Source organism: Tamandua tetradactyla, chromosome 13, assembly GCF_023851605.1.
Source record: "Tamandua tetradactyla isolate mTamTet1 chromosome 13, mTamTet1.pri, whole genome shotgun sequence".
NCBI lineage: Eukaryota > Metazoa > Chordata > Mammalia > Pilosa > Myrmecophagidae > Tamandua > Tamandua tetradactyla.
The window spans coordinates 1,375,617-1,637,740 of record NC_135339.1 but is presented as its reverse complement, the minus strand read 5'-3'; the positions used below and the strand labels follow the sequence as shown (position 1 = coordinate 1,637,740).

The window sequence follows — 262,124 nt, the reverse complement described above, 5'->3', positions numbered from 1 at the left end:
AACAGGGTTCAGTGTGTTATACAGTCCTATGTTATATCTTTTAATTTCTGTTCTAGTAATATATACAATCCTCAAGTTTCCCCTTTTAACCACATTCGCCTATTTCTGAGCTCTCAGTTCAATTCCTTTGGTCACTATATCTATCTTTACACAACTACCATGTTGTTTATTATTATTATTATTACATGGCCAGGCTTGGGAATCAAACCCGGGTCTACGGCATAGCAGGCAAGAACTCTGCCACTGAGCTACCACTGCTCACCAAATACCATGCTATTTTGGTCACAGTATCTTTGCAAAATGCTTTAAAGTCAGGAAATTTGAGTCTTGCAACTTTGCTCTTCGTTTTCAAATTATTTTTGGCTCTTCAGGGCTCATTACTCTTCCAATAAATTTGACAACTGTCTTTTCCATTTCTGCAAAGACTTTGCAGAACAGTCATTTAAAGGAAAGTTTCTCCTTACCCAAGTCTGGATTTGCTTTTATTTAGCATTAGAAGAGCTAACTTTCTTTCCTTTTTGTTTTTTTTCTCACTTCTGAGAATTTTGAGTTGGAATTTTGAATCTGTAAATTAATTTGGGTAGAACTGACTTCTTAATGATACTTAGTCTTCCAATCCATGGACAGGGTATGTCCTTCCATTTACTTAGGTCTTTTTTAAAAATTTCTTTTAGCTATGTTTTACAGTTTTCCGTGTACAAGTCCTTCACATTTGTGGTTAAACATTTTATCTTTTAGTTGTTACTGTAGATGGAATTTTACCTTGACTCCCTCCTCAGACATTACCAGTGTACAGGAACACTACTGATGTTTAAGTGTTGCTCCTCTATCTCGCCAATACATGCTGAATTCATATATTAGCTCTAGCAGCTTTGTTGTCAGTTTTTTGGGGGCTTTCTATGTACAGGATGATGTCATCTGTAAATAGTGAAAATGAACTTCTTTTCCAATTGGGATGTCTTTTATTTCTTTTCCTTGCCTAACTGCACTGGCTAGAACTTCTAGGAAAATGTTGAATAGCAGTGGTGACAGTGGGCATCCTTTCTCGTTCAAGGTCATAGAGAGATCCTTCACCACTGAGTATGATGTGATCTGTGGCTTTTTCATCTACACTTTTGATCATGTTGAGGAAGTTTCTTTCTATTCCTATTTTTCAAAAGGTTTTTATCAAGAAAGGATACTATATTTTGTCAAATGCCTTTTCTGCAACAGTTGAGATGATTATGTGGTTTCCCCTTTGTGTTTGTTGATGTGGTATGTTACACTGATTGATTTTCTTGTGTTGAGCCACCCTTATACATCTGGAATAAAACCCAGTTGGTCATGATGTAGCTGTTGGGCTTGATTTGCTACTATTTTGTTGAGGGTTTTTGCATCAATATTCATACAAGAAATTGGTCTGTAATTTTCTTTTCTTGTGACTTTGCTATTACAGTGAAGTTGACCTCATAGAATGAGGTAGGTAATGTTTATTCTTCAGGTTTTTTTTCCAAGAGTTTGAGCATGATTGGTAATAATTCTTCTTGAAATGATTGGTAGCATTCCCATGAACCATCTCATTCTGGGCTTTCCTTTATTGGAAGGTTTATGATGACTGATTCAATCTCTTTACTTGCAATTGCTCTATTGTCTTCTATTTCTTCTTGAGTTAATGTAGTTTGCACATGTATTCCGAGGAATTTTTGCATTTCATCTGGGCTGTTTTGGTGGAAAGACTGCATTCTGGAGCTCTCTACTCTGCCATCCTCCTTGTAAGTCCAGACAGGGTCCTGGAGTGTTTATATTGATTAGAATATTTTGTATAGTTTTAATCTTGCCATCATCCACATACTATACAGCATCATTCAAATGTCTGATACTCACATAATATATTGACAATTTTAATATTGAACAAAGAATAGCTCTATTTCTTAACAATAACAAACAAAACTACCCAGTATCTATCTTAAACATTTAAATTAAGGCCATTATTTCACAATTTAGAAATCTAATAATCCAACTTTATGATGACCTTTTCATTGTTGAAAAAGTTCCTTTTGTCTCGTGCCATTCTTGCACATGATACACTTTGTAGGTGGGACCTTGCTTCTGTCATTTAACCGTGCCCTAATTAGTCTGAACAATTCTGGACCCAGCTACCAATCACAGATTTTTAACCTTAGCCTGATTGTACTTGTGGAAAAACAACCCTTGAAACTTTCTAACAATGTCATATCCATCGATATCAGGATGCACAGACATTTTAGGGCTAATTGAGCTGATGGGCTCACCCTCTTTTTCTTTCTCACAAGTCATCAGGACTGCCCTGGGCAACAAGCATACCCATGCTGCAATAGTCACTTAAAGGAAAGTTTCTCCTTACCCAAGTCTAGATTTGCTTTTATTTAGCATTAGAAGAGGTAACTTCCTTTCCTTTTGCTTTTTTTTACACTTCTGAGAAAAACATTTTTCTTCTATGTTTTACTTTTTTAAGGCCCTCGGCACAGGTAGGCTTAAAACTTCATTTATTGAGGTGAATTTCACATAACCTAATTGAACCATTTTAAAACAAACTATTGACAATTATTATTTCCACAATGTTGCACAAACGCCCACTTTATTCTAGTCCCAAAACATTTTCAATGCTTCAAAGTAAAACCTCTTAAGCATTTTCACTGTTTACAGTACAACACTATGTTCTAGCTTGCTGGTTTTATTGGTAATCACTTCTTCTCTGGGCTGTCTTAACAATAACAACAACAAAAAACTAACTCTTTTCTCTCCTTTCACACTTATTTGAAAATTTTAGTTATGTATTTATTGGCATATATTAGTAGAATCAAAGATTTATTTTTGAGGAAAAATTCCACAAGCTAATTTCCTCTTACTCCATCACCACCCTTTATTTGATTAAAACATTAATTAACCTAACTGAAGTAAAGATTCTTCTTGGGAGTACATCACGATACTCTTTTGTTAAAATAGAAAGTTTATTTACTTGGTATACCAAACAGGATGCAAGCACTGTAATGACAAATATACAGAAAAATGCATATCCACATAAAATACTAATTTAGTTTAAATGAAGGGAAATCTCTCTGCTATCGTAATGTACGCCCAAGAAGAATCCTTACTTCAGTTAAGTTAATTATACATTTTAATCAAATAAAGAGTGGTAATGGAGTAAGAGGAAATTAGCTTGTGGAAATTTTCCTCAAAAATAAATCTTTGGGGCGGGCCACGGTGGTTCAGCAGGCAAGAATGCTTGCCTGCGATGCCAGAGGACCTGGGTTCGATTCCCAGTGCCTGCCCATGTTAAAAAAAAATCTTTGACTCTATTAATATATGCCAATAAATACATAACTAAAATTTTCAAGTAAGTGTGAAAGGAGAGAAAGGAGTTAGTTTTTGTTGTTGTTGTTGTTATTGTTAGAACATCCCAAAGAAAAAGTGATTACCAATAAAACCAGCAAGCTAGAACATAGTGTTGCACTGAATTGCAGACTCAAATTGTGCTAAATGCTTATCACTGTATGAAAAATTTTGGTTCACCATGTGGTTTAATGCCAAGATAAATTCCAGTTTGTTAGAAAAACATATGAATTACTGTTGCTTTTTAGTTTGTTACACACACACACACACACACACACACACACACACACACACACACAAGTTAAGCTACCACATACAAATACAAGTTTTCTGAAAAGCAATTTACAGGAAATTATGAGGTACGCCCAGTAACATAAGACCCTCCACTGCAAGGTGCTGGGTCAAAACTGAAAGAAGGTATATTTTATTTTAGGAAAGCTATGGGGTGACAGAACAATTATGCATAACATACAGGATTCCCATATACCACCCTATTATTAACAGTTTGCATTGGTGTGGTACTTTTGTTACTATCAATGAAAGCACATTTTTATCATTGTATTGTTAGCTATAGTTCATGGTTTAACTTAGGGTTCATGCCTTGTGTAGTGCAGTCCCATGGATATTTAAAAATTGTTTACTCTTTTACCATACTTACCACTGAACATTTCCCCTTCTAACCACATTGATATATATTTCAATGCTCTTAGTTTCAATTGTAGTGTTATGCTATCATCACAACCATCCATTATCAGAACATTTTGCATCATCTCAAACAGGAACTCTGTGTTTTAAGTCTTAACTCCAATTCCCTATCCTCACCCTGTCTCCTGGTAACCTATATTCTAGGTTCTGACTTTATGAGTTTGCTTATCCTAATTATTTCATATCTGTGAGATATTACAACACTTATCCATTTGTGTCTGTATTATTTCACTTGACATAGTATCCTCAAGGGTCATTCATGTTGTCATATGTATCATAATTTCATTCCTCTTTATGGCTGAATAATATTCCATTGTGTGTGTATCACATTCTTTTCTTTTCTTTTTTTTTTACTTTTTTTGATTGTATAATATAACATATATACAAAGCAAAGAAAGAAAAAAGCAATAGTTTTCAAAGCACTCTTCAACAAGTAGTTACAGGACAGATTACAGAATTTATCATGGCTACCATACCATCATTTCAAATTTTTCCTTCTAGCTGCTCAGAATACAGGAGGCTAGAAGGAATTTTTTTTTATCATCATCAACTTTTTTTGTGTCTGAAAAATCATATATAGAAAAAAGCAATAAATTTCAAAGCACAATTTCCTGATATAACTTATGTAGGTAGCTTAATTGAACACCATAAGTACATGGAACCTTGAATAGGACATGAGATTTTGTTGGTTTGTCCACAGTCATGCCCCGATAAATCCCAGAGTGATTTGAACAGTGAATAGAAAAGTATTTGCAAAGTCCCCTTCAGGGAATGATGAGAACGGGGGAAAATTCAACTTCCCCAAGTTGAATTCTTGATATTCTTACAAGCAGTGTGGACAATCAAAACTATAGGCTGAGCCCCCAATCTTGGGGTTTGTTCATATGAAACTTAACCCCACAAAGGATAAGTCAAGCCTACTTAAAATTAGGCCTAACAGTCACCCCCAAGAGAACCTTTTTTGTTGCTCAGATGTGGCCTCTCTCTCTAGTCAACACAACTAGCAAACTCACCACCCTCCCCCTGTCTACATGGGACATGACTCCCAGGGGTGTGGAACTTCCTGGCAACGTGGGACAGAAATCCTGGAATGAGCTGAGACTCAGCATCAAGGGATTGAGAAAACCCCTAGAATGAGATGAGACTCAACATCAAGGGATTGAGAAAACCTTCTCGACCAAAAGGGGGAAGAGTGACATGAGGCAAATTAAGTGTCAATGACTGAGTGATTCCAAACAGAGAAGAGAGGTTATCCTGGAGGTTATTCTTACACATTAAATAGATATCACCTTGTTAGTCAAGATGTAGTGGAGAGGCTGGAGGGAACTGCCTGAAAATGTGGAGCTGTGTTCCAGTAGCCATGTTTCTTGAAGATGATTGTATAATGATATAGCTTTCACAATGTGACTGTGTGATTGTAAAAACCTTATGTCTGATGCTCCTTTTATCCACCTTATCAACAGATGAGTAAAACATATGGAATAAAGATGAATAACCGGGGAAACAAATATTAAAATAAATGTAGAGTGAAATGCTCGTGGTTGGTGAGGGAGAAGGGTGGGGGGTAATGATATGCATGAATTTTTTTCTGTTTTCTTTTTATTTCTTTTTCTGAATAGAAGCAAATGTTCCAAGAAATGATCATGATGATGAATATGCAACTATGTGATGATATTGTGAATTATTGATTATATTTGTGGAACGGAGTGATCAAAAGTTAAGAATGTTTGCGTTTGGTGTTTTTTGGTATTTTAAAAAAATTAAAAAATTAATTAAAAATAAAGGAAAAAAAACAATCAGTTGGAGAACAAATGTCAAAGTTTGGTATCTGTTACAATACCATAATTTTAGAAGTAAAAACTTCTACCTGCTGTAAGTTACTGGAGACAAAAAGAAATATCAATTTAATGATTCAGCAATCATACTTGTTTGTTAAACCCTACCTTCTCTGTATAACTCCACCATCACCTTTGATCTACTCTTTAGGGGTATTTGGGCTACAACCATTGTAACTTTTTCATGTTGGAAGACATCACATTTTGTTTATCCATTCATGGGTGGTTTCCAACTTTTGGAAATTGTTAATAATGTTGCTATGAACATCAGTGTAAAAACATCTGTTTGAGTCCTGGCTTTCAGTTCTTTTAAGTAGATATCTAGAAGTGGGATTGCCAGATCGTATGGTAATTCTCTTCCTGAAGAATGGCCAAACTGTATGACACAGCAGCTGCAACATTTTTCACTGCCACCAGCAATAAATGACTGCTCTCATTTCTCTGTATCCTCTCCAATACTTGCAATTTTCCATTATTTTAACAGTAGCCCTTCTGGCGGTTATGAAATAATATCTCATTGTAGTTTTGATTTGCATTCTCTTATGATGAAGCTGAGCATCTTTTTATGTGCCTTTTGGCCATTTGTTTATCTTCTCTGGTGAGATTTCTAGTCAAGTCATTTGCCCATTTTAAAAATTGGGGTGCTTGTCTTTTGTTGTTAAGTAGTAGGATTTCTTTATATATTCCGGATATTAAAATTTTATTGGATATGTGGTTCCCAAATATTTTCTCCCATTGTCTCATTGTTTTACTTTCATGATAAAGTCCATTAAAGCACAAAAGTTTTAAATTTATATGAGTCCCATTTATTATTTTTTTTTTTGTTACTTTGTACTTTTAGTGTAAAGTCTAAGAATCATTGCCTAACACAGGTCCTGAAGATGCTTTCATACATTTTCTTCCAGGGGTTTAATTGTTCTAGTTCCTATGTTTACGTCTTTTATCCATTTTTAATTGATTTTTATAGGATGTCTTTTGCACATGGAGATACAGTTTTCCCAACACCATTTGTTGAGAGACTATTGTTTCCTAATTGAGTGGTCTTTGCCCCCTGTCAAAAATCAGTTGGCCATAAATGTGAGGATTGATTTTTGAGCTCTCAATTTGATTCCATTGTTCTATATGCACCTCTCTTGTGTCATTACCATGTTGTTTTGGTTACTGCGGCTTTGTAATAAGTTTTAAGATTGAAAAATGTGAGTCCTCCAACTTCATTCTTATTTTTCAAGATGTTTTTGGCTATTTGGTGCCCCTTACCCTTCCATATAAATTTAGTGATTGGCTTTTCCATTTCTACAAAGAAGGCTGTTGAGATTTTGAATGGGATCACATTTCATCTATAAATTGCTTTGGATAGAATTGAAGTCATAAAATATTTAGTTTTTCAATCCATGAACATTGAATGTCCCTCCATTCATTTAAGTCTTCTTTGATTTCTTTTAGCAATATCTTGTCTTCTTTTTTGTACAAGTCTTCTACATCCTTGGTTAGATTTATTCCTACATGTTTTGTTATTTTAGCTGTTATTACAATTGGAATTTTTTCTTGATTTATTTTTCTGATTGTTCATTGCCTGTGTATATATACACTACTGATTTTGGGGTGTGGAAGGTATATTTTAAGGTGTCATCTTATTCCATCATAGCAGCCTTGTTCCTACCACAGTCACAGTAACAATAACTGTGTGCACTGAAGATGATAACCACATTCTGATCATGACATCAGTTGTATCCCTCCTTGCAAGGAAAAACCAGTATGTGATAGTTTGAAGCTGAATGGACCCCAGAAGATTATGTTCTTAAAGCTAATCCATTCTTGTGGTTATAAACCTACTGTGAGGGTGACCTTTTGACTAGGTTATTACAGTTGAGGCATGCCCCAGGTGGATCTTAATCCTCCTACTAGAGTCCTTTATAAAAGGATGAAATTCAGAGAAAGACATAGAACACAGAGAAAAAGAGACAGATGCTGAGGAAAAAAAGTCACAGATGGAGCACAGAAGCTGAAAGCAAGGAAACCTGGGAGAGAAAGGAGAGACCAGCAGATACTTCCACTGGCCTTGCCACGTGACAGAGGACAAGGATTGCTGACAGCCTGTCTTCAGGAAGAAAGCATTGCCTTGATAATGCCTTAATTTGGACCTTTTCACAACCTCAGAACTAGGAGCTTATAAGTTAATATATTCCCATTGTAAAAACCAACCTATTTTATGATCTCTCATATCAGCAGCTTTAGCAAACTAAAACACAATGTGAGGCCATTGGCATGGCTAAGTGCTTCAGAAATATCTTGTCCAAATCTGTAGCCTCTACCCTCTGTAAAAACACCCCACCCACCGCACATATGGATCTGACAAGAACAGAGCACACACTGGGCCCTCACGTGTGTAAACAATTTAGGGTTCTTACATGACCCAATGTATTTATGGATGTAGAGAAACCACCACAGAGGCAGAATATCTATCTGTCTACTAAAACTGTCAGTGGAAGATATCAAACAGATGCGTAAAACATTTTCAAACAATAGTATTTCATATTTTCAGTCATTCATCCTAAAATGAACTTGGATAATTTGTTGGCTTTTCATGATTTCCTATCAATATTGTAATGAGTTCTGGATAACACACTTTTCGTGCCACAAGGAGAGTCAGTCTCCACCGAATAATTTCTGCCTAGGTAGCTGCCCAGGAGTAAACGTGTGTCGGGTAATTTTCCATAAATTCTAAAGCGCTCCATAAGATCATGGAACCGAACATGAACCTCACCACAAAAAACCTCTTGTCCATCTGATTCTTCTGTTAAAATTTCCTTAGCTTTTAAGCACAGTCTTCGCAGTTCTCTTTAAGGGGTCTGCATTCCTTCAGCTGCTGGGCCCACCGCCCAGCTCCTCGCATCGCTCCCCTCTCCCGCACGGCCTTCATTGTTTACTTTTCTTTATGTTTTTCCAGCATGGGCAGGTTCCTGGAATCCGACTGGGTCTGGGGCATAGCAGGCAAGAATTCTGTCACTGAGCCACCATCGCACCTCCCTTTATTGTTTACTTTTAAACGGTATTATTTGTCTCTTACTTCATTGCTATCATCTCCTAGCATTTGATAACTTTCATTCAATTTCCTAGTAATCATAAGAACTTTCTCACACTCCTAACTGAAATTGATTCACGTCTTTGCTTCGTTTAGTGACTTGGTGTTCAAAAGGCACACTGGTTGCAGAGAGAAACCATTTGCTTGTGGTTTTTCTTTTTTTTCCAGAAACACCCAGGGCTGCAAACCGGAAACGAAACATCCTCGGGCCGCAGGAGCCAACACGCTGGCGGAAGCGGAGCCTCTCCCACGTGCCCCGAGCCGCGGGCGCGCAGGATTATGGGAAATGGAGTCCACGCTCGCGGGATCCTGGCAGGTCGCGGGAACTGGGCATCGGCGCCTCCTGCGCAGGCGCAAGCCTGCCGTCCCAGCCGAGGCTTTTCCTCAGGAAGGATTCCCGCGTCTCCGTGGGAGGCGATCTCGGAGCCTCCAGGTCTGCGCGGCCCTCGGGGACCGCGTCCAGCTCAGCGTGGGGCGGCGGCCGAGCCCCGGAGGTTTGGGCGCGCACATCGAGGGGGCCCACGTGCAGCTTGCGGGGAGGGTGCGGGGTAAACGGAGCGAGCAGACGGGGCGGCCGCGGCCGGGAACCCCCGCGCGGGCAGGTGAGGGGCCGGGGTGGAGCGTGGGAGCGCGCGGGCGCTGCCCGGGCTGCTGCGGAGGGGCGCGAGCTTGGAGCTGGGCGGAGCCGGCCGAGGGCCCCGCGCCGTTGCGCGCAACCTGGCGGTGACTCTCAGTTCCTTCCTCTGCGCACTGAGCGTTTTGATAACACCCGCCCCGTGGAGTTGTTCAGGGGATTAAATGACATAGCACAGTGCCTAGATGTAGATACTAGCTGCTGTCTTTAATAGAAACACTTATTCTCCTTAGTTACTTTATGCTCAGTATAACTGTCCCCACTGTAACAAATAAGAAAATCGAGTGGGAAATTATATACCCGAAATCACAAAACTAGTAGATAGACTAAGAGACAAACGCAAGGCATGTCTTTCTCCAAACGTCTTCCTTATCTATTATTCTGATTGTAAAAGCCAACATTGCATGTCTCTTAGCAGAAGTAATTTGAAGTTGTGTGGCCTGAATCTTACTGTGTAGCAGTTGTGTGTGGGACGTCTAGATGTCGCTTCAGAGGCTTTGGGACAGAAAGCATTTTGGCGTCAGATCTGTATTCTCAGCAGTGTTGGTTTGCGTTCATTGAAGGCCCATCCTGAGTTTTTATGGAATGGCAAATGCTAAGAGAGTTAAACTGCTGCCCTGGATGAAGGTTCCAAGTGAAATGTATTTGTCCCTTAGGCTCATTTCTCATCTACCTTGGAGCAAAGCATCTCCTGTGAAGTAAGGAAGAGTCTCCAGGAAGAGGTTTTCCATGGAGGAGAACCGTTCTACTACCTGAGTTTCTGAGCAGAGACGGAAGGTTCCAGAAAGGAGCAGATCCCCAGAAGGAACGAGATTTGGATGATTTCCCCGCATCCAGAAGCCCCACGGGCGACCTAGTGGTAGAAGGTCTGGGCCAGTTTTCATAGGAGAGAGGGAACTGGACTGAGAGGAATGAAGGAGGGCCAGGCTACATAGGAAATATAACTTCAGTGGAGGGTATGGGGGAAAGGGCTTTACAGCCAGATGTGAGTGAATTGTCTCCACCAATTCTGATATAACCCCTACTCCTTTTATTCACTCATTCTTTCCAGGTCTGAGCTCTTCGTATACCATGACTGTCACCACACCTGGCATCTAAAGATATGCCGATGTTTTTAATCTGGCCTGCAATGAGTGTTTTCTGTTTGTCTTGTTTGAAAGTTTGGGAAACTTGGTCCTGAGAGTGTAAGTGGCTTTCTTTAGCTTTGTTTTAGTGGCAGAGCCAAGAATAGATGTTAATTTCCTGATACCCAGGCCAATGTTATCCACATCTTCACAGTTAAAATATGTTTCTTAAAAGGCAGCCTTATAAGAAACTACATGTAATTTAAACAATAAAGTGCTTCTGTCCCTTTTTTCATAGCTTTGGGTGAACTCTCTAGCTCAAGGACAGTAAAACTTTTGATGTTTAGTTTTCAATGAAGACTTACTGTTCCTTCATTCAGTATATTATAATTTGTTTAACCAATTTCCTCATCACTTTTAATTTCTTTAAGAATACAAAAGGGTGCATACATTGTTAAAAAAAAATCAGCAGGAGACAAACAATTGCATTTACCCATGCATTCAAGCTCTGCATGATCATATCAGTCATAAATGGGCATGTGAGTACATCTGTGTGACCCTTCTCCACAGTGAAGGCGATATTCTCTCTCAGATATTTTACCCAGATAGTGTTTACAGCTCTTTAGGTGGAAAATCCAGGAATTGCATCTTTTTGGTGACTTCATTCTTCTGTTTCTATCCCAGCAATACCGTCTGAGAGTTCTACATTTTTCTAAGAGCAGCAGAAAATGAAGAAATCCTATGTGAGTTGTGGAATTCATTTTACACTTTATTTTTTTATTTTTATTTATTTATTTTTTGGGGGTGCATGGTCTGGGATCTACACTTTATTTTACAGTGGATTTTATGATATTAATGACTCCTGTACTTAAAATGGAAAAAAAGCAGATACAGTGAACCACAGGGAAACATCGTAGCACAGTGGTTCTCAAACTTCACCTTGAAGTTTGTTTAACACAGAAAATAAAATACTTGAGATTTTATTGATTGCTTTGAAGATCAGCAGACAGACATTGTGAACAATTTGTGCACAGTTCTTAATGTATGTTATGAAAATCTAAAATGCCTTCTAGTTGTAGTTCTTCTCTAAAGTTATTCCAGTGACTTTCCAACTAAAAGTTTGGAGGTAAATTTTCCTAAAGAAGATGTCAAGTACTAATATTTTCAAATGTTGATAAGCTGCTGTATTGTAAATCTCATTAATTCTCAGTGTAATGTTACACACTCTACATACTCAAATTTCCAATCTTTCATAGTTTTTCATAATAACTTTGCAAAGTTATTAGGAAAACTGGACTATCCTGACCAAAAATATTGCAGAGTACACACCATTCTGACAGGAAGAGCCAAGATCAGTGAACAGTTTTCTTTAAGAAATAATTATCCTAAAAAATATGGGACTAGAAGTAATTGACAATGTTTAAGACATAGTATTGTGGCATAGATTGTGGCTCCAAATTGCCATTCAGTATGCATTGTATTATAAGATATAAAACTGCCCCCCTCCCCACCTCTGGAATATTGGCATCTAAGTCAAAACTGAATTATTGACATAATTCAATAACCCAGTATTTTCTGACTAACAAAAAATAGACAACCAGCAAATGATTTACCCTCTTTAAAAAGGCATTTGCACTTTTAAAAAATCAGATGAGGTGGGATTCCAATCTTCTTAAAAGTATTTTTTTCTAGACCTACTAAAAAACTGGAGTTTACAAAATAGTTAATAAAAACATTCCTCTGGATTGTACAAGAAGGAAATCAGGGACCACTGATAATACTCGGTATTAATCAGACTTGGCTTTCTCTCCTGCTTCATTAGGGGCTGGACTCTCTTCATTTTTAGGTTCTCCATTTTCTGCAGGGAAATCTTATTTAGTTTTTTGTTTAGTTACTTGGGCCTATTTTCCCTTTGCTCCCCTTTTCCCTTTTGTTTGTACTTTTTTGTTTGGAGATTTATCCTTTCCTGCTGCCTTTTGCGGGAGCAGGTTTAGTTTAGAGCTGCACCCACTTCGACTTCTTCCTGCCCTTTTGGCTGAACTGACCTTCCTTTTGGTTATCTTGGCTGTGGCGAGGGTGAATGCCAGGTTCAGCGGGGCACCTAGAACCTTCGCAAAGCTGGGCTGCTGGCCGCTGCCACTCCTGCTCTCGCCCAAGCTGCTGGGACCCTCCTGAGTCCTTTTGACATGAGCCCAGTAGTCTTGACAGCTTCTTTGTTTTCTGATGTGACAAGATATTCCAGACTCATATTGTACCTTTGCTCTCCAGCCCTGCAATCAGTCATTTTTCTCAGGAGCTTTGTTTTCTTTTTGTGGGAAAAGAAAACACAGTCTGGATTCTAGAGGTGCTCTGTGATAATTGGTATTGCCAGTATTTCTGTAGCAGAAATAACAGAGAATACCTATCTCCCGTAATGATATAAAATCAGATGCCTGTGTCTTAAATTCAGAGATCCCACTCTGGGCTGTATGCCATCAGCTTGAGACAATTAGTTTCCTTTGTTTCATTCTGCTGTTTATTTTTAGGGTTTTGCTTTTCATTTTAATAACTGATCCTTATAACCATGAAAAATATTTAAATGTCCCCAAGGATGAATCTCTAAAGCAGGTTATATTCAGATATCAGTCTGGCTTCTATTCCTGTCTCTTCCATCCTGTTCCTTCCCTCACTGTATAGGTGAATGTTCATTTTGTTTTATGATTTATCATTTTACTGTAATTTTTAGTAGAAGCAGATCCACATATAGATATTTGTATTTCCCTTTTTAATAGAAGCAGATCCATGTGTAGATATTTGTATTTCCCTTTTTATAAGAAAGCTAATATTATACTTGATTTTCTTAAACTTGCTTTTTTACTTAATAATATATTTGGGAGTTTACTCTGTGGCAGTATATAGAGATATTCTTTAGATATTCTTTTCTTTAGCTGCTTATTAGTACTCCATTGTGTGAATGTACCATAGTACAGTTAACCAGTTTTTTATTAATCAACATTAGGGTTTGCTGTCAGTACTTTGCAGATATAAATAGTGAAATAGCTTCGTACCTATTTCTCATTTTGGCCAGTGTGCTCTTGTGGTAGATTCCCAAAAGTGGGATTTCAGGGTCAGGTGGCAAATTCATATGTAATTTAGTTGAATATTGCCAATATCCCAAAAGTGGGATTTCAGGGTCAGGTGGTAAATTTATATGTAATTTAGTTGAATATTGCCAATATCCCAAAAGTGGGATTTCAGGGTCAGGTGGTAAATTTATATGTAATTTAGCCAAATATTGCCATATTTCACTGGCACTGGACTCCAGAGCTGTTAAATCAGAAATTCTTGAGTGGCACCTAGGCAGTATACAGCCATGTTTAGAGCACTTTTGTAGTGGTTGTTCATTTTGCATTTCCACCAGCAAAATATGAGGATGCTTTTATGCCTACAGCAAACCAAACCAAGTATGTGTGCTGTCATTCTTTTCAGTTTCTGCCAGTCTGGCAGGGATGAAATGAGTCAGTGTAGTTTTTATTTACACGCTTTTTATATCAAAAGATGAGCCTGATTTCATGAGTTTAAGTGTCATTTGTGTTTTTCCCGTGGCTTATCTGCTCAAGTTCTTGCTCATATTTCTATAGGAATTGAACCTGGGTCTCCCCCATGGCAGGTGAGAATTCTATCACTGAACTACTCTTGGACCCCCCCTAGTATTAGGGCTATTAACTGTGTGTCTTGTAAGTTGTAAATACTTATTCCTAGTATATTGGAATTCCTGATAATTCTAGATTATTCAGATTTGTTAATATTTCCCCTTTTTGCATACAGATTTTTAGTCATGGTTAGTAAAATTTTATTCTTCCTTAGTTATGGGAGAATTCACTCACATCTTTTTCTAGTATTTGAATGGTGTCTTTTTTATATTTAACCCTGATCCATTTGGGATTTTCCTTATGGATAGATAAAAATATATCCTATTTTTAATGTTTTCACCTATCCAGTTATGCTGCCATTTCTTAGTGAAAAATTCGTTTCCCCTCCTTTATGATATTGCCTTATCATTTACTAAATTCCAGATGTATTTGAGCCTTTTTCTGGAATTTCCTTCACTATCACTTTCCACTTATGTGCCTGTGCACATTATTTTAATTTTAGAAGCTTTATAATATGCTTATATATCTGATAGAGTTAATTTCCTCATTGTTCCTTTTTTCCTGTTTTTCTTGGCTCTTCTTGCTCGTTTATTCTTCTGGTTAAAATATACAAACAATTTAAGAATTAAAGCTTGATGGTATTTTTATTGAGATTTCATTAGATTGCTAGATTAATTTACTCTGAACAGACATCTTTTTGATACTGAGTTTTCCTGTTGAAGAACATGGGCTAAACCTACCCTTTCAATTTGTTCAATATAATTTTTTAAAGGAGTAATTTGGTAGTTTTCTTTATGTAGATTTTGTTCACTTCTTACTATAACTTCATGCCTAAGTATTTTTACTTCAGATTAAAAAAAAAACATTGTGGGCGGGCCGCGGTGGCTCAGCGGGCAAGAGTGCTTGCCTGCCATGCCGGAGGACCCCGGTTCGATTCCCGGCCCCAGCCCATGTAAAAAACAAACAAACAAACAAAATATAATAAAAATAAGAAAATGTTTAAAGATGTTTCCCTTTCTTCCTCCCTTCCTTCCTTCTATCCTTCCTTCCTTCTCTGTCTTTAAAAAACTTCCTTCCTTCCATCCTTCCTTCCTTCTCTGTCTTTAAAAAAAAAAAAAAAAAAAAAACAAAAAAAAAAACATTGTGGGAACATATATATAACATAGTATTCCCATTTCAGTCACTCTCAGTTCAGTGTTATTAAGTATATTCACAACATCATGCTTCCATCACTGCCATCCATTACCAAAATTCTTATCATCCAGAATAGCAGCCTTCTGTTTTGAAAGTTATAAAGAATACAGTGAATAACCATAAGTCCTTTGCCTAGTTTCAAAAATTATATGCCATTTTTTCCACAGATTTTCTCCCTCCTTCTCTCTCCCTCCCTCCCCACTTCCACCATAGCTATCTCCCTCTCTATCTTGATAATATCCCCATTTAAAAATTTTCCTTTATAACGTTGTTGGGTCCAAGACCAATCAAAGATCATGCCTTTGTATTTTTTTCATATTATAGACATTTGTTAGAAGTCCTGGTCATGTGTCTTGTTGAATGTAGGTTCTAGACCTTAACCACATTTTAGAATCACCTGGAGATCTTTTAAATATTTCTGTACTCAGTCTGCACTCAATGCCAGTTAAATCAGAAATTCTTGGGTAACACCCAGGCAACATGCAACCATATTTAAAGCACTGTTTAGGAGGTACCCCCAAATCTGTATTTGACTGATTTGTTTGTGCTCATGATAAGATTCTGGTTATACATATTTATTATGACAATTTCTCATGTACTTTTTATATGTTTCTACCATTATTTCCATTATAAAAATAGACTTGTTTTTCCACTTTTATAAACTTTATTGTCTATGTGAACATCCTCTGTCCCAGTAGCCTTTCACCCAACTGTTGACTCTTTAGGTGGAGCACCTTTTGTCATATTTATTGGCCATGTGGATGTCTTCTGTGAAGTGTCTGTTTGAGCCCTTTGCCCATTTTTCTATTAGATTATCTTGTTCTTATTTATTTTAGAAGCATTTAATAAGTTGTGGCTATAATCCTTATGACTATAATCCCTTTATCAGTTTCATGTGCTGCAGTATTTTTTACTCTCTGACTTACTTTTTCTTATTCTAATGGTGTCTTTTGATTAAAAGAAGTTCTTAATTTTAATGTAGTTCAAGTTATTTCAGTCTTCCTTTATGTAGTTAGTGTTTTTTGTGTCTTGTTTAAAATATCTTTGCTTGTGCAAAGGTTGTGAAGATGGTTTTCTATATTATTGTCTAGAAGTTCTATTGTTTTACTGATTATAGTAAATGCCTTTCCTGCATGACCTTCGAATTTTTCATAGTTAATTTTTCTTCATCTGTTAGCCACTTAAATATTCATGCTCCCTCAGATTCTACTGTTGTTATTTTTTAATCCTTCATCTCTTTGAGCTATTAAATTCTCTCGGGGGCTGTACTAACGCAAAGTTGCTGATGACACCCAGGTCTCTTCATGTTAGACTTCTCTCGCGTTCCGAATTCATCTATCTCCTTCCTCCCTTTCTGTGTGATTGATTACTTACTATATTCTCTCATGTTTACCCTTTAGGATAAGGTTCCTATCAACATCCTCATTACTGCTACCTTAAAAGATATTATTTCTAACACTCCTTTAAGCTATTGACCACTCTTATTTACTACTCTTATTCTAAAATAAATAGTTAATGCTAGATCCTAGTTTGTCCAGAGGTCCTCTGCTTACCACGGTGGTGATCACCAAAATGAGGCTTAGGCATCCTTAGTAGTAGTGCACTAGACAACCCAATTGATTATCTTGATCAGTATTTTCTAAGACATTCCATGTGCAACATGTCTAAGACCTAGCTTGCATTTTACCCTCTGTTTAACCCATTCTTTTCCCTGGTTTTAGTACACACCATGAGCATGTATCAGCTATTTGTACAGATAACCTAGAAATGATACCGCTGTTGCTGTTCTGCTTATGTCTGTTTATTGGCTCACCATTAACCACTCATTCATCTCCAAGTCTGTGTGTGTGTGTGTGGCGGGGGGATGCGTATAAACGAGGGAAATGTATGAGGCATTTATATGGGAAGGCGATGTTCATTTATGCACCTATTTTAATCTTAAAAAATAGGGATGAAATATGGCTTGACAATATACATTTACAAGTAAATAAAAAGATTTCCCAGATGGGAGCATGAACAAATACCACTATTCTATGAGTAAGTCCAAAATTCCTCAGTAATTTGTTTCCTGAATATCTTTGTAACCCCTTATCTTATTATGGTCCCAAATCGTACTCTTCTATGAAAAGTTATTCCTTTAATTTTAAAGTTTACATGTATTCATGTTTATGCTGTTGCCTCAGGTTCATGAACAACATGCTAGTCATATTTAAGAACTCAAAGCTTTACCTTCTCAGTGAAGTGCACCCTCATAGCAGAAATGAACTGAATTTCCTCCTCCTTTGTGACCTCTGTTCATACTGTACTTTTTTTAACTGTAGTATCTTACGTCTTGTAGTAATTATGTGTTTATATGCGTATATATTATTTGATATACAAGGAGCATTATATGCTCCTTGAAAACTAAAACACTGTTTTATTTGTCTTTAAATTCTTCCAGCCTAGAAAAGTTCTAGGCCTGTAGTTGAACATTGTGGGAAATCTCTGTTATGATTCTCCAATCAATAACAGCAGAATAAGTAGACATCCCATAACACGTTTTCTGATTAGTTTTGAACAGTGAACATTATAACATTTCTCATATAGCTTTTCTGTATCTTCCAGTTCTGATCACTTAATTTTTAATACAAATGTGTTCTTGTAGAGATCCATATCATTTGAGGATGTGACTGTGAGATTCACCCAGGAGGAGTGGCAGCACCTGGCCCCTGCTCAGAGGATTCTGTACAGGGACGTGATGCTGGAGAACTACAGCCACCTTGCTTCAGTGGGTAGGGATCATTTCCCATGTAAACTCCCTGATTGCATGTCCTTTCTTGGTTGCCAAAACCTGTGGAAGCTTTGTTGGGTTTAATGCTATATTAAGTTGAGACTCAGGGGTATTAAGCAGAAAGACTGTTGGAACACCAGAAAGTAAGGTTGAAATTGGTTCTTGAAGCTTCGTTTTCTCCCTCCTTCAGAAGCCCTGAAGCACATATATTCTGGCTCAATTCCCATGGCATTTTCTATTCCCAGGGTATTGCATCCCTAAACCAGAAGTGATCTTCAAGTTGGAGCGAAGAGAAGAGCCATGGATATTAGAGAAAGAATTTCCATACCAGAGCTATGCAGGTGAGCTAGTGAATATCTAATAGATAGACACCAGGGTAATGTATTGTGAATTCCTTTTATTGTCAACTGTTTGCTCATGTGTTCCTTTTTTCATTCAATAAATATCAAATACTACTGTGTATCAGTCAGGTTTTAGATGCTCGACATACAGCAATGAACTAGATCCCTACCCTCATAGAACTTGCATTATGATAGGGAAAGAAGGATAAGAAGCAAATGACTAACAGCAATATACACATACACAAATATAATATGCCAAGTGCTCACAGAAAATAGCCAGGGAATCAAAACAGGTTAAGAGTAATATAGTGCTATACTTCAGAAAAGCCTTTTTTGTTGTTAATTAAGAAATATAACATATATACAAAAAAGCAATGCATTTCCAAGTACATTTTAACAAGCAGTTATAGAACAGATTTTAAAGTTTGGTATGGGTTATAGTTCCATGATTTTTGTTTTTTCTTCTAGCTGCTCCAAGGCACTGGACACCAACAGAAATATCAATATAATGATTCAACAGTCATACTCATTTGTTAAATCCTATCTTCTCTGTTATACTCTTTCTCTTTAAATAATATATATACATAAAGGCAATAAATTTCAAAGTACAGCTCAGCAATCAGTTGTAGAACAGATTTCAGAGTTTGGTATGGATTACAGTTCCACAATTTTAGGTTTTTATTTCTGGCTGCTCTAGGGTACTAGAGGCTAAAAAATGTATCAGTATAATAATTGAGCACTTATACTCATTTGCTAAACCCGACCTTCTTTGTATAACTCTACCATCACCTTTGACCTTTCTCCCACTCTTTAGGGGATATTTGGGCTATGTCCATTCTAACTTTTTCATGTTGGAAGGGGCTGTCAGTAATATGGGATAGGGAAATGGAATTAATTGATGTTTTGGAAGGGCTGGCCCCTCTGCATTTCAGGACTTATCCAGTCCAGGGACCCATCTGAAGGTTGTAGGTTTTGGAGAGTCACCCTAGTGCATGGAACCTTTGTAGAATCTTATATAATGCCCTAGATGTTCTTTAGGATTGGCAGGAATGGTTTTGGTTGGGGTTTGGCAATTTATGATAGGTAGCAATATCTAACTGAAGCATGCACAAGAGTGACCTCCAGAGTAGCCTCTCAACTCTTTTTGAATTCTCTCAACCACTGATACCTTATTTGTTAAACTTTCCCCCCTTTTTGTCAAGATGGCATTGTTGATCCCATAGTACCAGTGAGAAAGACCTTTTTGATCATATCAATTTTAATGAAAAAAGGGTAGGAATCATGTGGAATATTGTTGGCAGACAACATTAGCAGCCACTAGTTAGTTAAAAGTCACTAACATTTCACTGTTCTGTAGTGGAGAACAAAAAAGGAATTGTGCTTGCTTTTTTTGAGGACACACACAGATATTGTGGATTGGGGGAATGAGTGAGAGAAGAATGGTAAAAGTTAGTGTCAGAGAGGTAGTGGAACCCAAATTATATATAATCATATGGGCAATAATAAGGACTTTGGTTTTATTCTGAGATGAGAAGCCATTGGTGTGATTTGAGCAATAAGCAACATTTGCTGATTAGTATTTAAAATTGATCTCTCTGGCTGCTGTGCAAAGAATATACTATTGACAGTGGGGCAGTGAAAGCAGAAATAATCAGGAGGGTGTGGAAGTGGTAGAGATGATTAGAAGCAGTTGGATTCTGGATATATTTGAAGATGAGCCTGTAAGAATTGCTGTTGAATCAGGTAAGTGAGAATGTGGGAGAAAGAGAGGAGTCAAAAATGACTTGAATGTCACCCAGAGCAGTTGGATAAATGTGTACCAATAACTGAGAAAGGGAATATAGGGCAGAAACAGTTTTAAGGAGTTATTATGGACATACTAAGTTACAGGTAATTATTAATCATCCAAGTTTAAATATTCAAGAGTAAACAGTTAGTATAAGTAGGTAGTGTAGTTCAGGTGTGTGGTTGTTTAGAGCTCAGTACCCTAGACAAACATGTTCTTAAATTTAATCCATTCCTGTGGGGGTGAATGCATTGTAAGTAGGACCTTTCGATGAGGTTACTTCAGTTAAGATGTGGCCCAGCTCAGTCAGGATGGGTCTCAAACTTAAACTGTTTATAAAAAGTCTTTTATAAACAGAATGCAATTCAGACAGATGGAGAAAAAGCCACAGAGGGAGCAGCTGCATTCTGGCAGCTAGTGAACTAGAACAAGAAGAGAGTTAATTTCTTTGAAGAACCATGTGTAAAACTGGCATTTTTTCCTGTCTCTGCCTGTAGATCATCCAGAAGCAATAAGGAAAATAAGAAACACAAATGCTATTTTATGATAGTAGAGGATATCTGAAATCCCAAACAAATACATGTGGGAAAGCTGTCAAAATCACTGAAAAAGTCAAGCAGAAGTACATGTACCAACAGATGGATAAAGAACAAAAGCATTTCTGATGTTCTAAGGAACTGACAAAGTACTTTTTAGACATGAAGTACATACTCAAAGGTGTAAAACCAAGTCTGTCTTTGAAATGATTACATTGCAGAGCCCGGGATGATAGCCAGAGCTTCTTTAGATGCAGTTTGATTCTGCAAAGCAGAGGTAGTAAGACTAAAAGTGAAATAGACATGCAAGTCATATTTTTTTAGAGACACCCTGTTTTTGTGAAAGTGCAAGAAGAGAGACTGTCCATTTGGGAAAAAAATCTTCAGAGATGCCTGTATGTGGGAAAACAAACTTAAGGGCTATTTTAGCTGGTATTCCTAGAACACAGAATTTGAGATAAAAACAACTTGGTAACAGTTGAACAGGATGAGCAGAGCAGACCTGTTACAGAATTGAGGAAAGAGGGAATAAGACAGGTTAGGAGGAAGGCAAAATGCAAAGGGATGATTACCTAGTTAGTTATAGCTTTGTAACAGGCGCATGTAATTGCTCAGTCTGTTGGGGTTTTTTCTAAGAGAAGACATACAGCCTGTTGGAAAGGTGGAAGGGAAAATATTGTAGCTGACTGCTTTTTATTCTTCTCTCTCATTAGACAAAGATTCTTCTCTTTCATTACACAGAGAGTTTTAACCTCTCACATATCTGGATTACATCATCCAGCCTTTTTAGGAATTTTACTGGGGAAGCCAGAGCTTCCACAGGTCCAGTCCAGCCACTTTGGGATGGTGTTCTGTCAGTTAAGTTAGCACTCCACTTCTTCCTCAATCTACAGATGTAGTGGTGCCAGCCCCAGTGACCTGACTCCTTGCCTGTCGTCAGCCTACCATTAGGCTACTCTGACTAGAAACGAAGGCAGATCTGGGTTGATGTATAAACTGAGTCTAGTATATGTGCAAAATTCTTCTTCATAATGAATTTTCCAAAACCAGATAAAGACATCGAAAGAAAAGAAAATGTAGAACAACATCCTTTATGAATATAGATGCAAAAATCCTCAACAGAATACCAACAAACCAGATCCAACATACTAAAAGTGTTATACACTCATCAAGTGGGATTTATCTCAGGAATGTTAGGAAAGTTCTGCATAAGAAAATTAATCATTGTAATGCACCACATTAGTAGAACAAAGCGAAAACACATGGTCATTTCAATTGATGCAGAAAAGGCACCTGACAAAATCCAATATCCTTTCATTATTAAAACACTAAGAAAAATAAGAACAGAAGGAAGCTTCTTCAACATGGTTGAAATGTTTGTTGAAAAACGCACATCATACTTAATGCTAAAAGAATGAAAACTTTGCCCATGTTGGTTAGGCTTTGGTAAAATAAAATGCTCTTGAGGATATGCCTTTGTTGAAGAGAACAGAGTGCTCTGGACCATTTCAAAATTGCTATCTTTCCCCACCCCCTGCCAGAAGCATGTGGGGATTTTTCTCCTATTTTCACAGTGAGTTCTTTGTGGGGCTCTTGAAGTTAAAACTCACAAAACTGGGCTGGGCCTCCAGAAGTTTTTCTCTCTCAATTCAGCTTCCAGCAGTTAGTCAATTACCCTTCAAATATTCCTACCCAATGCTGACTACAGCAGTGGTATCTTTTTTTTTTTTTTTTTTTTTTTTTTTTAAGAGAGGGAGGAAGGGAAGGAAAGACAGAGAAGGAAGGAAGGATGAAAGGAAGGAAGGGAGGAAGAAAGGGAAACATCTTTACACGTTTTCTTATTTTTTATTTGTTTGTTTGTTTTTTTTTTACATGGGCTGGGGCCGGGAATCGAACCGGGGTCCTCCGGCATGGCAGGCAAGCACTCTTGCCCGCTGAGCCACCGCGGCCCGCCCAGCAGTGGTATCTTAATAAGCTGTGACACTCTTTATCTGTTGTCTCCCCAGATTCTGGGGTGATGATTTGCCCTGGGACCACCCTGGGACCTCAGTTCTCTGATGGGTTTAAGCAGAGTTCTTTTTTTTGTTGTTGTTTCTTTTTTTTAATGCAATTTTATGAGGTATATTCACATACCATATAATCATCCACAGTATACAATCAGTGACTCACAGTGTAATATATATTGGTTGTGTTTTCACCGCAATCAATTTTTGAACATTTTCATTACTCCAAAAAAAAAAAAAACACCTAGAATATCCCATACCTTTTATTCACCCCCATTATTTATTTATTTATTTTTTGTCTTTGTTTTCTTATTCATCTGCCCATACGCTGGATAAAAGGAGTGTCTATCACAAAGTTTTCACAATCACACTGTCACACCATAAAAGCTATTAGTTATACAGTCATCATCAAGAATCAAGGCTACTGGATTACAGTTGAACAGTTTCAGGTATTTCCTTCTAGCTATTCTAATACACTAGAAACTAAACAGGACTATATATGATGTATAAGAATAACCTCCAGAATGACTTCCCAGCTCTATTTAAGTCTCTTAGCCACTGAAACTTTATTTTGTTTCATTTCCTTCCCTACTTTCAGTCATGAAGACTTTCTCAATTCCATGATGCCAGGACCAGGCTCATCCCTGGGAGTCATGTCCCATGTAGGAGGGAGGATAGTGAGTTTATTTGCAGAATTGACATAGGGAAGCCACATCTGAGCCACAAAAGAGGTTCTCTGGGGGTGACTCGTAGGCATAATTATACATAGGCTTAGCTTCTCTTTTGTAGGAATGAGTTTCATAAGAGCATGCCCCAGGATTGAGGCTTATTAAATTGGGAGTCCCTAATATTGAGAGACTATCAGGAATATTCCAGGTGGGAAGTTTAATATTTCCACATTTTTCTCTAGTCCCTTAAAAGGGACTTTGGAAATACTTTTTTATTTTGTGCCCCAAATACTCTGGGATGTATCAAGGTATTATGTTAAGCTGTACAAAATAACAAGAGCTCATTCCCTAGTCTAGGTTTCATGTAATTATGTTGTTTAAATAAACTGACCATACAGGTTAAATTAGGTAGTGTGCTACAGAAAATATAAATTTTGTACCAAATAAACGTCTCTTCCTTTGTCTCACACAGAAGTTGAAGTTTTAAAATACAGCCAGTATCATCCTTTACCCTGTGTTTTGATTTACCTTAGTCCTAACCCAGTCCATTTCATTCATATCTCTAATTGAAGTTTGACCTTTTTTTCAGCTTCTTTAACAGCTGCTGTATGGAGTAATACTGACTTTAAGAACTAAGTAGAGTTCTTGATTTTCATTTTTATTCTTGTGAGGATAGGAGTAATAACTTCAAACTCCTTTACATGTCAGGCAGAAACCAAAAGTTCGCTTCTAAATATTTTCATTTTATTACTTCTCACTTTCTGATATCATCCCAAACATTAACCATATTGTCTTATTCTTTAATTTTTTCTGGTAATTCCTAAGTGAAATTAAATCCCCCCGCCACCAGACATCTAATTTATCATGGTACTAGCCTGATTTATATTTTCCTCAGTGCATGATATATGAAATTCAGGTTCTCTCATTTAATGACCATCTCCATTGCCCAAAACAGGGGCCAAACTTCATGTAATCAATTTTTCCTAAATATAATCCATATAGATATTTTTCTGCCTTACATCTCCACCATTTGATTTCTGTGGACTTGATTTTTGTGAATTAGTATTTAAAAAGGATTTGGAAGATTGCCTGGATCATGTTTATGATTTGTTATTTTTCCCGTTGTTATTATTATAACATTTCAAAATACATTTTAAATTTAAACTCAAGTTTCCATCACTTTCATGAATTGTTCCATGCATGCTTTGATTTAGATTATGTACCTCATATTCTGATTGCTGATAGTTTGTAGATGTTGATTGAGGATACTTTTGTTCTCTAGATTATGGTTCCTTAAAAAAGAGCTTACCACCTTGTGTCTGATGCTCCTTTTATTGACAGATGAGTAAAACATATGGATTAAAATAAATAAATAATGGAACAAATATTAAAATTAATTTAGTAGATTGAAATACTGGTGATTGGTGAGGGGGAGAGGTAGGGGGTATGGTATGTACAAATTTTTTTCTTTTTATTTCTTTTTCTGGATTGGCGAAAATGTTCTGAGAGGTGATCATGGTGATGAATATACAACTATGTGATGAAATTGTGAGTTATTGTTTATATACCAAGAATGGAATGATAATATGGTAAGAATGTTTGTGTTTGTATGTTGTTATGTTTAAAAAAAGAAAGAGCTTACCTTATTTTGCTGTTTATTGAATAATGCATATAGGATCATTACTTTGTTAACTGTGAGTGTTATGAGTGAAAGAGCCTTTATAGTTATTGATTTTTGTGTTACCAGGAGTTCCTTCTAAATGCACATGTTGGTTATAAAGCTCTAAATTCTGGTTCAAAAGTTATAGGTTTGTATAAAACCTGAGGATTTACATTTTGAAGAAAGCATACCATTGTTGCTTCCTGTTCGAACGGAACTCGAAGGATATTAAGGAATGATGAGAAAGAAAGAAAGGAAGAAGGAGAGAAGGAAAGACACAAACGGGCTCAGGGGGTCTGAAGCTTGAGTTTACTTCAGACAGACTTTAGACAATTTTATTCTTAACCAGATCCTGGTTATATACCATAGGATGACAATAGGCATGCATGCATTTCCTGAGGAAACAAAGTTCTTATCTTTCGGTGTTCTTCCTTCCTACTTAAAATAACCATTTGGGGTAAACAAGCATTCTCTTCCTCCTAGACTGTCTTACATAAATCAGATAACATAAAGCAGCTTACTGCCGCCACCACCCTGATGCCATCTACTCCCAAGTAGTTCCGCAGGTCTTATGTTAATCCTATCTCCTACATACCATTTATTAAGGACTATTAATTTCATATCCATTCTCAGGTGTTCAAAAGAAATCAGACATATAGTTCTGTGAGAATCATAGGTTATAGCTGGAATAGAAGAAAAAAGATGACTGAAGTATTTTAAATTTCAGCAGTTAATGGCATGTTTATGTGACAAGAGTGTTGTCTGAAGTTGTGATAGAATGAAATGTGCAGAATATAATTAAGTTTTACTGTAAACAAACTTTATAGAATTGTGTGTGAAGACTTATTTGGAGGAATGTATGTGCCAGTACCATTTCCCTGAAGAATATGTAACTTCTGAGCAAAACCAAAGTGGGAATGTAAGCCACCTGAGTAAAAGGCTTAGATGAATTTAAACAGTTTATGGCAGGTTAATATCCTGGTATATTTAAAACAGAAGACATTTATTATGGACTTGTGGAGTGATAGCTTGAACACCTAATGTAAATGTCATTGACATCAAGTTTTTTTTTTCCCCCGAATATTAACTTCAGTATATTTTGCCTAATGGTTCTTGGAGACAGTGGGGCTTTGGTCATGATTTTGAACATAGGATCATCATTGTTACTTTGAATTTATTGAGCAGAAATTTAACTTGAAGAGAGTTCTCAAGGCAAATGAACATGTGTCAATAAATGTTTTCTATCAGGTTGAAAAATATAATCCCCCAAGGCTTCAGTATAAATAAAAACCATAATATGGATCGTGGATGTGAAAGCAAAGTTATATATTAATAATGGTCAGAGCAAGTTTGTAATGAGAAAACTTAGAATCTGATGGTAGGATTGGTTTACTTTTTGAAAAAAAAAACTGTGAAAAATGAAATACATGTACTATAGCTAGAAACAACAAATAGATCTGATCTTGTTGCAAAGATTCCTTTTTTTTCACATTTTCTGGTAGACACCAGTATTTCTTGTAAGTTATAGGAGTAAAGGGACAATTAGAAATTGTGCTGCAGGATATTTCTTTAATATGAGGAAACTGTTGAATTTAATTTGGTATTCATGGTACACTCAAATTAAAAAGAAAAAAAATGAGGAGGACAAAACCAGAAACACCTAAACCCTAGTGAGGATTTTTCTGTAGTAATATAGGTATAAAAAGGATAAATATTGTATGACCTCCCTAATATGAAATAAAGTACACAAACTCCTAGAGTCAGAATGTGGAATATAAGTTACCAGGGGGTGAAGTGGGGATATGGAATGGGGAATTAATGTACTTGAATTTACAGAGTTTTTATTTGGGTTGATCACAAAGTTTTGGTAATGGATGGTGGTGATGGTAGCACAACATCGTGAATGTAATTAATAGCACTGAATGTAGTTAAAAGGGAAAATTTTAGGTTGTATATATGTTACTAGAATAAAAAATTTTTTTATATTTTTTTTGCATGGGCAAACACCAAGAATTGAACCTGGGTCTCCTGCATGGCAGGAGAGAACTCTGCCTGCTGAGCCACTGTGGCCTACCCTTGAATAAAAATTTTAAAAGCGCATTAGACTGTACAACACAAGCAGTGAACAATGGACTATAGTTAATAGTACTATTATAAAAATGTTCTTTCATGAGTTGTAACAAATGACCACATTGATGCAAGGTGTTAATAATAGGGTAGTATATGGAAATTCTGTACTTTATGCATGATTTTTCTGAATCCTACAACTTCTCTAATTAAAAAAAATAATGCACATTGGTAACAGAGACCATCAGGAGTTAGAAACAGGGTAAGATAATGGGTAATTGGAGCTGAAGGGATACAGACTGTGCAACAGGACTAGATACAAAAACTCAAAAATGGACAGTACAATACTACCTAATTGTAATAATTATGTTAAAACACTGAATGAAGCTGTATCTGAGCTATAGTTTTTTTTTGTTTGTATGTTTGTTTTTAATATATATTTTTTGTATTTATTTTTATTTTTCTCTATATTATCATTTTATTTCTTTTTCTGTTGTCTTGCTATTTCTTTTTCTAAATTGATGCAAATGTACTAAGAAATGATGATCATACATCTATGTGATGATATTAAGAATTACTGATTGCATATGTAGAATGGAATGATTTCTAAATGTTGTATTAGTTAATTTTTCTTTACTTAATAAAATAATAATAATGATAATAATAATAATAATAATGCAGGGTGGGCAACAGTGGCTCAGTGGCAGAGTTCTTGCCTGTCATGCTGGAGACCTGGGTTTGATTCCTGGACCTGCCCGTGTAAAAAAATAAATAAAAAAAAAATAATAATAATGCAGGTATGAGAAGAAAAGAATGTAAAGTCTGTTCTGCTTCCTTCAAATCAAATCATTCTTCTGGTATTTCTCCAGAGCACTCTTATTTATGAATTGTTCTTGACCTTCTATTTACTGTTCATTGATCTTGTGGTAATCACCTCATACTCTGCATTTCCCATATCTAGGTCAGCCATTTTTTTCAAACCTTGTTGTTCTATTCCCTGCACTTTCTATTTATTTTTAAACTCTTTATTGAATTTCAGGGTGCATGTTTGTAAATTTCCCATATCAATATGTTCATTCTAAGTTTCTACTCTCTTTTACAGTGCTATCAGGTTTTGTGTTTCTGTTGTCAAGCCAAGGGGATGGGGGTCAAGAACATTTTGGGCTACTTTTATTCCTGGAACTTAAGTCACCTATATAAAAAGTCATTGGTATGTAAGTATAATTTTATCATCATAAATTTATTAAGATTCATAGCTTATGATTATTTTTTCTCTTTTCTAGAAAACTGCAAAGTTGATAAGCAACTAGAAAAGAGTCAGCAAGCCCAGGGCAGACATTTCTGGCAACCTGTGTTTATCAGCAACAAAACACTGATTATAGAGAGAGGTAATGTATTAGATAAAATGTTCAATTTTGGTACAGTTCCAGTTTCTTCCATGAAATTCCCCTGTAAATGTGACTCATGTGGTATGAGTTTGGAATACATTTCTGAATTAATAATTTGTAAGGCAAACTATTTAGGAAAGAAGGCTGATGACCTCAGTGCATATGGAAAAATGTTCCTCAGTAGTAATCATGAAAAAACTCATATGAAAGAGAAACCTCATGAATTCATTCAAAGTGGGAAATACCTCAGTCATAATGAAGACTTCAGTCCGTATCAGAACATCCAAATTTTAGAGCAACCTGGGTGTAAGAGATGTGAAAAAGATTTCCATGAGGCGGCAGTTTTCATTATATATAAGCAAACTCACACAGGAGATATTCCTTGTGAATATTATCAATATGATAAAACATTCTATAATCAGTCAACTCTCATGGTCCATAAGATGATGCAAAAAAGAGAAAATTTTTATGATTTTAATGAATATTGGAGAACTTGCTTTGAGGAGTCAAACTTCTTGAAACATAGAGTTCATTTGGAGGTCAAATGTTATGAATGTGTTAAAAGCACTGATAATTTTGTCAGGAAATCAACCTTTCATGACACAGAGAAAACATCTGAATGTAACAAGTGGGGGGGAGCTTTCTGTGAGACATCAGTTCTTAATGTAACTCAGAGTTCACACACAAAAGAGAAGGTCTGTAAATGTAATGAATGTGGCAAAGCATTCTGTGAAAAGTCAAAACTCATCAAACATCAGAAAATAAATATGGGAGAGAAATCCTATGAATGCAATGAATGTGGGAAATGCTTCTCTAGAAAATCACTCCTCACATTACATCAGAGAACCCACACAGGAGAGAAACCTTATAAATGTAATGAATGTGGGAAATCCTTCTCTAGGAATTCACACCTAATAATACATCAGAGAACTCATACAGGTGAGAAACCCTATGAATGTAAAGAATGTAGAAAAACATTCTATCATAAGTCATATCTCACAGTACATCAGAGAATTCACACAGGGGAGAAACCCTATGAATGCAGTCAGTGTCAAAAAACCTTCATCAGCAACTCAGTTCTCACAACACATCAGAAAACACACACAGGCAAGAGACCATATGAATGTAATGACTGTGGAAAAGCCTTCTCTAGGAATTCATACCTTACAATACATCAGAGAACTCACACAGGAGAGAAACCCTATGGATGTAAGGAATGTGGAAAAGCCTTTTGCCACAAATCAGATGTCACTAAACATCAGAAAACTCACATAGGAGGAAAACCTTATGAATGTATTCAATGTGGGAAAACCTTTACTCGCAACTCAGGCCTCAAAGTACATCAGAGAATACACACAAAGGAGAAACCCTATAAATGTAATGAGTGTGGAAAATCCTTCTCTGAGAAATCAGTCCTTACAGTACATCAGAGAATACACACAGGAGAGAAGCCTTATGAATGTAATGAATGTAGAAAAACCTTTTACAATAAATCAGACCTCACTAAACATCAGAGAACACACACAGGGGAGAAACCCTATGAATGTAAGGATTGTGGAAAAGCCTTCTCTAGGAATTCATATCTTACAATTCACCATAGAACTCACACAGGTGAGAACCCCTATGTATGTAAAAAATGTGGGCAAACCTTCTACCACAAATCAGACTATACAGCACATAAGAGAACCCACAAAGGAGAGAAATCTTATGACTGTAATCAATGTGGGAAAACCTTCACTTCTAACTCAGTTCTCAAATCACATCTGAGAATACATACAGGCGAGAAACCCTATAAATGTAATGTGTGTGGGAAATCCTTCTCTGAGAAATCAGTCCTCACAGTACATCAGAGAATACACACAGGGGAGAAACCTTATAAATGTAGTGAATGTGGTAAGTCCTTCTATCATAAGTCAGATCTCACTAAACATCAGAGGACACACACAGGGGAGAAACCCTATGTATGTAACCTGTGTGGAAAAACCTTCAGTTGCAACTCAGGCCTCAAAGTACATCAGAGAAGGCACATAAATGAGAAACCTACCAATGTGATAAGTGTGAGAAATCCTGTTAGAAATCTATTCTCATAGTGCATCTGAGTATACACATATGGCAAAAACGTTACAAATGAAAAAGAGAAATCCTTCTCTTAAACAGTTCACACCTCAAAATACTATGGAGAATTTACAGAGGACATGACTCATATGAATGTAGAAAGTGTGGAAAACCTTTTACTTGTAAGTCATCTTCCAAAGTAAGAAAGAAAATATACATGGAGGAAAATACTATGTATGTAATGAATATTTGAAAATCTGTTTTAAATAAGACAACTGAGAATTACTGAATATATCTGGAAGAAACCATACTAATGCATATTGGAAATGTAGGAGTCTAAAAAGTTTGAGCTTATTAAACGAAGAACTTATGTAGGAAAGAAGGCTGTGACTCAAACAGAGGAAAATAATTCTTTCAGAAGTTGTCTATTACTAAACACCAGAAAAATCACACATGAGAAAAACTGTCAACATCCTATATTTTCTGAGACCTTCATATACAAGTTGTATTCACTGTATGTCAGAGAAATCATAGGGAAGATCCCCAAATTGTAGCACATGTAGTTGAGTTATTTTGCTTTACGAGAGAACTGATATTGAAATAAAGTCTTACAGATGATTTTAATATGATGGATTTAACAAAAATACATACTGTATTATATCTGTGGATTGTGTTAAAGGAAATCTGTCAATTTAGGAAATATGGATAGAAATTTTCCTCCTAATATGCTGTAAATCATGTTTTGCTGTGATGCCCAGTTTTTAATAGAAAACTGGAAAGACACTTATAAAATATTAACTATTAAATATGTAGCTTTGAAAAAGCACAAATAAATTGAATAATCTTCTCAGTCTGTAATTCCACTTTTGGAGAAAGGCATGTCAGCCCATGGCCCTGCCTATTATAAGCTATCGTGCATCTGTCAGTTTGCCTAATAGCATCGTTCATCCTGGGATTTATCCCTAAGGGAGCTCAGAATGGAACAGCCCCTCATCAGAACCAACACTGGAACAAGCCAGAGGCAATGGGATATACCTTGGCCTTGTGCTTCCCCTGACTGCTTCAAGGTAGAGGAACTGAAAAAAAAAAAATTCGGTGTTGAATTTTTGAAGCTAGAGGATTGCTGGAATTCTCTAGGACATGTGACTTTGGTGCCCTAATTCAAATGGATGGGACTCAGCGAGGCTTACCTTCTTGAATCCAAAGCTCTTGACTCAATTGCAGTGCACACTTTTCAGTGGAAAGAAAACTTGGTGTGGCTCAAGGGAAATATTTCGTGCATGTGTGAACTGACAAGGAATAACATAACCATCAGTGAACCTCTTGCAGCTTACATGTAAAATACTACAAAAATAGTTGAAGCATCTGCATGACCTCCCCCAACCATTCCAGTTCAGATCATTCTTACCACACTTCAACCCCTCTTTTAAATGGTTTATTGACCCCACATATGTCTTGTTACTTTAACTCTCTTACTCTCTACATGTATCCATAAATAATATATTGTTCTTGCAAATATATGTCAGGGGAATGTATCTATTCTTACAACTTGCTTTCGTCTTCTAATGCATAATTTTGACATTTATCCATGTTGATATATCTAGCTCAAGTTGATCATTTTAATAAAGTATATTGTACAGCTTTATGTAACTATCACGATACTATTCATTTTCCTGTTTATGAAAATTGTCAACATTTTTAGTTTCACTATTAAAACAATAACTTATGAAAAGAGTTAATAATCAACTTGGAAGTTGTTCTAGTTTGTTAGCTGCTGGAATGCAATATACCAGAGATGGAACAGCTTTTAAAGGGGGAACTTTATTATAAAGTTGCAGGTTTATAATTCTAAGGCCATGAAATTGTCCAAATTAAAGCAAGTCCACATTAAGGTACCAACAAGATGTTACCTTCACTCAAGAGAGGCTGTAGAAGTTCAGGGTTTCTCTCTCAACTGGAAAGACATGTGATGAACATGGCGGCATCTGCTAGCTGTCTCTCCGGGCTTCCTGTTTCGTGAAGCTCTCCCTGGGGGTGTTTTCCTCCTTCATCACCAAAGGTCTCTGGCTGCATGGGCTCTGTCATGGCTTTAAAAGGTATTCTTTCCCAAATGTTTCATCTTTTAAAGGATTCCAATCCAGGCCCACTTGGAATGGGGGGAGTTACATCTCCTTCTGATCAAAATTTAATATCCACAGTTGGGTGAGTCACATCTCCATGGGAACAATCAAAAAGCTCCCAGCCAGCAATATTGAATGAGGATTAAAGGACATGGCTTTTCTGGAGTCTACCATAGATTCAAACCAGCACAGAGATATAACTTAAATATGGTAAAATATACCAATTTAAGTAGCCAGGTTGATGAGTTTTGGCAGATGTATACACTCATGTGTTTACCATGACAGTTAAGATATAGAATGTATCCATCATTCAGAAAGTGGGTTTTGACAGATGTATATACTCACGTATTTATGACAGTTAAGATATAGAATCCATCATCCAGAAAGTTTCTTCATTCCCTTTCTCATTCACTTCCTCCTTCTTCCTAACCTTTGGCAACCATTGATCTTCTTTCTTCAATACTTTAGATTTATCTTTTATACCATTTCACATAAAGGGAGTTATGAAGGATGTATTATTTTATCTGGCTTTTTGTGTTGCGTTCTTCACGCATGATTTTGAGATTCATCCATATTGTAACATATCAGTAGTACCTTCATTTTTATTGTTGCGAAGTGTTCCATTTTATGTATCTGTTACTGTTTATCCATTCATCCATTGTATCCAGTTTTTGACTGTTCTGAATGTAACTGCCATGAACATTCATGTATATTTTTGCATGGATATGTGTTTTTATTTGGGTAAGCACTTAGGTGTAAAATTGCTGGGTTGCAGGGTAAGTATATATAAAACCAAACTTTTCTGACATGGTTTCATTTTGCATTTCTCGCAACAATGTATGCAATATATAGGTATTTTCTACTTAATCATCAGCAAATAGGGAGTTTTATTTTTTCTTTTCCATGTGATACTTTTATTTCTTTATCTTGACTTGGTTGTGCTGACTAGAACTTCCATGGCTGAATAGAATAAGAGTGATGAGAGCAACATCTTTGCCCTGTTACTGATCTTTTACCTTTAAGTTTGATGTTTGCTGTAGGGTTTTGTTTTTGTTTTTGGTAGATACTCTTTATCAAATTGGTCTGAGAGTATAATTCTTCTTATATGTTCCTAGATTTGTTAGCTTTGATGAGGATTTTTTATGCCTACATTCATAAGAAATAATGGTCTGTAGTTTTTCTTCTTGTGCTATATGTAGTTGAATAATGTTTTAAAATCCATTTTGCCTAGCTCTGGTTTTAATTGAAGAGTTTAAGCCATTTATATTTAATGTTTAATATAAACATTATATTTTTATATATAATGGACTTCTGACATTTTACTGTTTGTTTTCTGTCATATGTCTTAATTTTGTCCCTCACTTTCTCCATTTTGCTTTCTTTTGTGTTAAATAGATATTTTTCTAGTGTACCATTTTAATTTCCTTGTCATTTCTCTTTACTGTATATTTTTTGAGTTATTTTCTTAGAGGTTGCCCTAGGATGTACAATTAGCATCTTAACTTACAACATTGTAGTTCTGATTAATACCAACTTAATTTCAAAATTATATAAAAACTTTGCTACTATATAGTTCAGCACCCCCTCACCTTTATGCTGTTACTTTCACAAATTACATCTTTGTATATTGTGTGCCCATTCTTCTAATTTGCTAAAGCAGCTGGAATGACATATATACTAGAAACGGAATAGCTTTTAAAAAGGATAAGTCATTAAGTTTCAAGTTTACAGTTCTCAGGCTGTGAAAATGTCCAAATTAAGACACCAACAAGAGGTTACCTTCACTCAAGAAAGGCTGTTGAAGTTCAGGGTTTCTCTCTTAGCCGGGAGGGCACATGGCAACGTCTGCTAGCTTTCTTTCCTGCTTTCTTGTTTCATGCAGCTCCCCCAGGGGTGTTTTTCTTCTTCATCTCCAAAGGTCTCTGGCTGTGTGGGCTCTTTTGCTTCTGGTTGCTCTCAAGCTTTTTCCAAAATGGTTCCCTTTTAAAGCGCTCCAGTAAACAACCCCACCTCGACTGAGTAGACACACATCTCCATGGAAACCATCTAATCAAAAATTACCACCCACAATTGGGAGTATCACATCTCCATGGAAACAATAAAAAAGGTCCCACCCAGCAATATTGAATGAGAATTAAAGGACATGGCTTTTCTGGGGTACATAATAGTTTCAAACAGGCATACCTGTCAAACTAGATTTAGAATTACTGCTTTATGCGGTTGTCTCTTACAACAGATAGAGAAAAATTAGTTATAAACCCGTACTCAAAATTTACAAATAACCATGTTTAATACTTATGTGCTTAGGTTTCCTGGATTTCTTTATTTCTTTTCGTGGAGCTAATTACTGTCCAGAGTCCTTATATTTCTGCCTGAAGTACTCCCTTTAGCATTTCTTGTGTGATAGTTCTCTTAGCAATGAGTTCCCTCAGCTTTTGTTTATCAAGGACTATCTCCATTTTTGTTTTTGGCTTGATAATGATGTGTCAGTGTAGATCTCTGAATTTATCCTACTTGGAGTTTGTTGTATAGATTCATGTCTTTCATCAAATTGAGGACATTTCTGCCATTCTTTTAAATATTCTTTCTTCCCCATTAGCTGTTCCCTCACCTTTAGGGGCTCGTATTATGTGTATGTTGGTAGACCTGGTGAAATCCCACAGGTCTTTGAGACTTCATTTTCTTCATGCTTTCTTTTTTTTTTTTTTTTTAATCTCAAACTGGATAATCTCAATTGGTCTGTCTTCAGGTTTACTTATTTTTCTTCTGTCTACTTAAATCTGCTGTTGAACTCTTACGGTGAACTTTTAATTGTAGTTATTGTACTTCTGAATTTCAAAATTTCTATTATGAACCCTTTTACAATTACGAATGTCCTTATTGATATTTTTATTTGGTGAGACAGCCTTATAATATTTTAATTCTTTAGATATGGTTTCCTTTAACTTAGTGGACATATTGCAAATAAGTAATTTAAAGTTTTTGTGTTGAATGTCTAATATTGGGCTTCCTCGGGCAGTTTCTGTTAAATGCTTTTTTTTCTCTGTATATAGAACATGCATACTTGTATGCCTTATATTTGTTGTTGTTGAAACATTTTGAGTATTACAACATTTTGAGTAGTGTGATATATCTTGAAATCATATTTTCTCCTCTCAGATTTGTGGTTGTTGCTGCTTATCATAGTTGTTTGTAACTTTTCTGTACTTATTCTGTAAAGTCTGTGTTCTTTCCTGTATGTGACCCCTGAAGGTTAGTGGTCAGCTAATGATTGCATCGAGATTTCCTTAAATGCCTGGAGCCAAAAAATCATCCAGTCTTTGTTGAGGGACTCTGTCTGTTGGGGCACACCTTCAACCCTCAGCAGACAATTTATATCTCTGCTTTACTTTTAGCTTTGTGCTTCTGCAGAGTCTCAAGGTTAATAAGAGGTAGTACTTATTATAAGTTTCGGGCAATCCTTTGTAGATTCTTTCTGATTTTGTACATAGATGATCCTGGCATCTATGAACAAAGATAATTTTATTTCTTACTTCCCAGTCTGTGAACCTTTTATTTCCTTTCATTTTACAATTAAACTATCTAATACTTTCAGTATCATGTTAAATGAGTGATGAGAGAAGACTTCCTTTCCTTGTTCCCAATCTTAGGAGGAACAAGTCCAGTTTCTCATCATTATCTGTTTTGATACTAGGGTAATACTGGTCTTAAAGAATGAGTTAGGAAGTGTTCTTTCTGCTTCTGTTTTCAGGAAGAGGTTGTGTAGAATATACAGGGAGTATCCTGCCCTTTGCATTTGGCATGGGCAGATTTCCTTAATAGGATGCCTGATGCTCAAGACAATCTGTTAAATCACCAGCTAGTTACAAAATCAAACAGACTTCTCAGGTGATGAATCCCAGAGGTAGCATTTTAGCATATTATAATGTACAGTGTGCAACAAAAGAGTACAAGACAAAGAAAGAGGAAATGATGGTCCACCCAAAGGAAGTGGATAAAAATCCAGAAAGCAACTAAAAATAACAGACTGGATATACTAGACAAAGACTATGAAAAAATGATGTTCACTATGCTCAAGGAGCTGAAGGAAAATACAGAGAAAGAATTAAAAGATATCAGGAAAAGAATAAATGAACAATATGAGAATCTAAGTAAATAAATAGAAAATTTTTAAAAGGAGCCAAACAGAAATATTGGAGTTGAAGACCATAGTAACTGAAATGAAAAATTCCCAGGAAGATTTCAGTAGCATACTGGAGCTTGCAGAAGAAAGAATCAGCAAACTCGAAGACAAGAAAATTGAAATGCATAAAGTGGAGAATCTGAAAGAAAAAGAATTATAAAAAGCAAAAATAACCTGAGAGACCACTGAGACACCCTCAGGAGTACCATTATGGTAATTCCAGAAGGAGAAGAAAAAGAGAAAGGGGCAGAAGAAATAGTTAAAGCAGTAGTAACAGAGAACTTCCCAAACTTATTAAACAGAATATGAATATCCAGAAAGCCCAAGAACACCAGACAGGATAAGCATGAAGAAAGCTACACATCATCACCTATTGATCACACAGTCCGATGCAGAGGAAAAGAAGAGAATTCTGAAAACTGCAAGAGAAAATCAACATGTTATGTACAAGGGAATCCCAATTAGATCAAGTGCCAATTTCTCATTAGAAACTATGGAGGCAAGAAGACAATGGGTTGAAATGCTTCAAGTACTGAAACAAAACAACTGTCAACTAAGAATTTTATAACCAATAGACTTACTTTTAAAAGTTCCCAGGTAAAGAAAAGCTAACGGAGTACATTATCACTAGATCTGCCCTACAAACAAAGCTAAGGAGAGTTCTTCAGACGGAAAGAAAAGGCACTAGACATTAGTTCAAAGTGGCATAAAGAAATTAAGACCTCTGGTAAAGGTAACCATTGGGTAATTATAAATGCCAATACTATTTTATTGTATTGCTATGTACTTCAACTTCTTATTTCATACAGGTGCTAGAATGCAAATGTATAAAGTATGATAACAATGTTTTGAAAATACAGTATATAAATTCATATTTTGAAACAAGTACAAGGAAAGATGGGGTGGACTCGAAAAGAAATAGAAGATGTCAAGAAACCAATTACTAGTAAAGAGATTGAATCAGTAATCAAAAACCTGTGCTGATTCAAAACTGTTATACACCCCAGAAAAGCCATGCTCTTTTATACTAATCCGATCATGTGGGGCAGCCATATCCTTTTAATCTTGATCTAATATTGTAGGGTGGGATCTTTTGATTGGATTGTTTCCATAGAGATGTGACATACCCAGTTTTGGGTATGACCTTTTGATTAGATGGAGGTGTGACCCTGCCCATTCAAGGTAGGTCTTAATGAGTTTACTGGAGTCCTTTAAAAGGGGAAACTTTTTTGATAAAGCTTGGACATAGAAATTTGGAGATGCAAAAGATGCCAGAAGCCACAGGAGATGCCAGAAGCTGAGATAGTCATATAAAACTAGTACATAGATGTTTGAAGAAAGGAAAACCATGGCCCTAGAGATGTGAAGTTGAGAGATGAAACCCAGAGTTTTTGCCTTGGAGAAGCTAAGTAAAGGCCCATAGATGCTTGGAGAGGAAGCCACTGGAATCAGCTAACTGGGAGCAAGGACCTCAACTGCCAGCCGCATGCCTTTCCTAGTGACAGACTGCTGGTTTGAAAATATTATGTAGCCCAGAAAAGCCATGTTTTAATCCTGATTGAATCTTGTGGGGGCAGCCATTTCTTTTAATCCTGATTCAGCACTGTAGGTTGGAATCTTTTGATTAGATTATCTCCATGGAGCTATGATGCACCCACTTGTGGGTATAACCTTTGATTAGATGGAGAAGTGCCTCCACTCATTCCAGCTGGGTCTTGATTAGTTTATTGGAATCCTTTAAAAGAGGAAACATAGGCGGGCCGCGGTGGCTCAGCGGGCAAAGTGCTTGCCTGCTATGCCGGAGGACCTCGGTTCGATTCCCGGCCCCAGCCCATGTAACAAAAACGGAGAAACAGAATACAATAAAAAACAAGAAAATGTTTAAAAATGTTTTCCTTTCTTCCTTCCTTCCTTCCTTCTCTCTGTCTTTCCTTTAAAAAAAAAAAAAAAAAAAAAAAAAAAAAAAAAAAAAAGAGGAAACATATTGGAGACAGGCTACAGAAACAACAGAAGCCTCAGAGCCAACAGAGAGACCAGATGTAGACGCTTGGAGAACAGTTGCCTCAGAGAACAGAGACATGTATGTTTGGAGATGCTTGGAGCCTAGTAGACATCACTATGAGATGCTAAGTAAGCCAGAACCTGGAGAGAACCAAGGAAAGTGAAGAGATGAAAGCCAGCCCTGGAGAAGCAAAGTGAGGAAACCCCACAGCAGCAGAGGCTGAAGGCAGTGGAGTCCAGGAGGAAGGGACCAGCAGATGTCAGCCATGTGACTACCCAGCTGACAGAGGTGTTCCTGACCCATTGACCTTCCATTATTTAAGGTGTCTTTTCCTTGATACCTTACTTTTGGACATTTTTACAGGCTTAGAACTGTAAAGTAACTTATTAATTTCCCCTTTATAAAAGCCGTTCCATTTCTGGTATACTGCATGCCAGCACCTTTCAAACTAGAATACAGACATCCTTTCTTTGGAGTTAAGATACCTTTTTTCTGGATGCCTTAGTTGAGACATTTCTATAGCCGTAAAAACTGTCGATTTGTAACTTAATAAATACCCTTATAAAAGCCATTTCATTTCTGGTATGTATGGTACTCTGGCAGCACTGGCAAACTGAAATACTCCCTCATCCATTCTACAAGGCCAACAACACCCTCATACCAAGGCCAGATACTACAAGAAAAGATTATTACAGATCAATATCTTTTAGGACTATAGAGTCAAAGTCCACAATAAAATGCTAGCAAACTGAATCCAACAGCCCATTATGTGCTGTGGTATAATTTAATACACCACCTTAACAAAATGAAGGACAAAAACCACATGATCATCTCAACTGATGCAGAAAAAAGGCATTTGAAAAAATCCAGCACCTCTTTCTTGATAAAATAACTTTAAAAACTGGGTGGGAATTTAAGGAACCTTCCTCCATATGATAAACGGCATGTAGGAAAAACCCACAGTTAACATCACACTTAATGGTGAAAGACTGAGAGCTTTCCCTCTAAGATCAGGAACAAGAAAAGGATGCTTATTGTTACCACTGTTTATTCAACATCATACTGGAAGTTCTAGCCAGAGCAATTAAGTGAAGTGATGGAGTACATTCCAACAATATTCTTTGCAGAAATGGGAAAGCCAGTCATCAAATATATATGGAAGAGTACCAGGCCCCAAACAGCTAAAGCCGTCTTGAAAAACAAGAACTAAACTGGGAATTCACACTTCCCAATCTTAAAACTTATTACAAAACCACTATAATCAAGACGGTGTGGCACTGGCGTAAGGACAGCTATATAGACCAACTGACTAGAATTGAGAACTTAGAAACAAACCCACACGTTTATGGTCAAATGGTTTTTGAAAAGGGGACAAAAACCATTTATTGGGGAAAAATTGTCTTTTCAACAAATGGTGCTAGGAAAATTGGATCTCCATTTGCAAAAGAATGAAGGAGGACACCTACCTCACACCTACACAAAAATTAATCAGTATGTATCAAAGACCTAAATATAAGAATAAGAATTATCAAACTACTAGAAGAAAATGTAGGGAAGCATCTCTTCAGGACTTTGTTTTAAGCAATACTTTCTTAGACTTTATACCCAAAGCACAAGCACAAAAGAAAAAATAGATAAATGGGATGTCATCAAAATTAAAAACTTTTGTTCCTCAAAGGACTTTACAGTGAAAGTAAAATGACAACATACCCAATTGTATAAAGTATTTGGAAACTACATATTTGATATAGGACTAATTTTCAGAATATACAAAGAAATCCTTCAACTTCAAAACCAGAAACAACCCAATTCAAAAAAATGGGCAAAAGACTTGAACGGATATCTCTCCAAAGAAGATATCAGAATCATCAGAAAGCACATGAAAAGATGCTCAACATTCATAGCCCTCAGGGAAATGCAAGCCCAAACCAGAATGAGATACCATTTTATACTTACTAGCCTGTCTAGTATTAAAAGTGACAGAAAATTACAGTGTTGGAGAGGATGTTGAGAACTCAGAACATTCATTCATTGCTAGTGTCAGTGTAAAATGGTGGAGCCAGTATGGAAGACAGTTCCTTAGAAAGTTAAGTATAAAATTATCACATGACCAACCAGTCCTACCTCTTGGTATGTACCCAAAAGAATTGAAAGCAGAGACTCAAACAGCCATTGATGTTCACAGCGGCATTATTCAGAATTGCTAAAAGATGGAAGCAAACACAGTATTCATCAATCAATGAATGGATAAACAAAATGTGGTATATACATGCAAAGGAATATTATTCATCCATAAAAAGGAATGAATTCCTGATACATGTGACAACATGGATGAACCTGAAGACATCAAGTAGAGTTGAATAAATCAGATACAAAAGGGCAAATATTCTATGATCTCACTGATTTGAAACAATTTGAATAAGCAAACTTATAGAGTCAGAATCTAGAAACAGGTTACCAGGGACACGGGTATGGGGGATGGAAAGGTTAGGCTTAAAATGTGCAGGGTTCCTGTATTGAATGTTTTGGTAATGGATGGTGGTGATGGTAGCACAACAATTGTGAATGTAATTAACAGCACCGAAATATGTGTCTGAATGTAATTAAAAGGGGAAGTGTTCGATTTATATACAGTAACAAAAATTTTAAAAATCCATGGAATTACACTACACAGTGAACCCTAAGTTAAACCAGGACTATAGTCAGTAGTACAATTATAAAAATGTGCTTTCATGAATTGTAACAAATGTTTCGCACCACTGCCTGGTGTTAATAATAGGGCAGTGTATGATAATTGTGTATTTTATCTGATTGTTCTGTACACTCACAACTTCTCTAAGAAAGAAAGGAAGTTCTGATACATGCAACAACATGGATGAACCCTGCAGATATCGATTTTCTCTAAAATAAGCAAGACCACAGAATGACAGATAGTATATGATCTCACTGACATGAAATAATGACAGTAAGTAAATTCATAGACTGAGAATGTAGAATATAGTTTTCTATGGGACTAGTTAGGGATAGGGACTATGGGGTTAAGGCTTTAAGTATATTGAGTTCCTATTTGGAGTGGTGGGATTGTTTGGTAATGGATGGTGGTGATGGTAGCACGACACTGTGAGTGCAGTTAGTGGCAATGAAGTATATAGCTGTTGTGATTAGAAGGGGAAATGTTGGGTTGTACATAATGTACTAATAAAAAAACATTAAAAATTCATGGAATTGCACAGAATGTAAGTTAAGCCATGGGCTCTAGTACAATTAGAAAAATGTACTTTCAAAAATTTTAACAAATGTACCACACCAATTCAATGTGTTAATAATATGATGGCATATGGAAATCTGGTATTTTATTCATGATTTTTCTGTAAACCCACAACTTGTCAAATAAAAAAAATACTTGTAGTAATGTTTGGTGGTGGTGGCATAACATGAATGCAGTTAATAGCCTTGAATTGTACACGTGAAAAATGGTTAAAATGGGAAATTTTGTACTGTATATTAACATGCTACCAGAATAAAATTTGTGGCACCCCCACCAAAAATTACTTGAGTAGACATTTCTTCAAAAAAGATATACAGATGGCCAATAAACATGACATGTTGCTCAACTTCATTAGTTTTTAGTGAAATCAAAATGCAACTATGTTGATATACCACTTCACACTCACTAGGATGAGTATTATGAGAGAAATGGAAAGTATCATTTAGCAAGGATGTGGAAAAGTTGGAACTCTCATGAATTGCTTTGGGAATGTAAAATAGTGCAGCCGATGTGGTTCCTCAGAGTTAAATGTAGAATTACCATGTGATCTGGAAATTCCATCCCTAGATATATACCCTCAAAGAATTTTTTTTAAAGGGTTTTTATTCTGTTACCAAATATAAAATCTAACAATTCCCCATTTAATCACATTCAGATATATAAATCAGGGCTATTAATTGTGTTCGTGATGTGGTGCTACCATCACCACCATCCATTACCAAAACCTTTCCATCATTCCAAATAGAAACCTGTACCTTTTAAGCCATTCCCTATCCCCATCACATCCCCTGGTAACGCATACTCTAGATTTTTACTCTATGAGTTTGCTTATTTTAATTGTTTGAAATCAGGGAGATCATCCAATATTTGACCTATTGTGTCTGGCTTATTTCATTCAGTATGATCTCTAAGGTTCATCCATGTTGTTGCATGCATTAGGAGTGCATTCCTTTTTATGGCTGAATAATATTCCATTATAGGTATATACCACATTTTATTTATCCATTCATCAGTTGATGGACATTTGAGTTGCTTTCATCTTTGGGCATTTGTGAATAATGCCACTGTGAACCTCAGTGTGCAAATATCTATTCAAGTCCCTGCTTTCAATTCCTTTGGGTACACACCTAGTAGTGGGATTGCCAGGTCATATGGTAGTGCTGTACTTAGCTTTCTGAAGAACCACCACACTGTCTTCTTCAGTGGTTATACCCTTTTTACATTGCCACCAACAATGACTGTGTGTTCATATTTCTCTTCATCCTCTCCAATGCTTGTCATTTTCCATTTTTTTTAAAAAAATCTGGTTGTGGTTTTGATTTGCTTTTCCCTTATGGCAAATAATGATGAGGGTCTTTTCATGTGCTTTCTTGGCATTTGTATACCTTCTTTGGAGAGATGTCTGTTCAAGTCTTTTGCCCATTTTTAAATTGGGTTTTTGATCTTTTGTTGTTAATTTGAAGGATTTCTTTATATATTCCAGATAGTAATCCTTTATCTGACATGTGGTTTCCAATTATTTTCTCCCATTGCATAGGTTGTCATTTTGTTTCATGATAAAGTCCTTTGTAGAACAAAAATTTTAGTTTTGATGAGGTTCCATTTATTTACATCTTCTTTTGTTACTTGTGGTGCTTTGGGTGTAAAGTCTAAGAAACCATGCCTTACTCAAGGTCCTGAAATCCCCATGATTTCTTCTAGGAGTTTCACCTCATATAGTAAGGTCTTTGATACATTTTGAGTTGGTTTTTTTTTTTTTTTTTTACATGGGCAGGCACCAGGAATAGAACACAGGTCTCTGGCATGGCAGATAAGAACTCTGCCACTGAGACACCATTGCCCACCCTTGAGTTGATATTTGTATATGGTGTACAGCAGGGGTCCTTTTATGGAAATAGGGATCCAGTCTTTCCAGCATCCTTTGGTGAAGAGACTATTCCCAATTCAGAGGTCTTTGCCCTCTTCAGTGGTCAAAAATCAGTTAACCATAATATGAAAGTTGACTTCTAAACTTTCAATTCAATTCCATTGCTCTATAGGCCTGTCTTTGTGTCAGTACCATGCTAGTTTGGTATCTGTGGCTTTGTAATAAGATTTAAGATTGGGAAATGTGAGTCCTCAAACTTCACTTTTTTTTTTCATGGCTATAGCTGTTTGATACCCTCAAAGAATTTTTAGCAGGGCCTTAGATACCTATGTAAACCAATGTTAATAGCAGCAGTATTCACAGGAGCCAAAAGGTGGAAGCAGCCCAAGTATCTATCAAGAGATGGATAAACAGTGTGGAATGTAGATAAATAGAATATTATTTAGTCCTAAAAGGGATGCATGAGACAACATGGATGAATCTTAAAAACATTATGGTGAGTAAATAAGCCTGTTTCAAACACACACACACGCACACACGCACACACACACACACACACAAATATTGTATGATTCTGTTTATATGAAGTATCTAAGAATAGGTGAATTAATAGAGATAATATTTACCAGAGGCTGGGGAGAGGAGGAATGGGGGTTATTTTTCAAAGGGTTGGGATGAATAAAATATTCTGGAAGTAGTAGCGATCATTTTACAACATCCTGAATATACTTTGCCACTATACCATAAACTCAAAAATGGTTAAAATGTTAAATTTTATGTTACATGTATTTTATTACATTAAAAAAGATTTTTAAAAAAGTTAATGACTTAAACAATGAAGACTTAGTTCTATTTTGGGTAGACTGGTTCTTTTGCTCCACTTGGCATTAACTGAGGTCTCTCTTTCAGCTAACTGCATTTGATGGGATGGGTCGGGAAAGTTTAAGAAAGCTTTATTCACGCATGGACCATGGACTTTACCATGGGTGACTTGCATTTCTTCATAGCACAGTGGTCTCAGACTAGAATTTTTCCATGATGGTTATCTTCAGGAGGTAAAGTGGTAGCTGCCACACTTCTGAAAGGCGAGGCCTGAATTTATGCCATATTCTGCTAGCCCCAGTAAGTCTCAAGTCCAACCCAGATTCAGAAGGACGGGGAAAAGAACCCATGTCTTGATGAGTAGAGTGACATGAGGAAGGAATTTGTAGTTTACATCTTTAGCCATCACATTAACCAGAAGAGGGCTATACTTATAAATCACAGTCAGTCAAAGAAGTGATCCAGGGATTTGGGAAATGGGGAGTTCATGGATTGGGAGACTTTAGAAAGCAGAAGTGTTGAGGAACTGACTTTTCAGTCATAAAAGACTGGTGTCTGGAGAGAGAAGTGTTGACTGGTTTTAGGGAATGTGAAGCTATCAGATTGGCTGACCTTCAAAGATATGTACTGATAAATATCTGATCAATGGTTATCAATATCTCTGATCAACCATTTATGATGGTTACTAAATTCATGGCTTGAGATTATGGCCAAGAAATAACATTTAGGCTTTCTTAAATTTGGAGAATATGAACACTTCATTTTCATCAGATAATTATTTCTTTTTAAATATTTTCATTAGTTTAGGTTTTACTCTTTTTCTTTAGTGATTTTTTAATTGAGATATATGCGTTCATCGTTACAATTGACTTTTTGAAAACAAAAATAAGAATAAAAAGTAAAAATACCCCAAACATTCCATAACCCCAACAGGTTATTTTTTCTTTTTATTTTCTTTTTTTTATCTGTCCATACACTGGATAAAGGGATAAATATATATATATATTTAAAAAGAAAGAATCAAAGCCTTTGGAATTCAGTTCAGTAGCTTCAGCTATTTCCCTCTAGCTACTCCAATACACCAAAAAATGAAAAGGGATATCTATATACTGCATAAGAATAACCTCCTGAATGAACTCTCGACTATTGAACTCTCTCAGCCACTGAAACTTTATTTTGTTTCATTGATCTTCCCCACTTTTGATGAAGGCTTTCTCATTTCCACAATGCCAGAGCCAGACTCATCCCCAGAAGTCATGTCCCACGCAATGTGACGTGAGATTCACACCCCTGGAAGTAATGTTCCATGTAGGTGGGAGGGCAGTGAATTCACCTGTGGAAGTGGCTTCGAGAGAGAGGCCACATCTGAGCAACAAAAGAAGTTCTCTGGTAATGACTCTTAGGTATATTCATAAGTAGGCTTAGCTTCTCCTTTGCAGGAGTAAATTTTATAACGGCAGTTCCTAAGATTGAGGGCCTGTCCCATCAAATTGGCAGTCCCCAATGCTTGTGACAATATCAGGTCTTCCCCGGGGGGGGGAAGGTTTAATACTTCTTCCTTTTTAATTTAGGTTTTATTCTTAATAGATTTTCCACAGTTACTGGACTGTCTTCAGTAAGTAGTAGTTAAATTTTTGATTGAGCAGTCTGGGGGAGCTAGAAAATGCCTTTGCTTTCACACAAGATTTAATTAAAGAGCAACCCTAAAGGCATATCTATATATGGAAGAAACTTAAATCTCTAGCAAGATGGCATGTTCACATCCAGACCAAGTAGAGTGAGACATTATTTTATCCTGGAGATCTGATAAGTTATAGCATATAAATACATAAGTACAAAGTATACCCTATTTTTAAGAAATGAACCATCACTAAATATCATTAGGTTTCCATAAGTGTTAAACATCAGACAAATCAAAATAAAGCATACTTTCAGGAGGTCGAACATCCTCAAAGTCACGTGTGGAAGGGAAGCGAAGTGGCAGTATTCAGTTGGAGCAGCATTAGACGATTATATGATGTGCAGGTGATAAAACTATTTTACAGATTATTGGTAATATGGTTAGTAGAGTAGTGTATTGTTACGTTTTTGGTACTAGGTTATGTTCAGTATGACAAAGACAGTATTTCATCATGAAACAAAATTATGATATAGGGAAAACTGTCCATTGATTTGATTGAAAATAAAAGAATGAGATGAGGGATCAATTAACAGTTAAATTTAATTGCAATTTCATACATATACTGCTACATTCCACCAGGAATTTTCTTGTTTTGATGTTACAATTCAGCAAGTAAAAAAAAAAAAGTTTATTTGACAAAAAATAATTTTATTTCTAGTGCCTAGGCTCTTAACATGTAAATATACTGCACAAAAAACACTGAGCCAAAAATTGCTTTATGCATTTTTTCTATTACACATAACATTTATAAAAGTATACCTCTAAATTGGCTGCAAAGTTTTCAGCACTAAGTAACAGAAAACCTTAGTTAGCTTAAATAATTAATTAGCTAACATCACAAAAAGTCCCTAAATATTGTAGCTTAAGGGTTGGGAAATTCTGACATTCATCTTCATCTATATTCCTTCCATTCTTCTGTTGTTTTACTATAAGGTTAGTAAAACCCAGTGAAGGGCCCTATCCAAACAAGGTGGTAGTAGCATGCGCTTATCTTATCATCAATAAGGCAACTTTTCCTCTTAAGTTCCTCAGAATACATCCCAAAGATTTCATTGGCCAGATCCAGGTCACAGTCTACCACAAACAAATCACTGATCAGAAAAGGATTGTCACGATTATTTAGACCAGTTGTTGGCAAAATTATTTTGTAAAGAGCCAGAGAGTAAATATCTTGGCTTTGTGGGCCGTATGGTCTCTCACGACTACTCAGGTCAGTTGTTGTAGCAGGAAGGCAGCTGTAGGCAATACAGAAACTAATTGTTTTTGTGTTATTGTTCTAATAAAACGTATTTATGGACACTGAAATTTGAATTTCATATAATTTTCACCTCATCAAATGTAATTCTTCTTTTTTTTTTCTAATTATTTTAAACTAAAATACATTCTTCATTTGCAGGCTACAAAAATGGGCAGTAGTCCAGATCTGGTCCATGGTTGTTAGTTTGCCAACCTCTGATTTAGCTAATCAGGATTTGACCCTGAATCACTTGAGGGAGAAATGGACAACCAAACCAAATCAAGGTACTACCAGCAATAAATTGGGCGGTGAATGTTGTGTAGCCAATTATTAGTTTGCAGCATAATTTGGGAAATAATAGAAATTATAATGATAATATTTAACCCATAGCTTTTGTGTCCCACTGTTTTAATAAGTGCTTTAAAAATAGTAATTCACTTTCGCCTCAAAACAGTTCTACGTTTTTTTTGCTATCATTACTCTTTTATAGAAAAGGATGCTGAGGCATAGAGAAGTTAAGTGGCATGCTGGAATTTGATCCAGGCAGAAGGAGTCCAGGGTCCACACTTCTGACAATATGCCATGTTGCCTCTACTAGGAAGCAAAAGGTAGTAAAGCTATACAGTACTGTTTGTGCTACTGTGTAGAGAGCAATAAATACTACTGTTTTAGCTGTGCTATAAGTAAATGTGTCCCTAAGGCAAAATTTTGCCCACAGGTGAAAATTTTACAAACACATATTTTGTTTCTTTTAACATGGTTAGTTAGTAACAATGTCCATGTGTATTTACAAGTGCCCAAAATAGAAAACGATGCATTATAATTTCAAAAGAATATTGCACTTAAAATGCATATTATTTTAACAACAGGAGTAACTGCTGATGTTTATATGAAGCATCTTCATATATATATAATGATAGTTATTAAAATACAGTTACATAATTTCTATATACTATGGAATATATACAATTTGTTTTATAGCACACACATACATACATAGGTCCCATATTAAACCTGTGTTTAAAACTGCTGCTCGATACTGTGATTTGTGCTTTTTAAAAAGCTTCATATATTTAGACATTGTGAGGTTTTTTACAAAAAACAACAACTTGGAATCAGATCTGCAACATGACTTCTAGCATAACTGTTTCCCTCAGTGTAAATTATCCTAGAAATTTTGTTAGAAAACTTTCACATATTTAAAATATCTATAAAGGTTTCATCCCAGTATCGATGGTCTGAAAGTCAGTGAAATATCATTCCTTGATAAATGTTTCTATTTTTGTTCCAATGTCTGCATTTACCTCCGTGTTCTCTAAATATGAATCTGACGTGTATTAAGATCTCTGAGTACACAGGCTACTGACAGGAGTAACTCACCCATGTGAGTTGCTGCATGTTTAATAATGGCTGGCTTCCAGGACATTCATTTTACTCACAGGATTTCTCTATGTGATTTCTATGTTGTGTAATAAGGCTTGACTACTGAAAAAAGAGTTTCCTAATACCTACCTTTACATTTGTAGTGTTTCTGCCATCCATGTTGTCTGATAATCAGTAAAGGCTGACATATGGTAACATTTCTCCTTTAGAAATTCACAGAATTTCTTCTTGCATGTTTACTAAAATAATGTGAGGAACGATTATGGCTGAAAATTCCCCCACATTGACTCTATTTATAAGATTGCTCTCTTGTGTAAATTATTTGATTATTTTGAAGGATGAATTCAGACAGAATTTCCCAATTCGTTCTATTTATAAGCTTTTTTCCACTGTATGTGTCTTTTGATGTGTAGTGAGTTTTGACTTCTGGATAAAGGTTTTCCCACACTCTTGACACTCGTAAGGTTTCTCCCCTGTGTGTTTTCTCTTATGTATGACAAAGTGTGACTTCTGAGAGAAGGATTTCCCACATTCATTGCATTCATAAGGTTTCTCTCCTGTGTGAGTCCTCTGATGTAATCTGAGGACTGAATTCACAGAGAAAGATTTACCACATTCATGACATTCATAGGGCTTCTCTCCTGTATGTTTTCTCTGATGTTTGGTGAGATCTGATTTATAGTAGAAGTTTTTTCCACATTTATTACATTCAAAGGGTTTCTCCCCTGTGTGAGTTCGCTGATGTACTGTGAGCGCTGACTTCTGGTAGAAAGATTTCCTACATTCCTTACATTCATAGGGCTTCTCCCCTGTGTGAGTCCTCTGGTGGGTTTTGAGGTGTGAATTCCTAGAGAAGAATTTTCCACATTCCTTACACTTATAGGGTTTCTCCCCTGTGTGTGTCCTCTGATGTACTGTAAGGTGTGACTTCTGGGAAAAGAATTTCCCACATTCTTTGCATTCATAAGGTTTCTCTCCTGTGTGTGTTTTTTGATGTACCATAAGGTATGCCTTCACATAGAAAAACTTCCCACATTCATTACATTCAAATGGTTTCTCCCCTGTGTGTGTTTTCTGATGTTCTATGAGGTGTGGCTTCTGGTAGAAGGCTTTCTCACACTGATTACATTCATAGGGTTTCTCTCCTATATGAGTTCTCAGATGTCTACTGAGAGATGACAGGTGGTAGAAGATTTTCTTACATTCTTTACATTCATAGGTTTTCTCTCTGGTATGAATTTTCTGATGTATTGTGAGGTCTTCATTTCTAGAGAAAGATTTCCCACATTCACTACACTTGTAGTGTTTGTCCTTTAAATGTGTATGCCGATGTACAATTAGGGCAGACTTCTGGCAGAAGGATTTCCCACATTCATCACACTCATAGGTGTTCTCTTTGGTTTGAGTTTTCTGTTGTTTTGTGGGTTTTCCATTCCTAAAAAAAAAATTTCCCAACTTCATTACATTTATAAGGCTTTCTTTTCCAATCTGCTGTGTACCATTATCTGTATAACTCTGAGAACCAATTTCTAGAGATGTTCCCTTATTTATTAGATTTTTCTCCATTGTGTATGCTGTCCGAAGGACACTGTGGTTTAATATTTGGTAAAATGGATACTCACTTACATTATATTCATGGAATCTTTCAAGTACCTAAACACTACTTTGTGTAATACAGCCTTCCTTATTATGAAATTCAGAAGAGTCAAAAGACTGCTTCAAAGTTTGAATATCCTGATCCTGAGTAAGATCTCTATAATGAAGAAGGGCTTTCCTACTTGAATTACATTCTTTGGGATTCCTCTGTTATGAATAATCTCACCTTTAGCATTAACTAATGTTCTCCCAATTCCAGTATCCCCACCAGAATTCTTTCTTGCAAAGCTTTACTCTTAAAAATGAATTTTTGAACTTGCCTTGAATTTTCAGCTTGGTTTTCCTGGTACCTTGCTCCTAGATCATCAATATTCCATAGATCTTCTACAAAGGAATACAAAATTTGATAATGTATAAATCCAATACATCATTATGGTTATAAGGTCCATTTTTGGGCTTCAGACAAAACATCCCAAAATGAAGGCATTCATAAGTAAAGTTTTCCCATTGGTTTGGGAAGTACATTAAAAACACTAAAAAAACTACTGAAGCAGACAATGGAAGAAATGTGCTTATAAACTCAAGTACCTCTGATACTTTATAAATCTGACCTTCAAAACTTGGAAGGGAAAATTAAGATAAAATACAAAGTATAGGAATCAGAAATCAAAGGATATTCAGTGTTGATGACTAGGAAGGTGGAACTAATAGTCAATGCTGTGAGCCCATTAGGGACAATGATAAGGGTAGGGTGATAAGAAAACTTATGAGAAAAGTGTATAGGAGAAATACCAGGGAAAGATAAAACTGGATATAGGAGCTAAAGTGTAGGTCTTTATCCCCTTAAACCTAGATTACTGTGTTAACATTCCTAAGAGTTAGTAGACTATAAACTTCTACTTTATTTACTCTTTATCCATACATAACAATATAGACATCAGCACTAAAGTGACGTTCTCTGAAGATGACTTTTCTCACATTTAGGAAAATAGTTCTATAGCTTAGACTTTTACTCTATCTAGCTGGCTTAATTTTCACTGGTTCAGGGGGACCCAGGAACAACTAAGTCCAAAAGGAAATAATAAAAAAACAAAACAGAGGCTAAGCTACTCACATAAAAAAGCTTGAAATCACAGTGGTATTGCCCAAGTTTTTGAATCCTGAACCTATTCTGACCACCTTCAAAGCAGTGTGAGCTCTGACTCAACACTAACCTCTAATTCTGCTTTGTTATCTTGGCTCCCGTATCTCTGCTGCCAATTTACTACATGATCTTTAAAAAACAGATTCTTGAACATGGTTCTAGAACCTTTGCTGACCTTCATATTTATTCACCTTTAAATCACTGAAAGGAAGGGAAAGAGCCTTGGAGTTGGAATTTCATGGCAATTGTGGATAACACGAAAGCAAAGTTATTTGATAGATTTGTGCAAAATTAATTTGGAACCACATGAAAGAAGAGCCCATGTATAAAAACATTTAAGGGAGTGGATGAAATGAAATATTCTGGGGCCCACAGGAGAAATAAGTTATAGTAGGCAAGAGAGGGCCAAGATTAGTCCTTCACAGAAAATTAATTTAAATTTATATTGTGAGAAACACTGAGTATCAATTTGCCATAACAGCTTATTGGCAATATTTGCTAAGTATTGGTAAAGTTTGCTGCAATAGACAATTATTTAAATTAAGAATTAGTTTTGATTCAAAGAAGGAAGGGAATGGGATCAGTGGATCTATCCTGTAGGGTGGTAATATATAGGACTGGAATACAAATAAGACAGAGATGCTGGGAATATCAATTTTAGGAGCTCTTGGCATAAAAACAAATAAATGCTTTGGATCTTAGGAATGGATGAACTCTTGGCAGGAGTTACTAGAAAGGAAATAGAGCAGAATGTAGAGAATGTCTGTCTCTTATGAATAATAATAATTTGTTACATGCTTTCCAACAAATACTTAGTAGGCAGCTAATATATACCAGGCATTGTCCAATCCTGGGAACACCTCAGTGCACAAAATAGAAAATACATGAAAACCATTTAAGGAAGCAGGAGGAGACCATCTTAGTGTTCTTACTTCAAATAAGGTACAGATTTTAGGAAGGCTAATAAACACTTCGTATGAAGGGCAAACATCACCTAGAAAGATGTACCAACTCTGAAATGGATGAGAGGTATGATGAGTTTTAATCAGATTTTAGAGTTTAAAAAGAAAATGGGAAGTTAAAACTGATGCTGAAAATAAGTCTGAAGCATTGTTACATCATTAATAGATAAGAGAAATGGGATTTGAAAAACTTTTTTATACTGGATTTATAAAAACTTTAAGATTATACATGTGTATTCCAAGAGAGGGATTGAGTAACGGAATTCTAGAGGAAAAAAAAACAAACAAAAATAATAGTTTAAGACAAGTTTAAGCAAGGATTGGATTTTATGTAAAAAAGAAATAGATTTTTTTTTTTAAGTAGAGCAAACGAAAGAATTTAGTTGGAGAGAATGAATACTGAAAGTGTGATTTGGGTTTCCCACATACATATATTAAGTGTCCTCAGCTATTTCCAGAATATAAGGCATTTTAAAAAGAGAATTTTGAAAAATATTTCAAAAGCCAGAAGACACCAACCACCTCCCTAATAACATGGGATCTAATTTCCTCTAACTCACCAGGGGAGTTCCGATGTGGGAATTCTACTTCTAATATCCATGGCTCTCTTCCTTGCTTCAACTTGAAGACTGCATTTGGCTTACTCGCACGATAACCTATTAGTGGAAAAGAGAAAATGTTTTAGTTTGAAATTTAGAAACTCTGGAGGTTAAGGAAGTATAATTTAAGAAGCAGAAATGAAGGGCCCACTTAGGCTTAACATATTTAGACTCTTTGAATATGAAGATATATAATTTTTCTGATTCCCAAAATGGATTCATCAACTTTGATCCCTGAAAAACAGAACTAATAATACAACCCTCGAGGGGCAAAATGTGTTCTAGCAACTGGGGAAGGAAATGAAAACTGCTGGGAGTTACAGACAGGGCAGTATTTCTCACCCACTGAGATTAGGTGACTGTAGTTTTCCAGCATCACATCCCTGTATAGGGTCCTTTGGGCATGGTCCAGTAACTGCCACTCCTCCTTGGTGAATTCAACAATGACATCCTTGAATGTCACTGGTCCCTGAAACAACACATTTCAGTTCAATCATAAGTTATCAGAATAATGTTCCATTGAAAAGACCCATTCAAACTAATTCTTAATGTGTTAGTGGTAGATTTACTCTGAAAAATTAAGGTAGGATGCTATTCTGTACTCTGCTTTATATATATATAAAATATTTATTCAATAAATATTTACTCAGCTCCTACTCTATGACTGGAACAGTGCTGGAGATTCAAAGATGAATGAAAGCAATGACTGTTGTTATCAAGGAGCTTACATTCCGACTGGGAGGCAAAGGTGTTAATTAGCTTTTTAAAAAAGCCTGGAATAGCAGGTGCTGTAACAGAAATATGTACAAGATAATTTATGTCACAAATGGGAATAAAGTTTCTTGCATTTTCTAATTTTTAAAAATATTTTTATTGTAAACAACAAACATACAAACATTCTTGACATGCAGACATTCTATACATGGTGTACAATCAGTGCCTCATAATATCATCACATAGTTGTGTATTGATCACCATGATCATTCTTTTTTTAACATTTGCCACCTCTCCAGCAAAATAAACAAAAAAGAAAAAACTCATACATGCCATACCCATTACCCTCCCTCATAGATAAATAGTAGTGAGTATTTCAGTCTACTCAATTTATTTTAATCTTTGTTCCCCTATTATTTATTTTTTATCCATATTTTTTACTCATTTGTCCATACCATAGATAAAAGGAGCATCAGACACAAGGTCTTTACAGTCACATAGTTACACTGCAAAAGCTTTATCATTACACAGTCATCTTCAAGAAACAAGGATTCTGGAACACAGCTCTATAGTTTCAGGTACTTCCCTCTAGCCACTCTAATACAAACTAAAAAGGGGATATCTGTATAATGCATAAGAATTCCAGGGATAACCTCTTGACTCTGTTTGAAATCTCTCAGCCACTGACACTTTGTCTCATTTCTCTCTTCCCCCTTTCGGTCGAGAAGGTTTTTTCAATCTCTTGATGCTGAGTCCCAGCTCATCTCAAGATTTCTGTCCCACGTTGCCAGTGAGGTTTACACCCCTGGGAGTCATGTCCCACACACAGGGGGAGGGTAGTGAGTTTGTTTGCTGTGCTGGCTTAGAGAGAGAGAGGCCACATCTGAGCAACAAAAGAGGTTCTCTGGGGTGACTCTTAGGCATGATTTGAAGCAGACTTAGCCTGTCCTTTGCAGGGATAAGTTTCATAGAAACAGACCCCAAGATCGAGGGCTCAGCCTATTGATTTGGTTGTCCCCACTGCTTGTGAGAAATCAGAAATTCTCCAAATGGGGAAGTTGAATTTTTCCCCCTTTCCTCCCATTCCCCCAAGGGAACTTTGCAAATACTTCTTTATTCACTGTTCACATACTTTGGGATTTATCAGGGTATCACACTAACCTTGACAAACCAACAAAATCTCCTGCCCTATTCAAGGGTCCATTTACTTATGGTGTTCAATTAAACTGACCATATAAGTTAAATTAGGAAATTTGTGTAGTGAAAATACACATTTTGCACCAAATAAACATTTCATTTTCATTTAAAATTAGATTTTAAGTGGACAGTGTGACCAATGTAAAGTTTAGAAATAAATAAAACAGAATAGGCAAAGATATGAAAAAATGGCAACTTCAGGTAACTGCAAATAATACAGAATGATATGCATATAGGGCATAAGACCCAGATGAGGTAGAAGATTAAAAGGGTGAAGTCAAGTGACAGTACATGGAGAAGTTCTGAATTTGCCTTTTGGACTAGTAAAATATTTTGCATACACAATTAGCAGATCTCTGTTTATTAATATATTATATTTATTCATTGTAGGATGTTCAAGGGCTTGATCCCTCCACTGAAGCAAACATTGAGCTGGAAAGAGATACTGGAAACAACTATTTTGCAGCTTTGGAAACTGACAAGTCACATATAACAAAGAAGGGAGTGCTTGGTTAAGAGAGAGCTGCTGATTTTCCATCAGTAAGCAGTGCATGGGAACCAGCAGCCATCCTCCATTCCTGAGCCCACTGCAGCCTGGGGTGCATGGCTCACAACCTGGGAGCAGTTGGCTGGTGCCAGGATGGGCAATGGGGATCTTGCCTTACCAAAATTTGGGGTGTGTGTTTTGATTGGTTTGGCAGTACCCTAAGGGAGTTTTGGCCTGTAACTGCAATAGCATATCCCTGTGGCAACTACGGAATAATTTAAAGAAACAGTACCCTTTTTTTCTCTTTTTAGAGCCAATTAAGGAAATCTTTTTCAAGTCCCTGGCTGACTGCAGAGATGATAAAAGAAATTTCAGTCACCACACACAACAAGGAATATACACTTTGCAAAAATAGTTTAGAAAAGTCACAAATGGATGGTGCCAGCTCTCAACAAGCAAAACCAAGCAATCCCTGAGGGGTAGGAGAATCATATTTGTAAATTACCACTTTATAATTCTAAGAATGTGCAGTTTTCCACAAAAAAATTAGAAAACATACAAAGAAAACAGGAACATATGGGCCATTCACAGGAAGAAAAGAATTTGACAAAAACTCTTCCTGAGGAAGCTCGGGCATTGGAATTACTAGGTCAGGACATTAAATCACCTCTCTTACATATGTCCCATGAGCTAAAAGAACTAAAGGAAAGCAGGAAAACAAAGTGTAAATATACTGAGTATTAATAAAGAGATAGAAATTATACAAAGAACCAAGGAGAAATTCTTGAGATGATGAGTACAATAACTGCAAAGAAAACCTCCCTATAAAGTGGTTAAACAGCAGACTGGGGTTGGCAGAAGAAAGTCAGTAAACTTGAAGATAAGACAATTGAAATCATTCCGTCTATGGAGCAGAAAAAAGTAGTGAAGAAAAAGGACCTGTGGGATACCAAAAAGTGTGCCAATAAATGCATCATAGGAGTCTCAGAAAAGGAGAGAAAATGGGGCAGAAAAAAATATTTGAAGAAATAATGGCTCAGAACTTCCCAAATTTGATGAGAGATTAATATATACATCCAAGATGCTTCACAAACTCCAACTGGGATACAGTTGAAAGTGAGGCACATTATAGCTAAACTATCAAAACCTAAAGACAAAAATTTGGAAAGCATCAAAGAAGAGACACATTATGTACAAGGGATTCTCAATAATACTAACAGCTGATTTTTTCTGAGAAACCATGGGACCAGAAGGCAGTGTTATAAATAAATATTTATAATCTGAGATAAATAAATGATAGACCAAGGTGTATAAGTTTGTAGATTATCAAAATTAAATTGGCAATATTCAAACTACAGTGTTATAAGTTTAAGATATTAATTGTTATCACCAACTTAACCACTAAGAAAAAAAACTAAAATATATACAGGAAACAAAATAATTGAAAATTATATAAAGTTAACTAAAGAAAAGTCAGGAAAGGAAGAACTGAAGAATAAAAAACATACGACATATGAAAAAACAAACAGCTAAATGGTAGAAGTAAATCCTTCCTTATCAGTAATTACTTTAAATGTATAAAGGATTAAACTTTTATTAAAAGGCAGAGATTAAGACAGGACATGAACATACATTTGCACACCGATCTTCATAGCATTATTCACAATTGCCAAGAGATGGAAACAACCCAAGTGTCCAGCAACTGATAAATGGATAAACAAAATGTGGTATGTACATATGATGAAATATTATTCAGCAGTAGGAAGGAATGAAGTCCTGAAGCACATGACAATATGTATGAGCCTTGCGGTCATTATGCTAAGTGAAATAAGACATAAAAGGACAAATATTGTTATTATTTCACCGATATGAACTAATTATATAAACTCACAGACAAAATATAGAACATAGGTTAGCAGGATACTGAATGGGGAGTGGTTGCATAATATTTACAGATTGTTTAAGTAGGTTAAACTTAAACATTTGGAAATTGATAGAGGTGATGATAGCACATTACTGTGAGAATAATAATGCTGATTGGTTTGTGAATGTTGTGGAAAGGGGAAGTTTAGAGTCACATATGTCACCAGAAGGAAAGCTGGAGGTTAAAGCATGTGAATGTATAACACACTACTAACTCTTGTGGTGGACAATGACTGATGAACTGTACAAATATAAAAAAGTTCTTTCATGAACTAGAAGAAATGTACAACACTGTTGCAGAGTTAATAACTGAGGGGTATTTGGGGCAAAATGTACCTATTGCAAAACTGTGGTCTATAGTTAACAGTAATATTTTAGTCTTTCAGCAACACTAACAAATGTGCCACATCAATGCGATGAGTCAGTAATAGGGAGGGATAAGGGGTATAGGAAGATTTGGGTTTTATTTTTTTTTCTTTATTTCTTTTCTGGAATAGTGAAAATCTTCTAAAACTGATTATGGGAATGTATGTACAACTGTATGATGATACTGTGAACCAGGGATTGTCTACTTCAAGTGGTTTGTATGGTGTGTGAATATATCTCAATAAAACTGCATTTTAAAAAAGGCAGAGATTGCCATGGAACTACACTACACAATGAACCCTAAGTTAAGCTACAGACTATAGTTAATAGTACAATTACAAAAATGTGTTATCATCAACTGTAACAGATGTTTCACACTGATGCAAGGCTGTAATAATGGGGTGGTTTTAGTTTCCTAGGCTGCTTGAAGCAGATACCATGAAATTGGTTGGCATCAACAATGGGAATTTATTAACTTAGAATTTGAGGCTGAGAAAATTTTTCAAATCAAGGCACCATGAAGATGATGCGCTCTTCCCAAAGATTAGCTGTCAGAAATCCCAGACTCTTCTGTGGCTCCTTTCGGGCATCTGCTGGTCTCTCCCTTCTTTTCCAGGTTTTGTTTCTTTCATGTCTTGTTCCCATGGCTTGTGAGCCTTCTGTCTCTGTCTCTCTCCCATTCCATTTATAAAGGATGCCAAGAGGATTAAGATCCATCTGAGTCCTTGTGCACACCTTAACTGAAGTAGCTTCTTCAAAAGGCCCTACTTGCAAGAGGGCAATGGATATAATCCACAGGAATGGATTAAATTTAAGAACATAGCTTTCTAGGGATACATACAGCCTCAAACTACTGTATTATATATTTTTACTCCTATATTTTATACAGAATTATTCTATAAAAGCACAATTTCTCTAGCAAGGAAAAACTTTAAAAAGGCAGACACAGGCAAATGGGATTTAAAAAAATATAGAATCCATCTATATTCTGTGACAGACTCACCTTAGATACAAAGACACAAACAGATAGTGAAAGGATGGAAATATATTCCGTGCAAATATTAAACACAAACAGCCGAGGTGGCCATGTTATTGTCAAGCAAAACAGACTTAAGGTTCAAGAGTTTACAGTAGACAAGGAAGTACACTGAATATTGAAGAAAAGTTCAATCCAGCAAGAAGATGTAATAATTATACATATACATGCATGTATATAAAGCAAAAATGGCAGAACAAGAAGGGAGAAACTAGACAATTCTACAATAATGTTTGAGCACTCTGACACCTTGCTTTCGATAATGGGTAGAAGATCAAGACAAAAGGTCAGTAAGGAAATAGAGGACTAGAACAATACTATAAGGCAACTAGAACTGACATATTTAGAATACTCAAGGCCACAACAGCAGATTATACATTCTTGCCTAGTACACATGAAACATTATCCAGGATAGATCATATGTTAAACTACAAAATAAGCCTTAATAATTACGAAAAAAATGAAACACATAAAGTATCTCCTGTGATCTCAATAGAATAAAGCAGGAAGCCATACCAGATTGAAAAGTGGAAATTCACAATATATATATACCTTAATACACTCTTTTAAAATATTTTTTATTGATATATATTCACATACCATGTAATTATCCAAAGTGTACAATCAGTGGTTCACAATATCATATGGCTGTGCACTTATCATCACAATTGACTTGTTCTTATTTTTTTTGTGAAAAATAGCATATATACAAAAAAGCAATAAATTTCAAAACATCATAACAATTAGTTGTAGAACAGATTTCAGAGTTTGACATGGGTTACAATTCCACAATTTTAAGTTTTTACTTCTAGCTGCTCTAAGATACTGGAGACTAAAAGAAATGATCAACATACTGATTCAGCAGTCATACTCATTTGTCAAACCTTATCTTCTCTGTGTAATTCCACCATCACCTTTGATCTTTTTCCCACTTTTTAGGGCTATTTGGGCTATGTTCATTCTGACTTTTTCATGTTGGAAGGGGCTGCTGATAATATGGGATAGGGGAATGGAACTAGATGATGTTCTGCAGAGGCTGGCCCCTCTGCATTTCAGGACTTATCTGGTCTAGGTACCCATCTGGAGGTTGTAGTTTTCTGGAAAGTTACCCTAGTGCATGGAGATTTTGTAGACTCATATAATGCCCTAAATGTTCTTTAGGATCGGCAGGAATGGCTTTGGTTAGGGTCTGATAAGCTATGAGAGGTAGCAATGTCTAACTGAAGAATGCATAACAGTGACCTCTAGAGTAGCCTCTCGACTCTTTTTGAAGTCTCAATTGCTGATACCTTATTTGTTACACTTCTTTACCCCCTTTTGGTCAGGATAGCATTGTTGATCCCATGGTGCCAGGGCCAGACTCATCCCTGGGAGCCATCTCCTCATGCCATTAAGGAGACTTTCACTCCTGGATGTCATGTCTCACAAAGGGGGGAGGGCAGTGACCTCACTTACAGAGTTGGACTTAGAGAGAGGCCACATCTGAGCAACTAAAGAGGCCCTCCAGAAGTAACTCTTAGGCATACCCATAGGTAGGCTAAGCTTTTCCACTGTATACATAAGCTTCACAAGAGCAAGCCTCAAGATCAAGACCTTGCTTATTGATTTGGGTGACCCTAATGTTTGACACAGTATCAGGGCTTTCCTCAGTGGTAAAGTTTAATATTTCCGTTTTTTTCCTCCCATTCCTCAATGGACTTTGCCAATACCTTTTGATTATTTGTTTAATATACTCTGGGATGTTTCCAGGCATTACATTAAGCTATATAGGATTAAAGGCCTTCATTTTTATTCTGGGCTCCCTGTGTTTAGATTGCCTAAATGATCTATCCAAACAGGTTGAATTATATTATGTGAACAGAAAATTTAGGTTCTGGACAAAATAAACCTTTCTTCCTTTGGTCTCAAAGAGTAGATGAAGTTCTAAAATACAGACAATGTCTTCCTTACCCCTGTACTGTGAACTACCTTAATCCCAACCTGACCAGCTTCATTCTTATCTCTAATAAAACAGCCTCTCAAAATCCAGAAATAACAGTTACCACTCCAGACTAAATGTGACTGCTCTTAAGAACTTAGAATCTAGGTCTCTGTTTTTTTATTAGTATTTTCTAAATGATAATATACAATTTTTGCTCTTTTGTTTCTGGCTTATTTTGTCTCACCACATGTCCCACAGGTTCATTCATAATGTTGCATGCCTCACAACTTTGTTCCTTTTTTTTGGCAACACAATATTGAATCATATGTATACACTATCATTTGCCAATCTACTTCTCAGTCAGTGTATCCTTCAGCCACCTCCAAACAATATACTCTTTTTTTTAAAAACTTTTTTTATTAATTAAAAAAAAATAGCAAACAAAACATTAAGAGATCATTCCATTCTACATATACAATCAGTAATTCTTAATATCATCACATAGTTGCATATTCATCATTTCTTAGAACATTTGCATCGATTTAGAAAAAGAAATAAAAAGAAAACAGAAAAAGAAATAAAACAATAACAGAGAAAAAAAAGATTATACATACCATACCCCTTACCCCTCACTTTCATTTACCACTAGCATTTCAAACTAAATTTATTTTAACATTTGTTCCCCCTATTATTTATTTTTATTCCATATGTTCTACTCTTCTGTTGATATAGTAGCTAAAAGGAGCATCAGACACAAGGTTTTCACATTCACAGAGTCTCACTTGTGAAAGCTATATCATTGTTCAATCATCATCAAGAAACATGGCTACTGGAACACAGCTCTACATTTTCAGGCAGTTCCCTCCAGCCTCTCCACTTCATCTTGAACAATGAGGTGATATCTACTTAATGCGTAAGAATAACCTCCAGGATAACCTCTCAACTCTGGAATCTCTCAGCCATTGACACTTAGTCTCATTTCACTCTTCCCCCTTTGGTCGACAAGGTTCTCTCAATCCCTTGATGTTAATTCTCAGCTCATTCTAGGGTTTTTCTGTCCCTTGATGCTGAGTCTCAGCTCCTTCCAGGATCTCTGTCCCATGTTGCCAGGAAGGTCCACATCCCTGGGAGTCATGTCCCATGCAGAGAGGGGGAGGGGGAGGGTGGTGAGACTGCTCGCCATGTTGGCTGGAGAGAGAGGCCACATCTGAGCAACAAAAGAGGCTCTCTTGGGGGTGACTCTTAGGCCTAAATTTTAAGTAGATTTGACCTATCCTTTGTGGGGTTAAGTGTCATATGAACAAACCCCAAGACTGGAGGCTCAGCCTATAGCTTTGGTTGTCCACACTGCTTGTGAGAATATAAAGAATTCAACTTGGGAAAGTTGAATTTCTCCCCACTCTCACCATTCCCTGAAGGGGGCTTGCAAATACTTTTCCAGTCACTGATCAAATCACTCTGGGATTCATCGGGGCATCACTCTGGACAAACCAACAAAATCTCATGTCCTACCTGAGATCCCAAGTACTTAGGACGTTCAATCAAACTATCTACATGAGTTATATTAGGAAATGCTCTAGTCAAAATATAAATTTCGTAACAAACATTTTTTGCTTTAGTCTCACACATCAGGTGACATTTTAAAGTATTATCATCTATTTTCAGCACCCTGCAATAATGACATTCCTTTGTTCTTCCTCATGCAAAAACATTTTTAAAATTTGTACATTGTACATTTCACTATTATTATACACTCGAGGCATTCCTAGATTATACCATCTCAATCTTTACCATCTATCTTTCTTTCTGATTTCATTTATGTCCCCAGCCCTCCTCCCTCTATCATTCTCACATGCAGCTTCATTCAGTGTTTTAACATAATTACATTACAGTTAGGTAGTATTGTGCTGTCCATCAAACAATATACTCTTAAACAACTACTGGGTCAAAGAAGAAATCACAAGGGAAATTAGAAAATCCCTTGAGACAAATTAAAAAAAAAAAAACACAACACACCAAGACTTACGAGATGCAATGAATTTAGTGTTTAGAGGGAACACTATAAAAATTCATAGTTTTGAAGACCTGCATTAATATAGCAGAAAGATCTCAAATTAATAACCTACACACCTGAAGGAACTAGAAAAAGTATAAACAAAATGCTAAGTGAGCAAAGGAAGAAATTAAAACATATTAGAGATAAATAAAAGAATACAAAAATAATAGAATGAAGAGTACAAAGAGTTGGTTATTTGAAAAGATCAACAAAATTCAAAAGCTTTTAGCTAGATTAAGAACAAAAAAAGATGACACAAATAAATAATGAAATTAAGGACATACCACTAACCTTAAAGAAATAAAAGGATCATAAGGGAATACTGTAAAAAATGGTTAACTAACATATTAGATAATCTAGATAAATTCCTAGAACTTGCAAATAACCAAAACTAAATCATGAAGATTTAAAAAATCTAAGTAGACCTATAAAAATAGATTGCATCAATAACCAAAAACTTCAACAGGACCAGACAGCTTCACTGATGCATTCTACCCTTTCAAAATAGAATTAACATGAATCCTCCTCAAAGTCTTCTAAAAAATAGCAGAGAAGGGAACATTTCCTAAGAATCTCTGAGGCCAGCATTATCCTAATACCAAAGACCCACAAACATATTCCAAGAAAAGAAAACTACATTCATCTCTGATGAATATAGGTACAAAATAGTAGAAAACTGATTCAAGCAGCATATTAAAAGGATTATACACCATCACTAAGTGGGATTTATCCCAGGAATGCAAGGGTGTTCAACATATGAAAAACAATTGTGATAAATCACATTAATAGAACAAATAAAAAAGATTGCATGATCACCTCAATTGACACATAAAAAGTACATGACAAAATTCAACAACCTTGGTTAAAACATTGAGAAAAATAGAAGGAAATTTCTTCAACATGATAAAGGGCATTTGTGAAAATACCACAGCTAATATTATACTCAGTGGTAAAAGACTGAAAGTTTCCCCCTAATATGAGGAACAAGACAAGGATGCCTACTTTGACCACTGCCATTCAACACTGTACTGGAAGTTGTAGCCATAGCATTTAGGCAAAAAAAGAGAAATAAATAAAAAATGTATATACCAGAAATGGAACAGCTTTTAGAAAGGGAATTTATTAAGCTGCGAGTTTACAGTTCTAAGGCCATGACAATGTCCAAGGCACCAACAACAGGTGTTACTTTTACTCAAGAAAGGCTGATACCATCCAGAACACCTCTGTCAGCTGGGAAGGCATGTGGTTGGTGTCTGCTGGGGTCTCTGGCTTCTCAGCTGGAAAGGCACATGATGTTATCTGCCAGCTTTCTCTGTTTATTTCATAAGACTTCCCTGGGGGGTTTCGTTCTCCATCTCCAAAGATCTGTGACTGTGTGGGCTCTGTCTGCACTAACACTTTTTCCAAAATGGTTCCTCCTTAAAGGACTCCAGTAAGGAACCCCACCTTGAATGGGTGGAGATTAATCTTCATGGAAACCAACAAATCAAAAGTTGTCACCCACACTGGTTCACATCTCCATGGAAACAATAAAAAAGATCCTTCCCAGCAATACTGAAAGATGATTAAAGAACATGGCTTTTCTGTGGTACACAATTGTTTCAAACCAGCACAAAAAAGCATCCAAATTGGAAAGGAAGGAAAATTGTGTCTATTTGCAGCTGACATGATCCTATATATAGAAAATCCCAAAGAATCCACAGAAACTACTACAGCTAATAAATGAATTCAGTAAGTTGTGTATAAAATCAATATAAAAAGTAACTGTGTTTCTATACACCAGAAATAAACAATTCAAAGAAAGAATTAAGATAGCAATCCATCTACAATAGCACCAGAAAGAATAAAGTACTTAGAGATAAATTTATCCTAGGAGATACATTTCACTGTACTAACATAGTACACTGAAAACTACAAAATCTCTCTCAGAGAAATAAAATAGGAAAGGCATCTAATGTTCATGGATCAGAAAAGTTAATATTGGCAATAGTCCCCAACTGATCAATAGAATCAGTGCAATCTCTATAAAAAAATCCTAGCTGCCATTTTGCAACAACTGACAGGCTGACCCTAAAATTCATATGGAAATCCAAGGGACCCAGAATAGTCAATATAATATAGACAAAGAACAACAGAGTTGGAGAACTCACACTTTCCAGTGTCCAAACTTACTACAAGGCTGCAGTAATAAAAAAGAAAGTGGTACTGGCATAACAGAAATCTAGAGCAATGGAATAAAATTAATCAGAAAGAAAAATATACTATCTATGGCCAATTGATTTTTGTCAAAGGTGTCAAGAGTATTCAACGGAGAAAGAATATACTATTCAATGCTATAAGCACTGGGACAACTTGATAATAACATGTGTAAGAATGAAGGTGGATTTCTAACTCACACCATGTACAAAAATTAACTTGAACAGTGTAATGACTTAAATATAAGAGCTCAAACTACAGAATTCTTCAAAGAAAATATATGGGTAAGTCTGATAGATGTTTGATTTGGCAACAGATTCTTAGATATGTCAACAGAAGGATAAGCAACAAAAGAAAAGTAGATATATTAAACTTTATCAAAAAAAACTTTTTGAGCATCAAAGGACACTATTGACAGAGGGAAAAAAAAAAACAAAATGGAAGAAATTATTTGCAAATCATTTATCTGATAAAGGGTAGCATTCACGCTTACAAATTACCTACTTAAAAAATGGATGAAGGAACTGAATAGAAATTTCCCCAAAGAGGACAAATACAAATGGCCTGAGCACATGAAAAGATGTCAAGATTATTAGCCATTATGGAAATGTAAATAAAAACACCACTTTAAATCCACTAGGATGGCTGCAATTTTTTTAAAAAAAGGAAAATAAAAGATGATGGGAAAGGTGAAGAAACTAGAACTCTCATGCATTGCTGGTGGGAATGTAAAATTTGCAGCCACTGTGGAAACAGTCCAAATGTCCATCAAAAAATGAGTGGATAAACAAAATGTGGCATATCGATATGATGGAGTATTATTCAGCCATAAAAAGAATTAAGTACTAATACATGCTACAACAAAAATAAACCTTGAAAACATGCAAGAAACCTGACATAAAATATAATTTGCCCATACCCCAAACAACCCTAAAGAGAGGGATGGAAAGATAAAAGGTGATGGTGGAGTTATACAGAGAAGATAGGATTTAACAAATGAATATGAATGCTGAATTATTAAATTGATATCTGTTTTAGTCTCCAGTATTTTAGAGCAGCTAGAAATAAAAACCTAAAATTGTGGAATATGTAACCCATGTCGAACTCTGAAATATGTTCAACTATTTGTGGTGCTATGCTATAGCTTTTTTGAATATATGTCATTTTTCACAAAAAAAGATGGAAAAAAAAGTTGATTGTGATGATAAAAAAATATTTAAGCCTTCTAGCCTCCTATAGTCTGGGGCAGCTAGAAGGAAAACTCTGAGAGGATCATATGGTAGCCCATGACAAACTCTGGGATCTGTTTCAACTACTTGTTGAAGTGCTTTGAAAACTATTGCTTTTTAATTCCTTTGCTTTGTATATATGTTATACTGTACAATAAAAAAAGTTAAAAAAAAAAGGTTAGAGTTTTTATCACTTCAATATGTGTAATATCCAGACTAAGCAAATTCATAGAGACTGAAAGCTGACTGGCAGTTGCTAAAGGCTAGGGGCAGAGAAGAGGAATGAGTGTTTAATGGGAATGAGGTTTTATTTTGGGGTGAAGAAAATGTTTTGTAGCTTTATGTAGATGGTGTTTCAACAAAACTGTCAATGTATAAATGCCATGAAGTTGTACATTTGAAAATGGTTAATATTATGTCATGAATTTCAGCTCAGTAGAAACATTTTAAACCTTCTAACAAAGAAAATGTTAGGCACAGATGGTTTCACTAGTAAATTCTATGAAACACTGAAAGCAGAAACAATACCTAACATATGTTATGGTATTAAAATAAAAGGGAATCATTCCCAACCCACAAAATTATGAGGCCTGCATTTACCTGACACCAGGACCCAACAAAAAAACATTACCAGAAAAGATAACTACAGTGATGTACTGTTGTCATTTCATACCAACTTGTGAGCACAGACTTAAATTTTTAGGAACAAGAAGCTGATTGGCATCATTTTGTAGACTTGACATTGGCTATAGAAACTGGTAAACGCACAGACTGCGTGTCTCTTCCAGTCTTCATGATCTGATCATTAAACAACTATCAGCATTCTGACTACAGAATAATGCCCTTCAGAGCACAGGTGTAAAAGTCCCCAACAAAATATTAGCCAATCTAACTAAGCAGTATATAAAAAGGATAACACATCATAATCAGTTGGGGTTCATCCTGACAATGCAAAGCAGATTCAACATTCAAAAATTAATCACTGTAGGGCAGCGCACTGGTAGCTCAGTGGCAGAATTCTCGCCTGCTGTGCCAGAGACCTGGGTTTGATTCCCAGAGCCTGCCCATGCCAAAAAAAAAATACTAAAAAAAAAATTAATCACTGTAAATGGCTATGTTAACAGACTAAAAAGGAAAAACACATCATCTCAAAAGATTTGGCAAAAATTGATTTACAGACCCTGCCCTGATCAAGAAGAGGGCAGAGAGAGATGCTTCAGGGTTTTCTCCTCCCGTAGAAGATTTGAACAATCAGTAAAAACTTACAGAGATATCTTTCTCAAAGCCCAGAAAACATTTAAAAGATTTCAGTAACTGGGTGAGTGCTGAATGAAGAGAATGGCAACATAAAAGTGGTCAGATCTCAGGGCACCCTGACTAGCCCTTCCCCCAATCCTTCCCCCCGTCATGCCTAGTCCAGGTTCTATGGTAGCGGTGTAACCCTCCTGCACAAGCTTGGAGCAAGTACTCGATGCCAATCTTCTGATGGCAGCCTGAGGGGTTGGATCAGGGCACCCACCACAGGCTCACCATCTCAGAACTTGTCCCGCATGTGGAAGGTAATTCTCATAATTCTTCTACAGAAAGCTGTAGGAGAATAGTCAATTTGTGTCTGCTGGGGCAAAGGACTGCTGGCTTCAGGACACACAGTGCAATGCCTGGGACCATAAGCACATTGTTTCCTAGGTTAGAGGGAACATTCATATCTTTGTAAATGGGGGGGCTTCCTTGGGCCACAAGCACATGCCCAAGACAAGAATAATGAACAGACAGGATCAGGGAAGCCCCTAAGCTTTGGCCTTGAGTTATTCTCTAAATTCACTGTATGGATAAGCCCAAAGGAAAGCACGAAAACAGATTAATCTGCAAAGTCAAGGAAAGCTCTGTGATAACACATGCTGATACAAGTTAAGGATTAGATGGCTCAGAATCTAAATTCCAGCAATGAGACATTAAAATCTCAAAATGCCCAGGTTTCAACAAACAATCACAAAACATACAAAGAAATAGGAAATAATGGCCTAGGCAAAGGCAAAGATTAAAGCATTAGAAACCACCAGGAGGAGGACTGGACCTGGGACATACCAGACAAGATTTCAAGAAAATATGCTCTAAATTTTCTATATTTCAAGAAAATATGTTCTAAATATGCTCAAAGAGCTGAAAGAAAATATCGACAATGAACAAAGGAAATCAGGAAAACAACAGATTAACATAAAGAGAATATCCATAGAGAGATGAAAATTATGACAAGGAACCAAAAAAACTGAAGGACACAATAACAGAAATTCAAAATTCCCTAGAGGTGTTCCAGAACAGATGGAGCTGGCAGAATAAACAATCAATGAACTTGAAGATAAGGTAATTTAAATCATCCAGTCTGAGAAAAGAAAGAATAAAGAATGAAGAAAATTGAACAGAGCCTGAGGAACCTGTGGGATCCCATAAAGCAAACCAATACAAACATTGTGGAAGTCCCAGAAGAAGAGAAGAGAGAGGGGAAGAAAGACTATTCAACTGAAAATTTCCCACATTTAATGAACATATGAATATACACATCCAAGATGCTCCATGAATTCCAAGCTCCATAAACCCAAAAAGATCTACACTGTGACATATTATAATAAAATGGTCAAATGCAAAAGCAAAAGAATTCTGAAAGCTGCAAAAGAGAAGCAATATGTCACATACAAGGGAGCCTAGGTAAGATTAACTGCCAGCTTCTCACTGAAAACCATGAAGCAAGAGGGCAATGGGGTGATATATTTAAAGTTTTGAAAGCAAAAAATTGCCAATCAAGAATTCTACATCTGGAAAAACTGTCTAAAAAATGAGGGAGGTGTGAGCAACAGTGGCTCAGTGTCAGAATTCTCACCTGCCATGCTGGAGACCTGGGTTCTATTCCTGGAGCCTGCCCATGCAATAATGATAATAATAATAATAATAATAATAATAATAATAATAATAATTTTTTTCAAAAAAAGGGAGATGTTAAAATATTCCACATAAACAAAAGCAAAGGAATTCACCACCACTAGATGGCCCTATGAGAGATTCTACAGAAAGGAATGCACACTAGGCAACAGATTGAGGCTGCATGAAGAAATAAAATCTCCGGTAATTGTAACAACATGGATAAGTATAAAAGCCAGTACTATAGTATTTTTGGTTTGTAACTATTTTTAACTTTCTACAGGATCTAAAAGGCAAATGGATAAAATGTAATGGTTCAGGGATAACTTCAGACCTGGCACTGTAGGATCAACAATTCCATCCTGACCAAAAGGAAGAAAAGAAATGTAACTAATAAAGTATCAGTGGCAGACAGAGTTCAAATAGACTCGAGAGGCTACTCTGGTGGTTGCTCTGACACAAGCTTCAGGTAGACCTTGCTACCCATCGTAACCTGCCAACCCCCAACCAGGACCATTCCAGCCAATCCTAAAGAACACCTACGGCAATATACAAGATTCCACAAGGGTTCCATGCACCAGAGTACTTTCCCAAAACCTATAACCTCCAGATGGTTTCCTGGTCCACATAAGTCATGAAACCTAGTCCAGCCTCTCCAGAACATCAGATAGTTCCATCTCCCTACCCCATATTAGTGACAGACCCTAACAATATGAAAAATTTAGAATGGCCATAGTCCAAACACCCCTAAAAAGAGGGATGGAAAGATCAAAGGTGATAGTGAAGTTACACAGAGAAGACAGGATTTAATAAATGAATATGAATACTGCATCATTAAATTGATCTCTTTTATTCTCTGGTATTTTAGAGCAGCTAGAAGTAAATTATGGAATTGTAACCCATGTCAAATTCTGAAATATGTTCTACAATTAACTGTGGTGCTGTGCTTTTAAATTTATAGCTTTTTTGTATATATATTATTTTTCATAAAAAAAGAAGAAAAAAGGTTGATTGTGATGCTAAAAAATATTTAAGCCCTCTGCTCCTATATTCTGGAGCAGCTAGAATGAAAAATATGAGAGGATCATATGGTAACCCATGAGAAACTCTGGGATCTGTCCTGTAACTACTGGTTGAAGAGTGCTTTGAAAACTATTGCTTTTTTTATTTCTTTGCTTTGTATATATGCTATACTATACAATAAAAAAAGTTAAAAATCAGAAAAATAAAATAAAATAAATATGATGATAAATCAGTGATTTCGGACTTGTATAGACAGGATCTGTGACAAGAATTACAGAAAGATTGGAGGACACAGAGGTAAAGGAACAGTTTGTGTATACTATTTAAGTTAAATTGGGATCAAAGCACACACGACTGTTATAGATTTAGGATGTTAAATGTAAGATCCATGTTAACTATAAAAAATGTACAGGACCCGAAAATCTACAGCAAAACTACTAGAGGTAATGAATGAGGACAGCAAAGTGGCAGGTTACAAGATCAACACTCAAAACTCTGTAGTGTTTCTATATACTAGTAATGAACACTCTGAGGGGGAAATCAGGAAAAAAATTCCATTTACAATTGCAACCAAAAGAATAAAATATTTAGGAATAAATTTAACTAAGGATACAAAAGACCTATACAAAGAAAACTATGAGAAATTGCTAAAAGAAATCACAGAAGACCTAAATAAATGGCAGGGCATACCGTGATCATGGATTGGAGGACTAAATATAGTTAAAATGTCAATTCTACCTAAATTGACTTATAGATTCAATGCAATACCAATTAAAATCTCAAAAACATACTCTTTAGAAAGTATAAAAAACAATAATCAAGTTTACCTGGAAAGGCAGGGTACCCCAAATGGCTAAAAATATCCTAAGAAAGAAAAATGAAGTCAGAGGACTCACACAACCTGACTTTAAGGCCTATTATGAAGCTACAGTAGTCAAAACAGCATGGCACTGGCATAAAGATAGACATACTGACCAATGGAATCAAATAGAAGAGTATTCAGACATAGACCCTCCATCTCTGGACAACTGATCTTTGATAAGGCAGTCAAGCCAACTCACCTGGGACAGAACAGTCTCTTCAATAAATGGTGCCTAAAGAACTGGATATCACATGCAAATGAATGAAAGAGGATCTATATCTCACACCCTATATAAAAATTAACTCAAAATGGGGCGGGCCGCGGTGGCTCAGCGGGCAAGAGTGCTTGCCTGCTATGCCGGAGGACCTCGGTTCGATTCCCGGCCCCAGCCCATGTAAAAAACAAACAAACAAACAAAATATAATAAAACAAGAAAATGTTTAAAGATGTTTCCCTTTCTTCCTCCCTTCCTTCCTTCTATCCTTCCTTCCTTCTCTGTCTTTAAAAAAAAAAAAAAAAAAAAAAAATTAACTCAAAATGGATGAAAGACCTAAACATTAGATCTAAGACCATAAAACTTTTAGAAGAAAATATAGGGTTTTCTTGTGTATACTATTATACACAAGACCTTACACCCACAGCATGAGCATTAAATAAATAAATAAGGAAATGGGAACACTCAAAAGTAAACACTTTCGTGCATCAAAGAACTCCATTAAGAAAGTAAAAAGATAGCCTATACAATGGGAGACAATATTTGGAAATGATCTATCAGATAAAGGTCTAGTATCCAGAATATATATAGATTGTTCAACTCAACAACAAAATGACAGACAACGCAATTACAAAATGGGCAAAAGACACTTCTCAGAAGAGGAAATGCAAATGGCCAAAAGGCACTTGAAAAAGATGCTCAACTTTCCTGGCTATTAGGGAAATGCAAATCAAAACCACAATGAGATATCATCTCACACCCACCAGAATGGCCATTATCAATAAAACAGAAAACGACAAGTGCTGGAGAGGATGTGGAGAAAGAGGCACACTAATCCACTGTTGGTAGGAATGTCAAATGGTACAACTGCTGTGGAAGGCAGTGTGGCAGTTCCTCAGGAAGTTAAGTATAGAATTGCCAAATGACCTGGCAATACCATTGCTAGGTACCTACTCAGAAGACATGAGGTAAGGACAAAAAGGGACATTTGCACACCAGTGTTTATAGCAGCATTATTTACAATTGCCAAGAGATGGAAACAGCCCAAATGTCCATCAACAGACAAGTGGCTAAACAAGCTGTTGAATATACATACAATGAAATATTATGCAGCTGTAAGACAGAATAAAGTTACGAAGTATGTAACAACATGGATGGACCTTGAAGACATTATGCTGAGTGAGAGTAGCCAGAAACAAAAGGACAAATACTGTATGGTCTCACTGATATGAACTAACATTAATGAATGAAGTTGGAGAATTTCACTTAAGAACAGAGACTATCAGGAGATAGAAATAGGGTAGATACTGGGTAATTGGAGCTGAAGGGACACATATTGTGCAACAGGACTGATTGCAAAAATTCAGAAATGGATAACACAATACTACCTCACTGTAATTCAATAATGTTAGTACATTGAATGAAGCTGAATGTGAGAATGATAGAGGGAGGAGGGCTGGGGGCACAAATGAAATCAGAAGGAGAGATAGACAATAAAGACTGAGACGGTATAATCTAGGAATGCCTAAAGTGTACAATGATAGTGACTAAAAATTAAAAAAAGGTTTTGCATGAGGAAGAACAAAGGAATGTCAATATTGCAGGGTGTTGAAAACAGATAGTAATTCATATTTTAAAACTTTAACTTATGTGTGAAACTAAAGCAAAAAAGGTTTATTTGGTACAAAATTTATATTTTGACTAGTGCATCTCCTAATATAACTGAACACCATAAGTATATGGAACCTTGAATAGGGCAGGAGGTTTTGTAGGTTTGTCCAGAGTGAAGCCCCAATAAATCCCAGAGTGATTTGAACAGTGAATAAAAAAGTATTTGCAAAGTCCCCTTGGGGGAATGGTGAGAAAAAGGGAAAATTAAACTTTCCCATTTGGAGAAGGCCTGAGATTCTTGCAAGCAGTGGGGACAACAAAATCAATAGGAGCCCTCAATTTTGAGGTTTGTTCATATGAAACTTATCCCCACAAAGGATAGGCTAAGCCTACTTAAAATTAAGTGTGCGAGTCATCCTCAGAGAACTTCTCTTGTTGCTCATATGGGCTTCCAGCCAACATAGCAAGCAAACTTACTGCCCCAACCCCTCTACGTGGTACATGACTTCCAGGGGTGTAAACCTCCCTGGCAACATGGGATAGAAATCCTAGAATGAGCTGGTACTCAGCATCAACGGACTGAGAAAACCTTTTCAACTGAAAGGGGGAAGAGAGAAATGAGACAAAATAAAGTGTCAGTGGCTGAGAGATTTTAAGTAGAGTTAAGAGGTTATCCTGGAGGTTATTCTTACACATTATATAGATAGCCCCTTTTTAGTTTAAGGTGTATTAGAGAGGCTAGAGGGATGTGCCTGAAACTGTAGAGCTGTGCTCCAGCAGCCAAGTTTTTTAAAGATGATTGTATAATGATATAGCTTTCACAAAGTGACTTTGTGATTGTGAAAACCTTGTTCTGATGCTCCTTTTATCTACGGTATGGACAGATGAGTTTAAAATATGGATTAAAAATAAATAAATAATGGGGAACAAATGTTAAAATAAATTGGGTAGAGGGAAATACTAGTGGTCAATGAGAGGGAAAGGTAAGGGGTATGGTATGCATGAGTTTTTTCTTCATTTCTTTTTCCAGAATGATGTAAATGTTCTGAGAAATTATCACAGTGATGAATATACAACTATGTGATGACACTGTGAGCCACTGATTGCATACAAAGTATGGAATGTTCATACATTAAAAATGTTCATGTTCTGTGTTGATTGGTTTTATTAATAAAAATTTTTAAAAAAAGAAAAAAAAATGTATGGGGGTGGTGTAAGGGTAGTTCAGTGGTAGAATTCTCGCCTGCCATGCAGGCTACCCTGGTTCAATTCCCAGCCCATTTACTTTCCAAACAAACAAAAAAAAACAAACAAAAATTCCACAAATGGTGCTGTAAGAACAGGATACTTACACGGAAACAGAATGAAATGTTACCCTGCCATATAGTACACAAAAATACATATATAGGAGAATACAAAGGTCAGAAATTAAAATACAGGTTTCCAGGGGCAGTATGAATGGGGAGTTAATGCATAATGGGCATAAGGTTTCTGTTTGGGAGATGGGGAAGTTTTAATAAGGGAAGGTGGTGAGGGTACCACAACATTGTGAATATGATTAATCCCACTGAATATGTTTGGGAGTGGTTAAGATGGAAAGTTTATACTCCACAGTGGTCCCACAATTTAATAAAAGAAATAGGAAGTAAAGAGATAGTGACAGTTAAATGCAATATGTGATCCCAGATGGGGTCTAACTAGAGAGGAGAAAAGGCTAAAAAGGACATATAAAAAAAATGGAATATGAACTGAGCTTTATGTCACTTAAATTTCTTTCTTTTATTTTATTAATGTTAAATTTCTTGAACTTGTTAATTGTATTTCAAGTAGTTACATAACTGAATACCCTTGCTCTTAGGAAATGCACATGCTGAGGAAATGGATTGATAAACAGGCAGGCAGACTAACAGAGATGGAGAGATAGATGGATTTATAAACAGAATGATACACAAATGTGGCAAAATGTTAAAATTAGACGACTTGGTATCTGGGGGGATGGGGTTGGTCAAAGTTCTCTGTATGAAGTTTTTATTATTTTGTAAATGTTCTGTAAATTTGAAAGTATTTCAAATAAAACTTTTTTTAAATTCAATATTCACTCACAAAAACTTGCAACAAAATCAGTAAAAGAAAGGAACTTCTTTAACCTAATAAAAGGCATTTAGAAAAAAATCTACAGCTAATATGATATTTAATGCTGAGTGGCTGAATTTTTACCCCTAAGGTAAGGGGAAAAGTAAAGATGTACACTTTCAGCACTTCTATTCAACATCATATGAAAACTCCTAGCCAGTGAAATAAGTAAGGGAAAAAAGTATACAGATTGGAATGGAGAAAGTAAAATTCTACCCAGTGAACTAAATAAAAGAAAAAAAAAGCATACAGATTAGAAAGGAAAAAAGTAAAAACTGTATGCTTATAGATTGTGTTTAATGATAAGGAAAATCCTAACGAATCTTCCAACAACTCCTGGAACTAATAATAAGTGAGTTCACCAAAGGCAAAGAATATGAGGTTAGTGTTTTAAAAAAGTGAATTGTATTTCTATATACTAATAAAGAACGAGCAGAAATAAATATTTTAAAAAACAGTATAATTTACAAGAACAGTAAAAGAAATCAAATACTTAAGTATTAATAAAAGTAAATACATTCATGGTCAGTATGTAAAACTACAAAACAATTTAAAGAGGAATTAAAGAAGACCTAAATAAATGGAGGGATATATTGTGTTCATGGTTCAGAAGATTCTGAATTCATGACAAAAGTTTTCACTCTGTTAAAGACACTGCTGAGTGAAAAGAGAAGCCACAAATAGAAAATATTTGCAAATCACAAATATGACAATGCAAGTATATTCAGAACATATAAAGAACTCTCAAAACTCAACAGTATGGACAAAAGATTTGAACAGGTACTTAAAAAAGAAACCAAATGGATAATAAATAAGCACACACAAAAGTTGTTCAATATCATGCTTTTTTAAAAGTACTTAGCTGGGGGTGCAAGGGTAGCTCAGTGGTAGAATTCTCGCCTGCCATGCAGGAGACCTGGGTTCGATTCCCAGCCCATGCACTTCCCCCTCAAAAACAAAACGAACAAGCAAACATAAAAAGAAAAACTAAACCAAACAAAAATTCAACAAATGGTGCTGCAATAATGGGATACTCACATGGAAAAAACATGAAATGTGACCCCCGCTATACAGCATACAAAAATAACAAAGTTAAAAATTAAAAATAAATAAAACAAGAGAAAGTACTTAGTCAAAACAGATGAATTTGCTTCAAAGATCTGACAAATTAATAGGTGAATTTTCAACAGCATATCAAAATTCCAACAGCCCAAATTTGCAGAAATGGAAAAGCCAATTACCAAGTTTGGTTGGAATAGCCAAAATAACTTACTACAAAGCTACAGTGGTCAAAACACCATGGAATTGGCACAAGGATAGGCATATTGACTAGTGGTATCAAATTGAGAGTTCAGAAGTAGATCCTTACATGTATGTCTAACTGATTTTTTGTTTTTTAATTTTTTCATTTTTTTTAAAACATAACAACATACAAACATGAACATTCCATGATCATTCCATTCTTGGTGCATAATCAATAACTCACAATATCACTACATAGCTGTATAGTCATCACCATGATCATTTCTTAGAACATTTGCATCAATTCAGAAAAAGAAAAGAGCTCATACATACTATACCCCTTACCCCTCCCTCTCATTGACTGCTAGTATTTCCATCTACCCAATATATTTTAGCCTTTGTTTCCCTTATTTTTTCCTGTATCTCTTATCACTCCCTTTCATTGATCACTAGCATTTCACTCTACTAAATTTATTTTAACAATTCCAACTGGTTTTTTAAAAGGCTGCCAAGTCCATTCAATTGGGAAAGACTAGTCTCTTCTACAAATGGTGCTGGGAAAATTGGATATCTAAATGCAAAAGAATGAAAGAGGATTCCTTTCTCACACCATATACAAAAAAATAACTCAAAATAAATCAGAGACCTAAATATAAGAATCAGGACTATAAAACGTCTTGAAGAAAACGTAGGGAAGCATTTTCAGGATCTTGTGTTAGGCAATGGTTTCTTAGACTCTATACATCCAAAGCACAATCAAAAAAAGAAAAAGCAGATAAATCAAAATTAAAAACTTTTGCACATCAAGAGATTTAGTCACAAAAGTGAAAAGGCAACCTACTCAATGGGAGAAAATATTTGGAAACCATATATCTGATAAGGATTTAATATCTAGAATATTTAAAGAAATCCTATAACTCAAAAATAAAAAGACAAACAACCCATTTTTGAAATGGGTAAAAGGGGCAGTGTGACAGTGGCTCAGTGGCAGAATTCTCACCTGCCATGCCAGAGACCCGGCTTTGTTTCTCGGTGTCTGCCCATGCAATAATAATAATAATAATAAAATAAACAAATAAAAATGGTAAAAGAATGAATAGGCATTTCTCCCAAGAGAATATACAAATGGCGATAAAAGCACATGAAAAGATGTTCAACATCACTAGCAATTATGGAAATGCAAATCAAAAGCACAATGAAGTATCGTTTCACACCAACTAGAATGGCTACTATTAAAACAACAACAGAAAACTACAAGCATTGGAGAGGATGTGGAGAAATAGGAACACTAACTCATTTCTGATGGGAATGTAAAATGGTGCAGCCTCTGTCAGAATACCGTTTGCAGTCTTCAGGATGCTAAACTGAGAATTACTCTATGACCTGGCAATTCCACTACCAGGTATACCCAGAAGAACTGAAAACAGGGACTCAAACAGATATTTGCACACTAATGTTCACAGTGGCATTATTCACAACTGCCAAAAGATGGAAGCAGCCAAGTGTCCATCAACTGATGAACTGATAAACAAAATGGGTATATACATACATGATGGAACATTATTCAGTCATCAAAAGGAATGAAGTCCTGATGCATGTGACAGCATGAATGAACTGAGGACACTATGCTGAGTGAAGTAAGCTAGACACAAAATGACAAATATTGTATGGTCTTGCTGATACAAACTAATTATAAGCAAACTCACAGAGTTAGAATCTAGATTATATGTTACCAGGTAACCTATATCTAACCTATAATCTATATCTAGATTATAACCTATAATCTATCTGGAGTATATATATATCCCTAGAATCTATATCTATTTCCAATCTACAATCTAGATCTAGATTACCATAGATTGTGGTTAGAGAATAAGGAGTTGATGCTTAATTTGTAAAGAATTTCTACTTAGGTTGATCATAAGGATTTGGAAATGGACAGTGATTGTAACCAAGAAGTTAGGATTTCAGGGGTGATTGTGGTTACTGAATCATTATATGGATATGGCTTTTTGCTTTCTGGTGTATTGGAATAGACAGAAATACCTGAAATCATTGCCCAGCTGACTTGATCCCTGATAATGACTGTATAGCCTTTTTGTGCCCTTGTGATTGTAAAACCCTTGTGACTAACCTTGTACCAACTTAACCAGATTTCTGACTTCAGAGTCCTGTGATTTCTAAAGGCAGCCCCTAAGGTTTACTAATGAAAGGTCTTGGGTCAAATCAGAACTAACCTATCCCAAGTCCATAGTTATCTTGATAACCAAAGCTGAATCTAACCAAAACGGTACTGACATGTACAGTATCTTAGATTTCAAATTACAGATCACCTATATGTCATTATAATACTAAAAATCATGCCAACCATCATATCAAGGCCACCATTTTCTTATATATGTTCTGTGACTAAGCATGTAACCAGTCAATACCTAGATCACCTCTACTTATGTCAGCTGGTGCCACTGTGCTCATTACCCCAAAACTTGCCCATTTTTTTATATTATAAATCAGAAGTACTCAACAATAAACTTTTTGTCTCTTTGAACCCCCGTGTCTCAGGAATTAGTCATTTGATTGCATGGGGCAAAAGAATCCACTGCCTTTGTCCAGTAACAGTGATGATGTCAGCACCTTATTATGAGTGTGGTTAACAGCACTGAATTTTATAGGTAAATGTGGTTAAAAGGGGAAACTTTATGTTGTACATTACTAGAATAAAAATTAAAAGATGAAAGATAAGACTGTATAACACAGTGAACCATACTGTAGACCACGGACTATAGTTCATAGTACAAGTTCAAGCATGTTCATTCATGATTTATAACAAATGTACAATTAATACAAAAGTATTAATAATAGGGTGAGATATGGGAAAAACGCACCTAATATAAACTATGGACAATAGTTAATAGTACTATTTTAATAATCGGTCAATTGTAACACAGGTAGAAGTATAATTACAAAAAAGTGCTATCATCAGTTGTCAGAAATGTTCCACACCAATGTAACCTTTTGGTGGCGGAGTGATATGCTGGAATCTTGTATTTACACATGATTGTTCTGTAAACTCACAACTTCTCTAATAAAAAAAAGTAAAATAAATAACCTTAAGGAAAGAATGGTGTCACCGTCTTGCTTTATGCCCAACAGCACCAATCTGTTCATTATTGCTTTTGCACCATTAACACAAATGTCAACAGTTAGCATCTTCATATTACAAAAATTATTTTGATCTCACAGAATTCTGGAAAGGTTCCTGGGGACTAGAGACCACACTTTGAGAATTACCGGCTATTCTAACAATATTTTCCCTGAAAGTGATTTTTAACTATTTTCACTTTTATAGGTGCTTTTTCATAAAACTTATTAAAACACACACACACACATTTTCTTATATATGTTCTGTGACTAAGCATGTAAACTTATTAAAACACACACACACACACTGTCATACAAAGTGAGGGCTAAACAACTCACCTGGAATTTATTCATTTTCTGCTGCTCTTGGGAAAAGGTAGAAAGTATGAAGCCAGAGAAGGGGAAGCTGAAATACAGGAGTCATAGGACCTTATCTTGCAGCTCCAGAAACCACCTGTGAGAAATTTCCATACAACAATTTTGTAAACAATAAATGTCTCGAAAAATATATCTTTGATTTGTTAGATGCAATTAAGAAGGGCCATGATGAATGTTCATCTGTCCATGGGTGACTGACATAATCTTGATAAACCTGGGACATTTCTACTGAGTAAATCGAAACGTTTACTATCTACTGGTTGCTTTAAAAATTATGTCTGTTTATAAGTGAATAACACAAAGGAATTTAAAACATAAACATCCAATAAGGGATTAGTTAAGCAAGGTGTATAATATACCAATGATGGAACTCTATGCTCGTATTACAAATAATGTTGAAGTGAAATATTTATTGATATGGAATGATTTTAAAGTTACATGCCATAATATTTTTTACTGTTAATATACTAAATTCCATAAGGTTAGAAAGTCTTTTGAATGCTCTCAACAATGAGATGTTCCTTCTCCCTAAACTGCAGTTTCTCAAAATCACTTTTCCAGGAAGCTTGTTTTAACTGCAGTATGATAAACAATATTGGATCTGGAGACTTCAGTTCTACTCCAGGCTCCACAACTCAGGAACCTAGTGACTGTCTTAGTTTCAATTTTATTATTTTTAAAATGAGGAGGAATTAGACAACTCTGAGTAAGTTTTCACATACCATCCCGATACCATCCTGATATTATGTCTTTGCCACAAATCTGTCCTGGAATTCATTGTCCCCTCAAACCCTGACTTTGGCCTAGTGTAAAATTTAATTAGGCCTCAATGCACTCTCACATAACCATCTAGTCTGCTGACAGTGGCGCAAACCTAATTTCTACTAAAATAACAACTGGGCACCATAATCCCAAATTGGCTACTTCTTATATGTAACAAAAACAACTAGACACCATAAACCTGAAATCCACATATGAGCAACCAGCCTGGTGCTTTTACACAAATACTTATAGGAAACCCAGAGAGCAGCAGCCAGTAAGAAGCATTACATCACTTTCATAATAGGGCACATGGATGAGTCCCATTTTCCCTCTCACACCTTGGCCTGAATTGGATCCCAGGTTCTCTAGTAAAACTTAACACTGAATGCTCAATTTGTGGTTTCAATTTACTTTGTTCTCTTTAACTGTCCTTTGAGACCAGGTTGGAGAATGAAGGAGGAAGGACATTAATTTACCTTTTGACCCCTGGGTTCTGAAGAGGTAAGATTGGGTCCACTACACTCCATAATTCTGTCCTGGTGGTGCTCAGGGATAAAGACCGTGTGTTTTAGTGTGGGAAAAGGGATGCACTACAGAATACAACAAATGAAAACCTAACTCCCTATGCATTTATCTGCTTACTCGGTAATTCTGGGCAAATCACTTTCTCTTTCTGAACTTTTAGTTGCTTTATTAAAATGGAGATAGTGATACCGACCCAAAGGATGGTTGTGTTGGTTAAACGGACCCATAATGAAGAGAACATGATGCTTTGCAACAAAAGCAGCTCCCCTTTGAGGATTCATCACACTTTGTACACTACCCTATTTAATACACAGCATTACGAAGGTTACGTGTTGGTGGTACTTGGGTTAAAAAAGGCCTCAGTTAAAAGATGAGTACCTGAGGCTTGCAGACATTCAGCTGACCACTTACTGGCAGAGGCCAGCTTTGGCCCAAGTCCCTCTGGCGCTAAGCCTGACGTCTAAGCCGCAGCACCCAGACCCGGCCGCCCCGACGTGGCGAGTGGACGGTCCCCGCCCCGGGCGGCCTCCCCGCTTGGCTGCAGCCGCCTCAGGCCCTCCCCCGTGCGCCCAGCGCGCAGGGCGCGAGACCCCCAGAGAAGGAAGGGTCCCGACCCTGCCCGGCCTCCTCCCAGGCCGCGGCCAGCCCCGCCGCGACGCTCTCCTGACTCAGGCCCGTAGCCCTCCGCAGGCCGCGCCCGGACCCCTTTTTCGACCTTCCCCTGACCCCGCCCCAGCCCCGCCCCAGGCCTCGCCCTGACCCTTCCCCGACCACTCCTCGGCCCCTCGAGGCGGTGGCGGCTCCCGAGGCCCCTGACTCCGCCCAGTCGCCGAGAACCCGCTGTCCCCGCCTTGGCCCGGCGCCCGCAGAACGGTCTCGGACACACCTGCCGGCGCTCGGCCTCGCCTCACGACCCGCGCCGAGTACCGCCCCGCCCTCTGCGCCACCGCGGAACCCCGCGGCCCCGCGGCCCTCCTCCGCCTGCCGCGGAAACCGCGCTAGTGACTGCGGGAGTGCGCGCCGGCTGCCCATGCGCAGAACGCACCGTGGGGGCCGCGCGCCATTTTGGTGACGTCGTAGGCGTCGGCGGGGGGCGTCGGCGGGGGCGCGTCGGCGGGGGGTGTCGGGGGGGGCGGGGCGGGGAGCGTCGGCGGGGGCGCGTCGGCGGGGGGCGTCGGGGGGGGCGGGGCGGGGAGCGTCGGCGGGGGGCGTCGGCGGGGGGCGTCGGCAGGGGGCGTCGGCGGGGGGCGTCGGCGGGGGGCGTCGGCGGGGTCGTCGGCGGGGGGCGTCGGCGGGGGGCGGGGCGGGGGGCGTCGGCGGGGGCGGGGCGTGGCCTGCAGAGGCCCGGATGCGGGAGGCCTGGGCCGTTTGAGAGCCGCGCCGAGGACCGGGACGCACGGACGCCCCCCACCCGGCGCCTTGAAGACGGAGCCTCCCCGAGGAGATGCCGTGAATGTTGGTGGGTAATTGAAATAACCACCTGGAAATTGTCCGGTGTTCACGCAAACAGTAATGCCCTCTGACCGGTGACTTGATGTTAGGAATGCTGGCCTTCAGAATTGTGCGAACCATACGTGGGCTGTGCAGGGAAATAGACAATATGTGTGAAGTGGAGCAGAAGACAAAGGCCATGCACACCACTTCCTAAAAGACAGCGAAGAGGCTTGATAGTAGAGGCGCACCTTTCTAGAAACTTTACACGAGTTTTATCCTAATGGCAGAAAGTTTTGTAACTATCATATCACTACGGAGTATGTACTGAGTCTCTCTCCTGGTCAGTAACTTTAGGATAGCAAATTACTCGTGCCAGCCAGAGAAATTACTTTTCATACAAAATCGTTACAGGTATTAAAATTTTCAGAATAAAATTAATTTTAAAACGTACAGGATCCATACTGGGATATCAAAATAGAGTTTTGCCCACACTCTTGCACTTCACGGCATTCAGCACAGTGGTCCTAGCAAATAATTTGGGAAGAAAGTGGTCCTAGGAAATGATAAAATAAATTTGCAAGGGGTGCTATTAATGTGGCCCTTTCATTGTCAGGGATTTTGGGTATTTGTTCAGAGCATTTGAATCTGATGCATTTCTTTAGCTCCTAGATCCTCCTACACTATCTTTTTTGCCTCTTCAGAACTGGTTCAAGTTTACTGAAGACCTGGTCTCCAAGAGATGTGACAATTTGGAGCCTTGGTTAAGATGAAAGATGAAAGTGAATTTTTTAAACCGTAGAAATAAAACTGCTATTTTGAAGTAAGGAGAAAGACCACCTAGGGACCATCAACCCGATCTTAGACCTTTCATCAGAGATTCAGAAAAAAAATCCCAGAAAGTGATCCTGGAGTTGTTATAGTTGAATCTATTTTTCCTCCTTTTTAAAAATTTTGTATTGAAGAATAAAAATAAATGACAAAAGTGCATGTCGTGATTGTACAGATAAGTGAATTACAAAAACAGTTAACACAGCCATGTACTCAACAAGAGTTCAAACACTACCAGCACCTGAGGCCCCCATTCTCTATTTCTACCCTTCCCCAAAGTAGCCTATTCTTATAACACCAAAGAGTAGTTTTGCACTTATCAATGAATTTGTTTTATCCATTTCTCTTGAAAAAATTTTTGTTACAGGAAAGTTGAGAAAATAGGACAAAGAATTCTCATATATCTTCCCCCAGAATTTATAATCTTAATATTTTACCACTTTTGTTTCATCAATTTCTGTTGGTATAATATATATTTCTATTTGAGAATAAGTCATACATGTTATTCCTTATACTCCTAAATACTTAAGTGCATATTTCTTATGAGTAAGGATAAATCTCTTGCAAAACCACAGTAAAATTCTCAAAAGTAGAAAATTTAACATGGATAAAATACTTTTATATAATCTTCATGTTCGAATTTTACCAGCAGTGTCAACTAAGACATTTATAACTTTTTTTTTTCTGATCGTAGATCCAATCCAGGGACTTCCATTTCTGACCAAGCTGAAGGGACTGAATTTACAATCCTACCTGAAACAACCAGGGAAATAAGGAAAAACACATGGAACATTGTTTCGAGACATGATTTTAGGCAGTGAAGCAGAGTGATTCCTGAGGTAAATAAATAAGGTAGCTGTTTTAGTTGACACCAGATGAAGGGAGTGGATTCTCTGTCTGATGCTCTCAAATGACTGATTTCTGAGACACTGGGGTTTCACAGAGAAATAGTTTGTTGCTAGGCATGAAGCAAGAGATCAGATAGCTTAGCAGCCTAAAAAAACTGTCTCTTCAAACTGCAGTAATTCTGATGGTTTATAGCATCAAAAGATGCACAGATGTTAGGATAGTGAGCACAATGGCTCCAGATGTATTTAGAAGTGACCTAATTAAGTATGTACAGATCGATTACATGCTTAGTCACAGGATGTATGTAAGAAACTAGTGGCCTTAATATGATGATGGATGTGATTTTTAGTATTATAATGAGGTATAGGTTAAAGTCTAAGCTACTGTGCACGTCTGGCAGGCTCATTTGGGTTAAATCCAGCTTTGGTTATCAAGATTGGTTTGAAATTGTGATGGATTAGTCCTGGGCTGAGACCAGTGGATACCTTGAGTTGAGAAGATGCACCTGGGTGTCCTGGGAGACCAAGGCAGCTAGAGTTCACAAGACAAACTACCAAAGCAGACAAAGATGCACAGAAAGAAAGCTGAAGATGTTCAGAGGAAGTAATTCAGCAGATTACTGATTAAATGTGATGAAATGTGAGGAAACTGCCTGAAAACAGGGAAGAACTATCTGAAAAGATTTAAGGGAATAGAGCCCAGTAATCACACAAGCTGGAAATAATCTTTTTTTACTTGTGGACCAGAGTAAAAAAACAAGCAAACAAACAAAAACTTGTGACTCATGGATCTTGGGTAGAGTACTCAGAAGGTTCTTGCCTCCGTAGTGGGGGAATAATTAGCCCTAAAATAAACATTACAAATCTTAAAAGCAAGACCCAACAGTCAAAAATTGTTGCCAAGTAAATTAACTGCATTACAGGAAAAAAACCTTCAAGAACACAAAACTGTTTGTGTCCAACAGGGCAAAATTCACAATGTCTGGTATTCATTCATAGGTTATCACTTTGCAAAGAAGCTAGAAAATATGACAGGAAAAAAAATCAACAAAACTAACACGGATGTCAGAATTAAGCAGATAAGGATGCAAAATAAATATGTTATCATAACCATATTCTGTATGTCCAAACAGATAAGTAGAGACCTGGAAGATAATAAAAGACTCAGACATGTAGTGATGAAAACTATTATGAAAAATTCACTGAATAGGATTATTAGCAGTTTAGAAATTGTAGGAGAAAAGATTGGTGAACGTGAAAACATAGCAATACAAACTATCCAAAATGAAATACTTATAAAAATATGAGAAAGAAACACTAATGAGCTGTGGGACAACTTCAAACTGCCTAATATGCATGTAATTAAAGGCCTTGAGGAGAGGGGACATTAGAAGGCAAATATTTTCTAAATTTGATGAAAACCGTAAGTTCACAAAACCAAGAAGTGCATACAATCCCCAACACAAGAAACATTTTTTAAAACACTACACCAAAGCATCATAAATTGCTGAAAACCAGTGATTAAAGAGAAAATCTTAAGAACAGCCAGAGGAAAGAGACAGTTTATCTTGAGAGGAACAAAGATAAGAATGGTGGCATATTTTTCATCAGTAACAATACAAGAGAGAAGACAGTAGCAACATATTTAAATACAGAGACAATAAAACGATCAACATAAAATACAATGCACAGCCAAAATATCTTTCAAAACTAAAGAGGAAACAAGACCTTTTGCAGACATACAGATGTGGAAATAGTTCATCACCAGCACATGCACACTAGAAGAAATGTTAACAGTAGTCTTTCAGGCAGGAAAATGACACCAGATGGATAGATAGATATACACAAAGAAATGAACACCAGAAATGGTAAAAGCATGGATAAATAAAAAGATTTTTCTTTTAATTTAAATCTCTTTAAAAAGATGATTGCTTAAACAAAAATAATGTATGTGGAGTTTACAACACACACATATGTAAGGTTATATATACATAATGTAAAATGTATGACAACATTAGCATAAAATCCTTAAGGTAAGAAAGAAAGCATTACACGTGAAATGACATAATACTATTTAAAGGTTAAAGGGAGACTTGTGCTAAGTTAAACATTATATTATGAATGTGAGAGCACCAAAATATACAAGAGTTATAGCTGATAAGCAAGCAAAGGAGATAAAATAGAATTATAAAAACTACTCAAGCCAAGTGAAGAAAGAAAAAGGAAAAAGGGAACAATATATTGGGACAAATATAACAAAATTAATAAGATAATAGATGTAATTTTTTTCTTTCACCTTGTTTTTTATTTACGAAAACAAGCAATGAACATAGAACCACTATCCTAGTTTAACCATAGGCATATTTAAATAAAGTATCTACATAATCATTATAAAGCCTGTGTTTGCACAGTAAGGTTCATAAACCAATTTAAAATCAAGGCAAAAAAGAAAAAAAATCTACAAATTCAGATAACAAAGTTCTTAAGATCTAAGTATTAAACACTAACTTAGATACCAATATGAACAGCTGCCAAAACTGAATGCTCTCAAAATATCAAGTAAAACATTTTTACAGATATCTTCATTGCCATAGTAATGACCTATGTTACTAAATATTTTCCTGAAATCAGAAAAATATGAAGATAAAATATTTTTACAATAAACATGGAAATATTAACCACCTAGCATGGATATCTTAGTTAGCCACAGGCATATTTCTAAAAGTAATCATTGTAAAGCTGTTTGTACAATATGTTTCATAAAACCGATTAAAAATTTAAGCAAGGAAGGGAAAAAATCTATAGATACAGATATCAAGACTTTCTTAAATTCTATATATTAAACACTATCTTATATACCATTTAATTAACTATCAAAACTGTGTGTGTTCTCAAAATATCAAGTAAAAAGTTATTACAAGTATCAACTTTGCTATAGTAGTGAGCTATGTTACTAAATATTTTTAAATTTTTGATTTCAGGAATTTATTTTATCTGATATTACTATAACTGCCTATGATTTTTAAACCCATTTTTTGGTTGTAAATTACGACATACATATGTGTATATATATGTATACAAAGAAAAGAAAGAAAAAAAGCAATAATTTTCAAAGCACACTTCAACAAGCAGCTACAGGACTGTTCCCAGAGTTTGTCATGGGCTAGCATGCCCTCATTTCAGATTTTTCCTTCTAGCTGCTCCAAAACACTGGCGGCTTTATCAGAATCACAATAATGGAATCACATAGTACCTGTCCTTTTGTGTCTGATTTATTTCACTCAGCATTATGCCCTCAAGAGTCATCTACATTTTTATATGTTTAGGAAGTTCATTTTGTCTAAATGCTGCACAATATTCCATCATATGTACAAACCACATTTTGTTTATACACTTATCTGTTGTTGGGCACCTGGATTGTTACCTCTTGGCAATTTTGAATAGTGCTTCTATGACATCAGAGTGCAAATATCTGCTCATGTCACTGCCCACAACTCTTCTGAATATACTGATTATTGATATTGCTGGGTCATAGGGCAGCTCAATATTTAGTTTTCTGAGGAATCATCAAGCTGACTTCTACAGCGGCTGAACCATTTCATATTCCCCACCAACAGCGAATAAATGTCCCAATTTCCTCACATCCTCTCCAACATTTATAGTTTTCTGTTTAATAGCAGCCATTCTTACAGCTGTGAGGTGATATCTCATTGCCATCTTAATTTGCATTTCCCTTATAGCCAATGAAGATGAGCAGCTCTTCATGTGCATTTTTTGGGGGTGGGGGGGTGGTGGTGGTGGTGCATGGTCTGGGAACTGAACCTGAGTCTCCTGCATGAAAGGTGAGCATTCTACCACTGAACCACCTGTGCACCCATTTCAGGTGCTTTTTAACCATCTATCTATGCTCCTCAGAAAAGTACTTTTCATTTCCTCTCCCCATTTTATGGTTGTTGTTTTGTTGGTGAACTGTATAATATCTTTAGGTACACAGGATATCAAGCCTTTATCTGATACGTGATTTCCAAATATTTTCTCCCATTTAGTTGGCTGCCTCTTCACCTTTTTAACAAAGTCCTTTGAGATGCAAAAGCTCTTGATCTTAATGAGTTCCCATATGTCTATTTTTTTCTTTCATAGCTTGTGCTTTAGGTGTAAAGTTTAAGAAGCTACCTCCTATTACTAGATCTTGAAGATGTTTCCCTACATTTTTTTTCTAGAGGCTTTTGGTACTGAATCTTACATTTTGGTCTTTGATCCATTTTGAATTATTTTTTGTATAGAGTATAATGTAAGGGTCCTTTTTTCATTCTTTTGACTATTGAAATCCAGTTCTCCCATGCCTGTTTATTGAAAAGACAATTCTGTCCCAAGTCAGTGGATTTGGCAGCCTTATCAAAGATCAAATGTCCATAAATTTTGGGTTAATCTCTGCACACTCAATCGTATTCCACTGGTCAGTCCTTCTGTCTTTGTACCAGTACTATGCTGTTTTGAAAACTGTGGCTTTACAGTCAGCATTAAAGTCAGGAAATGGCAGACCTCTTAGTTCTCTCTTCTTTTTTGGGATAGCTTTAGCTGTTCAAGGTCTCTTTCCCTTCTATATAAATTTGATAACCAGTTTTTTGAAGTCTTCAAAGTAGGTTGTTGAGATTTTTATTGATATTGCATTGAATCAGTAGTTCAATTTGGGTAAAATTAACATCTTGTCAATATTCAACCTTCCTATCCATGAGCATGGAATAGCTTTATGTCTATTTAGGTCATTTTAAAATTTTCTAGCAATTTTTTGTAATTTTCTGTGTGTAAGTCCTTGAAATCCCTGGTTAGTCTTAGTTCTAGATACCTATTTTTTTTTTTTTTCAATTTCTCACCGTTAAGTGTGTTGCTGGCTCTGGGTTTTTCATATATGCCCTATGTGATATTGAGAAAGTTTCCTTCAATACCTAACTTTTGAAGTGTGTTTTTTTTTTCAGGAAAGGATGCTGGATTTTATGGAATGCTTTTTCAGCATCAATTGATATGATCATGTGATTTTTTTTTCCCTTTCAATTTGTTAATGTGCTGTATTACATTGATTGCTTTTCTTATGTTGAACCACCCTTGCATTCTCGGTATGAGTTCCACTTGATCATGATATGTAGTTCTGTTAATGTGGTATTGGATATGATTTGCTAGTATTTTATTAAGAATTTTTTAATCTATGTTCATTAGGGAATTGGTCTGTAGTTTTCTTGTATCATCTTTATCTGATCTTGGTATTAGAGTGATGTTAGCTTCATAAAATGAATTAGGTATATTACCATTTTCTTCATTTTTTTTTTGCGGGGGGAAGATTTTGAGCAGGATTGGTGTCAGTTCTTTTTGAAATTTTGATAAAATTCTCCTGTGAAGCCATCTGGTCCTGGGCTTTTTTTGTGGGAAAATTTTTGATGACTGATTGGATCTCTTTACTTGTAATTGGTTTGTTGTGATCATTTTTTTCTCAAGTCAGTAAAGGTAATTCATATGTTTCTGGGAGTTTCTCCATTTACATCTATGTTGTCTAGTTTGTTGGCATAAAGTTGTTCATAATATTCTCTTATGATTTTTAAAATTTTTTCATGATCTGTGGTAGCAGTCCCCCTCTCATTTCTGATTTTGTTTATGTGTTCTCTCTCTTTTCTTCTTTATTAGTCTAGCTAGGGGACCATCAATTTTATTAATTATCTCAAAAAAACCATCTTTTAGTTTTGTTGATTCTATTTTATTGTTCTCCAGTTTGTTTCTGCTTTCATCTTTTTATTTCTCTTCTTTTATTTGCTTTGGGGTTAGTTTGCCATTCTTTCTTTAAATTCTCCAGGTGAGCAGTTAAATCCTCAAGTTTTGTCCATTCTTGTTTTTTAATAGGGGCATTTAGTGAATAAATTTCCCTCTCAGCACTGCCTTCGAAGCATTCCATAAGTTTTTTTTTTTTATTAACGGAAAGAAAGAAAAAAAAATAAAAATAAAAAAAAGAAATTAACACAACATTTAGAAATCATACCGTTCTACATATGCACTCAGTAATTCTTAACATCATCACATAGATGCATGATCATCGTTTCTTAGTACACTTGCATCGGTTTAGAGGAACTAGCAACACAACAGAAAAAGATATAAAATGTTAATATAGAGAAAAGAAATAAAAGTAGTAATGATAGTAAAAAACAACAACAAAAAAACCCTATAGCTCAGATGCAGCTTCATTCAGTGTTTTAACATGATTACTTTACAATTAGGTGTTATTGTGCTGTCCATTTTTGAGTTTTTGTATCTAGTCCTGTTGCACAGTCTGTATCCCTTCCGCTCCAATTACCCATTGTCTTACCCTGTTTCTAACTCCTGCTGGACTCTGTTACCAATGACATATTTCAAGTTTATTCTCGAATGTCTGTTCACATCAGTGGGACCATACAGTATTTGTCCTTTAGTTTTTGGCTGGACTCACTCAGCATAATATTCTCTAGGTCCATCCATGTTATTACATGCCTCATAAGTTTATCTTGTCTTAAAGCTGCATAATATTCCATCGTCCGTATATACCACAGTTTATTTAGCCATTCTTCTGTTGATGGACATTTTGACTGTTTCCATCTCTTTGCAATTGTAAATAACGCTGCTATAAACATTGGTGTGCAAATGTCCGTTTGTGTCTTTGCCCTTAAGTCCTTTGAGTAGATACCTAGCAATGGTATTGCTGGGTCGTATGGCAATTCTATATTCAGCTTTTTGAGGAACCGCCAAACTGCCTTCCACAGTGGTTGCACCATTTGACATTCCCACCAACAGTGGATAAGTGTGCCTCTTTCTCCGCATCCTCTCCAGCATTTATCATTTTCTGTTTTGTTGATAATGGCCATTCTGGTGGGTGTGAGATGATATCTCATTGTGGTTTTGATTTGCATTTCTCTAATGGCCAGGGACATTGAGCATTTCTTCATGTACCTCTTGGCCATCCATATTTCCTCTTCTGGTAGGTGTCTGTTCAAGTCTTTTTCCCATTTTGTAATTGGGTTGGCTGTCTTTTTGTTGTTGAGTTGAACAATCTCTTTATATATTCTGGATACTAGACCTTTATCTGATATGTCATTTCCAAATATTATCTCCCATTGTGTAGGCTGTCTTTCTACTTTCTTGATGAAGTTCTTTGATGCACAAAAGTGTTTAATTTTGAGGAGCTCCCATTTATTTATTTCTTTCTTCAGTGCTCTTGCTTTAGGTTTAAGGTCCATAAAACCACCTCCAGTTGTAAGATTCATAAGATATCTCCCTACATTTTCCTCTAACTGTTTTATGGTCTTAGACCTAATGTTTAGATCTTTGATCCATTTTGAGTTAACTTTTGTGTAGGGTGTGAGAGATGGGTCTTCTTTCATTCTTTTGCATATGGATATCCAGTTCTCTAGGCACCATTTATTGAAGAGACTGTTCTGTCCCAGGTGAGTTGGCTTGACTGCCTTATCAAAGATCAAATGTCCATAGATGAGAGGGTCTATATCTGAGCACTCTATTCGATTCCATTGGTCGATATATCTATCTTTATGCCAATACCATGCTGTTTTGACCACTGTGGCTTCATAATATGCCTTAAAGTCCGGCAGCGCGAGACCTCCAGCTTCGTTTTTTTTCCTCAAGATGTTTTTAGCAATTCGGGGCACCCTGCCCTTCCAGATAAATTTGCTTATTGGTTTTTCTATTTCTGAAAAATAAGTTGTTGGGATTTTGATTGGTATTGCATTAAATCTGTAGATCAGTTTAGGTAGGATTGACATCTTAATTATATTTAGTCTTCCAATCCATGAACACGGTATGCCCTTCCATCTATTTAGGTCTTCTGTGATTTCTTTTAGCAGTTTTTTGTATTTTTCTTTATATAGGTTTTTTGTCTCTTTAGTTAAATTTATTCCTAGGTATTTTATTCTTTTAGTTGCGATTGTAAATGGGATTCGTTTCTTGATTTCCCCCTCAGCTTGTTCATTACTAGTGTATAGAAAAGCTACAGATTTTTGAATGTTGATCTTGTAGCCTGCTACTTTGCTGTACTCATTTATTAGCTCTAGTAGTTTTGTTGTGGATTTTTCCGGGTTTTCGACGTATAGTATCATATCGTCTGCAAACAGTGATAGTTTTACTTCTTCCTTTCTAATTTTGATGCCTTGTATTTCTTTTTCTTGTCTAATTGCTCTGGCTAGAACTTCTAACACAATGTTGAATAATAGTGGTGATAGTGGACATCCTTGTCTTGTTCCTGATCTTAGGGGGAAAGTTTTCAATTTTTCCCCATTGAGGATGATATTAGCTGTGGGTTTTTCATATATTCCCTCTATCATTTTAAGGAAGTTCCCTTGTATTCCTATCTTTTGAAGTGTTTTCAACAGGAAAGGATGTTGAATCTTGTCAAATGCCTTCTCTGCATCAATTGAGATGATCATGTGATTTTTCTGCTTTGATTTGTTGATGTGGTGTATTACATTAATTGATTTTCTTATGTTGAACCATCCTTGCATACCTGGGATGAATCCTACTTGGTCATGATGTGTAATTCTTTTAATGTGTTGTTGGATACGATTTGCTAGAATTTTATTGAGGATTTTTGCATCTATATTCATTAGAGAGATTGGTCTGTAGTTTTCTTTTTTTGTAATATCTTTGCCTGGTTTGGGTATGAGGGTGATGTTGGCTTCATAGAATGAATTAGGTAGTTTTCCCTCCACTTCGATTATTTTGAAGAGTCTGAGGAGAGTTGGTACTAATTCCTTCTGGAATGTTTGATAGAATTCACATGTGAAGCCGTCTGGTCCTGGACTTTTCTTTTTAGGGAGCTTTTGAATGACTAATTCAATTTCTTTACTTGTGATTGGTTTGTTGAGGTCATCTATGTCTTCTTGAGTCAAAGTTGGTTGTTCATGTCTTTCCAGGAACCCATCCATTTCATCTAAATTGTTGTATTTATTAGCGTAAAGTTGTTCATAGTATCCTGTTATTACCTCCTTTATTTCTGTGAGGTCAGTGGTTATGTCTCCTCTTCCATTTCTGATCTTATTTATTTGCATCATCTCTCTTCTTCTTTTTGTCAATCTTGCTAAGGGCCCATCAATCTTATTGATTTTCTCATGGAACCAACTTCTGGTCTTATTGATTTTCTCTGTTGTTTTCATGTTTTCAAGTTCATTTATTTCTGCTCTGATCTTTTTTATTTCTTTCCTTTTGCTTGCTTTGGGATTAGTTTGCTGTTCTTTCTCCAGTTCTTCCAAGTGGACAGTTAATTCATGCATTTTTGCCTTTTCTTCTTTTCTGATAAAGGTATTTAGGGCAATAAATTTCCCTCTTAGCACTGCCTTTGCTGCGTCCCATAAGTTTTGATATGTTGTGTTTTCATTTTCATTCGCCTCGAGGTATTTACTAATTTCTCTTGCAATTTCTTCTTTGACCCACTTGTTGTTTAAGAGTGTGTTGTTGAGCCTCCATGTATTTGTGAATTTTCTGGCACTCCACCTATTATTGATTTCCAACTTCATTCCTTTATGATCCAAGAAAGTGTTGTGTATGATTTCAATCTTTTTAAATTTGTTAAGACTTGCTTTGTGACCCAGCATATGGTCTATCTTTGAGAATGATCCATGAGCACTTGAAAAGAAGGTGTATCCTGCTGTTGTGGGATGTAATGTCCTATAGATGTCTGTTAAGTCTAGCTCATTTATAGTAATATTCAGATTCTCTATTTCTTTATTGATCCTCTGTCTAGATGTTCTGTCCATTGATGAGAGTGGTGAATTGAAGTCTCCAACTATTATGGTAGATGTGTCTATTTCCCTTTTCAGTGTTTGCAGTGTATTCCTCACGTATTTTGGGGCATTCTGGTTCGGTGCATAAATATTTATGATTGTTATGTCTTCTTGTTGAATTGTTCCTTTTATTAGTATATAGTGTCCTTCTTTGTCTCTTTTAAATGTTTTACATTTGAAGTCTAATTTGTTGGATATTAGTACAGCCACTCCTGCTCTTTTCTGGTTGTTATTTGCATGAAATATCTTTTGCCAACCTCTCACTTTCAACCTATATTTATCTTTGGGTCTAAGATATGTTTCCTGTAGACAGCATATAAAAGGATCCTGTTTTTTAATCCATTCTGCCAGTCTATGTCTTTTGATTGGGGAATTCAGTCCATTAACATTTAGAGTTATTACTGTTTGGATAATATTTTCCTCTACCATTTTGTCTTTTGTATTATATATATCATGTCTGACTTTCCTTCTTTCTACACTCTTCTCCATATCTCTCTCTTCTGTCTTTTTGTATCTGACTCTAGTGCTCCCTTTAGTATTTCTTGCAAAGCTGGTCTCTTGGTCACAAATTCTCTCAGTGACTTTTTGTCTGAGAATGTTTTAATTTCTCCCTCATTTTTGAAGGACAATTTTGCTGGATATAGGAGTCTTGGTTGGCAGTTTTTCTCTTTTAGTAACTTAAATATATCATCCCTCTGTCTTCTAGCTTCCATGGTTTCTGCTGAGAAATCTACACATAGTCTTATTGGGTTTCCCTTGTATATGATGGATTGCTTCTCTCTCGCTGCTTTCAAGATCCTCTCTTTCTCTTTGACCTCTGACATTCTAACTAATAAGTGTCTTGGGGAACGCCTATTTGGGTCTAATCTCTTTGGGGTGCGCTGCACTTCTTGGATCTGTAATTTTAGGTCTTTCATAAGAGTTGGGAAATTTTCAGTGATAATTTCTTCCATTAGTTTTTCTCCTCCTTTTCCCTTCTCTTCTCCTTCTGGGACACCCACAACACGTATATTTGTGCGGTTCATATTGTCCTTGAGTTCCCTGATACCCTGTTCGAATTTTTCCATTCTTTTCCGGATAGTTTCTGTTTCTGTTTGGAATTCAGATGTTGTATCCTCCGAATCACTAATTCTATCTTCTTTCTCTTTAAATCTATCATTGTAGGTATCCATTGTTTTTCCATCTTTTCTACTTTATCCTTCACTTCCATAAGCTCTGTGATTTGTTTTTTCAGTTTTTCTATTTCTTCTTTATGTTCAGCCCATGTCTTCTTCATGTCCTCCCTCAATTTATCGATTTCGTTTTTGAAGTGGTTTTCCATTTCTGTTCGTATATTCAGCATTAGTTGTTTCAGCGCCTGTATCTCATTTGAACTATTGGTTTGTTCCTTTGACTGGGCCATATTTTCAATTTTCTGAGCGTGATCCGTTATCTTCTGCTGGCGTCTGGGCATTTAGTCAGATTTCCCTGCGTGTCGGACCCCACAGGTTGTAAGATTTTTCTGTGAAATCTCTGGGTTCTGTTTTTCTTATCCTGCCCAGTAGGTGGCGCTCGTGGCACACGTTTGTCTATGGGATCCACCAGTAAAAGTTGCTGTGGGCCCTTTAACTCTGGAAAATTCTCGCCGTAGGGGAGGTTTGGCAGCCGAGCATCTTGGAAGAGTGCCAGCTGGCCCGGGGGTCCGAACGCGGGGAGGGTCGCCGTCCGCCGCAGCACGTGAGAGCGCCCGACCAAATTTCCTAGTCAGCCCGGGGCGCCACGCGTGGCGGAAGGGCGCCAGGTGTCACATCCCGGGAGAGTGCACTGTTCCCAGGCGGACCGGGGAGTCGCGTGTTTGGAAGGGACCCCCTGGTCACCGTTCTCCGCAGTCTGGGGATTTCCGACCCAACTCTTTCAGTTGGTCTGGGGGGCCTCGCGTGGTGGGGACGCCAGCTGCCACGGCCTGATGGGACCGCCTGCCCAATTATGCCAGCTGGCCTGGGAAGGAGGAAGGGAGGGACTCCGGCCGCTTGCCGTCCTGCCCAGGAAAGCCCGCGTCCCTCGGTGTTCTCACCGGAGCTGGTTCTCCCAGACAGTCAGCCGTTCCAGGATGGGGTACGCTGTCCCTTTGATCTCCGTCATGGCTCCGGGAGCTGCTCTGTATTGTCTCCAATCCCCCAGTAGCTGTTCTGGAGGAGGAAAGGTGAGGGCGGCAAGGCTGTTGAGGCTGGTGGCGGAGGAGCCGGTGAAGGCGGGGGAAGAGGGCACCGTGGTGGTTGGAGAGCTGCCGGAGCAGGAGGGGGAAGAGGGGAGAAGGAGGGCGGGCGGGTCGGCTCGCATTCCATAAGTTTTTTTCTTTTTTTTTTTTTTTTTTTACAAGGGCAGGCACCAGGAATCGAACCTGGGTCTCCGGCATGGCAGGTGAGAACTCTGCCACTGAGCCACCATGGCTTGCCTGCATAAGTTTTGATATGTTGTATTCTCATTATCATTTGTCTCCAGATATTTACCAATTTCTCTAAGAATTTCTTCCTTGACCCACTGATTATTTAAGAGTGTGTTGTTTAATCTCTACATATTTATGAAAGCTCTGGTTCTTTGGTGATTATTTATTTCCATCTTTATTCCTTTGTGACCAGAGAAAGTACTTTGAATGATTTCAATCTTTATTAAATTGTACAGACTCAATTTAAGTCCAAGTATATGATCTATCCTGGAGAACATTCCATGTACACTAGAGAAGAATTTGTATCCTGGTGTTTTGAGGTGTAATGATCTATATATGTCTATTAGATATAATTCATTTATCTTATTGTTTACGTTCTCTATTGCCTTGTTGATTCTCTATGTGTTTGTTCTATCTATAGTGGGGAGTGGTGTATTGAAGTCTCCCACTATTACTTCTGATATGTCTATAGCTCCCTTTAGTTTTTCCAATATGTGTCTCATGTACTTTGTAACTCCTTGATTAGAGCATCACATTTATGATTATTATTTCTTCCTGGTGAATCGTCCCTTTTATTAATATGTAGTGTTCTTCTTTGTCTCTTATAACATGTTTACATTTAAAGTCTATTTGGTCTGCTCTTAGTATAGCTACTACTCCTGCTTTCTTTTGCTTGTAGCTTGCATAGAAGATCTTTTCCTTTCAATTTCAATCATCCTTTCACTCTCACAGCATATATATGGATTATGTTTTTTTAATCCATTCTGTCAGTCTGTATCTTTTAATCGGTAAGTTTAGTCCATTAACATTAAAAGTAATTACTAAAAAGGCAGTTCTTGACTCTTCCATCTTGCCCTTTAGTTTTTATTTGTCAGATCTGTATATTACTTTTCTTCTCTCTCTTTTCCTTTGAATTACCTTTACTCATATTTAATTGTGTGTGTTCCTCTAGACTTCCCTCTCATGTCTTTTTTTATCAGCTGACAGGGCTCCCTGTAATATTTGTTCTAGGCTGGTCTCTTGTTGACTAGTTCTCTCATTCTGTCTTTGTCTTTGAAGATTTTAATCTCTCCCTCAAGTTTGAAAGATAACTTGACTGGAAAAAGAGTGCTTGGTTGAAGGCCTTTCTCATTCAGGATCTTAAAAATATTATGCAACTACCTTCTTCCTTCCATGGTGTCTGTTGAGTAGTCTGAAGTCAGTCTTATGTGTTTTCCCTTGAATGTAGTAGATTGCTTTTCTCATGCTGCTTTCAAGACTTTCTCTTTCTCTTCAGCACTAGACAGTCTGATTAGTATATGTCTTGGAGTAGGCCTGTTCAGATTTATTCTATTTGTAATCAGTCATCTGCATAGATGGACAAAAAAAGCATTTGATAAATAGCCAACAATAATTCACAATAAAAATTCTCAGCAAGCTAGAAGTACAAGACAACTTTTTATACTTCTAGAGGACAGCTTTGAAAATCCCACAGCTAGCACTATACATAATGACAAAACACTGGATGGTTTCTCTCTAAGATCAATAAGGCAAGAATGTCCACTCATACCACTTCTGATCCATATTATTCTAGTAATGCATTCAGGTAAAAAATAAAGCAGATAACATCAAGCATGGCAGTCTGAGAACTCCTTGGACCATCACCTGAGTGAAAAACCTTTACTAGTAAACATTATTTTTAAACAACCTTTTAAAGTTTCTGAAAACTGTCCTAAGGTCATAAAGAAAATGAAGAAATATTTATTCAAGAATATCTACTAAATCATAGTAAGAGCAGTGAGAGTCCGTGGCATTTAATCCATGATATGCTCCCTTCCTCCCCTCCATGCAGATCGGAGTGATAAGATCTCCAGTTCCAGGCATGTACAGCCAAGAACACAAGCCTCCTTCTCCCCTCAGCTTCCTGTACCTACCATGAGTGCAGGGGCCACCAGCATTTCTCATGCCTGCCCCCAAGCTGTGTTTACACAGAATCTGTTCCAGGCAAGTGCAGTCAAGAGGTCAGAGGCACCATTTTATTACCCATATTCATAGCCAGAGAATAATTCCAGGCATGACAGGTCAACAATACTGGGGCCCTGATTTCCATTGCCACAGTGTGCTTGTAGGATGGAGATTTCATGCAAGAATGGAAATCCAAGAAGGCTGAAGACTACAGCCCCCAGTGAATGCCCTGCATGTAAAGCAGGGGTGACTTTCAGAGAAGTAGGCCACTGCCCCAGATCTCAGCTGTGGCTCAATAGTACAGAGGATTTTCTCATTGTGGGAGGCAGGGCACAGGAAGGTGCTCTGAAGATCTGCCCAAGAGAATTGTCCTTATTTGGAACTGAGTGTGAGGAAGTTCAAACTGAAGGGAGCTGTTGGATACAATGGGGGTTAGGGTGGCTGACAATTAAAAGAACACTGCTAGCTGCATGAAAGGAACAAGCTAACTATAGACCCACTAGAAATTTACCAGAGAAACAAACAAGGAGAAAGCTAAGGAGAACATTCTTGGGGTCAGAGTGAACCTCCAAGCCTGGCCTCAAAGGTGCTAGAACTTAACTGGATCACCATGGAATAATTTCTCCAGAGTACCATGGAAAACAGTATCTCTATCAACTGTTGTTGTGGGTTGAATCATTTTTTGCACAATCCCTGGTCCTGTGGCTGTGAACACATTTGTAATTAGAATCTTTGAAGATTTAGATTAAGGTGTGCCCAGATTGAATGAAAGTGGACATTAGTGCAATATGATTTCAGTCCTTATAAGCAAAGGAAATTGGTTACAGTGAGAGGAAACCAAAGTAGGGAACAGACAGAAGCTGGAAGTCAACGGAACCCAGAAGAGAAATGAGATGACCATGCACCATGTGCATTTCCATGTAACAGAAAAGCCAAGGAGCCCCAAATATTGTTGGCCAGCCAGAAGATACTGATATCTTGGTGGAACAAGCCTTCTAGGCTCTGAATCTTTAGCCCAAAGAATTCCTGTTGTTAATCCAACCCATTGTGTGGTATTTGTTTTAGCACTAAGGAAACTAAAACAGCTGGATTTATTTTTGTCTATATTTTGTCTTGAAATGGGATTAGATAAAATAGAAGAACAAATAATAGAGAATATGTAAGAGGCAGCATCTCTATCCCCACCTCACACTGTCAAAGGGAATTATAGGGAAGAGTCCTCAGGGTCCAGTCCTCTCTCTACTTTGAAATAATTTCCATTCCACAGCCCTTATCAATGTGCATGCTGAAAAGGAGTTTTGAAGGGCACCAAGAAGGGACAGATTCATCATTTTTGATCCTCAGGGTTACAATCTTCAGGCAAAAATGCTTCCAGAGTAGGTGTTTCCTGTAGCTCTGATTTAAAAAAAAATACAGAGGGCAGCTGGGTCTGCTATAAGATCCCAGTAAGATTTTAAAAAGTTGAGATAACAAGATGAGAGAAGACACCTATCACTATCCTTGGGGAAATGGAGTGAGTCTTCTGTATCAGTCTCCCTTTCACCTCTAAAACTTGTCTTTGCTTCACCAACAATAAACCGCTGTCCAAATAGGATGGGTGGTTCAGCATTGAGACAGTTGGGTGGTCTGAATTCCCAGCAAAACAGAAGAGAGGAGCCTGCAGGCAGCTAATCTGAAAGAGGAGGGCTTATGAAGGCTAGGAATAGTTCTTTGAGACAGCCATGGGTTTCACCAGGTTGCTTGTACCCAGGATCTCAATGCTGGAGTCCAGACTGGCACTAGAGACACTGGAGTGTTCCTCCACCTTGAGTTGGTCAATTTTCTCTGCTAACTGTGGTTCTTCCTCTTAGCAATGAAATCATGGAAGTCCTGCATCTCAGAGCACTCTGCTGTTGTTAGGCTGCAACTGATAGTGGATGAGGGTTCCTCATCTGAGGCTGGTAGGTGGTCACCTCTTACCTGATCTCCAGCTTCAGCTTCATGATAGTGTGGAGGTAATGAGTCTGGACCAAGATTGTATTAAATTCAATGCACTTGGCCATGTTTCCAAAGATACCTCAGCAGCAGTCACATAGAAAGAATATGCAGTCACCTTGGCATTTAATTCCAGGCTGGCTATGGGTGTGCCTTTCTGAGTAACAATACAGTTAACAGTCACAACTTCCCATGACAAGTGGGGAGCTTTAGAGTTCTAACCAAAAAAGGCAGAGACAAAGAGACCAGGAAAAGAGAGAGTTAAGGAAAGTTTTGCTAGAATTACTATTATTAAAGGGTGACCATGCCAAGGCAGCACACTCTGAGGAGCTTCATGGATGTATGGAGTCATATCTTTCATCAACTTTGTGAAGAATTTCTTCAAATACTTTTCTTGCCTGTTTCTCTCTTCTCCTTCTGGGATTCCTAGGATGGGCATCTTGGCATGTTTGATAGTGTCCCACAGTTCCCTCAGGCCCTGTTCATTTTCCTTCATTCTTTTTTCTTCTTGCTCCCCAGAACAGATACTTTTAATTGCCTTATCTTCAAGTTCACTGATTGTGCTGGCTTGGAAGTATATATGTCCCCTAGAAAAGCCATGTGTCAATCTAAATCCCACTTTGTAAAGGCAGAATAATCCCTATTCAATACTGTATGTTTGAATCTGTAATTAGATCATCTCCCTGGAGATATAACCCAATGAAGAGTGGTTGTTAAACTGGATTAGGTGACGACACATCTCCATCCATGTGGGTGGGTCTTGATTAGTTTCTGGAGTCCTATAAAAGAGGAAACATTTTGGAGAAAGAAAGAGATTTGGAGAGAGCAGAGAATGCTGCAGGACCACGAAGCAGAGAGTACATGAGCCAGTGACCTTTGGAGATGAAGAAGGAAAATGCCTCCTGGGGAGCTTCATGAAACCAGAAACCAGGAGAGAAAGCTAGCAGGTGACACCATGTTTGCCATGTGCCCTTCCAGCTGAGAGAGAAGCCCTGACAGCATTTGCCATGTGCCTTTTCACTTGAGAGAGAAACCCTGAACTTCATTGGCCTTCTTGAACCAAGGTACCTTTCTCTGGATGGATGCCTTTGGACATTTCTCGGCCTTAGAACTGTAAACTAGCAACTTATTAAATTCCCCTTTTTAAAAGCCATTCTGTTTCTGGTATATTGCATTCCAACAGCTAGCAAACTAGAACACTGATCCTTTCCTCTGCCTGCTTATATTTGCTATTGATTCCCTGTATTGAAAATTTCATTTTAGTTACAAAATCCAGCTTGCTTCCTTTGTATAAATTTTATCTCATTATTGAAATTATCATTTTGTTCATATATAAATTTCCTGATTTTTATTATTTGTCTACATTTACTTTAAGTTCATTGATCCTGTTTAGCAGAGTAGGTTTAAGATATTTGTTTAGTAATTGAAGTCACTGGGCTTTCCTGTAGCAATTTGTCAAATTTTTTATCCTGTGACTGGGCCATACTTTTCTGGATCCTCATATTTTTGTAATGTTTTGTGGAGGATTGAACATTTTGAGTATTGTATTGTGGTCACTATGGAAATCTTGTTCTCCCATTTGTTTTTGCAAGTTCTTTCATGCTTTATTGAAAGAATATGAATCAAAGACAGGTAATAGTAAGCAGGTTTGTGTCTCTAAATAGTAACTTTGTATTCAGAGTAGAAATCTTGTCCCAGCTACTGTGATACAAAATCCTTTATACACCAATGCATCATGTGAAATTTAAGCAATGAAATAAAACAGAACTTTATTCCCTCCAATGACTATAAATCTCATATGTAAACATGATTTACTGTTACTGCTACTAAATTTGTTCAATCTTTACTTGTCCCCTTTTCTCCCATGACCCCTTCTCCTTAAATATACAATCTGAGACATTTCCTTCAAGTCTGATGTCCTTCGGTGCATTTGACAAAAAGCATTTGGGACAGTCACTTTTGAAAGGATTTCTGCCTTTTGGAAGAGTCATGTAATGGTTTAATTTTTAAATCCATCTTTTCTTTAATGCCCTAAACATGTCAAACTTCCCCTCTGGTTGTTTCTGAGCAGTCAGAAAGTATTCAAAAAATTAATGTCCAAGTAGACCAATACCTTTAAACCCTTGCTCTGGCATACACAGGGAATAAAAAATCCAAATTGAAAAGACATACAGTAATAAGATCAACTCAGAGGCTTGCATGACATCATCCACTGCAGCATAATCTGCAATCGATTCATTAGCCTTTAACAAAATGACAGATTCAGGAATTATGCCAAGTGTGCCAAGGGTGACACAGTCATCACATAAAATTCTTCCATCAATTGATAAATTCTGATCAAAAGGAGCAACTGAAAATCCATGCATGATCTGAATTTTCAATTCTTTTAGTGTTTGGTTAGTGGAAACAAAAAGTGATTTCTCACCATGAACTTTTCTGTGTTGCATACTCTGTCAAATTTTGATGGGACATCTTTTCCCACTTTGTTCTTCCTTTGCTTTGATTAAAATCTGGATCTTTTTCTCATCTGGCTTGCTTCTTCCTTGTCCTCCTCTGTTTCAGAACTACTTACATTTAGCTCCAGAGCTGAACCCTTCATCACCTTATTATCCACCACTTCATGTCTGTAGATGGTGGCTGAATGTGTTCATGCAGATCCCTCTGCTGCTGACACAATAAACTTTTTCTGCATTCTGGACAGAGTTTAGGCTCAGAAGTATACTGTGTTCCTGAAGGATCTGCACCTCCTACTTCAGTTTTTGTGATTTTAATTACATGATCCATAACAAACAGCTTTTGTATCATTTGTCACTCACTGGGCCATATGAGAAATAGAAGTTTAGAATCTTCTTTGCGCATGGAAACAAACGTAAATATGAGTACCCCATGAGGACAGAGAAGAGCACTGTTTCCAACCAGTGACACAGGACTATATCTTGTAGGCTTTCTCACAAACTTTCACCATTCTTCTGTGAAGAAACGTGACACAATGTAGCGGACATCCATATCCTCTGGCCAGTTACTGAGACATGGTCTGTTTTCATCCTAGAACAAATTTGGGAGAGAAGTCTTTTGCTCATTTGCAATCATCTTATGTAAGGTTTCATTTTCTTCCCCTTCTCTTTCAAAAATCTTGCATTGTGAACAGCATTCTTTGTAACTTGGAAACTAAGGAGTGTTTGGAAAGTACTGTTGTAGCTTGCTACAAGCCTCTTTAGAAACAAGCCTTTCACTTTCTGATTTACATAACTCTCCATATGGACACAAAATGTCTTCATTAAATTTAACCTTCCTCTCTTTTTTTTCTTTCTTCCTTTGATTCATCTTTATTCAAGGTGTTGCCATTCATTTTCCCATTACTTTGGTCTGCATCACTATCTTGATCATTTCGTTGTTCAAGATCTGTTCGTTGTTATGTCAACTCCACAAGGAGGATTTTCATCCAAAATCTGTCATTGCCTTTTCACAATTGCTTTTAATAGATTATTAACAGTTCTGTCTTCCTCATTTAGTTGGTTCTTCAGTTGGAAAACAATGCAATGTTCTACCACACATTTCTTACCCTATACCTTCACAGTTAATCCTGGACCCCCTCCATTATTACTGTAGAAAATTTCAGTTGCATATTCAGGTGTTTTCTTCATAACTGATATTTTATCTGATGAAGCTTATTGTCAGAGCACAAGCAAACATGTTTATTGATAGGCTTGGTAGGTATTGATTCATCCAACCACTTCTGCAGCCACCCAAGAGAGACAAACTCAAAGGGCTCTGCTATTGCTAACTGAAAGCAGCATTACTCTAAAACGCTGAAATTCTTCCTTTTATTGCTATGCCATAGGTTAGAAATTCATCCTTTTTAACTATAAATTTATTTTCAGAATTGTACATTCTTGTACTGCTTTTTGCTCACTTTGAAAATTATTTTCCTAGAGCAGATCATTAGAAAATAAGGTGCTCTATTAAAAAGTATTGTGTTCCTCAAAGTTTCTGATAATATCCAGCAATAACTTAAGCAGAATAATGAGATGTTTTGTGACTTAGAAAAGTTCTTTAATCTTCTATGAAAAGAGTGGATTGGAAGACAGTGGAAGAGACAACAATAAGGAAGCTATTAGGAAGTGAAATGAGATGAAAGTCCAATATTGGAAAACAGGAAAAAGAAACATTATAAAATAAATATAAGATTTAGAAGGTGGAATTTGTACAATGTGATGTGTGATTGGATGTGGAAAATGATGGAAATAGAGGAAGTAGGAATGGAGATGCAACTTCTTATCAAAAAGGTCAATTCTTTCTTCACCCTAGAAAAATATGATGGAATGTTAATGTCCTCCATGAATTAAAAGGGATTAGAGAGAAGTTTGGATATGTTATCAGTATTCCTTGAAGGCTCCTTCAAACTAAGGTCACTAGGCATTCTATATTCAGGACACATTTTGTAACTAGTCATTTTTTTTCTTTCTTAATTTTTTTGAGAAATCTTCACACACATAATTCTATACATGGTATACAATCAGCGGCACCAAATAGTATCACATAGTTGTGTATTCATCACCATGATCATTTTTTTTAGAACATTTGCATCACTCCAGAGAAAGAAATAAAAAGAAAAAAGTCATACATACCATACAACTTACCCCTTAGAGCAGGGATAAGCACTAGTGTTTCCATCTACTCAATTTATTTAACTTTTGTTCCCTGTATTATTTATTTATTTTTATCCATATTTTTTTACTCATCTATCAACACCCTGGATAGAGTATGGACACAAGGTTTTCATCAGACTCAAGGTTTTCACAATCACATAGTCACATTGTAAATATTATATCTTTATACAGTCCTCTTCAAGAATTTAGGCTACCAGAACACAACTCAACAGTTTCAGTTACTTCCCTCTAGCCACTGTAATACACCATAAACATTGAAGGGATATGTATATAATGTGGAACAGTAACCTCCAGGATAACTCCTTGACTCTGTTTGAAATCTCTCAAACACTGACATTTTATTTTGTCTCATTTCTATCTTCCCCCTTTTGGTCAAGAAGGATTTCTCAGTCCCATGATGTTGGATCTTGGCTTTTCCCAGGCTTTCTATCCCATGTTGCCAGGGAGATTTACTCTTCGGGAGTCATGCCCCATGTAAGAGGAAGGGCAGTGAGTTTACCTGCTGAGTTGGCTGAGAGAGAGAGGCCACATCTGAGCAACAAAAGAGGTTCTTTGGGGGTGACTCTTAGGCCTAATTTTAAGTAGGCTTAGCCTATGCTTTGCGGGGATAAGTTTCATAAGGGTGAGCCATAAAATCGAGGGCTTGGCCTATTGATTTGGTTGTCCCCACTGCTTGCTAGAATATCAGGAATTCTCCAAATGGGGAAGTTGAATCTTTCCCCCTTTTCCTCATCCCCCCAAGGGGACTTTGCAAATACTTCTTTATTCACCATTCAAATCACTCTGTGCTTTATTGGAGGCATCAGAGTAAACTGGACAATCCAACAAAATCTCATGCCATATTTAAGGTTCCATGTATGTATGATGTTCAATTAAACTGACCATACAAATAGAATTAGGAAATGCACTATGCAAAATATAAATTTTGCACCAAATAAAAATTTCTCCCTTTAGTCTCACACAGAAGTGCAACCAGTAATTTTGTCCTAAACCTTGTCTTGGCTTTGTCAGGACACCATAAATGTCCTGTGTTAAAGTTTTCCCAATAAATTTATAAAAATTGCCAGTTAGAGCTATTTTTCTGTGACAGTAATTGGTGCTTAAATCCTTTAAGTAGCACAATGAACTGAAAAATCACACCTCCACCAAGATCTGGACAATACATTATGGTCTCTATTGAAAAAATTTAAAAGATTGAAAGAACAAAATAATTTGTATGTGGCCACTATTTAAGCTGTTATAATGTAAATGAACATAGAACATAGAACACATGAGGACAAAAAAAATTCAGACTTTATCAGAAAAAATTTTTCTGCATCAAAGGACACTATCAATAAATAAAGGCAACATAAGAATGGGAGAAAATATTGCATATATCTGATAAGGTCCTAATGTCTAAAATACATGCAACTCATGACTCAAAACAAAAAGACAAACAACCCAAATAGAAAATGTGCAAAGGACTTGGACAGACATTTCTCCAAACAATATATACAAATGGCAACAAGCACATGAAAAGATGCTCCATATGAATAGCCACCATGTAAATACAAAAACAAAACAAACAAAAAACCTACAATGACATACCAGTCTCAGCACATTAGGATGGATATTATAAAAAATAAACAGAAAATGACAGGTGTTGAAAAGGATATGGAGAGATTAGAGTCCTCATATATTACTGGTGAGAATGTAAAATGGTGAATCTGCTGTAGCAATCAGTATGATGTTTTCAAAAACTAAAACAAAGAATTACCATAAGACCCAAGCAATCCAGCTCCTATATGAAACTGAAAACATATTCAAACCCAAAAGAAATGAAAACAGTCCCTCAAATAAATATTTTTTTTAATGAGGAAAGTTGTAGGTTTACAGAAAAAAAATGCATAAAATACAGAATTCCCATATACCATCCTATTTTTAACCTGTACTTTAGTGTGGTACATTTTTTACAATTCATGAAAGAAATTTTTATAATTATAATACTAACTACAGTCCATTGTTTACATTGTTTGTATAATTCTATATTGTTTTAAAATTATTTCTAGAATAACATGTATACAATCTAAAATTTCCCTTTTTAACCATATTCAAATGCAGTTCAATTATTCATTTCAAATATTCAGTGTTTACATTCACAGTGTTGTATTACCATTACCACCGTCCATTGCGAACTTTATATCAACTCAAATAGAAAACCTTTATTACAGAGCTGCAGTGGTCAAAACAGCATGGTACTGGCAAAAAGATGAAAGTTCTGACTAACGGAATTGAACAAGAGGGCAGAAATAGACTAGCAAATCTATGGTCAACTGATTTTGACAAGGCCTCTGTTCTAGTTTGCTAGCTGCCAGAATGCAATATACCAGAACGGCTTTTTTTTTTTTTTTTAAAGGAAAGACAGAGAGAAGGAAGGAAGGAAGGAAGAAAGGGAAACATCTTTAAACATTTTCTTGTTTTATTGTATTTTGTTTTTCCGGTTTTTGTTACATGGGCTGGGGCCGGGAATCGAACCGAGGTCCTCCGGCATAGCAGGCAAGCACTTTGCCCGCTGAGCCACCGCGGCCCGCCCCAGAATGGCTTTTAAAAATGGAAATTTAATAAGTTGCTAGTTTACAGTTCTAAGGCTGAGAAAATGTCCCAGTTATAACAATTCTATAGAAATGTCTAATCAAAGGCATCCAGGAAAAGATACCTTGGTTCAAGAAGTCTGATGAAGTTCAGGGTTTCTCTCTCAAGTAAGAAGGCACATGGCAAACACAGACAGAGTTTCTCTCTCATCTGGAAATGCACATGGTGAACACGGTCAGGGTTCCTCTCTCATCTGCAAGGGCACATGGTGAACATGGCACCATCTGCTAGCTTCTTCTCCTGGCTTCCTGTTTCATGAAACTCCCCAGGAGGATTTTCCTTCTTTGTCTCCAAAAGTTGCTGGCTGGTAGACTCTGCTTCTCATGGCTATGTCATTCTGCTCTGCTCTCTCTGAATCTCTTTCTTCTCCAAAATGTTTCCTCTTTTACAGGACTCCAGAAACTTACCAAGACCCACCCAAATGAGTGGAGACATGTTGTCACTTAATCTAGCTGTGTTAGTTAGATTCAGTTGTCAACTTGGCCAGGTGAGCATACCTAGTTTTGTTGTTGTGGACATAAGCTAATTGTACGTGAACCTCATCTGTTGCTAATTACATCTGCAGTCGACCAGGAGGCGTGTCTGCTGCAATGAGTGACGTTTGACTTAATTGGCTGGTGCTTAAATAGAGAGTGCAAGGTAACACAGCCTAAGCAGCTTGGCATTTCTCATCTCAGCACTCACAGTTCAGCCCAAGTCTTTGGAGATACAGAAAGAAGTCACCCTGGGGAAAGTCGTTGGAATCCAGGGGCCTGGAGAGAAGACCAGCAGAGACCATCCTGTGCCTTCCACGTAAGAAAGAACCTCAGTGGAAAGTTAGCTGCCTTTCCTCTGAAGAACTAACAAAATAAATCCCATTTTATTAAAAGCCAATATGTCTCTCGTGTGTTGCATTCTGGCAGCAGGCAAACTAGAACACCAGCTTAACAACTACTCTTGATTAAATCCATCTCCAGGGAGATGATCTGATTACAGTTTCAAACATACAGTATTGAATAGGGATTATTCTGCCTTTACAAAATAGGATTTAAATTAAAACATGGCTTTCTAAGGGGACACACATCCTTTCAAACCAGCACAGCCCCCAAATCCACTGAACTGGGACAACATAACCTTTTCAATAAATGGGCATGGGAGAGCTGGAAATCAATAGCCAAAACAATGAAAGAGGACCCTTATCTTATACCCTATACAAAAATTAACTCAAAGTGGATCAAACACCTAAAGAACCAGTACCATACAGCTTCTAGAAGAAAATGTAGAGAAACATCTTCAAGACCAAACAATAGGAGGTAGCTTCCTAAACTTTACACACAAAGTACAAGCAGCAAAAGGAAAAACCAGAAAAATGGGAACTCTTCAAAATCAAATGCTTCTACACCTCAAAAGACTTTGTCAGAAAGGTGAAGAGGCAGTCAACACAATGGAAGAAAATATTTTGAAATCACACATTGGACAAATGTTTGATATCCTGTATATATAAAGAAATTATACAACTCAACAACAAAAGAACAAACGTCCCAATTATAAAATGGGCTAAAGATATGAATAGACATTTTTCTGAAGAGCAAATACAGATGGCACAAATGCACATGAAGGGATGCTTATTTTCATTAGCTATAAGGGAAATGCAGATCAAGACTACAATGAGATACCATCTCACACCTCTAAGAATGGCTGCTATTAAAGAAACAGGAAATTATAAATGTAGGAGAGGACATGGGGAAATTGGGATACTTATGCACTGCTGGTGGGAATGTGTAATGATACAGCCACTATGAAAGACAGTTTGGTGTTTCCTTAGGAAACTAAATATCAACTTTCCCTATGTCCCAGTAATACTGCTACTTGGTATATACCCAGAAGAACTGAAAGCAGTGACACAGACATTTGTATGCCAGTGTTCATAGTAGCACTATTCATAATCATCAAAAGATGGAAAGAATCCAAATGCCCATCAACAGATGAGTGGGTTAACAAAACGTGGTATATAGAAATGATGGAATATTACACAGCAGTAAGATGAAATGATATCCTGAGACATATGACAAGATGGATGAGCCTTGAGGACATAGCACTGAGTGAAATAAGCCAGACACAAAAGGACAGATACTGTATGACTCCATTTTTATGACCAGTGTAAGGGTAAAAATCAGAGGCTTATAATACAGAATATATGGGATTTAGAAATACGTAGAGACTAGAGGGGTGAATGGTTAGCTAGTGAGGTTGAACTCAAATGTAAGGGAATAGACAGAAGTGAAGGCAGTTCTCTAGTGGGTCTATAAGTAATATTACCATATTGAAGGTGAACAAGATTGAAAGGGGTTGTATAGACATAAGTGTCCCATTGATTAACACTAGAAATATAAATTACTTCTTGCCAGAACTACCTCAAAAGTATGATTCATGTCCAAAAAGTGTTTAAGTCCAGGGTATGGGGGAAGCCTGTTATTGTGTGCTATGGCCTATGTTTAATAGAAAATATCAGCAGTATCATAGCAACAGCAGGGGTAAATAATAGGTTGAGGGATAGGAGTTAAGTGGAAGTTTAGATTTCCTATTTGGTAAGGGTGTATTTATTGGTTATCATTCTCTTGGAACATGAAATTACCTAAAATTGAGAGTGTTGATGGACAGTGGATTTTGGGCATTGTACATGATGCCTGATAAATGCAGGTGCTGAAGGATGTACTGACTGAGAAGTAAATTGATGAATGATGGCTTATACATATGATCAATTTTTTGGGGGGGTGAGCCTATAAATATTTTTTTTTAATTTTATTAATAAAAAAAATTACAAGAATGAAACACCAACATTCCCAACACATACACTCAGCAATTCACAATATCATCACATAGTTGCATGTTCATCATCATGATCATTTCCCTGAACATTTGCATCAATTCAGAAAAAGAAATAAAAAGACAACAGAAAAATAAAACAAAAACAGAAAGAAAAATTTTACATACCATACCCATTACCCCTCCCTCTCATTGATCACTAACATTTCAAACTAAATTTATTTTAACATTTGTTCCCCTTATTATTTATTTTTATTCCATATGTTCTACTCATCTGTTGACAAGGTAGATAAAAGGAGCATCAGACACAAGGTTTTCACAATCACACAGTCACATTGTGAAAGCTATATCATTATATAATCATCATCAAGAAACGTTGCTACTGGAACACAGATGTACATTTTCAGGCACTTCCCTCCAGCCTCACGTATGATCAAATTTTTTGCTGCTCTGAAAAGGAATGAAGTTATGAGATAGGCAGTGATGTGAATGAAGCTGCGGGACATTTGCCAGGACAAAATAAGACAAAAATGAATGAACAATTATTGAATGATCTCCTTTAGAAAATGTTTGGAAGAAAACAGGGGCCTAGATCGTAAGCTCTTACAGCAGACACATTCAGTCAGGAGTGATAATTATTTCTGGATTTTGAGAGGCTGTTTTATATATCTATAACCTGGTATTTAGAGATAAGAACAGAGCTGATCAGGTTGGGATGAAGGTAATTCAGAACACAGGGGAAAGGAAGACATTGCCTGTATTTTAGAATGACACCTACTCTTTGAGACCAAAGGAAGAAAGGTTTGTTTGGTCTGGAACCTAAATTTTCTGTAGCTCATAATCTAACTCGACCCATCTGGACAGCTCATTTGGACAATTGAAACACAGGGAGCCCAGAATAAGAATGAGAGCCTTTAATCCTGTATAGTTTAATATAATGTATCCTAGACTATATTAAGCAGATAATCAAAAAGTATTGGCAGAGTCCCTTGAGGAATGGAAGAAAAAAAATGTAACTATTAAACTTTACCATCAGGAAATCCCCTGATACTATCATCAAATATTAGGGACACCCAAATCAATAGGCAAAGCCCTTGATTTTGAAGCTTGCTCTGTGAAACTCATGTAGGTAGCAGAGAAGCTTAACCTACCTATAGGCATGCCTAAGTATTACTTCTGGAGGACCTCTTTGGTCCCTCAGATGTGGCCTCACTCTCCCTAAACCCAACTCTGTAAGTGAAATCATTGCCTTCCCCCCTAAATGGGACCTAACATCCAGGGGTGAAAGTCTTCCTGGCGGCATGGGAACTGATTTCCAAGAATGAGTCTGGCAATGCCATCCTGAGCAAAAGGGGAGAAATAATTGTAGCTAATAAAGTATCAATGGGTGAGAGAGAGAGAGTTCAAATAGAGTTGAGAAGCTACTCTCAACTTCAAGCTTTAGTTAGACATTGCTACCTATCATAACTTGCCAAACCCCAACCAGAACTATTCCAGCCACTCCTAAAGAACATTTAGGGCAATACATCAGATTCTAAAAAGTTTCATGTACTAGGGTAACTTTCCAGAAACCTAAAACCTCCCAATGGGTTCCTGGACCAGGTAAGTCCTGAAACCTAGAGGATCCAGCTCTCCAGAACATCAGATAGTTTCATCTTCCTACCCCATATTAGTGACCAAGCCTTCCAATATAAAAAATTTAGAATGATCATAGTCCAAACACCCCTAAAGAGGAGGATGGAAAGATCAAAGGTGATAGTGGTGTTATATAGTGAAGATAGTATTTAACAAACAAAAATGATTGCTGAATCATTAAATTGATACTTCTTTTAGTCTATAGTATCTTAGAACAGCTAGAAGTAAAAACCTAAAATTGTGGAATTTTAACCCATGCCAAACTCTGAAACCTGTTCTACAACTAACTGTTGTGCTGTGGTTTGAATTTTTTTTTTTTTTTTTTTTTTTTTTTGCTTTTTGGCATATATGTTATTTTTACAAAAAAGAAAAAAAGTCAATTGTGATGATAACAAAAATATTCCTTTTAACCTCCTACATTCTAGAGCAGCTAGAAGGAAAAATCTGAGAGGATGGTATGGTAGCCTATGACAAACTCTGGGATCTGTGTCTTGTAACTACTTGTTGAAGAGTGCTCTGAAAATTACTGCTTTTCTCTTTCTTTACTTTGTATACATGTTATATTATACAATTAAAAAGTTAAAAAAAAAAGCTTATTGTTAAAACAGCATGGTACTGGTAGAAAAATAAAAGTATTGACCAATGGAATTAGAGAGTGCAGAAATAGACCACCAACTGTATGGTCAACTGATCTGTGACAAGCCCCTAAACCACAGAACTGGGACACAGTAGTTTTCCAATAAATGGACAAAGGAGAACTAGACAGCAATAGCCAGAATAATGAAAGTGGGCTCTTACCTTACACTCCATACAAAAATTAACACAAAGTGGATCAAATACCTAAACATAAGAACCAGTACCATAAAGCTCCTAGAAGGAAATGTAGAGAAACATCTTCAAGACCAAGTAATAGCTTCCTAAACTTTACGACCACAGCACAAGGAACAAAAGAAAAAATAGATAAATGGGAGCTCCTCAAAAATCAAATGCTTTTGTTCCTCAAAAGATTTTGTCAGAAGGGTGAAGAGGAAGCCAACTCAATGGGGGAAAAATTTTGGAAATCACACATTGAATAAAGGTTTGATATCCTGTATACATAAAGAAATCATACAACTCAACAACAAAAGGACAAACAACCCAATTATAAAATGGGCTAAAGATATGGATAGGCATTTTTCTGAAGAGCAAATACAGATGGCTAATAAAGAGCATGAAGACATGCTCATCTTCATTAGCTGTAAGGGAAATGCAGATCAAGACTGCAATGAGATACCACCTCACATCTGTAAGAATGGCTGCTATTAAACAAACAAGAAACTACAATTGTTGGAGAGGATGTGGAGAAATTCAGACACATATATACTGCTGAAGGGAATGTATAATGGTATAGTTGCTATTGAAGACAGTTCAGCACTTCCTCAGAAGACTAAATATCAACTTGCTGTGTGATCTATGAATACCACTACTCATTATATACCCAGAAGAGCTCAAAGCAGTAACACAAAATGACATTTGCTCACCAATGTTCATAGCAGCATTATTGACCATCACCAAAAGATGAAAACAATCTAGGTGCCCATGAACAGATGAGTAGATTAACAAAATGTGATATATATACACGATGGAATATTATGCAACAGTAAGATGAAATGACATCTTGAAGTACATGAGAAGATGAATGAGTCTTGAGAACATAATGCTGAGTGAAATAAGCTAGACACAAAAGGATAGATACTGCTTGATTCCACATTTATAACCATGGTAAAGGTAAAATCAGTCCCATAATACAGAATGTAGGGTGCCTAGAGATACACAGAAGCTAGAGATGGGTGAATGGTTAGCTAATGAGGTTGAACTTAAATGTAAGGGAATAGACAGAATTAGGGCAGTTCACTAGTGGGTCCATAAGTAATATTACCACATTGAAGGTGAACGTGATTGAAAGGGGTTTCGGAGACCTATGTGTCCCACTGATTAACAGTATAAATATGACTAAGTTCTTACATGAACTACTGCAAACGTATGCATTTTGTACAAAAAGGATATAAGTTTGGGGTATGGTGGGACACTGTTGTTGCATGCTATGGACTATGTTTAACAGAAAAACATCAACAGTCCAACAGCAACACAGGGGTAAATAATGGGGGAAGGGACATGTGTTAAGGTGAGGTTTGGAGTTTCTATTTGCTAATGGTGTGTTTATTTGTTATCTTTCTCTTGGGAACAATGAAAATATCTAAAATTGAGAGTGTTGGTGGACTGTTGACTTTGGCCATTATACATGATAGATGGAGGTGGCTAAAAGATGCACTCATTGAGAAGTAGGTTACAAACGATGGTATAAACATATGATTGAACACAGTGCTGCTACAAAATGAATGAAGTTGTGAGGCATGCAATGATATAAATGAATCTGTGGGATATATGATGAGGCTAGATAAGCCAGGAACAAAAGAGTAAATATTGTATGATCTCATTTAGAAAATACTTATAAGAACACTGGGGCCTATATTGCAAGCCTTTATAGTAGTCACATTTAGTCTAGAGTGATAATTGTTATTTATTTTAAGGGGCTGTTTTATATAGTGTAATTGGGTATTTAGAGATAAGAATAAAGCCAACTGGGTCAGGATTAAGGTAATTCAGAACATATGGATAAGGAAAACATTGCAGCATCAATCGAGGTTATCATGTGATTTTTCCCTTTTGATTTGTTAATGTGTTGTATTACATTAACTGATTTTCTTGTGTTGAACCATTCTTGCATTCATGGTATAAACCCCATCTGGTCATGGTGTATAATTCTTTTAATGTGCTGTTGGTTTTGATTTGCTAATATTTTGTTGAGAATTTTGGCATGTACGTTCATTAGGGAGATTGGCCTGTAGTTTTCCTTTCTTATAGCATCTTTAACCAGTTTTTATATTAAAGTGATACTAGCTTTATGAAATGAGTTAGGCAGTGTTCCTTTTTCCTCAGTTTTTTGGGAAAAATTTGAGCAGGATTGGTTTTAGTTCTTTTTGGAGTGTTTGATGAAATTCCCCTGTGAAGTCATCTGGGCTTTTCTTGTTGGAAGTTTTTTGATGACTGATGGAATGTCTTTACTTGATTGGTTTGTTGAGATCTTGGATTTCTTCTTCAGTTGGTGTAGCTTGTTTGTATGTTTCCAGGAATTTGTTCGTTTCATGTAAGTTCTCTAGTTTGTTGGCATATAGTTGTTCATATTATCTTCTTATGATTATTTTTTATTTCTTCAGGGTCTGTTGTAATGACCTCCCTCTCATTTATGATTCTGTTTATTACATCCTATATCTCTTTTCCTTTGTCAGCCTTGACAGTGTTCTATCACCTTTATTGATTTTCTCAAACAACCAACTTTTGGTTTTATTGATTCTGTCTATTGTTCTTTTGTTCTCCCATTCATTTAACTCTGCTTTAATCTTTCTCTTTTATTTGCTTTGGGTTTAGTTTGTTGTTCTTTCTCAAGTTCTTCCAGGTAAGCAGGTAAATCCTCATTTTTTAAAAAGCTGTCTTCTTTTTTTTAATATAGGCATTCAAGGCAATAAATTTCCCTCTCAGCACAGCCTTTGCTGTATCTCATAAGTTCTGATATGTTGTATTCTCACTTTCATTTGTCTCCAGATAGCTACCAATTTTTTCTTTAATCCATTGGTTGCTTAAGTGTGTGTTATTTAATTCCATATATTTGTGAAAGTTCTTCTTCTTTGGTGGTTTTTAATTTCCATCTCTACTCCCTTGTGATCAGAGAACATACTTTGAACAATTTCAATGTTTTAAAATTTATGATGACCAGTTTTATGTACCAGCACGTGATCTATCCTGGAGAATGTCCCATGATAATGATCTTGGTATTTTGGGGTGTAACAATCTATATATGTCTGTTAGGTCTACTTCCCTCATCACATTGTTTAAGTTCTCCATTTCCTTGTTGATCTTCTGGTTGCTCTGTCTATAGAGGAGAAAGGTGTATTGAAGTCTCCTAATATTATTCTTGAAACATCTATTGCTCCCTTCAGTTTTGCCGATGTCTGTCTCATGTACTTTGGAGCTCCTTGATTGGGAGCATAGACATTTATGATTGTTATTTCTTCTTTGTTAATTGTCCCTTTTAGTAATATATAGTGTCCTTCTTTGTCTTTTATCATGTCTGTACATTTAAAATCTATTTTACCTGATATTAGTGTAGCTACTCCTGCTGTCTTTTGGTTACAGCTTGTGTGGAACATCTTTTTTACATTCTTTCACTTTCATTCTATTTGTATCCTTGTGTCTAAGACAAGTCTCTTGTAAGCAGCATATAGCTGGATTTTATTTCTTAATCCATTCTTCCAATTTGTATTTTATTAATTGGTAAGTTTAGTCCATTAACATTCAAAGTTATTACTGTAAAGGCCCTTCTTGGGTCCACCATCTTATCCTTTGGATTTTATTTGTCAGATCTATATGTTCTTTCCCTTCTTTTTCTTTTTATCCTTTAGGTTACCCTTACTGATACGCTTCAATTCTGTGCCCTCCTCCAGACTTGCCTCTCCTGTCTCTTTTTTCAGCCAGCAGAGTTCCTTTTAGTATTTCTTTTAGAACTGGTTTCTTGTTGACATATTCTCTCAGCCTTTGTTTGTCTGTGAAAATTTTAATCTTATCGTCAGTTTTGAAAGACAATTTTGCTAGGTACAGAATTCTTGGCTGGAAGTTTTTCTCTTTCAGGATCTTAAATATATCATACTACTGCCTTCTTGCCTCCATAGTATAGTTGAGTAGTCCAAACTCAGTCTTATGTGATTTCCCTTTTCTGTAGTAGATTGGTTATCTCTTGCAACTTTCAGGATTTTCTGCTTCTCTTCAACATTTGACAGATTGATTAGTACATGTCTTGGGGTAGACCTATTTTGGATTTATTCTATCTGGAATTCACTGGGCTTCTTTGATTTGCATATTCATCTATTTTAAAAGGTTGGGATGTTTCCCCCAAGATGTCCTCAACTAATCTTCCTAGCCCTTTACTTTTCTTTTCTCCTTGTGGGACAAGAATGATTCTTATATTTGCATGTTTTCTTTTATCCATCATTTCCCTTAGATCCAATTCAAAAATTTCCATCATACTTATCATTTGCTCTTTTGTGTGTTCAAAATCAGTTGTCCTGTCCTATAGTTCACATATTCTTTCTTCTGCCTCTACAAATTTGCTGTTGTGTATCTCTAGTTTATTTTTTATTTGGTCTACAGCATCTTTAATATCTGTAATATCTGCTATTTTTCTATTTATTCTTTCAAATTCCTCTTTATGCTCATCGAGTGACTCCTTGATCTCCTTTATGCCATTAGGCATCCCATTGATTTTACTTAATAAAGTTATAGGGACATCTTTGATTGATTGTTCCAAAGTCTGTGTCTCCTCCAGTGTTTGGTTTTTTGTTTTTTTCTGTAATGCTGTATGGTAGGGTCACATTTCATTCTTCTTCTATGCGGGTATCCTGTTACTGCAGCACCATTGTTGAATTTTTCTTTGTTTGTTTGTTTTTGTTTTTTGGGAAGTGCATGGGCTGGGAATCAAACCTGGGTTTCCTACATGGTAGGCAAGAATTCTTCCTCTAGTATTTTAATTTGATTATTAGACTGGGCTGCATCTTCATATGGTTAGTGATCTGTTGTCATTTTGGCATGTTAATATCTTGATAGGGTTACTTTGGATCTTGATTTCTTCCAGTAGTATAAAGCTTTGCCTTTGTTGGACAGGTGTCAAGCAGGATGTGTCAGGTGGGTAGTGGCACAATGGTGCAATGAGGGGTTGTGGTGCAGATATATGCACAAGTCTGGGACTCTACACTGGTGCTTGTGAGTATGGGGTGTGGATCACAGAGTTGTGGACATGCGGGTGTAAGGGCCATGGGGATGAAGTGTGGCTTAGGCATGCCTTGGAGCAGAGGAGCAGGGTGTGGCATGTTGGAGAGGTAGGGCATGGCAGGAGGCAGATGGGGGTGAGCATGGGAGCTGGTATGTGGGCAGGATGCAGGTGGTTGTGTGAACTGTGTTGGTCATGGGTGTTAGGTTATAGGGTTCAGAGCACAGAAGTTAGGGCACAGAGGGGTTGGGCATGGATGTGTCCTTGCACAGGGCAAGGGAACCAGGGGGCTGGAATGTGGATGTGTAATTGTGTAGGAGTGGAGCACAAGTCACAGAGGTTGTGAGACATGTGTCAGGTGGGTGATGAGTGGGAGGGGCCATGGCATGGGTCTGCAGGTGCAGGTGTGGGGTGGGGTATCGGTGCCTGCTTGTGCAAAACAGAGGCTTTGTGGTACAGATGTGCCTGAGAGCACCTGATAGGTGTGGGAAAAGGGCACTTGTGCTATGAGGTGGGTTATATGTGTGCATGTGTGTGGGGCAGGGATGGGTAGGGTGCTGGGATCAAGGTGTTTGTGCATGGGTATCACTGTGCCAGTGCATGGATCTGGGGGGTCAGGGACCTGTTGTGCACAGGTCTGGGGACCAGGTCCCTGGGGTGTACATGCACAGAGCTCAGAGTCAGCAGGGTGGAATTGTGCCTTTATGGGCTGGGATGCACAGGTCAGTGCTTGCCTAGAGCTGAGGGCTGTGGTGTGAGTGAGCCCATGCATGTGAATGCACCTGGGGGAATGGATGCTGATGTGTGTGTGTGTGTGCAGAGCTCAGGGTGGCCAGGCAGGGTTGAACAACTGTATGGAATGGGTGTGTGTGTGGGCCGGATATGAAGATGTGTACCTGCCTGCAGCCCAGATGCACTGTTGACCACCTCTAGGGGGAAGAAGGGGGAGTTGAGCTCAAGAGGGTGGCTATGGGTATGTGGATCTTGGGAGGGGTGGGACAAGGCTGTGCCCTTGTGCCAGAGAGGTGGGTTGGGCTGGGACAGACTCATGTGCATGTGGAGTGTGGTGGTGTGGGGTGGGGATGTGCAAGGATTGAAGTCTGTGCTGGGGTAGTTGGGGCACAGTGAGGGGACAGGTGATGGGGCTCAGGTATGTGGGGTAGGGGGTGTCATGGTTCAATGGTCAGGAGCAGCATTCATGAGGATAGTGCGTTCACTGGATGAGGCTTGGCTTACTTCCTTGTCCTGGTCTCCCTGTCCATGCACTTCTGATGGCTCATGGCTTCCATCTGGAAATGGACATACTAGGCTGTTTGCACTAGCTGACTGATCTCCATTTCTCTGCATCTCAGTTCTTTTGCTTTTTCAACAAGGGCCTCCCTATGTGATGCAGAAGACCCTCTGAGGTCACTTACACCCTGAAATTGCTCCTCCAGTCATTTTTCTGTCCCTTATCTAGCTGTTGTTTGGAGCACGGGTGAACTCAACCTATTGTATTCTGCCATCTTCCCAGAAGTCCATGGATGACTTTTGTTTCTTTTTCTAACTTAAGTGCTCTGGCTAGAACTTCCAGTACAGTGTTGAAAAATGATGGTGACAGTGGACATCTTTCCTTTGGTGCAGATCTTAGAGGAAAAGCTTTCAGCCCTTAAACTTTGAGTAAGATATTATGACATTATCTGTGTGTTTTTAATATATGCCCTTTATCATGTTAAGGGAATTTCTTATTTTCTAAGTGTTTTTAACAGGTAAGGTTGCTAGATTTTGTATAGTGCCTTTTCTGCAACGTCGTGATGATCATGTTCCTTTTAACTTTCTTTTTAGATGTGATCTAACACATTAATTGTTTTTCTCATGTTTAACCACCCTTGCATACCTGTAATAAAACCTACTTGCCATAACTCTTTTGATGTGCTGTTGGGTTCAACTTGGAAAGATTTTATTGAGGATTTTTGCATCTACATTCATAAGATAAATTGGTCTGTAATTTCCTTTTCTGTTAATAACTTTATCTGGTTTTGGAATTAGGGTGACTCCCTCATTGAGTAAGTGAAGTAGTCTTCCACACTCCTCAACTTTTTGAGTAGCATTGCTATTGAGTCTTCTTGGAATGATTGGTGGAATTCACCTGGGAAACTATCTGGTTCTGGGCATTTCTTTGTTGGGATGTTGTTGATAACTGATTCAATCTCTTAACTTGTAAATAGTCTGTTGAGTTCTTCTATTTCTTTTAGAGTTAGGGTAGGTTGTTCATGTGTTTCTAGGACTATGTCCATTTCATGTAAGTTTTGTGGTTTGTTGGCATACCTTTTTTTTCCCTAATCAATAGTGAGGTCCCCCTTCTCCTTCCTGATTTTATTTTCATCTTTTCTGTTTTATTTCTCAGTCTAACTAATGGTTTGTCAGTTATGTTTACCTTCTCAGACAACCAACTTTTGGTTTTATTTCTATTATTTATTTCCCAATTTGATTTAATTCTCCTCTAATCTTTCCTATTTCTTCTGCTTGCTTTGGAATTAATTTGCTATTCTTTTTCTAGTCCCTCCAGAAATGCAGATATTTGATTTTAAATCTTTTTTTAAAGATTTGGGGCTACAAATTTCAATGTCACCACTTGTCTTCACTGCATCCCATAGTTATTTGTTAATTAAAAAAATTTTTTAGAGATATAGGTTTACAGAATAATCATGTGTAAAATACAGGATTCTCTTACACCGCCCCACCACTAGCGTTTGCATTCACTTGGAAAATTTGATACAATTTATCATCACACCTTTTTTTTGTCATTCTACAATTCTTGACAGTAGTTACATTTATTACAATTGATGGAAGTTTATTAAACTAGTACTATAACTATGATTTATGTAGGGGTGTTTTCCCCCAGATTCTTGACCCATCATTTTTTTATACATCTTTATTTCATTACACATCTACCCAAACAGTGCAAAAGGGAGTCTCAGTTGCAAGATTTTTATAATCACATGGTCCCATGACAAAAGCAGTATAGTTATATAATCATTATCAAATATCAAGGCTACTGGATTATGGTTCAACAATTATAAATGCTAGAAAGTAAAAAAAGTTTGTATACTGATTCAGTAGTCATAATTATTTATTAAATCATAATTTCTCAGTTATACCTCCTCCCTCTCAGTTGAACATTCTCTCAATCACAGGCAATTGGCCATTTTAACTTCTTCATGCTGGAAATGGGGGTCCACTTTATGGGGTAGAGGACTGAAACTGGTTGATGTCCTTGAAGAGACTGGTATGTCTGGGTTTTGGGCTTATCTGGCATAGGAGCCACCTGGAGGCTTTAAATTTCTGAAAAAGTAAACTTACTAAGTAAAACTTTTATAGAGTCTTAGATAGAGCTCTGGACTTTCTTTTGGGTTTTCAGGGATATTGTTGGCTTAGGCTTGGCATACCATGGTAATAACTGGCTGAAGCTTGCATAAGAGTAATCTTCAGAATGACATTTTAACTCTATTTGAAATCTCTTAGCCACTGAAATCTTACTTTGCTACACTTCTTTTCTCTCTTTTAGTCAAGCAGGAATGCTCATTCCCACAATGCTCCCCTGAGCTCTACAAACATGAACATTCTTAATATATGAACATTCCATTCTTGGTATATAATCATTGACTCACAATATCATCACATAGTTGTGTATTCATTAGCATGATCATTTCTTAGAACATTTGCATCATGCCAGCAAAATAAAAAGGAAAAACTCATACAAACCATATCCCTTATCCCTCCCTCTGATTGACAACTAGTATATCCGTCTACCCAATGTATTTTAAACTTTTCCCCTTATTTTTTCTATACTCCTTACCACTCCCTTTCATTGATGACTAGTATTTCAATCTACTCAATTTTAACATTTTCCCCCTTATTTATTTATTTATTTATTTATTTATTTTGCATGGGCAGGCACCAGAAATCAAACCCAGGTCTCTGGCATGGTAGGCAAGAACTCTGCCTGCTGAGCCACCATGGCCTGCCCTATTTATTTATTTTTAATCCATATGTTTTACTCATCTGTCCATACCATAAATAAAAGGAGCATCAGACAGAAGGTTTTTGCAATCACACAGTAACATTGTGAAAGCTATATCATTATCCAGTCACCTTCAAGAAGCATGGTTACTGGAACACAGCTCTGCAGTTTAAGGCACTTTCTTCTAGCCTCCCTAATACATCTTAAATTAAAAAGGGGATATCTGTATAAAGCATAAGAAGAATCTCCAGGATAACCTCTTGACTCTGTTTGAAATCTCTCAGCCACTGACACTTTGTCTCATTTCTCTCTTCCCCCTTTCAGTCGAGGTTTTCTCAATCCCTTGATGCTGAGCTCATTCTAGGACTTCTGTCCCATGTTACCAGGGAGGTTTGCACCCTGGGAGTCATGTCCCACATAGAGAGGGGGGAGGGCAGTAGCACCCCATTCTTTAACACCTTGCAGTGGTGGCATTCATTTCTTCTTCCTCACAATAAAGACTTTCTTCTATTTCTACATTTAATCACCATCGTTGGACACTCTAGGTTTTGCTAAATTACACAGTCCCACTTTTTATGCCTATCTTTCCTTCTGATGTCATACATGCCCCTAGACTTCCTCTTTCAATCATTCTCACACACAGCTTTGTTTATTATACTTACATTATTGTGCTACCATGAAACAATATTGAGCTATACATTTCTGAATTTTATACTCAATCTTGTTAACATTCTGTGTTAAATTTATTCTCAATATTTGTTTCTTTTGTTTGATATTTTAAATGGATTTTTTTCTTGATTTGCTCCTTTGATTGCTCATTATTAGTGTATAGAAAAACTACTTATTTTTGCATGTTTGTCTTCTATCCTGCCAGTTTGCTAGCACTTCCAGCAAAATGTTGAATGACAATGGTGACAGCGTGATCCCTGTCTTGTTCCTGATCTTAGAGGGAAAGCTTTCAGCCTTTCCCCATTGAGTATGATATTGTCTGTGTATTATGTTATATTACCTTTTACTTATTGAGGACATTTCCTTCTGTTCCAATCCTTTGAATTATTTTCAGCAAAGTATGCTGAATTTTTCCCTCTTTTTTTAATTGAGAAATTTTCACACCCATATGTTTTATACATGGTGTACAATTGATGGCTCACAATATCATCATACAATTGTGTATTCATTACCATGATCATTTTTTAGAACATTTGCATCACTCCAGAAAAAGAAATAAAAAGAAAAACTCATACATACCATACACCTGCCCCACATTTTCATTGACCCCTAGTGTTTCCACTTACTCAATTTATTTTATACATTGTCCCCCTATATTTATTTATTTGTTTATTTTTATCCATGTTCTTTACTCTCTGTCCATACCCTGGATATAAGGAACAATCATACAGTCACGTCTGATTTAGTGATGTGGTGTATTACATTAACTAATTTTATTGTGATAAACCACCCTTGCATACCTGGAATAAAATCCACTTGGTAATGGTGTATAATTCATTAAAAATGCTGCTGTATTCAATTTAGATGTACTTTTTTTTTGCGTGGGCAGGCACTGTGAATCAAGCCCAGGTCTCCAGCATGGCAGATGAGAATTCTGCCACTGAGCCACTGTCACACCACCCTGCATGTACTTTTTGAGGATTTTGGCATCTATGTTCACTAAAGAGATTTGTCTGTGATTTTCTTTTCTTGTAGAGTCTTTTCTGGCTTTGACATTAGGGTGATATTAACTTCATGGAATCAGTTAGGTAGCTGTCACTCCTCTTCAATTATTTTGAAAAATTTGAGCAGGATTTGTACTAATTCTTTCCTGAAAGCTTGGTAGAATTCACATGTGATGGCTACTGGTCCTAGAGTTTTCTTTTTTGGAAGGTTTTTGATGACTGATTCAATCTCTTTAGTGGTGATTGTTTTGTTTCAATCTTCAATCAAGGTTGATTATTCATATTTATCTAAGAATTTGCCCATTTTGTCTAATTTGTCTAGGTTGTTAGCATGTAGTTGCTAATAGTATCCTTTCAATAGCTCCTTTATTTCTGTGGGGTCTGTAGTTATGTCGCCTCCCCCACTTATGATATCTACAAATACCCCCCACTCTTTTTTTTGTCAACCTAGCTAAGGGCCCATCAATTTTACAGATTTTCTCAAAGTACCACCTTCTGTTTGTTGACTCTTTGTATTGTTTTCGTGTTCTCAATTTCATTTATTTCTGAATAATATGCCTTATTTCTTTCCTTTTGTTTGCTTTAGGATTAGTTTGTTGTTCTTTCTCTAGTTCCTCCAGTTGAGCAGTTAAATCCTTGAATTTTGCTCTTTCTTCTTCTTTAAATTGGTATTTAGGGCCATAAATTTCCTTCTCAAAACTGCCTTTGCTAGATCCCGTATGTTTTAATAAGTTTTGCTCTCATTTTCATTTACTTTGAGATATCTACTTATTTCTCTTGTAATGTCATCCTTGACCCACAGGTGGTTTAAGAGTTTAATTTTCAGCCTCCACATATTTGTGAATTTTCCAGCCTTCTGCCTGTTACTGTTTTCCAATTTCATTCCATGATGATCTGAGAAATTATTTTGTGTAATTTCAATCTTTTAAATTTATTGAGACTTGCTTTGAGACCCAACATGTGGTCTATCCTTGATAACGATCCATGAGCACTTGAGAAGAATGTATATCTTGCTCTTTGGGGGTGGAATGTTTTGTAAATATCTTTTAAGTCTGGTCATTTATCATACTTTTCAAGATCTCTGTTTCCTCATTGATCTTCTGTCTGTATGTTCTATCTATTGATGACTGTGGTGTATTGAAGTCTCCAACTATTATTGTAGAGATGTCTACTTCTCCCTTCTTTGTGTTCATTGTTTGCCTCATGGATTTGTGGGCTCTCAGGCTGAGTGCATAAATATTTATGATTGTTGTGCCTTCTTGATAAATTGTCCCTTTTATTAATACACAGTGTTTTTCTTTGTCTCTTTTAAACTGTTTTACATGTGAAGTCTAATTTGTCTGATATTAATATAGCTACTCCCACTCTTTTCTGGCTGTGGTTTGCATGAAATATTTCTTCCCAACCTTTCATTTCAACCTATTTTTTTCCTTGGGTTAAAGTGAGCCTCTTAAAGACCAATATAAATGGATGCTTTTCTTTTTTCTTTTAACCATTCTTCCAATCTATGACTTTTGACTGGGGAATTTAATCCATTAACATTGTATATTATTACTGTAAAGGCAGTACTTTATTCAACCTCATCTTTTGGGTTTTGTATGTCTTATATTTTTCTCTCTTTTTACCTTTTAGTTGCCCTTACTGATAATATTTATTTCTGCACACCTCTGCAAGTCTCTCTCTCCTGTGTTTTCCTATCTGCCTGAAGTACTCCACTTTATTTTTTCTGGAGCAGGTCTCTTGTTCCCCGACTTTCTCAGTGTCTGCTTATCTGTAAACGTTTTAAACTCTCCCTCATTTTTAAAAGAAAGTTGTAGTAGCTAGGTGCATGTGTCATTTTTGGCAGATAATTGTTCTGTTATTGTGGCGTTAGATCATCAGCATGTGAAATTCATTTATGGTTGATTACATAAACAGTTAGTTAAGGGGAGTGCCTTCCACAATGAATGACATTTAATTTAATTAGCTTGAGGCTTAAAAGAGAAAGAGATTAGAAGACAGCTCAGCAGCTCAGATCCAGATGTTTAGAGATGCAGAAAGGATACATCGGGGGAAAATTGTTGAACCCAGACACTGGGGGAGAGGACCAGCATATGGCACCATGTGGCGTCTCTTCTGACAGAGAAACCCAGATGAAAGTTAGCTGCCTTTCCCCTGAGGAACTGTAAATTTGTAACTAAATATATCACCTTTATAAAAGCCAATCCATCTCTGGTATATTGCATTCTGGCAGCCTTAGCAAATTAAAACATTTTAGTACCAGAAGTATGGAGTACTTCTACTGATTTCAGAATCTTTCTTTGTCTTTGTTTTTGTTTTGGGTTCATGGTCTGGGAATCAAACCCAGGTCTCCCGCATAGAAGGCAAGCATTCTACCACTGAGCCACCTGTGCACCCTTTCTTTGTCTTTGACATTGAACAATCTGGTAAGTGTCTTGGAGTAGGACTATTTGGATCTATGCTGTTTGGTGTATACACCACTTCCTGGATCTGTAATTTTATATCTTACATAAGAATTGGAAAATTTTCAGTGTTTAATTTCTCAATTATTCTTTTGCCCTCTCTACCTTTATTTCTTCTTCTGGGACACCTATAACACATATTTGTGTACTATGTGTTGTCATTCCATCCCCTGAGATACTGCTCATATTTTTCCATTCTTTTCCTATCTATTCTCTTATTTGTAGGATTTCAGTTGTCCCATATTCTAGTTCATTAATCCCTTATTCTGGCTCTTAAATTCTGCTGTTGTATGTCTACATTGTGTTTTTCATCTCTTCTATTATGCTTTTCATTCCTTTATGTTCTGCCATTTGTTTCTTCAAGCATTTGTGTGTCTCTTTATGGTCACCCAGTGTATTCTTTATATCCTTCATTGCTATTGTCAAATTTTCCTTCAACTCACTGAATTGATTTAGAAGATTTGTATGACCATCTTTAATTTGTTTTTTCAACTCCTTCATCTCATTTGAAGTGTTAGTTTGTTTCTTAGACTGAGCCATATCTCCATACTTCCTAGTATGATTCAGGATTCTTTGTTGGTGTCTAGGTACCTGATTTTCTTGATTAGTTAATTCTTAATTAGTTAATGTAATTTTTTCTCTTTGGCCTACTGCATTCTTGTTGGCAGGCTGCACTGTACATCTAGCCTCCATGCCCCACACCCCAGGATGCACACATGCTGCCCATGGGCACCCCACCCTGTGCTGTTCCTCCAATCCCCTGCACCATATGACCACCTCCACACACACATTCACCACAGGCCAGCACCCTAACCCCATGCTTCATGTAGTTACCCTTCTATACTGCATGACAACCCCACACACATATGCACCATAGGCCAGCACTTCAACCCTGCACGGTCCATGCAGTTGCCTTCCTGCACCCCATGCACAGGCCACTCCAAGCCCCACATACTCATATCCCACTGCCCCAAACCCCCCCCACACCATCTCATACCCCACCCCACAACAACCTCCCCGTTCCATGTCCCACCCACATCCATACCCTGTGCCCACCCTGTGTCCCATGCTGCCCCACACCCACTACCCACACACCACCTCCATGCCTTACATCCCATGCCACAACTTGTACCACACCCCATGCTCCTATGATCCCACTCACTGTATCCCATGCCCCAAACATGTTCTGTACACTGCCCCATATCCCATACCATTCCTAGCTGGCAGGCATTTCCAGGTTGGCTGTGAACAGGGGCAGCTGTCATGTCCCACAACCCAAAGCCATTCTAAGCAGGAGTCTGTGGACCACCAGTTTCATCAGGCCCACAAGTATAATTTACACTACATGCACAATGCCCAGTCCCTAGCCCTGGGGTTGGTGTCTTTCAGCATGCACCAGTACCAGCAGAGCTGGCTGGAATTGCATAGGGTCTCCATCCAGCTCACACAGCTGCCACAGTCAGGGAGAGGTGGACCTGAAAGGAAGAGGAGGCCCAAGAGTACCATCTGCTGGGAAGAAACAGTAAGTACAGTCTTGCAAATTGCATATCTGTCTAGCATCAAAAGAGACTCAAGTAGAGTTGCATCCCCTGAATGAGATCCTGGCCTTAGTTTGGTGGGGAATTACTGATGAACCAGTTGCAAAAGGAGAACTTCAATACAAATCCAAGCAAATACAAAACCTTAGATGATTGAGGGAAATCATCTTCCAAAATAACCCTATTAAGGTAACCTGTTAGCCTTGAAGCCAATAAAAAATCACAAGGTATATGAAGATGCAGGCAGATATAGTCCAGACAAACGACCAAATTGAAACACTGGAGGAGACAAAGACTCTGGTACAACTAATCAAAGATATTCATACAACTCTCCTAAAGGAATTCAGTGGGTTGGCTAATGACATAAAGGATATCAATAAGACACTAGAAGAGCATAAAGAAGAATCTGAAAGAATAAATAGAAAAATAGCAGCTATCACAGAGGTGAAAGATACTGTAGACCAAATTAAAAATATAATAGAGACACACAGCAGCAGATTTGAACAAAAAGCACACAAATACAAGAATAATCAGTGTCCCAAAGGGGAAGAGAAGCATAAAGAACTAGGAAGATTAGCTGAGGAGATAATGGGGGGAAAATCCCAACTCTTATAAAAGACATTAATATGCAAATCCAAAAGCCATATGAACCCCAAACAGAATAAAACCAAATAGGCCTACTCCAAGACACATACTAATCAGTTTGTCAAATACTGAAGAGAAGTAGAAAGTCCTGAAAGTGGCAAGAGAAAAGCAACTAACCACATATATGGAAACCACATAAGACTGGATTTGGACTACTCAATGGGTACCATGGAGGCGAGAAGGCAATGGTAAGATATATTTAAGCTCCTGAAAGTAAAAGACTTCCAGCCAAGAATTCTTTATTTAGCCAAACTGTCCTTCAAAATTGATGGAGTGATTAAAATTTTCACAGATATGCAAAGGCTGAGGGTAAGTATCAACAAGAGATTAGCCCTACAAGAAATATTAAAGGGATTCTATCAGCCAGGAAAAAAGACAGGAGAGGGATATCTGGAGGAGGGCACTGAAGTGAAAAGTACCCATAATGATAAAAAGAGCATGAGAAAAAGAATATATAGACCAAAAAATAAAAACCAAGGGAAAGCTATGCAGGAGACCCAAGTTTGATTCCTGGCCCATGCTCTTCTCAGAAACAAACAAGCAAGCAAACAAAAAAGCAAGCAAAATACACGAAAATTCAACAGATGGTGCTGCAATAATGGGATATTCACATAGAAAAAGAATGAAATGTGACCTCTGCAATACAACATACAAAAAAAGAGGTAAGATGTAGATTCAAGAATATGCAGATCTGAAAAATAAAAACCAAAGAACAAGATGGTAGATTCAAGAAATGTCTTTACAGTAATAAACTTATTAAGGGACTAAATCACCAATTAAAAGATCTAGATTGGCAGAATGAATTAAGAAATATGATCCATCTTCATGCTGCTTACAAAAGAGTCAACTTAGACCCAAGGATATGAATAGATTGAAAGTGCAAGGATGGAAAAAGAGGTTCCATGTAAGCTATAATCAAAAGACAGCAGGAGTAGCTATACTAATTTCAGAAATCAGCTATACTGATTTCAGACAAAATAGACTTTAAATGTAAAGATGCCACAAGAGACATGGAAGAACACTACATATTAACAAAAGGGATACTTCACCAAGAAGAATATCAATCATAAATGTCGATGCTCCCAATCAAGGAGCTCTAAAGTACATGAGGCAAATATTAGCTAAATTGAAGGGAGCAATAGACATTTCAACAATAATACCAGAAGACTTCACTACAACACTTTCCTCTACAGATGGAACAACTATACAGAGGATTAACAAGGAAATGGAGAACTTAAACCAATTGATAAATTATACCTAACAAACATATATAGATTATTACAGCCCCAACACCAGGATATGCACTCTTCTCTAGTGCTCATGGAATATTCTCCAGGATAGATCATATCCTGGGGCATAAAACTGGTCTTTATAAATTTATGAAGCTTGAAATTATTCAAAGCAGTTTCTCTGATTACGATGGAATGAAGCCGGAAATCACTAACCACCAAAGAACCAGAACTTTCCCAAATATATGGGGATTAACTAATGCACTCTTAAATGATCAAAGAATTATACACCATGATCATGTTGGATTATACCAGGAATACAAGGATGGTTCAGTGCAAGAAAATTAATCAATGTAATACACCACATTGACAAATCAAAAGAGAAAAATCACACGATCATCTCAATTGATGCTGAAAAAGCTTTTACAGAATTCAGCATCCTCGTCTGATAAAAACACTGCAAAGGTAAGAATCAAAGAAAACTTCCTCAATATGATAAAGGGCATATATTGAAAAAATCCAAAGCCAGCATCATACTGAATGCAGAGAGACTGAAAGTATTTCTCTTAAGATCAAGAATAAGGCAAGGACATCCTCTGTCACCACTATCATTCAACATTTTACCATAAGTTCTAGCTAGAGCAATCAGGTAGAAAAAAGAAGTAAAAGGCATCCAAATCAGAAAGGAAGAAATAAAACTTTCATTATTTGTAGATGGCATGATACTTTACTTGGAAAACCTTCAGAAATCTATGACACAACTTCTTGAGCTATAAACAAATTCAGCAAAGTTATGGGGTACAAGATTAATGTTCAAAAATCAGTAATGGTTCTATACACAAGCAATGACTGAACTGAGGAGAGAATCAAGGAAAAAATTCCATTCAAAATAGCAACTAAAAGAATCAAGTACCTAGGAATGAACTTGACCAGGCATGTAAAGAACCTGAATACAGAAAACTACATAACATTTTTAAAAGAATTGAAAGAAGTGGAAAGACATTCCCTGCTCCTGGATAGGAAGGTTAAATGTAGTTAAGGTATCAAATCTACCAAAATTGATTTACAGATTCAATGCACTACCAATCAAATTTCAACAACATACTTTGAAGACTTGGAAAAGTTAGCTATCAAATTCATTTGGAAGGGAAAGAGACCTTGAATAGCTAAAATTATCTCAATAAGGAAGAATTAAGTGGAAGGAATAGCACTTCCTGATTCGAAAGTTAATTACAAAGCCACAGTGGTCAAAACAGCATGGTACTGGCACAAAAGTAAAAGTATTGACCAGTGGAATGAAATTGAGAGTGCAGAGATAGGCCAACAAATATACGGCCGATTGATCTTCAACAAGTTTCCCAAATTCACTGACCTGAGACAGAATTATCTTTTCAATAAACGGGCATGTGAGAACTGGATATCAATAGCCAAAAGAATGAAAGAGGACCCTTACCTTACACCCTATACAAAATTTAACTCAAAGTGGACTAAAGATATAAAGAGTCAGTACCATAAAACTCTTAGAAGAGAATATAGGGAAACATCCTTAAGACATGTAATAGGTAGTAGCTTCCTAAAATTTACACCCAAAGCACAAGCAAGGAAAGAAAAAATAGATCATGGGAACTCCTCTAAATCAAATGCTCCTGTGACTCAAAATATTTTGTCAAAAACGTGAAGAGGCAGCCAACTCAATAGGAGAAAGTATTTGGAAACCATGTATTGGATAAGGGTTTGATATCCTGTATACATAAAGAAATCATACAACTCAACAACAAAAGAACAAAGAACTCAATTATAAAATGGACTAAAGATATGAGTAGACATTTTTCTAAAGAGCAAATATAGATGGCTAAAAGCACATGAAGAACTGCTCATTTTAATCAGCTATGAGGGAAATGCAGATCAAGACTACAATGAGATATCACCTTATACCTCTAAGAATGGCTGCTATTAAACAAACAGGAAACCACAAATATTGGAGAGGATGTGGAGAAATTGGAACACTTTTGCACCACTGATGGGAATTTAATAATATATAGCCACTATGGAAGACAATTTGGCAGTTCCTTGGTAAACTGAATATCAAGTTGTCCTATGACTCAGCAATACCACTATTGGTATATAGCCAGAAGAGCTGAAAGCAGTGACATGACAGATATTTGTACATAAGTATTCATGGCAGCATTCTTCACAATTGCTTAAAGATGGAAACAATCCAAGTGACCATCAACAGATGAGTGAATAAACAAAATGTGCGGTATAAGTAAAAAAATGTGGGATATACATACTATGAAATATTATGCACCAGTAAGATGAAATGAAGTGCTGAAGCATGTGCCAAGATGGATGAACCTTGAGGACATAATGCTGAGTGAAACAAACCAGATACAAGAGGACATGCTGTATGATTCTGTTATTATGACCTTGGTAAAGGTAAACTCAGAGGCTTACAGTATATAATATTGGGGACCTGGAGATACATGGATACTAGAAATGGTTAAATGGTTAGCTAATGAGGTTGAACTTAAATGTAAAGGAATGGACAGAAGTGAAGGTAGTTCATTAGTGGGCCAATAATTACTATTGCCATACTGAAGGGAGACATGATTGAGAGGGATTGTAGCCCACTGATTAACACTGCAAATATAAAGAAGTTCTTGCATGAACCACTTCAAGGTACACATTTTGTACAAAAAGTAAATAATAGAGGGATAAAGGGGAAACTACTATTTCAGGCAACAGTCTATATTTAACAGGAAGGCATCAACACTACCGCAGCAATGCCAGAGGTAAATAATTGGGGGAAGGGAAGGACAACTGTTAAGGGGAGGTTTGGATTTTCAATTTGGTGAGGGTGTGTTTATTGGTTATTTTTCTCTTTGGAGCAATGAAAATTGTGTAAAATTGAGAGTGTCCATGATTGTACAACTAAGTAAGGATAGTGTGAAATAGGGATGGTTGACTGTGGACATAATGTCCAATGGAGGGAGGTGGCTGAAGGATACATTGACTGAAGAGTGGAGTGGTGAGCTGTGGAATGTACATATGATGAAGCATTGTGTGGTTATGGGAACAAGTAGGATTGTGGGGCATGTGGCAGAGTGGGTGAACCTTGGGGACATCATGTGGTGCAAAGTGGGTCAGAATCAGGAGGACAAATATTATATGGTCTCCTTTAGAAGATACTTATAAGATAATTGGGATCTGGATTATGGGTTTTTGTAGTGAATGCATTTAGTCCAGAGCTGTTAATGTTTCTGGATTTTGAGATACTGTGCTCTGTGTGTACGATCTTTTGTCTCCCCGGGGCTTTGGCTGTTTGTGTGGTGCCTGGGGTTCTATAGCTCTGGTAGCTGATGTTGCTACATACAGTGGCTGTTAGGGAAGCCAGGGGAGAGGGGGATCAGGCTTCAGTTGGAGATGGTAACCGGGTCAGTCAAGTCAGGACTGAGATGGATCAGAGTACAGGGGTAGGAAGATATTGTCAGTATTTTGGAACTTCATCTGCTGTGTGAGACCAAAGGAAGAGAGGTTTGGTTGTCCAAAACCTAGATTTCCTGTAGCACATAATCTAACTGAACCCCTCTGGATGGCTTATTTAAGTAACCCAAACACATGGAGCCCAGGATGTGAGTGAAGGTGTGTTATTCTGAGTAGCTTGGTATGGTGTCTGGGTGCATCCCAGAGTATGTTGGTTGAATAATTGAAGTGTTTGTAGCATCCCATGAAGGGTGGGAGAAAAGATATAGGACTGTTAAGCTGTACTAACAGGGAAAACCCTGGTACTGTCTCAAATACTGAGAACTCCGAGGTGAATAGGCCAGACCTTTGAACTTGGGATTTGCTCTTGTGCCTGTTTCTGTGGCAGAGAAGCTGGGTCTGGCTGTAGTTGTGCCTGGAGTTGCTTCTGGATGCCTCTTCTGTTTCTCAGATGTGGCCTCTCACTCTCTGGGCCCAGCTTTGTGGGTGAGATCATTGCCCAACCTGTCATGGGACATGGCATCCAGGTGTGGGGTTCTCCCTGGTGGCTTGAGGCATAGATACCAAGGTGGAACTGGCCCTGGCACTGTGGGATCAATGGCACTTTCTTGACCAAAGGGAGGAAATGAAATGTAACAGAGTGATATAAATGCCTAGGGGAGTTCAGGTAGAGTTGAGGGGGCTGTTATGGGGGCTACTCTTTTGCTAGCTTCAGTTAGATATTGCTAATTACCAGAGTTTTCCAAACCCCAACCAAAACCATTTTTCAGAACCCTAAAGAACACCGAGGGGGTTATCTGAGATTCTACAAACGTTTCATGCACTGAGGTTCCTTGGCAGAACATTAATTAGTTCCTTCCCTGCTGCCCCATTATTATCGACAGCCCTTTCCAATGTGCAAAAGTTAGAATGGTCATAGTCTAAATAACCCTGAATATTGGGAGAAGGATTAAAGGAGAAGGAAGAGTTATAACAGAGAAGACAGGACTTAGCAAATGAGTATGACAGCTGAATTATTATATTAATGTTTACCAAACTCTGAAATCTGTTCTATAATTACTTGTTACACTGTATGTTGAAACGTATTGCTTTTTTTGTATATATGTTATATTTCACAATAAAAATGTTGAAAAAAGGAATTCAAAGAAGATTTAAGTAAATTGAAAGAGATTTCATGTTCATGGATTGGAAGACTAAATATCATTAAAAGGTAAATACTACCCAGATCCTCCTGGATCTGAACTCATCCCTGCTTCACCTCTACTGTTCTGGCCCTGGTCCAGTTATTCACCATCCTCAGCCTCCAGTGACTATCATAGTCTTCACCTGATCTCTCTGTTTTTTTTTTCCCACATTGCTATCGCTGGCATTTTAAATTAAAATCTCTATTGTGGTGACAGTGCACTCAGTCATCTGGCCCACGAGAGCCTTTACTGTCTCACTCGGGTCAACCTTCAACTGCATTCCAGCCACTCTGGTCTCTGGCTGGTCCTCGCACCCATCATGCTGATTGTGTCTGCTTAGGGCTGTCACCTGTCCTGGCCACTCATCCTTCAGTGCTGCCCCAGGTTCCCTCATTGCTCAGGTGTTTCCTCCTCAGAGGCCTTCCCTGACTTCTCTTTCCAAGAGGCTGTTTTCCCCACATCAATTACTTTGTATCCTTCCCATCTCATACTTCTCCATCAGCCCTATCATCTCCTAACATACTATGTATTCTGTTTAATTTCTTTTAGAATCTTTCTTTCTCTCCTAAAACACCAGTTTCCTAGGAACAGGGACTTTCTTTTCCACATATTAGTGTATCAAAATGTCTAAAATCAGTTTCCTTTCTGTATTTTGAGGAGAATCATGATGCTTTACTAGTCAATTATCTCAGATATTTGGATTCCCCAGTTACTCAGAGTGTCACTTGCTGCTTTACTCCATCATTATTAATTATGTCCAGTTTGTGCTCTCTACCATAGGGACATTATTTATGACTAAAACTACTTATTTTAGGGAAGCCTACTATGTACTGGGAGAGGAGCTCCTTGCTGCTCCCTCAGCTTTCCTTTGAGGTGTGTCCATAGGTGACTAAGAAAGGGATCAGTGGTGGAGTGTGCTACTTCCTGCTATGTTCAAGACAGATTTTTCCTCCTGAGAAAACTCATATTGTAGCACATTTGCACTGAAATAAAAATATCTCCATGTAAACTTATCACTTTAATTTTCATCTTTTTTAATTTTAGAATATAACATTACATTATATAAGTTCTTCATTGGTACAACATTCCTCAAGAAAAGATTTTTACCCCTAGTTTTTTATTTTTATTTTTCAATGATACATACATAATTAAAAAGCTTAATTTTATTTATGACTTCAGACTGCTGGGAATATACTCTTGCAAATGAATATTGCTTTGACCCTTAAAAGTCTCATTGCTAAACTGCAAATATGTTCAAATTACACTTATATATAATATATTGAGGGCAAAGTTTTAACATATGTATGCATAAAATATGAACAAATAATAAATAAACACCTATAAACATGTTAATATGTGTCTAAATAATATATTAAATATATGAATAATTTTTTAAGTAGTAGCAGCTGTGTTCATGTTCAGTGATTTTCTGTATAGAGAAAGCCCCATATTTCTGGATGTGTTCCTGAAAGTCTAATAATCTGTGTGATTGAAGGTGGAACTGTCAATGGAGGATATCACTTGTGTGTCTAGGAGGTGAAGAAAGAAGCACTCCAGCACATGGGGATGATTCTGTTGAATCCACTGGCCTCGGTGACTCTCAGAAGGATGCTGGGGTGCGTGAATGCAGACATGTGGTTTAGGAGGCCTGAGTGGAGCAGAAGGTCAGTGCTTTTTAAAGATCCAGTCCCACTGCTGGAGGACAGACTATCAGGCTGTGTGAGGTGGCCACACTCTGGGTTTTGAAAAGTGCCTTGTGCTATACTGGTTCTCATGATCTCTTCTTGGGATTCCAGTGTTTTCAACATTTCTACTATGTCACTTTGTTTGGAACCTTTGGGTCTTTCTTCCTTTAGTTTTAGGATAAACAGGGTTAGTTCCTCCCCCAGCATTGCTCTCGTTGTCTTTGCCTTTCTGTAGGTGTCGGGAAGACCGCGCATATTTAAAGTCACTTTCTGTAGACTGGCCTTCCCTAAAGGTGACGCAGTCTCTGCATGCCTCTTCTGTGCAGCACTCAACTTGGCAAGGCTTTGACATTTCTTATCAGTCAGTGCAGTCAGTGTGTCTGCAAGCTGCTTTTAACATCTTAAATAGAGTTGACTTCTAACAGACTGTGCTGGTCAAAACAACAATGAGACCCACTAAAAAGCCAAGGAATGGTGGACACACTAATGATTTCCACTGAAGGGTGTGGAATGTGAGGTCTGGACTTATGTCATTGGGCAGCAGCTCCATCATACTCTCTCACAATTTCCCAAGGATCATCCAAAAGATAATCTCCAAAGATGCTTACTGCCCCTCCATGGCACTGAGGCCATCACAGGATTCTTCTCAGTAACTGTGGATCCACCAGCCTACCACAAACCCACAGAATCTCCCCACATTCTGCCTGGAAGCCACCAGCAACTGATGGTCCTGACTCATCATCAGTGATGTGGTTAGTGGGGGGAAGATTCTGAAAATAAAATGTTTCTCCCCATAATATCCTCAGAATCATTTTGCTTTCCTTCTATGCTTTTATAATTGATGTAAAATTAAAACACAATGAAATTGATATTAACTAAATGATTCATTACATTTTTTCAAACTTTCATCCCTGTCCCCTACAGTGTCCTACAACCCCATCAAGATTTGAATCATTTCTCTTAATCTAGAAAATAACTGCTTACATTTCCATCAATTACCCACCTTCTACCATATTCACCTCTTTTCTAAATTTCTATAATTATACATCAGTATTGCTAAATCTTCAAAATCATAAAAATGAAATAAAGCAGAATTTATCCTTTGATACCCACATCTTTAATCCATGTCTTGTGGGGATGAGCAGTATCTTGGCTTTTATCATTGAGTCTTTGGTCACTCAGTTTTCCCCCTGATAGATACTTGGGATCCTCAAGTTTAGGGTATTATGAGTTAAGTTATGAAAAGTATCCATGTACATGTTGTTTATGAAATTGTAACCAATAAGTTAGGATTTAAGGGATGATTTTGATTATTAAATCATTATATAGATATTCCTTTTAGCTTTTTGGTATATTGGAGTAGACAAAGGAAAACTCCTAAAATCTCTAAATTGTAATTCAACTGCCTTCATCTCTGATAATGGTTATATAGCCCTTATCTTCTGCCTTGTGATTGTAAAAACCTTGTGACTAACCTTCATCTGTACCACGTTGTTCAGTTTTCAACTTTAGAGTCTTATAGTTGCTAAAGACATTCTCTAATATTTATTAATGAATAGTTTTGGGTCAGCCCAGAACTAACCCACTCAAAATCTAAATTTATCTTGGTTAGACTGGATCTAACCAAAGAGGCTCCTACCTGACATGAGCAGTAGCTTAGACTTTAACCTACAAGTTACCTATACCTCATTCTGCCATTTTCTTTAATACATTCTGTGACTAAGCATGTAATCAATCTATACATGCTCAATAATCAGATCACCTCTAATTGTGTCATCTGGGGCCATTGTGCTCATTATTTTAAACCCTACCCATCATTTCCCTAGTAAAACTATCTGAGTTACTGTAGTTTGGGGAGACAGATTTTGAGCTGCTAGGTCATCTGCTCTCCTACTATGTGCCTAGTAACAAACTCTTCCTTTAAAACTGCAGTGTCACAGGAATTGGTTATTAAGTTTGTCATGCAAAAACATCCACAGCTTTTGTCCAGTAACATAAGGATTTGTTTTAAATTTCTGTTGGTTAGAGAAAAGGAGTTTAATCACAAATAAGGTATTTGTTAAATTTTTTTATTCATGTGCACAGGAAGAACAGGGAGTCTTATTGCCCACAGGGCTATACCTCTCTTACACAGAAAATGAGTTCCCACCCAAGTGAACCACGCACATTGATAAATAATAGGTGGGCAAATTGGAAGTCTTAAGGGAAATTCCTATATTTAAATTAACTGAAATGAAAACCCAACATATCAAATCATGTGGAAACAGCTAAAATAGCCCTAGAGAGAGATTTATAGAATGCAAGTTGTATATTAGGAACAAAAAAAGATCTAAAAATAGTCAGGTAAAGCTTTCACTTTTAAAAAAACAAAGTATAGAAAACTCAAACAAAAGAATAAATGAAGAAGGAAATATCAAAGCTTAGAGTAGTAATCAAACAAATTGAAACCACTAAACCAAGGGAGAAAATAGATGAAATCAACAGCTTGCTCTTTGAAGACATTAATTACATTGATAAAGCAATGGCCAGGATAACAAAGAATAAAAGAGGCAAGGCACATGTACTAATATCAGATATGAAAGGAGGGCCATCCAATCTCATTGCATAAGCATTAAAATAACAGCAAGAGATTTCTATGAACAGCTCTATTCCACAATGTATTAAAGAAACTGAATTCATAGTTAATAAACTCTCCCCAAATTAAAGTCTTAAGCAGAATGGTTGTGCTGGCATAATCTATGAAAGCTTTAAGGAAGAAATAAAGCCATTCTATTTCTTTTGTAAAATAGATCCTAGTTCTAAAACCAGGGAATGACAATATAAGAACAGAAAAGTACAGCTCAATATTCCAAGACCATCCAGTGGGGAAAAGAATTCAACAAATGGTGATGGGACACCTGGATAGCCACATGGAAGAAAATAAAATTGGACACTAACCTCAGAGCATGTAAAAAAACACAACTCAAAATGTATCAGAGACATACTTGTATGAGCAAAAACTAAAACTTCAGAGTAAATCTTCATGATCTTGGATTTAGCAAAGGACTCTTAGAGATGACACCAAAATCATGACATAAAAAAGAAAAATAGATAAATTGGAACTAATAACAATTTAAACACTGTTCAAAGAATACCATTCAATAAATTAAACAATTAGCACACAGAATGGGAGGATATATTTGTAGCCCATATATCTGATAACAGACTTGTATTTAGGATACATAAGTAATGTTACAAATCAATAATGAAAAGAAAAATAGCCATTTTTTAATGGGCAATGGACCTTAACAGACACATGCCTCAATGTGCATGAACCTGGAAAACATTGTGCTATGTGAAAGAAGCCAGTCAAAACCAGACACATGTTATATGTTTTATTTATAAATTTCTGAACAGGAAAATCTGCAGAAACAAATTAGACTAGTGCTTGTTTAGGCTGTCAGCACATGGGGGATAGAAGGTTGATAATAAAGAGTCCAAGGTGTCTTTTGGAGATCAGGAATTTATTTTAATGTTGGGTATTGTGATGTATGGTATGAAGAATTCAAAACAAGCATTCAAATAAATGTTTTATAATAATTGGAAAAATTATAGGTTATACAAAATCCATGCATAAAATACAGGGTACCATATAAAACTCATCACTGATTATTAGGGTGGAAATTTTCTACCATTCAGGAAAGAAAATTTTCATAATTATATTGTTAATTATAGTCCATTGCTTATACTGTTGTATAATCCTAGGTTATTTTGAAAATTTTATTCTAGTAACACATTCACAACCTAATATATTCCCTTTTAAACATATTCAAATATATAATTCAGTGAGGTTACTTAGGTTCAAGATGTTGTGCTACCATCACTATCGTCCATTACCAAAACTTTGTGATCAGTCCAAAAAGAAACTCTTCACACTTTAGCTATTAAGTCCTTATTTGTAACCCCTATCCAAGGAAACCTGTGTTCTGGAATCTGACTTTATGAGTTTACTTGTGCTAATTATTTCATATCACTGAAGCCAAACAAAACTTGTATTTTAGTGTTTGCTTACTTAAAATGTTATCTTCAAGGCTTGTTGATGTTGCATCTTCATTGTATCACAACTTCATTCCTTTTTGTGGTTGATAATATCCTATTCTATTAGCAGATATATACACACATTTATATCCATTTATATCACATCAGTTGATAGACAACTTGTCTGCTTCCAGTTTTTGAAAATTGTGAGTAAATCTGTTACAAACCTTTCTGTGCAAATATCTATTCAAGTTCCTGCTTTCAAATATTGTGGGTTTTTACTTAGAAGTGGAATTGCAGGATCATAATTCTAAATCACAATTCTGAACTGAAGTTTCTGAGGAATGGCCAAATTGTCTTCAATCTGGGCTGTATCAATTTACATTCCCACCAACAAACAACATTTGTTCCTGTTTGTTCATTCTTCAACAACTCTTGCAATTTTCCATTTTTAATGGTAGCCATTGTAGGGGATGTGGAATGGTATTTCATTGAGGTTTTGATTTACATTTCACTAAATACCTAGTGATATTGAGCAAAGCTTCAATTTTGTGCTTTGTTGGCCAAGTGTATATATTCTTCATAGAGATGTCAAGTTAATTCTTTTGCCCATTTTTTTAATAAGTGGTTTTTCTTTTCCTTGGGGAGGTGTAGGGATTCTTCGTGAATTTGGATACTAAGCATTTATCAAGCATGTGCTTTTCAAATATTTCTGCTATTGAATAACAAATTCCTTTGAGTTTCAAAAGTTTTCAATTTTGATGAGGTTCCAAGTTATCTAATTTTTATTTTGTTGCTTGTGCTTTGAGTGTGAAATCTAAGAAGTCATTGCCTAACCTAAGATTCTGAAGATGCCTCCTGATATTTTTTACTAGAGGACTATATTTTTAGGTCTGTGATCCATTTTGAATTGAATTTTGTGTAAGGTGAGAGCAGGTGTCCTCCTCCATTCATTTGCACATGGAAATCTAGATATCCCTGTGGTGGTAGAGAGTATTCCTTTCCCATTGAGTGGACCTGGTGCTAGGCAAAAATTGTAAATCGGGACTTCCGGAGAAGATGGCGGCTTAGTAAGACGCGTGGGTCTTAGTTCCTCCTCCAGAAAAGCAACTAAAGAAACAGAAACAATACGAAACAGCTCCCGGAGTCACGACAGAGACCAAAAAAGACAGCGTACCCCATTCTGGAACGGCTGAACGGGTAGGGAGAATCCGCTGCTGTGAGATACCCGAGGGGTGCACGTTTTCCCGTTTGGGGTGGCTGGCGTCTGGGGTCCCCTCCACGCACGTGGCTCCCCGGTCTGACTGGGAACATTGGATAGCGGGGCCCTCCCGTCACGCTTGGCGTCTCGGGCCAGCTGGGCAATTTGGACCGGCACTCCCCCAAGCCACGGCCAGCGACCCCCGCCTCCACGCGCGGTTTCCCGGGCCGACTGCCCTGCAGACAGACGACCGCCACGAGCGCCACCTACTGGGCAGGAAAAGAAAAACAGAGCCCAGAGATTCCACAGAAAAACCTTTCAACCAGCCGGGTCCCACACCCAGGGAGATCTAATCAAATGCCCAGACACCAGCAGAAAATAATGGATGACGCTCGGAAAATTGAAGATATGGCCCAATCAAAGGAACAAACCAATAGTTCAAATGAGATACAGGAGCTGAGACAACTAATGCTGAATATACGAACAGAAATGGAAAAACTCTTCAAAAACCAAATCAATAAATTGAGGGAGGACATGAAGAAGATATGGGCTGAACAAAAAGAAGAAATAGAAAATCTGAAAAAACAAATCACAGAACTTGTGGGAGTGAAGGACAAAGAAGAAAAAATGGAAAAAACAATGGATACCTACAATGGTAGATCTAAAGAGACAGAAGCTACAATTAGTGAACTGGAGGAACAACTGAATTCCAAAAAGAAACAGAAACTATAGGGAAAAGAATGGAAAAACTTGAGCAGGGAATCAGGGAACTGAATGACAATATGAAGCGCACAAATATACGTGTTGTGGGTGTCCCAGAAGGAGAAGAGAAGGGAAAAGGAGGAGAAAAACTAATGGAAGAAATTATCACTGAAAATTTCCCAACTCTTATGAAAGACCTAAATATACAGATCCAAGAAGTGCAGCACACCCCAAAGAGAATAGACCCAAATAGGCGTTCTCCAAGACATTTACTAGTTAGAATGTCAGAGGTCAAAGAGAAAGAGAGGATCTTGAAAGCAGCAAGAGAAAAACAATCTGTCACATACAAGGGAAACCCAATAAGACTATGTGTAGATTTCTCAGCAGAAACCATGGAAGCTAGAAGACAGTGGGATGATATATTTAAATCACTAAAAGAGAAAAACTGCCAACCAAGACTCCTATATCCAGCAAAATTGTCCTTCAAAAATGAAGGAGAAATTAAAGCATTTATAGACAAAAAGTCACTGAGAGAATTTGTGACCAAGAGACCAGCTCTGCAAGAAATACTAAAGGGAGCACTAGAGTCAGATACGAAAAGACAGAAGAGAGAGGTATGGAGTAAAGTGTAGAAAGAAGGAAAATCAGATATGATATATATAATACAAAAGCCAAAATGGTAGAGGAAAATATTATCCAAACAGTAATAACACTAAAAGTTAATGGACTGAATTTCCCAATCAAAAGACATAGAATGGCAGAATGGATTACGACCCAGCAATACCACTGCTAGGTATCTACTCAAAGGACTTAAGGGCAAAGACACAGACGGACATTTGCACACCAGTGTTTATAGCAGCATTATCTACAATTTCAAAGAGATGGAAACAGCCAAAATGCCCATCAACAGACGAGTGGCTAAACAAACTGTGGTGTATACCTACGATGGAATATTATGCAGCTTTAAGACAGACTAAACTTATGAAGCATGTAATAACATAGATGGACCTAGAGAACATTATGCTGAGTGAGTCTAGCCAAAAACTAAAGGACAAATACTGTAAGGTCCCACTGATGTGAACCGACATTCGAGAATCAGCTTGGAATATATCATTGGTAACAGAGACCAGCAGGAGTTAGAAACAGGGTAAGATAATGGGTAATTGGAGCTGAAGGGATACAGACTGTGCAACAGGACTAAATACAAAAACTCAAAAATGGACAGCACAATAATACCTAAGTGTAATGTAACTAGGTTGGAACACTGAATGAAGCTGCACCTGAAATATGGTTTTTTGTTTGTTTGTTTGTGTGTTTGTATCTTTTGTTTTTGTTTTTTTTCTTTTTCCTTTTTATATATATATATTATTAGTATTATTATTTTAATTCTCTTCTCTTTATTAACATTCTATATCTTTTTCTGCTGTTTTTCTAGTTCTTTTCCTAAATCGATGCAAATGTACTAAGAAATGATGATCATACATCTATGTGATGATACTAAGAATTACTGAGTGCATGTGTAGAATGGAATGATTTCTAAATGTTGTGTTAATTTCTTTTCTTTTTTTTGATTAATAAAAAAATTAAAAAAAAATTGTAAATGGGAGGGTTGATGTCTGAGCTCTAAATTTGATTCCATTTGTCTATATGTGTGTCCCACTGCCTGTACCATGTTGTTTTGATTACTACAGCTTTATAATAACTTTTAAGATTGGGAAGTATGAATCATCCAAATTCAATCTTCTTTTTCATGATGACATTGTCTATTCTGGGCCCCTTACCCTTCCATATAAGTTTGATATGACTGGCTTTTCCATTTCTGTAAATAAGGCTGTTAGACATTTGATTGAGATTACACTGAATCTATAAACCGTGTTGGTTAGTGCTGACATCACAACAATATACTCTCCTAATCCATGAACCTGGAATATCTTTCTATTTATAGAGGTCTTCTGTGATTCCTCTTAGCAGTGTCTTGTAGTTTTGTATATAGACTCTTTATATTATTGGCTAGGCTTTATTCACAGATATTTATTTACTAATGTGAAGTGATGTTAATCCAGATATGTTTTTCAGATTGTACATTACTAGTATACAGAAACAATATTGACTTGCAACCACTGATCTTGTACCATGCCACTTTGCTAAATTCATTTATTAGTTCCAGTAGTTTTGCAGTGGATTTTTCAGGATTTACTATATATAGGATAATGTCATCTAAAAATGGGAAAAATTTTACCCCTTCTTTTCCAATATCGATGCCTTTTAATTCTTTCTCTTTATTATTTATTATTTATTATTATTGACTTCTAGCTTCATTTGATTGGGTTTGGAGAAGAATATAGTATGATTACAGTATTTTTAATTTTTTTGAGAATTTTGTTGACTAATATGAGTCAACCCATACCTGACTGTCCTAGAGCAAGACAGATCGAATCTAAGTTGGCCCACCTGACATGTGCAGTAGACTTAAACTTATGTAAACCAAGTATGTAACCAATCTTGTATTCTCAGTATTTATCTTCAGCCTGCTTGCCTTTGTTTGAATGATAAAAAACACTGGAAGTTTTTCCAATTCTGGGAGACACATTTATGGCTCTAGGCCTTCTAATTTCCTTGCTTTGTTTCTGAAAATACATTCTATCTCTCTCAGAAAACACAGTGTTACATAATTGTCTCTTCTGTGTTCATCATGCAGAGAGCCCCTGCATTGACCAGTAACAATGATGGAAAGAAGTATATCATGCACATAGCAACAAAAATATGATCTGGCATAGTTATACTAATATAGGATGAAACAGACCTTATATGTAAACCATTATAGGAGATAGAGAAGGGCACAACATATTAATAAAATGGGTGTGTGTGCAAGGGTAGTTCAGTAGCAGAATTCTTGCCTGCCATGCGGGAGACCTGGGTTGGATTCCTGGTCCATGCACTTCCCAAAAACAAACAAGCAAAACAAACAAAACATTCAACAAATGGTTCTGCAGTAATGGGATACTGACAAGGAAAAGTAATGAAATGTGGCCCCGCCATACAGCACACACAAAAATGGAGGGATTGTCACCAAGAAGAAATAACAGTCATAAATATTTATGTTCCTGACCAAGTGATCCAAACTAAATAGTGTAAACACAGGCAAACCTGAAGACAGAAATAGATATCTCTATAATAATAGTTGGAGAACTCAAAACACAACTCTCAATAGATGGGTTATCTAGATGGAAGATCAATAATGAAACAGAATTTGAATAATATGAGAAATGAACTAGACCTAACAGATATATACAGAATGTTGCTCACCAAAACAGGATATACATTCTTCTCAAGTGCACATGGATCATTTTTCAGTACCGACTCATGTTGGGTCACAAGGTAAGTCTTAAAAAATTTTGAAAGATCAAGATGGGAAAGCACTTTCTCTGACCTCAATGGGAATGTTTCTTGAAATCAGGAACAGGCACGAATAGGAAAATGCACAAATATATGGAGGTTAAACAACACACTCTTAAACAAATGGTGGGTCATAGAAGAAATTGCAAGAGAAATCACTAAATATCTTCAAGATGAATGAAAACAAGGCCAAATATTGTATGGCCTCATTTCAAAAATGCTTATAAAAAATTAGTGCCTAGATTATAAACTCTTACAACAGTCACATTTATTCCTAAGTTTTTTTTTGTTATTTAAAATCTGAGGGTCTGTGCTTTGTTGGGAACCTGGTAGTTCCCAAGAATTTTGGGGTATTTGTGTGACGTGTGAGGTTCAGAGTTAGAGCTCTGTGGCTATGAAAGTCAAAATTATCCCATACAGCAATTCCTGTTTTAAAAAAACTGAAAAAGGTAACAGAGTTCAATTAGAGATATGAAGCTCATCAGTGTAGGACTAAGGTATAGACTAAAGGGTAAAGATGATATTGATTGCATTTTAAAACTTCAACTTCTCTATTTGTTTATTTGGTGCACATTTCATATTTTCAGTAGAACACTATCTAATCTAACATGTATAGTCAGCTTATTCAAACACCATAATTACATGGAACCTTGAATAGGGAATGCGATCTCGTTGACTTAAACAGGTTGATGTGATGTCCTGACAAATGCCAGAGTATTCTGAGCAGAAGATTAAAAAGTATTTGTGAAGTCCCCTTGAAGGACTGACGGAAAGGTGGAAATATTCAAATTTCCCATCTGGGGAAGACCTGATATTCTCACAATCATTGGGAAATGCTACTTTAATGGGCTAGGCCCTTGATCTTGGGGCTTGCCATATGAAACTTACTCTTGCAAAGGAGAAGTTAAGCTTACTTATGATTATACCTAAGAGTCACCCCAGAGAGGTATTATTACTATTATTATTGTATGAATGACTGTAGTAGTCTATCTATTTTAAAAGTTGAATTCATAGTTAGTAAACTGCCCTAAATTAAAGTCCTCACCAGGATAGTTTCAGTGACAAAATCTATGAAAATGTTAAAGAAATAAAACCACTTTTACTTAATATCTTTTAGAAAATAGAAGAAGGGAGAATAATATTATCCTAATACTAACACCAGTCAAAGACAAATCAACAGAAGAAAACTACAGCCCAATATACTTTATGAACAAAGACACAAAAATCTTCAACAAACACAAACAAATCAATCCAGGATTATATCAAAGTGTAATAAACTACAATCAAGTGGGTTTCATTCAACAATTCAAGAATCAGTGATTTTATTATAATGGTGCAATGGCAAATAAATGAAGAAATACAGCCTTTCTGAATCTGACAATGATATTATCAAAGAACCTAAAGCTAACATCATACTTTAATGATGAAAGCCTGAATGCTTTAGATATAAGATCAGGAATAGGGCATTGATGTCCACTGTTGACACATTTATGCAACTTTTACTGGAGGTTTTAGCCCAAGTAATTATGCAAGAAAAAGAAATAAAAGGCATCCATATTTGAAAGGAAAATACACAACTATCTCTACTTGCAGATGACCAGATTATGTATATAGAATATCCTAAGAAATTAACTGAAGAACTATAAAGGAGTTCAGCAAGATTAGAGAATGCAATATCAATAAACAACTAATTTAGTTTCAATTATTTGCTAATGAACAGTCTGAAATTTGTGCAATCTGAAAATTATTCCTTAATAAATGAAAGAAATTTTCATGCATCAAAAGGCTTAGCATTATTAAAATGTCAAACTGTTCTACCAATTTAATGCAATCCCTCTTAGAATTCCTTTGAAAATCTTTGTAGAATTTGGCATACTGATTCTAAAATTCATATGGAATTGCGTGGAACTAGAAATAGCCAAAAGTATTCTGGAAAAGAAGAACAAAGTATAAGGTTCACAACTCCAAAAATCACTACAGAACAACAATACTCAGAACAGTATTGTACTTTTACAAGGATAAACATATTAAAAACTTAGAACCCACCAACAGATAATACAAGACTTTGTACATACGAAAAAAAGAGTAAAAATGATCTTCAATATGCTCAAGGAGATAAAGGAAACCATGAGGAAAACTAAAGGAGATAAGGAGATTGAGGCTATAGATAAATGAAATAGTACTGAGAGCCCAGTTCCATTCCACACACATGTATATAGTCAATTGTCTTTGACAAGGGCACCAAAAACATTCAATTGGAAAAAAAATTAGCTCCTCAAGAAAAGGTGATGAGAGAACTGGATAGCTGCATGCAAAAGAATTAAATATGAATCTTATCTCATGCTGTATAAAAAGTCAATGCAAAATATATCAGACTCCTAAATGTAAGAGCTAAAATTGTAAAACCCTAAAAGAAAACAAAGGAGTAAATCTTCATGACCTTGGTTTTCACAAAGCATTCTTAAAGATGATACAGAAAGTCATAGCAAATAATAAAAGAAAAAAATAGATAAATTGGAATTAATCACAATTTTTAACTCCATGTTTCAAAGAATACCATCAATAAAGTGATTAGCCCGCAGAATTGGAGAAAATATTTGCATATCATATATCAAATAATAGGCTTGTATTTCCAATACATAGATAATGCTCACAACTGAATAATGAAAAGAAAATTATTTTTTAAATTGGCAAAGGATCTGAGCAGATGTTTATCAAAAGAAGATAAAACAAATGGCTGAAAAGCACATGAAAATATGCACTAAGTTAATAATCGGTGAAAGAAAATCAAAGCAACAATGGGATGCCACTTCACAAACACTAGGATGACTAGAATGAAAAGTCAGATTACTGCAAGTGTTGGAGAAGATGTGGAGATACAGGAAGCCTCATACACTGTAGGTGGCAGTGCAATATCGTGTGTTTACATTAGAAACAGTCCGGTATTTCTCAAAGCCTTACCATTTGCTTCAACAATTGCAATTTCACTCCTAGCCAAAAATCATAAAATATATGTTCACACAAGCACTTGTACATGAATGTCCAGAGCAACATTATCGTAGTAGCCATGAGATGGAAAAATCCCAAATTTCTATCCACTGATGAATGCAGAAACTAATGTGGTATATCCTTGCAGGGGAATATTATTTGGCCATAAAAATGAATGTAAAGAAATGAAAGCACTGACACGCTTCCAGTTGAATGTACCTGGAAAACACGCTTCCAGTTGAATGTACCTGTGAAAGAACCCAGCCCCAAAAAATCCACCCTCAAGCCCTGGAGAGCCCCAGGCTGTTGGAGGTCTGAGCCAGGCGGTGCAGAGCGCAGGCACTGGGGGTTGTCCACGTCCGCCATGCTGGGGGAGGACCGGCTGCCTCTCGCTGTCCCTTGAGGTGAGACCCAAGTGCGCCATGCCAATGGCTGCAGGGAAGGTGGTGTGAGCCGCGGTGTTGGGGAGGAGGTGGACTCGAAGATTCTGCCCGGCATGTGGGCTGTGCTGCGGCGTGTGGGCCCAGGAGGAGCAGGAGCAGCTGGAGTGTGAGCCCTTCTGTGGGCTGGATCCTGCCTTCTGCTGCTGCAGTCCGGAGCCCGGGGTGGACCCAGCACAGCTGCCCGGTCGCCTGCTAGGGACGGCAGACCCACCCCGCCCCTGTGGCGCTTGCCTCGTCGCCCTCCACCGCCACCGGAAAATCAGGTAAGTGCTTCAATTTCAAGTGGAAGATGATGGTCTAGAACCATCCAGTGTGGGCATGATGTGTATATGTTGTCGATGTCCCTCAAGCGGAACAGGAGGAGACCTCAAGTTGTGGGAGACCCCAACACTTGGAGTGCCGCATAGGTCACCTATATCTAGACCATGGGTTTGTAGACACTTAGCTTGCTTCCATCTTTTGAAAATTGTGAGTAGTGCCGCAGTGAACACTGGTGTGCCAATATCTCTTTTAAGTCCCTGCTTTCAAATGTTTGGGGTATTTACATAGATGTGGGGTTGCCAGGGCATGGTATAATTCTGTATTCAACATTTTGATGCACCACCAAACAGTCTTGTGCAGGGCCTACACCAATTTACATTCCCACCTGCAGAGAATGGTTATTCATGTTTGCTTGAATCCTCTCCAAAACATATAATTTTCCATTTTTGTATATAGCTGTTCTAGTAGGTGTGAAATTTTATCTCATTGTTGTTTTGATTTGCAGTAAGTGATATTGTGCATCTTTCCATGTGCTCTTTGGCCACTTGTGTATATTCCGTGGGAAAATGTCCAAGTCAAGTCAATTGCCCATTTTTAAACGTATGTGTCTTTTCATTGTTGACTTGTGGGATTTCTTCAGAAGTTGGATGTTAAACCTTTATTGGATATTGGTTTCCAAATGTTTTTCCATATTGAGTAGATTATCTTTCTACTTTCATGATAAATTCCTTTGAGGCACAAAAAGTTTTAATTTTATTGAGGTCCCCAATTATCTGTTTTTTTTCAGATCTTCAACATGCTTCCTTACATTTTCTTCTAGATGATTATTAGTTCTTCTCCTTATGTTTAGGCAGTGATCCATTTTGAATTGATTTTTGCATATGTTGTGAGATAGGGACACACCTTTATTCTTTATAGGCACCCAGTTTTCCTAGTACCAGTTGAGAAAGAATTTTCTTTCTCACATTGAGGGGAGATGAATCCATTTCAAGTATTGTAAATTGATGGGCTGATGTATGAGCTCTCAATTTAATTCCATTAGTTCATTTGTCTGGCCTTATGCCAGTGCCATGTTGTTTTGATTACTAAGGCATTGTAATAAGTTTTAAGACTGGGGAGTGTGAGTCCTCCTACGTCATTCTTCATTTTCATAAGGACCTTAGCTAATCTGGGCTTTTACACTTCCATTAAATTTGATATGATTGGATTCTCCATTTCTGCAAAGAAGGCCATTAGTTTTTCTGACTGTGTAATCTGTAAATCACATCCTGTAGAATGTTGACATCTTAACAACATGGTTATTCATGTTTTCTTGAATCCTCTCCAAAGCATATAATTTTCCAGAATATCTTTCCATTTATTTTGATCTTCTTTGATTTATTTTAGCAATGTCTTGAAGATTTCTGTGTGCCTCTCCTCAATATAATTGTTTAGACTTTTTAAATTTTTTTTATTTTTATTTTTTTATTAATTAAAAAAAATTAACTAACACAACATTTAGAAATCATTCCATTCTACATATGCAATCAGTAATTCTTAATATCATCACATAGATGTATGATCATCATTTCTTAGTACATATGCATCGATTTAGAAAAAGAAATAGCAAGACAACAGAAAAAGAAATAAAATGATAATATAGAGAAAAAATAAAAATAAAAATAAAAAATACAAAAATATATAAGAAAAAAAAAACACCTGTAGCTCAGATGCAGCTTCATTCAGTGTTTTAACATAATTACATTACAATTAGGTAGTATTGTGCTGTCCATTTTTTCTTTTTTTTTTTAGAAATCATACCATTCTACATATGCAATCAGTAATTCTTAACATCATCACATAGATGCATGATCATCATTTCTTAGTACATTTGCATTGGTTTAGAAGAGCTAGCAATATAACCGAAAAAGATACAGAATGTTAATATAGAGAAAAAAAATAAAAGTAATAATAGTAAGAACAAAACAAAACAAAACAAAACAAAACAAAAACCTATAGCTCGGATGCAGCTTAATTCAGTGTTTTAACATGATTAATTTACAATTAGGTATTATTGTGCTGCCCATTTTTGAGTTTTTGTATCTAGTCCTATTGCACAGTCTGTATCCCATCAGCTCCAATTACCCATTACCTTACCCTGTTTCTAACTCCTGCTGAACTCTGTTACCAATGACATATTCCAAGTTTATTCTCGAGTGTCGATTCACATCATTGGGACCATACAGTATTTGTCTTTTAGTTTTTGGCTAGACTCACTCAGCATAATGTTCTCTAGGTCCATCCATGTTATTACATGCTTCATAAGTTTATCCTGCCTTAAAGCTGCATAATATTCCATCATATGTATATACCACAGTTGGTTTAGCCACTCGTCTGTTGATGGACATTTTGGCTGTTTCCATCTCTTTGCAATTGTAAATAACGCTGCTATAAACATTGGTGTGCAAATGTCCGTTTGAGTTTTTGCCCTTAATTCCTTTGAGTAGATTCCCAGCAATGGTATTGCTGGGTCGTATGGCAATTCTATATTCAGCTTTTTGAGGAACCGCCAAACTGCCTTCCACAGTGGTTGCACCCTTTGACATTCCCACCAACAGTGGATAAGTGTGCCTCTTTCTCCGCATCCTCTCCAGCACTTGTCATTTTCTGTTTTGTTGATAATGGCCATTCTGGTGGGTGTGAGATGATATCTCATTGTGGTTTTGATTTGCATTTCTCTAATGGCCGGGGACATTGAGCATCTCTTCATGTGCCTTTTGGCCATTTGTATTTCCTCTTCTGAGAGGTGTCTATTCAAGTCTTTTTCCCATTTTGTAATTGGGTTGGCTGTCTTTTTGTTGTTGAGTTGAACAATCTCATTATAAATTCTGGATACTAGACCTTTATCTGATATGTCGTTTCCAAATATTGATTCCCATTGTGTAGGCTGTCTTTCTACTTTCTTGATGAAGTTCTTTGATGCACAAAAGTGTTTAATTTTGAGGAGTTCCCATTTATTTATTTCCTTCTTCAGTGCTCTTGCTTTAGGTTTAAGGTCCATAAAACTGCCTCCAATTGTAAGATTCATAAGATATCTCCCTACATTTTCCTCTAACTGTTTTATGGTCTTAGACCTAATGTTTAGATCTTTGATCCATTTTGAGTTAACTTTTGTGTAGGGTGTGAGAGATGGGTCTTCTTTCATTCTTTTGCATATGGATATCCAGTTCTCTAGGCACCATTTATTGAAGAGACTGTTCTGTCCCAGGTGAGTTGACTTGACTGCCTTATCAAAGATCAAATGTCCATAGATGAGAGGGTCTATATCTGAGTACTCTATTCGATTCCATTGGTCGATTTATCTATCTTTATGCCAATACCATGCTGTTTTGACCACTGTGGCTTCATAATATGCCTTATAGTCCGGCAGCGCGAGACCTCCAGCTTCGTTTTTTTTTCCTCAAGATGTTTTTAGCAATTCGGGGCACCCTGCCCTTCCAGATAAATTTGCTTATTGGTTTTTCTATTTCTGAAAAATAAGTTGTTGGGATTTTGATTGGTATTGCATTGAATCTGTAAATCAATTTAGGTAGGAATGACATCTTAACTATATTTAGTCTTCCAATCCATGAACACGGTATGCCCTTCCATCTATTTAGGTCTTCTGTGATTTCTTTTAGCAGTTTTTTGTAGTTTTCTTTATATAGGTTTTTTGTCTCTTTAGTTAAATTTATTCCTAGGTATTTTATTCTTTTAGTTGCAATTGTAAATGGGATTCGTTTCTTGATTTCCCCCTCAGCTTGTTCATTACTAGTGTATAGAAATGCTACAGATTTTTGAATGTTGATCTTGTAGCCTGCTACTTTGCTGTACTCATTTATTAGCTCTAGTAGTTTTGTTGTGGATTTTTCCGGGTTTTCGACGTATAGTATCATATCGTCTGCAAACAGTGATAGTTTTACTTCTTCCTTTCCAATTTTGATGCCTTGTATTTCTTTTTCTTGTCTAATTGCTCTGGCTAGAACCTCCAACACAATGTTGAATAATAGTGGTGATAGTGGACATCCTTGTCTTATTCCTGATCATAGGGGGGAAATTTTCAATTTTTCCCCATTGAGGATGATATTAGCTGTGGGTTTTTCATATATTCCCTTTATCATTTTAAGGAAGTTCCCTTGTATTCCTATCCTTTGAAGTGTTTTCAACAGGAAAGGATGTTGAATCTTGTCAAATGCCTTCTCTGCATCAATTGAGATGATCATGTGATTTTTCTGCTTTGATTTGTTGATATGGTGTATTACATTAATTGATTTTCTTATGTTGAACCATCCTTGCATACCTGGGATGAATCCTACTTGGTCATGATGTATAATTCTTTTAATGTGTTGTTGGATATGATTTGCTAGAATTTTATTGAGGATTTTTGCATCTGTATTCATTAGAGAGATTGGCCTGTAGTTTTCTTTTTTTTTGTAATATCTTTGCCTGGTTTTGGTATGAGGGTGATGTTGGCTTCATAGAATGAATTAGGTAGTTTTCCCTCCGCTTCGATTTTTTTGAAGAGTTTGAGGAGAGTTGGTACTAATTCTTTCTGGAATGTTTGATAGAATTCACATGTGAAGCCATCTGGTCCTGGACTTTTCTTTTTAGGAAGCTTTTGAATGACTGATTCAATTTCTTTACTTGTGATTGGTTTGTTGAGGTCATCTATGTCTTCTTGAGTCAAAGTTGGTTGTTCATGTCTTTCCAGGAACCCGTCCATTTCATCTAAATTGTTGTATTTATTAGCGTAAAGTTGTTCATAGTATCCTGTTATTACCTCCTTTATTTCTGTGAGGTCAGTAGTTATGTCTCCTATTCCATTTCTGATCTTATTTATTTGCATCCTCTCTCTTCTTCTTTTTGTCAATCTTGCTAAGGGCCCATCAATCTTATTGATTTTCTCATAGAACCAACTTCTGGCCTTATTGATTTTCTCTATTGTTTTCATGTTTTCAATTTCATTTATTTCTGCTCTAATCTTTGTTATTTCTTTCCTTTTGCTTGCTTTGGGATTAGTTTGCTGTTCTTTCTCCAGTTCTTCCAAATGGATAGTTAATTCCTGAATTTTTACTTTTTCTTCTTTTCTGATATAGGCATTTAGGGCAATAAATTTCCCTCTTAGCACTGCCTTTGCTGCGTCCCATAAGTTTTGATATGTTGTGTTTTCATTTTCATTCGCCTCGAGGTATTTGCTAATTTCTCTAGCAATTTCTTCTTTGATCCACTCGTTGTTTAGGAGTGTGTTGTTGAGCCTCCACGTATTTGTGAATTTTCTGGCACTCTGCCTATTATTGATTTCCAATTTCATTCCTTTATGATTTGAGAAAGTGTTGTGTATGATTTCAATCTTTTTAAATTTGTTAAGACTTGCTTTGTGACCCAGCATATGGTCTATCTTTGAGAATGATCCATGAGCAGTTGAGAAAAAGTTGTATCCTGCTGTTGTGGGATGTAATGTCCTATAAATGTCTGTTAAGTCTAGCTCCTTTATAGTAATATTCAGATTCTCTATTTCTTTATTGATCCTCTGTCTAGATGTTCTGTCCATTGATGAGAGTGGTGAATTGAAGTCTCCAACTATTATGGTATTTGTGTCTGTTTCCCTTTTCAGTGTTTGCAGTGTATTCCTCACGTATTTTGGGGCATTCTGGTTCGGTGCGTAAATATTTATGATTGTTATGTCTTCTTGTTTAATTGTTCCTTTTATTAGTAGATAGTGTCCTTCTTTGTCTCTTTTAACTACTTTACATTTGAAGTCTAATTTGTTGGATATTAGTGTAGCCACTCCTGCTCTTTTCTGGTTGTTATTTGCATGAAATATCTTTTCCCAACCTTTCACTTTCAACCTATGTTTATCTTTGGGTCTAAGATGTGTTTCCTGTAGACAGCATATAGAAGGATCCTGTTTTTTAATCCATTCTGCCAATCTATGTCTTTTGATTGGGGAATTCAGTCCATTGACATTTAGTGTTATTACTGTTTGGATAATATTTTCCTCTAACATTTTGCCTTTTGTATTATGTATATCATATCTGATTTTCCTTCTTTCTACATTCTTCTCCATACCTCTCTCTTCTGTCTTTTTGTATCTGACTCTAGTGTTCCCTTTAGTATTTCTTGCAGAGCTGGTCTCTTGGTCACAAATTCTCTCAGTGACTTTTTGTCTGAGAATGTTTTAATTTCTCCCTCATTTTTGAAGGATAATTTTGCTGGATATAAGAGTCTTGGTTGGCAGTTTTTCTCTTTTAGTAATTTAAATATATCATCCCTCTGTCTTCTAGCTTCCATGGTTTCTGCTGAGAAATCTACACATAGTCTTATTGGGTTTCCCTTGTATGTGATGGATTGTTTTTCTCTTGCTGCTTTCAAGATCCTCTCTTTCTCTTTGACCTCTGACATTCTAACTAGTAAGTGTCTTGGAGAACGCCTATTTGCGTCTAATCTCTTTGGGGTGCGCTGCACTTCTTGGATCTGTAATTTTAGGTCTTTCATAAGAGTTGGGAAATTTTCAGTGAAAATTTCTTCCATTAGTTTTTCTCCTCCTTTTCCCTTCTCTTCTCCTTCTGGGACACCCACAACACGTATATTTGTGCGCTTCATATTGTCCTTGAGTTCCCTGATACCCTGTTCAAATTTTTCCATTCTTTTCCCAATAGTTTCTGTTTGTTTTTGGAATTCAGATGTTCCATCCTCCAAATCACTAATTCTATCTTCTGTCTCTTTGAATCTATCATTGTAGGTATCCATTGTTTTTTCTATCTTTTCTATTTTGTCCTTCATTTCCATAAGTTCTGTGATTTGTTTTTTCAGTTTTTCTATTTCTTCTTTATGTTCAGCCCATGTCTTCTTCATGTCTTCCCTCAATTTATCGATTTCATTTTTGAAGAGGTTTTCCATTTCTGTTCGTATATTCAGCATTAGTTGTCTCAGCTCTTGTATCTCATTTGAACTATTGGTTTGTTCCTTTGACTGGGCCATATTCTCAATCTTCTGAGCGTGGACAGTTATCTTCTGCTGCTGGCGTCTGGGCATTTATTCAGATTTCCCTGGGTGTTTGACCCAACAAGGTTGTAAGATTTTTCTGTGAAATCTCTGGGTTCTGTTTTTCTTATCCTGCCCAGTAGGTGGCGCTCGTGGCACACGTTTTTCTGCGGGTCCCACCAGTAAAAGGTGCTGTGGGTCCTTTAACTTTGGAAAATCTCGCCGTCCGGGAGGTTCCCTAGCCGAAGCGGCTTGGAAGAGTGCCAGCCAGGGGTCCGAACGCGGGGAGGGTCACTGGCCACCGCAGCCCGGGAGAGCGCCCGTCTGAATTTCCTAGTTGGCCCGGGGCGCCAAGCTTGGCAGGAGGGCGCCAGCGGCAGTGGCCCGCCCGGGAGAGTGCACGTTCCCGGGGAGTCACGTGTTTGGAAGGGCCTCCCCCCCCCATCACCGTTCTCCACGGCCTGGGGATTTCCGATCCAATTCTCTCAGTTGGTCCAGGGGGCCGCGCGTTGTGTGGGCGCCAGCTGCCGCAGTTTGAGGGGACCGCCTGTCCAATTCTCCCAGCCGGCCCGGGGAGGGGGAAGGGAGGGACACTGGCCGCTTGCCGCCCCGCCCGGTGAGGCCCGTGTGCCTCGGTGATCTTACCCGAGCTGCTTCTCTCAGCCAGCCAGCCGTTCCAGGATGGGGTACGCTGTCTTTTTTATCTCTGTTGTGGCTTTGGGAGCTGTTCTGTATCGTTTCTACTCCCCTAGTAGCTGTTCTGGAGGAGAAACTAAGATCCGCGCGTCTTACTAAGCCGCCATCTTCTCCGGAACTGTTTAGACTTTTTTATTAGAAACTCCATTTGTTTTAATTGGTATTCTGAATGGAATTTTTACTGATAACTTCTTCAGATTGTTCATTGCTAGTATATAGAAACAATTCTGATTTTTAAGTTTGATCTGGTACCCTGCCACATTGCTGAATTTATTTCTAAGTTCTAGTGTTTTGGTTGCGGATTTTTCAGGATTTTCTTCAAGTTGGATGATGTCATCTGGAAATAGGAAAGTTTTAGACATCTTTTCCAATGTGGCTGCTTTAATTTTTTTCTCTTGTCTCCCTGCTTTAGTTAGAACTTCCAGGAAAATGTTTAATTGCTAATTACCCCAGTGACAATGACCATCTTTGTCTCATCCCAGATCTTAGAGCAAGCTTTCAGTCTTTCACCACTGAGTATGATGCTAGCATTGGCTTTCAATATATGTCCTTTAAAATATTGAGGAAAGTTTCTTTACAATTTCTATTTTCTGAAGTTTTGTCAAGATTGTGGACTGGATTTTGTCCAAAACCTTTTCTGCTTCAATTGAGATTATCGTGTGTGTTTTCCCTTTTTTTTTTTTTTTTGTTAATATGGTGTATTGCATTTAAAGATTTTCTCATGGTGAACCTCCCTTGCATACCTGGGAAGACTCCCCCTTGGTCATGATGTATAAATCATTTGAGATTCTCTTGGATTTCTTTGCTTATAGGTTGTTGAGTATTTCACAGCTATGTCCATGGAGGATATTTGTTTGTAGTTCTATATTCCTGTGCTTTGTGTATTTGACTTTGGTACTAAAGTGATGTTGCTCTAATAGAATGAGTTAGGAGGTCTCCTCAGCTATAACTATTGGAAGACTTGGCTTAGAGAATCTCTCTTTCTGCTTCACCCAGCCAGCCTCTCCTGGGGTGTTTGTTGAGGACTTTCATTGGAGCTGCCAGCTCACAGCCTCCCCTCCTACATCCCCATGGTTGCATGAAATACTTTTATAAATCCCATATTTACAGATAGCTTCCATTGGTTCTGTTTCTCTAGAGAACCCTCATAAATAAAGTTTGGTATGGAGAGTGATTCTTGAGAAATACAATCTCAAAAATGGTTATCCTCCTGGAAGGAGGTGTACTTTAATAAAGGTATCTAGGCCCCAGGAAGCCCTCTTGGTCCCTAGCCAGTTCCCAGAGGACCTAACTGGGCCTGGTCATGTAAGCAAATTGGAATTTGGCCACTACTGTGAGACAATATCATAAAAACTGCATGCAGTAAATTTAAAATGACCAAAAACGCACAGCCAGTTATAAAGAATCCACATTCCTGCATTCCTTTTCAATCAATCCAATGAAATCATTTTACAAAATCTGGTCATTTACTATGGGTACATGTCACTATTAACACTTACTCTGCTTTCATTTTTGCTACTTGCCACTTTAGGGATTCCTAATTATATGTTACAGAACCTGTTTGATATTTTACAAGGAGATTCTGATTTATTAAGCAAAAAGCAGTTAACAGCTACGGCTGAACAAGAATTACAATTACTTGAACAATGCATTCAAGAAGGACAGCTTGTTCAAATAGATCTAGAAAAACCTGTTGATTTTATTATTTTCTTTACCTTGCAATCTCCCACAGGCCTATTTTGGCAAGATGGTGTTTTAGAATGGATCTTTTTACCAAACAATCGACAAAAACATTTAAATACATATTTGCAAAAAATCATTTCTTTAATAGCCAAAGGCTGCCAAAGATATTATCAATTAAGAGGTCACGATCCTAATCGCATAGTGTGTGATCTCAAAGGAAGCGGTTCAAAGTCTATTTATCTTCAATACCTCTTGGCAAATAGCATTAAGTGATTTTAAAGGACAAATTGATAATCATTTGCCTATGTCAAAACTTTTACAATTTCTAAAAAGAACACAATGGATTTTGCCTAAAATAGTTTGGGCTTCCCTGCTAGAGGAAGCCATTACCGTATTTACTGATGGTACTAGTAATGGACAGGCTGCATATGTCACCCCAGGGGAAAACAAAAGTTGGAAAACGCCTTATACCTCAGCCCAGCGCACTGAATTAGCAGCTGTAACTCAAGCATTGCAAAATTTTCCACAATCTCTTAATATTGTTTCTGATTCTGAATATGTCTGCCAAACAGTTACTCACATTGAGACAGCTTCTTTCTTTGAAGGAGATGAATTGTCCCGAATGTTTTTACATTTATAAACGCTAGTCAGAAATCAAATTAATCCCTTTTTTATCATACATATAAGAGCTCATACTAATCTTCCAGGTCTTTTGTCATTACAAAATCAGCAAGCAGATACTCTTGTGGGGGTAATTCAGGATCCCACAACATTTCACAAATTGACTCATATTAATAGCAAAGGTCTGCAAAAGAAATTTAAATCTTTATCTAAACAGCAAGCTCAGGACATTGTTAGGACTTATCCAACATGTGGATCTTTAAATGCGCTCCCATTTGCATCAGGGGTTAATCCTCGAGGTCAAAAAGCAAATGAATTATGGCAAATGGATGTTACTCATATTTCACATTTTTGGTAAAATGCAATATGTACATGTTATCATAGACACCTTTTCTCATTTCATCTGGGCTACCACACAATCTGGAGAATGTTTCTGCCATGTTTGATCACATTTACTTAATGCTTTTGCTGTTATGGGATGCCCTCAATCTATAAAAGTGGACAATGGTCCTGCAACTGCAGTCCCAGCCAGCACTTGATGGCAGACTTTTGAGACCTTGAACAAAGCACCTATGTAATCTAAGCTTGAATTTTCAATTCACTGAAAATGTGAGATAATAAATGCATAGTTTAAGATGCTAAGTTTGTGGTAACTTTATGCAGTGATAGAACTATAATATAGCAGGGATGTTGCAACACATTTTAATAGAAGCATTAAAATTCAAATTATAGTACAGCAGTTGTTCCTTATAATACATGACCATACAGATTGCAATGAAATTCAGAATTATCAGTATTCTGAATAATGGTCTTCATTGAAAGAAAGAAATGCTCAATTTTCTTATGCTTCACTACCTGCTTAATCTTTTTCTAATCTAGTGAAGTTACATTCACTTTCATAATTTTATAAGCAAATAAAATTTCTACACAATTAACCAGATTATTCATTTTAACAAATAGACAAACCCTTAAAATAGCTTAGTATGGCATTGGACTCAATAGAATTCTTGGTTGACGAGATTAAATCTAAAATGTGTTAAAAGATACACTAGATTCAATCAGTACAATCAAACTCATGGATATTATGGTGGAAAAATACCTTTCCTTTGCTAATAGGTATTATATTAACCACAGCACACAGCTTTGCATTTCCCTTGCAAAAAAAAATTTTTCTTGTCAACATAAATTCACCTTTCCAACAAATAAAAATGCAAAGTATTTTAACTAACTAAGCATACAAACAGAGATTTCAGCTGCTGAATCTTTTCTTTAAATCTTTTTTAAGAGATAGGTAAATATCAAGTGCTTGAATTGAATACATACATTTAAGCATAAAGCCAACAATGTGGAAAAAATAACAAAGCATATAGATAATTGGAAAATTTACTCTCCAGACTTACCCTTCCCCAAAACCTTCACAAATGCTCTGGCCACTTCTTTGTTGCGGAGACTGTAGATGAGTGGATTCAGCATGGGTGTGAGGATGGTATAGAAGATGGACACCATCTTGTCTTGTGTTGGAGAATGATCAGAAGTAGGCCTCATGAATATGAACATAGCTGATCCATAGTACAGTCCTACCACCGTAAGGTGGGAAGAACAGGTGGCAAAAGCCTTGCGGCGACCCTTCCCAGATCCCATGAGAATGACAGCTTGCATAACACGAACATAGGAAGTGATAATAACGGACACAGGAAAGAGAAGCATAATTACACAGCAGATAAATATCATCCTTTGAAAGGTCAAGGTGTTAGTGCATGAGAGAGTGAGAAGGGCAGGGACATCACAGAAGAAATGGGGTATTACCCGGGATCCACAATATGTGAAAGACAATGCAATGGAAACTTCAATTATACCATCAAGAGAGCCAAGAATCCAGGAAGAAGCAGCCATGAGACCAGAGATTTTATGGCTCATGAGAATTGGGTATCTTAATGGGTAGCAAATGGCAACGTAGCGGTCGTAAGCCATGACAGCCAAGAGGAAGCATTCAGCCCCAAGCAGTGACACATAAAAGAATATCTGGGTTCCACAACCTTCCAGAGAGATGGATTTCTTACCTGACAGGTAGTTGAAGGCCATCTTGGGTACTGTGGTACAGATGAGCATGAGGTCCATGAGGGATAGTTGGCTGAGGAGGAAGTACATGGGTGTGTGGAGGTGGGTGTCCAGGTGAATGAGAAGAGCCATGGCAGTATTTCCCATGAAGGCCACTGTGAAGATGCCCAGGATTAGGGAGAAGAAGAAGGTGTGGGTGGGGCTGTGATCAAAGATTCCCAGTAGAATGAAGTCAGAGCTGAAGTTCTGATTCATCCATGCCATGTTGGATATGTTTATTGCAGAGAATACAACATGTAAGAAAAGTCCAGGATTGTGGAATGGACGGATCAAGGAGTTCCTGCCTGGGTCATGACAGCAACAAAATTTTCTAAGTATGGGAAAATTGTTCCTTTGGGCATGAATTTTATGATTTCTACACTAGGGATAATAATGTTTATTTTTTACCTCCATGTGATTTTAAAATTTACATTTCAATGTAGGAATATGAGAGGTTTCTCAAGAGGCATATAATCTAACCTGAGTTGCAAGCCAACTCAAGTATGTAGTGTGGATCAGCCTTTCACAATTGCTGTAGGAGACATATGAAGACTCATGTATTGCTAGTAAGCTAATGATATTTGTCCATTATGTTTCTCCAATTAACACAATGTATCATTTGTAATACAAATAAAATATTTGTCAATGTGTATAGGAAAAACAATTATAAATGGCAATGAGAAAATTTTGTTGTTTTTTGTTTGTTTCTTTGTTTTTTTATACACAAAGGATTAGTCAAATACCAGGAAAACAGATGAAATTGGAAGCCAAATATCAGATATCCATTGAGTGACACTAACTTCTAATATGATGAGTTGAACTGGAAAGTAGTTCTGCACCAATAAGCCCTAATCTTATACTATCTCTAAAAATGAGGTGTGTCCCAATAGGTATTCAGATACAGGTCATTTTACTGAAGAAGCAGTTAAAACTCCTGCTCGTGACTATTTTAGCTTTAGCTGTTTGGAATTTAGCAAGTTATTAACTTCTCCAGTTCTTATTTCCCACATCTGCAAATGCAAATATTTAAAATAACTACCTTAAATAGTATAATGAAAATCAAATGAGGCAATATTTATAAAGTATTCAGAACATTACCTGGAATGCAGAGACCATTCTTTTATATTTTTATATAAAATGTAGAAATATTTTTAAATGACATATTGGAGGGAAGAAAGACTATTTCTACTTATTTCATGTACTATGCTACTTGATTTTAAATGAATCTATTTCAATTCTTGTAATAAGATCTCTTTAAGGATATGTCTTTAGTTAACTGGTTATATATAGATATATGTATTTTATATTTTACATTGTGGATATATATATATGTATATGTATATCATGCCATTTTATACTTTATCATTTTTAAGTATAAAATTCAGTGGTAGTGATTACATGAATAATATTATGCTATAATCACCACCATCTGACACCAAAATATTTTCATCACTCAAAACAGAAACTCTTTACCCATTAAGCAATAATTCCCCATTTCTTTTCCCCCAACCACTGGTAACCTCTAATATAATTTATATTTCTGAATATTTGCTTATTCTAGATATTTCACAAGGTTGAAATCAACATTTGTCCTTTCATGTCTAGTTTGTTTCACTTAGCACAATATTTTCCGAGTTAATCTATGCTGTAGCACATATTGGAAATCCATTCCTATTTATGGCTTAATATTATACCATTTTGTATCATACCACGCTTTGTTTAAAATGGTCAACAAGCACATGAAAAAATGCTTAGTATCATTTGTCATTAGGAAAATGCAAATCAAAATCACAATGAAATACCTATTCACACCTACTAGGACTGCTATTATTTTGAAAATGGAAAGTGTTGGTGGGTGTTTGTAGAAATTGAAACACTTCTACATTGCTGGTGCAAACATCAAGTGATATAGCCACAGTGACAAACTCTTTGTCTTTTCCTCAAAGTTTGTCATAAAATTAGTTTATGACCTGGCAATACCACCCTTAGGACTTTACCACGAATAATTGAAACCAGGGACTCAGACACATACTGTTTCACAAAGTTTATGGCAACATTATTCATAATAGCTAACATAATCAGTAAAATCTTTTAAATTCTCCATGTTTTCCATCCTTGTGTCTAAGGCACAATGCAAAAAGTTCCTTTATTTCAATTTGCAGGGGCTTTCCATCCATTCAGGTGTAATTTTGTAATGTGTGACTTGTGTTTTAGTTCTAGCCTTTGGAAAATGAAGATTTCCAAGTGGCTCAGCCTAAATTACTTAAGTTACATCTCTACCAGATAGTGTGAAGTTATAGTAACTCCATTTAAAATGTTCCACAATATTAGAGTTAAAATCAATTAACAAAGTGGACTAATATATGAATAATTTTTAAGGAAAAAATACTGAAATAAACTGAGGGACTGAAAGTCATCCCTGCAAACTTAGTTGTTTACCATCTTTTTAAGAATGCATAAATACACTTATTTATAGAATTAGGAATAATTTTGATATAACCTGGTAAATTGTTTTTTGAAATTTGCATTATAAATTTATCTCCCTCTTTTTAAAAACTTTTTATGGAGGTAAAATATACATATAGAAAAATGTGTTGAGTGCATGAATCCTCAATATATTGTGAGATAAAGTCTTATGAATGTCAAAACCTATATAACTACCACCTTGAGCAAAATACAGAACTTTTCCTAAGGTTTCAGTCACGGAGCTCCATTGGCCATTACTCCCAGACATAACCCATAGTCTGACATCTACCTCAGAGGCTTATGTTTACCTTTTTTTGAATTTCACATAAATCATACAGTGCATTCACTTCTGTGTCCAAAGAAATGGAAACCATTAAATCCCTGATCTTATCCCTTATTTCTATTACCCTACTGGCTCAGTCCTGGCCACCCTAACCTCCTTTATTTCTGGTGCATGCCGGGAAAGTCATGGCCTCAAGGCATTTGCATTAGGTGTTCCCTCAGTCATCCCCTGAATTATTCCCTAGTTATTTCTTAGAGCAAGTTCCCCACTGTCTTTATACCTTTACCCAGTGCTTTTTGCTCCATAAATCCTTAAGTTCATGGGCATTTCTCCCAAAAATGCAACTTGCACTAATTGCCCACTCTACCCCTTCTCCATTTTCCCCCTTAGTACTGATCCCCACCTGACACTCTAAAAATTTGTTTAGATTTTTGTTTGCTTTGTTTGTTTTCAGTTATCAGTTCCTTGAACATAGAGATTATAAATTAGAGTCCAATAGATGCATTTTGTGTCAAGACGTGTATATTACAGTTAATTTCTTGTTTTGGTTTATCTATTTCTTTGCTGCTTCAGGTGCCTTCCTTTCTGCTCTTATTCTGCTTCTGCAAAGTAGAATTCTGATTGTGGAGTTCTGTGCACATCTGGAAGGCCCCATGACTGACAGACTAACATTCATATTGTGATGGTGGGAACAGATTTCCAATCTAGTAGTGCCAAGTACCTAAAGAAGAAAGATTTTCTTGGCCTACCCACATTAGGCTAGAAGCTTTGGTACTCCCAAGGCAGTCCTGTTCAATTTAATATTAAAGAGCCTTTGGTTATTTTTATAGTTAGTAAATATCTCTTTTCTCATTGTTTTGCTTCTGGAGGTGGGGCAGGGAAGTAAGGTGGGTCATTTTAACCTTAATTCGTTTTACTTAATCCACCTCTCCAAGCTATATTTTTCATTCTTTTCCTCACCACCCAGAAGATTTCAAGGCACTTAGTCATTATGTGGAAGATTGTTCCAAGCTCTATCAGAGGACTTAATCCTGTTTATCTACCCGTTTTCATTTACTTTCTCTCACTCTAATATTTGTTGACATCCCCAGTCTGCTGCTTATTGTTACCTAACCATTTTTACTTCATTCTCCTTTGTATTCTCAGTGATCTTAAGCCAGAACTCTTCTCACAGTTTTTAGCACAGGTCTACAAAAAGTCCTTATATATTGTAGATTAATACTTTGCTATTTTGAAAGGCTACTCTGCTACTCTGTGATTAATACTCTGTTATTTTGAAAGGCTACTCTGCTACCCTGTTAACAAATTGTGTATATACTCTGTTTCTTCCACCTTTTTTCCTCTCACATTTTTGTTTGTGCAATATTTTTTTTTTTTTTTTTTTTTTTTTTTTTTTTTTTTTAAAGGAAAGACAGAGAGAAGGAAGGAAGGATAGAAGGAAGGAAGTAAGGAAGAAAGGGAAACATCTTTAAACATTTTCTTGTTTTATTGTATTTTGTTTTTCCGTTTTTTGTTACATGGGCTGGGGCCGGGAATCGAACCGAGGTCCTCCGGCATAGCAGGCAAGCACTTTGCCCGCTGAGCCACCGCGGCCCGCCCTGTTTGTGCAATATTCATTCAGCAATTTTATAAATATACAACTCAAAAGTTCTAGCTCCGAATTTCACACTATCCTGAACCCCACATAGTTCTCAATTCTCTTAGAAATGCTTCTCACATCTACAACGTTTATCGGAAACTAAACACCTATTGTTTATATAACTATAAACTATAATACATGGCCTCTGATGTTTTGCAGGTATTTTTCTAATCTTCCTGCACATAATTGCTAATTAAAACTTTCTAAAACCTTCTCTTTTTCATCTTGTATAAAGCTATCATACTGCTCTCCACAAAATTTTGAGCTATTAAGTTTGAAAAATGCCTGTGATTTCATACTTCCTGATTGAAATTTATTTCCTACAAGGAAATTACCATGCTACTTGACACAGCACAATTACAGTCCTTCTCATGCTCAATGTTCATATCCTATAAAAATTCACTTATGCTCTTATTCTTTTCTGAAATTCTCTATGTATAGTGAGATATAAACATAGCTTAAAACATATGGACAATGCAATTTGTGTAAAGTAAGCTCTTAAATTTTTGATTTTTAAAGTTCTCTTCAACAAATCAGCACTTCAGACAATCATGTTATATAATTGCATTATACTGGAACATCATTCTCATCATCACCTTCAAATTAACCTTAGATATAAAATTAACCAGTGTACGAATTAAGAGGTTAAGAGTGCTAAGGAAGCTGTGCAACACGGAGGAACTCCATGGATCAGTTCTTTCTTAGCTATGTATTTAATCATCTTCTTACTTACCTTTCTGCTTAACCAGGGCCCCATACTCCTGTTGACTCTCGATCCTACTCAGTCCTGCTCACTGAAATGTTGCTGGCATTCTTCAGTTCATCATATTTCAAGTCACTAAGTCAAATTTCTTTGGCATAGCTTTTAATAAAGAAATGCCTTAAGAGAATACGCTCATAATTGGCCCTATGGTCTGTGAATCTCCATTGCTAGGCTAATGTTCTATTAGGGATTATTTTCCAGTCCAGGGTTTCCTCGTGGCTGCATTTCACAAACGCTGTGTTAAAGCATATGTTAAAGTTATGCGTCTTCATGTTTTGCCACACAAATAGACTTATGTATTCATTTTAGACACACCAGTACCCTCTTGAAGGACATCAACATGAGCTTATAAAATGACCAAGACCACCTGGTCTTGAGGAATTTTGATCAATTCAAATTGACACAGATGAAATTTTAGTTCTCGGTAGAAAAATGCAATCATTGCAGTGTACTTGGAGGAGGAGGTAGTGCCTAAATTTTCCCAAATTTTCTTATTGCTTCCCATTTATTTTATAAAGCTACATTATCTGATCTTATATTACCTCACTTTTTAGTGAAGCCAGTCCCACAAACTCTAATTTATTTTACTTTCTTATCAGAGGAAACTAGAATATTTAATAATGTTTCATGGTTTTTAGGGCACTTATCTCAGAACAGTGTCAATGCAAGCTCCTGCACATGAATTACATGTAACCAATATCTTAGTGAAACTTATGTGAATTAAGAAGCATGCATTTAATTGCAGATATATTAGTATGAGGTACTGATAAAGACTTCTCAACTATACACATATATACATAATACAAATTAATCTTGCTTTATAAGTTATTTAATAATGTCTTCTCAGGCTTTATTTTCCCCACATACCTAAAAGTGGAATGAATAAACCAGATAAAAAATCTATTGTACAACTATACCTAAACACTGAATCAATTTTTTATACTTATAATATAGGATAAAAAGAATGTTATAAAGATATTCTGAGGAAAGGGAAATTGAAGAAAGGGTAGGAAGAAAAAAGTAAGGAAGTTATGTGGATTGAATAGAGATTGTATTTGAAAATGGAATACTGAAAGGCACGGAATACTGAAGGACACATGTTGGAATTGGAGACAAATAGAGGATTAAGGAAAAAGGGAGAAAATTTGAGGCAAGTGGGAATTTGTTTGAATGTTGATTGCATCACTGAAATCAAGTGTCCTCCCTGGATGTAGTTCATTCTGTCATTAAACTGATGATGTCCCACCTTCAACCAAAAATTATTTTATAGATAAAAATAGCATGCAAAAACTGTCCATGCTGTAACTTAGAAATTATAATTTAATTCATCCCTCTACCTTCAGATAGAAACTTCAGTTGACCTCACATAAAAAAAAAAAGATTGCAGATATGTTTTAAAAAGTCACATAATTATTTCTGAAATGTCCTTCTTATTTGCATCTGTACCTCCTGATATAGATAATATCTATATGATATTATGGATATATTATATCTTCCATTCCACCCAAAATGCTACTTTCAATTTTTTTCCTAAGCATCACTGGGTCATTTCTCCTCTCCTTCTGCAAGGTATTTGTTGGTAGCAGCTTTCTGTAGAACAGACTTATATTCCCTTAGTCATCCCATTTGCAAGGTGGAGCAGAACATTGTTCAAGTCCTGTACTTTCCATTTCCTAGTAGAAACCGTGTAACACTACCACTTACAGACCCCATCACTACGATGCACCAATCTGAGCTTACGTCTCTCTTCAGGAGATTCTCCTACTTGGAATGACTTTTGTCTTCCACATACATTTACTTTTGTAAATCTTATTACTCCTTCAAATGCTGACATAGGTGCATCTTTCTTAATGTCTCTTTGTTCTGCAGAGAGCAGGCTCTCCACATAGGGAACTTGACAATGTGCAAAAGTCAGTGTACAGAACAATATTGGCTTGCAGATCAGCAAACTGCAATTTACAATCCTGCTGTACCACCTACTTCTGTGTAACCAGGTAAGTTCATAGCCTCTCTGGATTATTTTATTTTTCATTTCCTCCACTCCCCTCAGGGTTGCTGTAAAGATAGAATGAGTTAAATTTTACACATTCTTCATCAAATTACACAAAGCTGTCAACATACATTTAGCAGATGGAAATTAATTTCACCACACATCTTTGTCATACATTTTTTAAGCCTCCAGTAAGATTCAGGATCATTTGCCAGAAATAGTTTCTGAAAATATATTGTTTTCCTTATAAGACTATTGTTTCCCGATCAAACAAGAGTGATTTACCCACAGGCAATCTTAGGTACAGCAAGTGTTAGAAAGTACAAACAAATAGACCAGATCAATAGAAGAGTATTATGTTGCTTTAAATAATAGCCTATATTCACTTAGCATATACTAGCAAAAATACTAGTTCATTTAATCTTCCATAAACTCTGTGACAAAGAAAAGTAAAGAATTAGTCTAAATTTACACATAGTATGAAAGGACAAGTTGTAGAGAAGCATGATAAGTTACTTCCCCATTTGGAGGACTTTTTCTAATATATAGCTTTTGAATTAAATGTGATTATTTCTGACTGAAAAATAAATGGACTTAGAAATGTTTGGATATGTACCTTTTCCCTTAACCTTACCTTCAAGTTGTTCCTGAGAACACCTGATACTAGTTACTTTTTCACTTGAAACCATTTAAATTTCTTGAAAAGACTTATACGCAACAACACTGCTATGTCTTCTGTGGTTAATTTTGCAATTCCTCCAGGAAAATCTGTCCCTTGTCTTTAATTATGATAGTATGGTCTCGCTCACTTTTTTCTCTCAGGAATCTCATATCAATTATTTCCTTTGTATTGAAAATATTAATGTTATTGACACTTAGGATCATACATAAATTTCTGTCAATGCCTTAATAATGACAGAGTCCTAATTTTCCTCTTCTACTTTTATGACTCCATTTCTACTCTTTTTTTCTCTTTTGTATTCTCAGATATTATCTATTAACTCCATAAATTTAACTTAAAAACAGATAAATGAATTCATCATTTTTGAATAAAAAATAAATAAAAATCCTCATTGAATTTTGGCCTTAATTACCTCTAAATAAAACTCAGATAAAATTTTCAAATTTAAAAAATTTTGAACCTAGAGTGTTTCACATTGCTATAACTGCTGGAATGTAATATTCCAGGAATGGGTTGGCTATTACAAAAGGGATTTATTAAGTTACAAGAGTCAATTCACAGGCCATGGAAATGTCCAAGCTAAGGTATTCTTCACTGAAGAAAGGCTGATGGTGTCTGGGGTTCCTCTGTCACATGGGAGGACACATGACTAGTCTTTCTCTCCCAGTGACTGGTTTCAATAGATATCTCCAAAGTGTCACTGTGAGTTTCTCTCTCTCTTAGCTCTTTTCTTCCAGGGTATTTTCTTTCTCTGTTTCCAAATGTCTGTGGCTTTCTTTTATAAAGGGCTCCAGGAAAAGATTAAGACCAAACTTGAACTGGGTGGATCACATCTCAGTGGAAATAACCTAATCAAACGGTCCCATCCAAATAGGGCTAGAAGAACATGGCTTTTTGATACCCAATAATGAAATAGAAGAACATGGCTTTTTCTGGGGCACATAGTTTCCAACCAACACAACAGATGTCATTTCTGATGTCATTCGAATTTAGATTGTGACACTATTTCAGCACTGTTGTTGATTATTCTTTTAAAACCTGCCACTTGTCAATTACTCTTTTATGGTTGTACGACTAGTTGTCTCATCACAAATCCTAAAATATTATACACTGGATTGTCATTGCATGGAAACTTTTTATTTCCCCAAGAATTATAAACCTCCCCTTCTTCTCCTTCTAATTGATACATACTTATGATCAGTAAATCTGTATCTCTTCACCTAATAATTTTTCCAGCATATCAAACACTGCCAAATTCCTTCCATTTGTATTCACTTCAATATTACTTCTTCATGTCATACTCTCTTAATTTTGAGTCCATTATCTCCCAATGAGTCTGCTGTTCCTTTAATATCTATATTCAGCTGTAAGTTACTTTCTGTCTTTTTAGTGATGTTCCTCATACAAGTTTCATCTAAGAATACTGTTGTTGTAAAAGGGAAAGAGTTGGGTCACAAAAATACTTGCTCTTTTTGCAACTCTGCATTCAAGAATGCTAGGACTATTTTACATTCCACTGGCTATTTTAACAGAAGTTACTTTCATCACAATCTCAAAAGCTTTTTTTTTTTATTAATTAAAAAAAGAATTAACAAAACAATTAGAAATCATTCCAATCTACATGTACAATCAGTAATTCTTAATAACATCACATAGTTGCATATTCATCATTTCTTAGTACATTTGCATCGATTTAGAAAAAGAAATAAAAAGACAACAGAATAAGAATTAAAACAATAATAGAAAGAAAAACAAAAACAAAAAACCTATACCTCACATGCAGCTTCATTCAGTGTTTTAACATAATTGCATTACAATTGGGTAGTATTGTGCTGTCCGTTTCTAAGTTTTTATATCCAGTCCCGTTGTACAGTCTGTATCCCTTCAGCTCCAATTATCCCTTCTCTCTTTTTTTTTTTTTAATTAACGGAAAAAAAGAAATTAACCCAACATTTAGAGATCATACCATTCTACATATGCAATCATTAATTCTTAATATCATCACATAGATGCATGATCATCATTTCTTAGTACATTTGCATTGGTTTAGAAGAACTAGCAACATAACCGAAAAAGATATAGAATGTTAATATAGAGAAAAAAATAAAAGTAATAATAGTAAAATCAAAACAAAACAAAACAAAAACCTATAGCTCAGATGCAGCTTGATTCAGTGCTTTAACATGATTACTTTACAATTAGTTATTATTGTGCTGTCCATTTTTGAGTTTTTGTATCTAGTCCTGTTACACCGTCTGTATCCCTTCAACTCCAATTACCCATTATCTTACCCTGTTTCTACCTCCTGCTGGACTCTGTTATCAAGGACATATTCCAAATTTATTCTCGAATGTCTATTCACATCAGTGGGACCATACAGTATTTGTCCTTTAGTTTTTGGCTAGACTCACTCAGCATAATATTCTCTAGGTCCATCCATGTTATTACATGCTTCATAAGTTTATCCTGTCTTAAAGCTGCATAGTATTCCATCGTATGTATATACCACAGTTTGTTTAGCCACTCTTCTGTTGATGGAGATTTCGGCTATTTCCATCTCTTTGCAATTGTAAATAACGCTGCTATAAACATTGGTGTGCAAATGTCCGTTTGTGTCTTTGCCCTTAATTCCTTTGAGTAGATTCCCAGCAATGGTATTGCTGGGTCGTATGGCAATTCTATATTCAGCTTTTTGAGGAACCGCCAAACTGCCTTCCACAGTGGTTGCACCCTTTGACATTCCCACCAACAGTGGATAAGTGTGCCTCTTTCTCCGCATCCTCTCCAGCACTTGTCATTTTCTGTTTTGTTGATAATGGCCATTCTGGTGGGTGTGAGATGATATCTCATTGTGGTTTTGATTTGCATTTCTCTAATGGCCAGGGACATTGAGCATCTCTTCATGTGCCTTTTGGCCATTTGTATTTCCTCTTCTGATAGGTGTCTGTTCAAGTCTTTTTCCCATTTTGTAATTGGGTTGGCTGTCTTTTTGTTGTTGAGATGAACAATCTCTTTATAAATTCTGGATACTAGACCTTTATCTGATATATCATTTCCAAATATTGTCTCCCATTGTGAAGGCTGTCTTTCTACTTTCTTGATGAAGTTCTTTGATGCACAAAAGTGTTTAATTTTGAGGAGTTCCCATTTATTTATTTCCTTCTTCAGTGCTCTTGCTTTAGGTTTAAGGTCCATAAAACCACCTCCAGTTGTAAGATCCATAAGATATCTCCCAACATTTTCCTCTAACTGTTTTATGGTCTTAGATCTAATGTTTAGATCTTTGATCCATTTTGAGTTAACTTTTGTGTAGGGTGTGAGAGATGGGTCTTCTTTCATTCTTTTGCGTATGGATATCCAGTTCTCTAGGCACCATTTATTGAAGAGACTGCTCTGTCCCAGGTGAGTTAGCTTGACTGCCTTATCAAAGATCAAATGTCCATAGATGAGAGGGTCTATATCTGAGCACTCTATTCGATTCCATTGGTCGATATATCTATCTTTATGCCAATACCATGCTGTTTTGACCACTGTGGCTTCATAATATGCCTTAAAGTCAGGCAGCGCGAGACCTCCAGCTTCGTTTTTTTTCCTCAAGATGTTTTTAGCAATTCGGGGCACCCTGCCCTTCCAGATAAATTTGCTTATTGGTTTTTCTATTTCTGAAAAATAAGTTGTTGGGATTTTGATTGGTATTGCATTGAATCTGTAAATCAATTTAGGTAGGAATGACATCTTAACTATATTTAGTCTTCCAATCCATGAACACGGTATGCCCTTCCATCTATTTAGGTCTTCTGTGATTTCTTTTAGCAGTTTTTTGTAGTTTTCTTTATATAGGTTTTTTGTCTCTTTAGTTAAATTTATTCCTAGGTATTTTATTCTTTTAGTTGCAATTGTAAATGGGATTCGTTTCTTGAGTTCCCCCTCAGCTTGTTCATTACTAGTGTATAGAAACGCTACAGATTTTTGAATGTTGATCTTGTAACCTGCTACTTTGCTGTACTCATTTATTAGCTCTAGTAGTTTTGTTGTGGATTTTTCCGGGTTTTCGACATATAGTATCATATCGTCTGCAAACAGTGATAGTTTTACTTCTTCCTTTCCAATTTTGATGCCTTGTATTTCTTTTTCTTGTCTAATTGCTCTGGCTAGAACTTCTAACACAATGTTGAATAATAGTGGTGATAGTGGACATCCTTTTCTTGTTCCTGATCTTAGGGGGAAAGTTTTCAATTTTTCCCCATTGAGGATGATATTAGCTGTGGGTTTTTCTTATATTCCCTCTATCATTTTAAGGAAGTTCCCTTGTATTCCTATCTTTTGAAGTGTTTTCAACAGGAAAGGATGTTGAATCTTGTCAAATGCCTTCTCTGCATCAATTGAGATGATCATGTGATTTTTCTGCTTTGATTTGTTGATATGGTGTATTACATTAATTGATTTTCTTATGTTGAACCATCCTTGCATACCTGGGATGAATCCTACTTGGTCATGATGTATAATTCTTTTAATGTGTTGTTGGATACGATGTGCTAGAATTTTATTGAGGATTTTTGCATCTATATTCATTAGAGAGATTGGTCTGTAGTTTTCTTTTTTTGTAATATCTTTGCCTGGTTTTGGTATGAGGGTGATGTTGGCTTCATAGAATGAATTAGGCAGTTTTCCCTCCACTTCGATTTTTTTGGAGAGTTTGAGGAGAATTGGTACTAATTCTTTCTGGAACGTTTGGTAGAATTCACATGTGAAGCCATCTGGTCCTGGACTTTTCTTTTTAGGAAGCTTTTGAATGACTAATTCAATTTCTTTACTTGTAATTGGTTTGTTGAGGTCTTCTATGTCTTCTTGAGTCAAAGTTGGTTGTTCATGTCTTTCCAGGAACCCGTCCATTTCATCTAAATTGTTGTATTTATTAGTGTGAAGTTGTTCATAGTATCCTGTTATTACCTCCTTTATTTCTGTGAGGTCAGTAGTTATGTCTCCTCTTCCATTTCTGATCTTATTTATTTGCATCCTCTCTCTTCTTCTTTTTGTCAATCTTGATAAGGGCCCATCAATCTTATTGATTTTCTCATAGAACCAACTTCTGGTCTTATTGATTTTCTCTACTGTTTTCATATTTTCAATTTCATTTATTTCTGCTCTGATCTTTTTTATTTCTTTCCTTTTGCTTGCTTTGGGATTAGTTTGCTGTTCTTTCTCCAGTTCTTCCAACTGAACGGTTAATCCTGCATTTTTGCCTTTTCTTCTTTTCTGATATAGGCATTTAGGGCAATAAATTTCCCTCTTAGCACTGCCTTTGCTGCATCCCATAAGTTTTGATATGTTGTGTTTTCATTTTCATTCGCCTCGAGGTATTTACTAATTTCTCTTGCAATTTCTTCTTTGACCCACTCGTTGTTTAAGAGTGTGTTGTTGAGCCTCCAGGTATTTGTGAATTTTCTGGCATTCCGCCTATTATTGATTTCCAACTTCATTCCTTTATGATCCGAGAAAGTGTTGTGTATGATTTCAATCTTTTTAAATTTGTTAAGACTTGCTTTGTGACCCAGCATATGGTCTATCTTTGAGAATGATCCATGAGCACTTGAGAAAAAGGTGTATCCTGCTGTTGTGGGATGTAATGTCCTATAAATGTCTGTTAAGTCTAGCTCCTTTATAGTAATATTCAGATTCTCTATTTCTTTATTGATCCTCTGTCTAGATGTTCTGTCCATTGATGAGAGTGGGGAATTGAAGTCTCCAACTATTATGGTATTTGTGTCTATTTCCTTTTTCAGTGTTTGCAGTGTATTCCTCACGTATTTTGGGGCATTCTGGTTCAGTGCATAAATATTTATGATTGTTATGTCTTCTTGTTTAATTGTTCCTTTTATTAGTATATAGTGTCCTTCTTTGTCTCTTTTAACTGTTTTACATTTGAAGTCTAACTTGTTGGATATTAGTATAGCCACTCCTGCTCTTTTCTGGTTGTTATTTGCATGAAATATCTTTTCCCAACCTTTCACTTTCAACCTATGTTTATCTTTGGGTCTAAGATGTGTTTCCTGTAGACAGCATATAGAAGGATCCTGTTTTTTAATCCATTCTGCCAATCTATGTCTTTTGATTGGGGAATTCAGTCCATTAACATTTAGTGTTATTACTGTTTGAATAATATTTTCCTCTGCCATTTTGCCTTTTGTATTATGTATATCATATCTGACTTTCCTTCTTTCTACACTCTTCTCCATACCTCTCTCTTCTGTCTTTTCGGTTCTGACTCTAGTGCTTCCTTTAGTATTTCTTGCAGAGTTGGTCTCTTGGTCACAAATTCTCTCAGTGACTTTTTGTCTGAGAATGTTTTAATTTCTCCCTCATTTTTGAAGGACAATTTTGCTGGATATAGAAGTCTTGGTTGGCAGTTTTTCTCTTTTAGTAATTTAAATATATCATCCCTCTGTCTTCTAGCTTCCATGGTTTCTGCTGAGAAATCTACACATAGTCTTATTGGGTTTCCCTTGTATGTGATGGATTGTTTTTCTCTTGCTGCTTTCAAGATCCTCTCTTTCTCTTTGACCTCTGACATTCTAACTAGTAAGTGTCTTGGAGAACGCCTATTTGGGTCTAATCTCTTTGGGGTGTGCTGCACTTCTTGGATCTGTAATTTTAGGTCTTTCATAAGAGTTGGGAAATTTTCAGTGAAAATTTCTTCCATTAGTTTTTCTCCTCCTTTTCCCTTCTCTTCTCCTTCTGGGACACCCACAACACGTATATTTGTGCGCTTCATATTGTCCTTGAGTTCCCTGATACCCTGTTCAAATTTTTCCATTCTTTTCCCAATAGTTTCTGTTTGTTTTTGGAATTCAGATGTTCCATCCTCCAAATCACTAATTCTATCTTCTGTCTCTTTGAATCTATCATTGTAGGTATCCATTGTTTTTTCTATCTTTTCTACTTTGTCCTTCACTTCCATAAGTTCTGTGATTTGTTTTTTCAGTTTTTCTATTTCTTCTTTATGTTCAGCCCATGTCTTCTTCATGTCTTCCCTCAATTTATCGATTTCATTTTTGAAGAGGTTTTCCATTTCTGTTCGTATATTCAGCGTTAGTTGTCTCAGCTCCTGTATCTCATTTGAACTACTGGTTTGTTCCTTTGACTGGGCCATATTTTCAATTATTTGAGCGTGATCCGTTATCTTCTGTTGGCATCTGCGCATTTAGACAGATTTCCCTGGGTATTGGATCCAAAAGTTTGGAAGATTTTTCTGTGAAATCTCTAGGTTCTGTTTTTCTTATCCTGCCCAGTAGGTGGCGCTCGTGGCACACATTTGTCTGCGGGTCCCACCAGTAAAAGGTGCTGTGGGACCTTAAACTTTGGAAAACTCTTGCCGTCCGGGAGGTTCACTAGCCGAAGCGGCTTGATCCGGCCCAGGGTCCGAACGCAGGAAGGGTTGCTGGCCGCCGCAGCCCGGGAAAGAGCCCGTCTGAATTTCCTATTCGGCCCTGGGCGACAAACGTGGCGGGAGGGCGCCAGTGGCAGCGGCCCGCCCAGGAGAGTGCACGTTCCCCGGGAGTCACGGGTTTGGAAGGGGCCTCCCCCACCCATCACCGTTCTCCGTGGCCTGGGGATTTCTGATCCAATTCTCTCAGTTGGTCCGGGGGGGCGCGCGTGGTGTGGGCGCCAGCCACCGCGGTTTCAGGGGACCGCCTCTCCAATTCTCCCAGCCGGCCCGGGAAGGGGGAAGGGAGTGACTCCGGCCGCTTACCGCCCGCCCGGTGAGGCCCGTGTGCCTCGGTGATCTTACCCGAGCTGCTTCTCTCAGCCAGCCAGCCGTTCCAGGATGGGGTACGCTGTCTTTTTTATCTCTGTTGTGGCTTTGGGCGCTTTCTGTATCGTTTCTACTCCCCTAGTAGCTGTCCTGAAGAAGAAACTAAGATCCGCGCGTCTTACTAAGCCGCCATCTTCCAGGAAGTCCCTCAAAAGCTTTTAATGATACTCAGTAGATTTTTCAACTTTGCAGAATCATTTTATGAGAAATGATTTCTCACTTTTATATAATTTTCTTTTTCATATTGATTTTTGGAATTGTCTCACATTTATTTAATATTTACATTTTTCTCTTCAATGAATTGCATTTTAATAAAATATCATTAATTTATTTTTTGTGGAAGTAATATTGCTTCTCCTTTTTTTTCACCTTTTAAAAACAGATTTGCCTATATCTGTGATCATTGCCTATCCTTTCATTGTATGATATATGTATGGGTAGGACAGGCAATTTTCTCTTTAATTTGTAAATTTCCAGATAATAAAAATAACACTTCAAAGGCTTTATGGGAAGAACTATACCTGAGAAGTCTCATCTCCTTCTAGACCTGATTTATATTATTAGATCCAAACGTCTTGCCTGATAAGCCTGAGGTCATAAATATATGAGACTTTTGTTGTGTTGCAGGAGAGAGGGAAATGTTAAAAGAGGCATGAGTGTATTTTGCAGGTGGACAGGTGTATCCAGAGGATGGGCTGCAGTAGATTGTATTTTCTAAAAGTGCTTACTGCTATTCTTACATTCACAGCTTTTCTAGAAATTTAACTCTCCCTCTAAGAGATATTCTATGACCCCAACACTTGCCTCTGGATGTTACATTGTGACTTCTTCAACCATTAGAATATGACAAAAATGATGTTCTATTATTTCTTAGGATTTCCCATAAATATATATGCACTTCTACTTTGTTTTCTTGGTTATATTTAGTTTAGAATATATGCTGCCATATTGTAAAGAAGCAAAAGCTGTGCACATAGAGAGATTAATTGGAGAGAGAGAGAAGTGCCCATGCAGTTCCTAAAAGCTCCAGAACCCCAGTGCTTCAGTGCTAGCCACCATGTGATCGCATGGGAAATTCGGAGCTAAAGCCTCACAAACGAGCTCTTCCTGAGTTCCTAACTCACAGAAACCATGAGGAATAAGATTATTGTAAGCTGCTAAATATCAAAGTGGTTATTATGGAACAAGAATATTTTATCTTGGAAACCAGCATGCATTTCACATATGACTATCTTTTTTGCGTTTTTTTTATTGTACCTTGTTGATTTTATTTGCTAATATTTTGATTAGTATTTTTTAAATTTTTATTAATGATTGACTAATGGCAAATGTTTCTCAGAACATTCTTGTTTGGCTTGGTAATAACTTTGCTGGCCTCATAAAATAACTCAGATACTGTTGTTCCTTTGACATTCAAAATATATTGAATATCCATAGAATATTTATTTATGCATATCTATAGAACCACTGTCATTTAAATGTACAATCTAAGGCATCCAGGAAAAGATACCTTAATTCAAGAGGGATGATGAATTTAAGGGTTTTTCTTTCAAGTGGGAAGGCATATGGCAAACATGGTCAGGGTTTCTCTTTCATCTGGAAAGGCATGTGGGGGACATAGGATCGTCTGCTAGCTTTCTCTCCTGGTTTTCTATTTCATGAACCTCACTGGGAGGCATTTTACTTCTTCACCTCCAGAGGCTGCTGGCTGGTGGATTCTCTGCTTCTTGTGGCTGTGTTGTTCTGCTCTGGCTGACTCATGGCTCTAATAAAGGGACTTGCTCCAAAATGTTTCCTCTTTTAAAGAATTAATGGGTGGAGTCACAATGCCATGGAAGCTATCTGATCAAACATTACTGCCCACAATTGGATGGGTCAATCTCCATGGGAACATTCAAAATGCTCCCAACTAGCAATATTGAATGAAAATTAAAGGACATGACTTTTCTGGAGTCTACCAAAGAATTCAAACTGGCACAACCACAAGTGACATTTTAGTGTTGATTCACCTCAGGTGTTCCAGACAATATCTACGAAAGAACACAATTATATATTATAGAGACTTCCATATACTCAATCCTACATATCAGTAATAATTCTTTATTATTTAAGGAACATGTTCTGCAAACAGACTTGTTTTGTTCCTATTTTCACACACGAAGTATGGAATGTTCCCTTTTTGCTACCCAGATATCCAGGAGGCTAGATTGAAAATAACAAGAGAACAAGGGAGTAACATACTGAAAAAACAGGCTTGGTCAGCAAAAGAGCTGTGAGAAAGGATATAAAATAAAGCAGCTGAAGCTCTTCGGGGCTGCAGTCATCTTGTCTATCTTCTGTGTGTCTGTGTGACTCATTCCATGGGAAGTGTCCGCGTCTGTGTCTATTATTTCGCAGGGGTTGCTGAAAGACTGCAACAATATTCACCCATAATGCTACCACCACTGCAGTTTTTCTAGGGTCTCATCAGTGTTCTTCTACTTTGTCCATTCTAGATTTCCTTCACCCCCACCTGGAAACTCTTCCAGTCTCAGGCCTTACCAGGTGGCAAGTCATCACCCCTGATGAGTTAGATCTTTTTGTCACTATGCCTTTCTCAGGCAGGGTTTGTTAAATTTTTCCATTTATTAGCAAAGTTGGACAGGAGAATATCAAGAAGTGCCTAAGTAAATCATGAGGTACCACACATATTCTCCACTGCCATGTAATATAACAGCATTACCTTCTTCCCTTTGATCAAATCAGTCACTTCTGCCAAGACAGGGGTTCACCATTCTTTCCTGTCAGGCCCTGATCATAAAGAGCAAGAAGTGCCCAGCTGGGATTGCAGCAAAGAGTTCAATGGCAGCATTCTTGGCCTTATGTCTTTCAAATAAATATTAAAATAAGTTTGTCAATGTTGTCAGTATATTTGGTGTGGATTTTGGGAAGAACTTTATCATATTAATTTGCATGTAACATATTAATATATTGAGCCATATCTTCATGTATGTAGCACTATACATTTCTAATTTTATTGCTCCTTTTTCAAATTGGAAAAAAACAATGACCTCTTTGCCCTTTGAAACTACTGTGTACCCTAGGAAAGAAAGCTAGCAGACATCATCATATACCTTGCCAGCTGACAGAGAAACTCTAAATATCATCAGTCCTTTCTTGAGTCAAGGTGTGTTCTCTGGGTGCCTTAGTTTGGATGGTTTTATGGCCTTAGAACAGTAATCTTTTAATTTAAATTACCTTTTAAAAAGTCAACCCATTTCTGGTATATTGCCTTTCTAGCAGTATTAGCAAACTAAGCAGATATTGATATCAGAGAAGTAGAGAGCAGTGATTGGCAAATACCAAATATGTTGGAATGGCTTTTTAAATGATGAAGGTGAAGAATCTGAGAGATTTGTGAGGAACTTGATAGAGAAGGCTTATGAAATTTGAAGAGACTGTTGGTAGAAATGTGGACTCTAAAGATACTTCTGATAAGGCCTTAGACAGAAATGGTACATGTGTGTCATGGTCAGGTTCATGTGTCAATTTGGCCAAGTTGTGGTACCTGTTTGTCTGGTTGGGCAAGTGCTGGCCTGTCTGTTGCAATGAGGACATTGCATAGAATTAGATCATGATCACATCAGCTGCATCCACAGCTGGTGCCATTTGTAATCAGCCAAAGGGGAGTGTCTTCTGCAATGAGTGATGCTTAATCTAATCACAGGACGCCTTTTAAGGAGGATTCAGAAGAGACAGGCTCTATTCCTGCTTCGGCTGGTGAGCCTCTCCTGTGGAGTTCGTCCTGACCCTCCATTGGAGTCGTCGGCTTCACAGCCTGCCCTGCGGATTTTGGACTCTGCATTCCTGTGGTCACGTGAGACACTTTTATAAATTTTATATTTGCAAGTGTTCCCTGTTGATTCTCTCTCTCTAGAGAACCCTGACTAATACAATGTCTTATTTCAAACTGGAAGGAATGATCCTCCCTTTAAAGTGGCTGAGAATTTCACCAAATTGAGTCCTGGTGGTGAATGGGAAGCAGAATTTAAAAACCACAACCTATAGTTGAAGAGTTTTCCAAATGTGGAAAGTGTGGCCTGGTTTCTCCTTGCAAGTTATACTGAAATGTGACAGGAAAGAGATAAGCCAAGAACTAAACTCTTGTGTACAAAGAAACCACAAATTGATGGTCTGGAAACTTCTGGGCTTCCAGAAAGGGAGACCCCCAGATAATAGTGCTCCTTGTGATGATTTAACCAAACATGGAACCTGTAAGCCATTTCAGAAAAAGAAGGATTGGAGATGGGGTTATCCAGGAAGAATCTGTGTAAAGTTCTATCATCTGGTAGGTATGTTCCCAGTATTCTGCCTGGAAAGTCAATGAGTGTTGTGGGAACTGTTTAAACGGAACCACTGCCAGTCTGGACTAAAGAGGGAAGAAAAGGAAAAGATTGAAAGAAAAATAACTTCAAAGGCAGAACCTGGAAACTAAGCTCTAAAGCCAAGAAAACTCAGGCCAGGAAAGCAGGCCCAACCATATAGTTGGAGAAGGTGAGTTTGCCCTGAAGGCAGAGGGCAGGAATTTTGCCTCAAAGCTCAGGAAGAATTTTGGTGATCTGGGCCTCAGAGAAGCTGGTGCACATTCCTTGGGGTTTGGGGAGAGCCTAACTGCTACCCTATTTTTCTGAGGGGTTTTAGAGTGTGCTCCAGAGATGACACAGAACTCAGGTGCTGCCCCAATGTTCGTTCAGTGTAGAGACAAGAAAAAGGTGGTCTCTTCAGAATGTCCCACAAGGTTGCACTCTTCACCTCAGTGTTTGAAGAAGACCGGACCATTGCATAATCTTTTAGAAAGGGTGGGACTGCTGCTTTCTAAAACCCCAAGTACAAACGATTCTCAGACTTTGAAATCTAATGGAGTTTTCCCTGTAGGTTTTTGGAAAGGCTTGGGTCCAGTGAACCTTGATTCCTCCCAACTTCTCCCAATGGAAATGGTAACATTGATCCTATGACTGCCCCTTGTTTCAATGTTGGCAATTAGATAACTTGTTCTGAGTTTCACAGGTCCAGAGCCAGGGGGAAATTTTGCCTTAGAACAGACTCTGCCTATAACTGAATTTGATAAGGTTTTGTACTGATTCTTATTTTGTATTCTATATGTATTGTAAATATACATATAGAATGAAATGCTATAAGGCTTTGTGATATTGTAATGGTATGAACATATTTTGTATTTGAAAGAACATTTGTTTTCCTTAGGATCCAGAGGGTGGGATTTGACACTCTGACATTGATGTGTACATCCAGAAAACCATGATCTTTAATCCTGATTCAATATTGTTAAGTGGGACCTTTATTATGCAATTTTATTGAGATATATTCACATAGCATGCAATCCATCCAAAGTATACAATTAGAGGCTCTCAGTATCATCACGTAATTCAGTACCATGATAAGTTTTAGAACATTTGCAACACTCCAAAAAAGGAAATACAAAGAAAAAAACTATATATTCCACACACCCCCACCTCATAGACCACTAGTATTGCAATCTACCCAATTTTTTACCCCTCATTTCACCCATTATTTAATTACTTCTGTCCTTATTTTTTACTCATCTGTTTGGTAGGGTCTCTTTGATTAATGTGTATCCATACAGACTTAAGTCACCAAATTGTGGGTGGGAACTTTTAATTAAATTATTGCCATGGAGATATGACTCCACACACTCAAGATGAGTCACTTACTGGAGTCCTTTAAGAGGGAACCAATTTGGAAAAAGCTTCAGAGACAACACTGAGAGAGGCACTTGGTGTGCAGAAAGAAAATACTCCTGGGGAAGTTCTCTGAAATCCAGAAGTGATTTGAAAGGAGAATCAAGGAGAGAAAGTTAGCAGACATAACCCCTGTGCCTTCCCAGCTGTATGAGAAACCCCAAACATAATCAGCTCTTTCTTTCATCAAGGTGTCTTTCTCTGGATGCTTTAGTTTGGACACATTTATGTCCTTAGAACTGTAAACTTCTAACTTAATAAGTTCCCTTTATAAAAGCCAACTCATTTCTGATATATTGAATTTCTGACAACATTAGCAAACTAAAACAAACCCTCCCTACCCTATTCTCTGAGATAGGTGGAAACTAGGAAAGGAAAGGACAAAATTAGATGAAAATTAATCTTTCTGAGATTTATTCCTACAGGGTATATAAATATCAAGGTTTGGATGCACTTCATTTCACAGTGAACACCTGAAAAGAAAAAACTGTATAGAGGAGATTGTGAGAGAGGTTGGAATATGTGTAATAAAGTCATTGATTTAGGATTATTTGAGGAATTTTATATGAAGAATTTTCAAAGAAAATGAAGCTAATGACAAAATAATGCAGGGAAAAATCATATAAATAAGAAATCTGTATATACTTGTGTTAGCTTGTGTTCTCAAGAGAAACAGAATCAGCAGGGAATGTCAGGAAATGTAAAATTTATAAATGTTTCCCATATAACCTTGGGTATGTAGAGTCCTAGGTCTCTAGGGCAGGCTGTGAGTTGGCAGTTACAATGAAGTTCCTCAACAAACTATCAAGATAGGCTGGCTAGGCACCTGTGGGGGTGTAAGAGTCCAAGAGCTGTAGGGAAGGCCATAGGCTGGCAGCTCCAATGAAAGTCCTCATTGAACACCCAGGAGGGGTTGGCTGGCTGAAGCAGGAAGAATGATGATCTCTTCTGAGTCCTCCTCAAAAGCCTCCTGGTAATGAGATTAAGCATCAGCCATTACAGAAGTCACTCTCCTTGGCAGATTGCAAATGCAATTAGCTGTTGATGCAGCCAATGTGCTCATGATGTAAGTCCATGAAAAGTCCTGGCAACAAACAGGCCAGCACTTGCCCAACCAGCCAACTAGGCACCACACCTGGCCAAGTTGACACATGAACTTGACCATGAGAGTCCTCCCCTTGTCAACTTGGCAGTTATACACATCACCTTAAAGCACACTTAATCTCTAAATAGAAAACAAAACCAGACACATTTTTTCCTCACCTAACAATACTCAACTGTCCCACATACAACTGTGTGGTAGTTAGATTCAGATGTCAGCTTGGCTAGGTGAAGGTGCTTAGTTCTATTGCTGCGGCCATGAGCCAATGGCATGTGAACCTCATCTACTGTTGATTACATCTGCAGTTGGCTAGGAGGCATGCCTGTTGCAATGAGTGATGTTTGATTTAATTGACTGGTGCTTAAATGAGAGACTCAATGTAGCACAGCCCAAGCAGTTCAGCATACCTCATCTCAGCACTTGCAGCTCAGCCCAGGCCTTTGGAGATGCAGAAAAGAATTACCCTGGGTAAAGTTGTTGGAACCCAAAGGCCCGGAGAGAAGGCCAGCATAGATCACCCTGTGCCTTCCCACATAGAAAAGAACCTCAGTTGAAAGTTAACTGCCCTTCCTCTGAAGAACTATATGTCAACTAAATAAATCCCCTTTTATTGAAAGCCAATCTGTCTCTGATATGTTGCATTCCAGCAGCTAGCAAACTAGAACAAACTGGAAATGCATTAAATCTCACCAGAATAGGTTGCAAGTCCTTGGATAATATTCACTCTTAAACTTGATATCTTACAACTTAAATACTATGACAGCAACAAAATAGCTTATGTCATATGATATAGGAGATAAAGCATAAAACTAAGATATTTGATTTATGTATGAATACATAGATACTAATTACAAAGAAAAGAAGAAATATTCATACCATCACAGTCCTCATTTCTGCAAGTGATCACATGGTCATGGTTCATATTTATCACTACCTTCTTCCACTACCCATTCCGTGTTCCCTATACCCTCAGCAAGCACTTCAGCTGGGTATGGTTCTTTGCCTGGTGAGGTAACCCAAAACTTCATTCCTAAACTTTCTGAGTTATTGATAGTCCTGCCTTGATTTTTTTGTTGTGGTTTCCATTGATTTTAATCACAGGGCATGGTAGTACTAAGAGACACTGTAAGATATCTCCTATATTCCAGGAAAAATCTTTACTTTCAATGTGTAGTTACAGTCCTTTTCCCCCCTAATAGGACCAGTCACCCCTGACAGTAAAGAAATCCTCTTCTGGGCTTGTTGATCCAGGGGCATGAGTAGCCCAAAGTGACCAGATGGAAGTCTTAGATTCCAGTTCAATGAAATCATCATTGTTTCTCCTGGTGGAAGCACTGCCCCTTCTGGAACTATACCTGTAGTCCAGCAGAGCACAAGTATAGAGGGATAGGAAACAAAAATTTTCTTATTAGGTCACTAGGGATAATAGTGAGTGGTGCCACTCCCATTTCTACCACTTGATTCCTGGATCCAGGAATCTCTGGCTATGGGAGAAATAGCACCATACAATGCTCACTGATTTAGAGCATTTACAGCCTCCTGGGGAACATCATCCCAGTCCAGCAAGGAATTGTCACCTAGTTGGCACCATAATTGAGTTTTCAAAAGGACATTCCACCATTCTATCAATACAGATGCCTCTGGATGATGGGGAGCCTGGTAAGACCAAGAATGTCATGATCATGTGCCCGTTTCTGCACTTCATTTGCTGTGAAATGGGTTCCTTGACGAGAAGCAATCCTGTGTGGAATACCATGACAATTGGTAAGGTATTCTGTAAGTCCACAGATGGTAGTTTTGGCAGAAGCATTGTGTGCAGGGAAAGCAAACCCATATCCAGAGTGTGTGTCTATTCCAGTTAGAATAAATCTCTGTCCTTCCATGATGGAAGTGTTCCATGTAGTTAACCTACCACCATGTAGCCAGCTGATCTCCTTGGGCAATGGTGCCATATTGAGGGCTGTGTGTGGGTCTCTGCTGCTGGAAAATTGGGCACCAAGTGGTGGCCATAGGCAAGTCAGTCCTGGTGAGTGGAAGTCCATGTTGCTGAGCCCATGCATAACCTCTATCCCTACCACCATGACCACTTTGTTCATGAGCCCATTGGGCAATGACAGGAATTGCTGCAGAAATAGGCTGATTTATATCCACAGGATGGGTCATCTTATCCACTTGATTATTAAAACCTTCCTCTGCTGAGAATTCCTGATATTCTCACAAGCAGTGAGGACAACCAAATCAATAGACTGAACCCTCAATCTTGGTGGTTATTCCTATGAAACTTATCCCTGAAAAGGATAGGCTAAGCCTACTTAAAATTAAGCCTAAGAATCACCGCCAGAAAATCTCTTTTTCTGCTCAGAGATTTGGCCTCTATCTCTGTCAGCCAACACAGCAAGTGAACTTGCTGCCTTCCTCCTCTCTACATGGAACATGCATGACTCCCAGGGGTGTAAACCTCCCTGACAATGTGTGGCAGAAATCTTTGAGCTGGGACTTGGCATCAAGAGATTGAGAAAACCTTCTTGACCTAAAGGGAAAAGAAACAAATGAGACAAAATAAAATGTAAGTGGCTGAGAGATTTCAAACAGAGAGATTATCCTGGAGGTTATTCTTATACATAATATAGATATTCCCTTTTTAGTTTATGGTGTATTGGAGTGGCTAGAGGGAAGTGCCTGAAACTGTAGCGCTGTGCTCTAGTAATCATGTTTCATGAAGTTGATCGTATAATGATATAGCTTTTGCAATGTGACTGTGTGATTGTGAAAACTTTGTACCTGATGCTCCTTTTACCTATGGTATGAACAAATATATAAGTAAAAATATATAGATAAAAAATAATATGGAGAACAGTGGTTAAAATAAATTGAGTAGATTGAAATACTAGTCATCAATGAAAGGGAGTGTTAAGGGGTATCTCATGTGTGAGTTTTTATTCTTTTTTCTTTTTTTTGCTGGAGAGATGCAAATGTTCAAAAAAATGATCATGGTGAGACTACACAACTGTGTGATGATATTGTGAGCCATTGATTGTAATCATGTCAAGAATATTCGTATATCAAGAATGATTGTATGTCAAGAAAAAAAATGAACAAAATTTGACAAATGGTGCCACAATAATGGGATATTCACAGGGAAAAAGAATGAAATGTGACCCCACCATATAGCACGCGCAAAAAAACTTCCTCTGCTGAAATCATCCTGTGGTGTGCATTCACATGGGACGCAAAGATCTTCATTTTTTTTAGCCCGATCAGAAGCATTTACCCACATACCTCTTCCCCAGATCTCTTTTTCACCAATTTTCCAGTCATGCTCTTTCCACATCCCTCACTATTCAGCCAAACCATTAGCAACAGCCCATGAGTCAGCATACACATGCACCTCTGACAAGTTCTCCTTCCAAGTGAAATGAACAACTAGGTGCACTGCTTGAAGTTCTGCCCACTGGAAAAATTTTTCCTCACAACTTTCTTTCAGGGACATTCCAGAAAGGAGTTACAGAGCTGCTGCTGTCCACATTTGGGGGTACCTGCATATCATGTAGAACTATCTGTAAACCAGGCCTGAGATTTCTCTTCCTCAGTCAATTCACTATAGGGAACTCCCCAACAGTCCGTATCTCTGGTCTGGGAATGAGAAAGTGATGTGGCAGGAGTGCAGACCATGGGAATTTGGGTCACTTCCTCATGTAGATTATTGTGCCTTCAGAACTTGCTCTGGCCCTCTCACATTTATACCATTTCCATTTTGTGATGGAGTGTTGCTGCACATGCCCAGCTTGGTGGGATAGACAATACCTATCTCATGACAGGCAACTTAGATCTCATGGTAACTTGGTGGGCCATGATCAGGTGTTCAGTCTTTACTAAGGCCCAGTAGCAGACCAAAAGCTACCTCTCAAAAGGAGAATAGTTATCTGCAGCAGACGGTAAAGCTTTGCTCCAAAATCCTAAGGGTCTGCATTGTGATTCTCCTAAAGTGGCTTGCTAAAGGCTCCCGAAAGCATCTCTATTTGCCAATGACACTTCCATCACCATTGAATTTGCTGGATCCTATGGAACAAGTAGAGCAGTGTGTACAGCAGCCTGGATCTGTTCCAGAGCCTCCGCTTGTTCAGGTCCCCATTCAAAATTATCTGCTTTTCTGGTCACTTGATAAATGGGCCAGAGTAGCACACCCAAATGAGGAATATGTTGTCCCCCAAATCCAAAGAGAATAGTGAGGTATTTTGCCTTGTTTTGGTTGTAGGAGGAGCCAGATGCAGCAACTTATCCTTCACCTTAGAAAAGATATCTCAACATGCTGCACACCACAAGACACCCAGATATTTTACTGAGGTGGATGGCCCCTGTGTTTTTGTTGGATTTACTTCTGATCCTCTAAAATGCAAACGCCTTACCATAAGTCTAAAGTACTTGCTACTTCTTGCTCACTAGGTCCAATCAATATTATATCATCAAAATAATGGACAAATGTGATATCTTGTGGGAGGGAGAAATGATCAAGTTCTCTGCAGACAACTTAATAACATAGGGCTGGAGTGTTGATATACCCCTGAAATGAAAGTATATTGCTGACCTAGCCAGCTGAAAGCAAACTGCTTCTGATGGTCCTTACATTCAGCTATTGAGAAAAAAGCATGTGCCAGATCAATAGCTGCATACCGGGTACCAGCGATATGATGATTTGCTCAAGCAATGATACCACATCCAGAACAGCAGCTGCAATTGGAGTCACCAACTAGTTGAGGTTATGATAATCCATTGTCATCCTCCAAATTCAGTCTGTTTTCTGCACAGGCCAAATAGGTGAGTTTCAATGGTGATGTGGTGGGAATCACCACCCCTGCATCCTTCAAGTTCTAAAGAGTGGCATTAATCTCTACAATCCCTCCAGGAAGCGAGTATTGCTTCTGATTTACTATTTTGTTAGGTAGGGGTAAGTCTAGTAATTTTCACACAGCCTTTCCTACAATAATAGCCAACACACCATGAATCAGAGAGCCAATATGGGGATTTGACCAGTTGTTCAGTATGTCTATTTCAATCATGCAGTCTGGAACTTGGGAAATGACAACAGAATTAGTCCAGGGACCCACTGGACCCACTGGACCCAGTGTGAGATGGGTCTGAGCTAAAACTCCATCAATCATCTGATGTCCATAAGCCCCCACTCTGACTTGTGGACCAGACTGATGATTTGGAACCCCTAGAATTAATGTCTGTTCTGAACCAGTGTTTAATAATCCCCAAAATATCTGATCATTTCCTTTTTCCCAATGTACAGTTTTCCTGGTAAAATGTTGTAGGTCTCCTTGGGGAGGACTTGGAGGAAGATTAACAGTATAAATTTGTAGCACTGCTGCATGTCCTCCCCCAGAGGGACCTGACCTCCCCCTCATTCAAGGAATTCTGGGTCTGGAAATTGAATAAGGGGCATGCCTCTTTGTTTTTGTAATTCAAGTCAGACTTCTGTTCACTTGACCTAGAACTCTTTCTTACTTATGCAGTTCAGACAAGAATTTAGTAGACTGCCTATCTATTGCAGCTCTAGAACTCACACAGTTCTTTTGGAGTATAATGTATATGAACATTCAAGAATGAGCAGTACTAGTTCAGAATTATTCCAGTGTTCCCTTTCACCAAGCTTAAATGCTGTGAGGCACAATGAAAATTCTTCCACTGCCTCATTCAGTTCGTATCCAAACAAGACATCATCAATAAAGTTTATCTCAGGATCTTTGCCTACATTGTAGTAATTCAGGTAACCTGATCTTGGTGCCAAGACCCCAGATTCCCAAAATCTTTCCCAACTCTTGGAATAGGCTCAAAATAAGATGCTCTTAATTGAAAATACAGAGTAATACAGGTAAGCTTAGAATGAAAAAGGTGAATCTGGGCTGTTTCTCCACATTTTCAGCCATACTTCCCAGATAGTACAGTTTCAAACTATTTTAACAATTCTTGTGTATATCCCAAAATTTATCACATGCATTCATTTAAAATTTTACCTTTCCCAATTAATACTCAATAGATTGACTTCCTTGTGGCATGTGCACTGCACATTTGACAATCCCAATATTTAAAAAATAATTACCTCATAATTTTAATTAATTTGTTATTGCATTATTATGAAAATATTACTTATTTCTAGTTAGGATGTTGTTATGGTCAGGTTCATGTGTCAACTTGACCAGGTGGTTGTATCCAGTTCTCTGGTTGGGCAAGCACTGGCCTGTCTTCAGCTATGAGGACATTTCATGGACTTAATTCATGATAACATTGGCTGCATCTGCGGCTGATTGCATTTGCAATATAAAGCTGGATCATGATGAATTTATTGATATGGGCTCACTAAACAGAGATGCTGCATTCAATGTTATAGCTGAAGGGGTTAGAAAAGGCATTCACAGTGTGTTTGGATGGTTGGCTGAAACATGAATCAAAAGGTGGACATGATTACCTGAGGTTGAAATGCCAGAACTGCGTGGTATAATGTAGATAAGGGATCCAATGGTTTAAAGAGATTGAAATATTAGAGTGGATTTATTATGCAAAGCCTGCTCTTACACCCCAGGAATGTCTGGAGGATGCACCTTTTACCACAACAGTGAGAAATAAATTTGTGAGACTAGTGCCATTATCCCTGAAGAGCTCTGTAGTTGCACTTCCCTGTTGGTAAGATATTACTGTGGAAACAGCTGTGATCCTTAAACACAATGGGGATGACTGGATCCTGAGTTGGCAGAAGCCAGGTGGCAGCACTTAGTCACAAAACAGGGTGGATGTGGGTATTATAACAGATAGCAAACTCAAAGCAGGAGTCAAAATAATCTGACTCACAGAGACTTGTGGCATAGGCTAGTAAATCATGGGGTACCTAGAAATATAATAGATAGGTAGTCTACTAAATTCTTGTTTGAAATATATAAACAAAACAGTCCTAAGTCAAGAGAACAGAAGTCTAACTTGAATTGCAAAACACAGAGTCATCGCCCCTTAATCAGTTTCCAGACTTGAGACAGTTTACAGACCCAGAGCCCTTTGAATGAAGGAGAGGCCAGGTCCCTGTTACACTGCCACAAATTTATGCTGTTAATCTTCCTCCAAACCTTACCCAAGGAGACCAATAGCCTTTTACCAGGGTGTGCTGGTTCAAAAGGATGTATGTCCCCTAGAAAAGCCATGTTTTAATCAAAATCCCATTGCATAAAGGTAGAATAATCCCTATTCAATACTGTATGTTTTAAACTGTAATCAGATCATCTCCCTGGAGATGTGATTTAGTCAAGAGTGGTTGTGAAACTGGATTAGGTGATGACATGTCTCCACCCATTTGGGTAGGTCTTGATTGGTTTATTGGAGTCCTATAAAAGAGGAAACATTTTGGAGAATGAGAGATTCAGAGACAGTTGAACAGAATGACGTAGCCATGAGAAGCAGAGTCCACCAGCCAGCAACCTTGGAGATGAAGAAGGAAAATGCCTCACAGGGAGCTTCATGAAACAAGAAGCCAGGAGAAGAAGCTAGCAGGGGATGCCATGTTTGCCATGTGCCCTTCCAGATGAGAGAGAAACTCTGACGGTGTTCACCATGTGCCTTCTCACCTGAGAGAAATCCTTAACTTCATCAGCCTTCTTGAACCAAGGTATCTTTCCCTGGATGCCTTTGATTGGACATTTCTATAGACTTGGTATAACTGGGACATTTTGTCAGCCTTAGAACTGTAAATTAAATTCCCAATGTTAAAAGCCATTTAATTTCTGGTAGATTGCATTCTGGCAGCTAGCAAACTAGAACACAGGGTAACTGTGCATTGGGGAAACGGAAATGTTCCAATATTTGGGGGATTATTAGACATGGGTTCAGAAGTGACATTAATTCTAGGGGACTGAAAACATCACTCTGGTCCATCAGAGAGGGAGTTTATGGTGGTCAGGTGATCAATGGAGTTTTAGTTCAGGTCTGTCTCACCATAGGTCCAGTGGGCCCCTGGACCCATTCTGTAGTTATTTCCCTGTTCTAGAATGCATAATTGGAATATACATACTGAGCAACTGGCAGAATCCCTACATTCGCTCTCTAACTCATGCAGCGAGGTCTATTATGGAGGGAAAAGCCAAGTGGGAGCCATTAGAACTGACCCTACCTAGTAAAATAGTAAATCAGAAGCAATACTGGATTCCTGGAGGGATTGCAGAGATTACTGCCACTCTTAAGGACTTAAAGGATGCAGGGGTGGTGATTCCCACCACATCCCCATTCAACTCTCCTCTTTGGCCTTTGCAGAAAACAGATGGGTCTTGGAGGATAACAGTGGATTATCATAAGCTCAACCAGTGATAACTTCAATTGCAGCTGCTCTTCCAGATGTGGTATCATTGCTTGAGCAAATCAATACATCCCCTGGTACCTGATATGTAGCTATTGATCTGGCAAATGCTTTTTTTCTCAACAGCTTTTTGTAAGGACTACCAGAAACAGTTTGCTTTCAGCTGGCATGGTCAGCAATGTGCTTTCACTGCCCTTACCTCAGGGGTATATAAACTCTCCAACCCTATGTCATAATGTTGTCTGCAGGGAACTTGATCATTTCTCCCTCCCATAAGATATCACACTGGTCCATTATATTGATGATGTCACATTGATTGGACCTAGTGAGCAAGAGGAGGTAACTACTCTAGACTTAGTGGTAAGATATTTGCATGTCAGAGGATGGGAGATAAATCCAACAAAAATACAGTGGCTTTCCACCTCAGTGAAATTTCTAGGTGTCCAGTGGTGTGAGGCATGTCAAGATAACTCTTCTAAGGTGAAGGATAAGTTGCTGCATCTCACTCTTCCTAGAAACAAAAAAGAAGCACAACACCTAGTTGATTTCTTTGGATTTTGGCAACAACATATTCCTCATTTGGGTGTGCTACTCTGGCCCATTTATTGAGTGACCAGAAAAACTGCTAATTTTGAGTGGGGACCTGAACAAGAGGAGGCTCTGTAATAGGTCCAGGGTGCTGTACAAGCTGCTCTGCCACATGGACCATATAATCCAGCAGATCAATGGTACTAGAAATGTTAGTGGCAAATAGAGACATCGTTTGAAGCCTTTGGCAGGCCCCTATAGGAGAATCAAAATGCAGACCCTTAGGATTTTGGAGCAAAGCCTTGCTATCTGCTGCAGATAACTGCTCTCCTTTTGAGAAACATTTTGATCACTACTGGTCTTTAGTAGAGACCAAATGCTTAACTTTGGGCCACCAAGTTACCATGAAATCTGAGCTGCCTATCATGAGCTAGGTGTTGTCTGACCCACCAAGCCATAAAGTTGGGCATGTGCAGCAGCACTCTATCATAAAATGGAAATCGTATATATGAGATAGAGCCAGAGTACATCCTGAAGGCACAAATAAATTATATGAAGGAGTGGCCTATGGTCTCTACTCCTGCTACATTAACTTTTCTTTCCCAGACCATAGCTACGGAGAGTTCCTTACAGTGAATTGACTGAGGAAGAGAAAACTTGGACCTGGTTTACAGACGGTTCAGCACGATATGTAGGTATCACCCAAAAGTGGACAGTTGCAGCACTAGAACCCCTTTCTGGGGTGTCCTTGAAAGACAGTGGTTTCCGGAGAAGATGGCAGCTTAGTAAGACGCATGGATCGTAGTTTCTTCTCCAGGACAGCTACTAGGGGAGTAGAAACGACACAGAACAGCTCCCAAAGCCACAACAGAGATAAAAAAGACAGCGTACCCCATCCTGGAATGGCTGGCTGGCTGAGAGAAGCCGCTCGGGTGAGAACGCCGAGGCGCGCGGGCTTCACCGGGTGGGGAGGCAAGCGGCCGGAGACACTCCCTTGCCCCTTCCCCGGCCAGCTGGGAGAATTGGAGAGACAGTCCCCTGAAACCGCAGTGGCTGGCACCCACACCACGCGCGGCCCCCCGGGCCAACTGAGAGAATTGGATCGGAAATCCCCAGGCCGCGGAGAACGGTGATGGGTGGGGGAGGCCCCTTCCAAACCCGTGACTCCCCGGGAACGTGCACTCTCCCGGGCGGGCCTCTGTCGCTGGCGCCCTCCCGCCACGCTTGTCGCCCTGGGCCAACTAGGAAATTCGGATGGGCGCTTTCCCGGGCTGCGGCAGCCAGCAACCCTCCCCGCGTTCGGACCCCGGGCCGGCTCAAGCCGCTTCGGCTAGCGAACCTCCCGGACGGCGAGAGTTTTCCAAAGTTAAAGCTCCCACAGCACCTTTAACTGGTGGGACCCGCAGACAAACGTGTGCCACGAGCGCCACCTACTGGGCAGGATAAGAAAAACAGAACCCAGAGATTTCACAGAAAAATCTTCCAAACTTTTGGATCCAATACCCAGGGAAATCTGTCTAAATGCGCAGATGCCAACAGAAGTTAACAGATCACGCTCAAATAATTGAAAATATGGCCCAGTCAAAGGAACAAACCAATAGTTCAAATGAGATACAGGAGCTGAGACAACTAATGCTGAATATACGAACAGAAATGGAAAACCTCTTCAAAAATGAAATCGATAAATTGAGGGAGGACATGAAGAAGACATGGGCTGAACATAAAGAAGAAATAGAAAAACTGAAAAAAAAATCACGGAACTTATGGAAGTGAAGGACAAAGTAGAAAAGATAGAAAAAACAATAGATACCTACAATGATAGATTCAAAGAGACAGAAGATAGAATTAGTGATTTGGAGGATGGAACATCTGAATTCCAAAAACAAACAGAAACTATTGGGAAAAGAATGGAAAAATTTGAACAGGGTATCAGGGAACTCAAGGACAATATGAAGTGCACAAATATACGTGTTGTGGGTGTCCCAGAAGGAGAAGAGAAGGGAAAAGGAGGAGAAAAACTAATGGAAGAAATTTTCACTGAAAATTTCCCAACTCTTATGAAAGACCTAAAATTACAGATCCAAGAAGTGCAGCACACCCCAAAGAGATTAGACGCAAATAGGCGTTCTCCAAGACACTTACTAGTTAGAATGTCAGAGGTCAAAGAGAAAGAGAGGATCTTGAAAGCAGCAAGAGAAAAACAATCCATCACATAGAAGGGAAACCCAATAAGACTATGTGTAGATTTCTCAGCAGAAACCATGGAGGCTAGAAGAGAGTGGGATGATATATTTAAATTACTAAAAGAGAAAAACTGCCAACCAAGACTTCTATATCCAGCAAAATTGTCCTTCAAAAATGAGGGAGAAATTAAAACATTCTCAGACAAAAAGTCACTGAGAGAATTTGTGACCAAGAGACCAGCTCTGCAAGAAATACTAAAGGGAGCACTAGAGTCAGAACCGAAAAGACAGAAGAGAGAGGTATGGAGAAGAGTGTAGAAAGAAGGAAAGTCAGATATGATATATATAATACAAAAGGCAAAATGGTAGAGGAAAATATTATCCAAACAGTAATAACACTAAATGTTAATGGACTGAATTCCCCAAACAAAAGACATAGAATGGCAGAATGGATTAAAAAGCAGGATCCTTCTATATGCTGTCTACAGGAAACACATCTTAGACCCAAAGATAAACATAGGTTGAAAGTGAAAGGTTGGGAAAAGATATTTCATGCAAATAACAACCAGAAAACTAATATCCAACAAGTTAGACTTCAAATGTAAAACAGTTAAAAGAGACAAAGAAGGACACTATATACTAATAAAAGGAACAATTAAACAAGAAGACATAAAAATCATAAATATTTATGCACCGAACCAGAATGCCCCAAAATACATGAGGAATACACTGCAAACACTGAAAAGGGAAATAGACACAAATACCATAATAGTTGGAGACTTCAATTCCCCACTCTCATCAATGGACAGAACATCTAGACAGAGGATCAATAAAGAAATAGAGAATCTGAATATTACTATAAAGGAGCTAGACTTAACAGACATTTATAGGACATTACACCCCACAACAGCAGGATACACCTTTTTCTCAAGTGCTCATGGATCATTCTCAAAGATAGACCATATGCTGGGTCACAAAGCAAGTCTTAACAAATTTAAAAAGATTGAAATCATACACAACACTTTCTCGGATCATAAAGGAATGAAGTTGGAAATCAATAATAGGTGGAATGCCAGAAAATTCACAAATACGTGGAGGCTCAACAACACACTCTTAAACAACGAGTGGGTCAAAGAAGAAATTGCAAGAGAAATTAGTAAATACCTCGAGGCAAATGAAAATGAAAACACAACATATCAAAACTTATGGGATGCAGCAAAAGCAGTGCTAAGAGGGAAATTTATTGCCCTAAATGCCTATATCAGAAAAGAAGAAAAGGCAAAAATGCAGGAATTAACTGTTCACCTGGAAGAACTGGAGAAAGAACAGCAAACTAATCCCAAAGCAAGCAAAAGGAAAGAAATAACAAAGATCAGAGCAGAAATAAATGAAATTGAAAACATGAAAACAACAGAGAAAATCAATAAGACCAGAAGTTGGTTCTATGAGAAAATCAATAAGATTGGTGGGCCCTTATCAAGATTGACAAAAAGAAGAAGAGAGAGGATGCAAATAAATAAGATCAGAAATGGAAGAGGAGACATAACTACTGACCTCACAGAAATAAAGGAGGTAATAACAGGATACTATGAACAACTTTACGCTAATAAATACAACAATTTAGAGGAAATGGACGGGTTCCTGGAAAGACATGAACAACCAACTTTGACTCAAGAAGACATAGATGACTTCCTGGAAGATGGCGGCTTAGTAAGACGCGCGGATCTTAGTTTCTTCTCCAGGACACCTACTAGGGGAGTAGAAACGATACAGAAAGCGCCCAAAGCCACAACAGAGATAAAAAAGACAGCGTACCCCATCCTGGAACGGCTGGCTGGCTGAGAGAAGCAGCTCGGGTGAGATCGCCGAGGCGCGCGGGCCTTACCGGGCGGGGTGGCAAGCGGCCGGAGTTACTCCCTTCCCCCTTCCCGGGCCGGCTGGGAGAATTGGAGAGGCGGTCCCCTGAAACAAAGACGGCTGGCGCCCACACCACGCGCAGCCCCCGGACCAACTGAGAGAATTGGATCGGAAACCCCCAGGCCGCGGAGAACGGTGACGGGTGGGGGAGGCCCCTTCCAAACCCGTGACTCCCGGGGAACGTGCACTCTCTCGGGCGGGCCGCTGCCGCTGGCGCCCTCCTGCCACGCTTGTTGCCCAGGGCTGACTAGGAAATTCGGACGGGCTCTTTCCCTGGCTGCGGCGACCAGCAACCCTCCCTGCGTTCGGACCCCGGGCCTGCTCAAGCCGTTTCGGCCAGCGAACCCCCAGGACGGCGAGAGTTTTCCAAAGTTTAAGGTCCCACAGCACCTTTTACTGGTGGGACCCGCAGACAAACGGGTGCCACGAGCGCCACCTACTGGGCAGGATAAGGAAAACAGAACCCAGAGATTTCACAGAAAAATATTACAACCTTGCTGGGTCCAACACCAAGAGAAATCTGAATAAATGCCCAGACGCCAGCAGCAGAAGATAACTGTCCACGCTCAAAAGATTGAGAATATGGCTCAGTCAAAGGAACAAACCAATAGCTCAAATGAGACACAAGAGCTGAGACAACTAATGCTGAATATACGAACAGAAATGGAAAACCTCTTCAAAAATGAAATCGATAAATTGAGGGAGGACATGAAGAGGACATGGGCTGAACATAAAGAAGAAATAGAAAAACTGAAAAAACAAATCACAGAGCTTATGGAAGTGAAGGATAAAGTAGAAAAGATGGAAAAACAATGGATACCTACAATGATAGATTTAAAGAGAAAGAAGATAGAATTAGTGATTTGGAGGATGGAACATCTGAATTCCAAAAAGAAACAGAAACTATAGGGAAAAGAATGGAAAAATTTGAACAGGGTATCAGGGAACTCAAGGACAATATGAACCGCACAAATATACGTGTTGTGGGTGTCCCAGAAGGAGAAGAGAAGGGAAAAGGAGGAGAAAAACTAATGGAAGAAATTATCACTGAAAATTTCCCAACTCTTATGAAAGACCTAAAATTACAGATCCAAGAAGTGCAGCGCACCCCAAAGAGATTAGACCCAAATAGGCGTTCTCCAAGACACTTACTAGTTAGAATGTCAGAGGTCAAAGAGAAAGAGAAGATCTTGAAAGCAGCAAGAGAAAAACAATCCGTCACATACAAGGGAAACCCAATAAGATTTTGTGTAGATTTCTCAGCAGAAACCATGGAAGCTAGAAGACAGTGGGATGATATATTTAAAATACTAAAAGAGAAAAACTGCCAACCAAGACTCCTATATCCAGCAAAATTATCCTTCAAAAATGAGGGAGAAATTAAAACATTCTCAGACAAAAAGTCACTGAAAGAATTTGTGACCAAGAGACCAGCTCTGCAAGAAATACTAAAGGGAGCACTAGAGTCAGATACAAAAAGACAGAAGAGAGAGATATGGAAAAGAGTGTAGAAAGAAGGAAAATCAGATATGATATATATAATACAAAAGGCAAAATGGTAGAGGAAAATATTATCCAAACAGTAATAACACTAAATGTCAATGGACTGAATTCCCCAATCAAAAGACATAGATTGGCAGAATGGATTAAAAAACAGGATCCTTCTATATGCTGTCTACAGGAAACACATCTTAGACCCAAAGATAAACATAGGTTGAAAGTGAAAGGTTGGGAAAAGATATTTCATGCAAATAACAACCAGAAAAGAGCAGGAGTGGCTATACTAATATCCAACAAATTAGACTTCAAATGTAAAACAGTTAAAAGAGACAAAGAAGGACACTATATACTAATAAAAGGAACAATTAAACAAGAAGACATAAAAATCATAAATATTTACGCACCGAATCAGAATGCCCCAAAATACGTGAGGAATATACTGCAAACATTGAAAAGGGAAATAGACTCATATACCATAATAGTTGGAGACTTCAACTCACCACTCTCATCAAGGGACAGAACATCTAGACAGAGGATCAACAAAGAAATAGAGAATCTGAATATTACTATAAATGAACTAGACTTAATAGACATTTATAGGACATTACACCCCACAACAGCAGGATACACCTTTTTCTCAAGTGCTCATGGATCATTCTCAAAGATAGACCATATGCTGGGTCACAAAGCAAGTCTTAACAAATTTAAAAAGATTGAAATCTTACACAACACTTTCTCGGACCATAAAGGAATGATGTTGGAAATCAATAATAGGCAGAGTGCCAGAAAATTCACAAATACGTGGAGGCTCAACAACACACTCCTAAACAACGACTGGGTCAAAGAAGAAATTGCAAGGGAAATTAGCAAATACCTCGAGGCGAATGAAAATGAAAACACAACATATCAAAACTTATGGGACGCAGCAAAGGCAGTGCTAAGAGGGAAATTTATTGCTCTAAATGCCTATATCAGAAAAGAAGAAAAGGCAAAAATTCAGGAATTAACTATCCATTTGGAAGAACTGGAGAAAGAACAGCAAGCTAACCCCAAAGCAAGCAAAAGGAAAGAAATAACAAAGATTAGAGCACAAATAAATGAAATTGAAAACATGAAAACAATAGAGAATATCAATAAGGCCAGAAGTTGGTTCTATGAGAAAATCAATAAGATTGATGGGCCCTTATCAAGATTGACAAAAAGAAGAAGAGAGAGGATGCAAATAAATAAGATCAGAAATGGAAGAGGAGACATAACTACTGACCTCACAGAAATAAAGGAGGTAATAACAGGATACTATGAACAACTTTACGCTAATAAATACAACAATTTAGAGGAAATGGACGGGTTCCTGGAAAGACATGAACAACCAACTTTGACTCAAGAAGACATAGATGACCTCAACAAACCAATCACAAGTAAAGAAATTGAATTAGTCATTCAAAAGCTTCCTAAAAAGAAAAGTCCAGGACCAGATGGCTTCACATGTGAATTCTACCAAACGTTCCAGAAAGAATTAGTACCAATTCTCTTCAAACTCTTCAAAAAAATCGAAGTGGAGGGAAAACTACCTAATTCATTCTATGAAGCCAACATCACCCTCATACCAAAACCAGGCAAAGATATTACAAAAAAAGAAAACTACAGACCAATCTCTCTAATGAATACAGATGCAAAAATCCTCAATAAAATTCTAGCAAATCGTATCCAACAGCACATTAAAAGAATTATACATCATGACCAAGTAGGATTCATCCCAGGTATGCAAGGATGGTTCAACATAAGAAAATCAATTAATGTAATACACCATATCAACAAATCAAAGCAGAAAAATCACATGATCATCTCAATTGATGCAGAGAAGGCATTTGACAAGATTCAACATCCTTTCCTGTTGAAAACACTTCAAAAGATAGGAATACAAGGGAACTTCCTTAAAATGATAGAGGGAATATATGAAAAACCCACAGCTAATATCATCCTCAATGGGGAAAAATTGAAAACTTTCCCCCTAAGATCAGGAACAAGACAAGGATGTCCACTATCACCACTATTATTCAACATTGTGTTGGAGGTTCTAGCCAGAGCAATTAGACAAGAAAAAGAAATACAAGGCATCAAAATTGGAAAGGAAGAAGTAAAACTATCACTGTTTGCAGACGATATGATACTATACGTCGAAAACCCGGAAAAATCCACAACAAAACTACTAGAGCTAATAAATGAGTACAGCAAAGTAGCAGGCTACAAGATCAACATTCAAAAATCTGTAGCATTTCTATACACTAGTAATGAACAAGCTGAGGGGGAAATCAAGAAACGAATCCCATTTACAATTGCAACTAAAAGAATAAAATACCTAGGAATAAATTTAACTAAAGAGACAAAAAACCTATATAAAGAAAACTACAAAAAACTGCTAAAAGAAATCACAGAAGACCTAAATAGATGGAAGGGCATACCGTGTTCATGGATTGGAAGACTAAATATAGTTAAGATGTCATTCCTACCTAAATTGATTTACAGATTCAATGCAATACCAATCAAAATCCCAACAACTTATATTTCAGAAATAGAAAAACCAATAAGCAAATTTATCTGGAAGGGCAGGGTGCCCCGAATTGCTAAAAACATCTTGAGGAAAAAAAACAAAGCTGGAGGTCTCGCGCTGCCTGACTTTAAGGCATATTATGAAGCCACAGTGGTCAAAACAGCATGGTATTGGCATAAAGACAGATATATCGACCAATGGAATCGAATAGAGTGCTCAGATATAGACCCTCTCATCTATGGACATTTGATCTTTGATAAGGCAGTCAAGCCAACTCACCTGGGACAGAGCAGTCTCTTCAATAAATGGTGCCTAGAGAACTGGATATCCATATGCAAAAGAATGAAAGAAGACCCATCTCTCACACCCTATACAAAAGTTAACTCAAAATGGATCAAAGATCTAAACATTAGGTCTAAGACCATAAAACAGTTAGAGGAAAATGTTGGGAGATATCTTATGGATCTTACAACTGGAGGCGGTTTTATGGACCTTAAACCTAAAGCAAGAGCACTGAAGAAGGAAATAAATAAATGGGAACTCCTCAAAATTAAACACTTTTGTGCATCAAAGAACTTCATCAAGAAAGTAGAAAGACAGCCTTCACAATGGGAGACAATATTTGGAAATGATATATCAGATAAAGGTCTAGTATCCAGAATTTATAAAGAGATTGTTCATCTCAACAACAAAAAGACAGCCAACCCAATTACAAAATGGGAAAAAGACTTGAACAGACACCTCTCAGAAGAGGAAATACGGATGGCCAAGAGGCACATGAAGAGATGCTCAATGTCCCTGGCCATTAGAGAAATGCAAATCAAAACCACAATGAGATATCATCTCACACCCACCAGAATGGCCATTATCAACAAAACAGAAAATGACAAATGCTGGAGAGGATGCGGAGAAAGAGGCACACTTATCCACTGTTGGTGGGAATGTCAAAGGGTGCAACCACTGTGGAAGGCAGTTTGGCGGTTCCTCAAAAAGCTGAATATAGAACTGCCATACGACCCAGCAATACCATTGCTAGGTATCTACTCAAAGGACTTAAGGGCAAAGACACAAACGGACATTTGCACACCAATGTTTATAGCAGCATTATTTACAATTGCAAAGAGATGGAAACAGCCAAAATCTCCATCAACAGAAGAGTGGCTAAACAAACTGTGGTATATACATACGATGGAATATTATGCAGCTTTAAGACAAGATAAACTTATGAACCATGTAATAACATGGATGGACCTAGAGAATATTATGCTGAGTGAATCCAGCCAAAAACTAAAGGACAAATACTGTATGGTCCCACTGCTGTGAACGGACATTCGAGAATAAACTTGAAATATGTCATTGGTAACAGAGTTCAGCAGGAGTTAGAAACAGGGTAAGACAATGGGTAATTGAAGCTGAAGGCATACAGACTGTGCAACAGGACTAGATACAAAAACTCAAAAATGGACAGCACAATAATACCTAATTGTAAAGTAATCATGTTAAAACACTGAATGAAGCTGCATCTGAGCTATAGGTTTTTGTTTTGTTTTGTTTTGTTTTGTTTTGATTTTACTATTATTACTTTTATTTTTTTCTCTATATTAACATTCTATATCTTTTTCGGTTATGTTGCTAGTTCTTCTAAACCAATGCAAATGTACTAAGAAATGATGATCATGCATCTATGTGATGATGTTAAGAATTACTGGATGCATATGTAGAACGGTATGATTTCTTAATGTTGGGTTAATTTCTTTTTTTCCGTTAATTAAAAAAAAAAAAGAGAAGGGGTAATTGGAGCTGAAGGGATACAGACTGTACAACGGGACTGGATATAAAAACTCAGAAATGGACAGCACAATACTACCCAATTGTAATGCAATTATGTTAAAACACTGAATGAAGCTGCATGTGAGGTACAGGTTTTTTGTTTTTTTTTTCTTTCTATTATTGTTTTAATTCTTATTCTGTTGTCTTTTTATTTCTTTTTCTAAATCGATACAAATGTACTAAGAAATGATGAATATGCAACTATGTGATGTTATTAAGAATTAGTGATTGTACATGTAGAATGGAATGATTTCTAATTGTTTTGTTAATTCTTTTTTTAATTAATAAAAAAAAGAAGCTGACAATTAAAAAAAAAGAAAAAGAAAGAAAGACAGTGGTGAGGGGAAATTCTTCCAGTGGACAGAACTAGCAGTGCACCTGGCTGTTCATTTTGCTTGGAAGGATAACTCGCCAGAGGTTCATTTGTATACTGACTTATGGGCTGTTGCCAATGGTTTGGCAGGATGGTCAGGAATTTGGAAAGACCATAATTTCAAATTGGTGACAAAGAGTTCTGGGGAAGAGGTATGTGGATAGCCCTTTCTGAGCGGGCTAAAAACATGAACATATTTGTGTCCCAGGTGAATACGCACCAGAGGGTAACTTCAGCAAAGGAAGGTTTTAATAATCAAGTACAGAAGATGACCTGTTCTGTGGATATCAATAAGCCTCTTTCCTCAGCAACTCCTGTCATTGTCCAATGGGCTCATAAACAAAGTGGTCATGGTAGTAGGGATGGAGGTTATGCGTGGGCTCAGCAACATGGACTTCGACTCACCAAAAATGACCTGGCTAGAGCCACTTCTGAGTGCCCAATCTGCCAGCAGCAGAGACGCACACTCAGCCCCTGATATGGCACATTCCCCGAGGTGCAGCTACATGGTAGCAGGTTGATTACATTAGACCACTCCCTTCATGGAAGGGGCAGCGATTTGTTCTAATTGGAATAGACACATACTCTGGATATGGGTTTGCTTTCCCTGCACGCAATGCTTCTGCCAAAACTACCATCCATGGGCTTACAGAATGCCTTATCCATCGTCTTGGTATTCCACATAGCATTGCTTCTGATCAGGGAACCCACCTCTCAGCAAATAAAGTGCAGGAATGGGCACGTGCTCATGGAATTCTCTGATCTTATCATGTTCCCCATCATCCAGAAGCAGCTGGATTGATAGAACAGTGGAATGGCCTTTTGAAAACTCAATTACGGTGCCAACTAGGTGGCAATACCTTGAAAGGCTGGGGTAATGTTCTCCAGGAAGCTGTGTATGCTCTGAATCAGCGTCCGCTGTATGGTGCTGTTTCTCCCATAGCCAGGATCCATAGGTCCAGGAATCAAGGGGTGGAAATGGGAGTGGTGCCACTCACTATTACCCCTAGTGATCCACTAGGAAAATTTTTGCTTCCTGTCTCTGTGACCCTGAGCTTTGTTGGTCTACAGATTTTAGTTCCAAAAGGGGGCATGTTTCCACAGGAGAAACAACAATGATTCCATTGAACTGGAATCTGAGACTGCCACCTGGTCACTTTGGGCTACTTATGCTCCTGGGTCAACAAGTCAAGAAGGGGATTACATTACTGGCTGGGGTGATTGACCTTGACTATCAGGGGGAAATAGGACTGCAACTACAGAAAGGAGGCAAAGAAACGTTTTCCTGGAATATAGGAGATCCCCTAGGCATCTTTTAGTACTGCCATGTGCTATGATTAACGTCAATGGAAAACTGCAACAACCCAATCCAGGAAACTCAATGCCCCTGAAACTTCAGGAATGAAGGTTTGGGTCACCCCACCAGGCAAAGAACCATGGCCAGCTGAAGTGCTTGCTGAGGGGAAAGGGAACATGGAATGGGTAGTGGAAGATGATGAGAACCATGCTCGGCTGAACAGGATTTTTCCATAATGCACAGGAATCGGGAGGTCTTGGGACGCTGGACCAGCCCCAGGAGGGACACCTCCAGGGTCAGCACATGCTGAGCTGATGGGAAATGTAGGCTCTCTAAGCATGAGGAATCATCGTAAACAACCCCGTGAATTTAAAATGTTTCTAGATACAGAACTAAGATATATGCCTTAAGTTTTGTGCTCTGAAATCTATGTTATGCTTCGATCTGTATTTAGCTACACTGCTCCAACAACAAGAACTTGTGAGAACAGAGACTTGGGGTCAGACTTGGGCCTCTGGTGATAGCTGCAGCCACAAGTCTGTCCCCTGGTCCCCCACATTTAAAAAGTAAATAGTGTCTTTGTGTCTTTTATGCTTTTGGTGACCCGCCTTCAGGGCCTTCGCGTTGCGTCTTGCAGCAACTGGCATAGCTGGCAGGATCGGAGTGGAGGGTTACAATAGTGAAAACTCTTTTCGGCAATGGTGAAAAGTCCAGGGTGGTAAGTACACAGGGCCCTGTGAATTGTGTGTCAGGGATTTTTAAAGCCGGGTTACCATAAGAAATATGGACAGTACTGTAAAATATCACCCTTATAAATGCTTAATATTCTAACTTTTGAAGGCAGGTGGGGCGAAAGCTAGTGAGGCTAGAATTTTGGAATTATTACAAGTTATTGAAAAACATTCCTCCTGGTTTCCCACTTCCGGCAGCCTGGAATTTCATGATTGGGAGCATTTAGGAGCAGAATTAAAAAAGCAATATGGAAAAGGCATTCCCTTACGAATCACCATATGACCAACTTGAGCAATTATAAAGTCAGTCCTAGAGCCTCTTCAGACAGATAATGAGGATGAAGGATCCGAGGAGGAGGAGGGAAATACAAACCCTAAAGCTAAATGGTAGGAGGAGCAAACAAAGGACGCAGCTCCCTCAGCTTCTTTGCTATCCTAAGAGGAGGACCCCCCTTTTCCTCTCCCTCCACCTCCGCTTCTCTCGCCTGCATTATCATTATCAGCGCCTCGTATTATATTTTTAATGGCGCAATCTGTTTCAGTTACTGCAACACCTTAATTAACCACTATACAAAAAGAAATTTTACAGGCACGACGAGAAGGAGATCTGGAGGGTCTTCAGTTTCTAATCGCCTTCCCTGTCACAGTAACGGAGCACGTGGCTCCAGGAGTTGATCCCCAAAATCCTAATGGATTCTATTTATTCTCCCACGAACTGTTTCCTTTTAGGAACTTGAAGTTTAAAAAGCAGTTCAAACAAACGGAGTTGATTCCCCCTAAACCTGTGGACTGATTCAGGAATTAGCAGAAGCTAATCGATTACCCCCTGCTCATTGGAATAATTTGGCAAAAATTACATTGGCTTCAGGAGAATATTTACAGTTCAGGACTTCATCGGCAGAATTAGCAGAAGCAAGAGCTGCTATGAACACCGCTGAGCACATTCTTATTTCTAAAGAACAATTACTAGGAATGCAGGGTTGGGTTGGGATTGAAAGACAGTTACAAATGACACATGAAGCTATCGATTAGGTTCACAAAAATTGTTTAAATGCATGGGAGAAAAATGAAAGGGCACTGGCACTTCACTCTCTTCAAAATGTTTTACAAGGACCTAAGAAACCTTATCCTGACTTTATAGCCCGTTTACAGGAATCAATTCGTCGTCAAATTAATAACCCTGAAGCCATTTGATACTCTTTTTCAGCTTTTAGCTTGTGTTAATGCTAACTCAGGATACAAAAAAGCTATTGGAACTATGAGAAATCAAACTGACAGCACCACACTAACAACTCTACCCACGTGAGTCCAGATCAAGAAGTTAACAAGTGAGGCTGAAAAGAATTTAGATCAGCGAGGTATAACCAAAACCACAGCTAATTTACTCCTATCCATGGTAGCTCTCTTAACTGTGGTGGTAGGTATCCCCGGAACAGCGTCTACAAGTTATTCATATTGGGATTGTATTCCGAATCCTCCTTTATTACAGCCAGTATCTTGGGGTGAGGTGCCTGCCCCAGTATATGTTAATGATACATCTTACATTCCAGGACCTGAAAATAATCGGTTGCCTTTTTTTCTGCAGAAGAAGGTCTTCAACTAACCTTCAATTCTGTAGTGTTTCCTCAAATTCCATTATGTTTTTCCTTTGAAAAGGCTAATAATCCTTCCCCATGTCTTTCCTTAGCACATCAAGCCTGGTTATCTTTCCTACCAAAACATGGAAATATCAAAAGAGCTCAACTCCATCTTCTCTCAGGACTTAGTTTAAACTACTCCTCGACTACTTACATCTTTGTCTATACCCCATGCCATACCACCATGCCATACCACCCTGTCAAATTACTCATATTTGGGAACATAATTTAGAGCGAATTCTTTGGATGAATGGCCATGCAACAACTGGAGTGGTATTACTTAATGGTTCCTATGGAATTATTGCAGACTGGTCCCCAAAGGGGTAGGCAGCCGAGAATTGTACCAGATTCTCTTCATGTGCTCCACATGTGCGGTTGCAATGGCATTTGCATTCTCACAATTACTCCACAGATATTCCTACATCAGCTAATCATTCTATCATTTGCACGGGATGGGATTAGTAGCTCCCTCACCTTTTGTTGCTTCAGGCCCCCATTAGACTTCCATCTGGAAATTAGCTATTAGTCTGAAGCCCATAGTTATTTGGGGTGGAAATTATACTCATACTTGCAAAGATAATAACTTATCTTGTCATAATAATTATACATTAAACTTTCATTCTAACTTTTCTTTCCATATCCAGGCTTGTGTTCCACAGCCTTACATCACTGGAGCTGGAAATATAATTTTCAATCACTCCTTGCAAGAATTCTCTTGTATTAATTACTCTTTATATACATGTTTAAATTCTTCTATTAACTGTACTCATTTTATTATTCTCAGAAGACATCCTGGAACATGGTTACTGGTTCATCCAACTCATCTTTGGGAATCTTCTCTAGATATACGTGCTCTTCTCCAGATACTCCATAAAATCACTAAAAGAGCAAGAAGATATTTGGCTTCCTTAATCTTTTCAATAATTGGCATTAAAGCTATTTCCACTACTACAGTAGTAGCAGGAGTAGTCTTACACCAAACCATACAGACAACAGAATTTGTACAGAATTGGCATAGGAATGCTAGTGGTATCTGGGGAACCCAGAACAAAATAGATAAAGAAATTAATGATCGAATAACAGAAAATGCTGTATTAATACTTGGAGACCAATTAGGAACTTTAAAAAGCCAAGTACAATTACAGTGTAACTGGAATATAGTTCCTTTTGTGTAACCCCATATGCTTATAACCAATCTGAAGTTTCTTGGGAACAAGTTAAAAACATTTACAAGGCCGCATAAATTCCAGTCCAACAGTGGGTATTAATAAATTGCAGCTGCCATCCTTCAAATGCAAAACTCCCCTTGATCTTATTCTGGGTCTGAAGTCATGGCTGGTATAGCTGATGGATTATCTAATCTTAACCCTATGACATGGATTAAAGGAGTAGAAAGATCAATTTTGGGATTATTTCTACTATTAATTCTGTGTTTATTTTGCTTATATATAGTCCTCCGATGTGGACAAAGCACACTGCAAAAACTGCTCCAGAAAGAAGTAGCTCGAGCCACTTTCTGCAAAACCAAAAAGGGGGAAATGATGAGAACCATGCTCAGCTGAACAGGACTTTTCCATGACGCACAGGAATCGAGAGGTCTTGGGACGCCAGACCAGTCCTAGGAGGGACACCTCCAGGGTCAGCACATACTGAGCTGATGGGAAATGTAGGTTCTCTAAGCATGAGGAATCATCGTAAACAGCCCCTGTGAATTTCAAAGTGTTTTTAGATGCAGAACTAAGATATGCCTTAAGCTTTGTGCTCTGAAATCTATGCTATGCTTTGATCTGTATTTAGCTGCACTGTTCCAACAACAAGAGCTTGTGAGAATAGAGACTTGGGGTCAGACTTTGCCCACAGGTGGTGGCTGCAGCTACATGTCTGTCCCCTGAACTTCCACATTTAAAATACAAATACTGTCTTTCTGTCTTTTATGATTTTTGCAACCTGCTTTCAGGACCTTCGAGTTGCAGCTTGCAACAGGGAGAAGGTAGTGACAAATATATGAACTATTGACCACGTGATCAGTTATAGAATCGAGGGCTGTAATGCTGTTTTGTTCATCTTGTACTATTTAAATTGTAAGATGTCAAGTTTAAGAATGAATATTACCCAAGGACTTGCACCCTGTTTTTTGGAAGATTTAATGTGCTTCCGGTTATATGCAGGACAATTGAGTATTGTTAGGTGAAAGAAAAACTGTGTCTTTTATTGTTTTTTATTTAGAAATTAGGTATGGTTTAATGTGATACATATAACTGCCAATTTTACAAGGGGTGGCCTGTCATGGTCAGGTTCATGTGTCATCTTGACCAGGTGGTGGTACCTGTTTGTCTGGTTGGGGAAGTGCTGGCCTGTCTGTTGCTATGAGGACATTACATAGAATTAAATAACGATCACCTTGACTACACCCACAGATGATTCCATTTGTAATCAGCCAAGGGGAGTGTCTTCTTTAATGAGTGATACTTAATCTGATCACTGGAAGCCTTTTAAGGAGAATTCAGAAGAGACAGGCTGTCTTCTTGCTTCTGCCTGTGACCCTCCTGTGGAGTTCGTCCAGACCCTCCACTGTGGAACCATCAGCTTCACAGCCTGCCCTATGGTTTTGGACTCAGTGTTTCCAAGGTTATGCGAGGCCCTTTTATAAATTTTATATTTGCGAATATTTCCTGTTGATTTTGTTTCTCTAGACAACCCTAACCAATGCAGATGCCTAAAGATCTATTGTTCATTGTGGTGCATGTATTTAAAATTTAATTCTTCCCCATTTTTTTCTCAGTGCATTCTGTATGGTCCCACTGATGTGAACGGACATTCGAGAATAAACTTGGAATATGTCATTGGTAACAGAGTCCAATATGTTTTAAACTGTCTTCATGGGCATCCACTATCCTTGAGTCCACTGAATACTGCTTCATCCCACAAGGTTGAAGAGAATCACATCCTTAGAAAATGGTGATTGATTACAAGTCCCTTTAGAGATGCAGAGTAGCAGAGTCCTTCTACCTGCAGATTCTCCAGAGCACTTGCCTAGCATATCAAAATCCACAAAAGAATGAGTCCTTTGGGAAGAGTTGTGTGGGTTGGGTTTTAGATTTTAGAAGCAGTTAAAGGATATCTGCCTGATTTATGTATTTTGATGGTAAGGATTGTGCTAAAGAAGGCATGTGTTGATTATAGGTATCTTTACTGTTATTTGGATTAATGAGGGTATGTTTTGTATTATTGGACTGATGACACTGCCAGTTGTACTAAAGGAGAGTCTGCCATGAAAATGGTACTTTTTATAGATTGATAAGGAAACTCTGAGCACTGGAATTTGGAGAAGACATCATCAATAAATCTTGATTTACTTGTATTTTTGGCCTGTTTAGGCTGTGTTTTATAAGGAAGGCAATTTTAACAAAAAAGGACAGACCTTATTTACTCTGTAATTATTGGATTTGACTGCAGGCATTTAGACCCAAGCCATTTGAGGTCAGGTTAGGTTTTAGTGGACATGTACTTTCTTTAGATTCATTATTCATTAGTTCTTATCACAGAGAAACTTGTATAAAATTATTTGAGCAACAAATTCATGCAATTAGACCAGTAGGAAGCGCAGAAAAAGGAACTAATAAATGTATAATGACAAATTTTATAAGTGAAATGAAGGAAAGAAACTGTGCTTAAACCTGGCTCAACATCTCAGTTATGTTCTGTGTGGAGCCATGCACAAGGCATAGCATAAGAAATATTGTTCTCAGTAAGTATAAATTGATGTGAGTAAGTGTAGGTTATGCTGGACAGTAAACATCAGGTGAACCAGAAGTTGATGTTTTAGTAGTAAATTCAATTTTATGAAGGTTCTTATGTGGGAGAAGAACCTGGGCATGGGGTGTTAATTGTGTGAGCAAACTATATGAAAAGAATATTTTCACAATAAGGGGAAGAATCTGCTTGTTGAAATGAGAGATGGCATTGCAGGTAAAATCTAAGTGTAAGCCTTAAGGAATTTGAACTGGGGAAACAGGCAGAAAAAATTCAAACTCTGGCTGTGTCTTTTTCTAGCCATGTAATTTTCTAAGATTACTAAACATTTCTGAACCTCTGTTCATTTTATTTGTTAAATAGGCAAATTTCTCTTAATCAATATGGTTAATTTGAAGATTAAATAAATGTAATTCTCCAGGCACATTTAATACATTGCTTATGTGAATTCAGATACAGTTGAGTAAGTGAATCTGGCTTCTTTTTCAGAAAATATCATCATCTGTCCATGAAATTATGTAATTACTAAACATGCTAATATTATTTGAGCTTCCTGAAAACCTATGGAAATTATGTGATGTTATGACCTGATGTATGCATGCTACTTTCTGATGCAAGGAACTTTCAGGACTATATTTGTATAATGGCAGCCATCCATGCATCCCTACAAGTGGACTGAGTCCTTGAATTGATCACTCCATATTGAAATGCATTTTTTCTTGTTTATTATCTAAATCCAGCTGGATGAGATCATAAGTAAGCATTAAGAGAGTGCTATATTAGACACACAGTGTGGAGGAACCAGGATTATTTCATGCACGTATCCTCAGAAGGACAGGCACGAGGTAAAGCAGGACAGGAGTGAGAATTGAGAGGACTAGGATGGATATTTCAGAAGCCAGGAATACTGATAGGTGAGAAAATCCACAGTGGTTTCTTTGGATGTGGAGACCAACTGTTTTGGAATCAGGGAAGGAATGGAAAATCTCTGAAAACCATGGGCTAATGAATATATAAAACTCAATAATTTTCATCTCCTTTGCAAAAAGAAGTTATTCTCTTTGAGCATACTTCATGTTCATGTTTATTGGACTGGGGTTATTCCCAGGTGGAGGGTTAGAATTCATAAGAGTTGGATCTGGAAATTGGGGACAAGTCCAGAATCTATTATTTTCTTTCTCCATCCTCAACTTTGCTTACTTAGTGCTTATCTTGGTGTAATTCACATAAGCAATGTATTAAATGTGCTTGGAGAATTACATTTATTTAATCTTCAAATTAACCATATTGATTAAGGGAAATTTGCCTATTTAACAAATAAAATGAACAGAGGTTCAGAAATGTTTAGTAATCTTAGAATCTTAGAATAGTAAACCCAGAGGAAGACAGTTGTCAGCTGAGCTGTTGACAATGCAGTCACTGATGAGTAAGAATTCTTTTTACTGAAATTACCCTTATGTTTTCAACAGATGGGCATGGATATTCTAATCTCCTTTAGAAGATATTCAAGGATCTGCGCTAACATATTTATCCTCATCTCTGGAATGGTGATCATTCATCAATAAGTAATCTTTCCAGTGCAAGTTTGTTCCAGACTCTGGTAAGACTAAAGAGCTGAGAGAGTTTTTTCTCATTTAGCCCATGTCCTCTTTGGAGAAATAATGAATTTATTGATCCTGTTAAGGCCTGCAAATGGCTTAGGCTTATGGTGAACTCAGATGATAGAGGTGAGTAACAACAGATGCTTATGTTCAGTAGGGAGGCTGGCTTTCAGCAAGTGAGTTCTATCAGTACAGTGTTACAACTGCTACGATGGAGAGTTTTGCATTGTTACAAGGAGCAAATGTGAGAATTAGTTAAAAGAAGGAAAAATGAATCATTTATTATCCTCAACTCCTAATTTCTTAAATGCTGATATTGAATATTTATACATTTTTAAAATGCTCAAAAATGATTACTAAAATTGCCCTTTTCTTTTCTCCTCATTGCCCATTTCCCCCTCTTTTAAACACTCTTTATTCAAATTTGCTAATGGAAGTAATGAAAAGAAGTGTTGTTTCTTTAATTTTAGCTTTCATTCAGGAGTATAATGGGTAGAGTAAAATTTATGACACTGTGAACATTTCTGAAGAATTGGAGAGACCAGAATGGCTTGAGAGCCTTCTTTTACTCTTGAGCATAAAGAGGAGGTGAAGACAGAAGAGAGATGATGAACATTGGTTTTGAAAATCCCAAGGAAAGCTGAGTTTGGATGATCCCATATCCTCAGAATAGCCAGCTAGGATCATTCTTCAGTAGTCTGTGAAATGCGCCACTGATCTCTCCATGCTTGTATGTTATGATGAGTTATGGAGAATTGAGTGAGGCAGCATACACTGTTCCAAGTTATCCATGATAACTGTTTAGTTCTGCAGAATGCTATGCTTAACTACAAAGCTTGCTGTCATTATATTGAATAATATACCTGTGTATTATATTCAGATACAAAGTACTCTACACATAAGCCATTGGATGCTTCAAAATTTCAAACTGGTTGTGAAATGATTTCATACATGAGAGAAAACTGAGGTCATCTGGTACAATAAACTAACTATCCTTATAAAAGTGGAAAACATAGATATTCAGTATCCCATAATGAGCCTGAATATTAACCTGAATTAGGTGGAAAAGGGTTGTTTTTTTTTTGTTATAAAGGCTGAAGTGAAAATTATACATCACCATCAGCAAGTCATGATGGCCAGTTTATTGGGAAATGTCCAGGTTATATTACACCATGTATCTTTTGAGATTTTTAAAAATAATTGAGTCAAATAATCAGTGCGTGTGTGTGTAGGTGTCCATAACTGTGAAAGACATATAGCTGTTCAGCCTTGAGAATCATAGCTTGAAACACAAGTGCAGTCTCAGTTTTCTGTCAACAGTCACAAATTCTTCAGTGCTATACTCTCAATTGTTCTATTCTGGACATTGGCAGATGGCCCTATCTGAACTCTTATATTCCTGATATTTTTAGGAGTTAGCAAAATTGAAAAATGTAGTCATTGAATTCACTCAGTAAGAGTGGGCTGTGCTGGATACATCCTAGAGAAAGCTGTTCAGAGATGTGATGCTGGAGAATATGTCATCTTCTCTCAGTGGGTGAGTATCAAGTTTATTTCTCTAATCCTCCAAAGAAGTGTCTAGAGCAGGCCATGGTGGCTCAGTAGGCAGAGTTCTCACCTGCCATGCCAGAGACCTGGGTTTGATTCCCAGTGCCTGCCCATGCAAAAAAAAAAAAAAAAAAAAAAAAAAAAACCCAAGATAATAATTGTAAAAACAACAGCAACAAGAAAAAGAAATGTCTAGAACAGCTTGTCTATACTGTTTTAGATTTTATTTTTTTACTTTATGTGCGTATCTTTATTTTATAACATGAAAAACTACCTAAATTTTTAATCTCTTTTACTTATTACTTACATCTAGTTTATCACCAGACTAGAATGTAATCTTTGTGAACACAAATTTCATGTTATTCTTTTACTCAACATCAAACACTCAGAACAATGATAAGAACACAATGAGTATTTTCTACAAGGATGAATAAGGAGATTAAATATATCCTAAATAATCATTGTGCCCTAGGGATATGGTGTGGGTTCAGACAATAGTAATAAAACAACAAGCATATCCTATTCCACATTAACTTAGACTGTTCCAAGGGAACTTATTATATTAATCAAGGTTCTCCAAAGAAACAAAACCAACAGGAGATATCTATAAATATGAGATTTTATAAAAGTGTCTCACACAGCTGTGTGGATGCATGAGTCCAAGTTCCATATGGCAAGCACTAGCTGGCAACTCCAATGAAGGTAATCAGTGAACTCTCCAGAGGAACTGGCTGACTGAAAAAAATATGAATGTTCTCTCTTCTCCCTTAGAAGTCCTCAACTAATTGGATCAATCCAACTGATTGGATTCTCTCTTTGTGGGGGACATTTCCTTATTTGATCATAGATGTAATTAGCCACAGATGCAACAAACTAAGGGATGATTTAATAAACCAGCCTTCTGGTTTATTAACCAGCCATGAAATTTCTTTGCGGCAATGGTTATGCCAGTGCTTACTTGACCAAATAACTGGGCACCCTCATCTGGCTAAGTTGACACATCACACTTGTTTTTGAAATCTTTTTGAAAATAATGAACTTTTGGGGAAACCTAGAATTTTTCCTTGTTTGAAAATACAGAGTGTTCTGCAGTCTGTCCTAGAACTTGGGCATCAGCAACCAGAACTTCTCACTGTACTTGGGCACAAAATCAAGACATAACCCTGTGATGGTGAAAAATGGTCAATATTCTGTGTTCCAGGTACTTTTCCCTTGGCTGGCCTTCAAGGTATATGGTCTTTAGTCACTATAGTGTTTTGAAGCTGGGTGTACTGCAGGAAAACGTCTTCTTAAATCTAATCGATTCCTTCACATGTGAAGTATTATTTGTATTAACTTTTTATGAGTTAACTTCATTTAAAGTGTGTCACACCTCAAGCAGGATGAGTCTTCATTTATTACTGGAGTTCTTTATAAGAGAACAAAATTCGGAGAGAAAGAGAAAGCCATAGGTAGTAAGATGCTGAAGTCAATTAAACCTTGAGGAAAAGTTAGAAAACCAGGAGACAGCATTATAGGTCTTGTCATGTTGCAAAGCTAAGGAACAATGGTTACCAGCTATGGTGCCAGAAAGCCACAGCTTGGGGAGAAAATGTTGCTTTGATGATGCTGGATTCGGACCTTTTCCAAGCCTCAAAGCCATGAGCTATTAAATTTCCATTGTTTAAACCAACCCTTTGTATGTTATTTGCTTAAGTAGCCTAGGAAACTAAAAGAAAAGTTTGACACTAGGCAATCGGGGTGCTTCTGTAGCATATACCAAAAATGTGAATTCAGCTTTGGAATGGGGTAATTAGTTGAGGCTGGAAGAATTATGAGGTAATTTATAGAAAATGGCCTAAATTTCTTTGAAGAGAACATTCATAGAGATATGAATGTGGAATGTATTTCCAGTAATGCCCTAGAAGAAAATGGTGATGCATATGGAGACAGGATGAAAGATAATTCTTGTCAATATTGAGTTCTGATGCAGTGTGGAAGGCAAACCTTAGTTCATGAACTACGATATTTAACTGAGGAAATTTCCAAGTTAAGCATGGAAATTGCAATTTATAATAAAAAGTGATAGAAATGGGATAAGCTAAAAACTGAAATCATGGACTTAAAGAAACCAGAAATTGATGGTTTGGAGAATTTGGAGCTTCTGGAAAGTGAGTCCCCTGAGAATAGTGCTTCATCTGAGGGTTTAATTAAACATGGGACCAGTCATCAATTTCTGTTCAAAACAAGATTGGAGGTGTAGTTATCCAGGAAGGATTCGTGGAATGTTCTTCTGTCTAATGGTTTGCACCTCTGTGTACAAAATTCATAACTGACAAGTTTTTGCAAGATCTACCTGAGCAACCACTGGCAGCCTTGATGAAAAGGGACAGATTGTAGGAAAAATCACTTCAAGGGCAGAACCATGGAAGCTGAGGTCTGATCTCAAGCAAGAAGGTAGGCCCACAAATATACATTGAAATGGTGTGTCTGTTTCATGGTTTAGAGTGTGTTGGCCTCCCACCCCATGTTGATTGCCACCCCTTCTTTCAGAGGATGGAATCAGTACCCATGGGATTGTAGAGTCTCACTTTGCCACTTCACTATTCTAAGAGAGTTGTGCCTATTCCCCATGGATTTAAGAGTCAGACCACCTCCCCAAAGTTCTGAGATGTTGAAGGCTTCACTTCTGTGTTTACAGAGAGTATGGTTGGTGTACAAGCACTTGGAAGGGCTGATTTCCCATTTCATCAGTCTTAGGGGACAAAATGCCATCCCGTATGTGATTCTCAGACCTTGAAATGGAATGGAGTATGCCTTGCAGGGGTTGAAACCATGAACTGTATTTCCTTTCAATTTCTACCTATGCAAGTGGAAATGTTTATATTATGCTTGTCCCTCCATTGTACATTCTTCTCTAGATTTCACAAGTGCACAGGCAGAGGAACAGACCATACTCCAGGACAGACCACACCCATAACCAGTTTTGATTGCACCTTGCTCTAAGCATTGCTTCTGAAATGGCTTAAGATTTTTTTTTTGGATATTTTAATGGAATGAATGTATTTTGCCTATAGAAAGAACAAATCTTTCTGGGGTCTAGAGGGTACAATGCGGCAGTTTGAAGTTGGGTGTAACCAGAAAACTTTTAACTAAAATCCACACCTATGCTTGTATACCAATTGTAAGTATGACCTTTTGGTGAGGTTCCTTCAGTTAAGAAGTGTACCCCCTAAAACAGGATGTGTTTTAACCCTATTACTGACATGCTTCATTAGAGAATAAAACTCAAATATATATAGAGAAAGCCACCTGAAATAAATTGAAATGAATGAAACCCAGAATAGAAGAAAGAGACCAAGTGATGCTGCCTTCTGCCTTGACATATGACAGGCTAAGGAACCAGGATCAATATATGCCAGCTCCAGAATGCCAGTGTTGGGGAGAAAGCATTGTCTCAATCATGCTTTGATTTGGACATTTTCTTTGCTTCAAAACTATGAGCAAATACATTTTGATTTTTTAAGCCAACCACTTTCATGAGAAACTAGGATATTACTGTGCCCATTTGAAAATATTATGTGCCCCAGAAAAGCCATATTTTAATCCTGACACAATCTTATGGGAGCAGCTCTTTCTTTTAATCCTGATTCTATAGTATAGCTTGGAAACTTTTGATTGCATCATCTCCATGGAGAAATGGCACACCCAATTGAGGGTGTGACTTTTAATTAGATGGAGATGCGACTCAACCTATTCCAGGTAGGACTTACTTAGTTTACTGAAATCATTTAAAATAGGAAGTGTTTTGGAGAGAGAAATGACAGAAGCTTCAGAGCCCACAGAAACATCACAGTAGAGCTCACGCAAATACAGACATGTGGAGAACTGAAACACAGATATTTGGAGATATTTGGAGCCCAGAAGATGTTGCCATAAGATATTAGGCAAGCCAGAACCTGGAGAGAGCTAAGGGAAGCCAAGAGAATAAAGCCAGCCCTGGAGAAATAACCTGAGGAACACGTAGAGGAACAGAGACTGAAAGCAATGGAGCCTGGAGCAAGGGACTAGCAGATACCAGCCACATGATTACCCAGCTGACAGAGGTGGCCCTGACACATCAGCATTTCTTGAGTGAAGGTAATTTCTTGTTGATGCCTTAATTTGGACACTTTCACATCCTTAGAACATAAACGTGTAATTTATTAATTTCTCCTTTTTAAAAGCAATTACAGTTCTCATATATCATATTCTGACAGCTTGAAAACTATCACAAATTTTGATACCAGAAGTTGGGTGCTTCTGCAGTTTTCAAATTTCAAACATGTTGAAACAGCTTTTTAAATAGAAACAAAGAAGATTCTGGAATAATTGTAAAAAGCTTGATAAAGAAGAAACAAAATGCTTTGAAGATGCTGTTGGTAGAAATGTGGACTCTAAATGAACTAGAAGGAAGGTATTTTTTGTAGATGGGAGACAGAATTTGAGAGTTATGAACTTGGATATTTAGCAGACAAAATTTCCAAACGGAATGTGAAAAATTCAGTCTGGCTCTTCCTTGAAGGTTGTAGTAAAATGTGAGAGGAAAAATGTAAGTTGAGAACTGAATTCTTGGGTACAGAGAAGACAGAAATTGGTATTCTGGAAAATTCTGGGCTTCCACAAAATGAGAATCATGTTAATAGTACCCCACATGAAGGTTTATCCAAGCATGGAAATGGTCAGACATTACAGGATAAGCAAGGATTGGAGATAAGTTATCCATAAAGGATTTGTGAAATGTCATTTTATCTGATCACATGATCCCAGCATACTGCATAGAAAACCAGCAAAAGTGTTGTGGTATCTGTATAAGTGAAACCATTACCTATCTGGACTAAAAGGGATAATGTGTACTAAAAATTTCTTCAGGAGCAGAACCATAGATGCTAAGGTCTGGAGACAGGAAACCTTGGGCTAGGAAAGTGGACCCAACCATATATGTGGAGAGGGTACATTTGACCTGGAAGCAGAGGGCAGACTTTCTGCTCCATTGTTCAGGAAGAGTTGTGCCACCTCAGGACCAGAGAGGTTTGAGTGCATTAACTGGGGATTGGGGGGAACCTGTCTGCCATACCATTGTTCAGGAGGGGTTGAACATGTACTCCCAAGATGGCAGAGATCCTGGGTGCTGCCTGAAGTCTGGAGAAGGTGTAGCTTTGAAACAGATGTTGCTCCCAAATGAACCCCAGTTTTGCAAAACAACCAGCATTTGGAGAGAGAGCAAGGCCATCACATAGGCTCTTGGAAAGGGTGGGATTGCTGCTTTCTAAAGCACAAAGGATAAATACCTCTCAGAAGCTGAAATCTAATAGAGATTGCCATGCAAGTTTTCAGAATTGTATGGATCCAGTGACCCCTTTTTACTTTTTGATTTCTCCCTATACCGGTGGGAACATGTGTCCTATGACTGTCTCTCTTTTGTGTATTGGTAGCAGATAACTTGTCCTAAGTTTCACAGGTCCAGAGCCAGAGAATTTTTTGTCTTAGAACAGACTGTGCCTATACTTGACTTAGTTGATTTTTTTTACTGGCTTTAACTTCTTATTGTATTTGTATTGTTACTGAAAGGCTTAAGGCTTTTGTGATATTTTGATGTAGTGAATATATTTTGAATATTGAAAAAACATATCTTTTATGAGGTCTGGAGGAAGGAATGTGCCAGTTTGAAAATGCTATGTACCCCGGAAAAGTTTTAATCCTGATTCAATCTTGTAGGAGCAGTTGTTTCTTTTAATCCTGATTCAATAATGTGGGTTGGAAACTTTTGATTTGATTATCTCCATGGAGATATATCAGGCCCTATTGTGGGTTTGAGCTTTGATTAGATGGAGATGGGACTCAACCCATTCCAGGTGAATTGTGATTAGTTTACGGAATCCTTTAAAAGAGGAAGCATTTTGGAGAGAATCAGAAATGACAGAAGGATCAGAGCCAACTGCATAGCTGACAGAGATGCAGACATGTGGACAATAGAGACATAAATATTTGGAGATGCTTGGAACCCAGCAGATGTTGCCATAAGATGTCAAGCAAGGCAGAACCTGGAGATAGCCAAGGGAAGCTAAGAGATGAAAGCTAGCCCTGGAGAAGGAAAGTGGGGGAAACCCAAAGAAACAGAGGCTGAAAGAAGTGGAGCCCAGGAGCAAGGGACCATCAGATGCTAACCATAGGCTTACCCAGCTGACAGGTGTTCCTGACCCATTGGCCCTTCTTGAGTGAAGGTAATCTTTTCATGATGTCTTAAAATGGACACTTTCATGTCCTTGGAACTGTAAGCTTGTAACTTATTAAATTCCCCTTTATGAAAGCCATTCCAATTCTGGTATATTGCATTCTGGCAGCTTGTAATCTAACACAATCACCTTCAGAGGACTTCATGATAATACACTGTTAAGTACAAAGAACTCTAAATATCCTTTATTTTTTCCAACAATCAGGATATCCAATCTGTATATCAGATGTAGCTTCAAAGTTGGTTCAAGGGGAGGAACTAGAGGAAGAAGGAATTGGATTGTTCCAAAGCCAGAATTCAGGTGAGCTCTTGGAATGTGTGCTTTAGGACAAGGAGAAACCTTGCAATGAGTGAGTCAGTTCTTGAAACCATCATCTGCAGATTTCTGAAAGTTATATTTTCTGAAATGTAAGTGTACATATTGGGGAAATTTTCTCAGGTGAAGTTGTATTATCATTTACTTCTCAATTTATATTCAATTATCTGTGTCTTTGGCAAAATAGATATTCATGGACAATTGGATTTAAATTTTCACTTATGACCCCTTTTCTGGTCCTCATCTTCAATGGTTTTAACTTTCTTTACCTTCCCAAAATATTATTATTATTTATTAATCTTTTGGGGGGATGCATGGTCCAGGAATTGAACCTGTGTCTCCCACATGAAAAGTGAGCATTCTACCACTGACCAAAATATAATTTTTGAAATAACTTTTCTTATAATTAAGTCTTGAACATATTTTCTAATTGTCAAGGTCATGTAAAGATTATGCTACCTGAAATAATCCCTGATTTGATACTCTTTCTCATATAACTGTCATATTTGAAACAATTATTGGGCTATGTGTATTGCTTCACCATATTCATTTCCCTAATGCTGGTCTAGCAATTAGTTGGTTTTTCAATCCTTTCAGGAAGGGAAATTGGTCTTAAAAAACAAGAAATGCTATCCATGAACCCTATCTGCAAGAACGACATATCTACCATCATGTCATTGGTAAGCATCATGGCTATAACCCTGGTCTCCCAATAGATAGATACCTGGGAGTGCAATATATTAAGAATTCAGTACAACCACTTAACTATGAGTTAGTTTAAGTGCTAATTCAGGAAAAGTCTGTGATAATTTGAATTTAGAGAAAAATTAATTTCAACACAATATATAAACATAATTATTTATAAAAATAAAATTCTACAGATATGGCTCATATACTCAATCATTGAGACATCATAAAGTCTTCAAAACTGATTAGCTAGTTCAGTAGTTGAGATGCTACAAAAGAGTAGATCTCTGTACATACAGGAGAATAACATGATTCATAAATAACATGGGAAATATTTTAATTGGAGACTGTCCCTGATGGATTAGTTTAGAATTCATATGTATATAAATTAATATTTATAGAGAAACCTCTTACAGTCTATCCTCTACTTCTAGAGGCAGAATTCTCATACTCAAATGAATGACATTATATGTAATGAATTGCCAGAAGATTGTACTCACAATTTTAGAGTGAGTCAACATGTATTAACTCACAAGGGAAGGAAACCCTACTTCAGCAATCTATTTTAAGAAGCCCTCAATGACCAATCATCTTTTAATCAGAAGGAGCCTTTTCACAATAGAAGTAAGTTACATAAATGTCATCTAATTGAGAAATTCTTTGTTCAAAACTGACCATACACATTACAATGGAACTCACATTGGAGAGAAACCCTGTAAATATAATCTATGTGGGAAAGCCTTTACTAAATATTTTGAACTGAGGCAACATGAGAGAACTCACACTGGACAGAAACCGTATTTTGTCATCTATGTGGGAAAGCCTTCATTAAATATTTTAGCCTTAGATGACATGAGAGAATTCACACTGGAAAGAAGCCATATGAATGTCATCTATGTGGGAAAGCCTTCACTCTTGGTTCTTATCTTAGAGTCCATAAGAAAATTCACACAGGAGAGAAACCTTATTAATATTATCTCTATAATAAAGTCTTCACCCATTATTCTAACCTTAGACAACATGAGAAAACTCATACTGGAGAGAAACCCTATGAGCATCTTCTATGTGGTAAGGCCTTCAGTGAATGTGCTTATCTAAGAAAATGTGAAAGAACTCACACAAGAGAAAAACTGTATAAATGCCATCTATGTGGAAAATACTTCACTCAAAGTTCTAACCTGAGGAAAAAATGAGAGAACTCACAATGGAGAGAAACCTTATGAATGTCTTTTATGTCAGAAAGTCTTTACCCATTGTTCTAACCTTAGAAAACATAAGAGAACTCACACTGTAGTGAAACCTTAGGAATGTCATCTATGTGGGAAAGCCTTTACTCAGTGTTTTAACTACAGACAAGTCAGTGCCTTTCTCCTTAGCATTCAGCCTTGGCTAAAGAGCAGATAGTCTTCAGAATTTCCAGGTAAAGGAGCTCATGCACAAAAATTGAATTCAAACATAGTGCTGTTTCCACAGCACCATGAGATCATTCATAACACTAAGTACAAAGTGGCCGTTCATATAATATTCACTCACTACCTTCTTAATTAAATTCAAACTTAGTATCACAAATTTAACTGACATGGATTTATGTAGAGTTTAGTCTCTATAATGGGGTTTAATCTTGTTCCCCCCTTAATGGCATGGTGTGCTTGTTTGAAAGGATTTATGTGCTCTAGAAAAACCATGTTTTAATCCTAATGAGTCTGTGGGAGCAATGGTCTATTGTAATCCTATAGGTTGGAAAACTGCTTAGATTGTCTCCAAAGAGATGAGACTCAATCAGTTGTAGGCATTAAACTTGACTAGATGGAGATACATCTCCACCCATTCTACATGGGTCTTGATTAGTTTACTGGAACCCTATAATAGAGGAGACATTTTGGAGACAGTCCCCTTTTGAGAATGAGGAGACAGCAGCAGAACCATGAAAGGACAAAGAGAGAATCACAGTGTCCACTAGCCAGAGACCTCTGGAGATGACAGACAATGTCCCCTGGGGGAGCTTCATGAAACAAGAAGACAGAAGGGAAAGCTGGCAGACTTCACTATGTGCCATTCCAGCCAAGAGAAACCCTGAATGTCATCAGCCTTCTCGAACCAAGGTATCTTTCCTCGGATGCCTTAGATTGGACATTTCTATCGTCTTTAGTTAATTGGTCTTAGAACTGTAAACTTGCAACTTATTAAATTCCTCTTTTTAAAAGCCATTCCATTTCTTGTATATTGCATTTCAGCAGATAGCAAACTAGAACAGATTTTGGTACCAGAGATGTGGAATGCTGCTACAGTTTGCAAATACCAAGCATGTTGGAATGGCTTTTTAAATGGGTAAGGGGAAGATTTTGGAGGAGAAGTAAGGAGCTTGATGAGAAGGCCTAGAATGATTTTAAGAGACTGTCAGTAGAAGTGTGGACTCTAAAGGTACCTCTGATGAAGCTTGAAACAGAGAAGAAACACATGTTATCGTAAACTGGAAGGAAGGTGATCCTTGTTTAAAATGGCAGATGATCTGGAAAAATAGACCATTGGCCTTGGCTCCCCGGCAGATTTTTAAAGGCATGAACTTGGATATTTAACAGAAAAGATTTCCAAATTAAATGTGGAAAGTGCAGCCTGGTTTCTCCTCGCAGCTTACAGTGAAATGTGACAGGAAAGAGATAAGCTTAAAATTGAGCTCATGGGTACAAAGAAACCAGAAATTGTTCTGGAAAATTCTGGGCTTCCAGGAAGTGAAACCTCAGAGAATAGTACCACATGTGAGAATTTGTACAAATGTCAACCAGTCAGCCACTTCAGAGAAAGCCAAGATTGGACATGGAGTTATCCAGGAAGGATTTGTGGAAACTCCTTACATCTGATGGGCATGATCTGAGGCTACTGCATAGAAATCCAATGAATGTTGTGGGATCTGTATAAAAGAGAACCACTGCCAGTTGGGACTGAGAGGAACAGAGAAGGGATTCATTGGAGAAAAAATAACTTCAGAGGCGGAACCATGGAGTCTGAGGTCTGAAGTCAAGAAGCTTCAGGCCAGGAGAGTAGACCCTCCCAAGCACTTGGAAAGGGTAAAGCCAGGTTCACTGGGGACCCACAAGCATCATCCAGTATAATTGATTTCACCATGCATATGAAAGGGTGAAATTCACCAGTGGTTTTAGTAAGGTCTAGGTCTTGTAACACATGCACCTCTAATATATATTTGTGAGTGGGAGAAATATATACAATATACTTCAGATGAGGAGGCGCCCTATTTATTATGTTTGGGTAGTTTGCACTGCTTGTAGGACTTATCACCCATACACATCTATCACCTTTATGGGCCCATTAAATCTCTAGGGAATTCCCATAGAGGAGTGTGCACTCTACTGCAGTATAAATAAGGCTTAAAACATGCAAGTAGTTTGCTGAAAATCAGTAGGTGACAAGCTTTATGTGAGGCCTCCAGTCACCTACCGTCACCTATATTTTAAGGTGACCATGGCTCCAGGCCTAATCTTTGGGAGTAAGAGGCATGCACTCCCTTATATCTGACTTTCTTTCCTTGGGGGTGTGCTGTATATTGGTACAGATTTAGATGTAGATAGGCTGATATCTTTTCTTCTTAGGCAACTTTTGCCAGAGTCCTACTAATACAGCATTAGGTTGTTTATATATTTTTTCTACTGAAGTGCCTGTGGCAACTAAATCAGCCTCTAATTGTTTATAGGTTACATGCACATGTGTCCTCTGCCCCACCCCTCATGAGGGCTCTTTGTTAGTGTCTCACCCAACTCTGCTATTTTCTGTGCCCCCTGGTGAATGGCCTGGCTGATCAATGGGTTTAGAGTAGCTACTAATATCCCATACCAGGCTGGAGATGCAGATTGCAGGATTTTATCCTTCATACCAGCTGTGAACAGTTCATCATCAGGTCAACAAAAGTGTTCAGCATGTTGCATGCTTCATTCCCCATAAGCCTGTTCTACTTCTATACTTTCCCATGACATTTCCCAGAGTTCCACAAAGAAATGCTAACATGGAAAACACAGGAAGTCCATGAACTTTACTCCCATTCTGGAATGTTTTCACACAGGGCATTTTACAGTGTTAGCTATCAAATCTATGACATTCAATGACTTTAGCTTGTACAATTATAGTTGTATAAGCAGGAGTGTCCTTGAGTGTTGCTAGAACTGAGACAGATAAAGTAGGTGAATATCAAGCAAGTACATCAATGAATTCTCATTTTTCCTAAACTGTATGTATGTATTCCTTCATATATCCATTACTTCTAGTAATCACAATAGATGCATGTACTTACAAGCTATAATAGATATTCAAGACACATATTATGTATTTAGTTAATTTTGCTTTGACTAACATTTAATCAGCACTTAACAATGTTAACATTTTGATTTTAGTGCTTATCTGTTTATTTCTCACTTTGTGTCAAAAACATGAAGCAGATTCTTTGGATATAAGGAACGAAAAATTCAATTATTAAGCACAAAATATTCACAATCCCATATTGGAGAAAATGATTTGATAAAAAGAATAATATTTTAAAACTGCTTTGAGGAGATCATTGTGAATACAGAAAGTAGCATTTAACATGGATTGAGAAAGGAGAAGGGAAGGAAAGCTTTTTTGCAGAAGTGGTGGAAGAATTAAAAATTACTATTCAAAGATGTACTTTCCTCAGGTGCTTCACTTTGTTCTTTATAACCTAAGCATGTTGGATTTCATTTCTTTGAAAGCAAGTTATTGTGTTCCTTAAGTCCCTCTAACTGCCATTTCTTCTGCCCATAATCCTTTCATTCCCCAACTTGCATTTTTTCTTATCCTTTATGCCTGTAACAAAATTATCCCATTGAAGGAAATCTTTCTCTGAATACCAATTAGCATTATTTTTTGGATTTTCTTTTTTTTTTTATTTTGTGATGCTTTGCAATTTATTTTGAATTGTTGAAAGCTAAACTAATTGTAGTTTGTTTTTCCACTAGACTATTCATTAGTATAAGAACTACTGGATTCATCATGAAATACTAAGAACCTAAATGTACAAAAGACATTTAATAAACATGAATTAAATTTTAGAGTAATTGAAATAGTACCCAAATAGAGCTTTGAATTAATAAAATTTGACATAACAAGAAGTGTCAGGCAGTTTTTATTCAATGAGATATTTATATACATACATTGTATATATATAAATATATCCATATTTTTATGTACATATATACATAAAATGTGTATATATATTTATGTGTATATATATATATATATATATGTATATTCTTATTCTTTCAGGCCATATAATGAAACATGACCATTTAATGAAATGCAAAATTTTGGTATGATTTGTAATTTGGTATATTCTTTTTTTTAAATTAGTGTATGAAGCAACTCATTTCTTATGTATTTTCACATGATTTTATGAAAACAACAAACACAAATAGTTTATGCATACACAGTCATACATATACATATTTATTTAATATGAATATTTAATACCACCTTTTATTTTTCAGTCTTTCCAAAGCTTCTTTCACATCTTTATTCCTCAAGCTATAGATCAAGGGGTTTAACATCGGAATCACGAGGGTGTAAAACAATGAGTTCATTTTGTCTTGATCTAAGGAATAGGAAGAACTCGGCCGGAAATACATGAAGAGCATAGTTCCATGGAATATTGCAACAGCAGTCAAGTGGGAAGTGCAGGTGGAGAAAGCTTTGAATCCCCCCTCAGCAGATTTGATCTTGAAAACTGATAGAATTATATAACAATAAGACACCAGAATGCTTGAAATGGTACTCAGTTCAATCAAGCCAAAAATGGTGTATATTACCAGTTCATTGACCTGTATATCAGAACATGAAAGGAGGTAAAGGGGAGGTAAGTCACAGAAGAAGTGATTAATCTCATTTGACCCACAGAAACATAAGTGGAATGCTAAAGTTGTATGTGTCAGGGCATCCATCATCCCCACCAGGTAGACCCCAGCCATGAGCATGGAGCACACCTTGCTGGACATGTTGACAGTGTAGAGTAAGGGGTTACAAATGGCCTTGTACCTATCAAAGGCCATCACTGCCAGCAGCAGACACTCAGAGTCTGCAAAGACACAGAAGACAAAGAACTGCAGAGCACATCCATAAAAAGAAATTGACTTGTTCTTAGAAAAGAAGTCCACCAGCATCTTGGGCCCAATTGCTGTGGAGTAGCAGAGGTCACAGAAGGCAAGATGGCTGAGAAAAAAGTACATGGGTGTGTGAAGCTTGGAATCCATCCTAATTAAAATGATCATTCCAAGGTTTGCCAGAATGTTTGTGAGATACACAATTATAAGGATGGTGAATAGGGTCCCTTTGATCTCAGAGTTAGTAGTTATTCCCAAGAAAAGAAATTCAGTCAAAGAGGAGCAATTTTTCCTGTCCATTCTTCTTTGTTCTTGACTAAACTGTGGCAAAAATAATCAAGAAAATAGTATATCCATGTTTAACTCTCTGGGCATCCACAAACTATTATCTTTAAATTAGAAAATTATTTGTTCCTGTGAATTTCCTTCTTTATCTTCAGAATATTACCCAGACTAGTGTGATCAGAATTGAGAAACTTTGACCTCCATGGAGATGCCATTCATGTGATATGCAGCTCCTCATGTTCTCATTTTCCCTTGGCCTCCACTTCTTTATATTAGGGAGTTTAATTAGATTAATTGTAACCTCATTCCATTGTCAAAATATTGTGGTAAAAACATCCATGTTAGAGAGACAAGGCTCAGAGGTGCAAGATCAATGACCTGATATGCTTGAAAATATTTACATTGTCAAAAAAAGTGATCACATTTATTCTGTTCCTACAAAATCACAATTGCATTAAAATACTTACATGAGGGCTTTAGAAATAATGAGCCCAACACTGACAATAATAAAGAAAATATAATGTAACGGTCTGGGTATATGTCGTCTTTACTATTTAGTGAGATATGAAGTATATTACATTAAGCTTTTCTGTATAAAGGTATTACTGCTTTGCCACAATAGTCATTACCTATTTGTAGAAGTTGTCTAGTGCAAAAGGACAGATCTCTTGACACGTGAAAGAGAATGGCTGAAAAAAATTGAAACAACAAAATTTTGTATGTACATTTGCAATCTTTCGAATTTTAAATTGACCTTTCCATTAAAAACCAGATATAGGAAATGAGATAATAGGTGTTTCTGAAATATATAGGGTTCTATTGCTTGTGTAGGTGTGTATTTATGTTTGTGTGTGTGTTGTAGTTGTGTATGTCTGTGCAATTTCTAGGCATTTATGAGATTTGGAATGTGTATGATGTTCTGATTTATTTTAACTTTTAGACCCAAGTAAATATGGTCTGTGATACATATGGAGTTGAACATTCACACGGTAATATGCATCTAAATTATTTTTGAGATAAAGCCAAAAATAAAATCTAAATGTCAGGTATACATGTATACAATAATAAAAGAAGTAAGGTTTTCTAATGAATCCAGATTAAATAAAATAATGCAGATCAAGACTACAAAGAGATAAAACCTCACCCATATAAGAATGGCTGTTATTAAGCAAACAGGAAACTACATGTATTGGAGAGAATGTGGAGAAAGTGAGACACTTAGCCCTGTTGGTGGGAAGTATAATGGTACAGTCACTATGGAAATCACCCTGGTAGTTCCTCAGAAAAATAAATATCAGGTTGCCCTATGGCCCAGCAATACTACTACTCATTATATATATAGAAGAACTGAAAGCAGTGACACAGACATCTGCACACTGATGTCCATAGCACCATTATTCATAATTGCCAAAAGATTGAGAAATGCAAATGCCCATCAATATATATATGTATATATATATATACAATTGAATATTTATACAGCAATAAGATGAAATGATGTCCTGAAGCACATGACAAGATGGGTGAACCTTGAGAACATAATTCTGAGTGAAATAAGACAGACACAAAAATATATATACTGTATGATTCCACTTTTGTGACTATGGTAAAGGTATACTCAGAGGCTTATAATACAGATTGTGGGGGACCTGGAGATATGCAGAAGCTAGAGATGGGTGAACAGTTGGTTAATGAGGTTGAACTTAATTGTAAGGGAGTAGATGGAAATGAAAGCAGTTCACTAGTGGGTTTTTAAGTAATATTACCATATTGAAGGTGAACATGAAAGCAGTTATATAGACTCGTGTGTCTCACTGAATAACACCACAAATATATGTTCTTACATGAACTACTGAAAAGGTATGAATCTTGTACAAAGATTGTATAAAATGAGGCTATAGAGGGAAAACTGACACTGCATGCTATAGACTATGTTAAACAGGTAAACATCATCAATATCACAGCAATATCAGGCATAGATGGTGGGGAGAGGGACAAAATTAAGGTATGTTTAGATTTTCTTTTTGATGAGGTTGTGTTTGTTGATTGTCTTTTTGTTGGTAATAATGCAATTGTATAAAATTGAGAGCGTCAGTGGGCTGTTGACTTTGGACATTATACATGAGGCCTAATAGATGGAGGTGGCTGAAAGATGCACTGACTGAGAAGCAATTGGCAAAAGGTAGTGTATACATATGATTGAATATTGTGCCTCTACAAAAAGGAATGAAGTTGTGAGGCATGCAATGATTTAAAGGAACCTGTGGGACATTTGGTGAGGCAAAATAAGTCAGAAACAAAAGAGCCAATATTTTATGATCTTATCTAGAGAATACTTATAAGAAAACTGGGGTTTGGATTGTAAGCCCTTCTAGCAGTCACATTTAGTCCATAGCAATAATTGTTATTTCTGGACTTTGAGAGGCTGTTTTGTGTATGTATAACCTTGTATTTAGAGATAAGAATGGAGACAATCAGGTTGGGATAAAGGTAATTCAGAATACAGGGGTAAGGATGACATTGTCTGTATTTTTGACCTTCACCTATTCTTTGAGACCAAAGGAAGAAAGGTTGATTTTGTCCAGAACCTAAATTTTCTGTAGCACCTGATTTAACTCAGCCTGTCTGATAGATCATTAAGCAATCCAAACACAGGGAGACCAGAATAAGTATGAGGGCCTTAAATCCTTCATAGCTTATGTAACGCCTGGATACATCCAGAGTATATTAGGCAGATAATCAAAAAGTATTAGCAAAGTCCCTTGAAGGATGGGAGAAAACTATGGAATTATTAAAATTTACCATGATGAATTCCCAGCCAGATGTTATCAAACATTAGGGACACCCAAATCAACAGTCCAAGTGGCTTGCTCTTGCAAAGCTTATATATGTATTGAACAAATCTAGCCTACCTATAGGTATGCCAAAGAGTTACTTCTGGAGGACCTCTTTGTTGCTCAGATGTGGCCCCTCTCTCTCAAGCCCAGCTCTGCAAGTGAAATCATGCCGCTCCCCTTCCCCCCACCCCCAATGTGAGACATTACATCCAGGTGTGACAGTTTCCTTTGTGGCATGGGAAATGACTCCCAGGGATGAGTCTGGCCCTGGTACCATGTAATCAACAATGCCATCCTGATCAAAAGGGGGGAAAAGTGAAGCAAATAAGGCATCAGTGGTTAGGAGAGTTCAAATAGAGTCAAGAGGCTACTCTGGAGGTCACTCTAATGCGTACTTCAGCTAAACATTGTTACCTATCATACCTTGCCAAACCCTAACCAAAACCATCCTAAAGGACACCTAGGGTGATATATAAGATTCTACAAAGGTTTCATGCACTAAGGTAACTTTCCAGATGCCTACAGCCTCCAGATTGGTCCCTAGACCAAATAAATCCTGAAATGAAGAGGGCCAGCCTCCCCAGAACATCACCTATTTCCATCCCCCATCCCATATTATCAACATCCCCTTCCAACATGAAAAAGTTAGAATGGGCATAGCCCAAACAAGCCTAGCTAAAGAGTAGGAGAAATAAAAACTGATGGTGGATTTATGCAGAGTAGGTAGGGTGTAACAAACGAGTGTGCTTGTCAAATCATTTTATTGATATTTCTTTTAATCTCTAGTGTGTTGGAGCAGCCAGCAGTAAAAACCTAAAGATGTGGTATTGTAACCCATATGAAACTGTGAAATCTGTTCTAAAGCTAAGTGTTGTGATGTTCTTTGAAATTGATTGCTCTTAGGTGTATATATTATATTTCATGAAAAAGAAAAAAGTTGATTGTGATAAATGCACAGCTATAAGATGAAAAACAAATTAAAAAAAGCTGTGTGTGTGTTTGTGTGTGTATATGCATAGTAAATGTGATCAATGAAATTCTTTCATCTTTAAGAAGAAAATATTTTGGGGGCCTATAGTTTGCAGCCTTTATTATTTCATACCTGAGAAAGAAAGCAATAAAATGACTCATTGCCAAATCTCTCATATGTTTTTCCAAAAATATGTTTCCCTTATTCTATTTTCTTTAAATGTGGATACACATAAACATACCTGAGTTTTGCATGTCTTTTTGTCTTTGTCTCTGGAAGCTGAACAATAAGCAGATGACATTTGATTTGTCTATAACACTTGGGACTTAAATCTCTGAGGCTTCTGCTTTCACCCTTCTGTGTGATGCAAACATGAGATTAATTGGATTTGGCTTTGTATTCTCCCCTGGACACTGCAATAATTTTCAAAGTACTGCTTTTAATTCTTCACTCTTGTCACCAAATTGATCAATACCAGGAAAGGTACATGCAAGTGACTTTTTTATAATAGATTATTTATTTATTTATTTACTTTTGCATGGGCAGGCATTGGGAATGGAACCCGGGTCTTTGGCATGGCAGGTGAGAACTCTGCCTGCTGAGCCACAATGGCCTGCCCACAAGTGATATTTCATTATTAATTTTTTTGTTAGAGGAATTGTAGGTTTATAGAAATATCATGCATAAAATACAGAATTCCCATTTACCACCCTATTATCAGAACCTTGCATTTTCTGGGAACATTTGTTGTAATTTATGTAGAACATTGTTATAATTGAACTATTAACTATCATCCGTCATTACAATAGAATCCTGTTTTGTACCTATGCTTTTTCTTTTAATTTTTATTCTAATAACATGTTTAATGTAAAATTTTCCCTTTTAACCACATTTACATATATAATTCAGTGCTGTTAATTCTATTCACAGTATTGTGGTAACATCACCACAATCAATTACCAAAACTTTACAATCAACTCAAATAAAAATTCTGTACAATTTAAGTATTAACTTGCCAAACTCTACCCCTTACCCAACCACCAGAAACACATATTCTTGATTCAGATTTTATGAGTTTATTCCAATTATTTCATATCAACGACATCATATAATATCTACCCTTTGGTGTCTGGCATATTTCACTCAACATGATGTCATGTGAATCAAAACTTCATTCATTTTTAACTTGAAATTGATTTTAATGTTATGCTTCACAGTGAACTATATCTCTACCTTCCTTCTCCAGTAAAACCATAAATCTAATGAAATTCAAAGACAACATCTGCTTATACTTCCAACTCCTTCCTACTATTCAGTTTGTTTCTTCCATTTATGAAATATTTTCATGCACTTCTTTATTTAGAAATGCCACTACACTTTAATGGTAACTTTAAAAAATGTTTTTATTGAAGTAAAATTCACATATAAAATTCAGACTTTAAAATATACACTTGTGTAGTATTTTAAAATATTCAGAAGTTTGGGTAGCCATCATTACCATCTATGAACATTTGCATCATCCCCAAAAGAAGCTCCGTTCACATAGCAGTCAATTTCCAACCTGATTTCCCCCATCCGCAGTCCCTACCATCCACTAATCTGCTTTCTAATTCTATTTATTTCCATTTTCTGAATATTTAATATAAATGGAATCATAATATAAGGCATTTTGTGTCAGACTTTTTTCACCTCCCATAATGTTTTCAAGCTTCATCTATGTTGTAATGTACATCATTACTTATTCCTTTATATAGCCAAATAATATTCCATTGTATGGGTATACAAATTCTATTTATCCATTCACCAGTTGATGTACGCTTGAGCTGATATCTGTATATTTTGGCTATTATGAATAATGTTTCTATGGACATGGATAGCAATGGAAATTTAAAATACCTTTGTCTTCACCAAGCTATCACAATGCCTTACTACTAGTGTAAGCACCCAATTAATATTAGTTAATGAATGAAGTAGCCAAATAAATAATTATACATTATAGCTATATGACTTGCTCTATATGGCCTCTCACTGATAAAATATAATTAGTAAACAAAAATAGCTGCTGTATATTTTAGGCTAGTATAATTCAGAGTGTTAATTATGAAAATTCTATCAAACACTGCATCTAGGGTCTTAAAACATTTCTAGAAGTAAAAGGAATTTCAGCTCAACTTTAAAAGTATGAGGATTTTGAACTTGACCTTGAAAAATGACTTAGAAATATGCAAAACAAAGCATCCAATGACTTATATTAGTGTTGCCAAAGAGATCCAGGAATGGAATTTTTTAAATGTTGGGTTCACTCTCTCATTTATATGTTTAATACTAAGGCAGTAATAGACCTAAGAACTCTATTTCTTTTTCTAATTTAATCATTGAAACCCCCTAGACATGTGCACAAGGAAATCTAATGAGTATTAGAAAAGCTAATCACATTATTAATGTTCTGTCTTCTGTTCTTGCCTGAGAGAGTGTGAATGAGATACAGTAATACAAGGACAGCAGATAATTTACTATAATTTTGCCATTTTCTTTATATTTAGAAAAGATAAGTCTTTTGTTTTAGACTTAGAAAGAATTTGGTAAGAATTGCTTCTCAGTCACGTGTGGCCTCTGTAATCTTTTATAATTAAGTATAAATTCTCTCATCTCTAATATAATAAGAACAACAAATATCTCATAGGGCTGTTGGATGGATTAAATGAGGGAAATATTTAACTATCATCTATTTATCTGTGATGTTTTTAGCTAACCACCTACCTACCTATAGATCCATCCATGTATATCTTTTTACAGAGATTAACAGAAGTAGCTAAACAACAAAAAATAGTTTCAATTGTTCCACTGTGATCCTTTACTCTCCCTTTATGGACAGTGCTGTGAAACAAGGTGCACTAATAATGGCTAATATTTATGCAATGGTTCTCATATACAAGGCAATAGTTTAAACACTTTACTTGTGACTCATTTAATAGTCATAATAAAACTAACAAACTTTTAATGTAGGTACTATCATTATTATTATGTTTATTTTGGTCGCATGGTCCGGGGATCAAGCCTGGGTCTCCCACATGAAAAGCAAGCAACTTACCACTTGAACCACCTGTGCACCCTATTTTTATGTTTATTTTGTAGAAAAAGGATTACTATGCTTATTTTTAGAAACAGCTCCTGACTCTAAAGCCTTATAATACCTTGTGTCCTTAGGAGGTACACTGTTCTTACCAATTCCCTAATTTGGATGAGAAAATTGAGGCTTAAAGTAATTTCCTAAAGTCGTGTATTCAGAGCTGCAATTCAGATTCAGCTAGGTTCAAAGCCAAAAGCCCATGCTGTTAGCCATGAAGGTAATTAGGATACTAATGTGGCCATTGTGAGGCAGATTGAGGGATATAGAGCAGTTGAAGGAAGAGAGAAACAGCTCACACATTTATTGAAAGAGCAGGCCACTTACTCTTGGAAACTCTACATTGAATATTCCTTTTGATAGCTTATGAATTCCAAGAGAAGAGATATGAAAGGTAAAAGTAGTAGAAGATAGAGATTTTAGGATTATTGCTTTAAAATGCTGTGATTCAATCAATTGCCATGATTCACTAAATTCTTCCCAATCTGTAACAACATGATCTTAGAATGAAAATAAAACTATCAGAAAGCCAGTCTTATTCTTTTAACTATAATAGAAACTTTATTTCAATGAAATGTTTTTAGAGCCCCGTAGACGCTACATCAGAAAGAATGACAAAAAATAGATTACCTTGTAGATACAGAATTGAATGATGAACATGCTTCCCCAACAGAAATCAATGGTTCTTGCTTTCAGGGCCACAAAAGCCAATTCATACACCGTTAGAGCGAGTCTAATAACTACAGAAGCTACTTACCCAGGAAGAAGCTGTCTCCAATTACCTACATGAATAATTTCATCAATATAACAAAGCATTTTTACAGGCATTCTTATGACTCTGGGGACATAATAATTAAAGGATTCTAGACTTGCTGATTTTGAAAAGCCACTTAGGGAATAATTAGCAGGGTATTGACATAATACATTTTGTCCCTGAAATAGATGTTATGTAATTATAAGAGAAATATCATGATTGTTAATTTGAATAGGGACTTTCCATTCAGTGATATTTGAGTTGTTTTTCTTGATACTTGGAGTGAGTGCTGCAAAAGAACCCCCATTTCTGTGAAGGGTGTTTGCAAATAGTTCAAATGTTTAACCATGTTAACTGTTGTCATCTAAGTTATTTTAAAAATCTCACCAAAGCTTAAAATTGTTACCAATATCATCAATACTGGAAATTGATAAATAATTTTTCCAGCATGGAAGGGTAAGTGAGGTAGTGGCTTCTGTGGATTGCAGTATCAGCAGGTGTTTTCTGAGAATTTGCGAGATATAAAGATGAGCAACTTACACCAAAGAGTATCAAGAGTCTGGCAACAACATCCTTAATTAATACAGGGCTTATCATATACATGATTACTCTGATAACCACTAAAACAATCACATAAGCCTAGCTGTAATTAGTGGAACTCCTTTAATTGTACGATGAGGTCTAAAACCTGTTCACAGTAGAAGATAGATTTCATAATTCACACCACATCTGTTGAATCTTAATGGCTATCTAGTTAAAATTTCTCTGCATGTGGGAATGTTCTTATATAGTTTGTGGTGGTGAATGCATAATTATGTGATTATACCAAGAGCCATTTCTTGGACACTTAGAATGGATTTTATGGTGTGTGAATAAAACTGTATGAAAAAATAAACAGAAAACTGCAAGTGTTGGAGGAGATGTGTGGAAAGAGGCACATCTTTTCATTGCTGATAGAGAGTAGAGGATCACAGAGGAGCAGAGGATCACAGAGCAGCCCCTTTGGAGGGCAATGTAGTAGTTCCTCAGGAATCTAGTAAATAATTGCCATAGTATCTATCAACCATATTACTAGGTATGTACTCAGAACAACTGAAGGCAGAAATATGAATAGACATTTGTACACCAATGCATATGGTAGCATTATTCATGATTGCCAATGGAAGGAGGTGGTCCAGGAGTCCAGCAACTGATGATGGAAGGTGAGCTGTGACATGTACATACAATGGGATACATTGTGGCTGCAAAAAGGATTGAAGGTGTGAAGCATGAAATGATGTGAATGAATCTTGAGGATGTTATGTTAAGTGAAATAAACCAGAAGCAGAAGGAAAGATATTGTGCAGTCTTGCTCATATGAACTAATTATAATGAGTAAATGTTGTCAGGAGATACAATGAAGGCAGAGATTAGGCAATCAATTTTTAAGGAGTACAGAGTGTTCAATAAAGTTGATTGTAAAGATTCTGAAATGGGTAGTTTCAGGCACAGAGTTGCTAAGGATTCCACATGGGACAATGAGTCAAAGCTTAACAGGCTTATTGAAGGGAAAGAGATCAGGGAGAAAATAGGTGGCAGAAAGCAGATGGGAACCAGTGAAAGCTGCCAGCAAAAAGAAAAGAAAATGGCTCCAACTCTCTTCCTGACAGTTAGGTTTTTTTTTAAAGGAAAACAAATGCACTGGGAGAGGAGGGTTTGATGTGCAGCCCCACGTACAAGGGTTATCAAGCAGGAACAACCCTTGACCATAGATTTATGGTCATTTGTCTTATAGGCATATCTGTTCTTGCTTCATTTGCTTCTTGGTGGCTGAGGTGCCAGAATGTCTGGGGCTCTCAAACATCTTTTAGCCATAAACCTTGTGACTGTTTATCTTGTTGTCACATCTGGCTCTGCAAAGGAAGCTGAGGATCCCCTGGGTCCAAAGTCCTTTTTACCTTTTAGAGTTCTTTTTCAGAGACCTGACATTGCTGCCTTTTTCTTTTATTAGAATTGAATGAAGCTGGGATTGGTTTTGAGTTACTGCCTGTATAAGTTAGGATTCTCTGGAGAAACAGATCAACAGGGAACACTTGGAAATATAAAATTTATAAAAGTGTCTCACGTGACCGCAGGAACACAGAGTCCAGTATCCACAGGGCAGGCTGTGAAGCTGACGATTCTGATGGGGGGTCTGGAGGAACTCCACAGGAGAGGCTCACCAGCTAAAACAGGAGGAGCTTATCTCTTCTGAATCCTCCTTAAAAGGCATCCCGTGATTAGATTAAGCATCACTCGTTGCAGAAGACACTCCCCTTTGGCTGATTACAAATGGAATAGCTGTGGATGCAGCTGACGTGATCATGATCTAATTCTGAGATATCCTCATTGCAACAGACAGGCCAGCACTTGCCCAGCCAGGCAAACAGGTACCACAACTTGGCCAAGTTGACACATGAACCTGACCATGACGCTACCTTAGCTTAACTCAAAGCAATTTTTTAGAGGAGCAGTGGTGTTGTGTTCTTTCTTTGGCTACTTCCAGCTGAGTACAGACATAGTTGCAGACGGGCAAAATTGCTTTGAGTGAAACAGAGGCATTACTAGTTGGGTTTCTGGGCATACTCAGTTGGGACAGGCTGATAGCAATGGTTTTGTTGCAACAGGAGCAGATTTTCAAATTTGTGTTGGAGCAGGAGAATTCTGCTGGTTGGTCCCAGCTGTTATTGACCTGTGAACAAATCTAAACAGACACTATAAGGGGCAGGAGCTAGGAGGGAAATTAACAGGAGGATAATTAAGGGTTCAATGAGGGGGCACAAAATAGCTTGTAAAGGAGTGGAGGAGAATGAAAGAAAATTTGAGAGAAAGTTTTCTAACTAAGATGAATCTGCATATGCTAAATTATACTTGCCTAAGAATAACCTCCAGAATAACCTCGTGACCAAATTTGAAATCTCTTAGCCATTGAAATTCTATTTCTTTTCTCCCTTTTGATCATTTTATCTATGATGTCAGGGCCAATCTTATCCTCGGAGCTTATGTCTCACAGCACTAGGACCAGATTTGTTCCATGATGCCAGAGCTAGTTGCATCTTGCAATGCCAGGGCCCATTATATTATGTTTCATGTTTCTAATGCCAGACTTATGGAAATTATGTTCCACATTGTGGGGAAGCTCAGAGTTTGGCTTAGAGAGAGATCACATTTGAGCAACAGTGAGATTTTCCTAGAGATGGCTCTTAGGCCCTAATTTTAAGTAGGTTTGGTTTATTATTACAGAAATAAGTTTCATAAGAGCAAACCTTAAAATTGAGGCCTTGGCTTATTAAATTGGGGGGGGCTGTCATCCTTAAGAAAAATGTTAAGCTTGCTTTTCTGGAGAATTCTTAATAATTTTATTTTTCTCAGTACCTCAAGGGGCTTTGCAGACACTTTTTCTTTTTTGCCCCAGATATTCTAAAACTTATCAGAGCAAAGCAATGCAGCTGACAATTTGTCTCTTTTTCTGATTTTTCGCTTTTTAAAGAATGGCTAAATCTATGACCAACACCGTAATATTGTTTACCATCATACAGATTAGTATCAGGATACAACATCGACAGTGAGAATATTGTCAAATTTTTAGGAATTTATATAATTTTCAAATATATGCATATTTTACTTATTGAAATTTAACTAGTAACAAGATGGAAAATCCCTTTTAACCATTGTAATATTGCCCAAGCACTTCTTATGCAATAAGTAAAGTTATTTTAGCACCTTATTTATACAAGGTGAAAGAGCAAATTATTTGTAATTTTTCCCTAACAGTGAGAAGACTTGCCTTCTGAAATAAAGAATAATGTCAACATGAACATTAATAGGGATATTATTCTGATGTTTGCATTATTTTAACAGGGAGAAAATTAAACTTCAGTTTTGAATGAATACTCAGCTTAACACAAAAGCTTTCTTTTATTTGAAATATATGATAAACAGACGTATTGAATTTAGTCAGCACTGATTATGATGGACAGAATTCATTTTCATAAAGTCCTTCTTTACAACTCCCTCCAGACATTCAAAGCTTATAATAAAAAATGATTATAACAAACAAAATTCACTTCCTCCAACTCTCTACTACTTTGTGTACATATTTAGGGCTTGTAGTCAGCTATGACTGTAATGAACAAAATCTATTTCATGGGGCGGGCCACGGTGGCTCAGCAGGTAAGAATGCTTGCCTGCCATGCCCGAGGACCCGGGTTCAATTCCCGGTGCCTGCCCATGTAAAAAAAATAAATAAAAATAAAAAATAAAATAAAAATAAAGATTTAAAAAAAAAAATCTATTTCATGGATATCACATTTCATATCCATCCCACCTTGGGAAATATTTACCTAGACTACACATAAGCAGAAATAAATTTGATAATAAATTCATAAAGCTTTTGAACCTGCATACTTTCCTTTAATAACAATTTTCATGAAAGGTAGAAAAGACAGAGATACTATAAAATAATGGAGGAAGGGAAGAAATTTATACTTGGTTTTAGAACATAGCCAGGCATCTATAAACTTTATATTTAGAACACATAAATGATTAATTTATGATATATATGAAATCTCTTAGTCCAATTCAGCATTACCTTCAGAAGTTAAGAAAGCCCCAAGTTTAAAATATAATCAGCTTTTTGATATCAAAGGGATTTATATCCAGACAAAACTCAAATTTCTTTCAACAATATTCCCAATTGTTAAACAATTCTGGGAATGTGTTAATTCACAAAATTAAATTACTCTTTTTAAAAACTATTTCAGAGTTCCATTTGTTTAAGTGTTACTTTTTTATTTAAAGGTCTTATGTGTGTCATCTCTATGAAGATTTCTTAGGTTATTCTTTATCTTTCTGTTTTTCAAATTCTTTCACCATTTTTATTCCTTCATTATGACTGGTTTACACTATGCCCTGGTACAAGTATATTCTAACTAGAATACAAACTCTTTTAAGCCAAGCATTATTGTTTTTCTATTCATGACAGTATTTATTAACAGAAATATTCTGATTGATATTTACAAATACACTACAAATTCAGATTCTTTTACCTATTGAGGTAACAAAAGGCCTAGTAAGTAAAAACCATATTTTTTGAAATTTAGGTACAGTTGTAAAAATCCATTTATAGTTTACTAAACTTAATTGATTTCTTAAATGGAATAGTTGTAGTATCAGCATATTTTTAATTTTGTTATATTTTATATAAATGTTATTATTAACAGGTATGTTGCTTAGTTCACACAACTTAATCTATCTAGTTAGGCTATTTTAAGAGAAATTTCAAGGATGTATTTACAATATTAGTTTAATTTATCAGTAAGCTTACATAGATTTGGAGAGAACACATGAAAGTAGAAAAAAATTGCATTTGTTCAATTCAAAATTTTTAATAAAATTCCTTTTATTGGAGGTTGAAAAAAGTTGTTTCATAATATTTGAAAATACAAATAATTAAAAAAATATATTGATTATCAGGTTCTAGAAAGTACACTGCAATTAATTAATTTCTCAAAGAGAAAGAGGGAAGGTGTGGGAGGGGAAGGGTTGAGAAAGAAGGAAGGGAGTGGAGGGAGTTTGGGGGAACTGTGGAGGGGGAGTGTATTTAGGAGTAGGATGGCCAGCAGGATCGAAGGAGAAGTGATTAGAGGACTCCCCAGCATTAAAGAAGTTTGCTAAGGGGCAGAAAGCTTAGCAAATTTTTATGAGAGAGGTGAAGCAATAGTGACACAGAAAAGATTAAGACCTGAGAGTTCAGAAAGCTTGGGAGGTTTAGACCATTTTGCTGTTGTGCTGAATAAAAGTATCAAATTCGGTAAGGGTTTGTTAATCACGAGTACCATCTTTTGGCAAACGCTTTTGTTGCTCTAAAGGGTATTGAGGCTAAAATGCATTGCAGAGAAAAATTAATTTCTTTGGTTTTATTTCCGCTTCTAATTGGAATTTATTGAGGTTATGGGGTAAACATCTAAGGGTAGTAGATTTTGGGGGAAGGAAGTAGTTTTAGAGCCACTGTGAATTGAGTGGGCATTATCCATGATATTGTGAAGAAGGGAAGAGATTTGTGAAATCACAATTAAGAATGGAGGTGGGGTTTGCTAAGTGCTAGGGAACTTTGCTTACAGGAAGTTTATGGAGGTTCGCTCATGGGGACTTATGTTTAACAGCTCCCTTTTAGTCTTATGATTCCCAGCTGCATCTAGAGGCTTACAGTCTCTCTGGGGACATGAGGTTGATGTTTGTTGGGGTCCTGTGCCCTAAACTTATGGAGGCCTGTTCATGCAGACTTACATTTAATGGTTCCCTTTGAGGCTTACAATTACCAGTTTCTTAGAGGCTTATGCCTTAGCTATGCCTAAACTACCCAAGGCATAGCTTTAAGTGAGACTAACTACCCAATCCATGATCCAGTCACAACAGTAAAGCTGTCATCCCAAGTTTATTGTTGGGGATCACAAAATTGCATGCAGTCATCCCCTGAGTTACTTTTGACTGCTGCAAAGGGGAAAATGCACGCCAGAGATTTTTGACTGAGCTCCCAGATTTCAGACCAGGGTGCCATGCTAAGGCAGGCTAGGACACCACACTGGCGTGGCCGAGGTGTCACTGGGACACTGAGAAAACTCTTGAGGGGAAGATCTGGGCAGAAAGACATCATTTACGTAGGGTCAAATTAGTTGTGGATATTTGAGTGCCATGGAGGTGAGCTGGCATCACATCAAGATAGTCTTGAGTCAGTGGACTCAAGCTGCCAATTGCATGGAAATCTGAACAACCATGCAGTTTGGGAAAGAGAGTGACTGGGAGGCTGTACTGTCACCCCAAGGGGCCAGAGAGCTAAGCTTCAATCTGAACTCTGTTCCTGGGTTTTGACACCATTATGCTAGCATGGAGTCAGTAAGGATTCCACATGGGACAGCAGGTCAAAGACTAAAATATTTATTGAAGGGAAATCTGGGAGAAAGCAGGTGAGAGAAAGCAGGTGGGAGCCAGTGAAATCTGTCAGTGAAAGGAAAAGAAAATGGCTCCAGCTCTATTTCTGAGAGTCAGAGTTTCTAAAGAAAAAAAAAAAACACCAGGGGGTGGGGTGTGATGTACAACAGCACATACAGGGTTTATTGAGCAGGTTCAGTCCTTGACTGTAGATTTGTGTTTATTTATCTTATAGGCATATCTGTTTTTGCTTCATTTACTTTCTAGTGGCTGAGGTGCCAGTATGTCTGAGGCTCTCAAAGATCTCATAGCCATACTTATGATTTATTATCTTGCTGTCACACTTGGCTCTGCCAAAGAAACTGAGAATCCAATGGGCCTATAGTCCCTTTTACCTATGGAGTTCTTTTTCTGGGACCTGACAGATAGCACAATAATATATGATGGTAACACAGTACTATAAGTGTAACAGAGCTGTTTATGAGTAATGTTGAAAGAGGAAGGTCAGAGTCAAGTATGTCATCAGAAGGAAATCTAGAGGTTAAAAACTGGGACTGTATAGCTTAGCAAAACCTAGAATGGACAATGAAGTCAGTTAATTATGTAAATATTAGAAAAATAGAACAAATATATACCACTATTACATGGTGTTAATAGGGCGGTATATGGGGAATGATACAATTAATGTAAACTAAGATCTATAGTTAATAGTAATATTGCAGTATTCTTACATTAGTGGAAACAAAGGCACTATACAAAACTAAATGTCAATACTGGTGGATATATGGTATAAGAGATTTCTTTTCTTCAAAAGAAATGAGAATGTTCTCATATTAACTCTAATGGTGGATGCATAACTATGTGATTATACAAGGAGTCATTGATTTTATACCTAGGATGGATTGAATGGTTTGTGGGTAAACAGTCAAAAAATAATAAGGTAGGAAAGGGGTGTGGAGCTTGAATCAGTTATACCTTAAAAAAGTAAAGTTCTTTGATCTTCATTCAATATTGCTGGGTGGGAACTTTTTTATTGTGTCATGGAGATGTTACCCACTCAATTGTGGGTGATAACTTTTGATTAGATGGTTTCCATGAAGATGTGTCTCCACTCATTCAAGGTGTAGTTGCTTACTGGAGCCCTTTAAGAAAAAGGCTTTAGAACCTACATGGCAGAGACCTTTGGAGATGAAGGAAAATGCCCCCAGGAGAGCTTCATAAAACAAGAAGTCTAGAGAGACAGCTGAAGATGTCACCATATTTGATATGTGCCTTTCCAGTTCAGGGAGAAATCTTGAACATCATTAGCCTTCTTGTGCCAAGGTGTCTTTCCTTGGATGTCTTAGGTTGGGCATTTTCATAGTCTTGCCTTAATTTGGGCATTTTCACAGCCTTAGAACTGCAACTTGAATCTTCAAAAATTCCACTTTTTAAATACTGTTCCATTCAGGTATATCACATTTCAGTAGTTTGCAAACTGGAACAGATTTTGGTACCAAGAGTGAGAGGTGGTTGTGATTTGCAAATACCAAACATGTTGAAATGGCTTTTTAAATGGATAAGGGGTAGATTTTGGTGGAGTTGTGAAAAGCTTGATTGAGAAGATCTAGAATTACTTGAAGAGACTATTGATAGAAATATGGACTCTAAAGATACTTCTGATAGGGCTTTAGACAGAAATGTTGAACATGTCATTCCAACATGGAAGGAAGATTACCCTTGTTGAATGGCAGATAATCTGGCAAAATTGACTAGCGGTTCTGGCTGGAAGGCAAATTTTAAAAACAATGAACTTTAATATGTAGAAGGAGAGCTTTCCAAATTAAGTATGGAAAATGCAACCTGGTTTCTCCTTGCTGTTTATAATGAAATGCCACAGGAAAGACATAAATTGAGAACTGAATAAAGAAACCAGAAATTGATGTTCTGGAAAGTTCTGGGCTCCCAGGAAGGGAGACCACAGAAAGTAGTGCCCCTTATGAGGATTTACCCAAATGTGGAACCAGCCAGCCATTTCAGAAAAAGCCAGGATTGGAGATGGAGTACCCAGGAAGAATTTGTGAAGTTCCTTTTGTCTGGTGGGCATGACCCTTGCCTGTGACATAGAAAGCCAACAAAAGTGTTCTGCCAGTATTGACTAAAAGTCTCATAAAAGGGACAAAGTGAAGGTAAAATGTCTTCAGAGGCTGACTATGGAAGCTGTGGTCTGAAATCAAGAAACCACAGTCCAGGAAAGTGGACCCACCCAAGCACTTGGAGTGGGTGAGTTTCGACCCAATGGCAGATGGTGGGCCTTCCCACCTCATTGCAATTGAAAAGTTGAACTGCCTCAGGCCTTAGGGAGGGAGGAGCACATTCCTTGGGAGTTGGGAGGAACCTGCTGTCCCCCATTGTTTTGAAGAGCTTGAGCTTGTGCTCTGGAGATGGCTGTTGGCCCAAGTGCAGCCCTGATGCTTAGAAGAGGTGGAGCTGAGTAAAAGGTGGTCTCCCCAATGTCCCCTATGGTTACATTTGGAGAAAGGCAGGCCACTGCATAGGCCCTTGGAAAGGGTTGGACTGCTACTTTCTGAAGCCCCAAAGATAAATGACTCTCAGACTTTGAAATCTGATGGAATTTGCCCTGCAGGTTTTGTAACTGCATGGAACCAGTGAAGCTGTGTTCCTTCCAATTTCTCCCTATGGAAATGGGAATAAGTATCCTATTACTGTCCCCTCTTTGTGTTTGTAGCAAATAACTTGTTCTGAGTTTTACAGGTCCAGAACCAGAGGAGAATGTTGTCTCAGTATAGACCGTGCCTGTAGCTGACTTTGATGAGGCTTTGTACTTTTCTGACCTACATTGTATTTGTTTTATTACTGAAATGGTTTAAGACTTTCTGATATTGTTATGGAATGATTGCATCTTGCATTTGGAACATGTCTTTTGGGGGTCCAAAGGGTAGAATATGCCAGTTTGAATCTGTTGTGTAACCCTAGAAAAGCCAAGTTCTTTGATCTTCATTCAATATTGCTGGGTAGGAGCTTTTTGATTGTGTCATGGAGATGTTCCCCATCTGATTGTGGATGGTAACTTTTGATTAAGGGGGTTCCATAAAGATGTGCCTCTGCTCATTCAAGGTTGAGTTGCTTACTGAAACCCTTTAAGAAGGAATCACTTTGGAAAAAGCTTTAGAGCCCATGCATCCAGAGACCTTTGGGGATGAAGAAACAATGTGCCTGGGGATGCTTCCTGAAACAAGAAGCCTAGAGAGAAATGTAGCCAATGCCACAATGTTTGTGATATGCCTTACCAGTTGAGAGGGAAACCCTTAATATTCTCAGCCTTCTTGAAACAAGCTATCTTTCCTTGGATGCCTTAGAATGGACATTTTCATTCAGTCTTAGAACTGCAAACTTGCAACTTAATAAATTCCTCTTTTTAAAAGCAATTCTGTTTCATTTATATAGCATTCTGTCAGCTTGCAACCTAGAACAAGTGGTATGTGATATTTTGTTTTTTACTGCTAATATTTATTCTGTTTTTGAGTAATGAAATGTTCTTTAATCTTTCATGATGGTGAATGTACAAATATGTGGTGGTAATATGAACAATTGATTGTATATTTCAGATGGCTCATACAGTGTGTGAATATAGTCCAATTAAGTTGTATTAAAAATGAATAAGGGATGAAAGTAGCTAATATGTGTAGAGTGCTTATTATATTCACTCTAAAGCATTTTGCATGAATTAATCTATAAAGTATTTTATCTACATCAACCTCATTTAATCCTGAAAACACTTAGTGATATATTGTTGTTATTATTACTTCAATTTTAAAAATATGGAGATTGAGACATCTAGAAGATAAATACTTGCCATAGATTATTTAGTTGAGCCAGATTTTGCATATGGACACACTAACACTCCAGCTTAAGGAAAGAGCACAATATGAGTAGAGAAAATAAGTCTGGCTAGACCTTACAATAGCTTAATGCTCAATAAATATGTTTTGAGTCCAGACTTATCTCTGAACTGTTTTGCTTTTCCTCCAGAAAATTGCAAGCTACTGCTGATTCTTGGACTTGGATGTGATCTCACAAACTTATGTATTAGAAAGATTTGTCAAACTTTTTTGAAGAGAGATGGATTGTTGGAAGAGGTACTAGAATGAAAGAAATGTGAATTAGTTGACTGAAGAGAGACTGATGTGAGCACATTGAGATGACAAACCAAATTAACTGAAATCTAAGATGTAACAGATGAAAACTATGAAATGGTTAGGAGAGAAAATAAAGAGAAATATTTTCAAGAGAAAAATGAAAGTCAGTTTCACTCCATCTTTGGGCTAAAATAAGTATTTGTTTCTTACTATGATAATTTTTAGCCTTCAGAAAATAAAGTCATATTCTCATCTTAAAAAACAATTTTCTGGGACAACTCAGTGATGGGGTTGGAAACTTCAAGTTCATCTTTTAACCAAAAGTTATATTTAGGCGCTTCAGCATAATATGGACAAACAAAGAATTTAATAATTTCACTTACCGTGATGATAATAATAGTAATGAAAATTAAAATGTTATAATAATTTGCTGCATGAAACTATTTTTTCCTAGCAAGCCTCTTTTGTAGTTTTATATATCAATTTTTAAAAAAATAAGGAAATTAGAATTTCATATAATAAGGGATAAAGTATACTTATTTTCTTTCCCTAATTTTTCACTTCAGCCTGGGTAGTGACATCTAACACTTGACTGATCCATTAGAATCTGTGGGCAGAGGCCCAAGCTTCTAAAATTGTTGTTAAAAGAGACCATTCTCTCCAATAACTGTAGCTTTGCCCAGTAATTAAAACAAGAATTGAATTCTCTGTTTTATTCCTGGGACTTTGTACCACTATTTATTGTGACTCTAAATTTCTCTGACAGCATATCTGAGAGATAGAAGGAAGGGAAGGATAAAGGAGACGTATCTTATATCATTAAGCTAAGTGGAAGTCAAGCATTCTAGAAAAGCATAGCTGTTGGGCACAGAGTTGAGACTTTCCATAATATCTGATGGAAAACAGTAAGTTGATATTTGTGTTAGTTTTGGGTTTAAATTTTAAAAGAAGACCTTTTAAATGATATTGCTATGCTGCATCAGCTTTTGTTTCTTAATATGAACAAACTACACAAGACCAGCTTTGGCTTTGCAGACAACCAATTAGCCTTTTCCTATTATATGAAATTATAATTATATGAAAATCTTAATACACAAAATTCTTGCTAAGATACTTTGAATCACTTGCCAAAAATCCTTGCCTTGATGATTCCAACAATTCTTTGCTTTGAAATATCCACCTTTATCCAAACTTTCTATCCTTAATCAATACTGACCTTGCCTTCCTCACTCTGAATTACTGCATAGGGTTTGGGAGAAAATATTCTCCCTAAGGTAAGCAGTTCACTCTTGTTTTTCTTATCAAGTGGTTAGGTTTGTGATATTAGAAGAGTCAGCTTTCACATCATACATGTTTTAAAAAATAGATTAGATTGAGTATAATTCAAGAGAGACTGAAACTATTTAGAGGTGTGCAGAAGACCTGAAAATGCCCCTAGAGGCCTTGATCAATTGTATGTGTGGGTGAGAGGTTGAGTGCATAAGCTTCTCAGAGTTTGGATACTCATATAATGCTAGAATGCCAAGGCTGGAAATATGACAAACCTCAAACAAATGGCAGACTTCCTTCACAACATACTTTCGGAATTCTAAAGTTTCATATTTTGTAATCTAAAGGACCAAAAAAAAACTGGAAAGGAAAAGTGGAATAAACACTAATTCTGTGTATTAGAATAGGAAAGATCTGATATGTATTTTATTCTGATCATAAAAGTCAAGAGTGCAAATCTCTGATAATAAAAGACAAGGGTGCAAATCTCTGAAATGAATGGTCATTTGAGAATGACAACCTATAACCACACTTTGTTGAAAATACTTACTGATCAAGGCACATGTAGAGGCTTAGAGTAGATGAGGGCTGCAGCTGGGGTTAGGAAAACTAGCCGAATTTTTAGCAATTGCACAAATAGTCTGTCAACACTAGACACTTTGTGGGGACTTAAATGCACAGTGATCATTCTTTCAAAACATTTACTTAATTGCTTCTTGAGAAGAATAATCTAAGTAAAAAATGATCTGAAACATGGAATAAAAATTCTTGCATTCTCATCATGCTTCAGAAACTAAGAAAATCCAAATCCATAAATAAAGGCCCTGGATTGTCATGTTTTAGGAATAGGAATAAACTTATGGTTTGCTGCATGTTTCCCAAACATTAAGGAGATGCAAGCAATATCACTTTCTTATTGTTTAGAGTTTATTAGTTTTTACACCACTAAAGGAAAGATTGAATGCTCTTTGGTAGAAGACTTATTTAGAGGGTCTTTCCTTACAGTCAATATATGGCATATAAGAAACAAACAAATTACTAAATATGGGGGCAGAAAATATATCATTAATGGAGGCTAGAATAGAACACCTGGGGCCAAGGTCAGTCTAGACACAGAATTAATAGTGTGAATCAGCTTTAAGATTGCAGAAAAAGAAGAAAAGAGCAGAGACACAAGTGTTTTGAGATACTTGGAACCCAGAAGACATTGCCATGAGATGTTAAACAAGCCAGAACCTGGAAAGAACCAATGGAAGCCAAGAGATGAAACCCAGCCCTGGAGAAGCAAAGTGAGGAGCAGAGGCTGAAAGCAACGGAGTTCAGAAGCAAAGGACCAGATGATGCCAGCCATGTGACTATCCGGGTGACAGAGGTGTTCCTGACCCATTGACCTTCCTCAAATTAATGTATCTTTTCATGGATGCCCTAATTTGGACATTTTTATAAACTTAGAACTGTAAATTTGTAATTTATTAAATTCTGTTTATAAAAAAGTCATTCCAACTCGGCATTCCAGCAGCTAATAAACTAATACAGATTTCAGCTCCAGAGTAATGAGATGCTGTGGTTTGGAAACACCAGACATGTTGGAACAGCTTTTTAAATGGACAAAAAAGGGAAGATTCTGGAAGAGTTGTTAGGAGCTCAATAGAGAAAACCTAGGATACTTTGAAGAGACTGTTGGTAGAAATGTGGGCTCTAAAGACATGATACATGTGTTATTGCAAACTGGGAAGAAGGTGATCTTTATTTTAAAGTGACAAAGAATCGGGCAAAATCTGATACTAGATGAAAGGCGTATTTTAAAAATCATGAACCAAGATATTTAGCAAAAGAGATTTCCAAATTAAATGTGGAAAGTTGTTGCATGGAAGACAACATGATATTTGTGTCCACTTAATTTATAGGCTCAGATTCATGGACAACACAAACTTCAGTGAGATAAAAAATAAGAATTTATTAGAAAAGTAATTAAAAGATTATTAGAAATGAAACATAGTTACATCACTAGATGGAACCACACCAACACCTGAAGAGGAGTTCTGGGGAATCTTGGAGACAGCATTCAGGGTCTGACTGGTAAAAATTCACAGCAGAGCATCATCTTCCCAGATAAGATCCTCTCTCTCTCTTTCTCTCTCTCTCTCTCTCATGAGGCTCTCTGAGCTAAGTTCTTGCATGCAGTTTGTATGATATCCTTACACAACAGTGATCAGATTCCAATTAGCATACATGACTGCATCCAGGTGGTCCTCTGGGAACTGGTTAGGGACCAAGAGGTATTTCCTAGGACCCAGATACCTCTTTTTATCAAAATACATCTCATTCTGGGAGGATAGCCAATACTCCCAGCTAGCATGCACATTTCCTCAATTTATTACCAAGGCCATGTAATGACCACTTTAGTTAAGCATAATAAACTCTACAATAATTTATTATTAAGGTCACATAATGGTAAACTCGGTTAAGTATAACAAACTACAAATTTATTACCAAGGTCATGTAATGGTCACAGCAGTTAAGCATAAGAGATTCTACAAAATTAGTTTTCCCTGTCAAAAGTGTAGCCTGGTTTCTCCTTACAGCTTATAGTGAAATGCAACAGGAAAGAGATAAGCTGAGAACTGAACTCATAGCATAAAGAAATCAGAAACTGATTGTCTGGAAAATTATGAGCTTTTAGAAAGGGAGAACTTGGAAATAGCACCCCACATGAAAATTATTTTTTATTAATTAAAAAAAGAATTAACAAAACAATTAGAAATCATCCCATTCTACATGTACAATCAGTAATTCTTAATAACATCACATAGTTGCGTATTCATCATTTCTTAGTACATTTGCATCGATTTAGAAAAAGAAATAAAAAGACAACAGAATAAGAATTAAAACAATAATAGAAAGAAAAAAAAATAACAAAAAACCTATACCTCACATGCAGCTTCATTCAGTGTTTTAACATAATTGCATTACAATTGGGTAGTACTGTGCTGTCCATTTCTGAGTTTTTATATCCAGTCCCGTTGTACAGTCTGTATCCCTTCAGCTCCAATTACCCCTTCTCTTTTTTTTTTTTTTAATTAACGGAAAAAAAGAAATTAACCCAACATTTAGAAATCATACCATTCTACATATGCAATCAGTAATTCTTAACATCATCACATAGATGCATGGTCATCATTTCTTAGTACATTTGCATCGGTTTAGAAGAACTAGCAACATAACCAAAAAAGATATAGAATGTTAATATAGAGAAAAAAATAAAAGTAATAATAGTAAAATCAAAACAAAACAAAACAAAACAAAACAAAAACCTATAGCTCAGATGCAGCTTCATTCAGTGTTTTAACATGATTACTTTACAATTAGGTATTATTGTGCTGTCCATTTTTGAGTTTTTGTATCTAGTCCTGTTGCACCGTCTGTATCCCTTCAGCTCCAATTACCCATTGTCTTACCCTGTTTCTAACTCCTGCTGAACTCTGTTACCAATGACATATTCCAAGTTTATTCTCAAATGTCTGTTCACATCAGTGGGACCATACAGTATTTGTCCTTTAGTTTTTGGCTAGACTCACTCAGCATAATGTTCTCTAGGTCCATCCATGTTATTACATGCTTCATAAGTTTATCCTGTCTTAAAGCTGCATAGTATTCCATCGTATGTATATACCACAGTTTGTTTAGCCACTCTTCTGTTGATGGAGATTTCGGCTGTTTCCATCTCTTTGCAATTGTAAATAATGCTGCTATAAACATTGGTGTGCAAATGTCCGTTTGTGTCTTCGCCCTTAAGTCCTTTGAGTAGATTCCCAGCAATGGTATTGCTGGGTTGTATGGCAATTCTATATTCAGCTTTTTGAGGAATGGCCAAACTGCCTTCCACAGTGATTGCACCATTTGACATTCCCACCAACAGTGGATAAGTGTGCCTCTTTCTCCGTATCCTCTCCAGCACTTGTCATTTTCTGTTATATTGATAATGGCCATTCTGGTGGGTGTGAGATGATATCTCATTGTGGTTTTGATTTGCATTTCTCTAATGGCCAGGGACATTGAGCATCTCTTCATGTGCCTTTTGGCCATTTGTATTTCCTCTTCTGATAGGTGTCTGTTCAAGTCTTTTTCCCATTTTGTAATTGGGTTGGCTGTCTTTTTGTTGTTGAGATGAACAATCTGTTTATAAATTCTGGATACTAGACCTTTATCTGATATATCATTTCCAAATATTGTCTCCCATTGTGTAGGCTGTCTTTCTACTTTCTTGATGAAGTTCTTTGATGCACAAAAGTGTTTAATTTTGAGGAGCTCCCATTTATTTATTTCCTTCTTCAGTGTTCTTGCTTTAGGTTTAAGGTCCATAAAACCACCTCCAGTTGTAAGATCCATAAGATATCTCCCAACATTTTCCTCTAACTGTTTTATGGTCTTAGACCTAATGTTTAGATCTTTGATCCATTTTGAGTTAACTTTTGTATACGGTGTGGGAGATGGGTCTTCTTTCATTCTTTTGCATATGGATATCCAGTTCTCTAGGCACCATTTATTGAAGAGACTGCTCTGTCCCAGGTGAGTTGGCTTGACTGCCTTATCAAAGACCAAATGTCCATAGATGAGAGGGTCTATATCTGAGCATTCTATTCGATTCCATTGGTCGATATATCTATCTTTATGCCAATACCATGCTGTTTTGACCACTGTGGCTTCATAATATGCCTTAAAGTCAGGCAGCGCGAGATCTCCAGCTTCTTTTTTTTCCCTCAAGATGTTTTTTAGCAATTCGGGGCACCCTGCCCTTCCAGATAAATTTGCTTATTGGTTTTTCTATTTCTGAAAAATAAGTTGTTGGGATTTTGATTGGTATTGCGTTGAATCTGTAAATCAGTTTAGGTAGGATTGACATCTTAACTATATTTAGTCTTCCAATCCATGAACACGTTATGCCCTTCCATCTATTTAGGTCTTCTGTGATTTCTTTTAGCAGTTTTTTGTAGTTTTCTTTATATAGGATTTTTGTCTCTTTAGTTAAATTTATTCCTAGGTATTTTATTCTTTTAGTTGCAATTGTAAATGGGATTCGTTTCTTCATTTCCCCCTCAGCTTGTTCATTACTAGTGTATAGAAATGCTACAGAGTTTTGAATGTTGATCTTGTAACCTGCTACTTTGCTGTACTCATTTATTAGCTCTAGTAGTTTTGTTGTGGATTTTTCAGGGTTTTCAACGTATAGTATCATATCGTCTGCAAACAGTGATAGTTTTACTTCTTCCTTTCCAATTTTGATGCCTTGTATTTCTTTTTCTTGTCTAATTGCTCTGGCTAGAACCTCCAACACAATATTGAATAATAGTGGTGATAGTGGACATCCTTGTCTTGTTCCTGATCTTAGGGGGAAAATTTTCAATTTTTCCCCATTGAGGATGATATTAGCTGTGGGTTTTTCATATATTCCCTCTATCATTTTAAGGAAGTTCCCTTGTATTCCTATCTTTTGAAGTGTTTTCAACAGGAAAGGATGTTGAATCTTGTCGAATGCCTTCTCTGCATCAATTGAGATGATCATGTGATTTTTCTGCTTTGATTTGTTGATATGGTGTATTACATTAATTGATTTTCTTATGTTGAACCATCCTTGCATACCTGGGATGAATCCTACTTGGTCATGATGTATAATTCTTTTAATGTGTTGTTGGATACGATTTGCTAGAATTTTATTGAGGATTTTTGCATTTATATTCATTAGAGAGATTGGTCTGTAGTTTTCTTTTTTTGTAATATCTTTGCCTGGTTTTGGTATGAGGGTGATGTTGGCTTCATAGAATGAATTAGGTAGTTTCCCTCCAATTCGATTTTTTTGAAGAGTTTGAGGAGAATTGGTACTAATTCTTTCTGGAACGTTTGGTAGAATTCACATGTGAAGCCATCTGGTCCTGGACTTTTCTTTTTAGGAAGCTTTTGAATGACTAATTCACTTCTTTACTTGTGATTGGTTTGTTGAGGTCATCTATGTCTTCTTGAGTCAAAGTTGGTTGTTCATGTCTTTCCAGGAACCCGTCCATTTCATCTAAATTGTTGTATTTATTAGCGTAAAGTTGTTCATAGTATCCTGTTATTACCTCCTTTATTTCTGTGAGGTCAGTAGTTATGTCTCCTATTCCATTTCTGATCTTATTTATTTGCATCCTCTCTCTTCTTCTTTTTGTCAGTCTTGCTAAGGGCCAATCAATCTTATTGATTTTCTCATAGAACCAACTTCTGGTCTTATTGATTTTCTCTATTGTTTTCATGTTCTCAATTTCATTTATTTCTGCTCTAATCTTTGTTATTTCTTTCCTTTTGCTTGCTTTGGGGTCAGTTTGCTGTTCTTTCTCCAGTTCTTCCAAGTGGACAGTTAATTCCTGCATTTTTGCCTTTTCTTCTTTTCTGATATAGGCATTTAGGGCAATAAATTTCCCTGTTAGCACTGCTTTTGCTGCATCCCATAGGTTTTGATATGTTGTGTTTTCATTTTCATTCGCCTCGAGATATTTACTAATTTCTCTTGTAATTTCTTTCTTGACCCACTCGTTGTTTAAGAGTGTGTTTTTGAGCCTCCACGTATTTGTGGATTTTCTGGCACTCTGCCTATTATTGATTTGCAACTTCGTTCCTTTATGATCCGAGAAAGTGTTGTGTATGATTTCAATCTTTTTAAATTTGTTGAGACTTGCTTTGTGACCCAGCATATGGTCTATCTTTGAGAATGATCCATGAGCACTTGAGAAAAAGGTGTATCCTGCTGTTGTGGGGTGTAATGTCCTATAAATGTCTGTTAAGTCTAGCTCATTTATTGTAATATTCAAGTTCTCTGTTTCTTTATTTATCCTCTGTCTAGATGTTCTGTCCATTGATGAGAGTGGCGAATTAAAGTCTTCAACTATTATGGTAGGTGTGTCTATTTCCCTTTTCAGTGATTGCAGTGTATTCCTCACATATTTTGGGGCATTTTGATTCGGTGCATAAATATTTATGATTGTTATGTCTTCTTGTTTAATTGTTCCTTTTATTAGTAGATAGTATCCTTCTTTGTCTCTTTTAACTGTTTTACATTTGAAGTCTAATTTGTTAGATATTAGTATAGCTACTCCTGCTCTTTTCTGGTTGTTATTTGCATGAAATATCTTTTCCCAACCTTTCACTTTCAACCTATGTTTATCTTTGGGTCTAAGATGTGTTTCCCGTAGACAGCATATAGAAGGATCCTGTTTTTAATCCATTCTGCCAGTCTATGTCTTTTGATTGGGGAATTCAGTCCATTAACATTTAGTGTTATTACTCTTTGGGTAATACTTTCTTCTACAATTTTGCCCTTTGTATTATATATATCATATCTGATTTTCCTTCGTTCTACACTCTTCTCCATACCTCTCTCTTCTGTCTTTTCGTATCTGACTCTAGTGCTCCCTTTAGTATTTCTTGCAGAGCTGGTCTCTTGGTCACAAATTCTCTCAGTGACTTTTTGTCTGAAAATGTTTTAATTTCTCCCTCATTTTTGAAGGACAATTTTGCTGGATATAGAAGTCTTGGTTGGCAGTTTTTCTCTTTTAGTAATTTAAATATATCATCCCACTGTCTTCTAGCTTCCATGGTTTCTATTGAGAAATCTACACATAGTCTTATTGGGTTTCCCTTGTATGTGATGGATTGTTTTTCTCTTGTTGCTTTCAAGATCCTCTCTTTCTCTTTGACCTCTGACATTCTAACTAGTAAGTGTCTTGGACAATGCCTATTTGGGTCTATTCTCTTTGGGGTGCGCTGCACTTCTTGGATCTGTAATTTTAGGTCTTTCATAAGAGTTGGGAAATTTTCAGTGATAATTTCTTCCATTAATTTTTCTCCTCCTTTTCCCTTCTCTTCTCCTTCTGGGACACCCACAACATGTGTATTTGTGCGCTTCATATTATCATTCAATTCCCTGAGCCCCTGCTCAAATTTTTCCATTGTTTTCCCTATAGTTTCTGTTTCTTTTTGGCTTTCAGATGTTCCATCCTCCAGTTCACTAATTCTATCCTCTGTCTCTTTAAATCTACCATTGTAGGTTTCCATTGTTTTTTTCATCTCTTCTACTGTGTTTTTCAATCCCATAAGTTCTGTGATTTGTTTTTTCAGACTTTCCATTTCTTCTTTTTGTTGATCCCATGCCTTCTTCATGTCCTTCCTCAATTTATCGATTTGGTTTTTGAAGAGGTTTTCCATTTCTGTTCGTATATTCAGAATTAGTTGTCTCAGCTCCTGTATCTCATTTGAGCTATTGGTTTGTTCCTTTGACTGGGCCATATCTTCAATTTTCCTGGTGTGATTTGTTATTTTTTGCTGGTGTCTGAGCATTTAATCAGATTTCCCTGAGTGTGGGACCCAGCAGGTTGAAAGACTCTCCTGTGAAGTCTCTGGGCTGTTTTTCTTATCCTGCCCAGTATGTGGTGCTTGTCTGTCTGCGGGTCCCACCAGCAAAAGATGTTGTGGCTCTTTTAACTCTGGAAGACTCTCACTGCCGGATGTGTGGTGGAGATAGAGGAAAGGTTGTAGGTTGGTTTTAATGGCTTCAAATTGTGAAGTCCTGGGATCTGAATTCCTTGAGAGAGGGATTCCACCTGAGTTGCGTTTCACCCCTCCCGCGGGGAAGGTTCAGGTGGTAGAGAGTCCTAAAAGCAGCCTGTTTCTGCGTTTGGGGCAGTTGTAACCTATGTAATCCCAGTGCTGAGCCCAGAGGCAATGAAGCCTCCATAGAAACAGCTGCAGAAGGCTCTGTTTCACCCCCTTTCCTCTTTTTCAGTTAGCCCAATCGGCGACTTCTGCCTTGATCAGTTTCGCCTGAGCTGAGGGCCTATTTTTAGTAGTCATAAGTTGTTCCTTAATGCCACTATTGGTGTTAGGTCGGGCTCAGTCTCTACTACTGTTGGAGACTCTTTCCTTTCCCTCCGGGAAGTCGCCTGTGGGGGAGGGTCGCCAGCCACCGCGGCTTAGGGAACCGCTGTTCCGATGCTCCCAGCCGGCCTGGGAAGCCACGTGTGTGGAAGGGGCTGAGGTTGCTGGCCACCGCGGCTTGGGGGATCGCTGTTCGATGCTCCCAGCCGGCCTGGGAAGCCACGTGTGGGAGGGCTGCCGTGGCTTGGGGAACCATCGATCCAAGGTTTCCAACCGGCCCGGGAAGCCACGTGTGTGGAAGGGGCTCCGATTGCCGTGGCTTGGGGAACCTGATCCAAAGCTCCCAGCCGGCCTGGGAAGGAGGGAGGGAGGGGCTCCGGCCACCAGCCACCTCGGCCCAGGGAAGCGCACGCCTCTCGGGGACCTCACCGCCGCAGAGTCTCTTAGCCGGTCCAACCGGTCCAGAATGGGGTACGCTGTGTGTCTGGTCTCTTTCATGGCTCCAGGAGCTGTTCTGTACTGTTTCTAGTTCTTTAGTAGTTGTTCTGGAGGAGGAACTAAGACCCGCGTGCCTTACTAAGCCGCCATCTTCTCCAGATGTCCCAAAGTGAGTTATTGCACGTGGCCCAAGTACTCCATGAGCTATGGGCACCTCCTCCGTGGGTCCCACGGGTGGTCACTCTTGGGGTCACCTCCTGATAGGTGCTCTCATTGCCCTAGCAGAAGGTGTTATGTATAATGCAGTGGTAGCTAAAAATATTACCAATATTGTAACTTACCCAGCACAGGAATCAGGTCAGGACCTCCCACTCCTTCAAAGGTCCCTAGACTTACTAGACAAAATGGGATTAGTTCATTACATTACCCTAGACTATATCTTAGTAGAACAAGGTGGGATATGTGTACTAGCTAATACCTCCCATTGCTTCTATATTAATATCATTAGTCAAGTTGATACTAATGTGAAAATCATGTTTGATCATTCCCCATAGCTCAGAGGCCATGCCAAGGGTCTCCAACAAGCAAAAGATGTCTGGGATGTAGTGAAAAAGAAATCTCACATTTCACTTGATTTCTTCTTTTATTAGGACCCATCATAACAATCTTCTTACTGCTTATATTTGGTCCATGGTTGTTTAACCTCCTTGAAAAATATGTTTACATCAGACTAGAAGCATTCAGGCCAAACTGATGCTCATCCATGAATATCAAACTATTTTAAGCCAAGTCCAACCTGCATCAATCCTTACTAGAATAGAGAAAGAATTTTGCACTCTGGCAGGTAATGACTACCATCCCTGACCAGCTCAAAGCATCTCAGAAGTTGGCCCTTCACCCTCCAACCCTCCTTAAAATTAAGTGTGTTTAACTTTTTCAGGGAGGAGTTGACACAGGCCAAAATAAGGGGCTAGGGATTTTAGCCAGCCTAAGCACAGAGCTAAAGGATTAAGCCAGTTTTAACTAGCTCCATGCTAAGCTTTAACTTAACAGCCTAACAGCAAGCCAGAATACAAAAGCCTAGCTTTATTGGGGCAAATCTCTATCTAGAGTATACCCATGATGATATTTCTCCACCATGTACTGTCTTCTCAATAAAAACTTTGTGGTTAGATATTGTCTGCTTTGCTTGCCTTTTAATTCTTTCAAATGTAAGAATCACAACCAGGACCAGGGCTCGACCTCAGTGTCAACCAGTGCTGGCTGAGTTCTGGCAACATGATGGCTTAACAAACAAAAGAAAAAGTACAAGAAGAAAATGCATGTTTGATTCAGAAAATAGACTTGGTAAAAGTGACTTTAAGGTATCAAGGGATATGGTAGAAAGTGAGGGTCAGAATGGTATACTTTAAGGATCTTTGGCTTGGCAATCAGAGCTAATGTGGTATATTATATCATCAGAAAAACATGTGCTGCCATCACCCAAATACTCAGAATGCAAATTTTGAGCTGGCCTTAAGAAGTTATTCCCTGACTCTTCTTGTTTGTATTGGGACTGCTTGAGTCAACAATTGATCTAAATTGTTTTACTTTTGCCACAGAACCTACACTGTTCTTATTAATGGCACACACTGGGTGGCACCAAAGACAATTATCTTATCACATAAACAAGCCTCTAAATCCTGAATTCTGTATCTTTCAGTGTTCTTAGTGATCAGCGATGTAATAGGGATCTCAAGTTAGGCAGGGTAATATTCTATTTCTCTCTCTGTGCATATGTGTTTTCCATATTTGTATATTATTTTTTAAGCCACTGTTTTGTTACTTTTGTAAACTGAGAGCATACTTCTTGTTGTATATGATACTGTAACCCTCAGGTGACATAATCAAACAAAGAAAACTGACTTTTGTTCTTCCAACATGTTTAAGTTTGCTAAAGCTGCCAGAATGCAATATACCAGAAATGGAATGGCTATTATAAAGGGCATTTATTAAGTTGCAAGTTTACAGTTTTAAGGCCATGAAAATGTCAAAATTAAGGGACCAATAAGAGGTTGCCTTCACTCAAAAATGTCTGATGCCATCTGGAAAAGCTCTCTTAGCTGGGAGGGCACATGGTGACATCTGTTAGCTCTCTCTTCTTGTTTTATAAGGCTTCCCTGGAGGCATTTTCCATCTGCATCTCCAAAGGTCTCTGGCTGTGTGGGCTCTGTTGGTTCTGAAACTTTTTTCCAAAATGGTTCCCTCATAAAGGACTCCAGTATGCAACCCCACATTGAATGGATGGAGACACATCTGCATGGAAACTACCTAATCAAAAGGTACTACCCACCATTGGGTGGGTCACATCTCCACATAAACAATAAGAAAGATCCCACACAGTAATATTGAACCAGAGTTACAAACATGGCTTTTATGAGATACACAACAGTTTCAAACCAATGCACCACCCTTTCTTGTCATTACACTAGTTAGTTGAATTCACTGTCTGACTGAACAATTAAAACAAAATTGAATTAAAATTGAGTTCATATTTTAGACACTTATCAAACTAGCAAAAACTATAGGTACTCTTCACATAAATCAATTTTGGAGAAACTGCTAAAACAAGAAACAACAGAGTTCCCAGGAAATAAGAAATATCTTGTGACTCTTCTCTCACAATATGCAAGTTAAAATACTTGAGACCAACACATTTAAAGGCAATAAATTGAAGTTGTTCTTTACATAAAATGCCCAGCATAAACTGATCTCAAAAGCATCAAAGACATTCAGTTATTACCAGATCAATCACTTAGGAAGAAAATATCCTTATCATTTACTATGTATACATAATATATATATATTTGGAATCAGTGGTAACATGAATTAATTAAATAATTAATTAAAATAGCAATAAAGCCCAAATCATGATCAACTATAGACTCAGCCCATCACAGAAGGGCAAAATGCTATATAATTGAGTCTATGCTGTTCTTTACATAAAATTCCCAGCATAAATGTAGGGAAAAAAGATAGGCAAATGTAAAAGGAGAAAAATGTGATCCTTATTCAAGAGAAAAACAGTCATTACAATTTGAAAACACTGATAACTCAGAGATTATTATTAGACAAGGAAGTAAAGCAGTTACAAAAAATATGGTTTTACAAACTAAGGAACAGTTGAAAAGCAGCCATAGATAGCTTGGAGATTTTAGCAGACAATTGGAAACTATAAGGAAGAACCAAATGGATATTACAGAACTGAGAAATGTGATACCCAAGGTAAAAAGTTCATTGACTAGACTTAATATCATGCCATATGCAAATGAAGAAAAATCAGTAAAGTTGTGCACCAGTGAATATAAATTATCCAATCTGAAGTGCAGGAAAAATAATAACAATAATAATAACATCAACAAAAATCTAAAAATATTTTACATCGAAGACTTTGAGTATTACGTAGCAAAATAGCAAGTGGCATAGCACAGGTATCATTTCAATCCTAGAATGAAATGAGAGCAAAATAGGATAGAAAAATTATTAGAAGAGATGATATCTGAGACTGAACAAAATTAATAGAGTGCATCAATGCTCAGATCTAAGAATCTCAGGGAGTACTAAGTATAATAAATGCAATGTGCATTATCCTTAGACATAAAGGAAAACGAAACCAAAATAAATCTAAAAAACAGATGAAAAACCCTGTAAAAACCATAAATATGAAACTTGGTTTTTCTTCAGAAAATAACAATAGCTTTTCAGAAGTTAATTCTAAAAACATTAGAACAACACTTATTAAAGGTGAAATTCCATTAAAATTGTGAAACTGTTATCTTCTGTCCAGAAAAATATACTTCAAAGCATTCATTACGAAATTCTCATCAGTTACAAAGAACTTCACTGGTGAAATTCTAAATATTTTAGGAAGAAATAATGTTAAATTATGCAAATTTGTGCAGAGAATGGAAAAATATAGCATCCTTTCCTACTTGTTCTCTGAAGTTAATAATAAACAACACAAATCTAAATAAGATTTTACAATAAATGGTAACATTACAAGCTATTCTTCCTTATAAGCATTCATACAAGAAATCCTTAACAAATATAACCCAGTGCTATATAAAAAAGATATTATAAACAAGAGAGGTATTTTCCAGAAATTCAATGTTTCTTAAAATTTGAAATTCACCCAATTATTTAACCATATCATCAAATGAAAGAACAAATGCCATATGGTCATTTCAATAGATGTAGTAAAAGGACACGAGAAATACTATATAGATTCAAAATAGCATGCTTTATTGAATTAAAAAACAAGGAAACCTTCTCAGGCTGATAAAAGGCACCTGCATTAGTTATCTAATACTGCATAAGAAATTAACCCCAAAATTAGAAGATTAAAACAATATCTACTTGCTATCTCTAGGACCGAACTGTTAGTGCAGCTTAGATAGATCTTCCACAAGGCTGCAATTAAAGCATCAGCTGGGGCTGGCATATCAACTGACTGTGTGACTTGAAAAGGCAATTGAAGAATGAGGACCTCTTTTATTTTGCTGAATATTGGTTGGAGTCTTCTCTAAGTTCCTAAAGGCCACCCTCAGTTCCTTGCCACTTTAGCCTCCAAAATTGTTACCTTCTTCATAAAAGACAGAAAGGGAAAGAGAGTCTTCATATCAAAATGGAAGTTACAAAGGAGTCACTAGTCCACAGCAGTTCCGAAATCGATGCAGGAATGATCCCAGGTTTCCATGCTTGGGAATACTTTTCCATGGCTATTAGCATCACCCTCTGAGCACTTGGTCTTGCTGCACTCAGAGTCAAATTTCCTTTTGAGGTCACTCTGCAGAAACAAGATAGACATCCTACTATCCAAAATTTGGTTCAGATATTGAGACAGATTATGCCACACACACACACACACACACACACACCAAGGAGGAATGAAAAGATTTATTACTTATATAATGAGGCTTTTGGAGGAGAGCAGTGTAGTTCCAAAACAGGTCCAAAAATGTCTTGAAAGAATAGAGAGGAGAATTTCTAGGATTTTAAAAAGTGGCTGGGGGATAGATGGGGTGAAAATTTCCATGTCTGTTACATTTGTACTATTGTCATAAACTTGGTGGCTTAAAACAGCATGCATTCTTTTATTTCTGTCCTTACTCAAGGAAAGGGGATTGTGCAAGAATGTAAGCCTTGTGATGTAGGGATTAGGGAGCCAATTCAGAGTCTGCCTGCATAATTTCTATGAAAAACCTACAACTAATATTATATATAATGGAAAAATGTTGAATATTTCTCCCAAGGCCAGCAAAAGGCAATGATAGCCATTCTTATTATTAATATCCAATATTGTAATAGCTGTTCCAGTCATTCTAT

The 262,124-nt window shown here is 37.2% G+C and overlaps 4 protein-coding genes, 2 long non-coding RNA genes and 1 pseudogene across 11 annotated transcripts; 3 read left to right on the top strand and 4 right to left on the bottom strand.

The window, feature by feature from the left end:
- The first annotated feature begins 9,668 nt into the window (after nt 1–9,668).
- On the top strand, nt 9,669–37,583 carry LOC143653471 (uncharacterized). Its single transcript, XM_077124496.1, is given in 7 exon segments — nt 9,669–10,473; nt 10,659–10,791; nt 11,356–11,414; nt 18,142–18,268; nt 18,513–18,608; nt 28,612–30,781; nt 30,783–37,583. Coding segments are annotated over 5 exon segments (2,541 nt in total). The 5' UTR covers nt 9,669–10,473; nt 10,659–10,791; nt 11,356–11,399; the 3' UTR covers nt 30,916–37,583.
- A 7,268-nt stretch (nt 37,584–44,851) lies between these two features.
- Nucleotides 44,852–61,358, top strand: LOC143653477 (uncharacterized). Its single transcript, XR_013161311.1, has 3 exons — nt 44,852–48,235; nt 48,442–48,559; nt 55,937–61,358. It is a non-coding gene; the product is annotated as an uncharacterized LOC143653477 (long non-coding RNA).
- ZNF25 (zinc finger protein 25) lies at nt 47,237–82,631 on the bottom strand. Of its 5 annotated transcripts, XM_077124490.1 has the most exons (7): nt 82,451–82,547; nt 80,239–80,353; nt 76,555–76,582; nt 53,978–54,104; nt 53,597–53,692; nt 51,251–51,314; nt 47,237–50,769 (listed from the first exon to the last, which is right to left on the bottom strand). In XM_077124490.1, the coding sequence occupies exons 4-7, from the start codon at nt 54,009–54,011 to the stop codon at nt 49,707–49,709; spliced, it is 1,257 nt and encodes a 418-aa protein (XP_076980605.1). In that variant the 5' UTR covers nt 54,012–54,104; nt 76,555–76,582; nt 80,239–80,353; nt 82,451–82,547; the 3' UTR covers nt 47,237–49,706. The 5 variants fall into 5 exon arrangements, with proteins under 5 accessions (XP_076980605.1, XP_076980604.1, XP_076980602.1 ...); XM_077124489.1 differs by lacking the exons at nt 76,555–76,582; nt 82,451–82,547 and adding an exon at nt 82,610–82,631; XM_077124487.1 differs by lacking the exon at nt 76,555–76,582.
- Nucleotides 82,632–82,885: 254 nt separating this feature from the next.
- Nucleotides 82,886–246,301, top strand: LOC143653473 (uncharacterized). Of its 2 annotated transcripts, none has more exons than XR_013161304.1 (10): nt 82,886–83,023; nt 84,521–84,665; nt 168,454–168,578; nt 180,776–180,925; nt 208,265–208,478; nt 209,595–209,770; nt 212,035–212,165; nt 213,579–213,703; nt 220,173–220,268; nt 246,043–246,301. It is a non-coding gene; the product is annotated as an uncharacterized LOC143653473 (long non-coding RNA). The 2 variants fall into 2 exon arrangements; XR_013161303.1 differs by lacking the exon at nt 246,043–246,301 and adding an exon at nt 220,881–225,819.
- Nucleotides 102,914–135,035, bottom strand: LOC143653451 (ubiquitin carboxyl-terminal hydrolase 48 pseudogene; annotated as a pseudogene).
- On the bottom strand, nt 160,720–161,658 carry LOC143653467 (olfactory receptor 2M3-like). The gene has a single exon (XM_077124492.1). It carries the CDS (start codon nt 161,656–161,658, stop codon nt 160,720–160,722), a length of 939 nt encoding a protein of 312 aa, XP_076980607.1.
- Nucleotides 226,457–227,392, bottom strand: LOC143653470 (olfactory receptor 5W2-like). The gene has a single exon (XM_077124495.1). The coding sequence runs from the start codon at nt 227,387–227,389 to the stop codon at nt 226,457–226,459; it is 933 nt and encodes a 310-aa protein (XP_076980610.1). The 5' UTR covers nt 227,390–227,392.
- Nucleotides 246,302–262,124: the final 15,823 nt, after the last annotated feature.

Coding starts and splice junctions, on each gene's coding strand:
- LOC143653467 (XM_077124492.1), bottom strand. CDS start 161,658: ATGGCATGGATGAATCAGAACTTCAGCTCTGACTTCATTCTACTGGGA.
- ZNF25 (XM_077124489.1), bottom strand. Junction 51,315..53,596: donor CCCACATCGGAACTCCCCTG/GTGAGTTAGAGG, acceptor ATTCCTTTGTAG/AAGATCTATGGAATATTGAT. Junction 50,770..51,250: donor AACCAAGCTGAAAATTCAAG/GCAAGTTCAAAA, acceptor TTTTTTTTTTAG/GAATGGAAAACCCACAAAAC.
- LOC143653470 (XM_077124495.1), bottom strand. CDS start 227,389: ATGGACAGGAAAAATTGCTCCTCTTTGACTGAATTTCTTTTCTTGGGA.